This window comes from Cuculus canorus, chromosome 5 (assembly GCF_017976375.1).
Source record: "Cuculus canorus isolate bCucCan1 chromosome 5, bCucCan1.pri, whole genome shotgun sequence".
Lineage (NCBI taxonomy): Eukaryota > Metazoa > Chordata > Aves > Cuculiformes > Cuculidae > Cuculus > Cuculus canorus.
The window spans coordinates 955087-1238308 of record NC_071405.1 but is presented as its reverse complement, the minus strand read 5'-3'; the positions used below and the strand labels follow the sequence as shown (position 1 = coordinate 1238308).

At 50.2% G+C, this 283222-nt stretch overlaps 7 protein-coding genes, 2 long non-coding RNA genes and 1 other non-coding gene across 16 annotated transcripts; 5 read left to right on the top strand and 5 right to left on the bottom strand.

Moving 5' to 3' along the window:
- Positions 1-73141: 73141 nt before the first annotated feature.
- Positions 73142-82304, bottom strand: LOC128852293 (uncharacterized). Its single transcript, XR_008450036.1, has 3 exons — positions 82142-82304; positions 76762-76905; positions 73142-73345 (listed from the first exon to the last, which is right to left on the bottom strand). It is a non-coding gene; the product is annotated as an uncharacterized LOC128852293 (long non-coding RNA).
- A 14214-nt stretch (positions 82305-96518) lies between these two features.
- On the top strand, positions 96519-111344 carry MIS18BP1 (MIS18 binding protein 1). 2 transcript variants are annotated; one of them, XM_054069127.1, is made up of 16 exons: positions 96521-97449; positions 98491-98616; positions 99666-100165; positions 100935-101011; positions 102358-102488; positions 103615-103705; positions 104046-104194; positions 105345-105511; positions 105722-105827; positions 105988-106849; positions 107717-107886; positions 108768-108910; positions 109608-109756; positions 110441-110525; positions 111050-111107; positions 111205-111344. In XM_054069127.1, the coding sequence occupies exons 1-16, from the start codon at positions 97119-97121 to the stop codon at positions 111300-111302; spliced, it is 3243 nt and encodes a 1080-aa protein (XP_053925102.1). In that variant the 5' UTR covers positions 96521-97118; the 3' UTR covers positions 111303-111344. The 2 variants fall into 2 exon arrangements, with proteins under 2 accessions (XP_053925103.1, XP_053925102.1); XM_054069128.1 differs by lacking the exons at positions 110441-110525; positions 111050-111107; positions 111205-111344 and having other exon boundaries at positions 96519-97449; positions 109571-109708.
- A 386-nt stretch (positions 111345-111730) lies between these two features.
- On the bottom strand, positions 111731-180282 carry FANCM (FA complementation group M). Its single transcript, XM_054069126.1, has 24 exons — positions 179816-180282; positions 178367-178539; positions 177127-177204; positions 175752-175910; positions 152659-152790; positions 151208-151340; positions 149798-149926; positions 149072-149173; positions 144423-144607; positions 143087-143293; positions 139523-139757; positions 133659-133816; positions 132797-132955; positions 121492-123472; positions 120069-120148; positions 119901-119969; positions 119232-119357; positions 117897-118053; positions 116675-116781; positions 115449-116012; positions 114190-114559; positions 112874-113165; positions 112370-112549; positions 111731-111869 (listed from the first exon to the last, which is right to left on the bottom strand). The coding sequence occupies exons 1-23, from the start codon at positions 180177-180179 to the stop codon at positions 112423-112425; spliced, it is 6087 nt and encodes a 2028-aa protein (XP_053925101.1). The 5' UTR covers positions 180180-180282; the 3' UTR covers positions 111731-111869; positions 112370-112422.
- LOC104059604 (heme-binding protein 2) lies at positions 159846-172945 on the top strand. Its single transcript, XM_054069129.1, has 5 exons — positions 159846-160097; positions 165906-165997; positions 167265-167406; positions 168684-168867; positions 169304-172945. The coding sequence occupies exons 1-5, from the start codon at positions 159866-159868 to the stop codon at positions 169473-169475; spliced, it is 822 nt and encodes a 273-aa protein (XP_053925104.1). The 5' UTR covers positions 159846-159865; the 3' UTR covers positions 169476-172945.
- Positions 180283-180813: 531 nt separating the features above from the next.
- FKBP3 (FKBP prolyl isomerase 3) lies at positions 180814-187520 on the top strand. Of its 2 annotated transcripts, XM_054068193.1 has the most exons (7): positions 180814-180941; positions 182756-182857; positions 183007-183114; positions 183578-183713; positions 184903-184970; positions 186562-186659; positions 187288-187520. In XM_054068193.1, exons 1-7 carry the CDS (start codon positions 180828-180830, stop codon positions 187340-187342), a joined length of 681 nt encoding a protein of 226 aa, XP_053924168.1. In that variant the 5' UTR covers positions 180814-180827; the 3' UTR covers positions 187343-187520. The 2 variants fall into 2 exon arrangements, with proteins under 2 accessions (XP_053924168.1, XP_053924169.1); XM_054068194.1 differs by lacking the exons at positions 186562-186659; positions 187288-187520 and adding an exon at positions 185075-186537.
- Positions 187521-187950: 430 nt separating this feature from the next.
- On the bottom strand, positions 187951-201264 carry PRPF39 (pre-mRNA processing factor 39). Of its 4 annotated transcripts, none has more exons than XM_054068187.1 (14): positions 201184-201264; positions 198880-199243; positions 198510-198635; positions 197751-197869; positions 196554-196721; positions 195613-195778; positions 194847-194954; positions 192763-192927; positions 192320-192446; positions 191958-192226; positions 191190-191374; positions 189918-189992; positions 189282-189402; positions 187951-188748 (listed from the first exon to the last, which is right to left on the bottom strand). In XM_054068187.1, the coding sequence occupies exons 2-14, from the start codon at positions 199207-199209 to the stop codon at positions 188698-188700; spliced, it is 2010 nt and encodes a 669-aa protein (XP_053924162.1). In that variant the 5' UTR covers positions 199210-199243; positions 201184-201264; the 3' UTR covers positions 187951-188697. The 4 variants fall into 4 exon arrangements, with proteins under 4 accessions (XP_053924162.1, XP_053924164.1, XP_053924163.1 ...); XM_054068189.1 differs by lacking the exon at positions 201184-201264 and adding an exon at positions 197997-198159 and having other exon boundaries at positions 198264-198635; positions 198880-198902; XM_054068188.1 differs by lacking the exon at positions 201184-201264 and having other exon boundaries at positions 197997-198635; positions 198880-198902.
- LOC128852441 (small nucleolar RNA SNORD127) lies at positions 191806-191892 on the bottom strand. Its single transcript, XR_008450282.1, has one exon. It is a non-coding gene; the product is annotated as a small nucleolar RNA SNORD127 (small nucleolar RNA).
- Positions 201265-201639: 375 nt separating the features above from the next.
- On the bottom strand, positions 201640-234260 carry TOGARAM1 (TOG array regulator of axonemal microtubules 1). Its single transcript, XM_054068186.1, has 21 exons — positions 232992-234260; positions 226722-226878; positions 225227-225361; positions 222940-223236; positions 222450-222715; positions 220299-220531; positions 217723-217823; positions 215685-215843; positions 214493-214662; positions 214175-214343; positions 213720-213854; positions 212843-212996; positions 212155-212260; positions 211534-211769; positions 207918-208076; positions 207004-207130; positions 206576-206694; positions 205587-205776; positions 204420-204639; positions 203657-203743; positions 201640-202340 (listed from the first exon to the last, which is right to left on the bottom strand). The coding sequence occupies exons 1-21, from the start codon at positions 234243-234245 to the stop codon at positions 202087-202089; spliced, it is 4728 nt and encodes a 1575-aa protein (XP_053924161.1). The 5' UTR covers positions 234246-234260; the 3' UTR covers positions 201640-202086.
- On the top strand, positions 205723-207977 carry LOC128852314 (uncharacterized). The gene is made up of 3 exons (XR_008450063.1): positions 205723-205801; positions 206026-206099; positions 207844-207977. It is a non-coding gene; the product is annotated as an uncharacterized LOC128852314 (long non-coding RNA).
- Positions 234261-234978: 718 nt separating the features above from the next.
- Positions 234979-248310, top strand: KLHL28 (kelch like family member 28). 2 transcript variants are annotated; one of them, XM_054068192.1, is made up of 5 exons: positions 234979-235114; positions 237649-238547; positions 239868-240311; positions 242957-243165; positions 243746-248310. In XM_054068192.1, exons 2-5 carry the CDS (start codon positions 237649-237651, stop codon positions 243907-243909), a joined length of 1716 nt encoding a protein of 571 aa, XP_053924167.1. In that variant the 5' UTR covers positions 234979-235114; the 3' UTR covers positions 243910-248310. The 2 variants fall into 2 exon arrangements, with proteins under 2 accessions (XP_053924167.1, XP_053924166.1); XM_054068191.1 differs by having other exon boundaries at positions 235038-235250.
- The last annotated feature ends 34912 nt before the right edge of the window (positions 248311-283222 follow it).

The window sequence follows — 283222 nt, the reverse complement described above, 5'->3', positions numbered from 1 at the left end:
TTGGAGAAAGCTGCACTCAGAATTTCCAACAAGAAACCACCTAGTAAATAGATGAGGTCCATCTTTTTGCTCCTACGGCTACAGAAGATGCTGATGGTCATTAGAATTTCTTTCAAACCAAGTGCTGTGATGCAGTTGCATTTCGACTCAAGCAAAAGCATCCACATGACCACAAACAAATTTCTGGGTGGCATCCATGCAAAAGAAGGAGCTCAGATAAGGAAGAATCAATGGCACTTTGAAGGTGTTAGAATGAAGTATTGATGTTCTAAGTCTACATTAACTGTAACGGTAAAACTATAAATCACGGGCAGGCTTAATAAAAAGGATCCTGTCTTGTGACTGCTCAGAAGGGCTCTTTGATTGATTTGTAGCATCAGTCAGGTAATTCCGAGATCAATAGGACACAAAATCCACCTATTTGCTTGTTAGTAGCAGGAGTAGATTTTCCAACACAGACAGATTCGCTGCAGAGCAAAGGAAAGGACTCTCACCCTGAGCTCTGCTCTCATGAGACCCCTACCTGGAGCCCAGCTCTGGAATCTCCAACATAAGGAGGTGGAACTGTTGAAACAGGTCCAGAGGACCTGGAGTACCTCTGATGTGAGGACAGCCTGGAGAAGAGAAGGCTCCATGGAGACCTTAGAGCAGCTTCCAGGACTGAAAGGGGCTCCGGGAAAGCTGGGGAGGGGCTTTTCCCAAGGGCAAGGGGTGACAGGATGAGGGAAAAAGGCTTTAAATTGGATGGGAGAGGATTTAGATGAGATCTCAGGAAGAAATTCTTCACTCTGAGGGTGGGGAGGCCCTGGCCCAGGGTGCCCAGAGCAGTGGGGGCTGCCCCATCCCTGGAGGGGTTCCAGGCCAGGTTGGATGGGGCTTGGAGCCCCTGATCCAGTGGGAGGTGTCCCTGCCCATGGCAGGGGTGGGACTGGATGGGCTTGGAGATCCCTTCTAACCCAACTCATTCCATGTGTCTATGATATCGATATCACCAGACTATGACTGAGATCAGAAAAGTGCCTATAGCCCAACTGGGAAGCACAGAGGATTCATTCTGAAAACGAAGAGGGATTTATGTTGCAAGAGACCAGCGGGTTTGGTGTCTCATAGACAATTCCACGCGCTGCTGAGCTGAGCCGCTCCTAGTGACACCATCCACTGCTGCTCCTCTGAAAGGGGATGAAAATGAACCATCTCCGAGCTACAACAAGTTCTTCACCACCCAAACACTGGTGGCATTCTCTTCTAAGTGCCATGTACACAAACCCCTCTTGCCCTCATTTTTGCCAGATTTATGCAGCCCATCTGCTCTGCTAAACTGTTTCTAGCTTTTAAAGCCAGAGTGATTGCTTCTTTTCTTCCATGTGTTTTATGCATATTTATGGTAATCTCACTCTTCCTAGCCAAATATCTCATTTTCTGCGGAACCAATCATTACTAATTGGAAAAACCAAAACTACACAAAGTGGCCAGAGGACCTGCAATGGTCAGAACATCTCTCCCTTCAAGCAAGCTGCCACGCATACACCAAAGAACAACTGAAAACCCTTGGCATTTGACGATCTGATGTCTCTTATGTGGAGGTAGAACCATGTGTGAGCAGATTTGGTGAAGGATTCATCTCAAGTGTTCAGCATAGCCTCATTACTCTCATTCCCAATGCAAGAGAAAAGAACTGGAGAAGCTGGAAAGAGCATGGCAGCAGAATGTGCTGCAAGTGTGACATGGTAGTGCCTCCAGGGGACACGTGGATTGAAAAAAGGTATTGCCTGTATGTGCATTAACCTAATGCACACCTAGGAATCACTGAGGAAGGAGGGAAGTTCCTTCACACTGGAGCATCAGCCTTCCCAGAATCCTATTTCCAGTGATGATATTCTGATTTCGGGTAGTTGGTACGACCTGCTCCTCAGCAGCAGCTTTTAAAAAGCCACTGAGAAGAAACTGCTTTTGTTTCCTCTCAGCAACACAAGGCTCCCACTGGAAGGAGTGGAATTGAAATCAGTGACATTTCAGTTTATGGAAAGTCTGATGGGATTACAGCACATAATTCAAACCATTGTTTGATAATCATTATCTGTGAACTGAGAGGACACAGGAGAAAATCATAAATTATGACCCAGGGGCAGCGATCAAAGAAGCCAAGATGAGACCGGGGCCAGGAGAAACCGGCTATATTGCCACGTAATAACACAAGATTTGGGGTCAGCTTTCATAATAATAAATGATAGAATTATTTGGGTGGAAAAGAACTTTGAGATCGAGTCCAACCATCCCTGCCCACTACCAAACCAGATCCCTGAGCAAAGTGCATCATCTGCCCATCCTTCAAACCCCTCCAGTGATGGGGACCCCACGCCCTCCCTGGGCAGCCTCTGCCAGGGCCTGAGAGCCCTTGCAGTGAAGACATTTTTCCTGATGTCCAATCTGAACCTGCCCTGGTGCAACTTGAGGCCATTCCGTCTCATCCCACTGCCTGTTCCTTGGGAGAAGAGCCCAGCACCCACCTGACCACAGCCTCCTTTCCAGGAGCTGCAGAGAGAGATGAGGTCTCACCTCAGCCTCCTCTTCTCCAGACAAAACACCCTCAGGTCCCTCAGCCACTCCCAGAATCCCTGTTCTCCAGCCCCTTCCCCAGCTCTGTTCCCTTCTCTGGACACACTCCAGCCCCTCAACATGCTTCTTGGAGTGAGGGGCCCAAACTGAACCCAGGATTCAAGGTGGGGCCTCACCAAATGCAGTCCAGGGGCACAGTCCCTTTGCTGCTCCTGCTGGCCACGCTGCTTCTGATCCAGGCCAAGATGCCATTGGCCTTCTTGGCCTCCTGAGCCACTGCTGCCTCATGTTGAGCTGCTGCCAACCAACACCCGCAGGTCATTCTCTGCCAGGCAGCTTTCCAGCTGCTCTTCCCTGACTTTAGAAAACATCTCTCTTTTTCTCCGTATCCAAGTTCTTTCTACTCTGCCACACCAAGCTCTGCTAAATCTGTGAGAAAGCCAAGGAGAGCATTTGGAGAGAGTTGAGAAATCCATTAACCATATCCAGAGCTGACTGACATTTCCAACCACACAAGTATTTCAGCAAATATCAATCCACAACATGGGGGATTCCACTGCGGCACCACGGCAATAAGGAGAGGCACTTTGTGTCAGATTCTCATCCCCAAAGAAGGTAATGTTTATTAAGCACTCAGAAAATAAATTCCTAGAAGTTTCCCAGTAATTCGAAGTTTCAATAATTGCCTCCCATCGGCTCCGTTCCTCAGCCATCAACAGCGAGACAAGAACCGCCTCGGGGCAGAGGCTGCTCACAGGCTGATCCGATCTGACTAAACATGGAGCTGCCTGAGCTGTCCAGAGGAGGCCACGGAGATGATGCGAGGGCTGGAGCACCTCCTGTATGAAGACGAGCTGAGAGAGTTGGGGATGTTCAGCCTGGAGAAGAGAAGGCTGCGGGGAGACCTTAGAGCAGCTTCCAGTACTGAAAGGGGCTCCTGGAAAGCTGGGGAGGGGCTCTGGATCAGAAAGGGCAGAAACGGGACAAGAAGGAACGGTTTTCAGCTGAAAGAGGGGAGACTGAGATGAGATCTTGGGGAGAAATGTTTTGCTGTGAGGATGGGGAGGCCCTGGCCCAGGGTGCCCAGAGCAGTGGTGGCTGCCCCATCCCTGGAGGGGTTCCAGGCCAGGTTGGATGGGGCTTGGAGCCCCTGATCCAGTGGGAGGTGTCCCTGCCCATGGCAGGGGTGGGAATGGATGGGCTTTGAGGTCCCTTCTAAACCAAACCCTGTTATTGATTCATTCAATCTCTAACACCTGGAGACAGAACTGGATGGACTTAGGGTCCCTTCCAGCCCAAACCATCCTGTGATTCCATGAACTAATCCAACCCCTCGTGGAGGATACACAGCAGGAAAGGGCAACTGAACCCTAGGCTTTTCCAGAGACAAGAAGCGCCTGTGTTTTCTGACTGGGGCAAACTCTGCTGCATTAAAGCAGCGACTACTGCAAACCACGTCCACGTTTCCGAGGAGCACCGGGCTGCTGCCCAGCCTGTCCCTGTCCTGCCGCAAGACAGCCTTTTACCTCAGCTCTCCTCCGGTTCCTGACAGACACCGTCATCCTGGGCAGCCCAGCCCATCTCTCTGCCACGTGCATTCTGAAAAGCACTGGCAATCATGTATTATAATAATAATAATCCAATAAAAAGGATTATAAACCATTTCATAATCCATGTGTTAAAGTGCCCGTGGCTGTTTGCACAGCAGCTCCCGCAGGCGTGCGCCCCTTGATGAGCACGGCGAGCAAGTCTGAAATCTCTGACTACAGAAAAATGATCGAGAGGTGCTTGAACACTGTTTGTCAAAAGTGCTACAGGAGACACTTTACAGTAAGGACAACGAACAGATGAAAACTTGTTGTGGTTTGAGCTAAAGCAGAATCAGTTTCTCACTTCAGCTCAGTTTCATCTGAGTAACTTCATTTTCTGGAAGCCAACCATGTGTTTCAGCCACGGTTCCTCTCTAGCAGTGACCACAAGGGCACAGCGATGTAGAAAGGTCACTGCCCACACTTAGTCCTACAGAAACCAAGGCCACCTGGGAGCTGGTGGAGCTGTGAGGGAAAGGGGAAGAAAAGGTGGCACCTGGAAGGAGGGGTGGACAGGAGAGGTGACTCCAAACTGACAACAGAGGATTCCATCCAGTAGACATCATACTTGGGATAAAACAAGAGATTACAGAGGTCTCACCCTCTTCTATGATGGCTGATGCAACCTGGGCAACTTGTTCCAGTGCCTCGCCAACCTCATATTGAGGAAATTCCTCCTTATGTCCAGTCTACGTCTGCCCCTCTCCAGTTTATACCCATTGCTCCCCATCCCATCACTCCAAGCCTTTGTAACCAGTCCCTCTCCAGCTTTCTTGTAGTCCCTTCCAGTACTTGAAGGTCACTATAAGGTGCCTCAGACCCTTCTCTTCTCCAGGCTGAAGAAGTTCAACTCTCTCAGCCTGTCCTCCTATGGAAGGTGCTCCAGCCCTCCGATCATCCTTGTGGCCTCCTCTGGACCTGTTCAACAATCCTCACGTTGAGGATTCCAGAATTGGACACAATACTGCAGATAGGGTCTCAACAAGAGAAGAATAGAGGGTCAGAATCCCCTCCCTCCCTGCTGGCCACGCTGCTCTGGATGCAGCCCAGGACACAGTTGGCTGCATGTTGCCAGCTCATGTCGAGCTTCTCAGGGAATGTGTTCCTAGATTTTAAACATTACAGCCCAAACAGAAAGATCTCTGGAAAGCACTGCCCGGTGCACAAGTCACACCGAGAGTGACTCACGGCTGTCACTTCATTAAGACGCTCTCCTGGGCTGTCCCAGGGATTTAGTTGTCCAACCCTGTCACAGAGATAGGAAGAGAAGCATTGCAGTTTTTCCTGCTTGAGCTGCTAACGAGCACCAGGCTTGCGACACGAGGGCACCAGTGGCCACTGCAACACTACGACAGGCTTTCAGCCTAGGAAAATGGGAAATAATCAGAGCAGGAACAAAGAACACAGATGTTTTAGACGTTTGAAATGGCGCAGCACTAAGCAGGAAGAATCCCTCAGCCAGCGAGGTCAGCGTGGGTCCCTTCAAGCCACACATGGAGTTACTTCTCGTCTCCCACAGCTGAAAATTTTAAGGCAAATTGGTAGGGAATTAGAGGTCTTCTGGTTTAAGTGACAAGATGTAAACAAAGACAACCACACATAAGGAAGATTCTTGACAGTGAGGGTGGTGAAACACCAGCCCGAGTTTCCCAGGAGGGAGTGGCTGCCCCATCCCTGGAAACATTCAAGGTCAGGTCAGATGGAGCTCTGCGCAACCCGATCAAGTTGGAGATGTCCCTTACAGGGCAGTTTGACCAGATGACATGTAAAGGTCCCTTCCGACCCCCTGGTGTCACAATAAACACCATCAAAAATGAGAAACCAGGGCCTCTTGGGGCCTCCTGAGAGCACTGCACAGCTCTACTCCAGGTGGCAGGTGGGACTTCACACTGATCGTGCCCAAGACTGTTAGCAGATGTCTGGTAAATTAATCAATGCTTGTGCTTCTCCTGGACATCTGTCTATAATAAATGTAGATATCAGGTTGACAGAGTCCAACAACGCCTTTAAACAAAGCACCTGGAATTCACAGAGCATGGAAGATGTCGTGGATGTTTGAGAAATGAACATGGACAGACACTGCTAACAAGTGAATTTTTAAGCCCCTGTTAGGGCTTACAAAGTGCTGATGACAGAATCCTAGAGCGGTTTGGGTTGGAAGGAACCACGAAGGTCACTCAGTCCAACCCCTTCCAGTGAAGGGGGACATCTTCAACCAAGTCAGGTTTCTCAGAGGCCCATCCAACCTGACCTTGAATGTTTCCACAGAAGTGGAAGATGTCCACCTCCCTGGACAACCTGTGAAAGGGTTTGGGACAGCACACAGTTTGGGTTGGGCTTGTCCACCTTGTCAGGCCTGGAGTAGCTGAAGATCCTCTGCTCCCACCAGCCTAGGCATTTGGAGGCAGTTCACCTGTCCCTAAATTCCACACAGTCTGGAGAAGGGGCACTCGGCTGTGTGCATTGTGTGAGCTGGGATCAAACTGTTGGGTTATCACACGCCAAAGCACAACTATCCCCTCTGGCCCCCCCACCCAGGACACTTGGAGACAACACTGCTCTACACATCTGCAGAATATGAAGTCTTCTTCACACTTGAGCTCCAAAAATCAATACATTTGCAGTTGCCACCTGATGTCTATCACACTTGACTAGAAAACACTTAATTAGTTTCTTTTATAAGTACACAGGTCATTTAGGTAATTAAACCCAATTCTCCCTCATCAAAGAGCACTGTACCATTAAGTCCTATTTACAAGCTCATAGTGTTTCATCCTCTTATCACAGAGCCATGGAATGGTTTGGGTTGGAAGGGACCTCAAAGCCCATCCAGTTCCACCCCCTGCCATGGGCAGGGACACCTCCCACTGGATCAGGGGCTCCAAGCCCCATCCAACCTGGCCTGGAACCCCTCCAGGGATGGGGCAGCCCCCACTGCTCTGGGCAACCTGGGCCAGGGCCTCCCCACCCTCAGCGTGAGCAATTTCTTCCTAATGTCTCATCTAAATCTTCCCCCTTCCAATTTAAAGCCATTCCCCTGGTCCTATCACCCCATCCCCTTGCAAGAAGTCCCTCCCAAGCTTTCTTGTAGGGTCCCTTTTATTTAAGTACAAGACAGAGATGTAAGACTTTTTGAGGTCCAAAACACACCCCAAATCTTCATGATGTCCAAGTACTCCCCACATCATCAGGAAGGACATCACAAAGATCATAGACTATTGTACAACCCAGCACAGGTGGTGCCACCAGAGGACACACCTACACAGTGCAACCCCGCCATGAGCGGAGGCGCCTCAGCCCATTCCAAGGGACTCCACAACATGATCAGGACAACCCAATCCAAGGGCACAAGCCACGTGCCAGCAGCACGGCCTTTCCACGCCTGCAAGCAGACGATCAAAGAAAAGCAGAGATGGGCCACCCCAGAGGAGCACCGGAGCTGAGCTCCCTGTCCCTGCCTCAGCCCCTGCTGCCAGAAACACCTTAAACCATGCACAGCGAGGAGGTTCGTGGCCCAGAAAGTAAATGGAAACAGAACTTTACCTTATCAGCACTTCACATTTTAAGGCCGTTTCATGGATTTTTAGCTTTGACTCCCGATTTTTTTAAATGCTTGGAGCCGGCTGTACTGTAGCCATGGAGGAATCAATAACAAAAGCGCACAGCTCCTTCAAGTGCTTTTAAGCATCAATAGATGCTTCCTCTACCCTGTAATTTATCCCAACTAACAGGTGGGGCTTTGGTAATGACACATTTGCTCAGTGCAGTGGTAAGGCAGCCGCTTCCCCAGCTCCGGTCCCTCCTCCACTGTGAGGGAACCAGGCAGCAACCAAGAGCTTACAACCAGCCAACTCTGTCCTTCGAGCCACTCCAGCATCACACCAAACGCCCAACAAGATCAACTGCTGGGACAGGGATGTTCTGGAATTCCAAGTAGTTTTATGAGGATTCTCCCTTTAACAAAACACACTTTATGCCCCAATTTGCTGCAAACAGCTCAGCAAGTTAAGAAAGATGTAATTAGCATTTAGAGTCACACAACTGTATCCAGGATGAAATTACAGTTCATCGTTCTTCACGCCTCTCACAGGAGGGATTTAATCCCTTCCACAATGGGGAACGTTAACCCGCACCAACAAGCGTCACACCAAAGCAGGAGCTCGAGTTTGAGAGAGAAGAGCCAGGCAGGGGCACTGCTTCCAAGCATCACTCAAACTGGCTTTAAATTGGAGGGGGAAAGATTTATACTGGACATGAAGGAGAAGTTCTTCACGCTGAGGGTGGGGAGGCCCTGGCCCAGGGTGCCCAGAGCAGTGGGGGCTGCCCCATCCCTGGAGGGGTTCCAGGCCAGGTTGGATGGGTTTGGAGCCCCTGATCCAGTGGGAGGTGTCCCTGCCCATGGTAGGGGGTGGGACTGGATGGGCTTTGAGGTCCCTTCCAACCCAAACCATTCCACAATTCTATGAAGTGTCAGCAGCAGAAATGGACTTAGGAAAGTGGAGATACTCATTCCCACAGGCACTTCGCTGGGGATGTTACTGGAGACCAAGGCTTGGTACCTCCAACCCAAGAACCCGCCTTTTCCCACAGCTACCCTAAGTCCTCTCCACGGCCTGCTCATAACCTCCAGACCCCACCAGTCACCTTTGAAAGCAAACAAACCAATATTTTGATTTTGAGATGCAAATCTGGGCTGTTCCAGACCCAGCTTACTGCCACTCTGCCATGGGCAGGGACACCTCCCACTGGATCAGGGGCTCCAAGCCCCTTCCAACCTGGCCTGGAACCCCTCCAGGGATGGGGCAGCCACCACTGCTCTGGGAAACCTGGGCCAGGGCCTCCCCACCCTCACATTGATGCCAAAATCCATGTAGTTCCTATCACCCACTACCCAGGGCTGGCAGGAGGAGGGATGGAGAGGCAAAGCCCTGCATCAGGGTCAGAGCCACCCCAGGTCGAGGGCCAGAAGCTGTGAGTGCAGCCTGGGCTCCATCCTCTGCTGCAAGGAGACCTGCCGGGCAAAGCCCTGCTGTTCAATGCCCGCTTCCAGTTTCCTCCTCACAACAAGAGCCATTTGCCAACCCTTTCCCCCATTTTCTCGCCAGCACCAGCCCTGCAGTCACACAAGGCAAATACTCTGCTTCTCATAACTTTTAAACCCACAATTTTCAAGACTTCCATAATTGCCAAAATATCATTTTAAGCCAAGAGCTTGAGAACAGTGAAGACTAGAAAGTCACAGAGCCACCATCCAGCCCAGAGAAGGCTCATGGCTCTTCAGTCTCCTCCTGGCTTTAACAGGAGCTGAATTCCACCTTCAGTTCCAGGCGAACTTCCAGGCCAGGGCACAGACCCCCGAGGTGCAGAAGGTCCTTGGTGGGGGAGGTTCTTATCTGTGCACAGCGAGGTGACTGTGCCATCTGCTGCAGCTGCTCTGGTACTTCAGTGCGTGACACCAGCCCATCCTGCCACGCAGAACACTTTAATCAGCTCTGCTCCCCAGATAAATTATTTAGTCCATGCCACGCTGGATATTAATGTATGCAGAGGAGGTTACTTTAGCCAAGAAGAACATTATTACAAAGAAGAACCTATCAAGCATGGAGTTGATCGGAATATTTATTTCTCTTTCACTTACAGCTTTCTTCTATTATAAACTTCATTAGCATTACGTTTGCCATTTTGTGCTGCTTCTTCCTGCACTGGTTTATGGCTCCTCATTTAAATCCTCCTCTCTCAACAGAATCAGAGAATCATTTGACTGGAAAAGACCTCCAAGACCATCAAGCCCAACTGTCCATGTCCACTGCTAAACCACATCCCTGAGTACCTCATCTGCCTTCTAAACCCCTTTAGAGATGAGGACTCCACCACCACCCTGGGCAGCCTCTGCCAGGGCCTGAGAACCCTTGCAGTGAAGGAATCTTTCTCGACATCCAATCCCAACCTGACCTGATGCAACTTGAGGCTATTTCCTCTCATCCTCTCACCTGAGAGCAGAGCCCAGCACCCACCTCACCCCCTACCTCCTTTCCAGGAGCTGCAGAGAGCTATGAGGTCTCCCCTCAGCCTTCTCTTCTCCAGGTTAATCAGCCTCAGGTCCCTCAGCTGCTCCCAGAACCCTTGTTCTCCAGCCCCTTCCCCAGCTCCATTCCCTTTTCCAGATGCGCTCCAGCCCCTCAAAGCCCTTCTTGGACTGAGGGACCCAGAACTGAACCCAGGATTTGAGGTGTGGCCACACTATCACTGAGCCCAGGGGCACAACCCCTTCCCCGCTGGCTCTACTCGTTCTGGTCTCGCCCCCATCTCCCTCGCAGGCGACACCAGTGCAAGCACAGCAGTTGCTTTTCAAAGCTGTGCTGAGGGCCACGGGGCTCAGCTCGAAACTCCAGCAGCAAACCAGCCTTCAAACCAAACCACAGAGGTGTGGGGTTGGATTCATCTGCGCTGAGGGTTATTTTAATGATGCAGAAACAAACTAAATATATTTTTAATTTCATATTTTAATTTGTCAAGAGTATCTCCATGGCTTTTAAATGAGATTTAAAGTGCATTTTATTCCGCCAGGAATAAATCCAGTCACTGGCTCCAATTGCATTAGTGGCTCCAGCGCCTAATTAGCAACGGGTTTGGAGGCTGCAATTCGGGACATTCTGGGCCACATCTCATTAACCCAGCTTTAAGTGACTTTCTCTACAATTTATACATAGCAGGGGGATTGGGGAACAAGACGCGTGCTGCAGATCTTCAGCGGGTTTCTAACTGGACAGTGGTGCAGGGAGCCCAGGTAAGAGCTGGACCCACAGAAGAGCCGAGCTGGGAGCAACGAGGCTCCGTGCGTTGCCCTGTGCTGGGATGAGGCGTGGAGCAGAGCCCCCGTGGCTCCAGCCCCTGGACATCCCAAACCCTCCGCACGAGACCGGGAAGGGACAGCAAATTTGTTATGGTACCACCACTCATGTTATGATTCATTACAATTCCACTGCTCCACAGCCCAGGGTGGCTCAGGAGAGAGATCCAGGCATGGACAGCATGAATGGCGAGAGGCACCCAACATCCCCTGGCTAGGGAGAACCTGGCAAGGTCAGTGCTCTGCAGCCAAGGAAGAGAGCAAGAGAACGTCTACAAAAACACAACGAGATAACAAATGCCTCCAAATCCCAATCCAGCCAAGACCGGCCCTGCTTCCCGCAGTCTGGAGAGGGATCTCTCTAGGGACCTCCAACTCTCCACATTGCTCCACCAAGCAACATCCACGGCATGAGCAGCACAGCTGACCACACGGGTGGTGTCACAGGCAAGATGGGCTGGTGGGGGGGGTCACAGCTGCCAAGGGCAGCACACCCCCGCCCCGTCCCAGCAGGGGCAACGACAACCAAGCAACAAGCAGTGCTCTGCACTCCCCAGGTGGTCAGTTCAGAACAGCCACCACATTTCACAGAATGCCAGGTTGGAAAGTGCCTCAAGGATCAATCTTTCGTAGGTGATCCACAGTTTAAATGAGATGGCCCAGCACCCTGACAAGCTGTAGAGGAATCCACCACTGCTCCAGGGAGATTATTCCCCTCTATTCCATCCACATGAGACCCCACCTAGAGCCTCGTGCCCAGTTCTGGAATCCTCAACATAAGGAGATGGAACCTTCAGCACAGGTCCAGAGACAGCCATGGAGATGAACTGAGGGCTGGAGCACCTCCCATAAGAGGACAGGCTGAGAGAGTTGGGGTTGTTCAGCCTGGAGAAGGCTGTGGGAGACCTTAGAGCAGATTCCAGTGCTGAAAGGGGCTCCAGGAAAGCTGGGGAGGGGCTCTGGATCAGGGAGGGCAAGGAAAGTATGAGGGGAATGGTTTTTAATTGAAAGGGGGGGTTTTAATTGAAATTAATTTTAATTGAAATGTCTGATTTAGATCAGACATTAAGAATAAATTCTTCGCTCTGAGGGTGGGGGCTGCCCCATCTCTGGAGGGGTTCCAGGCCAGGTTGGATGGGGCTTGGAGCCCCTGATCCCCCTATGGCAGGGGATGGGACTGGATGGGTTTGAGGTCCCTTCCAACCCAAACCATTCTACGATTCTTAGAGCTACTCATTTTTCCATTTACATTTTTTCCCTTAATACTACAAGGATTTGCAAAACAAAGTTCATTCAAAGTTTTTACTCTCCTCATTACCAAGTACCTTTTATTGGTTTTATGGCCAGGACTGCGCTGGCTTCGGCTCCTATTTCATCACAAAGCTTTTTACAAGATCTCAGGAGCACCCTTGGTTTTCATTTTCTCCTTCATTAATAGATATATAATCACCGCATGGTAGAGTTCCAAACTCTTTGGGTTTTATAAGCCTATATTAAAAAAGAAACTGTGGGACTTCGGCAAAGCACGTCCAGCCCAGTATCTCCTGATGGATGGGGGAACTTGGCAAGAAAAGGATAAAACCTTCATGTCATGCGGTCCCTTATCTTCTCCTGTATATCAGATCGAACATCTGAGCTCAAAATTGCACCCAACTCTAAAAGCTTTTTCCCTGTGTTATTTTGTGGGGTGAAGATGTCAAGTTCAGCACAGAAGGAGCTGCACCCTAGCGCTTATGTCAGGTCAGAGAAATGCAATTGTGACAATCTCAAGTATTTTAGTACATTTGGGTACAATATCATTGGAAACATACATTTATAGTTCATATCCTACCCTTGGGCTGCAGTCAAAGCTGCGAGATCAGCAGGGAGGGAGGAATTCTGCCCCTCTGCTCGGCTCTGGTGAGACCCCACCTGGAGTCCTGCGTCCAGTTCCGCACAGGAAAGACAAGCAGCTGTTGGAACGAGTCCAGAGGAGGCCATGGAGATGATGCAGAGGCTGGAGCACCTCCCATATGAGGACAGACAGCATTGGGGTTGTTCAGCCTGGAGAAAAGAAGGCTGCAGGGAGACCTTAGAGCAGCTTCCAGTGCTGCTGAAAGGGGCTCCAGGAGAGCTGGGGAGGGGCTCTGGATCAGGGATTACAGGGACAGTATGAGGGGAGTGGTATTGAGCTGAAAGAGGGGAGATTGAGATGAGATCTTCCAGAAGAATGTTTTGCTGTGAGGGTGGGGAGGTCCTGGCCCAGGGTGCCCAGAGCAGTGGGGGCTGCCCCATCCCTGGAGGGGTTCCAGGCCAGGTTGGATGGGGCTTGGAGCCCCTGATCCAGTGGGAGGTGTCCCTGACCATGGCAGGGCGTGGGACTGGATGGGTTTGGGGTCCCTCCCAACCCAAACCATTCCATGATTCTATCAAGAACAGCAGAAAGCTGAGGTGGAACACACGCATATCCCAGACAGCAAATTACTACTTCTGTGTGAAGACATGAAACTGGGTGGTAGGGGGACACAACATGCTACAAAAATGCCTTAAAACAACCACATACCACTTCATAAGAAGGAAGTTTTCAGGTCAAACCAAGTCCCACGAATGCAGGAGAAGCGTGATTGTGATTTGAAGGAACAGACCAGCAAACTCAGGGAGAAACACGCTGAAACTTTAAAGGATGTTCCAGTACCCAGAGTATTCAAACAAACTCAAGCTTGTGAACACACTTGAATTGCAGATAAGGAGGTTAAAAAAAAATGCACACAGATCTTACATCCTACCTCATCCAGGGAGAGGCGAGAACTCCATTTTCAGGAGCATCCATAACCTCTAACTTATTTTTAAGGTCTGGATGTGTCTTTCAGAAGCTTGAGAAAAAACTAGAGTGATCGTAACAAAAAACCCCCAAAGTCAGTTCTCAAACCCACTGCAACATTTCCCTCCATTTCCTGCATTTTTAGTGGCTTAGTTTTCACCAGACATTGAAATCGGCTCAAAGAGTTGGTCCCCTTGCAGGCACCAACCTTTGATTCGCTGCCAGCCCAAACATAGGACATTTCTCATTCACATGCTGGGATTCAGGATTCACAGCCCTGGGAGGGGCAGGAGGAGCTGAACCTCCTCTCCTTGCTATCATCCTCCAGGAGCTCCAATGCTATTCCTCGCTCTTCACAGCCACCTGCACAGCCACACAAACACCGACCTCGGCTGAGCTCCAGCTCCCTGCTAAGGAAATTAATTTACTGTAGTTTATCTTCTGCACTTATGCAGCACACGCTCTGCAAGATAAACACCATTAATGTTGCTGTTTCATCTCATTCCAACCTTCTAACCCAATTCCCAGCCTTTCCTCTGAAGGCCTCTGTCACCTGTGACATCCAGCGTCAATAATGCTTTCTCAAGAGACCTTCCTCCCAAGAGCTGCAAAGTTCTTGCTCATTTCTAGTGTCTCCTTTTCCCTTCTGCAGAAAGCAAACCACACTCAAGGTTCCTTTACTCCTATTTTCCCTGCCACTGTGTCCGAGCAGCGATTCCCAGCACGCAGAGCCTGCACATTCCCTGGTAGAAGCTCAGCCTGCACAACAGAGATGTTGTCTTTGTTCAAATCATGGAGTGGTTTGGGTTGGAAGAGACCTCCAAGCCCATCCAGTCCCATCCCCTGCCATGGGCAGGGACACCTCCCACTGGATCAGGGGCTCCATCCAACCTGGTCTGGAACCCCTCCAGGGATGGGGCAGTCACCACTGCTCTGGGCACCCTGGGCCAGGGCCTCCCCACCCTCAGCAGGAAGAACCATTCCCTCTTTCTGTGATTAACTCCAAGTGCTCTTTCACGTAGAGATAAATTTGAAGATAAAGGAGAATAAAGCTTGGATTTTAAAAGGTCAGGCCTGGAGAGGTTGTTGACAGGCACCGCAGCCTCGCGCTCAGCCAGGCTGGGCAAGGGCTAACCCACCACTTTCTGAAGTAGTTGAATAAAGTTCAGTGCCTTTCCTAAAGAGCAAGAGGAGGCAGGAGTTTGCTGAAGCCTCCTGCTCTTTATACTTTATTATTGACTTCCTGACATGAAATGGAAGGTTCTTAGCTACTGTCAATACAGATTTTCTTGCATTCAACGCTCCTCTGCCTTTTTTATTTCACCAAATCACAGTTAAGTCTTATTTTCTCCTCAAATTCCCCAAAACACCTCCCAGTAGAACCACAGAATGACCCGAGCTGAAAGGGATCTACAAGGACTATCGAGTCCAACTACTGCCCCCACACAGGACACCCCAACATTCACACCGTGAAAGAGGAAAGGAGGGGAACAGCCAGAGAAGCTGCTTCTGATACTCACTAAAATAACAGGAGATAAATTTAAGTATCAAAGTCCAATGAGAGAGGAACCAATAACTTGGAGCTGTGTGTGTTTACAGACCCTCAGGCACACAAGCACACCAGGGACACCAGAGCCGGTTTCCAAAGCAGGTTATGGATTTCAGCAGGAATGATAGCTGTGCAAGCCAAGCCCTTGCCAGCGTGGCTGTCCTGCAAGAGCAGCCAACGCCACCGGAGCAAAGGTGTCAACACATCAACTTCACAGTAAAACAGGTGAGGGAAGCAAGAAACAGAAGAGTGCAGAGGAGATGGTATTGGTTTGGCACCAGCTTGGGGCAGGCACGTCCCACCTTGGGGATAACACTGGAATAAGGAGGAATTTCTTCACAGTGAGAGCAGGCAGGCCCTGGCCCAGGGTGCCCAGAGCAGTGGTGGCTGCCCCATCCCTGGAGGGGTTCCAGGCCAGGTTGGATGGGGCTTGGAGCCCCTGATCCAGTGAGAGGTGTCCCTGCCCATGGCAGGGGTGGAACTGGATGGGCTTTGAGGTCCCTTCCAACCCAAACCATTCCAGGATTCTGTAACTTACCAAACAGCTCTTCGAAATTCCTGAGACACAAGAGTGAGAAGTCAACAAAACAGTTGAGATTCCAATGAAAACTGGAAAGAGCAACAAGATCCCCAGCTCTTCGGAGTACGCAAGCAGCAGCCATCCACCCACAGGGCTGGAGGCATCTGCTCCGACCAACAGGATTGTCATTATAGTGGAAATACAATCATATGATCATTTAGATTGGAAAAGGCCTTGAAGATTGAGTTCAACCATGCAATTATTAAAGCACCAGTTCTCAGAACACAGACCAAGTCTGTAGAACTCGCACACTGATAATGTTTTTCCTTGTCATTAATTAATATCAGATTAAATTCCTTAATATTACAGTATTGTTAACATATTATAGAAGCTATAATTTTGTAGGCTCCTTCCCATCAGGCAGGGATGCAATTATCCCTTATCTATCACCACAGCCAAACCCAGTAAGTACAATTACAGAAGTTTATGCTCATTCAAGTGTGAAAAACAGTAATAAAATTAATATTGTATTTATCCTCTTCCTTTCAGTGGTTATTAAAATGCACCAGTGATTTCCTGACTATTGCCTTTCGTGGCAGCTTCTGGCTGGAATTAATTCTGACTTAGGTTTCCTGCTTGTTTACAAAGTTTTTCATGTTCCCCAGAATCAGGCTTGGAGCCACAAGCACGTGCTTTCTCTTCTCGTTGGTAAGAAATCACGGAATGGTTTGGGTTGGAAGGGCCCTCAAAGCCCACCCAGTCCCACCCCTGCCATGGGCAGGAACACCTTCCACTGGATCAGGGGCTCCAAGCCCCATCCAACCTGGCCTGGAACCCCTCCAGGGATGGGGCAGCCCCCACTGCTCTGGGCAACAGAGCAGTTCCTTCCCAATATCTCAACTCAATCTCCCCTCTTTCAGCTCAAAATCTTTCCTCTCGTCCTGTCCCTGCCCTCCCTGATCCAGAGCCCCTCCCCAGCTTTCTTGGAGCCCCTTTCAGTCCTGAAAGCTGCCCTAAAGGTCTCCCTGGAGCCTTCTTTTTTTCTCCAGGCTGAAGAACCCCAACCCTCTCAGCCTGTCCTCATAGCAGAGGTTCTCCAGCCTTTGGATCATCTCTGTGCCCTCCTCTGGACCCACTCTAACAGATCTGTGTCCTTCTTGTCCTGAGGACTCCAGAACAGAACAAAAATCACCCTGCATCACTTGCTCATGAGTTGTTTGCTGCTGAAGAAGGTGGGAAAAGCTATCATTTCCCTTCAGTTGTAGCTTATGCTCATCCTATCCTCAAATGAACAGTTTTGACTGTCTTATATCAGCAACACAATCAACAACAGCTTCCCCATCCCTTGCTGTAGATCCTTGCTCTTTAGACCTCTCAAACCCTTCTCATGGCTTTGATCAGGCTGAACATTTTTATCAGGTCTTTCCTCTCCACAGCTTGGGGCACCCTTGTCAAGAGCCCACAGAAGCACCCACCCGCTCCTCTCCAGAGCGCCGGATAAGGGACTCCTTGGCCACCCAAAACTATGGGATCCATACCTAGTGGAGAACCCCAAAGAGAAGCATCCTGCCGGAGCAAAAACACAAGCAGCACTGGAGGAGAGCATTTGCTGCCCCAGGTCCTCTGCCACCTAATCTATTTCAGTCACATAAGTGCCAACAAGTACTCCAAGCAAGACATTTCTTCACTAAAATGCCTCTAAATGAATCTCATTTATACGCTTCAGTTTAGTACTGGGAAGCAGCAGAAGGCATGTTCTCAGAGGAACATTTGGAAGTTGATAATGCACCTTCATGAAGTTTAAGTGCCGCCTACTTAGTCAAGGATTAAACAAATGCATCCATTTTGTCACTGTTTACAAAACATCAGCTCCAGGAGAACAGTATTGCTCAAGCTGTCAGGTTTGACTGAGATAAAGAAAAGCAAAAGGGAACAACAAGGAAGCAAAGTCCTCACTGTAATTCCCTCTTCTCTCCTCTGGATTCCCAACACAAGAGAAAGAGAAGAAAAACCACTTTATTACACAGACAGTGACACTGCTGAGTTCACTTACGCTGTTAGAGATACCTGACCACCTTCAACCGTCACACACAGAACGGCTTGGCTGGAAAAGACCTCTGAGATCACCAAGTCCACCTGTCCCTGTCCACTGGCCCAGGGTGCCCAGAGCAGTGGTGGCTGCCCCATCCCTGGAGGGGTTCCAGGCCAGGTTGGATGGGGCTTGGAGCCCCTGATCCAGTGGGAGGTGTCCCTGCCCATGGCACAGATGGGACTGGATGGGCTTTGGGGTCCCTTCCAACCCAAACTATTCTATGAAACCAGGTGATCTTTGCAAAGCAAAGCAAGCTTTGAGGACATCAACTGGGTGCCAGTGCACTGCTGAAGAGGGGTAAATGTCTGAAGTATTCCTTCTCTTCCCCTAAGTGACAGGACAAGAGGAAATGGCCTCAAGCTGTACAAGGGCAGGTTCAAGTTGGACATCAGAGAAAATGTCTTTGTTGAAAGTGCTCTCAGTCCTGGCAGAGGCTGCCCAGGGAGGGGGTGGAGTCCCCATCCCTGGAGGGGTTTAGAAGGCAGAGGAGGTGCTCAGGGATCTGGTTCAGCAGTGGACAGGTATTGTGGGACTTGATGACCTCAAAGGTGTTTTGCAACCATGTGATTCCATGACTCCTTGCTTTTCTAGCCCAGACAAAAGCCCAACACACCCCCTTACAGCACAGTGCTGAGTCGAGCGCTCCCGAACGGAAGCCTTGCAGCCATACTCACATTTACCCAGAAAATTGGTATAAGCAAAACACCAAGACTGCCCAAAGTGACAAGGCTCCGATTTGAAACGCTGAGGTGCCATCCACCAGCCATTTCCATTACAGTCCTTGTGACAATAAACCAACCTCTTAATTTATTTCTCCCCCCATCCATTTTCCTCCCACTTCCCAAGGATACACTTCTGTCAGGATGCGACATCTTCCACAATGAACATGATAAAGAGATTTCCCTTTTCTTTATTCTTGCTTGAAAACCTCATTCCTGTTCCATTATTGTTGCTATTCTTTTTTTGGTTAAATTCACAAGAAAAGCATTTCCCATAAGGGAAGTCGACATCACTAACAGGTCTCGCTTTGAAGGAAGTTTTTATGGCCAGCAAACAGGAGAAAAAAAGTAGTGATAGAGGAGTGATTGATGCACTTTCTTAATTAAATCAGCTGTTGTCAGAGCTCTGGAAGGAAACACCCCAATGGTAACACATACATGCAAAGAGCAGTCGAGGCAGCAGCCACAGCACAGGCTCTGAGGGGAGCGATTCCTCCCCAGGAACTGGAGTGGGACAGGCAGGTACAGGATCCAGGACCTTCGCTGGGGTGGAGTGCCCATTTCCATGCTCAAACAGGCAGGAGGTGTTGCCTGAGGGCCCAAGAAGAAGCATCAACCTATGGGTGGGCAGGACAACCAGTCTGGGATGGCAATCTGAAACAGGATGGGTTCATGAAGTCTTCTTCCCCCTCCGTTTTTTTTGCCTCCAATTACACTCTCCTGAAGACCATTGTGAAGTCCTATCAGCAGAAAAGCCTGTAGTGGTAACGATGGCTTCTACTGGTCCTTCTTTAATCAAAGATTTGGGTTGGAAGGCACCCTCAGCATGAAGAATTCCTTCCTAATGTCTAATCTAAATCCTTCCCCCTTCCAATTTAAAGCCATGCCCCCTCATCCTGTCACTCCAGGCCCTCAGAAGAAGCCTCCCCCCACCTTTCCTGGAGCCCCTTTCGGTACTGGAAGCCGCTCCAAGGTCTCTCTGCAGCCTCTTCTTCTCCAGGCTGAAGAACCCCAACTCTTCCAGCCTCGGATCATCTCTGTGGCCTCCCCTGGACCCATTCCAACAGTTCCAAGATACCATACGAAGGTACCACAGAGGCAGCCCCTCCAGTCTCAGCTCCATCCCTACACTCCTGTGAAAACATCTAAAGAAACCAACAAAAAAAACCCATCCATTGAGCTTTATGCTGATGTGCAAGTTCCTTCAGAAACGTGGAGAAGAGACAACCAGGCTCTCCAAGAACACACATTATGCTTCTCAATATTTACTTTCGCTCCACTGTCCCTCAAAGGCCAACAATTCCTCTCCCTTTATAACCGACTGCTAAACCTGCCACGGGCTGTTTTATTAATCCTGTCTGGTTTGCAGTAAGCACTGTGGTCTCCACAAGGGGAGACTAAAGCGATCGTAACCAATAAAGCTGAAGCACCTCTGGTAAACATCGCTTTTAAAGAAATCATTTACAAGCTCAACACTACCCAGCGATGCCTTAAATAAAACAAAGCACTTCCTTGCATGGAACAGGCTTGAAGGGTAGAAAAATCAGGAAACAGGTGAGGCCTCCTAAGTGCAAAGCAAGACTTCTCCTTGATCACAACGCGGCTTCGTCAGATCCTGACCCCTGCCCAGCACGGCCCTGCCGAGGGGGGGTTGGCCGGTACCAACCCAGCAGAGGCATCGAGAGCACCACCAGCAGCTCCATCCCACCACCAGCAGCTCCATCCCACCACCAGCAGCTCCATCCCACCACCAGCAGCTCCATCCCACCACCAGCAGCTCCATCCCACCACCAGCAGCTCCATCCCACCACCAGCAGCTCCATCCCACCACCAGCAGCTCCATCCCACCACCAGCAGCTCCATCCCACCACCAGCAGCTCCATCCCACCACCAGCAGCTCCATCCCACCACCAGCAGCTCCATCCCACCACCAGCAGCTCCATCCCACCACCAGCAGCTCCATCCCACCACCAGCAGCTCCATCCCACCACCAGCAGCTCCATCCCACCACCAGCAGCTCCATCCCACCACCAGCAGCTCCATCCCACCACCAGCAGCTCCATCCCACCACCAGCAGCTCCATCCCACCACCAGCACGGCCCCGGCTTGAGGCTCAGCCAACATCAGGAGCTAAAACTGAGCAGTTGGGCTCCCAAATCCCTTTTCTTCCACACCCCCAGGGAAAGGGAAATGAGAAGAAAAACACTAAAAATACAGCTTTAATGAAATAACAGTAGTGAAAATGACTGGGCAGTAATAAAATCTACACAACTATGAGATCACAGCCCCATCCCTGCAGAGCAGACATGAGGGGAAGGGTCCAAGGCTGGGAGGAGCTGGGCTCAGGAATGCCCAGACCTGCAAACAGAGACAAGGTCCTCACTGGAAATCAGCCTTCAGAGAAAGGGAAACCCTTTTGATCACTCATTTTATCCCAAGTGTGAGGTCTACGGGATGGAATCCTCTGTGAGTCAGTGTGGGGTGACCTCTCCTGCCTGCATCTCCCTCCAAGCACCACCCTTTTTGCCCGACGCCCTTACAGCTCCACCAGCTCGAGGGTGGCCTTGGTTCCTGCAGGACAAAGCAGAAGCAACAGCCTTTCTGCATCCCTGTGTGGTCACTGCTGGAAACAAACCCCATCCAAAACACACAGTTGGCTTCCAGAAAATGAAGTCCATAGAATCACTAGGATGGAAAAGACCTCTTAGAGTCCAAAGTTACTCAGACAAGCGCAAGCTGAAATTAGAAATGGCTCCTACTTTAACTCCAACCACAGCAATTCCTCAGCAGCATCACTGCAGAGGTCCAGCTCCGAGGCCCGGTGGGTCCCTGGGCTGCAGAGGCTGTGCCAGTCAGGAAGCACTCCTTCCTCCAGCTGCACTAAGCCCTGCACTGCTCAAGGGTGGAGACACCAACATGCAAGAGGAGCACATTGAAAATATAGAACCAATTTAATGATTTGGGGAGATACATATTGTTTTCTTGGGTTCTGCCCCAAAGCTACCAAGGAAACTCAATTTCAAGAGTTTCCAAGAGCAGGACAGCTGTTGCCTCTCTTGTTCCACTCATAGCCTCAGGAATATTATCAGCCTTCAACTACACTGTTTGCACACCCGCAATGTGAACACAGCGGTTCCAATTCTGCAGCTCTGCCGTCCTCGTGCTGATGTTGTGTCACAAGATGCCCCCAGAGAACCTCTGCAATTAGGGCTCAAACATTCCTAACGCGCTTTTTTCTTCTGAAGTTCTCAAAGTTCCATGAGGCTTTAACAGCAGCTGAATTTCTGCTCAAACGCTGCTATTTCCTGCCAAAAAGGCTTTTTGTGCTGCCATAGTTGTGTTTTTTGCTTAAATAATTCTTCACTCTAGCCTTTAAACTTACCCAAACCTTGGAGACGATGTGGTCTCTTCATTTTTGTAGTCCTTAGAGAGTTTGTTCTCATCTTTGAGATTCATGAAACGTTTATTTTAGCACTGCTAGATAAGCAATTAATTCCCCAATTAATATAAATATTTTATATGCAACTGGGTTCTTATTTGAATAAGCAATTATGCTAAGGTGCTTTGATTCCAAATTAATGGAAAAAACATCCTGGCATAGGGAAATTATTCCAGAAGTTTGTTCATATATAAGCTATCTGCACTTGTAGAAGAGGAACGCAGTCGCATTACAGAATTAGAGAGCGTAATTAGAGTGTTTGAAGAAATCTCTGCATCGGTTCTCAATGGAGGCGGCTCCCCCTCCCCTTGAAGGCTTTGGGAAATGTCCACCTTAATGAGATCAGGGAAACATTTGGCTTGGAAGGGACCTCAAAGCCCATCCAGTTCCAAACCCCTGCCACACGCAGGGACACCTCCCACTGGATCCCTGAGCACCTTATCTACTCATCTTCTAAGCCCCTCCAGGGATGGGGACTCCTCCACTGCCCTGGGTGGCCTCTGCCAATGCCCAAGAACCCTTTTGGTGAAGAAGTCCTCGCTGATGTCCCCAAGTCCCCCGAGCAGCACAGAAGAACCAAGGGGGGAAAAAAAAAAATCTGTGCTTTTGTGTGTTAAAGAAGAGTAAAATTCTGAAACCATAGAAGCAGAATTTACAGCATGCTGAAAAAACACAGTCCAGTGTAGCTCGTTTAAGGCGCTTTTGGTGTTCAGCACAAACCATTCTGGAAAGGGCCCCAGGGAGGCATCACCAGCCTGGCAGCCGAGCTCCCCCCGGCAGAGCTGGGCACTAGCACCGAGCCAGCTGCCCGGGCTCCTGCCGAGCTCTAGGGACAGGCGAGGGGGCAGGGAACGGATATGTTTGATTTTCTTCCTCTGCCGCGCTGGCACCACATGGATGGCTGCTGAGGACCCAGCCTGGAGGTCACCAGGTGAGCGCTACCTCTTCCCTGGCAGCTCTTGGGGGGAACGGGGTCAGCTCAGAGCAATACCCCATCCCAAGGAAACAGGGGCCAAGAACATGGCCATGACCAAAGGGGCCAGCAGAGAGACAGGTGGGGCTGCTCTGCAGAAGGGCTGGTGAGCCCCACCCTGGTGGTGATGAGCCCCACACAGCCCAGCTGGGTCCAGGCACAAACCAGCTGAGCTCTTGGGCTTCCACCACCCACCACAATGACTGCAAGGCCACCAAGAACCAGGCTTCTTGACAGCAAAAGCAGGGTTTTACTTAGGAGTTCCCAGCTTCTTTGGTTACAGAAGTCTGCTGTAACCAAAGTTTTCTTTGGTTACTGGTGGCACCACAAAGTGGGGGTCTGTGGATCTGCTAGAGCAAATGGCTCTTCAAGGGGAAAGCAAACAACTACCTCCTCCATTTGAGACAAAACACACCTCACCTGCTGCAACAGCACACACAGTAAAAACAAAACTCTTAGATTTACAAGTGCCAAAATCACTATTTCATAGAATGACAGCATGGAGGTCCCTTCCAACCCAACCCAAGCCCATCCAGTCCCACCCCTGCCATGGGCAGGGACACCTCCCACTGGATCAGGGGCTCCAAGCCCCATCCAACCTGGCCTGGAACCCCTCCAGGGATGGGGCAGCCCCCACTACTCTGGGCACCCTGGGTCAGGGCATCCCCCCACTCCCCGTGAGCAGCATTCTGCTCCAGCTCAAGCACCCAAGCAGCCGGCCAGCCCTCTGCCCGCCCCGCAGCCCAGCAAAGGGCAAACCCCATGTCTGCCAACTCCAGCCCATAACCACAGCAAAAGGACACTGTCTTCAAAACACTCCACGTTTGTAATAGCCCAACATCATTTGATCTGACACTAAAACCATCACAGCACAGCAGGAAGGAGCCCATCCAGGGCAACTCAACCTCCCATCACCCAACCCCGCCGGTCCCTCTCCCCCAGCGCAGAAACACACGAGGGAAGCTGGAACAGCAGAGAAAAAGCAGCAGAAACCTCAAGCACAACAACAAAACTGCACAAAGGACAGCACTTACCGAGTCCAAGCGGGAAAAACTCCAGGACAGGGCTGTCCTCAGCACAACCACTGCTCTCATTTTCCTGCTTTCCTCCATGTCACAACTCCACCACAGCCCCACCCCTGGTTTTATGGTTTCCTTGATGGAAACTGGAAACACCTGGTTCAGAGTCAAGCCAAGCTTGGATGCAATCATGGGCCGCTGCTCCACACCTTGATGGTGCTGAGCAGCCTCACCTGAGCACCCCTGGGCACTGCTGGGTTCCCAGGGCCCATCCTGCTGGGCACTGCAGGGTACTCAGCACCCTCCGGGCACTCGGGACTAACAGGACACATCCAGCACGTGCAGTTTGCTGCTAGATAGCTCCAAAGACTGGTTAAAACGAAGAAATTCTTCACGCTGAGGGTGGGGAGGCCCTGGCCCAGGGTGCCCAGAGCAGTGGTGGCTGCCCTATCCCTGGAGGGGTTCCAGGCCAGGTTGGATGGGGCTTGGAGCCCCTGATCCAGTGGGAGGTGTCCCTGCCCATGGCAGGGGGTGGGACTGGATGGGCTTTGAGGTCCCTTCCAACCCAACCCATTCCATGACCCCGGTGATGGCAGGGCTCCGTGCAGCCCAGCTTCTCATATGGACAAACACATTTGGCTTTTCCTTTTCCCTCCTCAGGGCCAGAACGGGTTCCACTGTACAACGCTCTTCCCGGCATCCCCCGGTGCTCACTTTGGGCTGTTATCAAAACTTTTTAATCACAGTTTATGTGCGGAAACCCTGCCAAAATGTAAATGAGTCAGTGCCGCAGCACAGAGTCACAAAGGCAGTTCCTATAGAGGATGATTAGCTAATTGCAGTTAATTGCTTCGAAAACATAACCAGACCAAACAAAGTATCATAAAGAAGTTCTTTTTTGTCCCTTCGCGTCTAACAGGGTAACAAGGACTCAACTATTTTCCTACAACTGATTCTTTGTTTGCTTACAGTCTGATACCTGCTGATGATGCTTTGCTTTCAAGTGATAAATTATCTTAATTAACTTTAATTGTTTGCAGACAATTTTATGCAAATTGAGACATTTAAGGAAGAGAAGCAGAGATGTGGCTGGTTTGGGAGGTGGCTGAGAAGTGAAGCCAGTAGGACTCCTATTCTTAAAAATAAGCATATTTACCCCAGAGTGGGATGCTGCAGAGAGGTGGGACGGAAACCGCATACCTGTTTGTGACAGTGACAGCAAACAGAATCACAGATGATGTTCTCAGCCTTTCCCTGTGGAGATCTGTGGCTTCTCACCACCAGAGTCTTAGTCCAGCCCCTCCTGACAGCCTGGAAGCACGACGAGTGTGGGTTCTCCTCTCACTGCAGCTTCTCTGGCTCTGCACCATCATCCTTGGAAGAGGTGAAAATCACTGAATCATAGAATGGTTTGGGTCGGAAGGAACCTCCAAGCCCATCCAGTCCCACCCCTGCCACGGGCAGGGACATCTCCTACTGGATCAGGGGCTCCAAGCCCCATCCAACCTGGCCTGGAACCCCTCCAGGGATGGGGCAGCCCCCACTGCTCTGGGCACCCTGGGCCAGGGCCTCCCCACCCTCACAGCAAAAATTTCTTCCTAAATTCTCATCTCAACCACCCCTCTTGCAGCTTATAGACCATGCCCCTCGTCCTATCCCTGCGCTCCCTGATCAAGAGCCACTCCTTTAAGGCCCCTTCCAACCCAAACCATTCTATGATTCTGACAGCTGCATCCCACCACCAGAATCCGGGTGGAGAGCTCTAACCCTTGCACGCCGCTAACGCCACCCACCCTGCTCTGCGCCAGGCGGGCTGTCCTGCTCCAGCACTGTTGTCACCGCCACTACAGTAATTGCTGCAGGAATGATGGGGTTTGGGGTTTTGATAATTTCTCCAAAACAGGAAGATTTCGGGCTGCAGAGCTGCACGTTCAGGCTGTCTGCTTTCTTCTGAGCACAAAGTAATGATATTTGCACAATAATCACAGAAGGTGTTTGAGGCCAGCCTGGATGGGGCTTGGAGCAACTGGATCCAGTGGGAGGTGTCCCTGTTCTTGGCAGCGGGTGGGACTGGATGGGCTTGGAGGTCTCTTCCGACCCAAACCATTCCATGATTCTACGAAATTCCAATTTGTGAGGGGCTTTTGTGAACAATGAAAAAACCTTTAGACTGCAAACAGGTAAAAGCATTTTTTCACTCTTCCTTCCATTATTCCATCTTCCTGGCTCACCCGCCTTTCCCAGTTAAGGGCAGTTTAACGCAGGTTTCTAACACACCTTCGCTTCAGCTCTTTGCTCTGGGCTGTGGTTTCCCACCCAGCTGTTTCAAACGGTACCTGTGAATCACGCCCCCCATCTCCTTCCCCCACTACTCCCATTTCATTTAAGAGCAGAGAACGCGAAAGCTTCAGACTTGACTTTTAAAGGCACCTGCAGTTCAGTCTCTCGAGAGACACCGTTGCGTTGTTTACTTTTAAACTGGGGTCACCACCTTCTCTGCTGTTGTTTCAAGGCTGACAGTGATTTAAACTCAGTGTATTTTTACAACCTGCACCTAATCCAGGGTATAAATCATTCTGAAGGACATTTCTTTCTGCCTGACACCTCGCGGGGAGATGCTATTAGAGCTGTGCTCTCCACGAGGTGCAATGCAAAAATGCGTCGCTGATGACTTCAACACTCATTACATTTTCATTAGCGACAGAGAGAGGCAGTGGCTTGGAGCAACGCCAGCCGCTTCAGCTCAGGAAATGAGAACTGCTTTCCCCTCGGTTCGGAGCATGGCACTGGCTTTTCTTTGTTAACGAAAGGACATTTGCATTTGAGCCGCACCCCATTGCTTTTATAGAGCCTCACTGGACACACATGGAGGGAACGCAGAGGTGTCGCTCTGTAGTGTCTTCAAGGGCTCTTCCCACCCAAACCGTTCCATGACCCTATGATATTCCATGGCACGGCGGCTGGAACTGGATGGGCTCTAAGGTTCCTTCCCACCCAAACCAGTCTGTGATTCTGTGGTTTTATAACCAGTAAGGCCATGGCAGACTGGAAAGCGAGTCACCACCATCGCACATTGGGTAGGAATTCAACTTGGCTGATGATTTTGTTATCACCTTATATTTCTCAGTGGAGCTTTGCTGTGCAACCATTCTCCAGTGAATAATAATAATAATAACAATAATAATAGCCTTAAAGAAAGCAAAATCCAATAACCTCATTTAATTAGCAGGCTGCTGTCGAATTTGCTGGACGTACTGCAGCCCTCACCCTGCAGACCATCACACAGAGGACGAGTCCTACTGTGATACCCAGCAGGTACCTCTTGACATGCTTCAATCAACAAAATTAATGCCAGTGGAACCATTTCTTGTATTATTTTTATAGCACAAAGCCAGAATTCCTTGTACAAATCTCATTAATAACCACTTTGAAACTCTAATCTGCAAAGCCCATTAAATCCAGAAAGATGTATTTAAGGCAAGACCTAAAACTATTTGAACTTTGCAGGGTGTGAGAGGCCACTATAACTGCACGGCAACCAGAGCATTTCTAATCCAGCCCCGATGAGAGAAGAGAGAGCAAAAAGGACACACTTAAAAAGAGAAGGGAAATCAACAGCAGAGAGGGAGAGAGCTTGGCGGTCCCAAGAGGGCCATGTTGCAGAAGGATGGGGGTTCATCACAGAACCATGGAACTACGGAATGGTTTGGGTTGGAAGGGATCTCAAAGCCCACCCAGTTCCACCCCCTGCAATGGGCAGGGACACTTCCCACTGGATCAGGGGCTCCAACCCCATCCAACCTGGCCTGGAACCCCTCCAGGGATGGGGCAGGTTCACGATTTCAAACATAGATATACTTGGTTCACGATTTCAAACATGGATGTATTTCCAATTCCCCAAACAAGAAGAAGCCTCTTGAGGCCTACTGAACAACGGCTCGATGTGCTCCACGCAGCATCCAGTGCAAACAGTGCAGAACAGAAGAGAAAAACGGCCAAAGGAGATGAGAACGTCTCCATGTGTGACTGCCCCTGCATTGCTGCACCCAAACTGCCACTGAGGTAAATACTCAGGCTTAGAGGAGATGTTGATCTGCTAACGTTCTGCATGGGGCTTTAAGCAACCTGATTCAGTGGGAGGCGTCACTGCCCGTGGCAGGAGATGGAATTGGATGGGCTTTGAAGGTGTCCTTCCAACCCAAACCATTCCATCATTCCATGATTCTAACAGACTGACGCCATAAATAACTACCCCAAGATGTGACTCAGGGTGGGTTTTAGCAGGTATTTCCACTCCCCACAGCAGCTCTGGAGTGCAGGTCACCATGGAAGACACGGAGTATTTACTAATGAAACCCCATCCATTCAAGTCAAAGCAAAGATCCAAATGGCTGGGAGAAATTCGTCATGATGAGGGTGGGGAGGCCCTGGCCCAGGTTGCCCAGAGCACTGGTGGCTGCCCCATCCCTGGAGGGGTTCACGTTGGATGAGGCTTGGAGCAACCTGATCCAGTGGGAGATGTCCCTGCCCGTGGCAGGAGATGGAATTGGATGGGCTTTGAAGGTGTCCTTCCAACCCAAACCATTCCATGATTCTATGATTTTATGATGTATTATTTGTTTCTCATTTTTCTTTACACCCGCTCCACTGAGGCTGTAACAGGTGCACAGAGTCCAGCCGAGATGGAGAGCACCAGATGGCATTAATTTATTGCAAAACTGTTTTCTTTCTCTAGAAAGACTTTGTTGCTGTTCCATACAACTTCAGCAGAGTTCACTTCATTAAATCAGCTCCGTGTACTGAAATCTGTTCTCTGGACACAACAACCGACTACAAGGAACTCTTAGATTCAAAGACACTGTTTTATTGAGGGGCTGTGTCAGCAATCCTGGATGGCTTTAGGAAGGACTACGGTTGCTGCCAATCTGTCTCAGCGTCTACAGAAAACTTATTTTCCTTGGCAGGGGGGAGCTTCTCCATCACCGAAAGGCGTGTATTTCTCAACTGCCTCTTCATCAAATCCTAGAAATAGTTTGGGTTGGAAGGACCTCCAAGCCCATCCAGTTCCACCCCCTGCCAAGGCCCAGGGTGCCCAGAGCAGTGGGGGCTTCCCCACCCCTGGAGGGGTTCCAGGCCAGGTTGGATGGGGCTTGGAGCCCCTGATCCAGTGGGAGGTGTCCCTGCCCATGGGAACTGGATGGGCTTTGAGGTCCCTTCCAACCCACTCTGTGATTCAATGACTCATTTCTAAATAGACCTTTAAAATGTGGAGTAATTTGCTCTCCAGCAACGCCCCACCTGTACATTCGGTCCAGAAGAGAACCCCAGTGCAGCTGGAGAGCGCAGCGCTGCCGTCAGCCCAAAGCAATTATCGGCTGCCTGAAATAGAAGCCAGAAAGGAGATACCAGAAACTCTGAACTGAATCCTACCAGATCCAAATTACTGCGAACGCTTTGAAGCCAAGTGGCTGATTCCCTCGGGCTCGTCGCAGTCTCCCCCCCTTCCTCATTTGTTGGCAAAATATTGCAAACTTGACAAGCACCGCAAGGCAAAAGTCAAACGTTTGTACCATGTGATTTCTGTTAAGGTATTAAATTTGCAAGACAACAGCCTTTCCCATAACCTTAGAGATTAAAAAGATGGTGAATGCTTTCCTATAATTGGTCCTATTCCTATTTGCACTGCATTTATGAATAATATTAATTCACACTCAATTGAAGCCATATGGTGGAAAGAAAATGTAACAGTTACACAAAGAAAATCGGCTGTTGGTGTGTTCTGCACGTCTGGGAAGATTTCTGGTTAGGTTTCAAGTTTTAAACGTCTTTTTAGGTTTAAATACAAGCCAATGGAAGTTCTTTTAAGATAGAAAACCGATCTTTGTATTCCTGATCCAGTGGGAGGTGTCCCTGCCCGTGGCAGGGGGTGGAACTGGATGGGCTTTAAGTTCCCTCCCAACCCAAACCATTCTACGATCGTATGACCTCTCAGCAAAGATCCTTCAAAGAAAGACAACACGTGAACAAAGTCCTGAGCGTACTGAACATCCATGGTCTGGCTGAGCATGATTGGGCAGTGGCCAATGCCAACTTGGCCTGTATGAGATACAGCATGGCCAGCATGAGCAGGGCAGCGATTGTGACCCTGGACTCAGCACTGGTGAGGCCGCAACCTCGAATCCTGCGTTCAGTTTTGGCTCCTCACTCCAAGAAGGACATTGAGGGGCTGGGGAGCGTCCAGAGAAGGGAACAGAGCTGGGGAAGGGGCTGGAGAAAGAGGGTTATGAGAGGCGGCTGAGGGACCTGGGGGTGCTTAGTCTGGAGAAAACGAGGCTGAGACCTCATCACTGTCTCCAACAGCCTGAAAGGAGGTTGTGGTGAGGTGGGTCTCTTCTCCCAAGAGACAGCATTAGGATGAGAGGAAATGACCTCAAGCTGTGCCAGTGCAGGTTCAGATTGGACATCAGGAAAGATTTCTTCACAGAGAGGATTCTCAGGCCCTGGCAGAGGGTGCTCGGGGAGGTGGTTGAGTCCCCATCCCTGGCGGGGTTTGAAAGCCGGGCAGATGAGCTGCTCAGGATCTGGTTTAGTAGTGGACAGGGATGGTTGGACTCAATGATCTCAAAGGTCTTTTCCAGCCAAGCGATTCTGTGACTCAGTCTATGATTCTATGGTTTCTCCTTGACTAACTCTGTACCAAGGCGTCCCTGCAGGTGTTATACGTGTTCATACGTATCTCCTTGGTGTCTGTCCGGTGGAGTTATTGTCCTTTTGCAGCAAAAGCACAACAGTCCACATAAACTATGTGTCCAACTGTATGGTTGGACTTGATAATCTTAGAAATCTTTCCAACCTTAACAATTCTATGATTCTATGAAAACTGCAGCAGAAGATCACCTACCGTGGGGGAACCAGTGCTCATCAGGCAGTTAAATCTCCCATTAAATGCTGAGGAATCTTACACACAAAGTTGAACTGTATTCTGTTAAAATCCTCAAGAGAAGACTCACCCCATCAGCCCAGATGAACATCAGCAGGAATCTTAGCTGGGCTTCTTTGCTTCCTCTATCCACTTATGGGACATTCTGTAGAATTATTTGGTTGGAAAACACCTTTGAGATCATCGAGTCCAAACGTACCTGTCCACTACTAAACCAGATCACTAAGTACTTCATCCACCTGGCTTTTAAACCCCCCCAAGAATGGTGGCTCGACCACCTGGGCAGCCTCTGCCAGGGCCTGAGAACCCTTGCAGTGAAGAACTTTTTCCTGATGCCCAATCTGAACTTGCTGTGGTGCAACTTGACGCCATTCCCTCCTGCTCTTGTCATCCCTGGCGTAACACGAATTGTACTCTAAAGAGCATTTTGGAAAACAGACTCAACCACGTTCAGAGAACTCAATTCTCTTTGTGTTCCTTTAAGTTGAATTAAATGAGACTGATGTGCTTCAGAAGTTCTGGAGCAGTACAATTAATGCCATTACAACTCAGCAGTTTGCAATATTGACTTAGTGATGGAAATGGAATTGGCTTTCTCAGGACTGATGGGAACTCCCGCATTCCTAATGGGAGACACTTCACAGAGACATATGCTTTGTTGAGGCTCTTTCTCATCTGTAACTACAGGAAGGTATTTAATCCCTGGGTGAGACGCAGTTTTCTCCATAGTGCAGCTGGGTTTCATCTGCCCGGCTTTTAAGCCCCTCTGGGGATGGGGACTCCACCCCCTCCCTGGGCAGCCTCTCCCAGGGCTTGAGAATCCTTTCCGTGAAGAAATTTTTCCTGATGTCCAATCTGAACCTGACCTGATGCAACTTGAGGCCATTTCTTCTTGTCCCATCGCCTGTCACTGCGAAGAAGAGCCCAACACCCACCTCACCACAACCTCCTTTTCAGGGGCCGCAGAGACTGATGAGGTCTCCCCTCAGCCTCTTTTTCTCCAGGCTAAACAGCTCCATGTCCCTCAGCCACCTCTCATACACTTGTTCTCCAGCCCCTTCCCCAGCCCCGTTCCCTTCTCCAGACCCCTCAAGGTCCTTCTAAGAGTGAGGGGCCCAGAACTGAACCCAGGATTTGAGGTGTGGTCTCACCAGTGCCGAGTGCAGGGGGAGAACCCCCTCCCGGCTCCTGCTGGCCACACTCTATCTCACAAAGGCCAGGATACTGTTGGCTTTCTTGGCCACCTGAGCACATTGGGATGTCACGTCATTAGGACTGAGAATATGACAGGCAGGAATGAGGCTTTGAGGCTAAAGGAGGAGAATTCTGTTGCTCAGCATACACTGTGCATTAAAATTTTAGCAGCCGCCATCTCATCACTGTCTACAAACTGCCTGAAAGGAGGTTGGAGAGACGTGGGTGCTGGGCTCTTCTTCCAGCTGATGCCACACCTCACAACTTGAGATGAGAGCTTTAGATACCGAGGCTTTCCAATCAATTTTATATCTCAACAGGCTTTATCAAGTATTCAGCTGAAAACCACACGTTGAGAAAATATGATGTGGTTGGACTCAATGATCTCAAAGGTCTTTCCCAAGCACACCACTCTGACTCTATGCCAAAGGACCGTAACTGTACCTAGCTCAAGCACGTGATCCCACACCGCCAGCTTGAAACAGTATCAATTGCTCCATTTTTTTGCTGAGCAAAGCACATAAAGCTGCACCACGGTAAGTCAGATGATTCAAATTAGATGTTAAACAATACTATTCTCTGATACAGCAGAAGGTCCTGGAGTGTTAAACCAGGATGGTGAACCTTCCAGTACCTGAAAGGGCTACAAGAAAGCTGGGGAGGGACTTTTTACAAGGCATGGAGTGAACAGGACAAGGAGGAATGGCTTTAAATAGGGAAGGGGGAAGATTTAGATTGGACATTAGAAGGAAATTTTTCACGCTGAGGGTGGGGAGGCCCTGGCCCAGGTTGCCCAGAGCAGTGGGGGCTGCCCCATCCCTGGGGGGGTTCCAGGCCAGGTTGGATGGGGCTTGGAGCCCCTGATCCAGTGGGAGGTGTCCCTGCCCATGGCAGGGGGTGGGACTAGGTGGGCTTGGAAGTCCCTTCCAATCCAAAAACTTTCCATGATTCTGTGATTTAAAGCTCTGATACCAACAGCGTAAATAATATTCATTAATAAGGAAAATGAATGATTTGCCAGTGCTGATGGGATTTCAATGAATTTTAAGTTTTCTCATCTCTGACACTCTTGGGGTTGTTTGCCCCGTTCATTTAAGCATCACCTATTTAAAGTTTGCTGTTCCCGTTACTTGAGGAACTGCTGCCCCTGATCTTCCCATAAATATGGCTGTATGGGAATGACAGCCCCCTCAGCTGGGGGAAAACCTTCCCCGGCTCAGCATTGGACCTCTAAAACAAACCAGAGGATGTTGCTGAGGGGCACAGAGTTACAGGACAAGGGGGGAGTGGCTTTAAATGGGAAGGGGCAAGATTTGGATCAGACATAAGGAAAGAAATTCTTTAACGCTGAGGGTGGGGAGGCCCTGGCCCAGGGTGCCCAGAGCAGTGGGGGCTGCCCCATCCCTGGAGGGGTTTCCAGGGCCAGGTTGGATGGGGCTTGGAGCCCCTGATCCAGTGGGAGGTGTCCCTGCCCATGGCAGGGGGTGGGACTGGATGAGTTTGAGGTCCTTTCCAACCCAAACCATTCCACGATTCTATGAAATCAGATTTCAGCTCCTGTGGATGCTAGGATGAAGCCTTCGCTGTGCGCTGGTTCTCCTCCCTCTCCAGGTGTCATTTCTTTCTTCTGCTCCCCAGTGACCGCTACACCCTGCCTGGGCATAAATATTTTAACCTGAAAGTCATTTTTATTGCTGCTCTGCATCACATTGTCAAGTGTCTGAACAACAGGGAGACCGAGGGAAGCAATTTCAACATCGGGGGAATCTCTGTGCACTGGAATTCTGAAGGGTTCACCTGCAGCTCTGTCGGAGCAGGGTTAGCGGCTGCAGCAGCACTGAGTTCGGCAGCAGAGCGTTCCCTAATTAACAGCAGAGTCGTTGCATCCCTCGCTGCTAGGCACAACCCCTCTGACCTCCGCTGGGCTTGCAGCAAAGCCAGGAGAACCCAGGCTCTCAGAAAAACCGCAACAATTTTACAGGTGTGGGACGGGAAGTATAAGGGAAAAACTGAGCCACAACCTATCACTGAGGTGTTTGGGGTGAAGTTAAGGTGTTTGGGGTGAAGTTCCAGCTGCCGTGGCCAGTCGTGCCTTCATTATGCAGCACCACCTCCCTTCACACGGCAAGGAACGCACGCGCGCCCTGATAAAGGAGCGGAGCTTTATCTCTAAATGCAGACAACACAAAGCACCCTGATAAGAGTAAAGAATTTGCTTACCTCTAATGGATTTCAGCTACTGGAGAGAGAAATAAATGTCCTGTCAGACTTAAAAATATATATATATCCGCATTATCTACGGTATTAATCTAAGGAAGCAAAACTTGTCTAATAAGAAGCTCTACCATTCATTTAAACTTCACAACACGCCCAATGACAAACGGGTTCCTGCATATTCACACACCGGGAACCACCTTATTTTGAAGTATTATTTGTGGACATTTGTTATCTCTTTGGATTAAAACAAAACTACAGCCTTACACCGTTCCCTACTGTAAATATAGTCACAGGGTCAAAACCACAAAGTTGGAAGACTTTATGAAGTGTTAACCTTGGTGAAGCAGACAAGGGGACACCTCTGCAAGCGAGATGATCACTTCTTATCTGAGACCTTGGTTCAAAAAGCACCTTTAAAGATAAAACTTTGCCAATTATCTGAGAGTTACCTGCAGAGAGACCTGGAAGTTGCTAATGTGCTGCCTGGAGTCCTATCAGAATACATAACGCGAAAACCTTTCATCTCCGAGATTCCCACACGAAACTCAGGAAAGGACCAGCTGCATTGATCATAGAACCATAGAATGGTTTGGGTTGGAAGGGACCTCGAAGCGCATCCAGTTCCACCCCCTGCCATGGGAAGAGACACCTCCCACTGGATCCAGTTGCTCCAAGCCCCATCCAACCTGGCCTGGAACCCCTCCAGGGATGGGGCAGCCACCACTGCTCTGGGCAACCTGGGCCAGGGCCTCCCCACCCTCACAGCAGAATATTTCTTCCTAAGATCTCAATTCAATCTCCCCTCTTTCAGCTGAAAACCATTCCCCCTCGTCCCTGTCCCTGCTCTTCGTGATCCAGAGCCCCTCCCCAGCTTTCCTGGAGCCCCTTTCAGTACTGGAAGCTGCTCTAAGATCTCCCCGCAGCCTTCTCTTCTCCAGGCTGAACAACACCAACTCTCTCAGCCCATCCTCAGAGCAGAGGTCCTCCAGCCCTCGGATCATCTCCGTGGCCTCCTCTGGACCTGTTCCAACAGTTCCATCTCCTTCCTGTGCTGCGGATTCCAGAACTGGACACAGGACTCCAGGTGGGGTCTCAGGAGCGCGGAGCAGAGGGGCAGAATCCCCTCCCTCTCTTGCCCTGCCGTTCCCACAGCTTTGGATGCAGCCCAGGACGCGGTTGGTTTCTGGGCTGTGAGCACATGTTGCTGGCTCATATCCAGCTTCTCATCAGCACCCCACGTCCCTCTCCTCTCATCCTGTACCGAAACCGTGGATTGCACTGACGCAGGCGTAAGACCTGGCACTTGGCCTCATTGAACCTGCTGAGGTTCATACAGGCCCTCTTCTCCAGGTTGTCCAGGTCCCTCTGGATGCCATCCTGTCTTTCTGGTGTGACAACCGCAGAAGCAGGTGTCCACTGTGCTGGCTTGTGTTTTCATCCTTCCCAGATTTTCTCATTCGGATAACGTTTATATTTCACACAGTTTGGTTTTTTGGGAAAGTCGGACACACCCCTGCCCTGAGCGGCTGTGACGGAACCAACACGGGACAGTATTTTAACAGAGAACAACGCAGATGTGCCAGTGTCTGGTCCTGCAGGCACTGGGTCAGGGAGTGACAGACGGGTGAAACAAATGATGAACAAATGATGGCAATGGCTCTGTAGGACATGGTGCCTGGCCACCTCCTGACGCTGTGCTCCTCCCTGTCCCCTCGCCGCAGGCTCTGAGACAGCGCAGACCCCTCTGGTTCACAGAGTCAGGTACCGATGAGCTGCCCTGTGTGGTGCTAATTGTCCTTTCGGTGGCTGCTGATATAAAGAGTGAGTTTTCCCTGTGTATGCCTCCAGATGGGCAACACTTCTGAGCTCTTTCCTCTCCAGCCACTGCTTTTCACCACAGGCCTATGGACTTTGTGCTGTTGATCCTCCCGGTGCCCCTCTGTGCTTTGTTGGATTGTGTCAAAAGCCGGGGGCCGACAGACGGCAGCAGGCAGGCTACATCACCCCGACAGCCTCATCCCATCAAAAAGTCTACAAAGAGGAGCAGAACATGCCCAGCAGGAGAAGAAACCCACTGGGAGAGCGCTGGGACAGTCCCTTCCAACCCACACCATCCCATGATTTTATATTGATCACATCTCATCCCTTTGGGTCGAGGATTTGTCAGACTGCGAAATCACAATTTGTGTGAATTTTAAGCATGCTTTAAACAAGAAAATCTGTGGAGGAGGAAGAGCCAAGCCAGCACAGTGGACATCCAGCTCCTGGCCGTGGGTCTCCGGTGGGCGCGGACTCGGGAAGCATGTGTGCATCTGCTTCATCTTTCTTTCAGAGTCTTTTCGAGGGACGTGACATTTCAGAGCTGCCGCCCCTCCCCACGACACTGCTCAATGGCAACTGTCACATAAAAGGATCCTGCTTAAAATTCAGGTTTCGTAATTGAGGAAACCTCAGGGTGCCGCTAAGATTTAACTTCGGGAACACCTCAATGTCAGCCCATCAAACTGTTTACAACAAAACCAGCCACCTCAAATGGCAAATGAATTGTCTTATCTCCTCTGTCAGGGGCTTGTTGCGTATAATTTAACACGACAAAGCACAGCACCGGACTCAGAGAATAATAAAACCAGATGGAGCGCTCTCTCATTTACGTGACCTTTTGGTTCCTTGACTTGGATCAGGCGGTAAATCAGCTGCGCTAAGCAAGGAGTCCTCCCCGCACACCTGCATGCTCGCCCAGCCACACGCAACCCTTCCTGCCAGGCTGTTTGGTTTAATGGTATCGCTCTGACATCAGGCAGATGGGACTCGATGCTGACGGCGCGACATCAACTCTGCTAATGGAACCTCAAAGGCAACCTTCAACAACAAACAGCAACCTTGAATGTCAAGCTGACAAATAAAAACTTGGCTCTAGCTGGCAGGATTGCAAAGGAAGCCTTGGAAACACGAGCAGGGGGATCTTGGGGGCCAGTCCCTTCCTCTTCGACTGAAGTTCCTGTTGGCAAAGCAGTTGATGTGGGGAAGGAATGAGTGCCACAGACATGGTGGCGTGGATGCGAAAGTGATAATCAGCATTATAGAGTGGAGGGGTTCCAGGCCAGGTTGGATGAAGCTTGGAGCCCCTGATCCAGTGGGAGGTGTTCACTGTTCATTGTTCACTCATGAGGTTCAACCAGGCCAACTGCAAGGTCTCACACGTGGGTCAGGACAATCTGGGGTTTCAGTACAGGGTGGGGGAAAATGTGATTGAGAGCTGCCCTGAGGAGCAGGGGCTGGGGTGCTGGGGGAGAAGCTCAACATGAGCCGGCAACGTGCCCTCACAGCCCAGAAACCAACCGTGCCCTGGGCTGCATCCAAAGCAGCGTGGCCAGCAGGGAAGGAGGGGATTCTGCCCCTCTGCTCAGCTCTCGTGAGACCCCACCTGGAGTCCTGTGTCCAGTTCTGGAATCCCCAACGTAAGAAGGAGATGGAACTGTTAGAATGGGTCCAGAGGAGGCCACGAAGATAATCCAAGAGCTGGAGCACCTCTGCTCTGAGGACAGGCTGAGAGAGTTGGAGGCGTTCAGCCTGGAGAAGAGAAGGCTGCGGGGAGACCTTAGAGGAGCTTCCAGTGCTGAAAGGGACTCCAGGAGAGCTGAAGAGGGGCTTTTTCCAAGGGCCTGGAGTGACAGGATGAGGGAGAATGGCTTTAAATTGGAAGGGGAAATATTTTAACGATACACTCTAAAATTAAATTCTCCACAATGAGAGTGAGGAGGCCCTGGCCCAGGTTGCCCAGAGCAGTGGGGGCTGCCCCATCCCTGGAGGGGTTCCAGGCCAGGTTGGATGGGGCTCGGAGCCCCTGATCCAGTGGGAGGTGTCCCTGCCCATGGCAGGGGGTGAGACTGGGTAGGCTTGGAGGTCCCTTCCAATCCAAACCCTTCCATGACTCTGTGATTCAGAGCTCTGATACCAACAGCGTAAACAATATTCATTAATAAGAAAACGAATGATTTGCCAGTGCTGATGGGATTGCAATGAATTTTAAGTTTTCAAACCAGTACCGCTGGGTCTGCAAGAACGACACCGCCTAATCAATTTGCCTTAATACCAGGTTTCCATTTATGTGGTTTCTGCTCACAGAACGAACCCCGAGCATTTATTGGCCCAGCCCTTTAGTTCCATCGCTTTTCACAAAGTTGCGAACAGGAACCAAAAGCCAACTCTGTACGGGGGAAAGCTGCTGTGAGCTTGAACAGTCATTCGGTGAGGCTGGAGGCGGCCAGGGAATCAGGACCTGCTCCGTACAATCTCAGGAGGGCTTGGACACCTTAACTTTTAGGTTCCCTTGAAATACGATCCACACTGAGTGAGGGGCTGCTTGAGGGGCTGCTGCTGGGAACAGGGGTGACTCGCCAACAGCAACACACGAGGAAACCTTCCAGGCTGGAGGGTGCTGCCTGTGCCCCAAATACTCTGCGTGGTGACAAGAAAAAAAGCACTTCTCGCTCAAGCAAAGATAATTCTTCGACAGCCAAGAAGAAATGGGACGACCGCCTGCTGCTTGCATTTGCATCCTATCTGCACGCGGTGGGGAGCAGCGAACGCATTGTTCACACACTTCGAGACAAGAAGCATCTACAGAGCTAACGAGGTCAAAACCATCCCTGCCTTGACTTCGCTGACTGCAGGAGGATCTCACTGAGACTGGGTTTGACCCATTCCTGCCTTGATATTTCCAAGCCCCTCATTTCTTCTTTTCCTGAGCTCTGTTCTAGGTGGAAGCCAAAACCTGCAGCTGTGTTTGGACTTCCCTGCACTCTGCTGAAATCATGAACACAAGCAACTGAGGAAAATCTCTCCTTTTCTAGAGCTACTCTTGCACTTTTCCTCACATTGAGCTGACTCCCCGTCCTGGATACATCCAAGGACAAGTTGGATGGGGCCTGGAGCCCCTGATCCAGTGGGAGGTGCCCCTGCCCATGGCAGGGGGTGGAACTGGATGGGCTCGGGGGTCCCTTCTGACCCAGACCACTCTCTGATTCTATAAAAGCAACAGAAAACGTAGCATGAAGCCTCAGCTTCTCTCACGCCAGACTCGTCCTGACAGGCTGTTGGAAGTGCTTTGTACTTGTAATTTAATATTAAAATCAATTTAGAAACTCTTCATTCCTTAATTAAGGCCAAACACATGTGCGAAACTATCTGACAGATTTTTCAATAATTTAGCTAGAGTGGAAAGCTGGAAAGCATTGGAAGGTAGTTAAAGCCCAGCGTGACAAGCAGCGAATGTGAATTGAAACGGCGGATGTTTTTCCTCTGTGTCCAACAAGTGTAACTGCGTAAAGATTAGGGAACAGACACGCAGAGCGGGTGATGGGAAGCAGGAACAAAGATGGGAGGATGGCATGCTCCATCTGATGGCTTGCTGGATCCAAGAGGGTTCCTCAGTGCCACCCTCCATCCTCTCCTCACCTGTCCTCTAAGTTCAGAATAGCAACAGAGCTGGTGAAGGGGGTGGAGAACAAGTGTTATGAGAGAGGCTGTATGAATGCCAGCTGAACGTGAGCCACCTGTGGCCCAGGAGGCCAAGAAGGCCAGTGGCATGTTGACCTGGATCAGAAACAGCGCAGGCAGCAGAGGCAGGGAAGGGATTGTGCCCCTGCACTCAGAGAACTCAGACACTCAGAGAAGGATGTCTGATGATAGAAGGCAGGGGAGGTTTGGGACACAGATGAACGGTGCCCATTTCACACCATCCACAGACCCCAGCCAAGACCAGCAAATCACAGAACCATGGAACGGTTTGGGTTGGAAGGGACCTCCAAGCCCACCCACTCCCACTCCCTGCCATGGTCAGGGACACCTCCCACTGGATCAGGGGCTCCAAGCCCCATCCAACCTGGCCTGGAACCCCTCCAGGGATGGGGCAGCCACCACTGCTCTGGGCACCCTGGGCCAGGGCCTCCCCACCCTCACCGCAAAACATTTCTCCCTAAGATCTCATCTCAATCTCCCCTCTTTCAGCTGAAAACCGTTCCTTCTTGCCCTGTCCCTGCACTCCCTGATCCAGAGCCCCTCCCCAGCTTTCCTGGAGCCCCTTTCAGCACTGGAAGCTGCTCTAAGGTCTCCCCAGAGCCTTCTCTTCTCCAGGCTAAACAACCCCAACTCTCTCAGCCTGTCCTCAGAGCAGAGGTGCTCCAGCCCTCAGATCATCTCCATGGCCTCCTCTGGACCTGTTGCAACAGTTTCCTCTCCTTCCTAAGCTGAAGATTCCAGAACTGGACACAGTAGTCCAGGTGGGGTCTCACCAGAGCGGAGCAGAGGGGCAGAATCCCCTCCCTCCCTGCTGGTCCCTCTGCTTTCGGTGCAGCTCAGGACACAGTTGGTTTCTGGGCTGTGGGCACACATTCCCTTGTCCTCATGTCAAGCGTCTCACCCCCCAGCACCCCAAGTCCTTCTCCTCAGGGCTGCTCTCAGTCACATCATCCTCCACCCTGGTATTGAAACCCTGGATTGCCCCAACCCAGGCGCAGGACCTTGCACTGGGCCTGGTTGAACCTCATTCCCCTGCCTTTTGTCTTGTGAAACACTGAATTAAAGAAATCTCATTAGTGTCATTAACAAACTGAACAACCTCACCATTATAAAAGACGATGTTAATTATTCCTTGGTTTCAGCTTGCCTAGCACCAGCCTTCTCATGAAAACGACAAACAAAGAGGTAATGAAATCAGAGCGCACATCGCAATACGCCACCACCCTCCCCACCCGGACCCATAGGCCTCTTTTATCTCATTCCTCCTGAGCAGGAGATGCGCACGTTAATGGCTTTGTGGATCAATTTATGAAGAATAATAGACTGCTTAACTGCAACTGCACAGTTAAAATGTAAGCTTTGAATCCTCACAATGATTCCACTGGAGGAGGAGAGAAAATTAAAGGTTCATTATTAGGGAGAAAATGATCATTAGACAAACAGTTCACGTGGTTATTGATGGTCCCGTGATTGATAAATAGGCTCTTCAAGTGAGCCCGGAGGAGGCTGGCACCAAGGCAAGCACGGTTACAGGGAACCCACTGGCAGAGATCAATAATATCCAAACTGGCTGAGCATTTCCTTGTCATCAATCACTTCCCCATTGGAAAACGCCGGGTTTCTCCATGTAAATGCCATTTCAGTAAGGCAAACATCAATTCTACATGCTTGGTGTTCCCTAAAGCCTGACAGAAACTCCACACACGGCCGGCAGTGTCTGTAGATCTCTCTGCACACACACGGTGTCAGTTGGGTTTTCACAGCCACAGATAATTAAAAAAATGACATTTTCAGGGCTTCCCCCGTCCATAGCGAAGCACCTTGAAATCCAAAGCACTGCTTTCCACTGAGAGCCAGCAGAGCCACCACAAACCAGGCAGGTTTGCTTCATCTTGAGCCTCTCACTACATTTCGGCCCCTCACTCCAAGAAGGACACTGAGGGGCTGGAGCGAGTCTAGAGAAGGGAATAGAGCTGGGGAAGGGGCTGGAGAACAAGGGTTGAGAGGTCGCTGAGGGACCTGGGGCTGTTTAGCCTGGAGAAGAGAAGGCTGAGGGGAGACCTCATCACTGTCTTTGATTTCCCAGCAAACCAAACCAGACCTTTGCTCTCCAGCCCCTTCCCCAGCTCTGTTCCCTTCTCTGGATGTGCTCCAGCTCTTCAAAGTCCTTCTTGGAGTGAGGGGCCCAAAACTGAAAGCAGGATTCGAGGAGTGGCTTCACCAGTGCCAAGTCCAGGAACACAATTCCTGCCCTGCTCCTGCTGGCCACACTGTGACACTGGCCAAGACACCGTTGGCCTTCTTGGCCATCTGGGCCACTGGTGGCTCATGTTCAGCCACTGTCACCTGACATCCCCCAGGTCCTTCTCTGCCAGGCAGCTTTCCAGCTGCTCTTCCCCAAGCCTGGAACTGCAGGATCTGGCACTTGGCCTTGTTGAACCTCATCCTGCTGGTCACAGCCAACAGATTCAGCCTGTCCAGGTCCCTCTGCAGACCCTCCCTACTCTCAAGCAGACCGACACTTCCTCCCAGCTTCGTGTCATCTGCAGTCTTGCTAAGAGCGCACTCGATCCCCTCACGCAGGTCATGGATAAAGATACTGAACAGGACTGGTCCCAGCACTGAGTCCTGGGAACACTATTTGTGACCAGCCACCAACTGGAACTGAACTCCACACCTCCAACTCTTCGGGCCTGGCCACCCAGGCAGTGTCTTACCCAGGGGAGGGTCAACATTTAACTCCATTCTATTAAAATGATGAACTATTCAGGCAGATGGCAATGTTTGTGACAGCGAGCAACGTGGTGTGCGCACTGCGAGCAATGGGCCCGGCCAGGCACGATCGAACCCCATTGCTCTGCAGCTCAAACACAAAACAAAGGCGATTTATTGAATGTTTTCTAAATTCACTGGTGCACCAAACACTCCACACCTCTTTAGCTTTCTACAAAGGTTGCATTTCACAATAGGATGGTAAATTTTATTATAATGCTAGAGAAGTGTAAATCTGCAAGAAGACATCACGGTTCAGCCCCGGCAGCTAAAAGCGAGCAGCTGGGCTCTCAATGCCCTTCCCCTCCCCAAGGGAAAGGGGAAGGAGAGAAGACTTGAGGGTTGGAAACTAGAACTGCAACTTTAATAACAGTAATAAATAAAATAATAATAAAATATATATAAATATCAGATCTGCTGTCACACGTGTTAATGCAAAACAAGAAAATAAGATTTCCCAAATTTTACCATTGTTTTCATAGACTCACAGAATCCTGGAATGGTTTGGGTTGGAAGGGACCTCAAAGCCCATCCAGTCTCACCCCCTGCCATGGGCAGGGACACCTCCCACTGGATCAGGGGCTCCAAGCCCCATCCAACCTGGCCTGGAACCCCTCCAGGGATGGGGCAGCCTCCACTGCTCTGGGCACCCTGGGCCAGGGCCTCCCCACTCCTAACATGAAGAACTGAAAGATGTGCTGCGACTGTGCCGAGTGGCCTTTGGAGAACCACAATAACACCAATAAATTAAAGCTTATAAGGTGTGAAAACTGTCACCATGCAGACAGTGGCGAAGGATGAAGACAAGTTATTCCTGTCATTGTGGATTTCCACACATGGCCACACCGAGCTGTGCGGAGAGAGCAAAACAGAAACTAAATTGAATTAAAACATTAAAATGTGCACTCACAGCACAGGAATCCAATCATGTCCTGAGCTGCACCCAAAGCTGTGGGACCAGCAGGGAAGGATTCTGCTCCCCTGCTCCACCCTGGTGAGACCCCACCTGGAGCTGTGTGTCCAGTTCTGGAATCCCCAACAGAAGAAGGAGATGGAACTGTTGGAACGTGTCCAGAGGCAGCCAGAGAGATTATCCGAGGGCTGGAGCACCTCTGCTATGAGGACAGGGTGAGAGAGTTGGGGTTGCTCAGCCTGGGAAAGAGAAGGCTCCCGGCAGATTGATATCCAACGGGCTTTTGATCAGTTAGATTAATTTCCTCGTTCAAGTCTAAGCAGAACACATGGAGATCAATTTGTTACAGCATTTTTTGTTAGTCAAAGAGTCTTAAACATTGATGAAAAGAAGACTTTGAGGCCATTTCTTACTGAGAGCTTTTGTCATCTCTGAACTCCTACTGAACTTCCAGGTCCTCTTTGAAGAAGCAAAGTGTTTTAAAAGTTTCCTAAGGTGGCACAAAACTTCCAGTTTCATACATTTACACTAAAACTTATTTTTCTGCTGAACCCATGTGGAGATCTAAAACCACAGAGCAACAACTCTGCCTATTAAAGCCCCTGTCCTTTGTCGGATATTTCACTTGCATTAAGTAGGAAACTGGGCGGCCCCATTGTCGAGAAGATAAATGTGTTCTCACCAGAAAACCTTGGCAGATTTTAATAGTGGATTCCACCTCATGGTTGCTTGTTTCTTTCTGGATACACCGTAGTAGTATCTGCTTTGAAGTTCTTTATCCTTCCTTCTCTAAGAAGCAATTTCTTGTTCTTTCTTGCGCTGGAAGGAGCCTTTCGGTAGAGAGGGTAGAAAGCACAAAGAATAAAAGTGTCCAGCCTTGCAGAACTGGGAGCAGCTGCCAAATTGAAACACCTGCTTCTTCAGAAGAACCGAAACCGTGTTACAGCCTTTCATCTCTCCCCAGAATGGGAAAGCGTTGTGAAACATGACATCGTGGTTTGCATTCAGGCTCTCTGGGCACAACCCTGGGGACAACCGAGTACTGTTGATGCAAAGAATCAGCAGCTGCCAACACCACGTGTATCGCTGCTGAGGAGACGTGTGAGCAGAGGCAGGAAAGTAAAGCATGGAATCATGGAATGGTTTAAGTTGAAAGGGACCTCAAGCCCATCCAGTTCCTCCCCCTGCCATGGGCAGGGACACCTCCCACTGGATCAGGGGCTCCAAGTCCCATCCAACCTGGCCTGGAACCCCTCCAGGAATGGGGCATCTCCACTGCTCTGGGCACCCTGGGCCAGGGCCTCCCCACCCTCATAGCAAAACACTTCTCCCTAAGATCTCATCTCAATCTCCCGTCTTTCAGCTGAAAACTGTTCTCCCTCATCCTGTCCCTGCCTTCCATGATCCAGAGCCCCTCCCCAGCTTTCCTGGAGCCCCTTTCAGTACTGGAAGCTGTTCTAAGGTCTCCCCAGAGCCTTCTGTTCTCCAGGCTGAATAATCCAAACTCTCTCAGCCTGTCCTCACAGCAGAGGTGCTTCAGGCCTCGGATCATCTCCATGGCCTCCTCTGCACTCACTCAAACAGATCCGTGCCCCTCCTGTGGTGACCAGACCCACCTCTACCCAAAAGGGAAATCTGAGAAATCCTCATTTTCTACAGTACAAATACATTTCCACAAAAGCCACTGCGCTACTTGAGGCCACTCATTATTTTGGGTAAAGCACAGCCTTTTCTGGTCTGGGACAGGAAGGACGACAGCACGACCTAAACAGGATTCTGGAAGATTCGTTCTCACACTGACTTTCCAGTTGGCCCAGTGCTGCTCCCCTGTGGATGCTGGGTCTGCATCCAGCAGCGCCCTTGGCTGCGGCACCGAACGGCTTTTAGCATCCCAGCATCCCAAACCCTACGGGGAGAGGGAACAGGCAGCAGGGCGGGAGAACAGCTGTCCCGGCATCAGCCACTTGAGCAAGTATTAAGAGAACATAACTTTTTTTCCCATAAAATATTCAGGGTGGAACATACATATTTATTACTCCTAATCAAACAGAATGAGAAAGTTGTTCTTGCTTGAGCTTTTGGAAAGCAAAATGAGTCTGGGCTGACAACTGCTCCCTGCTTTCTTCGCACAAAGGAAATAAGTTTGGGAAAGGATAAAGGTTCCACAGGACAGAGTTTGGGAACCACTGTGAGCCACGGGCTCAGTACGACAGCAGGAAATGAAGTCAGCAGATCCATAGAACCACAGAGTCACGGAATGGTTTGGGTTGGAAGGGACCTCAAAGGAACACCCCTGCCTGATCAGAACAAACACATTGGCTCCCACCCGATGGCCTTCTTGTTGCACTGCGGACCCATGAGCCACACGCTCACATCCAGGCCTGACCGCGGTGGTGGGTTTGTTTCTCTGATCCAGAGGCCAACAAGGACACTCTCAGGGAGAAAATGAAAAGCAAGATTTATTCCGGCTCCGGCAAACATAAATGGACCGAAACAGTGGGGGCACAGCCGGGACATAGGGCGCAACTTCCCAAAGTGACAGAAACAAACTGCAGCCTTATCCATCACCATACGATCCCCGATCACCACTCACATAGAATCACAAAATCACCAGGTTGGAAAGGACCCACTGGATCATCGAGTTCAACCATTCCTAACACTCCCTAAACCATGTCCCTAAACATTTCATCCACCCTTTCCTTAAACACCTCCAGGGAAGGCGACTCGACCCCCTCCCTGGGCAGCTGTTCCAGTGCCCGATGGCTCTTTCTGTGAAGAATTTTTTCCTGATATCCAACCTGAACCTCCCCTGGCGGAGCTTCAGGCCATTCCCTCTTGTCCTGTCCCCTGTCCCTTGGGAGCAGAGCCCAGCTCCCTCCTCTCCACAACCTCCTTTCAGGCAGTTGTAGAGAGCAATAAGGTCTTCCCTCAGCCTCCTCTTCTCCAGGCTAAACAACCCCAGCTCTCTCAGCCGCTCCTCGTCAGACGTTCTCCAGCCCCTCACCAGCTTTGTTGCTCTTCTCTGGACACGCTCCAGAGCCTCAACATCCTTCTTGTGGTGAGGGGTCCAGAACTGAACACAGTATTCGAGGTGCGGTCTCACCAGTGCCGAGTACAGAGGGAGAATCACCTCCCTGTTCCTGCTGGTGACCCTCTGATTCGATCCGACACACACATCGTTGAAAGAAGAAATCATCTGTTAAAAGTTATGTTTGAAGTAATTAAAATGTAGAATTCTGACACAGAGGTTTTTTCGGCGGGGCGGTGACTGTGTCTGGTTGACGCCACATAACGAGGATTGGTACAGCGGTCACGGGAAGGACCACCGTCTGGGGCAGATAAGGCCCGGAGGTGGCCGAGGGTCCCTACGAGCAGGGAGGGAACGGGAGACGTTCAACACGAGGAAGATGCGCCGTCTTCATCCCCAAAGACCCCATCGACCATTACCAGGAGGAAAGGCGCAAGCGCTCAGAGGGGCAGACCCGTGATAAGGAGCTCCGGGAATTAATCCTACTCACCCCACCCGCCTCTGGGGAAAGCCATGACCGCGTGTGTCCCCCAGTGCACAGCCCAGCGGCACCGGCACAGGCCGGGAAGGATCCCCGCACCGCCGCGATCCCGCACCCACCTCTGCGCTGGGCGTCCCCGCGGGTCACCGTGCGGGAGCGGGAGGGAGACAGGGAGAGGGGCAGCAGAGGCACCGCCACCCCGACGGCCGCGGCGGCTCTCGGCAACACGCGGCGTCGCGGCAGCGGCTCTTCCCGCCGCGCGGGCGGAGCGACGGCCGAGAGAGCGCGACAGCGCCCCCGCGGGGCTCGGCGGGGCTTTCTGGAAGGCACGTCCGAGCCCCGCCGGTGCCACGGGCCCGCCGCGAGTCTGTCGGGAGGGTCCGCCCCGTGCACACCCCCCCGGCACTGCCCCCCCAGTACTGCCCCCCCCCGGCACTGCTCCCCCCGGTACGGCCCCCCCCCCCCCCGGCACTGCACTCCCCCCGGCACTGCCCAGCCCCGGCACTGCCCCCTCCCCCCGGTAGTGCCCCCCCCCCCGGGCACTGCTCCCCCCGGCACTGCTCCACCCCCGGCACTGCCCCCCCCGACACTGTTTCCCCCCGGCACTGCTCCCCCGCCAGCACTGCCCCCCCCGGTACTGCCCCCCCCGGCACTGCCCCCCTCCGGCACTGCCCGCCCCGGGCCGGGCAGGCACTGTCCGTCAGGAAACTGTTGTGGCTGCTGCGGGTCCAGGAGAGAGAAGCATAGAATCATGGAATGGTTTCAGTTGGAAGGAACCTCCAAGCCCATCCAGTGCCACCCCTGCCATGGGCAGGGACCCCTCCCACTGGATCAGGGGCTCCAAGGCCCATCCAACCTGGCCTGGAACCCCTCCAGGGATGGGGCAGCCACCACTGCTCTGGGCACCCTGGGCCAGGGCCTCCCCAACTGAACAGCAAAACAGTTCTTCCTAATTTCTAAACTAAATCTTCCCCCTTCCAATTTAAAGCCATTCCCCTCATCCCGTCCCTCCAGACCTTTGGAAAAAGCCCCTCCCCAGCTTTCCTGGAGCCCCTTTCAGCACTGGAAGCTGCTCTAAGGTCTCCCCGCAGCATTCTCTTCTCCAGGCTGAACAACCCCAACTCTCTCAGCCTGTCCTCACAGCAGAGGTTCTCCAGCCCTCGGATCATCTCCATGGCCTCCTCTGGACCCGTTCCAACAGCTCCATCTCCGTCTTTCATTGGGGATTCCAGAACTGGACACAGCACTCCAAGTTAATGATACTAACAGTCACCCTTAGCTTTCAGAGTCACTCAAAGGGCTTCTACTGAAATTGTTTGATCTTTTTGTTCACTTTCCAGCAGCACTTTGGAGCCTCTGTAATGCCTGAGAAGCCTCATGTCCTGAATAAAGAAGGAATCACAGGACTAATATCACTATTTATTCCTTTTTTGCTACTCAGTCAAACTGAAATCACACACAGAGATCTCCAGGCTGATATGAGGCACATAACACCCATATTTAGTATTATGATTGGTCGCAGAAGAAAGCTAATCGTGAGCTTGTCTGTATGAGGTGCCGAGGAACTGACAAAGCCTTTCAGAAATAAAGCTGAAATATATTGAAATCTGTTTTTTGAATGAAGTTTGTGTCAAGGTGAGACAGCGCTCCCCTCGGCATTATAAACAGGGCTTTGATGAAACTTTCATAAATGGTTTAATTTTTCTCTTTTATCTTCCCCCCCCGACTCCTCTCTCCAGCCTACCTGTCTGCAGAGCAGCATCCCCGGAGGAACAGATGGTTCAGGAGGTGCGGGATCCTCCTGAAGATTGCAGACTAAGGCTTGTTGGAGGAGACAGAGTTCGGATATGGGGATCAACTATGACCAGAGAGACAACCAGCCTCAGCCCTGGCACCTGCACACTGCCAGGGACAAAAAGAAGTGCAGATACAAACAGCGTCTGTATTTGGACAGAAATGTCTTGAGGTATGGATAGGACGAGGGGGAATGGCTTTAAATTAGAAGGAGGAAGATTTAGATGAGACATTAGGCAGAAATTCTTCACACTGAGGGTGGGGAGGCCCTGGCCCAGGGTGCCCAGAGCAGTGGGGGCTGCCCCATCCCTGGAGGGGTTCCAGGCCAGGTTGGATGGGGCTGGGAGCCCCTGATCCAGTGGGAGGTGTCCCTGCCCGTGGCAGGAGGTGAGACTGGCTGAGCTTGGAGGTCCCTTCCAACCCAAACCATTCCAAGATTCCATGATTCTCTCTCCCTGTAGCCTGCAGCAGCCACACCAGTTCTGTGATGGACAAGGCTCTTAGGTGGGAGCTGATATGTTTGTTCATATGAAACATATCATATATCATATGTTTGTTCATATGAAACATATCATATATCATATGATATGTTTGACTCTATGAAACCCCACCCCAAGGCCTGGCTCTGCTGGAATCTTTCCTCACTGAATTCCTGGTCGACACCTATCATCGTGGATGAACAAGGCTGCGGTGCAAGCGTGGCTTGGTCACCCACAGCCTGCACAGAATGACTCCTCTGTTATTCATTCGCTCTCTCAATAAATAATGCACTCCTGGTCTTCTCTGTATTTTTTTAATTTGGATATGAAAAGCTTAAAAATGAAGAAGTTTCACACACAAACCTGAGCGGACACTGAATCTTCTCTGCGAGGCTGTGTAGAGGTTTCACACCTCCAGGCTCTGGTGCATAATTACCATCTCCTGGTCCCACCATGGCTTTCTCTTAGAGAAGGTCTGGACAGTATCAGAAAACACCTTCCCTAATTTTAGCATGCAAAATTCTAATTACAGCATGAATTTTTTATTTCCTAATTCTTTACCATTTTTATTCACCCTCTGGGTACCAAAATATAATTAATTCCGCTTTACTTTCTCTAATAGACCGATGTCTATTATCATATATATTAAATTTTCACTTCTGTAACTTTTTTATTGCTTCCCACACCGACAACGTTCACTTCATTACAAACACGTAATCCCTGCACTGTGATCAAGACGTAATTGCTCATTTTTGGATTATAATAGCCTGCATGTTCTTATTTTATCAGCAAAGCCCCTGTTCTGCTTGTACAACTGAGAGAGACCTCCTGAAGTCCAGATGGAGACCGGCGACAGGTGGTGTCCCTCAGGGGTCACTGTTGGGGCCGGTGTTGTTTAACATCTTTATCGCAGATGTGGACATTGAGATCCAGGGCACTTCAGCAAGTTTGCAGATGACACCAAGCTGAGTGGTGCGGCTGTCACACCAGAAGGATGGGATGTCATCCAGAGGGACCTGGACAAACTGCGAGGCTGTGAGAACCTCAGGAGGTTCAACAAGGCCCAGGGAAGGTCCTGCACCTGCGTCAGGGCAAACTCAAGCACAAACACAGGCTGAGCAGAGAATGGATGGAGAGCAGCCCTGAGGAGCACTTGGTGTGCTGGGGGAGGAGAAGCTCATCAGGAACCGGCAAAGTCCACTCACAGCACAAAAACCACCCGTGTCCTGGGCTGCATCCAAAGCAGCATGGCCAGCAGGGAGGGAGGGGATTCTGCCCCTCTGCTCCGCTTTCCTGACAGCCCGCCTGGAGTCCCGTGTCCAGTTCTGGAGTCTCCAACATAAGAAGGAGATGGAACTGTTGGAACAGGTCCAATGGAGACTACAGAGATGATCTGAGGGCTGGAGCAATTCCGCTATGAGGACAGGCTGAAAGAGTTGAGGTTGTTCACCCTGGAGGAGAGAAGGTTGCTCGGAGAACTTGGAGCAGCTTCCAGTGCTGAAAGGAGCTCCAGGAATGCTGGGGAGGGGCTCTGGATCAGGGAGTGCAGAGACAGGACAAGGGGTAATGGTTTAAAGCTGAAAGAGAGGAGATGAAGATCTCAGGAATAAATGTTTTGCTGTTCAGGTGGGGAGGCCCTGGCCCAGGGTGCCCAGAGCAGTGGTGGCTGCCCCATCCCTGGAGGGGTTCCAGGCCAGGTTGGATGGGGCTTGGAGCCCCTGATCCAGTGGGAGGTGTCCCTGCCCATGGCAGGGGGTGGCACTGGATGGACTTGAGGTCCCTTCCAACCCTAACCGTTCCATGATTCTGTGATGATCCTGTGCCATCAAAGGCGGCAGAAGACGTGGTTATCCCACAGCAAGGGGAGCACCATCATGATTCTATGACAGTCTGACGTGCTCTGTGTTCATCCAGATAGGAGAGCTTCGCACAGCGCTGAGCCAATGACACGCAGTGGCAGATCCAGGCTACAAAAGGCACGTGAGGAACAGGACCCAAGCCAGCATCAACCCTGTAGCACAAACCACACTTGGAACCCCAGGAGATGACAGTGTTTTACTTAACCTCAGCAATCTCAGCTGTGCTCCTAACAGGCACAGATAAACACGAGCTCCTGTCAGAGCAGCATCGATAGTTTGTTCAGCTGTTTGCATAGGAAATCCCTAAAACAACAGTCAATTGCACAAATCCACAGGCAGCGAACCAGGCTGCGGCATGGAAAAGAGGAAAAGGGTTTTGGACGCAAACCTAGGACATGGGTCCTCTCAGGGTGCAAGAGCTTCTCTGCTCCACTGGGTTCCATCTGGCACTGCCTTTGAAACCAGTACTGCGGGTCTGCTCGCATTTCAAATGGCAATTCAAGGGACAAGATATCAAAACAAGGAGACTGAAAATGCAGATCTCCTGCTACTAACGGGCAACTCTGCTGAACTGCTCTCCAGCGAGACCCAGCCCCACATCCTGGCACTGCCAGGAGTGCCATATCCCACCTCTGTTAGAATAGGAAGGACAGAGAACAGAGCATCTGAATGACTAAAAATGGAACTAAGGATCAAGGGCCAGCAGGGCAAGGGAAGGGATTCTGCCCCTCTGCTCCGCTCTCGTGAGACTCCACCTGGAGTCTTGTGTCCAGCTCTGGAATCCCTAACATAAGAAGGAGACGGAACTGTTGGAATGGGTCCAGAGGAGGCCATGGAGATGATCCGAGGGCTGGAGCACCTCTGGTGTGAGAACAGGCTGAGAGGGTTGGGGTTGTTCAGCCTGGAGAAGAGAAGGCTGCGGGGAGACCTTAGAGCAGCTTCCAGTGCTGAAAGGGGCTCTGGGAAAGCTGAGGAAGAGTGATAGGATGAGGTGGAATGGCTTTAAATTGGAAGGGGAAGATTTAGATGAGACATTAGGAGGAAATTCTCCACACTGAGGGCGGGGAGGCCCTGGCCCAGGGTGCCCAGAGCAGTGGGGGCTGCCCCATCCCTGGAGGTGTTCAAGGCCAGGTTGGATGGGGCTTGGAGCCCCTGATCCAGTGGGAGGTATCCCTGCCCGTGGCAGGGGGTGGGACTGGATGGGCTTTGAGGTCCCTTCCAACCCAAATCATTCTACGGTTCTATGAACCAGCCGTGACCTGTGCCATGCTGCCTGGGCACCTCTCCTTTGCTCTGTGTGGAATGAGGTTTTGGAGTCGAGCTGCTCCTCACTATGAATCTCAAGTGTAAACTGAATTTTGCCTGTAAGCCGGGTTGCTCAGCCCTGGAGCAAGAAGAACACGTTCCCAATCCACATCACTTGCCACGCCAGGCCCTTTAATGAATGCAGGAGGCCACAAAAAGGAACGTTTAGGTGAGGGAGAGCATCATGCCGGTCACCCGACTGTCACCCCTCCCGCGTCTGTGGGGATCAGGGGGCTGGGGGACAGGGACGTTACACCAGCGCGGCACCACTTCACAGCCTTACTCTGCACAGACTTGGGTGGCTGCTTTGTTTGGAGTTCTCAGGAAATGGGGGTCGGAAACATTTCCCTGCCGTTGCCGGCTGGAAGATTGATGGGTGTCACTATGGCCAGCAGAGGAGTGCGCTCCAAATAACAATGTGAAGTCAGGCGGCTCTGGCTGCGAGCGGTGTCTGTGCTGCTTCAGCGGCTGAAATACTGAAGGCTAACATGGAGATTTCACATCCAAAGTGCTGCTGGGCCCGGCAGCATGGGGTAGAGGCTGGAGATATTTACTGTGCAAAAGCCAACTTCATGGCACCTGCTGCAGCAACCAGAGTCACCGAGATGTTTGTGCCACCGGAGCCTCCTACATCACCCACAATGAACACCCCTGCCTGATCAGAACAAACATATCAGCTCCCACCTAAGAGCCTTGTCCATCACGGAACTGGTGTGGCTGCTGCAGGCTACAGGGAGAGAGAATCATGGAATCATGGAATGGTTTGGGTTGGAAGGGACCTCCAAGCTCAGCCTGTCTCACCTCCTGCCACGGGCAGGGACACCTCCCACTGGATCAGGGGCTCCAAGCCCCATCCAACCTGGCCTGGAACCCCTCCAGGGATGGGGCAGCCACCACTGCTCTGGGCACCCTGGGCCAGGGCCTCCCCACCCTCAGCGTGAAGAATTTTTCCTAATGTCTCATCTAAATCTTCCTCCTTCTAATTTAAAGCCATTCCCCCTCGTCCTATCCATACCTCAAGACATTTCTGTCCAAATGAAGACGCTGTTTGTATCTGCGCTTCTTTTTGTCCCTGGCAGTGTGCAGGTGCCAGGGCTGAGGCTGGTTGTCTCTCTGGTCATAGCTGATCCCCATACCCAAACTCTGTCTCCTCCAACAAGCCTTAGTCTGCAGTCTTCAGGAGGATCCCGCACCTCCTGACATCTGTTCCTCCGGGGATGCTGCTCTGCAGACAGATAGGCTGGAGAGAGGAGTCGGGGGCGGGGTGGAGGGAAGATAACGTTTCTTCCTAAGGTCTCATCTCCATCTCCCATCTTTCAGCTGAAAACTGTTCCCCCTCCTCCTATCCCTGCCCTCTCTGATCAAGAACCCCTCCCCAGCTTTCCTGGAGCCACTTTCAGTTCTGGAAACTGCTCTAAGGTCTCCCCAGAGCCGCCCTCTCTCCAGGCTGAACAACCCCAACTGTCTGAAGTCTGCCTTTCATTGAATTTTATCCAGCTATAACTCCTTTCACTGCTCCAACGGCTGCTTCTCCACTAAATCTCCTCTCCCTCTGTGGGCTCTGGACTTCGTCCAGTTACTTTTTGGCCAGTTTTAGTGTTATTTTCACTAACAAGCTTTGTGCTGAACGCCCGGGATGTTTGTGGGTCGGCTCGCAGCCTCCCCAGGGCTCCCCAGCATCCCCACCGCTGGGACCTCAAGGGCTTCTTCTGGCACATCATGCAGGAGGTCACAGCATGAAGAGGTGACCAAGGATTTCTGATTGATCATTTTGCCTAGCAAGGCTAATTAAAAGCTACGTGACATTTCTGTAATTAACTGCTTACTATTCTGAATACAATCTGGGGATTAAACGGTCCCGTTATGTTAGATCAATGTTTCATCCCTGAGCTTCAGCAGCGCTGTGTGGGTTCATGCATCCAACAGTCACGTGGAGAGGAAAACTAGAGAGCAAGGTGAACTTCTGGGCAATTCCTCCAGGTCTGTTTTTCATCTCCTGTGCTAACTTAGGTGATTTTCTGTGGGCACTGTGGTTTTAGAAAGCCTTGTGGTGGCAGCAGCACCCACAGCTGAATTCACAGTGCCTTGCTGGTGAGCTCTGCTGAAGAGTGTCCGCACGGGCAGAGCTGCTCCTCTCGGCGTTTCTGTGTACCCACTCATCTTACCCTCAACTGGATCGCTCTTACAGCTTTCTGAGGAAACTTACTGCTGTTTTATGGGTTAAAAAACCTCATTGCCCACCACAACCTGCTTCATGGCAAGGACTTGACACGCGCACAGCCCCTCAAGGCTTTTCTTGTACCGAGGGGCCCAAAACTGAACCCAGGACTCGAGGTGCAGCCTCACCAGCTCTGAGTACAAGGGCACAATCACCTCCCTGGAGAGAAGGATGCTGTGGGGACCGTGTCAAATGCTTTACACAAGTCCACAAATTCTTCTATGTCCTGTATAAGCAGCCTCAAATCTGACCAATTTGTGGCAAACCCAGTGTATTTAATTGGTTAATTAAAAAGGCAAGCGTTTCACACTGCATGGCAGGACGTTGGCTGCAAGAAATAGGATGCTGAGCTCAAGGAATTAATGGGATTGGGGGGAGCAATCCATAACACCTGACTGACAGAGCAAGGCCCACCTTATTTATCACCAGAACCTCTGCCGCGGTGGAGGCCAGCACACTGATGCAGAGCTTCATTAAAAAGTAGTGTCAGTGCTCTGTTATCTAAATTACACTAAGATCCAGGCTTAATTGCATTGGATTAGCCTAAACAGGAGCCCCCTCTCAGAAAATAATGAGCTTCATACCTGACACCGGAAAAGACGGGGATGGATTCAAGAGTGCTCTGACTCTTAATCAGGCAATTATATTTTCTTCTTACTCCTGAGTTAATTAAAGAAGAAAATAGCTACGGCATTAGGACAGTTTTACAAGTAAAACAGATTCATGACCGTCTGTAAAAGGCAGAACGATCCATACAAATGGGAGATGTCCAGAGATGTCCAGTCTCCAGCCAATTCCTCCTCCCAAAGTGGTGAAAAGGAGGCTCCTGTCAGCAGCGCTGTCCAGGTACGGCCATCTGGGACTCACCCCATCCCTCAGTAGGACCCTACCAGGGAAGTCTGGCAACATTAGAGGGTTTTGTATTCCTTATCTTCCTTATCTTTGTATTCCTGACCCAGTGGGAGGTGTCCCTGCCCATAGCGGGGGGTGGAACTGGGTGGGCTTTGAGGTCCCTTCCACCCAACCCATTCCATGATCCTATGAAACCAGTAACACGCACTGAGCCATCTGACAGCCACACAGCGCTGGTCTGGTCCCTTACCAAGTCATCTCCTCATGTCCCCCTGAGGCCGGACTCGCCGGTAGAACAGCCCCCCACCCATTCAATGGTTAATTTGGGGATTCAGAGAATAAGCCTGGATGAATAAACCCAAGCGACCTGCAGAGAGCAGGACTGCAAGGGAAGGCAGGGGAGACTCCGCTGCAGCGCAGTGGAAGCCACCTTTGCCAGGGGGCTCCAGCGTCACTGATCCACTGGGAGGTGTCCCTGCCCATGGCAGGGGGTGGGACTGGATGGACTTTGAGGTCCATTCCAACCCAAACCATCCTGTGAGTCTATGAGCTCAAAATAAGAACAAGCCAAGCATGAGCCATCCTGTCAGGAGCATCCCAGAAAGAAGCACTGGCTCTGTCATCTGAATGCTTCATAGCATTCGTTTTCCCAAAATACAATTTTCCAACACCCTCTAAAGGAAGACACCCTGTCAAATTGCTGCTTGGGCATCAAATCAACAGCTGTACCACCTCCAGGCTCCATCATACTCACTCACATTTTGAGGTGCCGCACACCCCGTGGTGGCCACGCACACCTCAGGAGCTGTAGTTCCCGGCAAGGCACACCACAGGCCACTGCCCGGCTTGTGGCCTCGCTGCTCCGAGCCCGACAGCCATTTCAGCAGCCCTTCGCACTGCCGCCACACCGACCTTTGCAGCTGCTGGCATTTGGGGAGTTTGTGGAGCAGCGAGCTCCAGTAAACCTTGTCAGAGTTAAAGTAAACGCATACATGCTGATTAACATCTTCCCTCAAACGACGGCTGGCTGGCTACAGCGTCACTACGGAGACACCATTGGTCGTCGCTGTCTGCCATGCAAAGCTGGTAGGTGAGTGATGCACCAGGAGAAGCAGAGCGAGATGGGTTGCACCATCAGTTGGGCTTGATGATCTCAAAGGTCTTTTCCAGCCTAGTGATTGTATGATTCTGTGATCTCCTGACATCCTGGGGAGGGCTTGCCCAGTCAGCCTGGAGGTCCCACGGCCAGAACAAGAAAATCCGTGTATCCTACACTCATGAAATCCAATCCTCTGTGCCACGGGAGACTCCTGGTCTCCGTATTGGTACGCCAGCAACTTGGGGAAGCCCTTATCTGTGCATGCTAAAGGACAAACCTCTGCAGAAAGGTTCACCAAGGCACCACGGTTTGTTACAGACCCTTTACCAATCCACCCAAGAGCTCTGAGGAGTTTCAGTGCTCCCATTATTATGCTGCTGCTGACTTCCCTCATTGTGCTTTCAGGTCAGGCAGTGAGAGACAGTCTATCAAAACCAAGTGTAATTAGTGATCCATGAAGTGCTTGCAGGTCACAAACCTGCCACGGCCCTGACCTCCCCTTCTCCCACCAGGGCTGATTTCAGATGCAGCCCAACAGATTGTCCTGTGCCAAGGAGGGTCCTTCTGACCCCATCCTCCCACAGAGCTCCCCGACAGCTCTCAGTGTTGCCTCAACACCAGCACCCAAACACGCCCGCGTTCGGGGATTTGCCATGATATACATCTTTCCACTGCAAACCTAAGAGATACCAAGCAAAGAAAGGAACATCCCTGTGCCTGCACAGGCTGAGGAGAGCCAGGACAGAGCCGATGCTGCAACAGGGCAGCCCAGAATGGTCCATTCTCCACCCAAGGGCAATGCACTTACACTGAACGCACTGAGGGCTGACACTGGAGGGCTCATGGCTCCCTCAAAGAATTGCTTGGTTGGAAAAGACATTTGAGATCATCAAGTCCAACCATCCCTGTCCACTGCTAAACCAGATCCCTGAGCACCTTATCCACTCATCTTTTAAACCCCTCCAGGGATGGGGACTCCACCCCATCCCTGGGCAGCCTCTGCCAGTGCCCAAGAACCATTTCCTTGAAGAAATATTTCCTGATGTCCAATCTGAACCTGCCCTGGTGCAACTTGTGGCCATTTCCTTTCGTCTTATCACCTGTCACTTGGGAGAAGAGACAAACACCCACCTCACCACAACCTCCTTTCAGGCAGTTGAAGACAGTGATGAGGTCTCCTCTCAGCCTCTCATAAGGCTTGTGCTCCAACCCCTTCCTCTGGGAGCAGAAGGGCTTCTCCTGGCCAAACCAAGAAGGCTGGTGACCATATCTTCCTACCCAGAGGCAGAGAAGCAAGCATTGAACCACAGAGCTCACGGCCACGGCTCAGCAGATTATGCTGTTGTTCTGTGTGCCTCTAAAGAGAAAGATTTGTTGCCAGCCTCTTTCTAGACTTTAATCTGTTCCCTCCACTTCCTGTGGCAGACCAGAAACCAATTAATGCCCAACAAAGTGGTGAAAGTTATCTTGAGTTTTGCTTTGATGCCAAACCACTGAATCCGAAGCCTAAAGCTACATGGCTCCAGCTCCGTCGCCTCAGAAGGACAGGATGGAAGGGAATTATTAATTCCACCTCCCATTGTTTCCAGCACTTCAGGAGGTTTTTCCCAGCAAGCGAGCACTGGCTTTTGAATCTGCTTCCAAAAAGTCTTCAGCTGTCAAATTCCTCAGAAAGATGCGTTAAGAAGAAAAACTTCCCAGGAAAGCAAGTGGAACCTTTTGTGCGAAGAGACAGAATGTATTTACTTTCCAATCATAGAAACGAAAACCAGAGACAAAGCCACCAGGGTCAGAATAAAGCCAGTGTTCCTCCTTTGAAGAGAGCAGCGCTTCCTCTTTGATGTCTCTAACGATGTCGAGGTAGTAAGGCAGGCGTCCTTCCAGGCAATTCCTTGCAGTGAATGCTTTACATCTGCCACTGTGATCGCAGGAAGAAGCAACAACCAATCACTGGGATGTACGGCAGTTTTAAGAGCAAAATGACAAATCCACTTCTATCATGTTAAATCACATCACCCATCAGCAAAGAGTACTACTGTGTCCAGTTCTGAACCTCAGCAGAAGAAGGAGATGGAACTGTTGGAACATGTCCAGAGGAGACCACGGAGATGATCCGAGGGCTGGAGCAGCTCTGCTATGAGGACAGGCTGAGAGAGTTGGGGGTGTTCAGCCTGGAGAAGAGAAGGCTGCAGGGAGACCTTAGAGCAGCTTCCAGTGCTGAAAGAGACTCCAAGAAAGCTGGGGAGGGACTTCTTCCAAGGGCCTGGAGTGACAGGATGAGGGGAATGGCTTTAAATGGGAAAGGGGAGGATTTAGATTAGAGGTTAGGAAGAAAGTTTTCACGCTGAGGGTGAGGAGGCCCTGGCCCAGGTTGCCCAGAGCAGTGGTGGCTGCCCCATCCCTGGAGGGGTTCCAGGCCACGTTGGACGGGGCTTGGAGCCCCTGATCCAGTGGGAGGTGTCCCTGCCCGTGGCACGGGGTGGATGGACTTTGACGTCCCTTCCAACCTAAACCATTCCATGATTCTATGGTTCTAACAGTAAAGCTGTTTATGTAGGAACTCAAAGGAAAATCAGAGAGAGGCATTTTCACCACAAGAGGACATGGATTTCCCCAGTGGAGATGATTTCCCTTCCTTTAAAGTATTTCCCACCGGCAGAACAATCCATGGGCACCCCCCTGCTCTTCACTTCATCAGCTCTGTGAACCTTGTGCTCAGACACATCTACCAGCCTGTGAGGGTCGAAGCTCTTAGCCACAAGCTCAGGGTGAGGAGATCAGCATTACCACAATGCTTGCAGCGCTGTTTGAAACACGGGACCTCCAGAAATCCCTGCCCAAGGCCATAAACCCCCCACAATCCCACTTTCGGCTGACCACGATTTCCTCAATTCCACACCCTACCCCGCAAGGAGCCAGTTTTAGAAAGCCACCTGCATCGAGCCTGTCCCTTGCCAGGTGAGAAAGATAGCCAGAGAAGTCATATCCTGGGTGATTCTCCTTCCTAGTGGGGTGAGGGCAGTGGATCTGAAGTTCCTGCATCTGGTTTCATGGAAGAGCAAGTCAAGTCCCAGAGCTGCAAGTCAAGTCCCAGTGCTACAAGTCAGCCTCAAACTGCAGGTCAGCTGCTCCAGTCAGCTCTTGTTTGTGGAAAAATTGGCTCCGAGCAATTTGCAGCACTCAAGAAACAAGTCCTAAAGCAATGAGGAGCACTAGGTTCATCTCACCCCTTTCCTCCTCCAGCCTGTTTGTGATTTTATTACGCTGAGAGTATTGTCATTTTTCCTTATTTGCTCAGAACTGGAGCAACGGGGTCCCTCATCCATCACGGAGCTTCCTGAGCGGTAAAGACTTACAGTGAGCAGCAACCGAGCCACCAAGCAGCCTTTTCCACAGGGCAGGAAACAGCAGAACTCACACCCAGCGCTGCAGCCTTCCCAGCACAGGGCAGCGAGAAGAGCATCCTCTCCTCCACTCGGCCACAGCCCCTTTCCACGCTCCCCACGCCCCAAACCCAAAGTCCATTACTTATTTATGAGGCATTTGAAGCCCCACACAAGAAAGGCAAGAAAACAAAGCCCAGACTCATGGAGACAGCTCTGCCCAGTGACTTCCAGCCTGAGCACCCAGCTCCAGAGCTCAGGTTTTGGCCTCCAGTGAGCATTTGCAGATCACTACTTAAGGAAGGGATTTCACGAGCGTTTCTACACCTATCAGAAGTGTGAAGCGGATGCTGTTGGTGGAACAAACTGAGCCCACGACAGCAGAATTTGCTGCCTGCACAAATCAAGCACAGCCAAAAATAACACGAAGAAATCAACATAACCGAGACACTGCAGCACAGGAGGGGAGGAGGGAAGAGAACTAGATTCAAAATGAGCTTCTTTTGCAGTACAGAAAACCAAGTAATAAAATGAACTGCAAGACAAATTGGTTGTGAAGAGAGACATTTCACTGTGTCATCTCGGTTATGTACATGAACCTTCTGGCTGTGCTTGGGTTTGAAATTGTGTGAACATCATGACCCTCGCTGCAAGAGTGGCCGTGACACCAGAGTGCGCGAAGCACAGGCTGTTGCTTGTTTTAATTCCTCGGCATCGCCAGTCCGGGCGAGCAAATGCTTTTTTGGTGGTGGTCTCAAACGACTTGAGACTGTGAGGTGACAGGGCCTGAGCAACAGGTGACCATGGAGGATCCATATCGCTTTGCTGCGGGCACCGTTAGCACAACCGGCACCTATGTTGCTGTGAGCAGGAGAATCATGCTGTGCTGGTTTCGTAATGCACAGAGCATGAGAAAATGCATCAGAGTTGCACCCTCAGTAGAACGGGGCTGTACCACCTTAACTGTAGCCTCTTCAGTACCCACAGGAGGTGAGAAGGAATGTCTCAGAGATAAGCAAGAGTCCCTGAGCTCATGGACAACATGTGGTCACCGTTCTGATTGATCATCAACACCCCAGCTGACCAACCAGCAGAACATGGACCAGGTGAAAGGAGAGGAGACGTGTGGGAACACTGCACCTCGACAGCTCTCTATTTCAGAGACAAGAGATATCCAGCAGCAGTCATGGCTGCCCCGTCCCTGGAGGGGTTCAGGCCAGGTTGGATGGGGCTTGGAGCCCCTGATCCAGTGGGAGGTGTCCCTGCCCATGGCAGGGGGTGGGACTGGATGGGCTTGGAGGTCCCTTCCAACCCAAACCAATCCATGATTCCTCAAGCGATTGTACAGGAGGCAGGGGCTACATCAAGATTTCCTCCCAGGCTCCTACAGCTCTTTCCCTCCCCAGGGTCCAAAAAGCCTCGGTTGGGCAAGGAGCACATTTGGCTCCTGGGCTGCCTCCGGGTGGAACACCCAGTTTCACTGGCCTCACACACACAGCAGAGCCTGGCTCTTCCGATGCACCCAAACACAAACACCGATTCCTGTGGCAGAAACAACCAACGTGCGAGAAATCTATTCCTCTTAGATTTAGAGATCATCTTATTTTGCATAGCTACAAAGGCCAAGCCAAATCACGGAGGCGTCCAAACTAGGCTGTTTCTCAGAGTGGTCTCCCATTAAACTAAGAAAATAAAAATTGAGGGCCAAGAAGCCTTCTTGGCCAACTGCATGGTAATCCTTGTCTTCACTCTTAAAAGAAAACCGTAGTTGCAGGTAGCAGGGAATACCTGTGTCTAACTCCAAGGCCACAACCTCCCCTGTTCACACCACAGACAAGTCCCAACATCCCCCACGTTTCACAGCCTAATGCCGGTTCAGAGCAGTTTTATTTTTCTCTGTTAAAACAAACAAATGAAAAAATCCAACCACAAAAATCACTGCATCCCGTAGTCTGCACGTTTACTCATTAAAACAACGCCTGGCGTCACAGTATTCACTGCACTCACCAGCATCGATAAAAAGTGAGACAATACTCTCCATGAGAAAAAGAATGAGATAATAATTATGACTGTCTCCTAAATTAGCTGAATTATTAATGTTTTCATTACGTCTGGGAGAGTAATAACAGAAACTTTAGTGAAGATCCATTATCTCCCAAAACCGCAGGATGAGAGCAGGCAGGAAGCTTTCTTGATGCTTTTCTTAAAGAAGAACCTATGCAGGCTCAGCACAGCAGACCCTCCCCTTGGTCAATGAGGCTGGTTGTCCTGTGGCTGTAGCCAAACAGAAGGCAGGAGCAGTACCTGGAGCAGCGCTGCTGGAAGCCACGGACGGAATTCTGCTTCCCAAGAGCCCCCCAGAGCTCTGGGATTTCTGTACCCAGACACAGCCTTAGTTCATGGTAGCCCCATACACCTCACACTTGGGACAAATTGAGAGATCACAAGGGTCTCGCCCTCTTCTGCGACAGGTGACATCCAGTGAGGATCTCATCTGCCTGGTTGCTCCTGATCCCAGATCCATGCATTCCTGAATGCAGTCCCTGAGCTGAGCACCCTCCCAGCCTTGGACCCCTTGCCTTGTACCTGCGTCTGTGGGGACACACAGTCATCAGGGATGGGGGCACAATCTTATATATTTTGTATGTATTTTATTATTGTCTAATTATTTGTATCATTATTATTATTTCCCTAAAGCTGTAGTTTTTGTTTCCAACCCGCAAGTCTTTTCCTCTCATTTCAGTTTCCCTGGGGCTGGAGGGAGAAGGGAATTGGGAGCTTGGTTTTAGCCACAGAAACTGGATGGGCTGGGGCTAAACCATGGCTGATGCTGAACATACATTAAAGACAACAGCCTTTGTTTTGTCAGAAGATTTCAAATGGCACATATGTCAAATGCAAAGACTGGCAGGGAGCAGTAGGATTAACTGGTTGCTCTTCTCGACCCGCCAAAACCGACCCACCATCTCCTTGCTTGATCCTCTCCTCCCACTCCTGCAAGGCTCAGCGCCACGAGAGAGAAGGCAGGATTGTGTTGTGGGGACTCTGAATGAGACCCAGTGCCGGAGGCAGGGCACACGGAGGACGGCTGACCTTGCAGCACCTCCAGGATGCCTCCCAGGGTCGCAGTGAGTGCCTGCTGCTCACAGCCTCCATCGCGGTGAGGCGTGCTGGTCTTGGGGCACGAAGCTGGCACTTCCAATGCTACCACGTGAAAAGCTGGCAAACGCACAAAAATCCCAGAGCTCCGTTGCATGCGTAAGTGATGTCAACATGTACTATAAGGAGGAACTCAGGCAGCCTGCAATGTTTAATTTATTAACCTGGTTTCCACCAGGAACAGCTATGAAACCAATCATGCTTTCATTCAGTCGTGTGGTTCCTATCAGCCCACCAACATGTAGCACAGAATTCCAGGTAGGGTGAAAAGGTGACACTAATTGCTTGGCAGCAGGACTTCGCAAGCTCTCCTGCGGCGCAGCCGTCCCGCACAGCCCGGATGGGGCTGTTCCCAGCCAGCGACCCAGAGAAATCCACCTCTGTCAAACACCCACTGCTCAGGGCTGGAGGAACACTGCACGGGTGCAGCGTGAGGGGTTTCCACCAGCTGCCGTGAGGAAAAGCAGGTAGGAAGCCTTCTCTCAGAATCACAGAGTGACCTAAGCTGGAAGGGACCCACAGGCACCATTGAGTCCAACCCCTGTCCCTGCATGGGATACCCCCAGCGCTCAACCAGTGAAGCTGAGGGCCAAACGCTGCTGGAATATCGCCAGGCTGTGGCTGCTTCCCTGGCAGCTGAACCAGCGCTCCAACACCCTCTGGGGGAAGAACCCTCTTGTATCATCCAATCTAACCTTCCACTGGCACATCTTCCTGCCCTCCCCTCAGGTTCAGAAAGGAGCTCAGCATCTGCTCCTCCTCCTCCCCATGTCAGGAAACGATAAACCATGATGAGGTCCTCCCCTCAGTCTCCTCGAGGCTGAACAGACCCAGTGACTTCAGCCGCTCCTCACACGGCTTCCCCTCTAAACCCTTCACCAACTTTGTGGACCCCCCAGGTGCAGGATCCAGGGGAGTCTCTGTTTAGGCAGGTGGCAGGAGTAGCAATAGCTAAGTTGACAAGAGCTTGGCACAGCTTCCAGTGCTGACAGGAGCTCCAGGAAAGCCAGCGAGGAGCACTGGATCAGGGAGGGCCGGGACAGGACGAGGGGGAATGGTTTGAAGCTGCAAGAGGGGAGATTGAGATGAGATCTTAGGGAGAAATGATTTGCTGTGAGGGTAGGGAGACCCTGGCCCAGGTTGCCCAGAGCAGTGGGGGCTGCCCCATCCCTGGAGGGGTTCCAGGCCAGGTTGGATGGGGCTTGGAGCCCCTGATCCAGTGGGAGGTGTCCCTGCCCATGGCAGGGGGTGGAACTGGATGGGTTTGAGGTCCCTTCCAACCCAAACCACTCCATGATTCTATGATATTGGCCAAAACCAAGTAACCAAGCAAGTTGCTCACTCCTCTCTCGTAATCCAGGACACCCCTGTACAGATCAGGTGGAGGAGTTTCAAACTCTTAGGCCTGGATTTGTGGAAGCTTAAGGAAAGATCTTTGGAGTTTTCTCTCATCCAGATGTAATTATAACTGGAATTTTAACTCATACCATTGCAACATACAAGCAGGAATTATGAAACCTGGGTTCTCCCATTTCTCTTTCCAACTCTCATTAACGCACGGATATTCAGAAGTTTAGGCTATCACAGGAAGGCGTTTGGCATGGATTTCTTTCAAGCGTGGAATCAAAACACAAAAAAACCTCCTCAGGTTACAAAAACGCTGCGCAAGATGCACAGAGTGTGTGGTGAGAAAGCCCACCATCTCCTCCCCACCAAATATAAGAAGCAGTAAGTGATTGACAGCAAAGTACAGTCAACAGAGAAGAAAACCTTCATACATTATGATTCAGGTTTCCCTTTGTTGACTACACTTTGCTGCCAATCATTTACTGCTTCTCTTTACACAAGGTAGGGAAAAAGGTTGCTGTTTCCTCCTTCCCAAGCGCGCTGTGTACCTTCTACCCAAGGTATTTAAATGTTCTCATCTTGTACTGAGCAGAAATAGATAATAAACCTCCCAATTACCTTCTGCCCTTTTAAATGTCAAACCAATCAAAAGGCTGAAAGGGGAAAAGTAAAGCCTATTTTCAGAAGAGCATGACTGACCTTCAGGAGAAGAGCAAGATAACGTAGCGCTTTCAACACCTATCCTGGCTTCCAGCCTACAGGATCATAGAACTCTGGAATGGTTCGGGTTGGAAGGCACCTCAAAGCCCATCCAGTTCCAGTCCCCGCCATGGGCAGGGACAACCCCCACTGGATCAGGAGGCTCCAAGCCCAGTACTGGGGCAAATCTCATGTAGAGATGAAGTAGTCATGAATCCATTTACACTGGAAATTACAAGAAAGCCCCTAGGCCAAGTGGGAGGGAGCTCTACGTTTCCAAACGCATTGCGGGCCCTGGGCATCAAATTGCTGGGAGACGGAATTCGGCAAGCTCCATCCAGAGCTCTGCCATGGGCCAGCCGAGACACTGGAGCAAGAAGGGAAAGAGTACATCAGGCCTTGGGGTTTGCAAAACACTGAGGAGCCTGCAGGCAGATGCAAAAGGCTCAGCACCAACGGATGGCGTGGTTACTGTTGGGGACAGCAGGAGGGAAGGGTGGCCCAGCATCACCCCAACACCTCGCTGAGGCAACACACACAACACGAATGCTGATTAAAGAGTTAATCCCACTCGCAGCACATGCAGTGTGAAGCTGGGACTGTGAGGAAAGGGTCTCAGCTCTCTGGGCTGCGGGCAAAAGGGGTCGGTGCTCACGCAGTCGTGCTGCTGCTGCGGCCCTGAGAGCAGTTTCTATGGCAATGCCTCAACTCTCCAGGCCGCTCCTCACTCGCCAAGCCCTGCTCTCCCACACCCCCTGCTCAGGAATGCTTCGCATTAATTCAAAAGGCATGCTTTTTTTATATATATATATATACAACAATGCTCTCAGTGCTGGAAAAAAAATCAAAAAGAGGAAAAATACAAAGAAACGCCTTCCAAGCAGAGGCGGTGGTGGCCAGCGGAGCATCCCATCGCCATGGGCACAGGTTGGCTGTGCCGAGCGGCCACACGCACACCCCTGGAAGGGGCTCCGCGCTGCTGCAGCCCCAGCACCCACACACCCGCACCAGGGTCGCTGGGTGCAAAGCACCTTCACAGCGCTGGGGCCAGCGCTGGAGCACGGCTGCTGTGGAGGACCACGAGTGCCATCTGCAGCACAGCCCTCGGCCACACGCCGCTGCGCAGCATCCTCTGCCTGTCCAGAAACTGAACCCAACAGATCCGCTCCTCTCTGGGCACGGCCATTCAACCCCACAGCGAGGGCTCAGGGCTTGCCGAGAGTCCAACTCAACCTCCCTAAGAGAGAATGGCAGAACAGGGAGTCCAGATCGCATCGCCTTCCTCCACTTTGTTTCAGCAAAGACACACTTTCACATCAGGAAAGCAGAGAGGGCAGACTGCCAAAAGCTGCCCTGCTCTTTTCTGCCCACCTGCATGATGGATGTGCGTCTATCTCTTCATAAATAAGGATATAACATGGCTGGGAAACTCCAGCATCTCTGCATCACAGAGGTCACCCAGACAAGGGGAAGTAGAAGGAGCCAGTTTTGGAGGCATGAAGATATTTAATGAATGAATAAACAAACAAAACCAACTGCACTGGACTGGCTCCTCGTGCCACCGTCTCTGCAGGGAGTCCACAACACTGCGCCGGAGTGGAGAGGTGCAAATCATCCAGCATTAATCATGGAGTAGTTTGGGTTGTTAGGGACCTCAAATCCCATCCAGTTCCACACCCTGCCATGGGCAGGGACACCTCCCACTGGATCAGGGGCTCCAAGCCCCATCCAACCTGGCCTGGAACCCCTCCAGGGATGGGGCAGCCCCCACTGCTCTGGGCACCCTGGGCCAGGGCCTCCCCACCCTCAGTGTGGAGAATTTCTTCCTGAAGTCTCATCTCAATCCTCCCTCTTCCCATTTAAAGCCATTCCCCTCATCCCACCACTCCAAGCCCTCATAAGAAGTGCCTCCCCAGCTTTTCCAGAGCTCCTTTCAGCCCTGGAAGCTGCTCTGAGGTCTCCCCACAGCCTTCTTTCCTCCAGGATAAACAACCCCAACTCTCTCAGCCTGTCCTCACAGCAGAGGTGCTCCAGCCCTCAGATCATCTCCATGGCCTCTTCTGGACCCGTTCCAACAGTTCCATCTCCTTCTTATGTCAGGGATTCCAGAACTGGACACAGGACACCAGGTGGGGTCTCACGAGCACAGAGCAGAGGGACAGAACCCCCTCCCTCGTACCACAACACACCTGCAAGCACCAGGCAGGGGCAGAGCAACAGAGGGCAGAGCAAGGAGCTGGTAGCAGATTCCAATGGGAAGGGGTGAAAACTCCATTTAGCAGCTCAAGCAAAGAGACACACATGAGCAGCCAGGACACAAGGTGACAGCTGTATGTACCATACACACACACACGAGCCGTCTCTGAACCAGCCACGCTGTGCTGAGAGATATGTTTAAGGAATACAGACACCCTACTGCTCCCCGAAATACATGAAATCATGACTACAGCAGTGGGGTTCCCTTCCACACGCATTTCAAAGCCCCAGGTGCTCATTTCAGCACACAAATACACGCAGCTCTGCTTTGAGATGCAGTTGCTGTGCTTCCAGAGCAGCCTCATGCAGTACAGTGCAGGCGTCCAGTCAGAGATAGGGCAGCCATCATTTCTTCGGGCAGCCTGGGCCAGGGCCTCCCCACCCTCAGTGTGAAAAATTTCCTCCTAATATCTAATCTAAATCCTCCCCCTTGCAATTTAATCCGTTCCCCCCTTGTCCTGTCACTCCAGGCCTTTGTAAAAAGCCCCTCCCCAGCTTTCCTGGAGCCCCTTCAGGTACTCAAAGCTGCTCTAAGGCCCCCCCACAGCCTTCTCTTCTCCAGGCTGAACGACTCCAACTCTCTCAGTCTGTAAAGTGGTCCTTCTGCATGGTGACAAACTGTTTCTTGCCCTCTCTCCAGCCAACGTCACCTGCGTGTCCCCTCCATGCAGCCCCAGGGTGAGCAGTGCTACGCAGCCCATGGATGCCAGTGAGATGCAAGCTGGACCCGCACCGCACGTGGCTGTCCTTGTCACACGCCCAGCAACCGCTGCAGTATCTCCCACTCCGTACTCCTCCCTGCCTGCAGCAAGGACAGGAATAACTTTGAAATAACATTCTCCAAAAACAAAAAAAAATAGTACCGCTTTGATGAACCGACATCTGCCAGCAAATAAAGCAGTTTGTGAAATGGTTTCCGACCAGTTTGATTTAAACACACCGTAACTGGGGCTCCCAGAGGGAAGCCTGGGAGGTGCCTTGGGAAGAAGGCATAACTGATTGGAAATATCAGGTAATTAAACACTCTTCTGCCTAACGAAGAAAAGGACGTGAAGCACCACCTGCATGAAGATAAAGCCAGAAATGTTCAAATGATCTATTTTTAACAAACAGGGTGACTGGAATAAACTCTGAAAGGAAAGGTCATTTCTCTCTTAGTTTCTCCAGGCCACATTTGGGTGTTCTGCAAAGGCAGGAGTGTCCAGGATCGATATAGAGTAAAATTCAACTGCGGGGCTGGCAGGGAAGTCATGCTGCATAACCTCATTCTCCCACAACTCCATAGAATCATTTGGTTGGAAATGTCCTTTGAGATCATCAAGTCCAACCGTCCCTGTCTGCTACTAAACCAGATCCCCGAGTACCTCATCTGCCCGGCTTTCAAACCCCTCCAGGGATGGGGACTCTATGACCTCCCCGGGCAGCCTCTGCCAGGGCCTGAGAACCCTTTCTGTGAAGAAACCTTTCCTCATGTCCAATCTGAACCTCCCTGGTGCAATTTGAGGCCATTTCTTCTCATCCTATCACCCGTCACTTGGGCAAAGAAACCAGCACCCACCTCACCACAATCTCCTTTCAGGCAGCTGTAGACAGTGATGAGGTCTCCCCTCAGCCTCCTTTTCTCCAGGCTAAACAGCCCCAGGTCCCTCAGCTGCCCCTCATAACCCCTGTTCTCCAGCCCCTTCCCCAACTCCGTTCCCATCTCTGGACACACTCCAGCTGCTCAGCGTCCTTGTAGTGGAGGGCCCAAAACTGTAGCCAGTATTCAAGGTCCAACTCTACCAGACTGAAAAGTGTATTTGTTATCTCCAAGTACTTCTAGGTATCAGAAAAAGAGGGGGAAAAGCCAACCCCAAACACTGTTCATAGACTGGAGCTCACACCATCAGCACCCGCAGCTGTAGGTTGTGTTGTGAAGCGCTCAGATAATTTTATAGCATCATCACACACATTCTCCTGCAGGATCAAACGAGCTCTCAAACAGCAGAATCTTGGGATGTGAAGTCTCCTCAGCATCGTGTTTCCACCCTCTGCACCCAAGCCTGAGGAGAGGGAGCAATCCCAGCCTAAAAGGTGTAATATCTCCAAGCCAAGCACATCCATGGGCACCCTGCAGAGGTGCAGGTCTCCTGGCGTGCAGCTACACAGACCCACAGCACCTCCTCATGGGGATGCCAATTTCAAACAAAGGATTTTGGCTTTATTACTGCTGCCTTTTGGCTGTGTTTTAATGATCCATTTATCCAGAAGGAGAATAGTACAGAAGTGTTTACTGAAGAGTTTGTGATCTTCAGTTTGTCTGTAGATTATTCCTCTCTGAGGCTTCATCCAATTTTGGGTCAACACAGTAACTGTCCTGTGTTAGCACAGACTGATTTGGCCACCACTTCTCGGGGCAACCTGGGCCAGGGCCTCCCCACACTCACAGGGAAACATTTCTACCTAACATCTCATCTGTCTTCCCTCTTGCAGATTCAAACTGTTCCCCTCATCCTATCCCGTCACCCCCTGATCCAGAGCCCCTCCCCAGCTTTCCTGGAGCCCTTTTCAGCACTGGAAGCTGCTCTAAGGTCTCCTTGGAGCCTTCTCTCCTCCAGGCAGGACAACCCCAACTCTCTCAGCCTGTCCTCACAGCAGAGGGGCTCCAGCCCTCGCATTATCTCTGTGGTCTCCTCTGGACTCACTCCTACAGCTCCATGTCCTTCCTGTGCTGATGATTCCAGAACTGGACACAGAGCTCCAGGTGGGGTATTATCAGAGCAGAGCAGAGCAGAGGAGCAGAATCCCCTCCCTCGCCCTGCTGCTCACACTGCTTTGGATACAGCCCAGGACACGGGTGGCTTTCTGGGCAGCAAGCGCACATAGTCAGCTCACATTGAGTTTCTCACCCACCTCCACCCCAAGTCCTTCTCTGGGCTGCTCCAAGTGAGATCTGATGCACTCCTTATGCATCATGTTTATGCTTCAGTGAAGTTGTCCACGTTCTCTCAATAAACTACTTCATCACTCTTTGCCACTGGAACCCCAATCAGTTCTATCTGCCAAGGGTTTCATGCTGTCTGTCTGCCAGGGCCTGAGCCGGGTGCATTCCAAGAAGCATCCTTGTCTGACAGAGAGCCCAGCAAAGCTCCGTTAGTGCATCCGTCACGCTTATCCCCCCTGTCCAGACTAAGCTGCTGGCCTGAATACAATCTATGCAAGAAGTTTTGCAGAAGTGGCAGAGGTTTTTAATCCCCATTGATCTGTTGTGACTCAGGAAGCATCAGAATAGCTTCCGTGGAGAAGGGGATTATTTCCCAAGCTTTGCCTGCCCTTCAGTTAAATCTTTTCCTGAAGAAAAATAATAATAATAATAATACTTCAGCCTTTTTTTTCTTAAAGAAGGAGAGATTTCAATCCATGCAGCTTTGAAACAGTTTGTCTCGGATCCTTTTCTAACCTGAAACTGTTGACTCAACACCTGCTGTTTGGGCAGGCAAGAGGATCACAGAATTATAGAATCATAAAACAGTTTGGGTTGGAAGCGACCTTAAAGATCATCCAGATCCTGCCCTGCGATGGGTAGGGACATCGCACTAGATCAGGCCACCCAAGGCCCCATCAACTAGATCTGCTGAACTACAGGGCTGGTGAAAAAGGAACTTTTTTCCAAGGGCCTGGAGTGATAGGATGAGGGAGAATGGCTTTAAATTGGAAGGGGGAAGATTGAGATGAGACATTAGGAAGAAATTCTTCACGCTGAGGGCGATGAGGCCCTGGCCCAGGCTGCTCAGAGCAGTGGGGGCTGCCCCATCCCTGGAGGGGTTCCAGGCCAGGTTGGATGGGGCTTGGAGCCCCTGATCCAGTGGGAGGTGTCCCTGCTCATGGCAGGGGGTGGAACTGGATGGGCTTTGAGGTCCCTCCCAACCCAACCCATTCCATAATCCTACTTCTAAGGAACGCAGACCCCTCCTGCTCAGGCTGCCCTAGCGCCAGCAGCAAAGAAAGCTGTCTCTCTGTTCCTCAGAGCTCTTAGCCTCAGAGCCGCAGCGCTCTGAGGACCCAGCTTCTGCAATTAGACCATAATTTCCACTTGGATAATTATGCTTATTATAGAAATCCAGGGAGTAAAGCAAGGAAACCCAGCCAGCCAGAGAGGCAACCGAAGAGCAGCACAGTCTGGAGAAAGAAGGGACAGAAAGGAGGTGAAAGCCTCCACCCTTAAGGCTTCTTGGTCCTCCATGCCGACTGTCCCCAGCCGCTTTGGGAGCCCAGACACCTTCAGATCCGCCAGTCCTGTCTCATCTCAAGCATTTTAGGATGGGCACTCCTGCCACCCCTCAAGCACATCCCCAGGAGCCGCTCTGCAGGAAAAGCCATTTGGGCAATGACCAGACCAAAGATCTTGCATGCCGGCAGTTGCACCCCATGCTAGAGTCACATGAATTCTTTAGCAGGAGTAACACGTTATTTCCAGTGGATGGAAGTCTTCTCCCAGGCCTGGGTAACCCCAGGACAGATGGTGCCTCTCACATCAAGACAGCAGCTTCCTATGACTCGTGCCATTGCACACACAAAGCCTTCTTCCCCATCACTGCATCCGGCAGAGCCAACACTCCCAGGAGAGCAGATCCTAAGTGAGATTTAACCCAGGCCTCGAGGTGTCAATTCCTGACAAACCACCCGAGCTGAAAATAGATTATTTTTTATTGTTCTTCGCAAGAATTCAAAACTGACATTAGAGCACAGCCAAAGAAAGTGCCAGTTCTTCCCCGATAACAACCAGGTTTTCCAAGCAGAGGTGCTCTTACCAGGCTTCCTTAAACAAGCCCAACTCTGCATCCATTTCTGCCCTTCATGAGGTTCAAGAGAATTGATAACTCAGTGCAAGGAGGGGAAGATCCATGTACACAGCCGGTTTGCTGCTTAAATAAAAGGTCAGAGTCACAACTTACGCTTCTTATCAATAAAAACCCTCATAGAATTGTTTGGTTGGAAATGTCCTTTGAGATCATCGAGTCCAACAGTCCCTGTCCACTACTGAACCAGATCCCTGAGCACCTCATCTGCCCGGCTTCTAAACCGCCCCCCAGGGATGGGGACTCCACCCCCTCCCTGGGCAGCCTCTGCCAGGGCCTGAGAACCCTTTCCATGAAGAAATCTTTCCTGATGTCCAATCTGAACCTCTCTGGTGCAACTTGAGGCCATTCCCTCCCATCCTGCCACCTGTCACTTCGGAGAAGCAGCAGCACAGACTACACAAGCACTCATTTTTGGGTTCTGCCATTTTACTTTCTCCCCAGTATATTTTTCTTGAGCTTCTGGACTCCTCAGAGCCCTGGTGGCTGTGGGCCAGGCACCAGAGCACAGCAACATCCAGCAGCTTGGTACAGGCAGAGAGTTTATCAGTGATCACAGCCCAGCAGAAACTCAGCAGGTGATGCTGAAGAGGAAAGCGGCAGACCAGCAAACAGAGCTCCTCACCAGTCTAACCAGAAACTTCCTCAGCCCTTGTCAAAGTTTCATGCAAACAAGCCCCACCAACCCAACACTGATAAAGTTGGCATTACCTCAGGGCCATGATCCATGCTCTCCTCTCAGCTGGCCATGGCTGCTGCACAGGAAAGTTGGGAAGAAATTAAGATGTGGAACAGAAAGAAGGAGCGTACGGTGGGGAGGCAGCACCTCCTGCCTCTGGAAAGGGCTCAGCTGTTGCCATGGAGGCTGGGGTTGCCGTTGCTGTCTCTGTGGAGAAAGAAGGCAACCCTCTGTAAGATCACTGCAAGGTCCCCAGTGTCCCACAGGCCACCTCCTCTCCATTCTTCATCCTAACAACACCTCACATTCCACAGCTCGGGTGCAGCATATTTAGCAGAACTCAGCACTTCTTCTCAGCACCCTCCACATCAAAGTCCAGCCTTGCATACCTGCCCAAACCCCACACCAGGTGCGCTCCACAGCACCGCATGCTCCTTTTCACCCAGCAGCTTCCCCAGGATCCAGTCTAACAAAACCAGCATTCAGCCTTTGCCAACATCTCCCACCCCATGTGACACCAAAGCCCTTTCTGAAGTGCTTTCCAAGGCTCCCAGTGACTCCAGAGTCAGTAGAAGGCACCACCTCCTTTCCCACAGGCTTGGGAGAACCCCCTCAGGCTTGCTCAGCCCAACCACCTCAGAGCTCTCCAGAAAAGCTTCCTCTCCCAGGTGGAGGGAGCAGGCAGCAACTAACAGCGAGATGAGGACTGCCCAATTAACAGCGAGGTGAGGACTCTCCCAATTAACAGCAAGGTGAGGACTGCCCTGAGCCCCACCTGTGGCCACACAGAGACAGAAGCACAGGAACTTGGGATCATCTGAGGCTTCTCTTTGCTAACCTCTTTCTCAACTGTTTCTCATTATTTCTACCAGGTTTGTCATTAATTACCACTCCATCTCTTTCATTTTGGACATTCACACACAGGGTAACCGGCGTGGCAGCCTCAAAGCTATCATCCCTAGAGGGAGACCGTTATAAATCCATCCCGCCATAACACCTTACAGACACTGCTCACACGAGGTATGAACATTTTATGGTACACCCTAAAATCAGTGCACACAGCAACAGTTTTTCAAACATAAACATCTCGGACACTTTAAAGAGAATTTGTTCTCCACACAGAGCAGCATTGGGTCACACTGAGATCTGCACACCAAGAAAAATACACGTTTTAATCAAGTCTAGCACAGCTTTAAAATAGTTTTTGAGAACAGATGTATATCGATTTTTTTAGCCCATACAAACATTCACTGTGCAAGCAATGTGCGTATGGTGTAATTAATATTGTGTCTTGCAAGGAGCATAGAACCACAGAATGGTATAGGTTGGAAGGGACCTCAAAGCCTATCCAGGAAAGGGAGTTGTGGTGAGGTGGGTGCAGGGCTCTTCTCCCAGATAACATGTGTAGGACGAGAGGAAGTGGCCTCAAGTTGTGCCAGGGGAGTTTCAGATTGGATATTAGGAAACATTTCTTTCCTGACAGAGTGGTGAAGCCCTGGCAGCTGCTGCCCAGGGCAGGGGTGGGTCCCCATCCCTGGAGGGGTTCAAAGAACGTGCAGACGTGGCACTTGGAGACAGGGTTTAGCAGGAACAGTGGGGTTGGGCTGGTGGCTGGACTGGATGAGCTTGGAGGTCTTTTTCAACCTTAATGATTCTGTGATTTGACAATTCTATGAATGCACAATTGTAACAGCAAATAACCCTGGGGACAGACAGCAAGAGGCCACCTCATCCATCCTCCGGCTCAGGCAGCAGCAGCCAGATGTGGAGCTCTCCTAGCATAGCTCTTTCGCTCTTTCTCAACAGCTTTCAGCAGTCTGTAACAGGCTGACATGCTGCCCACATGTCCGCTCTGTGGCTCGGTGTTCTTTCTGCTTCTGTACTTTGAGCCCTAACTACAGCAGAGTAGCCCCGGGAATGACATTTTAAAATGGCTTCCAAAAACATAACACAAAAGGGGCAATAAATCACACCAGCAGCTCTTTAACTGTCTGATTTACTCCTCAGCATACTAGGTTGGTTATTTTTTCAGAAAAGCCTCCAACAGTCAAGACCTGCAACCACTTAAAACTTTTTATTGACCAAACCAATCAACCTGCCAGCATTAAGCACAAGGTATTTAACAGCATTAACTCCCCCATTATCCATTTCCTCACTTATCATGTTCGCTCGTATATAGAGTTTTATTGTGCTTTTCCTTCCAGCTCCATTAAATGCTGGTGAAATCACTGTCTTTGAGAAGATGAAAAATACCAGGCTGCTAAGGACAGAGGCAAAAGGCACCCAGATTATATTTAACTCGCTTACAAAATTGTCATTTAAGCTGATAAAGGCCATTAACTTGAAGTCATGATATGCCCATCATTTTAATTTTGTGTTCATTTAAGTTACACGTACATAAAAGAAGTAACTCCTGGGCTTTCCATCCTGTTATCACACAAATGTATTGCAGAGCCACTGCTGCAACAATATCATAGAATCCTGGAATGGTTTGGGTTGGAAGGGACCTCAAAGCCCATCCAGTCCCATCCCATGCCATGGGCAGGGACACCTCCCACTGGATCAGGGGCTCCAAGCCCCATCCAACCTGGCCTGGAACCCCTCCAGGGATGGGGCAACCACTGCTCTGGGCACCCTGGGTCAGTGCTGTCATACCATCATTGATAAAGAATATACAAAAAAGAAGTATTAAGACTGCCAAGAGTGAGAGTGATTCCTTAAAAATCAGCAGCATATACAGTTTCTCATGGCTCCAGTGTGTATCTTTCTGTCTTATTAATATTACCATGACACTAACGGAGGAATGATGGGGTAAAACAGTCCTGGATACAGGACTTTCAGTGGCAAAAACCAAAATACTTTTGCTGTGTTTCCAAACACATAACATTTATGGACAGAGCATTTCAAAATGGCATGAAATACAGGGGCTGACTTCACATCACTGTGTACAGCGCCTGCTGTGCACCGCTGTCACCCCATTAACACTGGGAGAGGATACTGGGGTGATCTTGGCACGGATCACACAGGGATAATGCATACATTCAGCACAGCCAATTTGGGTTGATATTCATAGGAACTTCATCCAGTATTAACCTCTTTTATGGTGAAGGGCTTCCCACCAGACTGCTGAGGCACACTCATACTCCTACACAGTCCAACATAGAATAGAATCACAGAATCATTAAGGTTGAAAAAGACCCCTAAGCTCATCCAGTCCAGCCATCAGCCCATCCCCACTGTGCCAACTGAACCATGTCTCTGAGGGCCACGGCCACAGGTTCTTTGAACACCTCCAGGGATGAGGCCTCTATCACTGCCCTGGGCAGCCTCTGCCAGGGCTCCACCACTCTGTCAGCAAAGAAGTTTTCCCTAATATCCAACCAAAAACTCCCTGGTGCAATTTGAGGCCATTTCTTCTCATCCTGTGGCTGTCACTTGGGAGAAGAACCCAGCACCCACCTCCTGAAAATCTCTTTTCTGGGAGCTGCAGGGACCGATGAGGTCTCCCCTCAGGCTCCTTTTCTCCAGGCTAAACAGCCCCAGGTCCCTCAGCTACTTCTCATAACCCCTGTTCTCCAGCCCCTTCCCCAGCTCCATTCCCTTCTCCAGACGTGCTCCAGCACCTGAAGGTCTTTCTTGGAGTGAGGGGCCCAAAACTGAACCCAGGATTCGAGGTACAGCTTCACCAGTGCTGAGTGCAGGGAAAAATGCCCACTCCTTCTTGGTTTCTACAAGTGCAAAACCACCACTCAGATGCAGAAGAGTATCTGGAAAACAAAATGGGAGAGGTCATTTGGGTCTCTGACACCTGCTCTCCTCCCCCTGTTAAAGCAGTGAGGTTTCCATCTCTAATAGAGAGGTCTATGCAGATAGCATCAAGCTGTAAGCAAAGAACCTCTCAGATATTTAGGGAAGCAATTCTTCCTGCTCCTAATCCTGCCAACACCAATTTCAGATAAAACCCATAAAACCCAGCAGTTTATGTTGGAATGGATTTAGTTTCTATGCTACCGTGTAGGGGAAAATAAACCCCAAACGCAGAGCGGTCTGCTAGCAGCGATGCCTGCGTTGGTTGTGACTCATAGGGTTTTTAGGGAAATAAAGGGAATTACCCCTCCGAATGCCTTCAGTGGTGCTTTACATTACAGTGCCAGCTATGAACCAGGCACAGAGCAGAAACGAGCTGTGCCTGTTCCAGGGAACAATTAAACAGGGGGGGTCATCACCCTGATTTAGAGCAATGCAGGCAATAAAAATCAGAATGGCAGCAGGTCGGAATTTCTTCTGGCAAATAAAGGTGGGGAAGGAGAAGGAGAATATTCCTCAAACCTCTAAAACCCTGCAGACCAGGAGAGGATGTAATGGGATGACACCTAAACGTGCTGGTAGGTGAGAATAAAGAAGCCCAAACAGCAGTGTGTGAGGAGAGCACCAGAAACAAAGGGATTTTACAAGCACTTAATCTGCTGCGTTTTGTTTGTGTCATAAGAAATTCAACAACTTTGTTGTTGTTTCTTTTAAGTTTTCAGTTGTCTAGTTTTCTTTTTCTATTGCCTCTGTTTCAAACATAACTCAAATGCAGTTCTGTCTGGCACTCACTTGAGAAGCTGCAGAGGCCAAAATCGGGAACCATAACCTCACTGCACACCTTCCCTCTCCTCCAGTAAAGCTGCAAAGTAAACCTCAGCAAGTATCTTCTGTGCACTGATTTAAAAGCATAGCAAAAGCAATCAGTCTCTGAGTCTGCTGGCAATTCCCAAAGACCAGCTGGTTTCATCCCAGTGAAGCTGGAGGGGGCTTCTCCACCAGGGTTTGGGACAATTTAGTGTCTTCCACGTTATTTATCCTGAGAACCAGAGCACCGATACCGACTTGTAGAACCAGGGAATGGGTTGGGCTGGAAGGGACCTCAAAGCCCAGCCAGTCCCACCCCCTCCATGGGCAGGGACAATTCCCACTGGATCAGGGGCTCCAAACCCACTCAACCTGGCCTGGAACCCCTCCAGGGATGGGGCAGCCCCCACTGCTCTGGGCAACCTGGGCCAGGGCCTCCCCACCCTCACAGCAAGTCACTTCTTACTAAGATCTCATCTCAATCTCCCCTCTTTCAGCTCAAAACCGTTCCCCTCATCCTGTCCCTGCACTCCCTGATCAAAAGCTCCTCCCCAGCTCTCCTGGAGCCCCTTTCAGTGCTGGAAGCTGCTCTGAGGTCTCTCTGGAGCCTTCTCCAGGCTGACCAGCCCCAGCTCTCTCAGCCTGTCCTCACAGCAGAGGTGCTCCAGCATCTGGGGATGCATTCGTGGATATGTGACTGCTGTCATCTATGGATTAGGGGAGAATCACACTGCGCAGACAGCGAGAGCAGCTCCTCGCATAACCTGCAGCAGAGCGAATTGCTCCATAAAGAGGTCTTTCCTTCTACAAACACGCACGTGTTTAACCACAGTCCCACTGAAATCAATGGCACTTCTTGCGGAAATAAACTTCCATATTTGTGTTTTGTGCCTGTGGAGCCCAAGCACACAAACATTTTATGGCATCTGAAATTTGTATTAATACCGAGATGGCTGTAGGAGCACTGAGGGATTTTGTGCTTTTATTATATTGAGCATATGGAAAACATTTCATTATACGAGACACAACATAATCATTATAATGGAAAGCTATCAAACGAAAACTCCTATACGCATCTGAAAACCCTGCCCCACTGTAATTACAAACGGAAACTAAGAACATTAAGAATAAAAGGCTGGCAAAAATTATTGGTTTGCTCCATTTTGTTAGCTTTGCAATCCGGGCAATGTTCCCTCAGCAAGACAAGTTCTTCCTGCAAAAGCAGTGAAGTGCACCAGCAAGGGAGCTGAAAATGGTTATGTAAGGAGGAATTCTATTCTTTCAGCTCCACATACGCAAGATAACAATCAGCCCAACCTGGGCTGCATCCACAGCAGCATGGCCAGCAGGGTGAGGGAGAAGATTCGGCCCCTCTGCTCCACTCTGAGACTCCACCTGGAGCCCTGTGTCCAGCTCTGGAACCCCAAACATAAGGATACAGAACTGTCAGAATGGGTCCAGAGGAGGCCATGGAGATGATCTGAGGGCTGGAGCCCCTCTGCTATGAGGACAGGCTGAGAGAGTTGGGGTTGTTCAGCCTGGAGAAGAGAAGGCTGCAGGGAGACCTTAGAGCAGCTTCCAGTGCTGAAAAGGGCTCCAGGAAAGCTGGGGAGGGGCTCTTGATCAGGGAGTACTGGCACGAGAGAAGGCAATGGAGCTGATGCTCCTGGCGCTGGCTCTGTGGCTGCTCCCCAGTGTTAGTGCTCAGAGAGACACAGCCCAGGGCTGGCAGGATCCCTGTGCTCGCAAACAGGGTCTTGTTCAAAAATCAATTGAGGTATAATTTCACTCCATTTCTGATAGTCCCGCTTGCAGAAACATATCAATAACTAATTGCATTAGCGAGCTGTCACTCAGCCTCAGCTTTGCTCTACCGGAAGCCAAAATATGACTGTTTTAAAGACAAATACTGGCAGGCACTTAATCTTTATTCTGCGCTGTTGTCTCTTCCCCTGCTTTAAAAAAAACTGCTTCTGCTTCTGCATGGAAGCAAGTAATTATGTCTGAGGAGGATTAGCCATCCTAGCACCCGCTGATGGGACATTTTCCCAGTTTGACCCGCCAAGAGGAGGAGGTTGGGACCCAGTCCCTAGGAAACGAAGAGCAGTGATGTCAGATCTTAGAAGGCCTGCAGAATTTTGGCAATGCTGACACACTTCCAGAACACTCCAAGACCAGTTTCAAAGGAAATGTGAAAGCTTTTTTTGTTAACTCACAGCTAAAGCATCAAGACATGGAGGGGACACAGAAGGTTTGTTTGAGGAAAGGAAGATCTGATCCCATCTCCGCTGGTTCTTCAGGAACATTCATAATGCAGCATTGATGGGATCAAGCAGAGCTTCTTCCAACCCTTCTCAGCAGCAAAGGTCAGTTCATTAACTGCGCAGCAAAGAAGAAAGCTTTCCTGCTGCCTGTGAGCATGCGTATCCACGTTTACTTCCGGTGTGTGCAACAGGACATTGACATTAACAAAGTTCTACCAGAGACCTTGTTGGGATGACACTGCATGTGAGCTCTGACCTAGCAGCAATAAATCCATCTCAGAACTCTGAAAGTATTGTAGGACATAATTTTCCATGAAGGTAGATGCCAACAGTATCCTGGGCTGCATCAAAAGAAGTGTGGCCAGCAGGGCAAGGGAGGGCGTTCTGCCCCTCTACTCCCCTCTCCTGAGACCCCACCTGGAGTCTTGTGTCCTGTTCTGGAACCCCCAACATAGGAAGGAGATGGAACTGTTAAGAATGGGTCCAGAGGAGGCCACGGAGATGATATGAGGGCTGGAGCACCTCCCGTACAAGGACAGGCTGAGAGAGTTGGTGTTGTTCAGCCTGGAGAAGAGAAGGCTCTGGGGAGACCTTAGAGCAGCTTCCAGTGCTGGAAGGGGCTCCAGGAAAGCTGGGGGGGGGCTCTGGATCAGGGAGTGCAGGGACAGGATGAGGGGAACGGTTTTGAGCTGAAAGAGGGGAGATTGAGATGAGATCTTAGGGAGAAATGTTTTCCTGCGAGGGTGGGGAGGCCCTGGCCCAGGGTGCCCAGAGCAGTGGGGGCTGCCCCATCCCTGGAGGGGTTCCAGACCAGGTTGGATGGGGCTTGGAGCCCCTGATCCAGTGGGAGGTGTCCCTGCCCGTGGCAGGGGGTGGGACGGGATGGGCTGTGAGATCCCCTCCAACCCAAACCATTCTTAGATTCTGTGTAATTATTAATGAACAATAAGAATGAAAACATATATTAAACAGCAGAAAAAGGTTTATTGCCCTCACAGCTGGAAATCCAGTGCTCTTTAGAAAGGCACCTTTAACTTCAGACAATTTCAAATTGGAATCTTTGTCTGACCATTTTGCAGAGTAACTTCACTCCGTGGAAGACCATTCAATTCCAAATGCTTTAGGACAACCTGGCCAAGCCTGTTAGCTCTGCTCCCTCCTTGTCGCATGCGGCAGTGCTCAAAAGCCTGGCTGGGGGCACCCCGTGGTCTTCTTCCCTCCCTGCAGTGAGCAGATAAACCGATCCACATTGGAATTAATGTCCATTTTATGAAGAGGGACTGTTTTTAGGATAACATCTACAGATAGAGGCTCTTGAAGGATACTGTGCTCATTCAGACAGGAATTCTGAGTTAAAGGATAATGAATTCTTTGTCTGGAAGAAAGTGAAGTGGTGCCTCCATCTAGAGAGCAAACAGCGTGCCTTAAACCAGTGTCACTTTAGGATGATGCACCAAAGGTATTTAACCCAGTACAGCATCACTTTTCCTGTCTGACCTGATAAATGAGTCCTCTCCTTCTGATCTGCACAAGAATTGAAGTCTCCAGCCTATCTGCACGACCACAAATAAATTACATGTTCACTTTAATGACTGTGAAATTTCCCTCTGACAAATCCTAAGGGTATAAATAATCTTGGGAGCCTCACAGGAAGATAAACAGCCATGTTTTAATAATTATTATTCACAAAGCAAACAATGCTTGGGTTTAAATTGAAACGCAGCATCGTTCTGCCAAAAAAAGAGGGAAAGACGGAGTGTGAAAAGCATGGAGTTGATCATCTCCCAAGCAAGTCAGGCTCAGATGGGTGTCGGGGTGTACAGCACGTACCCCGAGATCACAGAATCACGGAATGGATTGGGTTGGAAGGGACCTGAAACACTGCCATCTCCACCACTAAACCATGTCCCTAAGCGCCACATTCACACAGTTTTTAAATCCCTTCCAGGGATGGGGACTCCACCACTGCCCTGAGCAGCCTCTGCCAAGGCTTGACAGCCCTTTCAGGGAAGGAATATTTCCTGATATCCCATCTAAACCTCCCCTGGTGCAACTTGAGGCTATTTCCTCTCGTCCCATCCCTTGTTACTTGGGAGAAACCAGCAGCCACGTCACCACAACCTACCTTCCATGAGCTGCAGAGAGCGATGAGGTCTCTTCTCATTGCTTTCATTTCTAGCAGAAACCAGCAGTTTTCAGCAACAGTTTTCCCTGTCCTTGACCTCACACCAGCCCTTTCTCTCTCTTCCATCTCTGAACATCTTCTGAAGAGCCAAACTCAGCCTTTGGTTTCAGTGAGGAAGAAGCCCAGTGAGCGCTAAAAAAACGAAGACTCACTGACAAGACCAAATAAATGCATTCATCTCCCACTGGCAATGAAGTCAATTTACCTGAAGGACTGATTTTACTGAGTTATTAAATCTGAGACTCGGGGTATTAGATAAGTCCATTGCTTTCTATTCCTGGTTTTGAACCATCAAGTGGCAGAAGGGGAAATGAAAACAGTGGAAAAGAAAAACTCTTCTGAGGACATAATGGTCCATTAAGCAAAATCTCAAACCAACTTGTCTGTGGCTCTCAGATGCAGTTCTGTTCCTTCCCTTCAGGTTGTTATTAACACTTCTATAATGAGTAACTAAAATAAAACTCAAGTGAATAAATACGCTCAAGGCGTTTTGTTATTTCTGCAATTAGAGACAAACTGTCACAGCGGAGCGAAAAGCACTGGGGAAATGATATTCAAGGAAACACTTACCATAACTACAGCAATCCTTGGGCTGCTCCTAGCGACTGCGGGGAACGCGGCGATGAGGCTGGGTCTGTCATTAGCCACCGATAAAGGACAATTTGTCATCTGCTGCGGCACTGTGCGGCACGGCACAATTAAACAGTGACGAGACTCAAAGTTCTGCAAAATCCTGTCTTGGCAGCAAGGCTCACTAATTGCTGTAGAGTTAAAAACAGATCCCAAACCTATTTGCTCCTGGAATACAAGCACAACAACCTGAAAGGAGGTAGTAGTGAGGTGGGTGCTGGGCTCTTCTCACAAGTAACAAGTGAGAGGACAAGAGGAAATGGCCTTAAGTTCCACCAGGGCAGGTTTAGATTGGATATCAGGAAACATCTCTTTACCAGAAGAGTGGTGAAGCTCTGGCAGAGGCTGCCCAGGGAGGTGGTGGAGTCTCCATCCCTGGAAGGGTTCAAAACACATCACTGTGGCATTTTGAGGACATGGTTCATTCAGCACGGTGGGGTTGGGCTGACGGTTGGACTGGATGAGCTGAGAGTTCTCTTCCAACCTTAATGATCCTATGATTCTATAACAAGCAAGCAAGAAGACAGCCTGAAAGTCTGATGACACGATACTGGTCCTGAGGGTGACCTTTGCACGCTGAGTAAATTGACCTCTGGGCTCGGGGAGCTCTGAGGGGACCCCCAGGCACAGAGGCAGGGTGGGAGGCTCCCAGTTCTCAGCAGCCTACACATGGCCTGTTGCTGTCACCCCTCAGTAACAAGGTTTTATCTCAGACATCGGAACTCACTCCTGTGAATCCCGTACCACAGGCCCACAGGGCACCATGCCCAGCACTGCAAGTAAACGTTGCATTAACTTAGTAATTATTTATTTGAGGAAAACTCAAAGGCAATTTTTTCTGGAAGAAAGAATGTTAAAAATTTGTGAAGTAAGAGGTAGCCAGCTTTACAAAAACATGATTCTCTTCTGTGACCGACTAACAGGCTTTTGGAAAACCTTTCAGAGCATGTTAGGGGGACACAGTCTGGATGAAGCAGAGGGAGGAAGCCAAAACATCATTCAGAGAGCGCAGTCTATAGAATCGTGGAATGGTTTGGGTTAGAAGGGACCTCAAAGCTCACCCAGTTCCACCCCTGTCATGAGCTGGGACAACTCCCACTGGATCCAGTTGCTCCAAGCCCCATCCAACCTGGCCTTGAACCCCTTCAGGAATGGGGCAGCCACCACTGCTCTGGGCAACCTGGGTCAGGGCCTCCCCACCCTCACTGTGGAGAATTTCTTCCTTATTTCTGATCTAAATTCTCTCACTTCCAATTTAAAGCCATTCCCCTCATCCTGTCACTCCAGGCCTTTGGAAAAAGACCCTCCCCAGCTTTCCTGGAGTCCCTTTCAGCACTGGAAGCTGCTCTAAGGTCTCTCTGCACCCTTCTCTTCTCCAGGCTGAACACCCCCAACTCTCTCAGCCTGTCCTCATAGCAGAGCTGCTCCAGCCCTCATGTCATCTCTGTGGTCTCCTCTGGACATGTTCCAACAGTTCCATCTCCTTCTGTTGCTGAGGTCCAGAACTGGACACAGTAGTACTCTTTGCTGATGGGTGATGTGATTTAACACTATAGCAGTGGATTTGTCGTTTTGCTCTTAAAACTGCCGTACATCCCAGTGATTGGTTATTGCTTCTGCCTGCGATCACGGTGACGGATGTAAAACAGTCATTGCAAGGAATTGCCTGGAAGGACGCCTGCCTTACTACCTCGACATCGATAGAGACATCAAAGAGGAAGCACTGCTCTCTTCAAAGGAACATTGGCTTTATTCTGACCCTGGTGGCTGTGTCTCTGGTCTCACAGCAAAATATTTCTTCCTAAGATCTTATCTCAATCTCCTCTCCTTCAGACTTCATTCCCTCATCCTGTCCCTGCACTCTCAGATCAAGAGCCCCTCTCCAGGTTTCCTGGAGCCCCTCCCAGTACTGGAAGCTGCTCTATGTTCTCCCACCAGAAAGTTTGGTCAACTTCTCCAAAAGGTTTCCATCCAGCTCCTTATGATCCAGTTACCATAACTGCCACAGGGGGGTAACATCTGCCCTCGTTTCTGGTTTCAGGAAGAACAGACACTTGGGAGCACAGCACCTTGGTGTCTCTACGCGTCTCACCCATGTTGATGACAGACTCTGATGGCCCCTATAGGAATCTGAGTTGTTCTTGGATTTTGTGGTCTTTGCATAAGTTTTCTTACAGAAAAACACTGGGAAATTAAAGGACTGCTCCTTTCCTCTTTCAGATTCAGATCTTGAGTTCTTAGGTTTCATTTTCTCCCTTGCCCCTAGCAAATCAAACACATTTTCAACTTTGACAGTAATTTCTCTTCAAAGAAGAAAATAATTGATCGGGAAGCCATTTGCAAGTGTGTCTCCAAGAGAGAGTAATCCAAATGGGAACATCTAACTGCAGGGAAGGAGGACAGCAAAGGTTAACTGATAATGAAGTCTGTTTCCCAGGGTCAGCGAGAATGAAGCTTCGTAGTGAGCCAGCCCCATGCTGAGTGCCTACAGGCAGCGTTCCACAAGAGCTGGGAACTAAACCTGGTACCCCTAAGCCACTTGCTAATTCCTTCGCAACCTCTATCTCCCAGTGAGTGCAGTTTCTGGCAGGATCCACACAATACACGCTTAATAAAACGCAAAAACAACTCAACTTCAAAACCAAAGATGATCTGAGGACTGGAGCACCTCTGCTATGAGGACAGGCTGAGAGAGTTGGGGTTGTTCAACCTGGAGAAGAGAAGGCTCTGAGGAGACCTCAGAGCAGCTTCCTATGCTGGAAGGCACTCGGGGCAACGTGATCCAGTGGGAGGTGTCCCTGCCCATGGCAGGGGTGAGCTGGATAGGCTTTGAGGTCCCTCCCAACCCAAACTCTTCTGCGATTCCATGAAACCACAGAAGAAAAACCCAGCACAAATTGTTGACGCACAGATAGCACAGCTGATTCAGGACGTCCTGGAGCCACAACCTATGGACAGCTAATGGAATCTACTGGGAAATCACCATTATTGGCACAGACCCCAGTTGTTCCACTCTTCCCCGAGCACCCCTTGCTGTTATCCTCTGCCAGAGGTAGGACACCGGGGCTGCCCGGACCTTCAGTCTGCCTCAGGGCAGCTGTTCCTGAGCTCTTTGGAGGTTAAAGCAAACACGGTGCTGCTCAGGCTGACAGCAGCGCTGACATCCTGCCGATACGGACCCAGGGAATGGGAATGTCACGCTGTCTCTCCCGCACGCCTGCCAGCAAGGATGCAGAGACGGAACAGTAATTGCTGTGCATTGCCAGAAGATTAATAACCACCTCTAACATCTAATGGCTCTGCATTTCATGCCACGGTCTGATGGACATAACCTGCCCGTGATCCACACAAAAGCTGTTTGATAGATCAGTTACGGTCATCAAAATCAGCATTGATAATAAATGCATTATTTTTTAGCATTAATGTAATACAGCTCTTTAATCCAAAGAATTTTGGTTTTGTCACTTAGAAATGAAATCCTTATCTCACCTTGCAGTGGTAAAACAACATTTTACTGTGATATACATGAAATACTCTCTGGATTTTTCTACTTCCAGTGGTTTTATTGTCAGAGAGACTATGTATAACACCGTTCCTCCAGACAGGACTCAAAAGCAGGCAGAAAATACCTGGATTCATACTCAATAGCTCAAAATGTTCATTCCATATAAAAAGGCCGTTTCACTTTAGGCTTTAAACCTGCATATATATTACCAGACCATTTCCATGATTCCTGACATGATCAGGTTGTAGATAATACACACAGAGACCACATTCACTGAATGCCAACGGCTAAAACAAACTTCTTCAGCACCAAACTTCCCTCCCCTTCCAGCCGCAGCTCTGGGCCAAACAATGGCACTGCCTCTCACCTCTGGGTTTGACCTTGCAATAGCCCGAGGCAAAACCTGATATGAATAGGTCTAAAAGCATCCCACCAGACCATCAAGAAAAGGCACAGGAGGAAGAACTAAGTCTCTTAGAATCACAGAATCCTAGAATGGTTTGGGTTGGAAGGGACCTCAAAGCCCATCCAGTCCCACCCCTCTGCCATGGGCAGGGACACCTCCTGCTGGACCAGGTTGCTCAGAGTCTCATCCGACCTGGCTTCAACACCTCCAGGGATGGGGACTCAACCACCTCCCTGAGCAGCCTCTTCCAATGCTTGACAACCCTTTCAGTAAAGAAATTCCTCCTAATTTCCAACCTAAATCTCCTCTGGTGCATCTTGAGGCCATTTCCCCTTGTCCTGTCACTGGCGACCAGAGAGACGAGACCAACCCCCACCTTGCTACAGTCTCCTTTCAGGCAGTTGTAGAGAGCAAGAAGATCTCTGCAACCGTGGGTAACTTGTCCCCATCCTTCACTGCAACGAAGACTGGCTTGGTGCCTGTTCCAGACTGTCTTCCCTGAACAGCGATGCACGAGGCATGAAAAAGCGCTCCTCTCAGTGACTCAAAGTGCCGCTCTGCTGACCCTGAGGCGTCAGAGGGCAATGGCCTGGCAGGGGCACGGAGCACCCACTGCTGTTTGTGCATTCAGAGACCAAAGGGACAACTGGGTGTACTAGGCAAACCTGCATCTGTGCCTCGGAGGATCTGCATCAGCCAATGTGCACAGGACTCCAGATGTTGCCTTACGGCTGCTGGTGTGATGCAGGGGACTCCAGATGTTGTCTTACAGCTGCTGGTTTGCAAGGCAGTCGGTGAAAGGCATCTCTGGCTGCGGCAGACACACTATTACAGTCTTATGTGATGTGACATATTAGCTGACACATTTTATTCGGTATGTCATCCCCTCCGTCGCGGAGGCTAACGAATGAAATCACAGCTGCCAGCCACCCAAATTAAAAACAAATCACTTCACTGACCCTCGAGCCCGAGCTGACAAGCCATTCCCCCACCCGACGTCATCGCATTCACTCTGTTTCCAATCCTCTGCTGTCATCCATGCCTTAATTTCTCTCATAGTCCTGGCCTGGCAAAACCAGCTCTGCCCAGCCCTGGCAGCCCAGGAGCAGCTCCGTGCAGCGTCACGCTGGTGGGTTGGATGGTCCCACGTGCTCAGGGAAGATGGGACTGAGGGGATGTGTCGGTTCTTGGCTGGGGGAGCTTTGCCCCGAGAGGCTGGGTCTGGGCACAGCTCCTGCTCACTGTGGAGGTGCTGTTAAGGCTGTTTGGGAGGATGGACAAGGGGACTCATCAGAGCCAGCTGAGCCCCAGCCTAGCACCCATCTGCCCTGAGGATCAATCCCTGCCTGTGTGCCCTCTTTAGGCAGCTGGAGAACATTCTACGGACAGGCCCTGGTACTCATCAATGACTTTAAACAGCTCAGTATCTGCAAGGTGGGCACCACTGGGTGCAAGCAACTGTGGAAGTATGTGTGTTTTGATGTCCCTTCCAACACAAACCATCCCATGATTCTATAATTAAGTACTGAACAGGCTGGTCAGGAAGGTTGTTGAGTCTCTCAACTTGGAAGTGTCCAAGACCCACCTGGAGATAGCCCTGTGTAGTCTGATGCAATTAGAAACACTTTGAGTGAGGGCCGGATCAGATGACTTCTGGAGGCCCCTTCCAACCTAAAGGGTTATTCTGACCCTGAAAGTCTCCAGGCTCTGCTTCTTAGAATCATGGAATAGTTTGGGTTGGAAGGGACCTCAAAGCCCGTCCAGATCCAACCTTCTGCCACGGGCAGGGACACCTCCCACTGGATCAGGCTTCTCCAACCTCCATCCAACCTGGCCTTGAACACCTCCAGGGAGGGGGCAATCCACCTTGGAAAGACTGCAAGAACCGGTACTAACTGAGGAGAGTAGGGGACTGTTAATTTTGTGGGACTCTTAGTGAATGAACTGAGTGCAGAGAGCACAGAGCGCAGCCTGACAACACCCACACTGTGTTTATTCCTAGTTATCTCACCTTTGTGTCTACCTTTCTGTCCTGTAGCCTGGCACTATGAACCCACCTGTGGAACAGTCAGATCTCTATAAAATGAAGGCAATTGTGGAGAATCGATGTGTTTAATAAACCATTCCAGGCTGTACCCACAGAAGATGATACCACGGTTACAGATGAAGCCCCTGAACTCTGTTTTCTATTTCAGACACACGTTCTGACTAAGAAAAGAAACTCCTGTATATATTAATAGCGGAACTCATCAAGAACTCATGTTTCCGAGCAAACTGCTGTTAGGATGTTCGGCAGCATCAAGAAGACCTTCAAACAGACCATTTTGCAAACAGCCTTGCCGATGGGAGCAGAAAGATTGGGCAACACGGAGTAATTTATGTCCTGCGTTTCACAGGGCAGGTAATAAATCACAGAAGGTATTTTACCTGAAGATACAGAGAGAGAAGGTGCTCTCTGCTCTGCACCTTCATTATTTGTCTTTACCTTCAAAGCACAGAGCCTGTTGAAAGCTCCAGAAGGGACAGATAATGACGCCCCATAATCAGCAGAGTAATCATGAGATGGCTGCGTTACTGGACTCTCTCCCGAATACTAATGGAGTGGGGGCATTGCAGTCTGATGTGCAAGGAGGGTTTAAAAATCTTTCAAATGGTTTTCTAGTCCATTATTCCTCATGCCGTGCCACTCTGTTATCAGGGCTGAGAACAGTAGGAAGAAGGCAGTCGCGTAATTCGCGCAGTCTGCATCCCCTCCCTGCAGCATCTCCTTTCTGCAGAGCCACACAAGCAGAATTCAAACACCCTGTGTTAAAAAGCGATGTGGGTTTGATCTCCAGCAGTAATCCTGGCCTCAGGCTTCAGGCTGCCCCAAGAGGTGCCAAGTAGCCAGAGAAGTAACCCTGGGCCACAAGGAGTCAGGATGGATGCGCTCCCACCATCGCTGCTGGCTGTGAGAATGTGCTCAACCTTTCACAGGACTAACACTGTAGAGTTTCTTCCTTGGCTGGAAAAGGGTGGCAGTCCATTCTGCAGGACAACCCCATGGCATACCCTGCCCGGGAAAAGGATCAGGATCCACTCGAGGAGATCACATCTTGTTCTGCCTGCCTTGGGATGCTAATGCAAGAGGAAGAAAGAACTCTTTTCTGTGCTCTCTAAGGCTGTCTCTGCGTTATTCCTGCCAGCAGGGCCTGGCACCAAGCAGGACACGAACTGCAGACTCTTCTCGCCACCTGGTGCTGCTGCTGACAATTACAGGAGAGCAGTTCTGGGATGTCCTGGTCCTGCGCTTCACCTGCCCTCCCAGGAGAGCTGCACATGCGACTGGACTGTTCTAATTACTGTCAGTAGAACCAGATGGAGAAGACAGTCTCAGAGCCCTGTCAGTGCCACACAGGAACAGTGTTGACAGCAATAGTGCAGCCTTTCCAGAGGACAGCAAACAGTTGGTGTTTCTTCCATCAGCATTGCAAAGTGGATGCCCTGGGCTGTGGCTCGGTGCACACACATTCCTCGGGCTGCGGATCTGATTTGTTGTCCTAGAAAATCTGCTCATGTGATGACAGCTTTGCATCTTGTAGATTCAGGTATGCAAAATACCTTCCTGCTGTTAAAGCACTTTGCTGGCACCTTGCGTGTGTCTGTGTGCCCACCCTGCACTACTTCAGCCAGCTCCTCAAGATTAAACAGCTCCAAAGCCCCTTGAAGCTGGCAGAAAACCTCCCACCAGTATGGACTGGCTCTGAATCAAGGCTCATATACTTTGATTCTGAATCGTTCTGAGACCATAGGCCAACCCACATCCGTAACTCCTGTCTCCTTGCTCCACAGAAACCCAAGGTTCCAGTGTTCCAGCATGGTACAAGCTCAGTGCAGGACAGCACACAGCACTTTGCTAAACCCTGGGCTGTGCGCCAATTTACCACCAAAGCAAGAGAAACTTCAGCACACAGAGACACCATTACTTGCATTTAAGTACCCGCTCTCCTCCTGTCTGGGCACAGGACAAAGGAGCGAAGTGCTGCTGCCTCAGGGCAAAGAACCCCACCATTCTAACAGCCCTTCCACCCAGCGTCCTCATGTCCTCGGGGCAGGGCAGGGATGGGATGAGAGGAACGGTTCTCAGCTGAAAGAGGGGAGATTGAGATGAGATTTTAGGAAGAAATGTTCTCCCGTGAGGGTGGGGAGTCCCTGGCCCAGGGTGCCCAGAGCAGTGGGGGCTGCCCCATCCCTGGAGGGGTTCCAGGCCAGGTTGATGGGGCTTGGAGCCCCTGATCCAGTGGGAGGTGTCCCTGCCCGTGGAACTGACTGGGCTTTGAGGTTCCTTCCAACCTGAACCATTCTGTCATTGTATCATACCTCTCCACCATGCCATATTTGTGCATCCACCCTGACTACAGAGCTGGGAAATGACCCCGGGTCCCGTCACACCCAGGTCAGAGTACTCGCAGGAGTCCTGAGAGGTGGGAACGCTGAAGACAAGCGTGGCCTCAAGGCTGCACCATATCTCCCCTCTCTCCTTCCAGCTGGGTCCTCTGCAGATGAAGCGTTCCCCACCAGGCAGCCCGGCCCAAATTGAGCACAGGCAGCAGTCCTGAGAGGGGACTCTGCCCCCCTGCTATGAACACCACTGGGCTTGAAGGGGAAGAAAGTGGCAGGCAACCAAGAGGGCAGAAGCAGCATCTGGAGCAATTAAATTGGAAATTAATTACCTAAATTATATAATGAGAAAAGATTAGCTACATTAGTGTTTCTGCATGAGCTCGGAACACAGACGGCATGACCACAGCCTGCGCCTCGAGTGCACTCCTGCACCACGTTAGCACTCCCCGTCACTGCACACAGCGTCTCCTCCAGTGCATTTGGCAACTGAAACATTCCAAGTTTCAGACAACGATAAATCAAGGTCTGCAGCATTTGCTCTTTCCCTCTAGCAAAGCTCCTGCTCAAGTACCCGGAGGCATCTCCACGACACCAAGATCGCCTGCCCCACTCACAGCGGAGCTCTAAGCCCAGCGCGAGGGGAGTGCCGTCTCGCGCTGACACAGCCGCATTAGAGCTGACCTTGGGCTGCTGCTGCAGAAAATGAATTGGCTCACAGAGGCAGTCGAGTGGAAAGCTGAAACTATCATTTTCCAAAGATACTCAAGGTAAAGAGCCTCGGGGACAATCTTGTGCCAGTGTCTGAGACTTGATTAACTGCCTTAATTCCACATGATTAATGGCTTTCAAACCTCAGGAGACCCAGGTCTCTGTACACATTGTATGACTGGAGTGTCTTCAAAAACACCTTTCTCCAAAGACGCCTAAGAGCTGCTCAAGAGCCACAGCCACCGGTGCCACCAACAGATCGTACAGCCCTGCACCTTCCCCCGGTGGGACCTTGTTCTTCTTCCAGGTAACAAGTGACAGGACGAGAGGAAATGGCCTCAAGTTGTGCCAGGGGAGGCTCAGATTGGATATCAGGAAACGTTCTTTGGAATGTTTGCTTGGAGCAACCTGATCCAGTGGGAGGTGGAGCAACCTGATCCATGGCAGGGGGTGGGACCAATGGGCTTTAAAGTCCCTTCCAACCCAAACCATTCTGTGATTCGAAGGCCAAACTAATACATTGAATGATTACAAAATGGTTGAGTGTACAAGCAAACACAGGACTCGCACGAGACATCAGTAAAACCCTGGTAGCTACATCATTAATCACTCGCCAAAGGTTAAAACGGTAGCACCTCCAGTAAAAATGCTCAGTATTTTATGCAGCACAAGGTCTGTAATGGATAAAAAATTCATTCCGCTTCTGTCCTCGTTAATAGAACGCGAGAACTGTGCATCTCCAGGCTCTATAAATAAACTGCCAGGGCTGCCTCGCTCCTACTGTACTTAATGGCAGGAGATCACATCAAAGAGCTGCTCGGGCAGGCAGTGACCTTGAGAAGCTGACGCGAAGAGAATACAGACGCGTGGATTGTGCTCTCCTGCGGTGGGCTTGGGAGCGAGGTTATCGTGGCAAATACACAGCAGAGCTACAATTGTCTGCTTTGTGTTATGGAAAGTCAGAATGGAGATGAACTGAATTACACACAGATGGGATCATTACTGTTATTTATTTACATTTATACAGGAAATGAAAGTGCTGCGTGGATCGACGGGGTTTGTATTTGCAGAGAGAAACAAAACATGGCTCTGTGGAAACAACTGTTGGAAGTTCATCGGGCACCCACTCGTACACTTACAAATTTGTACTGTTTTCCACTAAATGCCTCCCAGCTTTTTCCATTAAATGAATCCCTGTTGACTACAGCGAGGGTAGAGAGTTTTGGTTAAAATACAGCCAACGACTCCTCTCTGTAGCACTTCACCGGTGTGGGCACTTGCCGGGCTTCCCTCCTTTGTCCGGATGCTCGGTGAGAGGCAGAAATCACAGAAATATGGAATGATTTGGGTTGGAAGGGACCTTGAAGCCCATCCAGTCCCACCCCCTGCCATGGGCAGGGACATCTCCCACTGGATCAGGGGCTCCAAGCCCCATCCAACCTGGCCTGGAACTCTCCAGGGATGGGGCAGCCCCTGATCCAGGCAACCTGGGCCAGGGCCTCCCCACCCTCACAGCAAAACATTTCTCCCTAAGATCTCATCTCTTTTTTCCCCTCTTTCAACTTAAAATCGTTCTCCTCATCCTATCCCTGCCCTGCCTGATCAAGAGCCTCCCCCCAGCTTTCCTGGAGCCCCTTTCAGTACTGGAATGCTGCTCACAGACTCGGGAAAAGACTGCCCACCATGGGATCTCACTCACTAGTTTCCTAAATAAATAAAATCTGCTGTCCTGAAGTCTAGGCTCTCTATTCTGACACTTTTTCATCACTTCATTATCTTGAGTAATTCCTGGTCGGTTCAGACAGGGTCACCATTGATTACCACGTCCCCATTGATAAATATATCCATGTAGGACTTAGATATTATTGATAGTTGATTGTGATAAATAGAGTACTATATTAAGAATATAATAAGAACAGTGTTATTATAATTAATAAGGTGTTGAAAATTAATATTTATGACAACTAAATACTGTTTATGTTTACATAAATATTTATGACAACAGAATACTGTTCCATTGTCCCGTGTACAGCCCCAGTCCCGCTGAAGCAACAGATTGTGTAAGAAATGTCACTTAGAACCTAGGCATCAGAGTTTTATGACCGGAGGAGGAACATGACCTGTTGAAGCATCATTTCTGAGGGAGAACGGAACAAGACAGTAGAGATGAATTATCAAGGTGGACTTTCGAGTTAATGAACAATAAAGAACTAGTAGCACATGGAAAAACACAAAGAACTTTTCAAAGAAAATACCTATAGCATAATGCTATATAAATATCTGATGATTTTGTGGGGGCCTTTGCCACCCACCGAGGTGATGGGACCAACTCTGAGTTGTAAATAAAGCAAGCCTAGAGTAACCCACTATCTGGTGAAAATCTTTTAACACCCGTTATGTGTAAGCAAGCACTCTTAAGACCCTGTTCATATTCCATAAGGCCAAGCAGACTGTGACTGCACGTGTCACTGGCTATAATGTGCATAAATAGTCTTTAATGACTTGCTCACATCTTTTTGCATGGGGTTGAGACCCTGCAGTGATGAAGCATCTAGGAAAAAACACTATTACTTTGTGTCCCTCTCAACATCTACTAGGGATTTGGGTTTTTCTATAATCAGGAAGAAATGTTTTCCTGTGAGGGTGGGGAGGCAACGGCACAGTTTGAACAAGGGTAAATGGTTTTAAATTGGAAGGAGGATGATTTACATGGAACATTAGGAAGAAATTCTTCACAATGAGGGTGGGGAGGCCATTCACCATTCTGTGATTCTAAGATAATGTAAACCAGAAGCAGCACAGGAACACAAAACAGAGTTGAGAGTGTGGACTCCATAAAAGAGATTAAGTTCAACAGTGCTTCCTCTCTGCCACCTCCCCAAACTTCACCTGGGCTTTCCAAGTTGGGCTCCTGTTAATTCACGTGTCTGGAGGGAACCATAACTGCAAGTCAGATTCTGCTCCATTTCCTAAGCTGATTCTCAGCAGCCTTTGGAGACACCAGAGGAAGCTGACACAATGCCTATTCTCCATTCTTTGTTCCAGAACTGTTACTTCCATCTGTCTTCTGCCCAACTGTGTCTTAGAAAACAGTGATTGTGCACTCTTTTAACTTTCCCTCCGATGGGAACATTACACAAGAGCAGAGAAACAGCACTCTGTGGACACACAGAAGGATGAAGCTGCTTTCCCCTTGAAGCCTTCTGCTGACTGCAGCACCACACACAGGCTCTCTGAATTCACAGAGCAACAATTCTTGCTCCTTCAAGGAGACCTGGTCATTTCCTGCTCTCTCAAGGCACTGTCTAATTTTGGGATACCAGCTTCTGTCCAACAGCTGCCTCTTAAAGCCGGACAGACAAATGTTAACCCTTGGCTAACAAACATCAACCCTTTGTTATAGAAACATTAGCCCTCTACTGAGTCTCCTCTCCAGCTTCTACTCCACTCTCCAGACACACCTACCTCTGATTCCTAACACTGACAGCTCTGCACCTGGATTTTCCTCCTCCGCCTAGGAATTCTTAGAAGTTTTGGGTAGCAGCAAGCACAGGATCTTTCTCCGCTAGATAATCTGGGCCACTAATTAGCACATGCACTGCCTGTAAGAAGCCCAGAGACTCTGATTAGCAAAAAGAATTAATTGGCAAAAAATCAAATAGGACCACAAAACAACCAGAATAACTTTTTATTGTTTTAAATGTAGCTGTTCTTTGTCAGCAGGCAGTTGGTCCATTATAGTGAACACTGAGGTTATTTCTCACCCCAAACTGAGTTTCTAACCCTACCAGCCTGGGAGTTGGACACAGTAGGATCTAGGGGCTGCTCCCTCTCCCCCTCACTCATGGTGGAGAGCCAGGCTGCTGCATGAGGCTGATGATCCTTTCCCAGTTTAAAAAATAAGTTCCACAGCTAATCACAGAACGGTTTGGGCTGGAAGGGACCTCAAAGCCCATCCAGTCCCAGTCCCACTCCGTGCCATGGGCAGGGACACCTCCCACTGGATCAGGGGCTCCAAGCCCCATCCAACCTGGCCTGGAACCCCTCCAGGGATGGGGCAGCCCCCACTGCTCTGGGCACCCTGGGCCAGGGCCTCCCCACCCTCAGCGTGAATAAGTTCCTCCTTATATCCAGTCTAAACCCGCCCCTCTCCAGGTCATGCCCGTTGCCCCTCGTCCTATCGCTGCAAGCCTCTGTATCACCACACGAACACTTGGGTTAAGGCACAAAGCTGTTTCTAACCAGACGGGCTTTAGCTTAACCCAACCTCGACCCGCTTTTTTCTAACAGCAACCGCTTTTATCACCTGCGGGCAGGAACGAAGGCACCGGCCCCGCTCCTTCCCGCTCTCCCGCAGCGGTGCCAGCCTCTCTCCGCCCGACTCCCGGGGTCCCCAGCCCCTGAGGCCCGGGGAGAGCCGCTCGGGGCCCAGACAGGCACCTGCCGCCTCAGGCACCTGCCGCCTCCGCGGCCATCACAGCGACCACTTCCGCTTCCTTTTCCCGCGCGCCGCGGCGCCGAGGTCCCGCTGCGGGGCGAACCATCCGCTGTCGGGGCGAGGGGAGGTGGGGTGGGCTGTTGGTAGCTTCCGTCCGCCTTGCTGAGGGCCACCGGGCAGCTGCCGGACGGGACCATTCGTGGCTCCCCCCGCGCGCGTGCCTCCGCCCGCCAATCGCGGCGGCGCCTGAGCTTGGTGGCGGTGATGGCGGGCGGGGGCTGAGAGGAGCGGGATAGGACGGGGGGTGCGAGCCCCGACAGCGTCTGAGGGCAGCGGGGCGGGACCCCCGGCTCCGGAGGGGGACCTCAGCGGGAGGGGAGCGAGCGAGGACGGAGGGGGAGCAGGGCCGAGGCTCTGCATGAGGGGAGCGAGGGTCCGGCCCAGGCCTCGGACTCAGGGGAGCTGTGAGGAGGGAGCAGCCACTTCCTGAGGGGGGAGCGACTGACACTGCCTGAAGGGAGTAGCCCTGGGCTCGGGGGAACTGTGAGGGAGCAGCCCCTGCCTCAAGGGAGCAGCTGCTGCTTGAGGGGGGAGCAGCCCCAGGCTCAAGGGGGCTGTGAGAGAGCAGCTCCAGGCTCAAAGGTGCAGCCCTGGACTCAAGGAAGCTGTGAGAGAGCAGCCCAAGACTCAGGAGAACAGGCCCGGACTCGGGGAAGCTGTGAAAGAGCATACCCGGGCTCAGGGGAATAGCCCCAGACTCAAGGGAGCCGTGAGGGAGCAGCTCCTGGCTCAGCGGAGCTGTGAGGGAGCAGCCACCTGCATCAGCGACCCCAGCTTAGCTGCCACGATGTCATTGCCATTCCGTTCAGTGCCGCTGAACAGCCTCTCCACGGGCACACTGACCCCCATGAAGGAGCTGCTGAAGGGCCATTGCCCCCTTGAAGCTACCACAGGGGTGGAGGTGAGGCCAAGCCGGGGGGCGAAACGTCGGGCGTGCGCACCACTCACCACAGAGAGCCCGGCCAAGGTGTTCCAGCGCATGAAGGCACAGCGTCAGGGCAGGCTGCCAGCCCCGAAAGGCCCCGACAGCATTCTCACACCCCAAGCACAGCGCAGCAGGAAGGCGGCACTGGGAAGGCAGGAACAACCCACAGCAGCAGGCAAGCCACCTGTCAGAGGTGAGTTTGGGATTTGGGGGACACCAACTTGTGACCCTAAGTGTGATGTGACTGCCGCTGCATGTCCCATGAGACTCTCCCAGTGCCCAGAGTGCATGTTTGTGGGGCACAAACATCTGCACAGGCTGGATGTTAATCTGAGCAGAAGTGTTGCTCTGCTTGAGGGTAGGGAGCCTACAGAGAGTTGTCAACGGGCTGGCTCCACGGGCTGGAGAGGAGGGAGGCTCTGCAGAGGGGCCTGGCCAGGCTGGATCCATGGGCTGGAGGGCAGGAAGGCTCTGCAGAGGGATCTGGCCAGGCTGGATCCATGGGCTGGAGGGCAGGAAGGCTCTGCAGAGGGATCTGGCCAGGCTGGATCCATGGGCTGGAGGGCAGGGAGGCTCTGCAGAGGGATCTGGCCAGGCTGGATCCATGGGCCAAGGCCAACAGGATGGGGTGCAACAAGGCTGAGAGCCAGGTCCTGCGCTTGGGTCACAACCCTGTGCAGCTCCAGGCTTGTAAAGAGCGGCTGGAAATCTGCCCAGTGGAAAAGGCCCTGGGAGCGCTGGGCGACAGTGGCTGAACATGAGCCGGCAATGGCCCGGGTAGCCAAGAAGCCACCAGCATCCTGGCTTGGATCAGCTGTGGTGTGGCCAGCAGAAGCAAGGAAGGATCAGCCCCTGGGCTCAGCGCTGGTGAAGCTGCACCTCGAATCCTGGGCTCAGTTTTGGGCCCTACAGTACAAGAAAGGCCTTGAGGGGGCTGATGTGCATCCGGAGAATGGGATTCTGTTTCTGACCAGTTGATGGAATGTGACTTCTTAGGCGCAGTGCCGCTCCTGTGGCCAAAGTGGGTGGGTGGGAGCGCCTGCCTTTTGGATCGTGTTTAGCTGTAAAGGTAGCTGAGATGTTTTGGAGAAGAAGGTGTTCTGCAGCGGTGCCGTTATCTTCCTGCTTTGATCACCTGTAATGGGGAACACACTGAGATATCTACTTCTTCACTGCAAGCCACATAAAAACGTTTTTCTTTCCCCAATTCAAAGATGTTTTTTGTGTTTTCCAGAATCACTTTGCACTCTGTTTCCTGAGAACCGGACCACGAAAGCACTAGCCATAGACCCTCTCATCTTGGAATCCCCTCAGAAGTTCTTCCTGCGTGTAAAGCAGAAACTGCAGCAGCAGCGAAAAGGTGATTGGTAGCACTTTCAAAACACGTGAAAAGCTTCCTTGGCTTCAGGGTTTCTGCCTTTGCTTAGAACCTCTCTTACGCTTCAGCAGAGCATCGTTCTGCCGTTTTTGTAGTCTGAGCACAGTGGAAAGTGGAGGAGGAAGCCTGCAAATCTGCCTTTTCGAACCTGCAGGTGGCGTTAGACCTAGTTTAACTCTGGTTTAAGGCTGTAGGCTGCTGACATTGAAGCCTGCCGTTGCTGGACTGTTTGAGAGCACTCCCTGCCCTGACTTAGAGAGCCGTTTGCCTCCAGGCTCCTGATGTAGCTGGGAACATCTTATGATACCAGGGTAACGCTTGGCCGTCTGAATGTGACATTTGGGAAAATCTTAAACCTCTTATTTGCTAGCTTGCTCTTTTTTTTTTTTTATTTTTTCCTTAGCTTTTGATACATAAATAGATAAGGTTTGGTTCCCTGATAAATTCTCCTGTATCTTTTCCCACATTCTTACTCGGTGGCACCCCTGTCCATGCTCCTGTCTTATAATTCAGTTGTGAAAATACAGATGGAGAAAATGGTGCATGCTAAAGTCATAGTGGTGTTCAGCTTAAAAACTGAGCTTAATTTATCTGGAAGCGCAAACCCCAGTGCTTGTAGCAGCAGCACAGCCAGAAGTCCAAATCCTTAAATCTGGAAAGCTGGAAATATTTGAGATGGTGGGATTTGTGAAAACAGGGTGGGTTTGGTTCCGAAAGGAGGATTTGTTAAAGAAAAGATAGGAGAATGGTAAAGATATACTTTTAATAGATAAGGCATGCATTGGCGTGGTTTGGGGGGAAGTGGGGTGTCAGTAAGTCTCGTAACAGCAGAGATGTTGGTTGGATGGCGAGAAAAAGCTGGTCCAAACATACTCAGAGCAAGGCTTGCTGTTAGCAGTTGAACCTGGCAGTGCTTTCACAACTGCTAATCAATACAACCTCCTCCTATTAACAATGAAGCTTGCTTTAGGTATGCATTTTTACTAGTTCTCAACTAGCATCAATTTTTTGTTGTTCCTTCGGTTTTTAAGGGGCAGACCCAGCACCTTCAGACCCAGTCAGTCAGAACATTCCTTCTTCCAAACCTACCGAAAATCCATTGATCAGATCCACTGTTGCTGAGCCACTCAGGAATGAACCCACAGAGCGCGTGGCCACTGCTGAGGCTGATGAGGATAATTTCCTTGTGGAATCAATGGATGCCGATGATGAAATGTCTCAAAATAGTTACGTGAATTTGGGCCCAACCCCTTTTAAAGAGGGGGATCGGTTAGAAAAAAGGCAGGAAAACGAAGAAACAAAACGTGCTGAACTTCATCAAGACAGAAGAGAGTTGAAGCCAAGGAAAAAGCCTCCTGGACTAGAAAAGAAATCGGAGACAAATTCTCAAAAGCCCTCACAGTGCTTGTGCAGCATTGTGGTCTCTTCTCCCAGAGTCCACGTTCCAAGGAAGCCAAAGCTGAAAGGAGGCTGTAAAGTCCCTTCAGAAAAACCTCATACAGATCAAGATGCTGGCAAAGCAGACAAAGAGGTGGGAGAACTTAATACTTCAGGGAAGCTCATGTGTTCCTGTGCACTGCCTGGAGCTTCTGGCTGAACTTCATTTATTTTTTCTCGTCAAATGTAATGAACACTTGGTAGAGAATAAACTTATGTTGCTAGATTGACTGGGAAAGGTTTTTCCTTCAATGGGATTTCTTTTTTCCTTGTTTCCAGCATGGCTTTAAGTGTCTACAGGAAAGCTAGGGAGGGCTCATTATCAGGGAGGGCAGGGACAGGACAAGGGGGAATTGTTTGAAGCTGAAAGAAGGGAGATTGAGATGAGATTTTTAGGAAGAAATATTTTCCTGTGAGGGTGGGGAAGCCCTGGCCCAGGGTGCCCAGAGCAGTGGTGGCTGTCCCATCCCTGGAGGGGTTCCAGGCCAGGATGGGGCTCGGAGTAACCTGATCCAGTGGGAGGTATCCCTGCCCATGGCAGGGGTGGGACTGGATGGAATGGGCTTCAAGGTCCCTTCCCACCCAACCCATTCCATGATTCTATGACAGTGTTAAGGGGGTAGTGTGTGTCAAACAAAGCCTTTTGTTTTGGTATTCAAAAGTCACAGTATGGTCTGAAAGGCTGAGAGAGTTTTCTGCCTGAAGGAGCCTCTCATGTCATCTCTTTAAGGCTGTTGTCAGTTTTTCTGGTCTGGAGGATGGGCCTATCTATCTTCCTAACTTACACAGGAGTTAATTTCTGTTCTGCTCGCTCACAGCTGCACAGCTCAGTCTAATTTAAAAATGACTTTTTATCTTAACAGAAAGCGATCTGCCTAACCAGCTGGAGAATTAAAGTGATGGATGGTAACACTGCAATATTTGTTGAAGGGAAAAGGAGGTAAGGGAAAGTTTTCTGATTGAAATGCAATCTAAAACGTGTTGATGATCTTTCAGTGGCTGCTCTAGAAAGGCTCTGCCATCTTTGCCTGGCTGAATTGCTGTAGCTGTGGGACTTGTGTTTTCGGAGTATCTTGGTAGCTGTTGGAAGCACTTCATACACTCCTGCTGCTTTCCTCCTCAGCCCCAGGGAACATGGCCCTTTGCCTGCACCCTGGCCCTTGCGACAGCACTCATGGCTCTTAGCCTTGGGTTATGAACAGATTTCTGTGTCTCCTGACTAAGCACGCTGAGCGTGTTCAGCTTCAGGGCCTGCAGACGCTTGGCAAACGATGGCAGTGGCTGGTCTGCCTGCAAACCAGCCGTGATTGCTTTGGGTCTGGTTTTGGGCAGGTTGTATTCCAATAGCTACGAGATCAGGAAAACAAGTGTCAGAACAAGGAGAGATTTAGCTTGCAGTGAACTTTGAAGACACGGTGAAAGTACTTCTCTATTGGAGAAGTCTTCTCCTCTGCCATAGTGACTGCCTAACACAGTTACTTTTCTGCTGAGCACTCGGCCTCTTGCGGCACTGTTTGGAAAGGCAGCGATTCAGTGTGCTTGGTGAGTGCTTGTGCTGCAGTAGGAGCTGACATCTGTTTCATGGCTGTATGGAAACAGCCAATCCTCTTGGCTTGTCCCCCTCACCGCTAGCAAGGTGTTCCCTTCTTTGTGCTGGATGTCTGATCCACGATTTTAACACATGACAGTTTTTAATTGCTCTTCAGGCATGGAGTTGGCTTCTGTTAAGTGACACAGTGGAATGTTTTTCCTATCATCTTGGGTTTCAGTCCTCATTATTGTTCTGTAGTTTGTTGGTTACTGCTATAAAAGGTCACAAATAAATGAAATGACCCTGGGACAATCTCTATTTGCCCTGTATAAATGAAATGACCCTGGGATGATCTCCATTTGCCCTGTATAATTGAAATGACCCTGGGATGATCTCTATTTGCCCTGTATAACGGCAGTTCTGTAACTGGCATAACAGTGTCACTGCAGCAATGAGCGGGATGGAGCCCTTCAGCCCATTTGGCTCCTGCAGCCTCACATCATGCTCGTGTTCCGTGTCCAGCATTCGCAGTAGCTGATGTGCTTGTTCCATCTCCTGTCTGAGTGTCAGACATGTACAGAACTGTTTCTGTCCCAGGCAGAGAACAGAAAACACATCCTCACAGTGCCTTTTTCACTCATAAAATGTGTGATGCCATCAGTCTCATATGGAATACCAGTATTCTGGGTTTAAATTCCTCCTTTTATGAAAACGATGGTTTACTTCTGCCCTTCATGTTGTCTGTCTTGTCTTAGAGATATGAAAGATACGTGCTGGCAGAGTAATGCTGTTGTGGAGCGGATAGCGCGCAACCGAGTAAGAACAGTGTCTGGCAGCATCTACTGGCTGCAGGGAAACATGGACTCTGCTACCATGAGGAGAGAAGGTGAGAAGGTGTTCCTTAATGTAGCGTTAACCAGAGAGGCCTTTAGATCTATGACTGAGCATACCGCTGGAGCAAGCTGTTTGTCTTGCTCTGCTGAGTGGGCTGGGCGGCTGTTCAGCATGGCCTGAGAGACAGTTTCCAGCAGCATGTTTCTGACTGTTGTCTAGTGGTGATTGTAGCTGGTGTTTTCAGCATGCTGCAGTTTCAGAGAGGGCTTTCAGAGCATTGAGCTGGCTAATGCTACGTTCTCTTAAAGAAACTGGGCTTTGGTAAGATAGTCTTCATGTAATTTTGGTCAATGTTTTTGCATTTAAATAGTGCTAAGACACTCAAATAGAGATAGTGTACACCCTACTGAGTTACTCTGGTGTTTGCATTCTGGTTTTGACATTATTCAGTGATGAACCATTAGCTCTGCAGCACTACATGGGATTTCTCTTCGGAGACAGACCTTTACAATTCACTGAACTGAACCTTCTGTAAGGTCTGAGCAGTGTGTTCTACCAAATCCAGCAAAGCTTCTGATTTGTGTAGGTTTGAAGCTTGTGGAATTTTAAAGCAAATGTAACGTACACACAAAGTTAGTTAGGCAAGGCCTTATTCTGTTCTTCTTGCTTCACGTGCATCCTCTGTCATGTTCACCAGTAAATGAGCTGCCACATTAGTGCTTACGGGCAACTCTGGGAACATAAAGATCTTGTGTAGCACAGATGAAATAAATGCTTGCCATAATACAGGCAAGTGCCCATATGTGTGATCACACTCTTCCTAACAAAGCTTATGTGCCTTTTGCACTCAAGCTCAACACAAGGCATCCAAAGCTGCGTCTGTGGCTGTAATTTTTCCTTCTCATTAGTTGTGCCAGTATGCGTTCTGATAAATACCTGGTGAGGCTGCTCTCTGACTTGAATTTATTTTTTAGTTCCTCTGCTAAATTTGTCTCCAGATCCTGCCAGCCGTAATTAATGACCCCTTGGCTGACTTTTCTGGGAAGGATACTGTTCCCTTAAACTGGGGAAACTGGTCTGTAGTGATTAAAAAAGCAGTGAGCTTCTGAGGCACCTGCAGACTCCAGTTGTAGTGGATATTGTGTCTGCCCTGGTAATGCTACATCTGTTTGAAACAGGGTTTCCCCACCGTTTCATCAAGAGATTTCTATACGGATTTTCCAAAATGTGGAAGCAATACGTAGACGAGCTTCTTGAAGAAAGAAGGAGGTAAGATTCACTTTCAGTGTAATCTTTTAAGTGCGTGTTGTGATTCTGTTTTTTGTGAAAGCCTTTCATTGTGTGCCTGAAGATTGAGTTCCAGACAAGTACTGGTCTCCTGTACTGGTCACCTGCACCTGTACTGGTCACCTGTACTGGTCTGGGTTGGTTCCACTCCTGTAGGCAGCCGTAGTGACCACAGCAGAGGCTCTGCTGACTGAGCAGCTCGCACAGCCCGAGTACGGCTTTTGCTGAGGGGAGCAGACTTCAAGGCTTCGAGTTAAGGTGCTGGCAAAGGACAGCTTGTACAGATGTTTATCATTTGTTTTCTTAAACTCCAAATTGTTAGGAAAGAACAAAATCACAGTAGTGGTGAAGACAAAACCAAGGAGAATGACTCAGTGGCGGGCCCAGATGTGTTGGAAAACGCAGAGGATTCAGTGAGAGATGTAAGGAATGACACTTATGATGTATTGCCAGAGAGCAATGAAAACATCTGTGAGTATTTAATAATTATTTTATTTGGGGAAAAAATGGGGGGAGGGGTTGAGAGCTGTTTTCCCCAGCGAAAGATGTCTCCTATGGTTTGTGCCTTGTCAGTTAGGCTGTAGGGGAGAGGTAACCAGCTAGCTGGGTGCAGTTCTGCTTTGTGTTCACTTGGACTGCAGTGACCGCAGGCATCGAGTTGTTCTCTGTTTCTGGTTTGCTGATGTACAGGGGGTGCTGGAGGCCATCCTGGGGCTGACCCTGGCAGAGGAGTCTGGTTTGGTCTGTAGGAGCTGGAAGCCCTGGCTCCAAAGCTTTTTATCCCCTCAGCAAACCTGGCTGCATGTTTTCCAGTTGTTGTTTTGCCTAACGTACTCTCTTTTCGATCCTCCTGGGACACTGCTGGGATTCAATACTCCTGTTGGGGCTCCATCCCTAGGATCCTTCCCCTGCAGTACCTACTCCTTTTGATAGTGGGTTGGTTTTAGCTCAGGTCAAGGACCGGAGCAGGTTTGGTTTATGGCGTCTTAATGGTTTTGCTGTAGGTGAGGCACAGAGAGTGGTAGCAATTGGGGATGGATGAAATGGACTGTGGAGAAAATTGTTACATTGGCTTTGTTTCCAAAGGAAATGGTTGTAAAGCCATAACCTAGTGACCACCTGGTTTTACTTTGCCTTGCAAGGCAGTCCTGGGCTTGTTAGGGACACTGATAGCTTTTGGGTTTAGCTCTGACTTCTGCTTAGTACCTTGTCATAGGCTCCAGCCAGCCCTCACCAAGCTGTCAGCAGATTCTTTGCTAACGCTATAAAAGCTGGTGTATTTTCTTCTCTCATTACAGTTAGGATCTGTTCAGTGTGACAACTTCTCTGCATCATTTCATCTCCCTGTATGACCTTTACAGCATTTATAATCTAACCAAAATTAAACTAAAAAGTCCACAGCAGTAAATTTTATCCTGTGTGAAGATTGTTACTTCACTTACCTTAAGGCAAGCTTGTTTCTAACCTGAATGTCTAAAAGAACAGCACAAGGCTGTAGGGATTTAGTCTTTTCCCTGTAGTTGGTGCCAATGAGCTAGTTTAAACACAGGAGTGCTCCTCTGCAAAGCTGAACTGTCAGTACAATATCTGGGACAGAACCGGTACTTCTTTTTTCTTGTAGATACAACACCAAAGCTCAGATCCACATCGAATGATCCCAGCAGGACTTACACTCGTAGTGGCCGACTTGTTAAACCACCGTTAAATTTCTGGTGTGGGCAGCGTGAGTTTGTGGATCAGAACCTGAACGTCACTATCCAAGAAGGGGGAGTGGATTATCTGAGCATGGTAAGGCTCTTGCACACGTTGTCACTTCAAGGCGCTCAGCTGCTATGGTTGCGTGCGGTTGTGTGAACACCAAATTGTGTGATTGATCCTGGATGCTACAGGCGACTCCGACCCACCTGTCCTCTGAATACTCGGTGTTGTCCCAGCCGGCAGCCGCAGGCTTGGTGTGTTAGATTAACTAAGGTTTCATTAATTTGTTTTGTTTTGAAGATGCTCAGTAGTGAAAAAGCCCAAAGACTGACCAATTCCATCTCTAAGAATAAAGGAAAGGAAGCAATGGGAACAACAGAAGAAACACCGAAAAACCCAAGTAAAGGTAAAAAAAATTGAGGTTTTGGTTTGTTTTAAGTTAGTGACTGGAATCAATGGGCTCAAGTTGGGTGCCGCAGCAGGGTGGGGGTGTCCTGTTAACGCAAAGGAAGGGGTGTGACTGATTTTCATGATGTGTGATGCTGTGCTGACATGCTGTCTTCCAGAGAAAAGCAGTGAAAAGGGAGCAAATTCCAAGAGAGACAGCAAGCCCGCTGGAAGCAAGGAGGCCAGGCACTTAGTTTCAGATGATGATGGAAGCAATAGCACAAATGTTAAAAACCAGCTTTCTGCTAGGCTGGCTCCCTTAAATACTGAATCAGCAAACAAGCACAGGTATAATAGCAGAATCCCAGGAACGGCGAAGAAAAAGAGAGGGTCAGAACGCAGAGAACTGACTGTGTATCAACAGGCTTACAAGTACTCTTTAAGGTCAGCCAAACGGCGTCCGCAAAAGAAGCTTTTACCGGAAGCACTGCCAAGCAGGGATGAGGAGGAGGGATCCAGTGAGGATGTCCCGCTGTCCATCAAAAGGAAAACTAAACCTTTGCTTAAAAGAGAGACGCAGAGCTCTCAATCCTCCTCTAACTGCAAAAGCTCACAGAACAACACAAACAGAGTGGCACGCAACCAAAGGGCAGCAGACCTCTCTCCTGCCTCCTGCAATGTCCCGTGGAGGGAAAGCATGCCCACATCTCTCAGTGGTTCCGATTTGCTTGAAGGAAGAACCCCTCCCAGTGAGTCCAGTGCTGCTCATTTGCCCAGCAGGGAAATGAGGACAAGCAGCAGAATCAACCCTCCGAGGTATTTTGTGGAGTCTGACTCAGAGAGCAGTGAGGAGGAGTTTCAAGTAAGAGAGAAGAATTCAAAAGTACCTGATAAAAAGAGAAATGGTAAAGTTTATACCACTGCCAAGTCTTCAGCAGCAAAACTGAGAGAGCCTGAGAAGGAGAAGGTGCGGAAATCCCTAGAACTCTTCCCACGGGCAGCAGATGGTTGGTCTGAGAGGGAATTACAGAAGCTCCACAGGCAAGTGGCTCCCCTGCCTGCCCAGGTTCCCCTGGAACATCGGGAGGCATAATGTGTGTGGTCTGAACTGGGATTTTCCACACTTGGTCTCTTTCACGTCATTTTAAGGTTTTCTGTTATGGTTAAATTTCCTCTTACAAAATTAATTTTGTTAACATGTTAAAAAGTAGTGAAAGAAAGGAGAGGGCTGAGTGTTTCTAGAGCAGCCCTTGGGGTGAGCTGAGAGCAGCCCTCCCCCTGGCAGCAGCGTCAGGCGAGGGGGCAAAGCACTGTGGGTCTGCTCCCCACCTGTTTATCACAGGTACCTGATCCCTGAACTGGGATGACCCTTCCTGTGGGTACAACTGACAGATCTCAGTACGTCAGTGAGCCAGTAATGGATTTTGTGTTTCTGATGTGATCAGAATGATGTGATTCTGATGAAATCAGAGGCAGCGTATTGCCTCCCCTCCTGAAATAACTGCTAAATGTGACATGCTCATGAGTTTATGTTGTAAACAGGAGATGAACTGCACAAATGTTTCATTAATGCATTGTCTGATTGCCCAAACAAGCTGCTGGGCAGTGTTTAATACATATGTTGAGTAACAAAACGACTGTGTTTGGTTTTGTTTCTTTGAATTACAAACCCAAAAAGGCTGTGAGCTGATGTCATGGGGCGGGAGGGCAGCTGCAAACAAGGAAGGTGTTTATCCTGTAGCCGAGCTGTCAGCTGAACCTGTTTAAACATGGTTTTGCACAGTTTAAGGCATCTGGACAAGACAGGAGACACGATTCCCTGCGTCCAGCGTGCGGGAAGGGCAGTTCGTCTCGGGGTATCTGAGTGGGCAGTGTGGTGCGGAGGCTGAGGCTTTGTTCTCTTGGCAGGGCCGTGGCTTCGTTCCCGAAGCACAAGAACGGCTTCTGGGTGGAGGTGGCCATGGCGGTGGGGTCCCGCTCTGCAGAGGAGTGCCGTCAGAAGTACGTGGAAGAACAACAGGGAAGAGGGTCCAGAACGCACACCAAGACCACTGCTTCAGGAAAGCCAAGACAGGAAGGTACCAGCACCTTGCTTCTGGCTATTCTGTTGTCTTTCAGTACTCCGAAATCCCATTTTTATTGGGTAATGCGAACTACAGACACAAACCCGGGTCAGGGAACGAGACTGAAGGTGGTTGTCTGCTGTAGTGTGGGGGTTTGTGGCTGAACTTGCAGGATGTCAAAAGCTTTTGCTTTGAGGAATGCACTTCTTGGGGGCTTTTAGGCTCAGCTGGGCCTGTGAGTGGGAGATGGCTGTAGTGAAGCAAAGGACAAATGCGGTCCTGGAAAACACTAAGCCAGGGTCTTCCTTGTTCTCAAAGTCTGTGAATTGTGGATTGATTTTCTTTGCTCGGCTGCCTGCATCCACAGCTGGTTCAGTTTCTGTCTGAAGGTGAGGACGCTGGGAAGATGTTCTTCTCAATGTGCCCAGAGGTCACTTGCAAGGGAAAGCAGAGTGGGTGCAGTGACTGGATTACAGTTTGTGAAGGATACAGCTGTTTGTGCTAATGGCTCCGATAAGTGTTCCATAAACCTCATGTTAAGGACCCTAAACTGGTCTGTGTGCGGCAGAGCCTTTGAGCCCTTGTGCCTGTGGACAGGGACGAGAAATCCTAGTGTCTCTTGTCCCTGGCGTGCAGTCAGGTGGATGATTCTGTTAAAACAGAAATGCAACAGCTGATATGTGACACCTGCAGCAGCCATGTAAGGCCACAGGGTAAGCTTGGAGCAAGATGTGGTAGAGAAACTCTTTGTGAAAGCACAAATAAGAACTCAAAGGATCACAGATTTCCCCGACAGAGGGACTGACCTGTATCGCCAGCACTGATCGAGTTTGCGGATTATAAAACCATGCTGCACAGCTGATGTCTCAGAACAATTCTTATTTTGATTCCTGCAGAAAAGAAAGAGCCGGTTCCCATAACTGCCAGAGTGGGAACCTTCAAAAGGAAGCAGCAGATGAGAGATTTCCTGGACCATCTACCTAAGGACAACCATGATGATATTTTCACTGCGACACCCTTTCAGAACAGAAGAGTCAAGGTAAATGTGGGAAAATGGTGTCTGTATCCATTTGCTTTTCAGGTCAGTATTTTGAGGGTATTTTATTTCCACCAATAGAACCTTGTGGATTTGGGGGAAGAGCCCAATTTCCTTGATTTGCTATCACAATGCCTGATTGCTGGCAGCACGAATGTGTGGAACGTGGCTTTGCAGCCAGGCAACACCACTGGCCAGGCGTGCAAACCAGTTCTTATGTCTCAAAGAAGGGAAATGAGGGGGTTGTAACCCCAGTCTGTGGTGGAAGCGTCCTTCCTGCCTCCGTGGGAGAACTGAGGCTGAGAGTAGTGATGCTGCTGCCTGGGGCTGAGCGTCAGGTCCTTGTGCTGGGGAACCAGCTGCTTTCTGAAGTCATGCTGATGTGCAGCAGGATCCTGTTCTTTGTCTCCTCTCGGCCCCTCGCCATTCACCCCCAACATCCTGCGGTGCTGCTGTGGGGCTCTGTTCCCTCTTGCTGGGTTCTGGCCTGTTGTTCGCTCTCCCTCTCCTGTTTCTTGCCTGTTTGGCTGGGGAGCTGCCCTCTTTCCCTGTCTGTGTTGGGCCCCCAAGGTGTCAGTTGAGCCCCAGTTTCAGGTTTAAAGAGAAAAAGCCACTCGCGTATCAAGAGAACAAGTATCAAGAGAGGTTTTCCCTCTTTGTTAGAGGGCAGCTCCCTGATTGCTGTGATGTGGCTTTGTAGCTACCAATGTTCCAGGGAAGCCACGATGACGACGATGACGACTTTGCACTTATGGACAACCCAATCACCCCCTCGTCGGCCGTCTTCCCACCCGTGAAGACCCCTCAGTGTGGCCACATCAGCCCTGGCATGCTGGCGCCCATCAACAGGTAGGAGCTCATGCTGCTCTCCTGCCCCTTTCCCTTTCTCATTCCCCCAAGGCTGCTCTGTGTCTGCTGAGAACGATCGATCCTGGAACGGGAATGCCTGGTTGCTCCCAGGCCTGGAGCACGCGCAGGAGTCCTGCTGTTCTTGTGGGATTTGTGTGGAGCGAGCTCTTTCCTTGGCAGTGGGCACCCTTAGAGCTGCTCAGCTCAGCATGGGCGAGGACAGCGCTGCCCATCGCATGTCCTTTCACTCGGAGCCCAGGTTGCTCCCATCTCCAGCCTCAGCAGAGGTTTGGCTGCCTGGTTTGAGTCCATTAACCCAATGGCTTCCAGCTTTACCGTACCAACTGGGATCAGCTGGAAATCTGCAGAGGAGGTGGGATTTTACCTCATGGACAGGACATGTAAAGGACAGTTATGGTTGGGCTTGATCTTAAAGTCTTTTCCCACCAAGCGGTTCTATGATCCATCAGGAAGATGGAGCAGGTTTGTCCGATGCTCTCAGTAAGGGTTCTAGCCCTGAGGTAACAAGCACTGCTGGGAGGTTGCAGGCCAACGGTTGCTGGCCAACAACTGGGCTTTAACAGCCGTGTTCGTTTTCCTTCTGTCCATATGGTGCGGTGAGCTGCGTCCAGCGGGTTCCATCAGGGCCTGCTGCCAATGCCAACATCTCAATTCTGTCTGCAGGAATGACTGTGACCGGCACGTGTTCCGGATGCAGAAGAATACACGGGGCAGCAGGCGCACCTGGGACAAAGTCAAGAAGAAGTCGGTAATGCTGCTTTCCTTGGACACTGTGTGGTTCCATCTTACCCACACAGAAGAATCCCAGGATCTCAGACTAGTGTGTAGATCCCAGACAGAACCCCCCGCCCCTCCCGGGCTCCTGGGCTCTCTGTACCCACTTACTCTTAGCGAGAAGTTCTTGTTAGGAACGAGCCATTTATGGTCAGGATTGGATGCAGTGCATTCCCTGGCCGAGGGGGAAATTAAGCTCCTGTGTTCATCTGCACTGTGTGAAACAGTAATTCTCACCTTGTACCCGATAGCCTCTGAATTTATTGCCCTGTATTTCCCTCCATGTCCCAGATTTGTAACTCTGGCTTTTCCATGCAGAGCCAACATGCCAGGGCAGAGGAATGGCTCCTGCCCTGGTTTACTGGGAGCATTTGTTGTGGCCGGACAGTTTGAAGTTCTAATGACCATGCAGTGTCTGAGGGGGCACCCAAATCCCGGTGTCCTGTGTCCATGCCAGCTCCCGCAGCCCTGCTAACAGCCTTCTCTGCTTCCCGGCAGGCCGGAGGGGCGCTCGCTACGCCGGCGTCCAGCAGAACCGCGTTCCGCTTTGAGAACAGTAAGTGCCCGTCCTTCCTCCTTCACTTGCTGCGCCGGTGCCACGGGGAGTCCAGCGTTCGGGCGCACCCGCTCACCCCGCTTCTCTCTCATTGCAGGGGCGAAGCAGAGCTCTGTGGTGGAGCAGCTCTTTGCAGCCAAGGCGGCCGACTCATCGGACGAAGAGCAGGACGATTCCTATTTCTCCACTTCATGAACTTTGAGGATTTCATGAGCTCAGCGCTCTGTGCCGCCCTCTGGCATGGTGGACAAACAGGGGTTTGTGCAGTTTGGAATTCCCGCCCCACAGTGGTTTTATCTGTTTTAACCCTGCTCTCCACCTGCTGCCTGCCCAGCAGCGCTTGCCGTGTGTAGGGAGCAGCGCTCCCTTGCTCAGGTGCCTCCTGGGAGAGGGAGATGTGCTTGGATCCCCGATACCGGCAAGCTTGGGAGCTCATTTTAAGAGAAGGTATCTTTGCAATCTGGCCATACAATAAACCTGTAATGGTGCGGTTGAAGTAATCCAATTGCTTTTAATTTCCCCTGCTGAGAGCTTGAGCTTTTATATTTCCCTGATGCAATAAAATAGGACGAGCTGGTTTCACTCCTGCAGGAATCGAACTCTTTCGGGGGGAGAGGCGGGATTCACAGGCTCCTCTGTCTCCTTTCTGTTCTCATTCTCTAGTTTTCAGATCGATGGGAAGGGCGGACGCAGCCGGTGCTGCTCCGAGACAGCCCCACAGCTCTTGTGGCGGCAGCGTGGCCGAGCCCTGTTGGTTTCCATCTGGAACAAGGGAGAGGAAGGGATACAGAGAAGAGGCGCTGCTGGCAGGTAGCCGCGGGGCGGCAGCCACAGGCCCCGCAGCAGCACGGACTGGCAGGATGGGCACAGGCTGGGCAGGAGCGGGTGACCAGAGAGCAGCTGGGGCTGCACGGGGAGAAGGGACCCGGCCGCCCCGGCCCACTGCTCCACACCAAACCAGATCAACCCGGCCGTGTCTGGGAAGCACAAGGAACGGTTGGCAATGTGCTTTCTTTCCAGGGAGCGAGGACCAGCCCTGCGGGAGATGGCGAGGAGCCACAGGGAGCGCCCTCCCCTCTGCCAGGAGGCTCTGCTTTGCCAAGTGCTCCACCAATTCCTCTCGCTGTTCAAGCTGCTTTGGGCTGACTGTGCCCGGCAATTGGAACTCAGCGCCCCACGCCGCAGCCGCCTGGGTGCCCACAGGAATGGCACAGCAGGCCAGGAGCCCGGTGTTTCCGCAAGGATTTATTTACATATCTTACAGTGCATCGCGACTCGGTAAAGTGCAGGTGCAGCAGAGTCCAGCTCTGCTCCCTCAGCTCCTGGCGGCGCAGGGGCTCTCGGGCAGCATCCGCGCCTCGAAGCCGTAGTGGAGGTAGTGGTGGATCTCAGCCGCTGTCTGCAGGCTCACCTGGGCGCCCGCCGCAAGGTCCTGCACGGAGCTGCAAGGGACACGGGAACGGCTGTTGGGTGAGGAAACGGGAAGGCCGGGAGCTGCCGGCGGCCACCTCTGAGGCCCGTGAGCACACCAGGCTAAGAAAGCAGGGAAAGCAGTGATGGGGGAAGGGAAGGAAAAGCAGCAGGAGGGAGGGAGAAGCAGATCCCCTGCCATCACCCTGGTCTGCTCGGCTTGAGGAGACTGAGAAGCACAAAGAGCAGGACTCCCGTCTGGGAGCTCTGGCAGTAACAGGCACGGAAAGGCTCTCCCTGAGCACCCCCAGCAGCAGCAAAAGGAAAGTGGGGCTCCAAAGAGTCTCTGCTGTTACCTGTTTGCCATCGCCCTGATGGAGCTGAAGGAATGGCACAGATTGAGCGCAGCCAGGTAGCTGAGGTTGGGAATGGTCAAGTAGAAGCTGAGCATCTCCCGTTTGTGCCCCTCCACCTCCGTTGGGACGCGAATAGCAGCGTTCTTCCTGTGCTCCAGCAGAGCCAGGTCTTTGAGCAGGACGGCAGTTTCCTCTTGGCAGGAGCTGAAGAGAATCCGGACCCCGGCCCGCACCAAGGCTGAGAGCACGGCATCGTAGTTCTGTGTCCTCTGGAGAAATCGAGATGTTTCTCCTGCAGGGAAAATACAAGGAACCTGGTGAGATCTGCTCTCCCTGCTGAATTACCATGAGAAGCCCCCTCCGAATCGCTTGTGAAGCAAACCAGCTCAAAGATGCCTGGCCAAAGCCTACGAACAAAGTAGAGATGAGCAAAAGCATCTCAGGAAAGGCAGCAGGAAGGGTCATGGGAGCAGGAGTTACTCGGCTCCTGGAGAGATAGAGTTTAGGAATCGCAAATTAAATGTCATTAAGAGAGAAGGATGGGAGGAGCACGTGGTCAGGGATGAACAGACCACAGCAAGGAGGCTCTTGGACTCTGCGTCAGACAGGAACCATGCAGCATTCCAGGACCAGCATAAGGAGAAACCCTTGACAGAAGCGATGGGAATGCCTGATCCATCCCAGGGCATAAGAGCAGCTCTAATCCACAGCCCCTCGGAGAAGCTGCATCTCCAGCGGCCAGTTCCACCTCAACTACCACTACATCAGATCCATCACAAAGCCAACGCTGCATCCACAGCTCAATTCCAATGGTGGAGTTCGACATTTCAGAACACGAACTTTAGCAGGGGCTGTGAACTGTAGCTCCAGTGGCAGTAGGCAGGGGCAAGGACCTCGCAGCTGGCACTGAGAATGGACAGCCTGAGGGAAATCATCTGAGTGCACGACGTGGAGCTGAGGGTTCAAACAAAGGGCTTGTCTAAACCATGGGAGTTAGAAATAGTCTGGAATTTGAGTTAACTTGCTTTTCTGTGTCAGCATTGAGTGAGCAGCGTTTCCGGCTGGAGCTGGGTGCAGAGTTCTGCTTGTATGAAGTGCCCTCAAAACCAAAATTGATCTTAATGCCCAGCTGGTGACCTCGTTAATGCAATAAATGCTCCTCCAGGGCCTGAGACACAGGTCCTTGATCCCCTTTCAGTCCCGAGTTCTACATCATAGACTCACAGACTTATTTGGTTGGAAAAGACCTTTGAGACTGAGTCCAACTGTGCCTTCCCAGTGCTAGAGCAGTTCCCTGCACCCCCCCGGACACCAACCTGGTTTGGTCCTGTCCTTTTCCACGATCACACAGATCCTCTCAAACATGCTCCGCAGGCGCTGGATCCGCTGGCTCAGTTTATTCCTGTTGGCAGAGGTCAGTAATTCCGACAGGAATCTCCTCTCCACGGCCAGGCGGTTGCTGACAATGTAATCGCTGCTGCTCAGGGAGCAGACCTGCACCTGTACCCCGTGAGCGGCCTTCAGGGCAGAAATCACCTCGGCTCCAGAGGAGATCTCGCGGCTGTCCACCAGGACACGGAGCGGAGACTCGTGTGGGAACAGAGCTGGGGCTGAGGAGGAGTTCGTGTGAGCAGAACGAGGCAGGACTGCTGTGCTCTTACAGGAGCTGCTCAGAGAACCTTCCACCTGCAAATGTTGAAGATCACAGTGTTTGTACCAGAGCTTGAAGCAAAGGGTCAAAGAGCAGCATTCCAGTAACACCATATAGGTTTCAGATACTGATTCACTTTGTTCCACTTCTTTAAAAAGAACAGATTCACTTTGTTCCATTTCTTTAAAAATCTAATTAATATCATCTTAAAAAGAAAAAATATGTTTTGATATTTCCCTTCCTGGAGGGGTTCCAGGCCAGGTTGGATGGGGCTCGGAGCTCCTGATCCAGTGGGAGGTGTCCCTGCCCATGGCAGGGGTGGCACTGGATGGGCTTTGAGGTCCCTTCCAACCCAAACCATTCTGTGATTCTGTGATATTGCAAAACACAAACACTTGCACATTAACACTTTCATCCCCTATAAGCAATCTCTGCAGTTATTTGCGCTAATTATTTAGCAGCTGGAATGACAAAAGTGTGTGGCCATCACTGATTAGTTCAGTGCAGGCTGAGCAGCGTGGGAGGGCAGGAATCCACCCCCGGGCTGCGAGGGGTTGTGAGTTGGGCAGCAAACAAGTATTGGACACCTACAAACCCAAAGTGTTAGTGGACACACTGCTATTCAAAGTGGATCCTTGCTCCTCCGTGATTGTCTGATTTGAGAGAGTATCTTGTCACCAAGTTTATTTGGTGACTGCTCTCCCAGTGACCCCCAGTGCAAACGCCTCCTCTTCCAGAGCAGAGGGAGGTGAAGGGAAGCTGAGCAGGCCGTCCTGCTCCTGGGTCACCAGCAGTAAACTCGCTCACTCTCACTGCGGTGCTGCCAACGGCCCCGTGAGTGCCACGCGACAGGACAGGCTCCAGCGGGGGATACGGAGCACAGGGGGAGGGAAAGGAAGGCCCTCGCATCACATTAACACTGACCTCAGCGGGAGCCGGGAGATCGCCCTTCCCTGCATGGGAACCAGACCCCGGCCGTGGGCAGCGGGTGCTCCTGACGTGACGGTCTGGGGGAAGATCCCGTGTTTCACCTACAGAGGCTGCTGGGCCGAGAGGGATCGCACTACTTCCCGCAGGCCGGTGTGCACCAATCTCCCCGGCAGCCGCTCTGCACCGCCCAGGAGGGACTGACAGCAGTGACTCGGGTATCCCGTCACCTTCTCGTGCTGACCAGAGACTGCCTGGTTCCAGGGGCTTCTCCGTGCTGACGCTGGTTTCTTCCCCACTGGAATCACTGAGAACAATGATCCGTGAGGGTTTCTTCTTCTGCGCTGGGACAGAGGGGTTCTCTTCCATCCCGGCCTGGCGCAGCTTTTTCCTGCGGCGAGTGAGGTATTGCTTTCTGCCCTCAGTGAAACTCTCGTTATTTAGGAGATCAAAATTAACGCACGGCTCCTCCTCACTGGAGTCACTGTTCTTGCAGGTCTCCTCTTCCTCTTCTCCCACACAGAAGCTGTCCTCCACGTAAGCTGGGTCTTGCTCAGGGATCTGGGGGAAAAAGGAAACCCTGTAAGATCGGAAACACCGCAATGACTTTGTTCCTCTCCATAAATGTGCTTTGCTGATCCAGATCATCCTACACACAAGCGCTGCAGGACCCGGGGCCTCCAGCACCTCCCCTGCTGGATTTGCTCCGCAGACCTCACACTGCTTCCCTGGGGCACCTTTGCAGCTGTGTCGGGAACGTGCGCACCCACAGATTTGGGTCAGGCCTGGGATTTGCCACGAGAGTTTTTACTCATAGAATCACAGAACGGTTTGGGTTGGAAGGGATCTCCAAGCCCATCCAGTCCCACCCCTGTCATAGGCAGGGACACCTCCCACTGGATCAGGGGCTCCAAGCCCCATCCAACCTGGCCTGGAACCCCTCCAGGGATGGGGCAGCCCCTACTGCTCTGGGCAACCTGGGCCAGGGCCTCCCCACCCTCACAGAAAGAGGTGATCTAAGATCACCCAAGATCTCATCTCAATCTCCCCTCTTTTAGCTGAAAACCACTTAACTTAAACACCCAAATGGAGTCAAAGCCTTTTGCTAGAACTTATATTTATCAGCAACAGGCTGCAAACCGCACCTCAGAGGAGGATGAGAACCTAAACACAGTCACATGCGAACAGAATTTCACACGGAAATCAGTCGTTATGCCTCGTACCTGAGAGAAGATCGCCATGCTGTTAAATCCACGATGGACCATTTTGTAGCTGTTGCCAAGAGCCGGACTGCGCACGGATTTCAGGTAAATGCCTCTCATTTCAGAGTCTGAATTAACACGAGAAGATAAGAGAGAATGCAGGAATGTTAAGGACGTATTTTTTAATAATTATTGTTGCACCTTGTTACCCATATTATGAAATTCCTTTATGGACTCCCAAACCTTGTATTTCACAAAACAAAAATGGGCAGTTCTCCAGACATGTCTGAAAACCCCCAAAATAAGGATGGGCTCTGCCCTGTTTGCCCTCATGAAACTGCTGTGTGGAAGGTTCCTCTGCAGTCAGTGCTCTGATGCCCGCAGCAAGGACAGAGGCAATTATCAGCCACAGGAAACCCAAACCACACAGTGTTGGAAGCCTCTCCCAGAACAGACACAACTCATTGCAGAGACTGCATGGAAAGGGGTGGAATTACTGACCCCACCCAGGGTCCTGCAGGAACAGCTCATGATCTCAGTGGAGGAGAAAAATCCTCACTGGCCCAGGGTGCCCAGAGCAGTGGTGGCTGCCCCATCCCTGGAGGGGTTCCAGGCCAAGTTGGATGGGGCTTGGAGCCCCTGATCCAGAGGGAGGTGTCCCTGCCCGTGGCACAGGTGGGACTGGATGGGCTTGGTCCCTTCCAATCTAAACCATTCCATGACTCTACAAGATGATTCCATGACACAAATATCCCAGGAAAGCCAAGGTTCATAAGCACAGGGGTAAATAAACCATCTCAGCCAAAGCCCAGCATTGCCGTCAGGGGCAGTGTTGTAATTTTAACATCTATGTTGTTATTTCCTGTCATGTTTTTGGTCTCTGTAACAGAAGACTGAAAGGGTCAGAAATCTCCACACCAAGTGGAAACGGTGTTCCTGTCTGGTCACAGTGGTGTGAGAGGGGTGGTTCCCCTAGCAAGAGGTGATCTCCTGCCCCTGCCACCCCCAAAGCACAGCTGCGGCACAGCAGGGGTCCCCGGGAAGATGCACTGCACGAGAAACTCAGACGGGTAAAACCCAACAGCAGCAGCGCAACCAGGTAGTGGAGAGCACCTGAGTCACCCCAGCTGGGGAGGTCACGGCTTAGCAGGTGACACGTGCTGATGTAGCTGACCAAACGACCGTGCCTATCACACACCGTCTGTCCCTTATCTTAAACCCCTCACCAACTCTCCCCATTCACCTTTTAGTGCTTGTGTGACCTCTGCATCATCGTTCAGGAACTGAGCCAGTGAAGAGTTCAGCTCGCCCTCTTCGTCCTCGCTCTCATCAGATGAAACACCATCCGCACCTTCCTCGGACAGCTCGGCTTCTTCATCCAAAAACTGTCTCGCTGCATTCTAAGAGAGAAAAACCAAACAAGGTTCTGGTTAGAACTGGGATCCTAATGTTACCCACGAGACCCCTGGTTAGAGCTGGTCACAGTTTCAGAACATCCGCCGCATGGATGGTCACAGGTACCGGTTTTCTGGCTCTGGAAAGGGAATCCTTCACAGGGAAGAGAAGGTAGACAACACCAAGTTCAGTGAACATACACCCACCCAGCTGTCTGTCCCGCCAGCGCCAACAGGTGAAGCTGGTGTGCATTGCAAAGCACAGGCCTCAGCATCAGGCGATGGACACGAGGGTTAAGATTGCTACCCAGTGCTTCAAGATTTCATAGAATCATAGAATGGTTAGAGTTGGAAGGGACCTTGAAGATCTTCTAATTCAAACCCCCTCCCATGGGCAGGGACACCTCCCACTGGATCAGGGGCTCCAAGCCCCATCCAACCTGGCCTGGAACCCCTCCAGGGATGGGGCAGCCCCCACTGCTCTGGGCACCCTGGGCCAGCGTCTCCCCACCCTCAGCGTGAAGAATTTCTTCCTAATGTCTAATCTAAATCTTCCCCCTTCCAATTTAAAGCTGTTCCCCCTCATCCCAGCACCCCATACCTTTGTAAAGAGTCCCTCCCCAGCTTTCCTGGAGACCCTTTCAGTACTGGACATTTCATCTCAAATGTTTTCAACAAATGTGTGTGGAACACCTCTGAGCCTCAGGTCCAATAAATAGTGCCTTAAAAGCAAACACCTTCCCAGCACAGGCCTGCCACAGCACGGCTGCATCGGGAGATCCTACAAAGGGCCACAGAACAGACAGAGGCTCCGTTTCTTAGGCCATAAAATCCAGGCGAGCTCCAGAGTGAGCAGCTCAATGACTCAGTGAAGTTTCCTCTTCGGTGTGTGAAGCCAGTGCTCAACATTGCTGGCTTCTCATGGTTTAGTAAATTTAAATATGGACAAATTAGAAAAAATCTTCAGTTAATTCTTGCAGTTTGAAAGCAGGATCTCCCTAAGCCTCCTCCTCTCTGTTTTGGTCTCGCTTGGTAACATGTGCTGCCCGTGTTCAAGGATGCCTCTTCCGAACTGGATTCTGCCCCACGTGGCAAAGCAGAGCCGTTACCCACACTGCGCTCCAGTGCCAACTGCTCCAAACATGACCTCCTGCGTACAGAGGGAGCCCCGTGATGCCACCCACCTTGTATGTGCAACGGCGCGTGACCTTCTGCCGCTCCGTCCTCCGTGGCCGCTTCCTGCTCCTGCCAGCTGGGGCCCCAACAAGGCCCTCGTGGAAATCCTCGCTGCCGTCACTGGACGCGTCTGACTGGAGGGACATTTCACACGCACTCCGATGAACAGGACTAACGAAGCAATACTTCAGTTGCACAGCCACCCTTCGACAGCTGGGGCTTTAAAGCAACACCTAACACCTTTTTTATGAAAACCTAATTTTTGTGACTGATTCACTATGTCAAAACAATGCAATAATGCCAATCACCTCATTAAATACAAAAGGAACAGAAAAATATCTTATTTAAAAGAAAACTCAGGTCAAATATGACCTGAACTTTTCTCATTCCAGGCTTTGTGGGAGAAGGTTTATTTTGACGCCCTTCACCAAGGGAGAGGCTCTGCTTTCCTGCCTGTAACGATTCATGGCCAGACAACAACCAGTGTCTGCTTCAGGGGCTTCGGTGGGGAAATGAAGGAAGGAAAGCAGTTACACCCTGATTCGCTGTGGGTAGATGGCACGCAGTGGTTTTAATATGAACACTTGCCCACTGACAGCAGAAAAGAAACGCTTCATTATCTAATTCACAAAGGAGGGTGCGTTCCTATCCACTGCCCTCCGGAAGCTCATACTAACCACGGTGAGTGGGCGTCGGCGTTTCCTGAAGGCCCGGATCGGAGACTCCACATCACTGTCATTCATCACCTGGGTAATCAGAAATAATTGCAAAGAGGAGTTTGGGTCCAGTGCTTGATTTCCTGCTCACTTTGCTTCACTCTTTTTTCCCCTTTTTCCAGGACTCACCTCAGGAGACTTCAAAACATTGTTTATTCTCCTATTTTTCCTCTGGAAAACGATCTCTTCTTCACTCTCGCTGCTGGTTCCTACAGCAAAAACAGTAAACAGCATTCAGAGGACAATGCATTGTCCACATACAGCACTGCTATAACCGAGCAATCACACTCTGTCTCTCTCAAAACAGTCCCTCCAAAGGAGATTACTTATTGATCTACGTGGCAAACATTGTTCCCTTTCGTTAATCAAAATCAATCATCTCCAGCTGAGAGGTACAATAACTCCTGCTTCCCTGGAGCGTCTCTGCCTGGAAGCGATTGCCCCAGGCAGCACAGATACAGAAAAAGGGAGGTGAAAGATGAAAAAAAGAGAAGCAGGCTTTCAAACCTGAGCAAGAGTCACAGTTCTGGAGGCCTTTTTGTAACACATATCTTTGAAAGAAACCCAGAACTCACTCACAAGTCCTCCTCCCAAACAACTGCAGCGCTGTGTGCTTTTTGCAGGCTCCTCTATGCGATACAAGACACTCCTTCATGTTCTGCACAACAACGCTGCGGCTCTGACAGAGCCCCTGGGCTTGGTGCAAACACTGGGCTGGATGGGGCTTGGAGCCCCTTCATCCAGCGGCAGGCATCCAATGGGCTTTGGGGTCCCTTCCAACTCAAACCATCCTATGATTCTAGGAACCTGAAGTGCCCTGTGAGTCAGACTAAGTTCTATTATTTGGAAAGTAATCCAAGGTTCTTCAGAGATAAATATGGTGAAGGGTGTGAATGTGACCTGTAGGTGACGGGTGAGTGAGGAATGACGGTCATTTATATGTTGGCAATATCAAATAGGAAATAGTTTTTGTGGTATATTGCTCCTAAGCCAGCAGAGGAGAGAGAATGGAGGAAGCAAAAACAGAACAAAGCCGACAGTCAATGTTTTTCAAACAATCCAGGTTCGTGCTGAAATTATGGTCAGAAAATTTGAAAAGTCAGTCAGTTGTCAAGCCACTAAACTGGAAGAAATCCACCAGGAGAGCTTCTGTTCCTTGGGAACAATGAGAGGAAAAGAATGGATTTGGGGACTGAAATGCAACAGATGCAGACGATTACAAATTGGACAGAGAGAGGAGGAAGAAAGGGCTTTAAAGTCAGCTGTAGCTCACGCAATCCTGTCCCTCATGGTTGCACTGCTAGCACTTGTGAAGGGATAGGAGAGGTTTAATTCTGCGTCCTTTCTCCAATATCCAATATAAGCTCCTACGCAGGGCTAAAACTCTGGGAAGCCATCGTGCCAGCTTCTAGTGTTACAGTCATTATTCCATTCTCCTTTCATCCTTCCCACTTAAGTCATAAAACCCAGCTGAGGATCCAAAAGATCCTGGATCCTACACTATTGATGTAAACATGACAGCGTTAACTCACCATTCTGCTGAAATCCCTACCTTCAGCTGGAGGCACACGTGAACTGGGAAGACGAGGGTCTGCCAGGCTTTCAGTTCCTCTTAAAGGGGAATCCAGTGCATCAATGGCTGAACTCCCACAGTTCTGCCTATGTGGGCTTCTGTTTTTAGGTACTGTATCTGAATGAGACACTTCTGGAATTTCCTCCCTGGCACTAGGGAAAACACTCATAGGAATTCTTTTGGTAGCTTCAAAATTCAGAACCTTTCTGCTTGCTGGGGTAGGACGTGCAGAAGCCGAAGCTTCAGGTGCTCCACCTCCCGTTCTTCTGTCTCCTGACTTCAAGCACGGCACTGCAGTGGAAGCATCCTTGCTCCCTTCTGGATCATTCCTGCTCCTGCTCTGGAATGGCAATGGTGTGGAAATGTCTTTTCTCTCAAGACTTCTGTGATCCCATTTTGGCAACATTTCAGGCCTGGAACTATCATTCAGTGATTTGGTTTTATCTTTAGTGGATTTAATGTCTATAGAATTCCCCAAGGCACCACCTAATTTCTTGGTATTATCAGTATTTATTTCTTTTTCAAAGATTTCATCCTCACACTCTTCAATGGAGAATCCCAAATCAAAGGTAACAGAAAACAGTTCCTGAGAGCAGTCGTAGAGGTCATCATCATTATCCAGAACCTGCGTGGTCGCACCGAGATCCCCCATGGCTGTGGGTTTACGGCTTGCTGGCAGCTCCTCGCAGGTTTGGGCTGTGTCCACACTGCGCTCGTCTGAAGGAAACCACGTTGGGCCTCGCTCCGCAACCAGCCTAGCATCCCCCTCGCCTGAATCTGCACTGACCAAACGTGCCTCGTTCACTGAAAAACTGCCTTCCTTTGCATCGCTGTCAGCAGACACCTGCGCAGTCTTCTCCTCCTCCTCAATAATCACGTTCTTCTTGTCCATCTCAAGATCTCCTTTCTCTTCTTGTACACAAAACGTATGTGAAGGGTTAGTTGTCACAGTGTGATTCACTGCTGGAGTTTCACTCTGAATTTCAGTGAACTCCTCGTTGTCAAACAGACTGTCAAAGCTGTCGTCCCAGGGAAGCTCCTCTCTGGCTTTAACGGCAGCATTCTCAGAGGATGCCAGAGGTTTTGACAAACAGGCACTTACAGAAGCACACGGTTCCCTGGTGGCTTCCCATTCTGGATTTTCAAAGGGCAGCAGAGAACACTGAGCTTCTGAGGATGCAGAGAAGACTTCGTCCTGCGGTCTCACTGAATAACCATCAGGAATGACTTTTTGAAAAGGACTTACTGGTTCTTCATCTCTTATTGTGTTTTCGCAGTCATAAAGTTTACTCAAAGAGGGAGGAGACTGTGCTAAAAGCCTTTTCACATGGGAAACTGCTCCTGTTAACCACACAGGCTCCTCAGAAGGCCCCACAAGGGCAAATGAATCCATGTGTGGTTCAGGAAGATAAAACAAGTCAGAGGACACAGGCGATTTCTCAGCTGAGAGGCTGCTGTAACCCGAGTCTGTGTGGTCTGTCCGCAGTGCCGGACAAGCCTTATCTCCAGTACTGTGCTCCTTCACTGCGGCACTGCCAGGAATCACAGCACTTTCACCGTTGTCACACACGTCAATACATGCATTTAAGTCAAACGTCACCTCTAGCTCTTCGTACTTTTGACTGCCCTGGTCAGCATTTTCAGCCAGAGAGAGCCTTCCCGCTGAGCAAGAACCTGTAGCATTTGTATCCATAGGCAACACAGGCCCTTCCGAATTTAAGTCAGAACTTCCTTTGGGAGTCTTTAGTATTTTAAATGTGGAAAATAATTTGCTCCCGTTATCATTTGTATCAGGTACAAATGGTTTTACTTTTGATCTGTGCACCGGGTCTTTTCTAGATGAGTGTGCTTTCTGCTCAAACGTGGAGCTGGTTGTGTAAAGATGACTTTTATCCCTTCGAACATGAACATCTTCCATACGTAAGTGAGGCCGGATCTCCCGTTCATAGCTGCAGTCTCCCTGGTGACAAACACAGGGCAATATTTACTATAAATACAGGCACACAAGGACCTGTCCTAAGGATGTTTAAAACAAAGGGCAAAGGTTTTCTTACTCCAAAAGGGTACAAAAGGAAAAATCCCCAAAGGAAAGTGCTTTGTGTTTGAGGTTGGAGCTTTCAAACAAAAACTTTGCTGACAGTGTAACTGCAAACCCATGCTTGGGAGGTCAAACCTGGATGGTTTAGAAAGACCAAGAGATGCCGTGCACAAGGACAGCATTTAACAGAGCACCCACACGAAGTATCCTGCGCTGAGCATCGCTGTCCTGCGGTTAAGATGCAGCTCACAGAACATTGACAGCAACCTCACCTTGCCAATAAAGAAGGCAATGGTTATGTCCTCGGGTGAGCTGACACCACGGGCTGTGGTTCTGGGAGGAGCAGCGAACTGAGAGGGGCTGTGAGCAGAAGGAGCCCTTATTGAGCACAAGCGAGCAGAAAGGTCTCTTCTCTTTAAGCTGTCATTGGTAATTTGGCTATTGCCATTGATGGCACATTGAGAACTTCTCACTTATGTACTCTCAACTATTTGTTCTCCGTGAATGCTCATTCACCTTCTGTTCAAAAAGGCCCTGACCCAGGCAACCACCTCTTCTAAAAACACCCTTGAGAAAAGCACAATGGGCTTTGACATCACTCCCGGTCAGGTATCCACACAAGGACTGCCTGGGCTGAAAAGCTGTTTATTGTCTTTCTCACTCTCTCTTTTAAAGAAAGATTTCAAAATTAAAGCATGCAGTCTCCTAAAGGAACAATCAGGATCAAATGAGTCTCTAAAGCCATGGTTTGAAGCACTCCTCCAATGTTCTGACCTGTTTCACTGATGAAAAATAAAATGAGGCAGCAAGATCTAAAGAAAAGGGACCATTGTTTTTTGTCAGTTCACTCAGATGAATCCCTAGACTCATTAATCTCTGCCATTAAACAAAGGACCCTTATAGAATAATGGGTGATAAAATTATTTTTACAGTAAGGTTACCTGTTTCCTATACAAGTAACAAGTGACAGAACGAGAGGAAATGGCCTTAAGTTGCCCCAGGGAAGGTCAGGTTGGAGATTAGGGAAAATGTCTTTCCTGACAGAGTGGTGAAGCCCTGGCAGAGGCTGCCCAGGGCAGGGGTGGAGTCTCCGTCCCTATCCCTATCAAAGGTACCCAAGCAGTGTGCAGGCTCTTCTCCACGGGCACAACCCCTGCTCTTCACTCACAGAGAACAGGACTTCTCGTTTCCTCAGCGCTTGGGCTCTGTGTAATTGGGTTGCTAAGCGAGTTCCAGAGCTGTTCTAACCAGTGACACTGTGACACCAACATCTTGATAAAAATGGAACCCCTGGGGCATCTCTGCAAAAGAGACCGTGAGGAAATTTGGTGTTTCCACGGGGGGTTCACCTGGGACTGCTGTTAAAGGAGCTTTCACTGCCAGCCTCCCTACGGGAGCTAGAGGAGCCAACCACAGAAAAAGGTTTGACTCGGGAGAGTTAGTCTACCCCTTCACACAAGGCAGAAATAACCACACCTAACATTACTGCTGCCTGGCTTGTCTAAATGTATTCCAGAGGACAGGATGTCCTCTGTCTCCTCTCTCCTGTGCATCTGAGGACTGATCACAGGCTAACACAGGTTTGGATCCTCCCTGGCTGTAGCTGACAAAACGTAGTAGCCAGTACTAAAGGCGCTTTTTCACTCAATAGTAACAACAGTAACGATGAAATCACTATTCAGATGTTACCACAAAATTCATACGTATGCTACAGGAAGGATGACATGCAGAATGAACAAGGAGGAACCTGTTTTGGGGTTCCTGTTTTGTGGGACACAGCTGGGGGCAGATCCTGCTGGTAGCAATGACACCCACGTCTCAGCGACAACGTACACGGTTCCTGTCAGGACAAGGCAGAGCAGGGGAGGAATGGCAGCATCACAGAATGGTTTGGGTCGGAAGGGACCTCAAAGCCCATCCAGTCCCACCCCCTGCCACAGGCAGGGACATCTCCCACTGGACCAGGGGCTCCAAGCCCCATCCAACCTGGCCTGGAACCCCTCCAGGGATGGGGCAGCCCCCACTGCTCTGGGCACCCTGGGCCAGGGCCTCCCCACCCTCAGCGTGAAGAATTTCTTCCTAATGTCTAATCTAAATCTTCCACCTTCCAATTTAAAGCCACCACTCTCATCCTATCACTCCAGGCCCTTGGAAAAAGTCCCTCCCCAGCTCTCCTGGAGCCCCTTTCAGCACTGGAAGCCGCTCTAAGGTCTCCCCAGAGCCTTCTCTTCTCCAGGCTGAACAACCACAACTCTCTCAGCCTGTCCTCATACGGGAGGTGCTCCAGCCCTCAGATCATCTCTGTGGCCTCCTCTGGACACATAAGAAGTTCATCTGCTAGAGATTCATCTCCAAAGGGCCGTGGAAGGCCTACTCCATGGGTCATGACAGGTGTTCCTCAGGTGCTGCACACTCACTGCTAGCCTTAGGCTCCCCATGTACAGACACTGCCAAAGGAACTAAAAGTTAGAACTGTTTAGAGTGAGACCTCCAAGGAGATCCCCACACTATACAGGCTGACTTATAACAAGTCTTAATACCAAATCAGTGCAGAAAGCAATGACTATGAAAGGGTTAAAGGACTATTTTGATATGTGTAGGTTCTAAATAATTAGTTTCCCCCAAGCTTAGTCAAGAGGAATAACAACCAACCACCAGCACAGCCTGGTCCAATTAACTTCACAAATGTCATCTCAGGAGATGACACGTTTGGTTTACAAGATAACGGTCCTGATAACGGTATGTTTAGGTTTATATAAGTAACGACTCCCCGTTGTGTAACACTTCAATTCAAGTATCCAGGTGCTGTAAGATAGCAGCGTATATCAAATGGATTAAAGCCCCATCAGCACTCAAACCACTAAACCTCACCGAAACAGAAGCAGGGGACGCTCTTGCCCACCCAAGACATTTCTAAGAGGCACCACTCCCTCTCGGCCCTACATTGTTCTGATTTAAGTAATCCAAGCGAAGCGTTCCCAAACCAATCAAACCTGCAGGTAGACAGATAGAAGGAGAATTCCAAGACCAGCGGAGCAGAGGGGAGCAGATGGGAGCAAAGCATTTCTGTTTGCACGTGGCCAAACACAAAGCTGTGTGTTCAGGATGGTGAGAGGTGACAGAACCATATCACGTCCGCCAGGGATCTAGAGAACCTCCAGCACAGAGTTCCTAAACTGGGGATGGCAGTGTGTAATCTCCTGTGAGGTACCTCGGGAATCAGGAGGTGGCAAATGTGATGCCACTTGTTAATGGTCAGGGAGGAAGCTAATAGGTCGCTAACCTCAACTCCACACGGAATCAGTCAGAAAGTATAACAGATGACTAACGATGGGATGCATCTTCTTCAGAAGTGACAATATTGCTTTTGAAAACAAAAATATCAGACCTTGCAAACCCCTTGGGTTTCTTTGAGGAGACCAGCAAGCAAAAACATTGAGATGCCCTCATGCACAGCATCTTCCCAGCTTTCTGAAAGGCTTCTGAAACCCCCCTGCCAGAATCTTTAAAGACACTTAAACAGGGAGAGCAAACCAGGGACATTTCTTGTGTGGAAAAGCAACTGGATACAATTCAGAAAATGGGAGTGAGGTGCTGTTCACTGAAGAGCTTTGTCAGGCCACTGCGTACACCCATGGTTATGTCCTAACATGGGGAATAAAAAGGAAGCGGTCCAGCAGAACCGCTGTGTGCCAGGACCACAGCCCAGCCCGGCAGACAAAATTACCATCTAGGACAACCCAGAGTGACCCAGTTGCAGGCTTACAGGGGTTACACAACTGTTCTGGTTCAACTTTGTCACTCAGAACACTTTCTGCCAAAGAAAAACCTCTCTCCTGGTGAGTCCAGCTAATATTGATGGAGAGAAACAGAGAGAACTGTAATTATCACAGTTCAGCCTGAATGTGCACAACCTGTAGACTCTTAAATGACCAGTTCAGCCCCTCCACAACCTCGTAAGCTCCAGCTACAGCAGCTGCTCAGTAAATAGGTCACAGGGGAGCAGAGAGCAGGCAACTCTCTTATCTCAGTGTGCTACATCAACTACCTTGCTTAGAATTGCTGGTTCAGTTAACACCGCAAAAGGGCTTTAGTATAGAAAATAAAAAGGAAAAAGTAAACTGAAGATGTTAACATTTTCATCTCATACATAAATACACATATAAATCCACACACACTGTTTCATAGGACTTAAATTTAAAGGCAACTACGATGAAAATTAAAATGCACCTCTCTCTCCTCCTAAGCCGCTTTGGATGCTCATTTCCTAACAAGACTCAGACGTCTGCCAGACCCTGGTGACTGTGCTATTCCAAAGTGAACAGGTAAGCCTGCAAACACATACGATACAGATTTTAATGACTATTTGTTCTTTAGTCAAAAGCTGGATTGAAATAAAGGGAAAAGCACCACGGACAACTGTCATTGAAGTATTTTCTGACACAAACCAGAGCCTATTTTCAGAACAAGTTTTGGTAAGATCTAGGGGAGAAAGGCTTTCAGATTTCCAGCTTTGTGCCGAGTGTTAAATCCCAAGGAACCCACGCTGCCCATGCTGATAGCCACCTGGGTACATCATCCAGTGAACTTCTGCATCAGCATGGACACCAGCGGTGGTTTTCATCCAGTTCTGGAAGTGTTCAAGGCCAGGCTGGAGGGGGCTTGGAGCACCCTGACCCAGTGGGAGGTATCCCTGCCCATGGCAGGGGGCAGAACTGGACGGGCTTTTAGGTCCCTTCCAACCCAAATCATTCCAGGATTCTATAATAATCTTTCCAATGTGAGTCTCCATGGCTTCCTTTGCCCTCCCAGGGCGAATAATTGCTCTGGCTGTAACTTCACACCACCAGCTTCCAAGTGGGAAATCGAAGCTCCCATGCTGGACCACATCACGACTTGTAAAAGTCATTAAGAACCTCCTGCCTCGCAGAAAAAACACACTTGCACTTTGATAGTTCCTGCACTGATCCTCCAGAACCCGCACCAAACTCATTGCCATACAAACTACTGCTTTGCCCTGACCTTGTTCCCAAGGAGCAGAGCTCGATTTTCCAAAATGCTTACAAGCTGTTGAGTTATTTTGCATCAGGACAACTTGATTTGTTCCCATGTTACACAAAAAATCCCTGCTTGTAGCTGGGAGCAAATCCCGTCCCATCTGCCCAGCTCTCGTTGCTGTAGGAATAAAGCCCCGCGGCATTAAAGGCTTTGCTGCCGCAGAGGTACCTGCTGCAGGGTTCGTATTCAGGATTGCTTTTACTTTGTTATTCTTTTGATTGTGCCAAACTCCTCTCTAAGTTTTTAAGAGCATATAGATACAGTACGAAGTTTTTTCTCCAAACATTTTCATTTCACCTCTTTAAAATTATCCAAACCTTTTGACTGACCCTTGAAAATCTACTACGCAAAACACAACTGCATGGAGGTTTCTTGGAATAACTGACTGAGCACAGAGAAAGGAAAAGTTCCCAACCATGAATTCCTGAGTTTGCTTCTGGACTAGAAAAGAAAACACCCAGAAAGAATACACAAATACCTCTCAAGCCAGATTCTGTTCAGTTATTGCTGATCTCTGTTTGAGATTCTTCCCAGGAAATAATTAGCAGAATCGGAAACTTCCAGATCACTTGGTTATTCACAGTAAAATAATGATTTGCTTGGGTTTCTATTTTACCCCTCAGCAAGAAAATAATCAATAGAGCTGGGGTGTGAAGTATAATCTCTCAGTTGTTTAAAGAAACAGCTCTGACTCCTGTTTGTCTGACCCCTCTCTGCCATCAAGAACCACAAGTTAACGTCAGACGCATCCGCAGTGCTGTGTTGGACTGTGGAACATTGACAGCGGGGACCTGGGACACAAACGCAAAACCTCTGAGTCCCTGCTAAAACAAATCCTTTCCAGCCACACATTTTCATTTCAGACCAATAGCTGAGGTAGATTTTTACAGGCTTCATTTCTGCCAAAAAGAAATTTCGCAGAGGCTGGAGAAAAAGCCCTTCCTCCTATCCCACTGTTCCATAATAGCGCTGCCTGCAATTTCAAAACACACCTAAACACTGCTGGAAAGCGAAGGTGCTCAGAGTCCAACCCCTGTAGAAACAATCCTCACCAGCAGTGCCTGGGCCAAAACAATCTGCAGAGCAGGAACATGGAATTCAGACCATCCTGGTTCTCTCAGTCAGCACAGCCACTCATGCCCGTGCAGCAGCAGGGCTGCACCACAGCCAAGGCACCCCAACACAAACCTGCCTTCATGAGCACGCAGATCTTCAAGATGTTGCCTACAAATCTCTACCGTCCTTTCGTTTTGCTCTACATTTGCCGGTTTTAATTAGAATTTTCTTCCAAAGTAAATGTTCTACACAAGGGAAAACTATCAGTGCAGCAGTGACTGCTAAAGCAAAGCACCTGCACCTCCCTGAAGTCTGGGCTACGGCAGAGTGGCACACCAGCTCCTGGCAGAGCATTCTGACTCCTCTGTGGACCCCAACATGGACAATTCTACAGGCAGCAGTGTTGGGAATGTTGGGTGATAAGGAAAATCTCACTGTGTGACACTAGAATACTACAGGAATGCTTCATTCGTTCCAATTGTAAGTTTAAAGTACAAACTTCAAAGCCAGCTGTAAGAAGAGTCAAGCTTACATGCGAGCACCTCAAGAAGCACATGGAACGCCTGCAGATGGAGGGTTTGAGTGGCTTTTATGAAGGTGAAACTCAAGAGGAGTGTGATGGGTGCTGTTCAACTTGGCTTTAGCAAGGTGTCTGGCAGCTCCTGAGATACAGTTTGAACAAATGGACGACAAGGGTGGGCACAAAGCTGGTGGCACCACCATGAATAAAGGGCTTTGAGGAGTGGTTTGAAGCCCTGCCAGCAGCCACCTGCTAGGAGAGCTTCCTAGAGGTCTTCACCCTTACTGCTGGCCTTGACTCTAGCACTGAGAGCACGGTCAGGAGGGCTGCAGGTGACACCAGCTAAGGCGAGGCAGGTGACACACCTGAGGGCAGGGCTGCTGCCCAGAGGGTCCTCCAAGGATGGCAGAAATGTCAAGACAGAAAAATGGGACACCTGTGTGCCCTGGTGGCAACAAAGACGATCGCACCCAGGCTCCATCAGCAGGACAGTTGCCAGCAGGGCCACGGAAGTGATTCTTGTCTGTTCACCACCTGTGAGACTGGTTGTGGGCCCCCAGTGCAAGAGGCAGCTCTGACTGGATTGCGTCCAGCAGTGGCTGAGGCTGTCACAGGGCTGGAGCACAAGGATGTACCAAGGAAGATAAGGGAACTCTGCTCAGTCAGGGAGTGCAGTGACAGGATGAAGGGTAATGGTTTTGAGATAAAAGAGAAGAATATAGTGCTACATCCACTGTGCTGTGCTGTGCTGATGCTCACCGTCAGAGCCAGGCAAAATGCTGAGCGATGGCGATGATGTATGTCAAAGCCATGGTTTGGGCCCTGCCTGCTGATGAGGCATCCCCTTGGAGCAGAGATAGGTGAGCTGGGCTGTCTCATTCCCATGAGGGACGGCAAGCAGACCACTCTCTGTAAAACGTTCTCCAAAAGCTTGCCTTGCTCATCATTTTTGGCACTTAATTCAGCAGAGTTTGGGGGCAAAGACCGAAGACTCCCATGGTGACAACCAAATCCGCTCAGTAAGTCGTTTTTAGCGTGCCAGAGCTTGGATCAGCATCCACACCTTTGGAGGCACTGGGGAACCTGAACAGGGCACTTTCACTAAAGGAACTGCAGGCACAAATGCCTCACCTGCCCAGCCTGATGGGGAAGTCCCTGCTAGAAGGGCAACTCCAAGTTCTTTCACCATTTCTTTGTCACTTGCCTTCCTTCAGCTGCCTCCCCTGAAGTCTCCCCAGAGCCTTCTCCCTGGGCAGTACTTCCTGACCCTGCCTTGGGAACAGAGGCTCTCAAAGAAGTCAAGAAAGTCATTGTTCTGTGATGAAGTGGAGAAGCTTATCTTAGCTCCAAAGGCTTATTGACAGCTTCCCATTAATGCCCTTCCCCAGCAAGGGGCAGGACTACAATGTCTCCATTCTCTCCCTTGATTAGCCTGGTTATTCAGGAAACTCCAGCAGCTTAGCAACAGCTTCTGATGACCTAAAAAACACGCTGAGCAGCAATAGGTGTGGGACACAGAAGAGGTGAACTGGAGGAACAAAAGCATAATGAACAACTGTAGCCTTCAGGTACTACCAAGAGGTCCACCTCTCTACACACTTCCTTGCATGTGCCTTCTGTTAGAAAGGCATAACTGCTGTCTGGAACCAGGAGCAAACAGAATCCTCACCTCCCAAATGCCTTCCATCCATGTTTGTCTGCCCTCCTCTTATCCTTTAATTCTTAGGAGCAATTAGGTTGTTAATTAAAGCCTTCACAGAAAAGAAAGCCTCAACACCTTAAAACACACAATACATTCCTATATTGTTTTTATGGGATGCATTTAACGTACAATTTCACGTACACACATCATACACAATTATTTCCAATTGCTTTTGCACTCTGGAATAGTTCTAACATCATTCATGGTAGCTTTGCTCCTTAGAATCATAGAATCATTTGTTTGGAAGAGACTTTTGAGATCATAAGAGTCCAACTGTCCCTGTCCACTACTAAATCACATCCCTGAGCACCTCTTCTGCCTGTCTTTTAAACCCCTCCAGGGATGGGGACTCCACCCCCTCCCTGGGCAGCCTCTACCAGGGCCTGAGAACCCTTTTGGGGAAGAAATTTTTCCTGACATCTAATCTAACCCCGCCCTGGTGCAGCCTGAGGCCATTTCCTCCCATCCTATTGCCTGTCTCCTGGGAGAAGAGCCCAGCACCCACCTCACTACAACCTCTTTCAGACAGTTGTAGACAGTGATGAGTTCTCTTCACAGCCTCCTCTTCTCCACACTAAACAGCCCCAGTTCTTGCATTTCATGTCTTTTTGTATAAAATTGAGACTCGGATCCATTAAAAAAAAGAACAATTTATGGGCAGGAGTTTTTCTGTTTAGGGAAACACTTTCTTAAGCAACTCCTGTAGAAAAGATTAGGAATTACAGCCCATGGGAGACACTTTGAATCAAAATTAAATACCCATTGTCCATGTCACAGCGCCTGACTTTGCCCCACGGAAACACCTCTCAGCTTTTGGTTTCAGCTGACCAGACAGAATGAGAGCTCGGATTGTTTTTGAAAACCCCGACCGTGCATGAAGCGCCCAGCAAGGCACACGCTGACACCTCACCTGCTCGTGCCTCATCCGCTCTATCATTTCCATAACGCTGATGAAATGGTAGCAACGATCCGAGTGGTCAACCATGTACGTAGGAAAGGGACGATTCTGCCAAAGCCTCCATTCGGAAAAGGAAAGCTCATAAGTTGCCTCCTCCTTGGGCTTCTGTGCCTTGAAATGAAGATCAGCAAAGAGACTGTAGTCAGGAAGTTGTCCAGCAGCACTAACACCTCCTGCTCTGTTGGGGACACTAAGGATTCCGAACATATACGAGTATCTGGAAAAGGTTTAGGTCTGGTTTAAATAAAAAAACCAAAAACCATGCTTTGTGTTGCCAGGGCTTTTCATGGAAAACAGGTGGTTTTCAGTGATGAAGTAGCACAAAAGCTCCGCATTTTTTCTCTCAATCAGAAAAGAGCTGGTAAAAACGGAAGTTTTCTTTGCAGCTGCCCCATCCCCGGAGGGGTTCAAGGCCGGGATGGATGGAGCTTTGAGCATGAGGTGTCCCTGCCCATAGCAGGGGTTGGAACTGGGTGGGCTTTGAGGTCCCTTCCAACCCAAACCATTCCATTACTCTGTGATTCTATGATAAACAAGGGAATGAAACAGCAGAGATACAACACTGTCACGGACACAGCATGGAACGCTTAGGAACAGGGACAGAATTTAATGGATATTGAAAGACTTTTCAATGCATTTTTAATTTCCAGAGCTACTCTCCAAGGCCCATTCCAAACACCTAATTGCTACAGTCTTAACCTCAACACCCAATACATCACTTTCTAAACTGCTTTTTTAATACAGCGCTCCTTCACTTTGTTCCTTAAGGAATCCTTCAGGCCTTACATCAAAGGAAACATTATGTTCGACTCACTGATATTTCTTCCAGGTTTTCTAAGGTTTCAAACTGAACTGGGGGCAATGTTGGTTGCTGTATTCCATCGCTTTCCTTGATCCTGTAAAGTTGGTCCCATGTTTCAAATTCCTCAGGTGACAGAAACCAATACTCACGACAGTGTGTTTGCTTTTGGCCTACAGAAGGAAAAACAGGAACAGAAAAAGGTTATCTGTTTAAGGAAGAGGACACATGGAATAAAAAGACCTTTGTACGGTTCCAGTGAGAAGGAAAAATGGCTTCTCGCTGCCACAAGTAAAACCAGAGAGAATCTGATGGCAGGAACAAGTATCAAACCAGGGTTCATATGTCATGATTCTAGATAAATCTATCTATTAAACCATTGTTTGGGGGAAAGCGTCCTATAAACAAAGAGACAGACAGACAGAGATAGAGGGATATACGTACATCCAATACCTACAGGCCCTGGAGACAGGCGCAAATGAGGCACGTGTGTGGCTCAAAAGGCTGAACTTGCAACCAGAGACCACATTTGCAGTTTGAGGAGCAAAGAAGTCAAAGTGTGCAAAGCCACGATTCAGAGATTACTGAAACCCACCCACAACAACCCTATGCAGTGCTACAGACTAGGGAAGAGTGGCTGGAAAGCTGCATGGAGGAGAAGGACCTGGGGGTGTTGGTTGACAGCCGACTGAACATGAGCCAGCACTTCTCACCAAAAGAAGGATGCTGAGGCTCCAGAGCGTGTCCGGAGAAGAGCAACGAAGCTGGTGAGGGGGCTGGGGAACAAGTCTTACGAGGAGCGGCTAAGAGAGCTGGGGTTGTTTAGCCTGGAGAAGAGGGGGCTGAGGGGAGACTGTAGGGAGACCTTATTGCTCTCTACAACTACCTGGAAGGAGGTTGTAGACAGGTGGGTTCTGGTCTCTTCTCCCCAGTGACAGGGGACAGGACAAGGAGGAATGGCCTCAAGCTCCGCCAGGGGAGGGTCAGGCTGGACATCAGGAAAAAATTCACGGGAAGGGTCATTGGGCACTGGCAGAGGCTGCCCAGGGAGGGGGGGAGTCACCTTCCCTGGAGGGGTTTAAAAGACAAGTAGATGAGATACTCAGGGGCATGGTCTAGTGTCTGATAGGAATGGTTGGACTCGATGATCCAGTGGGTCCTTTCTAACCTGGTGATTCTGTGAAACTGCGCAGGTGGAGAAGAGCTCTCAAATCTAAAAGCAAACTTCAGAAAAAGATAATTTCTAAAATACACTGCCTACATTAACAGAAATGGAGAATGAACAATGAACAGGAAGCCACGAAGATGATCTGAGGACTGGAGCATCTTGCACAAAAGGACAGGCTGAGAGAGTTGGGGTTGTTCAGCCTGGAGAACAGGAGGATCCAAGGAGACCTTAGAGCAGCTTCCAGTACTGAAAGGGGCTCCAGAAAAGCTGGGGAGGGGCTCTGGATCAGGGAGGGCAGGGAGAGGACGAGGGAAGGGTTTTCAGCTGAGAGGGGAGAGTGAGATGAGATCTTAGGGAGAAACGTTTTGCTGTGAGGGTGGGGAGGCCCTGGCCCAGGGTGCCCAGAGCAGTGGAGATGCCCCATCCCTGGAGGGGTTCAAGGCCAGGTTGGATGAGGCTTGCAGCAACCTGATCCAGTGGGAGGTGTCCCTATCCTTGGCAAGGGACATGGATGGGCTGGGCTTTGAGGTCCCTTCCCTTCCAACCCACCCGGTGATTCTATCATTACCGTGTCCTGTTGAATTTTGTACTTGCAACAGCGTCTCCCCTTCACGTGACAAGGCACGTGCTCATTTATGAGTAATTACCTTTAAGAACAGTCTGTGAGTAACAAATGCAGCTTACGCCCAAAGACAGACATGTCACTAAAATCATTAGTGTTATTTTCCATATTTTTCTCCAGAACCAAAATATTTTCCTTTCCCTTGAACTGGGAAGAGAATAAGAAACAGCCTGAAGGGAGAGAAGAAGGTGGATTTAGCCTGTAGCTAGTGGGGATTTGTTGGTTCTTGGAGGAACGTCCTCTGTTTAAGGGTAAGAAGGAAGGAACCAGAAGAACCACAGTGACCAGGGCAGTCCAGCCAGCTGTGAGACCTCAAATCCACCTCCATCACCTGTCCCTGCGCTCACTGCCAACAAAGCTACTGGCACAAAAGAAACTTCTAAGTGCCCAAGGGTTCTGCTGGTTTATATAAGAAATGATGGATCACGGGTGCAGAACAACGCCTGCTTTACTGGAAGTGTGGGAGAGGGAAGTGGGCAGGGAAGGACGAGACCCTGCATTGGGAAGGTTTGTGTAGTGATCATCCTGAAACCAATGAGCAATACAACCACTGGAGAGGGCACTGTGCATTATTATGCAGGTTGAATTCAAACAGGAGATGAACTCGGAATTTATCAGGCATCCAAGGCCTCACCACGCAACTGTGAAGGCATCCAAAAGCCCCAGAAGTCTAAAAAGGAATTGGTATATTTTAGAAAAAGGCAGTAAAAGAGGATTGCAGGGCTGGACAGAACAGCCGCTGAAGAAATACTGAGTAATTGTAAAATTCACAGCTCTAGACAACTCAAAATTAACCCAATCTGAAAAGGAAGGAGCAGAGGAATCATGAAGAACCCGGAGGAGAAGAATTCCCAAATTGACATTTCGTCAAGAAAAAATGGAACAAAAAAACATAAAGCAAAATTAATTATCAATAGCTCAGAATGACCCCCAGCTACCAGAAAACAGGTCCTGGGACGGGCACATTTTGGTGCACGATAGCTGTTTCTGCCACACCTGCTGTGGTTTCAGACCTCTCAGAGCAGAGAGGTGGGCACAGAACTTGTACAGATAGCGGTGCTACAGATGATTACTCGGCTCACTCAGCAATTCCAGCTTGTCAGTCGCCTGGTGGGACAGCTGTCCTCAACTTATAAAATGAGAATAAAGATGAGCATAGAACCATGAGCTGTGGCCAGAGATTTCTGCTCTGTTTCCCTCCAATGAATCCAAGCCATTTTATGCACAGAACTATTTGTTCTTCAGTGCTTTCTGATTTTACTGCACTTACTGATACGATACCCAACTCTAGCAAACTCCTTCAAAAAATAATAATAAAAAAATCAAACAAAAAACAAAACTGAGAAGGACAAAAGAATCTCACATGAGAGGAAACAGCAGAAGAGGACTGCCAAGCCACGGGACTTTCGCTCTCATCACTGTACTTCTCAAAGAGAAGCTCACGCAGCTGAAGAACACGCTTGGGTAGTGATGGGGCAAGACAAGAATCATGTGTCCTTCAGCTACTGCAAACAGATAAAACTTATGACAGAGGCTTTGAAGTAGAAGGATTGCACAAAATTAATAGCAACTGAATCAAATTAAGAACAGGAGTTGTTTAATTTTGGCCAGAAAAGGTGGAGAGTGCATCTAATTACAATGATACATCTGCCTACACTACTCCAGTCTCCGTGCACACCTATTCCTCCATGGACAAACCTGGCGATCAACTGAACCTCAGGAACAAAAGCAAAGCAAAGGAGCACAAACAAGAACACAGTTTATTCATTACTGCCAGCTTTATCAATTCTCTAATGGGGAAGGGGGCACTAAAATAGGGAGGAGAAAATGCTGAAAATAAAGACCTTCCTTTCTCTGATTTTTAAGGTTTATCTTGAGTACCAATATCATAAACAGCCACTTCATTCACACAGTAACAAAGCTGGTGCTCAGTTGCAGAGTCAAAGAATTGCTTGGTTGGAAAAGGCCTTTGAGATCATAGAGTCCAACCGTCCCTGTCCACTGCTAAACCAGAACCCTGGGCACCTCATCTGCCCGGCTTTTAAACCCCTCCACGGATGAGGACTCCACCCCCTCCCTGGGCAGCCTCTGCCAGGGCCTGAGAACTCTTTCCACGATGAAATTTTTCCTGATGTCCAATCTGAACCTGCCCTGGAGCAACTTGAGGCCATTTCCTCTTGTCCTATCGCCTGTCACTTGGGAGAAGAGCCCAGCACCCACCTCGCCACAACCTCCTTCCGGGTAGTTGCAGACAGTGATGAGGTCTCCCCTCAGCCTCCTTTTCTCCAGGCTAAACGGCCCCAGGTCCCTCAGCCGCTCCTCATAACCCCTGTTCTCCAGCCCCTTCCCCAGCTCTGTTCTCTTCTCTGGATGCACTCCAGCCCCTCAGTGTCCTTCTTGGAGTGACTCATTTGCACACATGTAACACTTGTTAGGAAGAAGGATGGCCACTCCTGTCCCCTTTGCCCCCCCCCCCCCGGCCTCGCTGCACACTGTACGCCCGCCCGCAGTGGCAGCCGCCAGCCCAACTCACACAAAAGGAACCTGATAATTGCATCCTTTGAAGTGCTGTTCCCTCAGCAGGGAACATGGTCAGTGTATTATCTTCTTTACGCCCTTACTGCTGCTCATTCCTGTTTTCTGTGACAGACACACACACATTCTGAAATGGCTATTTTAATGCCATGGTCAGCTCTGTTTGTTTACATGCTCTGCCTGTTTGCTCCACGCTTACTTTTCCTCCCTGGCTGCCATCCCAGCAGTGCACAGCACCCAGACAGAAGGCTCCAGAATGGAAAACTTGAGGATCAGGAGCAGCACCGCAGCTGTGCTGCAGCATGTACATGCTTACACAGAGTCTGGGCTGAGGTTGGCACCTACAGATTGACCTATCGCTCCTAATTCTTCCACGCTGCACAGTGGGAGATGGCATGAACTGCTTCGGAGGCCAAAGGGGAAGCAGATTTTTTCCTGCACGGTTTTGTAGCTTGTTTCCCCTTCCTAAGTTCAGCCTCTTGTTGGCCCTGGATGGTGTTTGGGAAGAGATCAGCTGTAGGGTTTGGTAATAGAATCATAGGATCATGGAATGGTTTGCATTGGAACGGACCTTAAAGATCATCCAGTTCCAACCCCTCTGCCATGGGCAGTGACAATAAGAACCTTTGTGACCAGAAGCATTGAAAATCATCTAAGTCTGAAGTCTGACTCCTCAGATACTGAACTGTGGAGCTTCCCAAGTACTATCTGGGGCAGATTTAAATGAGATCTTAGGAAGAAATGTTTCCCTGTGATGGTGGGAGGTCCTGGCCCAGGTTGCCCAGAGCAGTGGGGGCTGCCCCATCCCTGGAGGGGTTCAAGGTCAGGCTGGATGGGGCTTGGAGCCCCTGATCCAGTGGGAGGTGTCCCTGCCCATGGCAGGGGGTGGAACTGGATGGGCTTGGAGGTCCCTTCCAAGTCAAACCATTCTGTGATTCTACGATTCAATGATTCTTTCAGGAGTTTCTTTGTGCAAGGAACTGCCACTGGTCCGTACAGAAATGACTTAACCAAAGAGATTGAGTATGACAACTTCTGAGTGATAAGGTGGGTAAATAAGATAATAAATTAAAAAACTAACTCTTTCTCCCTATCTAATAACTTTGCTGAGTCTACTGAGCGTTTCAATGCCAGCTAACAGAATCAGCTCAAGAGCTGCTACCCTTTTAAGAGTCTCCATCCCTGGAGGGGGTCAAAAACCATGCAGTAATGGCACCTCAGGACATGGTTCATTCGGCATGGTGGGGTTGGGCTGACTGAGCTGACAGGGCATTTCCAACCTCAATGATTCTGTGATTGTATGAAAGAAGTGTCTGACTTAAGTACGGACATTTACTAACAGAATTGTGATTGGAGGATGTTAAAGGCAAAGGATGAGGAACCAGAGCAGTCACCAGCACAGTAGCACAGCCAAAAAGCTACAGCTGACAAGTTACACTGCTGCGAGGCCCAACACAAGGTTTGATTTGTGAGCACACAGGTTTGATTGCTGCAACAAAACAACCCGAGATAGCAGCTTACGCAGTGCTTAGAAAAACACCATAATCCTCTTACCGGTGACAGAGGCAAAGAGAGCAGATTTGTGCTGGAGGGAGCCAGATCTTCTCTCTTTGGAATGTGCTCTTGAACTGCTTGGTTCGTATTTTTCAGCAGTAATAAACATTTTGTGCAACTTTGGATTGATGTTTTCCGGAATCATGCGTGGGCTGTGCTGGTAGAAATGAAGCATTTTGTTTCCTGAAATAGCTTTGTGGATGCTCCTCTTGTTCGACTGGCTTTGGTTGTAGGTCTGTAAGAGAGAGATAATCACATGGTATAGGACTGCTCTTTCACATGATTTGATCAAAAGCAAATAACTAATTTCTCATTGTCTTCTGCTCCCTCAACATGATGCTTTTTGGTTTTCTTCTTTATTTCCTACTCCAAACAAAACTAAACCCAAATATGATGCAAGGCCTCGAGAGTTGGCTGCACTCCCTCCTCTGCGAACATCTTCAGGTAAGTCAACGTAACTGCCTGTGCAAGCTCAAGGCTTGTCATGTGTCCCGCATGACGGAACCAAAGCTGACAGCAAAGAAACAGCTGGACAGAGATGAAGAAACACACAGCAACGAGGTTGTATTGAAAATATGATATTGAATACATTAAAACACAGCTCAGGTGGCATCTACAGCCGGGAGACCGAGATGACATCTTAGGAGGAAATGCTTTCCTGTGAGGGTGGGGAGGCCCTGGCCCAGGTTGCCCAGGTTGCCACCAGAGCAGTGGTGGCTGCCCCATCCCTGGAGGGGTTCAAGGCCAGGTTGGATGGAGCTTGGAGCCCCTGATCCAGTGGGAGGTGTCCCTGCCCATGGCAGGGGGTGGGACTGGATGGGCTTGGAGGTCCCTTCCAACCCAAACCATTTTGTGATTCTGTAATACTACTGAGATCATGGGTTTTTTTGCTTTCTAAGGGCTCTCATACTACAATAGCTCAGTCAAATAAAAAGCTGAATTATCAGCACATTGTGCCTCGATAAAACATTCAAAGCCAATGCAAGGAAAAGGGATTCTACAATTCTGTGAGAAGCACAGCAGTACCAAGGAGCAGTGACTGTTCTGCAAGTTGTGAACAATACAATATAAACCAATGCATGGCTTTTTGCGCTCTGTAGATAGCTCAGAAGTAGCACTTGAGAAACAAAGAAGCTCAGCTCTTGCCCAGGAGAGTTTACAATCTGCAAGAGATACAGAGATGATGTAAATGAGATTGCATCAGAGACAAGGAAAGGAGGTCAAGCAAAAAAAAAGCCTAAGATTATTTGTTAATGTCATATGTGCTCCAAGTCCCTGTTAATCACACGCCACATTGACTATAGAGCAGAGAAAGATGGAGAAATCAAGGAAAGAAACTGGTGCCTCTCTGAAACTGCCCTCTTGCCCTCTGTATTTTGTGTCCTAACACTCTTCCCAGAGGCCCTATGCCAGGTCCCCGACAGAGACAGCGTGCCAGGCAGGCAGCCAGACTGCTCCAAGGACGTGCCTTTGAGAGAGGTGGCATCTCTGGAAGCCAAGATTAGAGGGGATGGACACATAAAGACGCTCTCTGGGTAAAGCTGGAGTAGGCTAACAGTGAGCTCCAACTAACTGTGCCTCAGGCACTCCAACAAATACCTTTTTACTCCTGCATCGGTCAAAAAGTCTTTTTATGCATAAAACGTTGTATTACCAAATCCATTGCCTAACAGAACGTTTACTTGGCCGTTACTGAGCCAGCATGTTTGCTTCCTTTGTGTCGAGATGCCAGCTTGGCCTGCCCGGAGCAGGGAGGCTGCAAGCTCCCCTGTCCCTGAACTGCCTCCGCATCCTGGTTAAACGTGCAGCTCACGGCTCCCTTCCACGCCGGCACCCGGGAGCAGAGCTGTCACAGGATGTTAAAGAGCGCAAATCAGAGCTGGCACAGCTCGGAATACAGCTGAGCTAGAGAGGCAGAAGATCCATAAGCCAAATGCCCAAGAAGCCAAGGCATTAGCCGCGTGACGCAGTGCTGGGACGCAGGGCACTTCCACGTGGGACAGCTGAGCTGGGGCGGGGAACGCGTGGGGAGAGGAGGGCTGGGACGGAGCAACGAACACCTCTGGAACAGAAGCCCTGCCAAATGGCAAACCGCCAGCCCTGCACACACCAGCTTTACCCAATGAAATCTCTTCAAAGGCTTTATAATCGACAAAAAAAGCCCAAAATGAATTCCCACGAATTAACATGAGACCATTAATTACGGAGCTGCACATTATGTGACGGGAAGAATCTCTCCATTAACAGATCTGGAAGGAGATTCAAAAGGCAAATCCAACCAACCAAACATATTGTTCAGCAACTTATGTCATGATCCCAAAGCAAAAAGCTGGTATAAAATCACTGCCCCACTTGGGGGAAGGCTCTGCTTTAGGATTTCTGATAAAACCTGAAGAACCCAGTAATCCAAGTGTTTAAGTGAAACTCCAAAGAGTTTAAGGGATCCCAGAGCAGAGCTTTCAGCAGCAACCCCTCTCCATAAGCAGCATGAGAAATATCTATTTACAAACACCAGTCATGTGTATCATTTTTAGCTCTCGTCCCTCAAAGCAGCTTTTCTCCCTGAGGCAGGATTCCCTGGTCCGTCATTCAGAGTTAAACCCCTGCTACCTACAACTGTAAACCAGCAGCACAACATTGACTGGAATAAAGGAAATAAAAGCAAGACTCTGAAACCTGGGATTTAAAATGCGCTCTCAGACCTCTTTGTCATGGAACCTGACCCAGCTCAGAACCAGCCTCCCAAGAAAACCAAACCAGAGAATAACAAAATCCCTTTTCAGCTGGAACGATGGGGTGGACCCTGGTGTCCCAGCAGGGGCTGCACAGTGACTGTAAAGGTGCAGGTTCACACTACTCTGCCCCCACGCTCACCAGTGAGTGATGCCAGCAGGGACCATCTCACCTCCTCCCACCTAAACCTGCCCTGCCCGCTTCCCAGGATCAGGAATTGTTGTGGGATGCAGCTGGGCTGGGTGCCAGTGCAGCTGAAGAGTGGTTCTCCCAGCTCAAAGCTCACATTTCCACCTGTACATTATTCTCCCAAGGGGCAGCCTGCGCTCAGAGATGATTAATTACGCTCCAAGTTGAGTGCTGAGGTCCCGGAATTTAGCAAAAGCAGATTTCCACTTAAGCCGATCTCTTGCAGCCTTGCACGCAAGCCTGCTAGCGCTAAATACTCATCTGAAAGCGCAGTGTCGTCAGCAGTTCTGAGCGAGACACTTCCAGCCCTCCCGCTCTCCCAGCTCCAGCCCCGTCCCTTCCACACAGTGTGCTGTACCCCTGGCAAAAATGTATTTTCTGAGTTTCAGTTTACCTTTCACAAAATGTTGTTAAGAATGAGGCTCAAAGCCCTTCACACCAAGAAAGTGCGCACAGCTCTAAGACGCTGTGGGCTATGGTAACAGTACTTTCCTGCAGGGACGGTTCACCTGTGATCCAGAGCTCCAGATCCACAGGAACACATCCAGATACACTGTGATTTTTGACCCACAGAATACGGTTTCTCAGAACAGACTAAACGAGTGTCTTTGTTTCCCAGTGAGAAGGCAGCTGAGCACTCACCCGTTCCTCCCGCCCTTCGGCGAGGATGACCACGATCCTGCCTTGCCGCTTGCGCCCCGTCCGGCCCATCCTCTGCACGAGGCGGATTGGACTTTTCTGAGCGTCAAAGCAGATGATGAGATCCACTTCACCGATGTCCAGGCCTTCTTCACCAACACAGGTGGAGACCAGGGTGTTATAACCACCCTCACGGAAGCGTTTCACCACCTGAATAAACGATTAAAGTTAGATTTAACAGGTCAGTCAGAAAGCCCCTTGGACACACTTGGCAGTTTTTCCAGGTTCAGATAAGCTGAAAAAAGTAATTTCTATTCCAAAACAACAAAAGTTAGTCTTTCTGAATTCATCAACTCCTGCCTTGTGATCAAACACCACACCCCAGTGTTCCCAGCATCAACACATAACCCTCTGATTCTAAAATAAAGGGGAAAAAGCGCACATTATTCTAACTCCAACCATGGCATTCCTCTCAAATTCACCAGTTAAATATTTTTTTGGGGTTGGGTTTTTTTTTAACTTTGGTAGATAAGAATATAAGGATATCTTTTATTTTTTCTGTCTACAAGAAATAAGATTCGGCCCTAAGCAAGTACTTGAATATTACTCCAGATTTTCAAAGTTAGCAGTTGTGAATACAACATATATCTATAAAATGCTCGTACTTGTACCCTCTGTTCAGTGAATGCAATCCTGGATACCCTGAGAGCAACTGAACCGCACAGGAATTTACTGATGCCATTCATAGAATCACTTGGTTGGAAAAGACCTCTGAGACTGTTGAGTCCAACCATCCCTGTTCACTACTAAACCAGATCCCTGAGCACCTCATCTGCCCAGCATTCAAACCCCTCCAGGGATGGGGACTCCACCCTCTCCCTGGGCAGCCTCTGCCAGGGCCTGAGAACCCTTTCAGTAAAGAAGTATTTACTACTATCCAATCTGAACCTGCCCTGGTGCAACTTGAGGCCATTTCCTCTCATCCTGTCGGCTGGCATTTGGGAGAAGAACCCAGCACCCACTGTGCTACAACCTCCTTTCCAGGAGCTGCAGAGAGCAATGAGGTGTCCCCTCAGAATCCTTTTCTCCAGGCTAAACAGCCCCAGGTCCCCCAGCTGCTCCCACAGCCCGTGTTCTCCAGCCCCTTCCGCACATCCATTCCCTCCCCTGGACACGCTCCAACTCCTCAATGTCCTTCTTGTGGTGAGGAGCAAAGAACTGAACTCAGGATTCAAAGTGCACTCACTGCCATGCAGTCCATATCAATACCCCTGCAGTTATCCACACAATTAACACTCTTCATCATCATTTCTTCATACGAGTCTTAGCTTTGGTTTACCTCAAGCTGTTCCTTTTGCGTGAAGCCTTTCGTGCTTCTTCCTGTGGAGTGGCCAACAAACATCATGACCCGAACGACTGGGCTGAGCCGGGAGAGCATGTCAGCGATCTCTTGCACGCTGTCTCGGAACGACGAGAAGATCATCACTCTGGTATCCACAGATGTGTCTGCAGTCGTGACTCGAACTGTTCATTTTAACAAGCCAGAAAAGCATTTTGATGCAGGATTTTAACATAAGGACCAATACACAGACACGGGCAAGTCACCCACAAGCTGCACATTCACAGCTCTCATCTCGCTCAATGGGAAGATTTTGTCCCACAATCCTGCATTTTGAGTTCTTCAAAGAAAATTTCTTTAAAAGCCATTTCATTTAACAAAATAATCTAAGCAAATAAATATAGAGACAAACAGTAGAGAAAATGGACAGCGAGGAGCCTTTCAGCCTATTTAGATCAGCCTCCCAGAACATGCTCTGATCTACACCTCCTCAAACAATTCCTCTCGGAATAAGCAGCATTGTAATCTGGGAGAACTTGCACCAAATGTAGTGAGAATGTCTGGTATCTGTGGTACCACTGTCACTTAGGAAAGCCTGGGTTTGATTGCCAGTGTCTTGAAATTAAATTTAAGGTGCCTTCTTTCAGAGAGCCTATCTACAGTGTGACCTTTCAATCTGCTGCTTAACCACTCAGAGCAAGACGTGGTTAGCAACACACAATAGTAAAGCCACTGTTCCCATCAGTCCAGGACCTAGCATGGTGTAATAAGAGATGGGTATCAGCTTCCCATGATGTCCTACAGCAAGCTGGCTCTGGTTCTACAATTCAGTGTCCTCACGACAGCAAACCCTGCCCTTCATGCCACAATCCACTGCTTTTGAATGATTTGCCATCACAGCTGGTTCTACCTCTCATCTCAACAGCAAAGATGACTTTCCAAAGAAAAGGGAACACTAACCACATCGATACAGGGTTCCTCAGCAAGGAGCTTGCGACTAAACCCATGTTTCTTATGTTGTGCCCTCACAGATTTTGCCTTTTGGGTATTCAGCTTCTTTTTTTACACATATAGGAGTATCTGCCCTGCTGAGCACCAGCAGAAGCTCTCTAAGCACCATGCGAGTCTTGAACAGCCAGCGTCTGTCTGTCCTATTCAAACAGTAACTGACATTCCCACTGCTGCAGGCTACCAAGTCAAAACCTCATGTGTTAAACAAGAGGCTTTCTGAAAGGATCGAATGAACAACTGACACCAGCACAGCTTCCACGCATGCCCCAGCCAGAGCCCCCAGATGAAATCAGAGAGATTTCCACACATAAGGATCTCCTCTGTGTCCTCTACAAAAACTTCAATCACGTTAAAAGAAAGGTTGGACAAGGAATGAAAACTCTCAGGACTGTGTGTGTAAAACGATGTTTCGCTGAATGGACAAAGAACAATCCTGTGGTCTCATGCTGTGTCTGCAATCCCAGGATCACGCTGCTTCTTGACGTCAAAGCACTAAGCGTAACAGATCTGTTCGTCTATCTCTCTGGCCGGTTATCAGACATTCCGGTTCAGTTCTCGGTTTATCGACATGCGGAAACGCTGTCAGCAGCTGAAGTCAGAAAGGGGAAGCTGAAACAAACCATCTCGCCCCTCTCTTTTTAAGAGCAGTCCTGAAATCACAGGTAGAAGATGAAGACGACTGCCTCTGGTCAACCCAAATATCACCCTGAGGCCGAAAGCTGAGGAGGCTGGACCAGAGGATGTCCAGGTCCCTTACGACTGGTTTGAGCTGTTCTCTGATATCTTATTGCACCACCTCAGTAACTCACAGGTGACAAGGGAGAGCATCTGCCAAGTACAGCCCCCAGTGCAGGGCTAGAAATGGGATGGGGAATATGATTCAATATTTTCAACTAGAATCCAGACAACTGCAACATCATTATGAAGTGCTCTGCATAATTCCTCATCCTCAGCAGACTGACAAGCTACGTATTCCCAAATAAGTAGAAGTATCTTACATGAGTTTGTATTATTCTCCTCCACTGACTTTGTTCTGAACAACTTTGTATCTATTTAGCATGTTCTCATGACCTTAATGGCAAAGATGCTCAGCAGCATCTGTCCCTGTACTGTACAAAGCGTGAACACTGCTGCCATCGCCTCCCCGGCCTTGTCCAAAACCAGAGAGAGAACATTCAAAACCTCAGCAGCCCATAATCAATCTGACAAGTAATCCAGGTAGGGGAGATTAGCTGGGAGAAGCTCCTTACGAGCCAACGTTTCTCGAGGGCTGGCCAGAGCGCTGCCGCACTGCGTACCTGAGCTGCTGGGGAGGGCATCGAGCAGAGCAGGGGCGAGCGTTGGGGGGTCGGGAAGCGCAAACTGAACGGGGCTGACCACTGCTCAGAAATGGTTTAGAGTTTGCCCAGGCAGCCTGGCACTACTGCCACCAGCTCTCGAGGAGAGGTTTCATCTCAAATGACGGACCCAGAGCTATGGTTCTACCTGACACAACTTAACGCTCTCCTTTTAACTCCTAAATGACTTAACACTCTCCTTTTCTGTCCCAAACATAGGGCTTTGCAAGGCAAACGCTTTGCAGAAGCAGTGATTTGTTTTAAACACCACACCAACATGAATGTGGAAACCTATGATCCAGAGTACCTGGAACAAAGCAAAGTCAAGCCCAGGGGGTTTGTTTGCTCCTGTTTTTTTCCTTAGCCTTACCACACACTTGCGTGAGTTCCTGACACAAAGACAGGGTTTGTTTTCCACCGCTCACAGAATGATTTAGGCTTTTATTGCTGAGCCTTTTGACAGAGCAAAGATACATGCGATTTATGTTTGGAATCTTAATGAGTACTCAAGCTTTTATTGACAGCCTTGTGACAAAGCCTGTCTGGAGGAGGGAGAAATCAGGACATGGGTGTGTGCTCTGTGCAAGGTCCCAGTCCAGAATTTAGGGTGTAGCTACTTGTGTGCGTGTGAATTTAGCTTACTTGTGAGAAATGGGGAGTAAGGGTAGAAATACAGGTTTGGGGTTATTGTGCAAACGGTATCATCAGAAACACTGTGACACGGGAAATAATGAGGCAAATAGAAAAATTCACAGTGCCTCGCTATTTCTGTCAGCTGCCCAAGGTGGTGGGGTTGGAGAACCATAATCTTACGAGACACGGCTGGAGCTTCCTACATTCCCCAAGCTACTGAAATGCCTGCGACTCTGCAAGCAGACCATGAATGGTGAAGTACTTTCTGGCCTTGCTTTACACACACAGATGTCAGGGACAGTTCTTTGTACTTGCTTTAAATTTAAGTGCGCGCATGTAGAGAGCTGCGCTCAGGACACATGGTCTCACCTTGCGTGCTAGTTTAGGAGGATAAAAGAGGTTACAGGGATGAGGAGCAAGGAAGGGCAGTAGGAACACCTAACATACCTCGCTCAGTTGTGCTACTGGAGCTTGACACTTACGCTGCACAAGATCATGCATTTCTTCCTGCACAGATACGGCCTTTCTGCATTCTTAACAGTTAACACTGCCTACTTGATTCTGCAGATTGTGCACACAGACACAAAACACAGATTCCAAACATTTGTACACTGATTATCTGTCAGTAATATTAAGAGACATGTCAGACCAACGCTGCAAGAGAAAACAGATCTGGCAGGATTCACAGAATCACAGAATGGTTTGGGTTGGAAGAGACCTTAAACCCATCCAGTCCCACACACCTGGCCCTGGCCCAGGGTGCCCAGAGCAGTGGGGGCTGCCCCATCCCTGGAGGGGTTCCAGGCCAGGTTGGATGGGGCTTGGAGCCCCTGATCCAGTGGGAGGTGTCCCTGCCCGTGGCAGGGGAGTTGGAATTAGATGATCTTTAAGGTCTCTTCCAAATCAAGCCATTCTATAATTCCATGATTCTATGAAGACAGAAAAAAACCCAAGCCTCAAAATTAAAGGCAGGAGCAGGTCGGAAACTATGAGAGCTTCACAGAGAGCACAAACATCCAAACAGACAAGGGAAAAGGTAAAGAAGTCACACAAAGCATTATTGTTCCTGAGTTCAGCCTTCCAAAAGAACAGCTGGATAAGGAAGCTGAAGCTGCCTAAAACCAGAGACATTTGAATGGCTCGGAATACTTGGCTTCATCATCCCATGCTACTGCTTGGCGTGCACAGGTTCTCCTTTCAGTTGAGATGGAAAGAATGAGAGACACAGGAATGTATCCAAAGGTTTTAAACTTCAGATCGATGTCTTGGAGTCTGTCGTTCCTAGCAACAGCCTGGATGACAGAACTCACCCTTAAGCTCTATACACACATGGCATCCAACTTTGCGGGAGGCAGAGGCAGCACTGCATGAGAGACGGTTTGCAGAGCAAGTTCTGCGGCTGTGAACATCACCAGACACAGCAGCACACTCACTCCTGTGCTGAAGCTGTGTACTGAGCTGCTAGAGCAGTTTCTATCAAATTGCTAATGGTAACAATAAGAAATGTTACGGTATACTTCTTTTGAAGAGGACTTTTCCACACAGGAGTTACACAAACAAACCAATGAAGAAGCACTGGAACAAATGAAGAAATAAATCCATAGGATATTGCTTGTATCCACAGGTTCAGCTGCCCAGATAAATTTTCTTTGGGTGGTTAGTGCTTACCAGAACATTCAGTTTTCCAGGATTTGAAGTGTTCTATGACAATTTCCTCCAACTTCCTTAATTTCGGATGGCCATAGATAAATTCTCCTTTATTTTCTAACACTGAAAAGGAAATAAAGCAATGAAACACATAATTAAACCTGCAACATGTACAAATGGTTAATGAACTCCATGTCCACCCATTCTATTCTCTGAGTCAGAGACACAAACTCCTGGCACCGGTTCTAATTGCTTTCATCTAAACAAATTAGTAAACTCCATACAGAAGCACATTTGTTAAACCCAGGTTTTGAGAAAGTGGCATTTTGAGAAAGTGTAAAACAAAAATACTTTAATCTTTTATTTTAAATCAAATTAAAACCTTCAGACACAGAAAACCTGTTTGAAGGTAGCTAAAAGCTCTGAGAGAAGAGACAGAGAGAGAGAGAAAGAGAAAGAGTGAAAGGCAGAGAGATAAATAGAGAGACAGAGAGATAGAGAGATCGAGAGATATAGAGAGATCAAGAGATACAGGGAGATAACAAGAGAGACTGAGAGAGACACAGATAGAAACAGAGAGATAGAGAGACAGAGAGAGATAGTTAAGCGTCTGGGGAAAACAATCTGGAATAAAGGAGAGCAGCCAAGTGCATCACAAGAACAGCTTCCTGCACCAACTATGCAGAGGTATTGACTGTTTCATTTAAAAAGCAAGTAAATATCTGTCCCTGAAAGGGAAATACTGACCTGTTTCACTCTTGTAACCATTTCCACTCGCTGAAGACAGAGATGTGCCTGAAAATTTGTCTCTAAGCTGCTGATAGAGCTTCATGAAGTCCTCATTACGGCCAAGTTCGTTTTTCGTACGGGTTAACCCTTTGTAAAAAGTTGAAATAGTTTAGTATTTAGCCTCTGGAGCAAATAGAATTTTCACTACCCAAAAGAGAAGCGTCTCAGAAGTACCAAGCTCCTTTCAGGAGCTAAAACATACCCGTTGGCTTTAGAAAACATAATAAACATAGTTCGGCATCAATTTTTTTCAGGGAAGATGCCGTTATAGAATAAGAACAGGAAAATGTGAATTCAAACATGAAAAACATTTGCACAGACAGAAGCCTGGTTCTGCGGGTAAACTAACAAGTTGTACATCAACCATTTAGCACTAACAAAGCCATCGATCCAGAAATTATGAGCATGGTGGGACACTGGCCCAGGCTGCCCAGGGAAGTTGTGGCTGTCTCATCCCTGGAGGTGTTCGGGCCAGGTCGCATGGGCCTTGAGCAACCTGATCCAGTCTGCCACAGGTGTGAACAATATTCTGTAGATGTGCTATAACATTAAGTGAGCACTGTGTGCTTTTGGTTCAGACCTGGGATGAAGCAGTGTCATTTTAATTAAGCAGTGCTGTAGGCGAAGCAGCTTTTGGAAGCTACCACACAGTTACACAGCTAAGCGCCAGCCAAAATGGAGCAAGAAATCCACAAGATACACCATGGGGAAATCTGAGCAGCTGGAACCTTTCCCTCCCACACCCAGTGCTTAAAAGAACCCTGAAGCTGGATTGACAATGCCATGTTGAAATCTGTCCCCTCACAAAATGTATCAGTACCAAAACCAGGTGTTCCAGACTGTGTTGACACCCAGCAGGGATAAAAGTACCTGGAGAGTTGCCAAAGTCTCACAACACCAGTGACAGAATTGGGAAATAAACTGGAGCCAGAGGAGAAAACAACTTTCTATCCTGTCAGTGAGGTTGGGAGACGGTGTACAGTGAAATTCTCCTCTGACGTGTCGGAATCTGTCATCTTCCAGCAAGGACACCTGGAATTCACGCACACCTGAGTTTGGCTGTGGGGGAGGAATTGCTCTACAAGACCAAACAACGTCTCAGTTGGAGTTGCCTCGTGGTTATTCTGTCTCTTCATAGGTATTACTACCATGAACTCCAAGTACTGTTTGTCCTTCAGTTTAATACAATTGCTTTCCAAAATTCACTCCACCTTTGTGCAAATAGGGATGAAGGGTAACAAAATTCCACCTACATTTGCAACCTATCCATTCTATAAGCTGTTTTGTGCAAAACTAACCACACAGATGAGGTGAATTAAATCAGGAGGAGTGGAGATGAAAGGAAGGATGTCTTGGAAGACATTTCACCTTTAGATCCATCCATGATTCCGCAAAGGTAGATAAATAACGACCGCGCTCCCATTTGCAGCAGCAGCTCATAACCATGATATAAGCTGATGCACAGCGCAAAGTCTCCTTCAACAATGCCTTGATGGATTCCCTGGGAAAACAAAATGGACTTAGCATTAAATCAGGGAGTTGACAACCAGCAGGAACCACACTGCAGTTCTGGTGACAAAAATAAGACAGACAGCTGGGAAACGGAGCAAAAGATCAAATAAAATCCATGCACAGCGAGCAGTCTGCCTGCCAAAACCATCAGAAATGAGGTTCCACAGCTTAAAGATGAAGGCAGCCTTTGTCCACCCTCAAAACAATCTCAAACCTCCTGTACCACCTTCCAAAACGAACTCGTTACTGTCTGATGCAGCGATACTCCAAATCTGACAGTGGAACATCTGCCAGTATTTGGCACATCCAGAGATTTCCTGTACTTCTACCCAGGCTACAAAATCCAAGTCTGGAAAGCTGTGAGTGCATTTCCCAATGCTCTTTAAGGTATACAGACCTCTGTTTTTGGTAATGTTCTTGTTTAAGCTTGCAAAATTTGAATGCTCCCTGATAATACACAGGAAAATAAGGGCAGCAATGCAGTCTTGAGGGGAAAGCGTAACCTTAGCCATCAGAAATTACAGGTTAAGCTCTCAAAACAGTTTCAGATTGGAAATAGAGTCCTTCTTTTCCTCCACTTTCCTATATTTGCATCAAAAAATGTGTAACCAGTAGGCATATTTTATTCCAGAGTGTTACCAAGGAAATCTAACTTAAAAGGTATCAGGAAGGATTCAGCAGGAGCGGGGAGGAGACCTTGGCCCTGGTGAGGCCACACCTCAAATCCTGGGTTCAGTTTTGGGATCCTCACTTCAAGAAGGACTTTGAAGGGCTGGAGAGTGTCTGGAGAAGGGAACGGAGCTGGGGAAAGGGCTGAGAACAAGGGTTATGGGAGCGGCTGAGGGACCTGGGGCTGTTTAGCCTGGAGAAGAGGAGGCTGAGGGGAGACCTCATCGCTCCCTATGACTACCTGAAAGGAGGCTGTAGCGAGCTGAGGGGTGATCTCCCTGTTAGCCAATGACAGGACAAGGGGAAATGGCCCCAAGATGCACCAGGAGATATTTAGGCTGGATATTAGGGATTTCATTACTAAAAGGGTTGTCAAGCATGGCAGAGGCTGCCCAGGAAGGTGGCTGAGTCCCCATCCCTGGAGGTGTTTAAAAGACAAGTAGATGTCATGCTTGGGGACATGATCTAGTGGTGGACTTAGTAGGGCAGGATCGATGGCTGGACTCAATGATCTTAAAGCTCTTTTCCAACTGAAACCATTCTATGTATGATCCTACGATTCTAGGAAATTCTGTACCCTATGGAGCGTTGCTATTTATGGACTATTTTAATAACATGAAATAAATAAATGCATTTACCACGTTCCGTGAAGAAGGGTTCTTCCTGTACTGATCTCTTGCCAGAATTATCTGGTACTTTGTCAGGCTGGGGATGTCTCGCCTTGCTAAAACCCCTATCTTAATCAGGCGTCCCGCAAACGTCTCCAGTACCTGCAAACAAAACACAGAAGCAAAGAGATGAAGTAAAGGGATGTGTATTCAGCCCTTTGTTGCAGTTTCATTTTTACAGATCTTATCCAGCAGAGCACAAGCGGCTCATTCATTTTGTTCAAAACTCAGAGTTTTTCAAAACAAACTGATTTGTTACCAGACCGAAGGCAGCCGTGCTCTGCCTCACCGTGAGGGGCTCTGTTGTCAGGGTGTTTCTAAGCCAATTCACCGCACTCTTTTTAAGACCAGTAGAACTATTAAAACTCAGTTCCCTACGGGTTTGTGCCCTCCACTCTATAGACAAACACTCTCCTGCACTCAGATAACCCTATAATCATCAAATCACTGAGCAGGGGAAACACACTCCGAGCTTTTGTAGTGGCCCAAGAACTGATCGAGCAGAAAGGAATCAAAGCAGGACGGGCAGCTGGCTGCTGAGCTCACGCTGCAGCTCGCTCTCTTACCAGCACCCCTTGCTCCAAAGGTGTTTCAGTCCCAGGGAACTTGTATTCACTTGTGAAGAAGCCTGAATGATGCTATGTGTGGAAAGGATGGGAGTGAGGAGAGGCAAGCAGAGAGGACCGAGCACTCAGCCCTGCAGCATGCCCAACTCCCTCCCAGAGCCATGCCAGAGGACAACTTGTTTTTACACATCACATGCACCTGCTTTCTGCCTCGGCAAAACAAGGGAACTGACCTGCACTAATTCAGCTTAATCCTGTTTTTCCTCTTTTTCCTCAGCCTTAGGTGGCCAGGATTTCTTTCCCAGACTTAGTTTCGCATGAGCGCTAACTCTGCAATAATTGGAGTAATCAGATTTGTTCTCCAAAACCACCACACAATCTGGTGGCCCACTTGGCCAGTGGCACCGAGAACACCTTGGTGCACAGCAGCTCTGAAGGCCATCCTGACTTCATCTGACAGAAGATCATTCCCAGCAGCTGCACCTCCCAAGCTTCCCAGGTGTTTCAACGCCTGTTTGGCTGCACAGCGCTGCAAAGGCTGTAGTGCAGTGAACACCTGATCCCTTTGTCACTCTTCTTTTAGACCACTGAAAAGCAAGTCCAATAGAACCAATAAAACAAACTTTCAGGCCTCAAGCACCACCAATCTAAGTATGACAAAGACAAAATGCCCCAATGGGAAAAGAAATCCACCCGTAGCAGTGCCAGGCATGTTTGTTTACACACGCAGTAACAACTTTCCATTTGTTCTCCTCACGCATTCAGTGCATGAGGGGTTTCAGAGCCTTAGGATGCACAGGCTCTTTAGCTACCACCTGCGATGCGGAGGAAGCTCAGTTTAACCCTTCGCCCTGCTGGCTTTGGTCACGTCCACAGTCTGGTTTTCGTTCAGTTCCTTACTCCACATACAGAGCCGATGTGGCATTGTGTGGCAAATCCTGAGAACAGGGGCGGGAATAACTGCCATGGTCACCTACGGCAGCACTAATCCCTGGAGAATCCAAAATGCAGAGGGAAGGATAAAAAGAAACTTGCGAGACCACCACCCCAAGTGGTGGAAGGAATGTGCTGGGGCATCTCCACAGCACCTCTCTGTGCCAGCAGGCCTCTAGAAACAGCTACAGCTGGAGTGGGCAGGCTGAGCAGCTTATAACAGACAGATGCTGCTGAGAAGTAACAGAAATGACGCCCACATTCCGAATGCTCTGTGCACCTTAGCTCACTCCTCTTCCCTGCCCTGGGCCTTCACACCAGCACATAACACCTCAGGCAGCTTGGGCTCAGAGGAACTCCGCTCAGCAAAGGACAGGCAGGGGACTCCATCCCGAAGCACACCTCCTAATTAAGACTAATGGATTTGTTAGACCAAACAAACGCCAACTGGAAAACACAATATTGCAAGGAATTGCAGAAGGAAAGGCAGAAAAACAATAGGAAATCTAACAATGTTTTCTTAAAACACAGCCAAAACCATTTACTACCCGCTTGGAATTAAGAATGCACAAGAAATTAATTTCTCATCTTTGGTTTAGTTTTAAGAGTTTAAAATGCACAGCTTTGTTTTTTCCTGAACAGTTTATTATTGCTGCAATGGTTTTAAATCCTGCCTGTATCCGACAAGCCACTTCCAAAGGGACGAGACACAAATGTCTGTCCCAGCTTATAAAAAAGGGTATTTTTTAAAATAAATATGGATCAGGTCCAGCAGTGGACAGGGACAGTTGGACTCAACAATCTCAGAGGTCTTTTCCAACCAAACAAGTCTATGATTCTATGCCATGTGGACTGTGCAAGGCATAACTCAGTGCTTTATACTTTACTGGAATACCAGTGAAATTAGAGGTTATGTCTCAGGAAGAAATGTTTTGCTGTGAGGGTGGGGAGGCCCTGTCCCAGGTTGCCCAGAGCAGTGGTGGCTGCCCCATCCCTGGAGGGGTTCCAGGCCAGGTTGGATGGGGCTTGGAGCCCCTGATCCAGTGGGAGGTGTCCCTGCCCATGGCAGGGGTGGGACTGTATGGGCTTTAACGTTTCTTTCAACCCAAACCATTCCATGATTCTGTGATTCTAGGAAACAGCCCTTTCCTCTCCCATCCAACTGAACTAGCCGGACGTGAGGACACCTGAAACACTGAAGATCAAGCTCAACCTGTGTTTCTAGCAGTGCCATTGCAGTCAAGTCTCTGAACACAGATGTGTTTCTCTATAACAGAAGTCAGTATTCCCATCATAAACCAGTGCCCCCATGAGTGCGATTGTCAGTGCTGGTTTGTTATACTGGTTGCACACCTTTTTAAACAAACGTTTCCATCCCCTGTACTTCTGTGTTCCATCCCCTGACCTAGTTTATAACACGAAGAAAATTATATTGCCCTGCTTGCTCGATGGGCACCCCTGTCCAATTTAATCACCTTCCGCTAATCAAACCGCAGCAGGCTGTTATGAAAGGCAGCGGGATCCAGGCACCTGGAGCTTCAGAGCGAGTGAGGAACAGTAAACATAACCTACTTAGAGAGATACAGAAACAAGCGCTGCTTGGTGTGATTGCCGTTATCTTGCCCCATACCTTTATTTTTAATTAAAAAGATAATTACTTCTAGAAGGTCTCTTCGATCTTTCCAAAACATTGAAGTGTTACCTTACCCCTTTAAAAACAGAACGGTAGAGTTAATTTAGATTAATTGCTTACTAGGACTCATGGCTTTCTCTAGCTCAATAAATCGAGTTAAGAAGCTGGCAGATGTCCTAACAAGCGGTGAGGTTATCCCACACTGCACTAAACTTGCTCTGAACACACAGGTCATTGCTGAACGAGGCACCTGCTGCAGGAAACCAGGTTGGTTTTTGAGGCATGTAGCCAAGGTCAGCTTAGGACCCGCTGTTTGGAGCTTGAGCTAAGTGCCATGGGCATCACAAGTAGAACCGGCAAGGCAAAACCTGTCACTGTTTCAGCTAAACCTCAGTAAAACAGCTATTAATCTGCCCTCTCTTGGCACAACAAAAACCAAAGGCTTTAACAAATGACCTGGACTCATTACTTCATTGTAGATTTGCAAGTGCTCTTCACCAAAGGAAACCACAAAACCTCCCAGGCACAAGTGACTGTGTGTGTTGCAGTTTTTCTAGAGCAGGGACGGAGGGGGCTGAGAAGAACCAGTCCCCAAGACCACCGCATCTCCACAGATCAATGACCCCGCAGTGCCAGGATGCTCTCTGCAAACTCCTGACCTCTCCTGATGGACCAGACCAGATACACGCAGTCACACTGCTCTGCAACCCCAGTCAGGAGTGGAGACGCAATGCAAGCAGCTCCAGAACACAGACCCACATCTTTGCAGTGGCCGTGCACCAAAGCAACATCATGCTGCTCCCACTGTCTGCTCCAGATTTTCCAGTTTGCAAGAGAGAGAGAGAGGGAAGACAAGAAAGGCAAAGAGGAGACTTCTTGCAGGCTGCAGTCCTGCCACCCCTTTGTCCTAAAAGCAAACAGATTTTGCAAGAAGGCATGAAAGCAACCAAGTCCTTTCACAGGTCCAGAGAGAAGCAGCCCTGGTGAAGGGCAGGCGAGGGTCTAGGGCACTCGCTGCTTTGTTTTAGGACTGAAACTAGAAAGGTTGGGTTTCACAAAGTGCTTCTTCAGAAGCAAGAGTGCAACAACCCCATGTTCCTGAAAGCGTCTCTGAGGATGAAGTTCTGGGGACAAACCATGTTTCATCTCCACCAGCCGTAACTCCAGATTAAGTGAGAGTCTTGGGAGTCCATCAAAGAAGCAAGTGGCTGGGGTGGCAAAGCAAAGTGGCCACCAGACAACCAGCCAGCCCCAAAGCCAGAGGAGCAGGTCTGATGGACCGCAGCTTACAGGTAACCTTCATTCAACTGCACAGAAACCTCTTAGGCATGTGGGAGTACATAAAGTCTAGGTACAGAGCCACAACAGCTACTGTGACACTGGATGAAGCTCCCTGAGTCACAGTCTATGCAGCAAAGAAGGGAAGGAGAACAACTATGAACAGACAAAAATGGGGGTTAAGACAAAGCAGGCAACTGAAAGGCACTGGGAGCTGTGAGTTGTGTCCCCATTCAGCTGTTCTCCCTGTGAAACCGCGGGGTCATGACAAAAACAAACTGTGAACATGAGGGAGAAAAGCGCTGCTTTGTGTAAGCTTGCTGCTGACATTTTCTTACCTTTCCAACACTGAAAATAAAGCTCCAGGGACACAGCGGGGCACAGCGGGTTTAAGCTGCTCTTATAATCCTCCAAAGCCAGCACTGATCAGCCCAGGAACGACCTCAGCGCTCTGAAAGTTGTGTTGTCAGGTTTGTATTAACTCACCCCAACACTTCACAGCCTTTCCACTCCCCAGGACCTGTTATGCATTGGCCAGGGACTGTCCTCCCCTGGCACTGGTGTTCACCAAGACATGGCAGTTTGTTCTGTTCTAACACCCTGGGTTTCTCTTGTCACAGCGGTTTTCACTTCTTAGCAGTCACAAAAGAAGGCAGCCCACAGTTTATACTTTTCAGCTAATTTCACCAAGATTATTTCCACTCCTTTACTTGAGAAGTTATAAGAAAGAGGTGGCTTTCCTAGATCAGGCTGCCACTCAGTAAACGTCACTCCTCTGCCAGGGGACAGAGAGCAGCTCCTGCCCAGGATGATTCACAGCCTCTGTCAGCAAGGCTGGATGTTTTTCTTCTCTATTCAGAGGCACAGCCCACCAGGAAAGCACAGAGAGCACGACACTACCAAACCCGTATTATCTCAAGCGTGACCCTCCGCTAGCCAGCAGTCACACATAGAATTAACAAGTTGGGGGAAAAAAACCAAATGCAACTGAAATCAGTTTTGTTCAGCTCCAGTAACAACTGGCAACCACACCAGTCGAAGCTGACAGCAGCCTCTGGACACAGCCCACCAAACACCTTTGCTCCTCTGCCAAACGGACTGTCGTCACAATCAAAGCAAATAAACCGGACACGCAGCACTCCGTGCAGGTGGGTCTTTAACAGAACCACGAACCCCTTCCGCACAGGCAGCAGGCGATACCCTGGCACTGCTCACACACACTCTCAGCTGTCATTTCAGACAGTTTCTCTGGTAGCTGTTTCTTCATTTTCTTCTTTTCCCCACCTCCAACAAAACTCTCAACAGAGACAATTTAATTTAAACAACTCTTCATTCTCATAATTAGTGCTTGAGTAAAAAAAACGGGACTGTTTGCTATGAGAAAGTGTCAGAATTAATCCTGTGGGACAGGCAGCGGAAGAGCCTCTCCCTGGTGCTTCAGAAAGTCAGCTCTGCTAAGGAATAACAGTTTCCTGGAGGAAATCTCCAAGAGCCAGGGTGCCTTCACTTGGCAGGAATAATCCAGCTTCCAAAACAATGTGGGAAATCCCTTACCCACAGAGCTGGAGTCAGGGTTTGCACTGTACGGAGGTGTGATTAGACACTGCCTGTGACGGGGACAGATTCACATCGTGCCTTACTGCAAGGCACCGACCCAGAGCAATGCAGCTCCCCATGAAGCCCAACAGTGTCTTTGGGAGGAAAACCTGGTAACTGCTAGAAAATGCAGTTATCAATGTTCACGGTGTTATCAATGGATTTTGTGATTCTGAATGCTAGGTAGCTGACCACGAAACCAAATCACCAGACAACCAGTCATGGTGTAACCCAGCCAGCCACTAAGCCCCACACAGCCACTCGCTCCCTCCCTCCATCCCCATGAGGTGGGGAAGAATGGGAAAAAGTAAAATTCACGGGTTGGGATAAAGACATTGAACAGGACAGCAAAAGGGAGAGAGAATACTAACAATAATAGAACGTTCAAAGGAAGTGACACACAAAGCAATTGCCCAGCATCCACCGACCAATGCCCAGTGTGCCCCTGAGTAGTGACTGCAGCCCCAGCAAATCCCCCAGTTTGTATACTGAGCATGGAACGTCCCTTGGGCCAGCTGGGGTCAGCTGTCCCAGCGCTGTCCCCTCCCAGCTTCCTGCGCCCCCACTTTCTCTCTGCCAGGCCAGCAGGAGAAGCTGAAAAGTCCTCGACTACTCAGCAACAGCTAAACCCATCAGTGTGTTATCATCCCAAATCCACAATACAGCACGCACCAGCTACCAGCAAGAAAACTAACTCTATCCCTCCCTCCATCTCTCCTCCCTCTCTCAATCCCTCCTGCATCCCTTAATCCCTTCTCCCTCCCTCCCTTCTTCCTCCCTCAATTGTCCTCCCTCCTTCCATCCCTCTTCCCTCCCTCCTCCATTCTTGCATCCCTCCCTCCCTCCTTGCATACCTCCTCTGCCCTCAATCCCTCCTCATCGCTCCTCCAGCCCTTCTCCCTCCTTTCCTCCTCTCTCCCTCCATCCCTCTTCCATTCTTCCTGCACCCCTCCATCCCTCTTCCCTCCCTCCATCCTTCCTGCATCCCTCCGTCCCTCTTCCCTCCATCCCTCCTCCCTCAGTTTCTCCCACATCCTTCCATCCCTCTCTCCTCCCTCCCTCCCCATCCCTCCCGCATCGCTGCCTCCTCCCCCTTCCCTCCCTCCGCCCTCTCCGGTCCCTCCCCCGGTCCCGATAAAGCCGGCCGGTGGCGGCGGCAGGGCGGGCGGCGATGGAGGCGATGGAGGCGGGCGGGTGCCGTATGGGCGGCGCGGGGCCGGCCGCCGGGGCCATCACCCTGGAGGACCTGGCGGGGCTGGCGGAGGAGAGCCCGGACTCCGCGTACCACAGCAACGGCAGCAGCCTGGAGGAGGACGCCGAGCGCATGGAGGACGAGGAGCAGGAGCGGCTGCTCACCTACTGGCAGAGCGTGGGACGGGGGCACCAGGTGGACGTGCCCCGCGGTAAGCGCCGCGCTCGGCCGGGGAACGGGGACACGGCACCGGCCCGGGGCTGGCGCCCAGGAACGCCGGGAGCAGGGGGTCCCGTTACGCCGCCTCGGGAGACCGCGAGCGGGGGATCCGTCCCACCACCCTGGAGCTGGCACCCAGGGAGATCGGGAGCAGGAGATCCGTCCCACTGTCCCGGGGCTGGCACCCAGGGAGATCGGGAGCAGGGGATCCGTCCCACTGCCCCGGGGCTGGCACCCAGCTATCCCCAGGGAGATCGGGAGCAGGGGATCCGTCCCACCGCCCTGGAGCTGGCACCCAGCTATCCCCAGGGAGATCGGGAGCAGGGGGTCCGTCTCACCACCCCAGGGAGACCGGGAGCACGGGATCCATCCCACCACCCTGGAGCTGGCACGCAGCTGTCCCCAGGGAGATGGGGAGCAGGGGATCCATCCCACCAACCTGGGGCTGGCACCCAGCACCACCCCAGGGAGCCAGGGATCCATCCCACCACCTCTGGAGAAGGGCCAGGGCTGGCCTCAGTGGCCACTGGAGATGAGCATCCCAGCAGGCACCCATCGCCCACCCCTGCACCCCTGAAACAGTAAAGGTGCACCCAGGGCAACTCAACAGGTTGCTCCAGCACAGCCACCCATCAGCTCTCCCTGCACCCCTGAGACAGCAGTTTCACAGCTGTCCATTGTCTTTCCCTGTGCCCCTGAGACAGCAAAGCTTCATCCAGTGTAAGGCAACAGGTTGCTGTAACAGCCACCAATCATCCTTCCCTGCTGAGACACTACAAAGCTTCACAGCCACCCATCGCCCTTCCCTGCACCCCGGAGACGCCAAAGCTGCTCTCAGGGCAACTCAACAGGTTGCTCTAAGACAGCCACCCATCATCTCCCTGTACCTCTGAGACACAGCAAAGCTTCACAGCCACCCAACATCCTTCCCTGCATCCCTGAGACAGCAAAGCTGTGCCCAGGGCCAGGCAACAGGTTGCTCTCACTTAGCAAGCAGTTTAATTTACACTGAAACGGACCAACATAAGTTCTCAGTCTTAATTAAAACTAAATTTTGCTACCTGCAAATGCATCTTTTCTCTCCTCACTGTCACTCTCCAAGGGGCTAGCTCTTTAAAGAAAGCTGGTTGAACTGAAAGAGCACAAAGCAAACAAGTAACAGGATTGACTTTGCTTTCTGGCACTAAGCTCCGGGGCTCATCTCCTTGAGAAGCTGTTTATTTTTGCTTTTAACAAAGACTGAGGACTGAGAATGAGTGTAACAGGTCAGGTAACTCATAATGAGTGTCTGAGAGTAACTGCAGCCTTGGCTTGCTCAGAAACGTTGACTCATTCACGCTGCCCTGCACAGAGCTGCAGAGATCTTCAGCATTTCTGTGTCCAGATAAGCCACCCTCTGAGGGTGGGAAACAGCAAACCCATGGTACAACAGACTGTAAGAATACTTATGTAAAAGTATATTCTATATTCCAGCACAGCACAGAGGGTATGACCTCCTTTCCAAGTCAGCCTAGAAGTCCCCTCTTACTCCTCTAATGATTTAACAATGAAAATGAGTACCCTGCCAGGTGCTAAAACAACAGCAGGGGCAGTCTGGACAGAGTTCAGGGCTTGCCTTGTTGCTGCCTCCTTAGAGGGGTCTGGGGATGCCCTGCACCAGCAGTGCCATCCCATAGTTTCCATGCGTGCTCCAGTTTGCATGTCTATCAAACCTGACAGGTTCTGGTTCCATAGGGGCACAGAAGGGAGGAGAGAGGAGAGGCACGGTGCTCCCTGCTTAAGGCATGCACGAGCGAGGTAGAACACACAGATGCTAAGGTGCTCACTGAACACAGCAAGATTCCTTTCCTCCACACTACCCGATATTCCGACACATAGGAATTCCTGTGCCCTGTCTGACTAACACTTATCAGGCAGGATATCAAGCCTAGAAACTACCTCAAGAGTAGCATTTCACCCTGATTCAGCTTCTGTGTTGTAAAAAGCTTGCTTTACGGCAAAAAGCGAGCATTACCAAAGCCTCACGCGGGGATTCCTCCCCAGCTAGTGCCCAGGGCTGTGTCTCAACCACAACAGCCCGAGAGAGGTGCCAGATTCGATTCTGTGGTCCAGTCAAATATTGAGCTCACTGCTTGTATCCGAGTGTCCAGTCAGCTCCAGCCACTTGAGCCTCAGGGAGCAGAGAGGGAACAGCTGACTTTGGAGAGCTCCTCCCTGTCCACAGGGAGTGGATGCCTCTCGGGACTGCTATGCCCATCCAAACAGCTGGTGCCACTGGGCGTGCTGTCCAACAGACCTTTCCTGGGCTGACTGCTGATGGCCAGCAGGGATGCTGGGCAGACAGGGCACTCGAGGCCGTAGCAACAGGACACGTGTCCTGCAGTCTAGGGGCCAGGTCTGCAGCAAAGTGACTGTTCCATCCCTCTCATCGGTGGGTCCACAGTGCCATAAGCTTGGGCACCCATTCTCTTCTGTGGTGACAGCACACCTTCTAAAATGACTCGCTGTGTAGCTTTTTTTGTCAACTCTTAAGAGCAGCAGAAATGCTCTATGTCTTCTAGAAAGCTAAGGTTTTGCGAGATGAAAACAACGGAGATGTATGTGACTGGCATCTCAGTTTATCACTGCTAATAAGATCCTAATCCTACAGATTGCCTATGCCAAACCTTGCACGAGAAAGGTAAAAGAAATTAAAGGTGCAGGAAGGTAGAATCTAACTTTCTCTGCTTGAAAACTCCATCTTATCTCCTCCTAGAAGGAGCAGAAAACATGCTACAGCAGTTACTTTTACATTCTAATTTCAAACTAAGAAACCTCATTGACAAGGAGGCTCAGGGAACCTGCTGCCCACAAACCCATTCACTTGCTAAAGGATGAAGGTGTCAAAAGATACTCTGTGTACAATGCAGTGTGCTCTGGGGTCAAACACCCAGGCTCCAGATCAAAGATCTGGGACTGCAGGTGGATTTCCATCAGCTCCCTGCTGAGGTCACCTCACGCGCCTGTTTCCGGGCTGCTGGACTACAGAGCCTGCGTCACTGGGGAAGCCCAGCACAGCGCCTGCTGCCAAGAGGTGTGCAAACACCTCCCAGAGCTGGGTTCCAGTTCCTCTCCAAGGCATGCCACCAGTGGCTCGGTTCCACGCACGGGGCTGTCTTCTCTGCTCTGCAACAGCACAGGTTTGAATGCGGGCGTGTTACTCAGGGTGCAGGTGCCAAGTACACCCTGTCGCAGTGACACTCCCAGCAGGTCCCATCACACACAAATTCAGACACACGGTCTTTTAAATACTGTTCAATCTCGTGGCTGTGCACAAGTCTTGTGAAAAGGGCCTCATCTACAGAAACCCCTTTGCAGAGATCTGCCTCTTGCACAACGCCTGCCTATAGAAGGAGCTGCAGCCACAACTTTGCCATTTAATCAAACGGAGCCTTTTCCCAGCTACGCTGCTGCCACTCGACTTGCCTCGCTTTCTCACACTTGCATTTGTGTTTGCAGGCTTGGACTGAGAGATGGGCAACTCACTTGGGTTTGGGCAGTATCATCTAAGTCTTGTCCAGACTAAAGTGTTTATAATCCAAATATTATACCATCATGCCTGACAGGCGTGGATTCATGAACCAGAGAATAAAACTCCTGACAGGACTTCAATGAGTTGCAATCCCTACCCTTTGAATTAATATAGAAGGAAAAAAAAACCCAACCTAGTTATCAACAGATGAATTGAAGAATAGTTAACATTTCTAGAGTCCTAAAACACTTCCTAATTCCCAAGTATTCTGTGGAAAATTCAGTGCTGAAGTCTAATCTATTTTTATTTTTCTCTCAGCCTCCAAAGAGATCAATTTTACTTGGCAATTATATCTTACTTTTTAAATGTTTTCCAATGATATTTAAGGAACAAGTTTAAAATTAACCGAACTGTAGCATTCTACCCTCTGTTGAAAGGCTTTTTACTATTCCAAACAGACTTAAACCTAAAGCCCCTGCACTGGAAGCCAGGAGATGTAGGTTTGATGACCTCAGCCGCAGATTTACCGTGACCTAGGCCAAATTAATTCTCCTCTGAAACCCAGATAATACTCACTTCCCCCGCTGTCCTGCCCGTCCAACCTGATACTGAGGGCCCTGAAACACCCAAGAGAAGGGCTTTTATTCCAGATGAAACTTCCATCCTTTTCCTGCGCGTCTGATGTATGCAGTGAGGCAGCATGACAAAGGCAAACCCAGGCTTCCAAACACGTACATAAACATTCAGCTTCAAGTCCTCTACCAGAGTCCACAATGCCTGTATCTCTTCAGCTTTCATAGAACAGAATCATAGAATCGCTTGGTTTAAAAAGACCATTGAGATCAAGTCCAATCATCCCCATCCACTACTAAACCAGATCCTGAGCACCTCATCTGTCTTCTAAACCCCTGCAGGGATGGGGACTCCACTACCTCCCTGGGCAGCCTCTACCAGTGCTCGAGAGCCCTTTTGGGGAAGAAATGTATGGATAAAACTGCCGTGCAATGAAAAGAGATTGTGTTAACGCAAATCTATGTTCTAGTTTCTTTGTTAAACAATCTAGTGTATTCTTAAGAGACAGCTCTTCAGGGAAGTATACACTCAGGAATTTTAAGTTTCCCCAACTTATGTTTCTCTAATATAACAGGACAGTTTTCTCTCCCTCATCTATAGTTTCTGCACTTCAATGATTTCAATGACCATCACACCCCACCTCTCTTTCCTCCCCTCCAGCCTGAGCTCATCGGGTTCTCCCAGCCCTTTCTGTGCTCTATCCCGTCCTTAAACCAGCCAAAGCATCCTAAGTGCATCAGTGCCATCCATAGTTTCTGCATTTCAATGATTTCAATGACCATCACACCCCACCTCTCCTTCCTTCCCTCCAGCCTGAGCCAACTGGGTTCTCCCAGCCCGTTCTGTGCTCCACCGTGGAGCCCCAGGCCAGGCACAGCACAGGAAATGCAGCTTTGTGTACACCAAACGCAGCAGCCTTCTCCCTTGCCCACACAGCCCAGCACATGTTCGGTTCTGTGAGGTGTCCTGAAGTTGCAAGCAAAAGTTCATGTTCTCCTCTATGTCTTAATGAAAATATTTGTTTGCCTTCTATTTTGAAACCTCCTTCCTGTGAGGCCTCACGAGAAGGACTCGCATTAAAGTAAATAAATGTTCTGCGATTCCCCGAAGACCCAGAACTCCACTCTACAGAAGCCGGACCAGCACAGCATCACTGCAGGCCATGCTCTCCATCAGATTTGGCTCTCACACCCCCAAGACCACATGTCACAGCAAGCCAGAGAGAAGCAGGGTGGTAAGGGGGTAGCAGCACCCTCAGAGCCAGTGGGACATGCAGCTAATATCGCAGCCTGCCCCTGCTGGTCGCGCTCCATGGCTCTGAGCCACTGCACAGGCCTTGTGCCCAGCAACTCGGCTGACTAGTGAGGGAGGAGCACCCAGATGGGCACGGCCGCAAACACTGAAGTAGAATACTAGACACAAACCAGCTTGTGGAAATGGCAAGGTTCCCACAACCATACTCCCTTGAGCCTGTGAACAAGAGATGCCAACTCAATCTGCTCCTTCTCACGGATACACACGGATCCAACAGCGAAAGGGTTGCCAGGACTGACAACACCATCTGCAGGGAGGCAGAGTTCCTTTCCTTTTCCTACTGATATTAGAGAGCAACACAAAGTCCCCAGAAGTTCAACGAAGCGAAAGCAGTACACAGCACACGTTGCACTTCCCCTCCTGCCACAGGACTGAACCTGGCGGTGTGTTCTTCTGTTGCAGACATGGCCGAGCCGATCCAGCAGCTGACGAGGAACAACAGCCCCCAGGAGCGCCAGACCATCCCGTTTACGCTCATCCAGCGCAAGGAAAAGGTACTGCTCCCTCCCCAGCTCAAGTTTTAACCGTGCCCTCAGTATCCACACCTTGCTCCCTAAAATAAGTTTCTTTATAGAATTATTCTAACCATTTGGGGTTTATAACAACACAGGCACTAGAACTGGATGGATGCATTTCACCCTTAACATCACATCATCATCACAGGTGTGAATTACCTTACAGTTTTTTAAGTTAGAAGCTCTCAAGGAAGGCAGAAGATGGCCAGGGATCAGTCTTAGTGATATTTTATAATCGATTTAACAAAATCCCTCATATTTTGACATTTGAAAGAAAATGCCTATTTTCTTCATTTAAATCCATGCATTTGAAATCATGTTAATAAAACCTTAGCAAAGAACACTTGAAAGAATGTCTGAATTTAAATCCAAACATGTATGTTTGTATCAGGCTTCATTATTAAACAAAGCAACAGTTTGCAAACCCATCTTATCAAAACCATCTTATCCTCTACAGCAAAACTGAAACTGATGTCCACTGGCTTTGCTACAGCTCAAGAAACGTGCAGACAAGGGCCTCCACTTAAATATATGGCAAATCAAGAAAATCTTTACTAACCACGTAGGAAGAATTCCCATCACATTTCTTTTAAATCTATATAATCCAAAGCTATAAATATCCCCATTCAGTTTGTATTTCATCTGAACAGTCTGGGATTCCTGACTGTTCTTATTGTAATTAAATGCTTGAAATCCATTTCTCAGCACTGCTCTAATAACTGCAGATAAAATGAGGTTATTCAGTGTTAATTGTAGTGAAATATTTGATACTCCAAGTCCAAAAGATGGCAGTCCCTTACAGTAAAGGAGACCTACCTACAACTCTGCTGGAACAAATTTTGCTCCAAAATCAGCAGCACATCCCTTCTTGATTTAAAGGATTAAAATTCACAGGTTCCCTTCAAGATTATTTCACTGACAGCAGAAAACAGACACAGTTATTCTTGCACTCATGTAAGATGCACACACTGTGTTGTTTTTTAATATCTACTTATTCCATGCCAGCTCAGCCTCTGAATTTGAGCACGTGGGAACTAGGTATGAAACAGAATGTGCTTTCCTATAGCTGAAATGGAGACATAAACCCTTTCCTCATGCTTGCCATTTTCCTGGTCGTACACCTGGAGAAGGTGATTTCTTTATGCTACCAGTAAAACACTGAAACATTGTTTGACTTTTATTTGTTTGCTTGGTTTTTTAGGCGATTGATTTAAAATACTAATTTATTATCTAACCTCATTTGCAGCTTGGAGACCTGCTTTATGAAAAACGTCAGTACGGGAAAGCCAAATGGGCGTGCATAAAAATGAAAGAGAAGCAGTACGAGCAGAGCATATGCCTTGGGTTCATGAAGCTCATGAGGTACATTTGTGAGCAGAATTCCTCAGGTAAGTGGTGCCACAACACTACATTGAAATCGAAACATTGTATTTATGCACTAACTCCTCCTAGCCTACTGTTAGGAGCTTTTCCCACGTACTCCACCCTGTGGACTCTGCGGGGACATCTCCTGTAATGCAGCCTTTCCAGCACGGCCTAAACAAACACACGGCTCCCTCCGCACACGTGCGAGAGGAGAGCCTTGGTGGGAAGCAATCACTCTTGCCAAAGGCCACTAAAGCTGCCCAGGCACTGGCACTGGCAGCTGCGAAATGGGCTTCAGCGCCAGAGCTTCAGTGGTTTTGTTTCCACAGCAGTGCAGAAATTCTAAGAGCCAATTCCAAGTGTAATGCCAAGACCACAATGTTTCGCCTCCTGCATTTGAGTTCGCAATACTCGACTTATGCATGTCTGAATGGACACCATATACTTGTGTGGTTGAAGCTTTTTCCAGAAAGATAATCCAGTTTTAGTTCACATACATTAAAACCCACTACCTCCTTGACAGTTTGTGCCTGCACAAAACGCACACCTCGTTTCCAATCCCATTCAATTTGGTTTCTGCTTCCAGCCATCCACTCCCATTTGCTCACTCTCCAGCTGATGAAGAGGTTTTGCAGTGCCCGGTGATGTGCTCTGTAATGCATGTGTTGTAAAGTCAGCCCTTCATTTTCTTTCCATTCAACTAAAACCACTGATCATGAAAGCTTTTCCTTAACCAGGCATTTTCCTTGCTCTCCCCATTATTAAACACAGTTTACATGTAATCCTGGCTCCATAGCAGTGCAGTTGTATTCTCACACTGTACAGAAGCAAAGTTCCGTTCCGGTCCGCACTGCTACCTGCACGGTCAACATCCCCACCTCTCCCAGAGCCCTGTAAGAACACAGCAGCACGTTCCAGAACAGCCAAGCCGACAGGAATTCACAACACAGCCCCCTTGTCCGGCCGAGGTTCCTTGCTCCCAGATGTTTAAAACCCGGTACAAAGGCAGCTGACAAGATAACGCAACCTTCTTCAGAGAGGGGAAGCGGTTCCAACTCCTTGCCATACGTGAAGGCAGGAGAGCTCACCAAATACTCGGTTTTAGACACACAGATTTGCACGTGTGACTTTTAGAGATGTGAACACACTACACAGCCCCATTTTCTAAAGCATCCTCACTGCCTATAGCAACGAAACTGCTCTGTGGTGCTCATTCTCTGTTACTTGGGATGAGTTCAGCAGGCAAGCACAGTGTGCAGACCTTCTCTCGTAGTCTCTAAAGTCATATCTGTCTCCTAAGGCCTGTATTTGGGGATAACAATTCCCATTGTGACCATCGTCCACACCAATGAATCTCAGTCAGAGATGACCCAGTCGGTGACGGTAGCGTACTATCTGCCCGAAGTGCTGCAGGACGAGCCACCTCACCCTTTCGACTCCGACATAATCATTGAAGAATGGCCCTCTACTATTGTTTATAGCAGGTAAGAGACATCTTCATTTTGTTCTGGGGAAAAGGGTAAAAGGATGCAGTTTTCAATGCATGTTATGTCTTTTTAACCAAGTTCTAAAAGCTAATGGAGAGTAAAACTTGGTTTTAGTAATTGCTTAATTAATAGCTACTTGCTTTATCAGAATGGGATATCAGGAAATAATCATTACCAGCTTACTTGGGAAAATAGTGCCTCTGTAAACATGAAACAGAACAGCAGCTCAAAACACAGATGAAGCCATGCAGCTGGGTCTGAGATATCCCTGAAAATGCTGAGTTGGGAAACAACTGCTACCTGTTTGAGATCAGTCACAGTCAGGTAGAACCATTTGTGAAACATGAGTAAATAATTTCAAAGGGGGCATTTTCTAGGCTTTGCAAAAAACACGGGGTTTAAAAAGAACCTGATATAAAGCTGGTTGTTGCAGGAGCTTCAGAGGAATCACCAATGAAGACTCCATAATGCGAGAAATAAACCTGCTGGCGGAAATTCTGGAGAGTCCTGAGCTGTGTTTGCAGGACACATTCATCATTGCGGGATACACAAACCCAGCTGCTGCCAACCGACACAATGAGATATGGTTCCTGCAGCGGCCGTAGCCTCCCCGGCTGTCAGCTAAAGATCCAGTGCTGACCGACTGGCAGGCTCCCACAGGTGACTCGCGCCAGACTAGCTGTCAGACCCTCAACCATGGCTTTGAGCCTGCTTAGCCAGGCAACCGCTCCGACCCAACGCTCACACAGAGGTAACGCCTGAAACACCGTCCCCTATGTCAGCTTTCGCAGCTTGTACACAACTTGTATGGAGATTTTTAGCACTTTAAAAGTTAGTTTACCTTATCTGTTTTGTACACTAAAAGGGAGATCAAGACCTCTCTCCTTGTCCATCTATCAGTGTCTCCAGGCTGCCTGTGGCCTGGGATGGCCCGAGAGGAGCCCCTGTGCCCCTGCCAACTCTGGACACTGAGAGCTGCGCACCCAAAGCCCTGCTGGAGTTTGCAGCGGGACACACATTCAAACCACCTCACACGTGCAGGCTGGGCTGCAGAAAAATAATCTTCAGGTTTTAATTCCTAAGAGAACCACCAGATTTAGACCACTGGGGTTAAACCAAGGAGTAAGAGTAGGCTAACACTGACTGCTTTAAATGTCATCTGTGCAGCATAGATCTTTAATGCTTACCTCAAAAAGCACCCAACCAAAGTACTTCTAACCTTGAGAAGAGACCAAGGGGGCAGAGCAGCCCTAAGGCTCATTAGAATTTCGATAGCGGGAGTTACGGGTTTCCCCCATCCCACAGTCAGAGCAGTCTCAGTACTATTTCAGGCATTCCTCAACAGAAAGCAGTTATCCCTAACTCTTCAGCTTTCTGAATACTTTCTTCTTACAATACTGCTGAATGCTCAAACACTGCAGCTGAAGTCAGTCACGCCTTCAGTAATTTTTACACTCTCCTGGCAGTACCACACGATTGATGTTACCAATAGTGCAAACATTTCACTGACTGACAGAAAAACTGCCTGTTAGAAGTGACTGTGCAGCCAGCTGGACCAGCCCTCTGCCGAAAGCTCTCATTGCTGGCACAGCAGGCTGCTTGAGGCCTCCCACAGCTGGGTGTTGAGCACCTCCAGGGTTGAGGAACCCGTAACCCCTCAGGGCCCTGCTCCAGTATTCGACCACCCTCACTGTGAGAATCTTCCTTCCCAATATCTAATTTTCCCTGCTGCACTTTATTTCTTTCACCCCTCATCTATACAATAATTCCCAAGCCAACAATGCTAGTCCAGCTCGCTGGGACCAAAAGAGCAGCTCAGAGTTCTGCATGCAGCAGGAGGTCTGAAAGCAGCACCCATGCTTTGCTGTTCACTACAGTTAAAGAGCACCGACTGCACTTTAGAATCAGGGCAGCAAACAGGTTTGCTCTCAAAAAATCCCTTCTTAATGTCTCCCCTGACAGATATGATGGTAGAGTTTAATCTTAATACTTAAGTAAATGTCTTTTTATATAAAATGTCGTGAAGTACATCACCAGCGTTATTTATTGATGGTATGGTTTAGTGTCTGCTAGTTTACAGTAGCGTTAGGGGCAAACAAAATGGATTTGTGTAGCACTTCCTAGTGAACATACAGGTCTAAGAACGTTAACCCTCCCGGTTCCACAGGGCTCTCAGCTGCACAGAACTGGCTTCCTGCTCAACCTGAAACCTCTGGGTGAGCAGCAGAAGCACAGAGCACCAGCTGGCCCTAGCTGGCCACGCTTAAGCAGGACTGAGGTGCTCTCTGGTGGCTGCTGCCCACGGGGATTCCTTGGGGAGGCAGCAAGAAGAAAGGAAAAAACAGAGAGAGAGAAAAGCTTGAGTTTTAAGGCAAACAAAATGATAGTCTTTGTGGGGAGGAATACAAAACAACAAAAAAAGCAATCCTCACTTTCTTCTGCATGTCCGATATCCCTAGCCGTTCAGATATCACGCACTGGTCCAACACTGGTCCACACAGCCATTCCCATTGCCATGAATTAATGGGATGTTAAACTGTGTGGGAATCTCAGAAAAGCCTAGAGGTTTGGGATCTTTGTTACTCCAGCCAGAAAGCTCTCAGGTCTGGTGGTGCCAGGTGACAGCACAAACACTTTGCCCGCTGGACAGCCAGGAACCACTTTGCCTGATGCACCCTTTAACTGCACATCAAATTGTTTCTTACTTAACAGAGTGAGACAGTGAAGGTACCTGTCACATCTTGTATTCCTCTCAGTTTTTTTAAGACACAGGACCACAGCCAGGGGAAAAAAATAAAAATCAGACTTCCTTTTCGACGTGTTGAATCGTTTCCTGTTTGATTTGTATTTATATTGCTTGTTATTTATGTTTAATGTTTCCTCAGAGTGTCAGAAAGGCCAGTCAGCATTATACTGAGAGCTAACAGATTAATGGCAAACAATAAAAGATTTTTAAACCTGAGCTGAGCAGATGGCCTAGGTGTTAAAGAACAGGTTTTGGCTTGCCCTCACCACCATCCCAAGATTTCTATAAGAGCAAACAGAAACTATTTACACCTTTGACATGGTTATATGGCAAATTAAAGAAGTTTCTGCAATTTGATTGCTTTTGCAAGTTACAGAAGCTACTGTAATGCTTTGGCACAACAACCGTCAAGTAGCTGTTGGAAGCAGTTATATCTTCTCCCCAGAAAGCAGCAGGCTGTACATACTCCACCTTACAAGCATCTGCTGCAGAAAGTGTTTGCTCTATCCGATGTCTCTTCCTGTAGGCAAACATCACCCAAATATCTCTGTGACCCAGCTACTCGTGGGTGTGTTATAGAAACCATAAACCTGAGGCGTTATCTGAATGTGCCGATATCCCAGATGCAGCAAAGCCTTACGTGTTGTTCTGTGTACTATTCCAAGATAGTACTTACTGACTCACACTAGATGGTTTCTGCTGCTGAGAAAGAACTAGTTATCTCATGTTTGAAGATACCCTTTAAGGCTATGGAATGCTGCACCCCATCCTATTAAGTGGCCCTCCCAGGCACAGCGTGAGGAATTGCAGGTTTCCCTGACCCACAGCAACGTTTGCTCCCTAGTTACCCCAAGGAGCACCAAAGAAATGTTACTATTGCTGAAATCCACTGCGTGAGAGGGTTTGAACGCATTCTCCTAAGCTTCATTCCCCAACCCCTGTGACCAGAACAGGCATTTCATTATCCAACTGTGGCTCCATTTTGTAAGCCGTTAATTAATGGATTTTTTATTTGAAGTTATTTGATTTCCACTATCCAAAGGAGACAATAAAACAGAACCCACTCATATTTTTGGAAGATTAAATGCTGTAGCCTTAACAGATCAATGTTGCCCTGCAGACTGTGTATTTTTTGAGCAAGCTTTAGTGCCTAAGAAGTTTATTCTGGCTATTGTGATACTCAGGGCCTTGCTATTGTGTGTGTAAAAATATAAACATTGTTATTCCGGCATTGCTGCATTGCGCTGTTTTACATTGCCCTTCCTTTTCACTGAAATGTCATCTCATTTACTGTTACTGTTTGTCAAAATTAAAGATAATGAGCAGAGCACACCTGGCTTTTGTTTCTGTAACAGACACAACTCCTTTTGCTGTCTTCCCTCCGAGCGGGAAAAGCAGAACTCACAAGTTGCAATTCTGACAAAAGCTGGTTTAGCCCCAAAATGGAAATGATTGCTCGAAGAGGCAGAAAACTTAAAGAACATTCAGAAACCATACATTCTTTGCGATAAACTTGCATGCTTGGAGCTATGCATCCACACAATGCAGCCAGCAGGTCTGCTGGCAAACTTACCCTCCTCACTGCAGAATCACCTGCAACCCCGTTCCTGACAAGCACCCGGCACAGTCTCCCACAGTTCCCACTGCAGCGCGGGCTGGGCGAGGACTGGGTTCAGAACCAAACCGCACAGAAGTGGTACCTAAAGAGCAATGTCTGCACTGGAGTTTTCTCCTAAAGCCCGATGCTATTCAGAACACACCTCATGACTGATTCTTTCAGCAGGGGACAAGGTTAACACAACACCGACGTGTTGCTGCTGTGGCAGTACTCAAATATAGTGATCTGAAACCGCTCAGGAGCCAACACACAGGAGTAGGGTAAATGGTGTGATTTGAGCTCAGGGCATGGCTGGGGTCCATCACTGTGTCACAGGACACTGCATGGCTACAGAAACACATCTGCACAAACTTAGGTGGAGGACCATCTCCGAAAGCACTCAGCTCTCTAAGGTTAAGTCTAAGGCCTGCCCACCAATGCTCAAAAAGGCTGGGACTTCATCCTTTATAGAATCACAGGGTGGTTTGGGCTGGAAGGGACCTAAAAGCCCATCCAGTTCAACCTCCCTGCAGTGAGCAGTGAAACCTCCCACTGGATGAGGGGCTCCAAGCCCCATCCAACCTGGCCTGGAACCCCTCCAGGGATGGGGCAGCCACCACTGCTCTGGGCAGCCTGGGCCAGGGCCTCACCATCCTCAGTTTGAAGACTTTCTTCCTTATACCCAGTCTGAATCTTCCCACTTGTCCTTTAAAACCGTTACCTCTTGTCCTATCGCTACACGACCTGCTAAAAAGTCTGTCCCCCATGTTCTTATAAACCCCTTTCAGCACTAGAAGCTGCTCTGAGGTCTCCCTGGAGCCTCCTCTCCTCCACAGTGAATAACCCCAACTCTCTTAGCCTGTCCTCAGAGCAGAGGTGCTCTAGCCCTCAGATCATCTCCATGGCCTCCTTTGGACTCGATCCCATGTCCTTCCTGTGCTGAGGATTCCAGAACTGGACACAGGTCTCCAGGTGGGGTCTCACCAGAGCAGAGCAGAGGGGCAGAATCCCATCCCTCCCCGTGCTGGTCCCACTGCTTTGGATGCAGCCCAGGATATGGCTGCCCTTCTGGGCTGCGAGCACACATTGCGGTCTCATGTCCAGCTTTTCATCCACCAGTACCCCAAATCCCTTTCTGCAGGGCTGCTCTCCATTCCCTCCATCCCCAGCATACCAGAGTCTGCGCCAACCCAGGGGCAGGACCTTGTGCTTGGCCTTCCACGCCCACTGTGTTGTTACAAGTTGTATTTTCTAATTACAGAAGTAGCAATACAAATGCAAATGCCAGATCAAAGAAAGGAAATAGAAACCACTGAAGCCACAGCGACAAATTTAAGCAAGCTTTGTCTGTACTCCTTGATTACACCAGATCAACGAAACCCGCATGCTTATTGCGGCTTACATACCAAGTGAGACACTTTGGACTAAATCCCTGCACTCAATCCCTGCACTCAGAGGCATGAAACTACCTGCCAGGTTCTTGCTTCCTCATTTAAATACATGCTCAGATCACTGGTTTGAAAACAGCTGATCTAATTCAACCTAGAAAATGGACACACAAGTTTGCCTTCCCATGATCTTCACATACACTACACCAAAATCGTTAAAACTTAAACCACAAACATACTCTAAAGCCAAAAGCCTGATATTATTTCTAATTTCTTTTTTTAATGTCTCTTATCAAAAAAAGAACATATATTTTGAACTTTTGGGTGAAAAACAACACAAAACAGCTTTCGAGAAAAAAAATAAAAATAAAGGAGACAAACTCCTACAACAAACAAATGAAGGTAAACTTTGAGCTATTAAATAACATTCTTAATCAGAGAAAATGTTTCGGTCAATACATTGGGTTCCTAAGGCTGACGTGAACTCAGACAACAAAAGCCTGGCAAATCTCAACACCTTAACAGTGCCAGATTCAGCCAAATCAGGGAGCCCTCGGTCTGGGTCTCACATCAACTGTGCAAGGACTCCTGAAAGAGGAGGAGAAAACTAATCCATCCATAAGTATTCCACCAGAGCTTTTCTTCAAGTCATTGCAAGGTAACCAGTATTATTGGTGTGAAGAAAACAGCAGCCGCTGTAGCTAAAACCACAGAATCATAGAATCGCTTGGTTGAAAAAGACCTTTGAGACCACGGATTCAAACCATACTAAACCAGATCCCTGGGCACCTTGCCTGCGTGCCTCTTAAACCCCTCCAGGGATGGGGACTCCACCCCCTCCCTGGGCAGCCTCTGCCAGGGCCTGAGAACCCTTTCAAAGAAGATTTTCCTAATGTCCAATCTGAACCTGCCCTGACACAACTTAAGGCCATTTCCTCTCATCCTGTTGCCTATCACTTGGGAGAAGAGACCAGGATCGACCTCACTACAACGTTTTCCCTCTGCCCTGTACTCTAAGGCACAGTTAACTGTGAAAAAACGGTTACAAACTTTAGGAACAATTGGTAGCCCGGACAGACGTGTTAAAAGAGGAAGGGTGATTCTATATTTAGTGACACACATTTCAGAACAGACAAATGCAACAACTCACCCGGATGTATGCATTCTGAATTTCTACCAATTCTTCACCAAGCGGAACAACGATTTTTTCCACTTGTCGCTCGTGAGAATAGGGCTGGATTTCCGGAGAGTCCTCAGAACACTGCTCTATCTGAGCAATGAGCAGGTTGGAAATCACTTGCTGCACAGACTGTTTAAGAAATCACAGAAAGGATCATATGTGCTTATGAACACTCCAACCACATAAGTCAATAGAATAGAATCATAGAATGGTTTGGGTTGGAAGGACCTCCAAGCCCATCCAGTTCCACCTCTTGCCATGGGCAGGGACACCTCCCACTGGATCAGGGGCTCCAAGCCCCGTCCAACCTGGCCTTGAACCCCTCCAGGGATGGGGCAGCCCCCACTGCTCTGGGCAGCCTGGGCCAGGGCCTCCCCACCCTCAGAGTGAAGAATTTCTTCCTAATGTCTCATGTAAATCTTCCCCCTTACTATTTAAAGCCATTCTCCCTCATCCTATCACTCCATGTCCTTGCAAAAATCTCCTCCTCCTGGAGCCCCTTTCAGTAGCAGAAGCTTCTCTAAGGTCTCTTCTCCTCACCAACCTCAACTCTCCCAGCCTGGCCTCATAGCAGAGCTGCTTCAGCCCTCAGATCATCTTTGTAGCCTCCTCCAAACCCATTCCAACAGTTCCACCTCCTTCCTGTGCTGAGGACTACTGAACTGAACGCAGGGTGAGGTCTCACCAGAGTGGAGTAGAGGGAGAATCCTCTCCCTCACCCTGCTGGCCATGCTTCTTCTTCGGATGCAGCCCAGGACACAGTTGGCCTTCTGGGCTATGAGCATACAGTGTTGGCTCAACATCCCACAAAAGTACCTGCTTCATGTTTTACCAGGCCTTAAATATAACTGTAAGGGAAAGGCACCCATAGATCAAAAACAAAAGGCTGTCCACTTAACGTCTCAGAAAGCACAAAAGAATCAATGTGTTACATTCAGGAATGCTAAAAGCATGGAATTTCAGGGAGGCTGGAGTGACTGAACTTTTCCTTTGGCTTTGGTGTGTCATGAAATTAGAACTACTGAGAAGTGACCTGGAGCTAGGAGCTGAAACTGGATGCAGATGTCCACTCACCACGGCCTATAATCCTAAGCCTTACCAACATTTACCCACGTTGGTTCAAGTGGGTTTGTATTCTCCAAACTCAAAAGGGATTACCTCCTTTTAGAAAGGAAAAGAAATAAATAACACAAAGTCTAGAGCAAGGAAAAGACAAACCCTCACTAATTAATGGAGTGTGAAGAAATTCTGGTAGACTTCAGTATCCTGAAACTGTATCAAACAGCACTAGACACAGCCTCCACCAAAACCTCGTTACCCGGCCATGCAAGCAGACTCAACTCACCTTGGTGTCACTGCCTGGGGTGGCGCTGAGGGCCAGGATCCGGAACTGATTTGTGTATTTGCTCAGTTCCCGCACAACCTAGGAACAGGAAAGGTCCCGTTAACAGCCGCAAAGGAGATTAGCCGCTGATACAGACTATATTGACGGAAATATCTGCTCAGCAGAAAGAGCTGCTTTCAAAGGCAGAGCTACACTAGAGCACAGTGCCAGCCAGTTTCACAGCCACCGGGCCTGATGAGGGCTGAAGGAACAGAGTTTTCACAGAACCACAGAATCAGGAATGGTTTGGGATGGAAGGGACGTTAAAGCCCTCCCAGTTCCAACTTCCAGGAGGCAGCAACACCTCCCACTAGAGGTAGCTAAAAGGACCCAAAAGCCAACAAACCCAAATCTTGGCTCTGCACTACCAAGCCAGTTAAAGAATTTTTAGACAGCGTTTTGGAAGAAAATCATAACTTATAAGCTTAAGTTCTTTGCTAAGAAAGTTGCTATAGTTGTACAAAGTGACAGAAAACCAAACCTGCTACACTGGCAAACCAACTGGTGCTGTTTTACCCCAGCAAGCCACGTTCTCTTTTCCAGCACATCGCGTCGAACAAGCACTGAACCACACCTGTGTTCCTCCACAGAGACCCAGGAACCAACTGGCCCCAGCTCCCTGCACACTCGCTCAATTTCACCTGTGTATAAAACTCTAACTCTCTTTTACATCACACATAGCTATGAGATTAAGCCAAAACAACACCACAAACTCTTTGCTAACCAAGACAAAACCCAATCTTAAAAGAAATCCTGAACTCATTTTACTAAGATAAAGAACTTTACCGAAAAAGCCCACAATTTTGCTGCAAACAGTACCTCCCCCCACATAAGGGCTACCCCAACACAGCACAAGCACTTGAGCACATCGGCAAATGCAAACATATCTGAAAGGAACAGCATTGTGACTGTTGTTAAAAATGTCTACGGTCAAAAAAATATTTTTTAGACAAAAACTAAACTTTTAATCAGTTGTTCATAAAATTCCTACACACTTTTCCAAGTTTAAGTACAGGTTTCACCTCAAAACAAGGCTTTGAGGACACAGAAGACTGCTTGATCACTTTCAAACAGCACTAAGGCCGTAAAGGACAATCTCCCTGTGGCAATGAGAACAGAGACACTGTATGGAGACACTGTAAGTGATTTTGGGGAGGTTTTTTATAATTGTGGGACAAGTGTGGAGCAAGTCCAGCATTACCTGGCAGTAGGCATGATTTCCAAGGGCTTTGTGGGCTTCATCAATCACCAAACATTTAATCTCGACAGCAGGGCATGTCCCACGAGAAAGATCATTCACCATTATTTGAGGGGTAAGGAAAAAGACTCTCTTGGTATTCCACAGTTCCCTCCGATTCAGGGCCTGGGTTCCCCCTGGAAATAAAGAAAACAATGTTAGCAAAGTTCTGCTGAGGACAAGCCAGGATCCAGGACCTGAGAGCGACAGCGTGGCTGGCAGACACACGTCGGCTTTGGGAAGCGAGTGCCTTGCAAACCAGCACGCACACTGATGCTTGCAGGAAAGACAGGTGAACGCAATGGCTAGGAAGGGGGTTTGCATTAAACCAGTAAACCCAAAACTACAGAGAACAAGGTGAGAAACGTCAAGATGCTGTCTGGCCTCCAGCAGCCCTATCCCTGACCCACAGCACCGCTGAAAGAGGTCTGCACTCCAAACTAGGCTACAAATTCAGTCATTACAACTGTTACTGTAGCGAGCAATGAACTGAGGTTCACAGGGATTGTAAAAACCTTAAAAGAGAAAAGGAAAAAAGCCATTATTCTTTGTTTTTTTCTCTGTGTAGATCTCCATGTGGAAACCTCGAGGTTCTGTGAACAACAGGGCTATACCCCAGCACTCCAGAAAATACATTCTAGTGCTAAATTACCCTTACACTGAAGACCTGGGCTTCTAAGTACTGCAAAACCTAAAGCTAATCCTTAAAAATCTTCTTGTCCTAAAGAAAGCAGACTATTTTGGTTTATTCGTTTATTCTCCCCTTCTATTCTGCTCTGGTGAAACCCCATCTGGAGTCCTGTGTCCAGTCCTGGAGTCCTCAGCAACGGAAGAACATGGACCTATTGAAGCAAGCCCGGAGGAGATCATGGAGGTGACCTTACTGAGGGCTGGAGCACCCTTCCTCTGAGGACAGACTGAGACAGTTGGGGTTGCTCAAACTGGAGAAAAGAAGGCTCTAAAGAGACCTCAGAGCAGCCTTTCAGGACTTAAAGGAGGCTGATGAGAAAGCTGGGGAGGGGCTCTTGATCAGGGAGGGCAGGGACAGGATAAGAAGGGATGGTTTTCAGCTGAAACAGGGGAGCTTGAGATGAGATCTTAGGGAGAAATGTTTTGCTGTGAGGGTGGGGAGGCCCTGGCCCAGGGTGCCCAGAGCAGTGGTGGCTGCCCCATCCCTGGAGGGGTTCCAGGCCAGGTTGGATGGGGCTTGGAGCCCCTGATCCAGTGGGAGGTGTCCCTGCCCTTGGCAGGGGTGGGACTGGATGCACTTTGAGGCCCCTTCCAACCCAAACCATTCTACGGTTCCTCTGATTTGGCTCTTCCCATCGCTTGCGTGGCCTTTAAGCCAAGCAAGTTTCGCTGTTTGCGTTTGAGGTGAGCCCCGAGCAGGAGGTGCCCATTCCCACTCCCTACCTGTCATCTCGGCCATGTGCCGCGCCGGGATGCCCATGACACGGGCGCACGCCTCCATCTGCTGTGCCACCAGCGGCTTGGTCGGGGCGAGGAACAGCACCTTGCCGGAGGGGAACCAGCGGTAGAAGTTGTACATCACCACGGCAGCCACGAAGGTTTTCCCCAGCCCGGTGGGGAGGCAGACCAGCGTGTTGCCCAGCAGCGCGGCGTGGGCCATGCGCAGCTGGTACCCGCGCACTGGGTAGTTAGTGGGATAGATCCAAATGGATCCTGCTGCCTCACAGAACCCCAACACAGGGCTGGGGTCCGCTGCTGCCGCGGCCGCCAGCAGCAAGTCATCGTCTTCCTCCTCCTCCTTCTCCATCTCCTCCCTCTCCCTCTTCCTTCTCACTCTTCTCCTCTTTCTCTCTTTCTCCTTCTGCCTCTTTCTCCCTCTTCTTGTCCTCCTTTCTCTCTCTCCTCCTTCTCCCTTTCTCCTTCCTCCTCTCCCTTCTCTTTCCTCCTCCTCCCTCTCTCTTTTCTTCTCCCTCTCTTTCCCCTTCCTCTCCCCGTTCTCCCTCTCCCTTTCTCCTGTGCTCCCCTTCCTTCTCCCTCTCTTCCTCCTTCCCTCTCCCTTTCTCCTTCTCCTCCTCCTTCCCTTCTCCCTTTCTTCCCTCTCCTGCTCCTACACCTTCTCCCTCTTTCCCATCCTCCTCTCCTTTTCTCTCTACTACCCCTTCTCCCTCCTTTCCCTCTCCTTCCCTTCCCCCTTCTCCTTCACCTCCCTCTTCCTCCTCCTCCTCTTCCTCCCTCTCCTTCTTCCCTTTCCCCCTCTCCTCCTGCTCCTACCCCTTCTCCCCGCGTTCTCTCTCCTCTCCCCTCTCCTCGCTCTCCTCCTCGCCCTCACCCCATCCACGCGCCCCCCCGCCATGTTGCCGCGCACAGGCACCGCCCCGGGGGCGGGGTGGGGTGGGGGGGAGGGCCGTGAGGGCCCCGGGGACTCCCCGCCCCGCCCCCCCCCCCCCGGTGCAAGATGGCGGCGGTGCCCGCGGTGCCCGCGCAGCCCTGGAGCGCGGAGGAGCTGCGGAGCGAGGCGCTGCCCAAGAAGGACATCATCCGCTTCCTGCAGCAGCACGCCGCCCAGCCCGTGAGGGGGACGGGGGAACGGGGGGGAGAGGGGCGGGATGGGGGCGTGGGATGGGGTGAGGGGTATAGCATGGCTGTGGGGTGGGGGGGTGTGAAGGGAGAGGGGCGGGATGGGGGGATGGGGTGAGGGGTATAGCATGGCTGCAGGGTTGGGGGGTGTGAGGGGAGAGGGGCGGGATGGAGGGGATGGGGTGAGGGGTATAGCATGGCTGCGGGGTGGGGGGGGTGTGAGGGAGAGGGGCGGGATGGGGGGGATGGGGTGAGGGGTATAGCATGGCTGCGGGGTGGAGGGTGTGAGGGGAGAGGGGCGGGATGGGGGGGATGGGGTGAGGGGTATAGCATGGCTGCGGGGTGGGGGGGGTGTGAGGGGAGAGGGGCGGGATGGGGGGGATGGGGTGAGGGGTATAGCATGGCTGCAGGGTGGAGGGTGTGAGGGGAGAGGGGCGGGATGAGTGGGATGGGGTGAGGGGTATAGCATGGCTGCGGGGTGGGGGGTGTGTGAGGGGAGAGGGGCGGGATGGGGGGGATGGGGTGAGGGGTATAGCATGGCTGCGGGATGGGGGTGGGGGTGAGGGGAAAGGGGCGGGATGGGGGGATGGGGTGAGGGGTATAGCATGGCTGCGGGATGGGAGGGGTGTGGGGTGCAGGATGGAGGAGATGAGGGGGGTGGGAGGGGGTTGGGGTGAGGGAGGGAAGACATGTGGGAAGGATGGATGGATGGATGGATGGATGGATGGATGGGATGCGGGATGGGTGTGGGACGTGGGATGAATGGGGTGGGTGTGGGATGAGTGCGGCGTCTGGGATGGATGGGGTGATGGGTGTGGGATGTGGGGGATGTGAGAAGGACGTGGGATGGGTGATGGGTGCGGGATGCAGGGTGGATTGGATGCAGGATGGGTTATAGAATCAGAATAGTTTGGGTTGGAAGGGACCTCCAAGCCCATCTAGTCCCACCCCCTGCCATGGGCAGGGACACCTCCCACTGGATCACGGGCTCCAAGCCCCATCCAACCTGGCCTGGAACCCCTCTAGGGATGGGGCAGCCCCCACTGCTCTGGGCACCCTGGGCCAGGGCCTCCCCACCCTCAGCGTGAAGAATTTCTTGCTAATGTCTAGTCTAGGTTCAGGATACGGAATGTGGGATGGGTGCAGGATGGAGGATGGATGGACGGGATGTGGAATGGGTGCAGGATGGATGGGATGAAGGGTGTGGGATGCAGGGTGCAAGATGGACGGGTGGGGTGTGGGATGGGTCTGGGATGTGGCATGCGGGATGGTTGTGGGGTGCAGGGTGTGGGATGGATGGGATGAGGGATGTGGAATGGGTGCGGGATGCAGGATGGATGTGGGATGGGTGCAGGGTGCAGGATGGATGGATGGGATGTGGGATGGGTGGATGAGGGCAGAATGTGGAATGGGTGAGATGCGGAGGTGCGTGTGTGGTGTAGGATGGATGGATGGGATGCAGGATGGGTGTGGGATGCAGGATGGGTGGGATGTGGGGTGTGGGAAGTGGGATGGATGGGATGCGGGCTGGGTGTGGGGTGCAGGGTGGATGGATGGATGGGATGCGTGATGGGTGCTGGATGCAGGATGGATGGGGAAGTGGGATGGGTGCAGGGGTGCAGGATGGATGGGAAGTGAGGTGAATGGGATGGGTGTTGGGTACAGGATATGGAAGAGGTGCAGAATGAGTGCGAAACATGGGTTGGGTGCAGGATGTGGGATGTGAGGTGTGGGATGGGTGCAGGGTGCAGGACAGATGGGTAGGTGCAGGGTGAGGGGTTCATTTGGTTTGTGTCCCTCCCGCAGTTCCTGGCTGAGCACCGGCTGCTGGGGCAGGTGAAGAATGTGGCCAAGACAGCGAGCAAGGAGCAGCTGATCGCAGCCTACGGGCAGCTCTTCCACACACAGGTTCGGGGATGGGAATGGGAGTGGGAATGAGGCGAGGAGCGGGAATGGGAGTGGGAGTGGGAACAGGACTGAGAGCGGGAGTGAGAAAGGGTCCAGGGCTGGGAACAGGCATGGGGGGCTGAGAGCTTTCTCCTCCTTCCACCCCTCAGCAGTTTAAGGGCACGGACAGTGTGGAGAAAGCAGCAGAGAAGGTGAAACCTGCGAAGGTGGAAGAGGCAAAGGGAAAAGCAGCGAAGCCTGAGGAGGCCGTGGAGGAGGTGGGTGCGGAGCCCCCGCCTTGCGTTCTTTGGGTGATGGAGTGGGGCAGCCGGGTTAACCAGGTCTGCACACACCAGGGGTCTGGACCTGCTCGAGATCAGAGATACACAGAATCACAGAATGGTTTGGGTTGGAAGAGACCTCAAAGCCCATCCAGTTCCACCCCCTGCCGTGGGCAGGGACACCTCTCACTGGATCAGGGGACTCAGAGTCTCTGTAGCTTCAGTTGTTGAGGGGCCCTGTGCGTCGCTCCCAAAGCTCGGCTTTGCTGAAAGCTGCGCCTGTGCATCTCTGTGTCCCCGAGATATTCCAGCATTGCAATAACGTGTGAACACTTTCACCCACACCATTCACTGACGCTGCCTGTGTTCGTGTGATGCCTTGGACTGAACGGGTACTCACCCTTGAATGTCTTTGGTTTGAGAGCAGTTAATGCTCATAATTCTGTTTTTGTCAACTTAGGGGCCACCAAAGTACACAAAATCAATTCTAAAGAAGGGCGATAAAACCAACTTTCCAAAGAAAGGAGACACTGTTCACTGCTGGTACACAGGAAAACTCCAGGACGGAACGGTCTTCGATACCAATGTTCAGACAAGTAAGGTCACGGGGAGACCGTTCGGCTTTTGTTGCAATTGCATTATAGGAAATGGGCTGGAATCGTTAACAGCCTTGGGCAAGCGTTTGCTTCTGGAAGGTGTGAATGGCAAGACTCTGGACAAACGGAGTCTGCCATCGTGTTGCTGAGCTGAGTGGGGTGGTCCCAGCCTGCTCCTGGAGCCTCATTTTTCCATGAGGGAATGCAGGGTGCTATTTTAGGAGTGGCTGCTGTAACATTACACTGCTGCCTCTTGCCAGCCCTTACATTTGGCATTCCCCAGGCCACAGATAATGTGACATGGGGGGATTTGTCAGTACTGAAACTCCTTGGGAGGAAAGACAGTTCCTGCCGGGAGAGCTTCCATTGCCTGTAGAACTGGAGTGGAGTTGGCTTCTTTAGAAACGTCTCCTTGTGCTTCTGTAGCAAACCCTTAAATGAGGAGGCACAGAACAGGAGCCATTTGCAGTGGTCAGGTGTGCTGGATCCACCGCGGAGCAGCGTGCTGGGATTTTTGGGACAGCTTCTCCAGCAGGGCGTTTGGTATAAGGCATTATAGAATCACAGAATGGTTTGGGTTGGAAGGACCTCAAAGCCCATCCAGTCCCACCCCCTGCCATGGGCAGGAACACCTCCCACTGGATCAGGGGCTCCAAGCCCCATCCAACCTGGCCTGGAACCCCTCCAGGGATGGGGCAGCCACCACTGCTCTGGGCACCCTGGGCCAGGGCCTCCCCACCCTCGGCGTGAAGAAATTCACTCATATAGTGAAGAAATTCTGAGATGGGCATCATTGGTGGAAAAGCTTTCTTACCAATGCTGAGAGGAACAGTGGGGCTGTCACTGGAATTCTGTCTGATTCATCGTACTTGTTGAATGTTCTGTGTTCTCTGTTTTCTTTTTTGTTTCACCAATGTGTTTGTGACTTGGAGCAATTCAGAAATGAGTCCTATGGGTTTGCTGGATCTGAAGGATGCTCACCGACTTCAGCTCTTGGTGAAACTTGAGCCTTTAATAATGGTTTTAGCACACCACACTAAATTTTCCCCAAAAAGGCTGACAGTAGGCTAAAAATAACACTATGAGAGCAGATATTTATATAAAGCATGAGCGTAGTAGTAATTTTAGCTAGAATTATGGTATGTGCTGGTGTGATGTTAAAGCAAATGAACCTAAAACTGTCTTCTAGGTTCAAAGAAGAAAAAAGCAGCCAAACCTTTAAGTTTCAAAGTTGGCGTAGGAAAAGTAATCAGAGGCGTAAGTAAACCGTTAACAACTCCCTCAGAATCCAAAACCTTCCCATTGTGCAGGGCTTACGACTGGGGTGCAAATTTTGAGCTGCTGTTCTTGTTTCTTGTGAGGGAGAAGAGGCAGGCTGGGGGTGTTCACACCAGCAAGACATAGTATTTGTTCTTTACGGATGCGTTTATTCGGCCGCATTCCTGTCATGGAGTTGTGTGTGGAACACAGTGTAACAACAGTCTGTTCCTCAGGGCAAGTACAGCCTTTTCATAGAATCATAGCATGGTTTGGGTTGGAAGGGACCCCAAAGCCCACCCAGTGCCACCCCCTGCCATGGGCAGGGACACCTCCCACTGGATCAGGGGCTCCAAGCCCCATCCAACCTGGCCTGGAACCCCTCCAGGGATGGGGCAGCCCCCACTGCTCTGGGCAGCCGGTCCGAGCACCATGCTGCTGCGTCCTTCTGCCTAGTGCCGTGTGCAGGAGTTCCAGGTTCCCCAGGCCCCGTCTCTCGCTGCACACATTTGGTGTGCTTTGGTTGGTCTGAAGGCTGTTTTTTCTCGGCATCTTTTGGTGTCTGCCTCGGTGCCACCTCACTTGTAGCTCCATAGCTCGCTCCATCCATTAACAGCTGCTGGAGTACAAATTGTTTGCTGCGGTGCCCCGGGGTGAGCTGCAGTTTGGTGCTGTAACTCCTCTGCCCTGCCCCGCGTCGAGGGCTGCGGTAGCGTGGGCAGAAGCTGTACGAGGGGAATATCCCGGTGGAAAAAGCACTTGGTGGGAGAATGGAGCGTGCTGCTGGCTCACGCCTGAGGTGGTGGCAGCGGGTAAGCTGGAAGCGTCCGGGAGAGCCCGGCTCCCAGACCTGCAGACGAGGGCTCAGCAATGTCTCACTGCTGCTGGGCCGATGCAAGAAGGATCTTACACTTACCTGACTTCAAAGACCAAACGAGACCCACCCAGCTGCTGCTGCTGCTGCTGCTGCTCAGGGAAAGGTTCTTTGGGGGTGACTGGGTTGGAACCGAGAAGGGGAAACCGTCCCTGGACTTGTGGCCGGTACTGCAGAAGCAGCAGCCACCTGGGTTTCTGCTCTGGTTTTCCATTCCATGAGCCGGTGGCTCCGAACTGTTGAGAGCCAACTCTGGGCAGTGCCTCTGAGACCAGAGGGCCGAGCGCTGCGGGGAATTAGTCTCTCGGCATCGGCCTTGAATGAACACCGATCCATTGATAGTGGGGATGGCAGGGAATGGCGAGGCTGAGGGATAAACCTCTTGGAAACATGATCTGAAATGTTGGATCCCTGCACTGAAACAAGCACGTGGCATCATGGGTTCCCTAATGTCCTTGCAGCGCAGGAGCACAACTGAACTGTGGGGCGCGGGGCAGGCTGCTGGGGAGCGGGAAACGTAGGCCACGGGGAGGCACCCACAGATAAAGGGGTGTGAAAGCACCGCAGGCTGGGGAGGTGATGGGCCAAGCACGGGTTTTTGCAGGGGCTGACAGGAAAAGCACTTTCTGTTAAACCCCAGGAGCCTGCCGTGTTCTTTCTGTGTTTGTTTGGGGTTTTATTTTTGATTTGGGTTTTTGAATGTGTTTATTTTCCCAGTGGGATGAAGCTCTCCTGACGATGAGCAAAGGAGAGAAGGCTCAGCTGGAAATTGAACCTGAGTGGGCGTACGGCAAGAAAGGGCAGCCCGATGCCAAGTATCCTTTCCCAGTCAGTCACTCACTAAGGAACTGGGAAGCACTGGAATGAAGTGCGTTATGGAGAGGGCTGTCGTGGGGGAGGAGTCACATGTTCACACTGCAGGACAAAAATGATGGGGGTGAACACATTCCCTGCACTTTGAGGGTGGCCACAGTCGCCCATTTGTTTGCACAGACTGCAGAAGGGATCAAGCCGGGGATCCTACATAGTCCTGATCCCTTTTCACCAGCGCTTCTAGAGGAAGAGAAGCGATTGTTCCCTCTCACTCAAATCCAGTCTCATAATTGTACAGGACTGTCTCGCAGTTCCTCCCTCTGCAGCAGAGAAGACGGGGCAGTGCCCGTGCCCCAACGCAGACAGTGTTTAGGTGGCTCCGGTGAGCCTGGGCTGCTGCTCTTCAGAGGAACGGGAACACATCCTCACAACAGTGCGAGTGTGGAACGAGCACCGCGTGTCTCGTAACCACTCAGGGACAGCAGCTGCAGCCTCGCACGAAATCCGAGGCTTTAGAACAGTGAAACCTGCGCTGCCACTCACAGAGCAGGAGAGCAGAGAGGTGGTGAATCGCTCCACATTCCCGTGGGAGCTCGGGGCTGGTTTAACTTCCTTAACGAGCGCAAACAGGATTCCACCAAACGCAAAGCTCTTCTTCGAGGTGGAGCTGGTGGATATTGAATGAAGTGTGTCTTTCACTGCTGGGATCCGCGTGGGATGGAGAACCCCTCCGCCAGCTGCGGTTTCGCTGTGTGACTGCAGGTGTAGTTACAGCTGTGGCCTTGTACCAAAAGCGACACGATTTCCCCACCCCGCTGCTGTACAGTTACTACCACTAAAGAACAACTAGTTTATACACGCAAGCGCCTCCCCTGGTTTGTGTGTTTGGTCACCTCAAAGCCTCTTTCTCTTGTGGGAGGGGAATACGCGTCCCTCCCAGCAAACTGAAGGAGCAGCAGACCTGTGGGAATGAATTGCCCCAGCCTGTTTGTTATCCCCCCTCCTACCCAGTGACCTTGTGCTCAAGAAACATTTACTTCAAATCCGCAGCAACGTGCTGCCCTTTCCGCTTCATCCCTGTGCAACGCGGGTAGTTAACCTCGTGTCCCAGGAGAGGGGCGGAGGACACAACTTGCACCAGCGCTGCTAACGCTCTTATACCGGTGCTTTATAGCAGCCGGGGATGGTGCCCGTCCTCCTGGCGAGGAGCTGGGCTGTGCGCATGCGTTGCTGAGTCCTCCTATAGTCTGAACACAGAGGGGTTGGACTGAGGGAACCCAAGAGAGCTCAGAGTGCTGAATTCCTTGCTTTTATTACAAAACTGAGAATGATCACTTTGATCAAAATGAAAAAAAGTTTGCTCACAATGTGTACATGAAAAACTCTAAATACAAAATTCATCTCAAACACAGTTTGTGCTCTTTAAAAAAGAATGCAACATCGCTTTGCACCGCATTTGAATTTTTTTGAGCCCCACGTAGGATAGAAAAGACAGAGCGGCTGCCGGCATCGTCCGCAGAGCTTCAATGGTAACAACACAGACAAAGCCAGCTGGGATTTGCTCCCTAGGGCATGGAAAGAGCTCATGGTCAAAGCAGGTTTCAGTTGGAGAGCGGAGCGGGAGGGCACAGCCTTGCTCCAGCGCTGGCGGCCGTCCCGACCGGCTCGGGTCCCGCAGCAGCCGTGGTGGCCAGAGCCGGGCAGAACGGCTTTGAGGGTAAAAGCCAAACACCCCCAAACCTAGAGCTTAACTGATTTACCTATGGAATCATTGTGAGACTGAAAGGAATTCCATAAATTAGTGCAGGGAATTAAAACCAATGGCATTTACGGTAACCTAGGATTGCAGAGATACCCAGGATCGGGTACCGGCACACGCGTCTCGCTTCACACCCCTGTGAACATCAGCTCGTTCCACATGCAGAAGAGCAAAGAGCAGGTTTACAACAGTTCCTTCACATCCCTAACTTAGAAAAATAGAATCTTTTTATTCCATCTCTGTTGAAACTGCAGCACGGCGAACTCCACACGCTCACTGGATCAAGTGGGATGGTAATACTGTCCGTAATTCCAGGCGTTCTGGTAATTGTACTGGGAAAAAACCACAAGGGGATAACCTGAGTCAGGCGCAGCGGAGCATCCCTGGTGACATCATTGGAGGCCGCTCACCCGTCTGTAACCGCAGCGTCTCGGGGCAGAGGCCGGCGCGGCTGCACCCGTCTCACACCGTACCGGACAGGCTGTGGCCCTGGGAGGCCCCGCACCCAGCAGGGAGCTCTGCGCGGCACAAAGCCTGGCGCAGTGGGGTGTTCGCAGTGCCAGGCCAGGAACAGCCCCTGGCAGCCGGCCTGGTTCCGGCCTGGTTCCAGGGCTGAACTGGAACAGGGTGGGATTTGCAACAGGGGTGGCAGGGCTGGTACTGGTGCCCACCGTGGTTTCAGTCCCTTAAAGAAGGTGCACGTGCTGAGCCTTCCAATATGGGGCAGGGACAGGCTGGGGCTTCACTCTTGTGCTCAGACCCCGCCTTGTTGCCTGCGCTGTGGCTCCTCGTCCCTTCCCTTTCAGAATCCATGCGGGAGGAGAGAGGGAGGGAGCAGAAGGCAACAACGGAAGCGCACACCCACCTGGTACCAGGCGTTGTAGTTGTATGCTGCCTGGTTGACCTGCATGTCTCCATCCATCATCTGTGCTGACACCATGGTCGGGTCATCCGTCAGCATCTTCTTCTCATCCGGCTCCTCCAATCTGCAGGGTTAACACATGCTGGTAAACGGTATCTCAGGTTGAATTCTGAGCACGTCCTCCCATGAGGAATATTGTATCCGGTAAGGGGAGGGAATGTTTTCAGGCTTGGGGCCCTGTCCACACAGGGGAACCAAACTAGACTGAGAGACAAAGAGGGCTGCAGAACAGCAGCCCGGGCTTCAAACTGCTGTGGTGCTCCCACTGAGAGAGCAAAAACAGCCTCTCTGCTCAGACAACAAGTTACTAAGTTACTTTTACCAGTGCTGTTCAGCTCCTCTGTGAAAGGGAACCAAAAATGTTATTTTCTACTAATTCTGTTTCCAATTGTTGTAGCCAACAGGGCAGCCCTGCTCAGTACAGGCTTCAAGGTATTAAAGCTGAACAAGATATTTTTATGTATTCATAGACTAAATACAGCCCCAGATGGTTCTCTGAGCGGCTGTCAAAGTGTCTGTGATGGCTCTGCCACGCCGTGCGTGCTCCAGCCACCCCGCAGCCCGTGAGCAGCCTCCTACCCGTTCTCCGCTCTCCTCTTCAGCGACTCCTGCTCCTTCAGAAGCGCTTCGTGTTCGTCGTAGGCATCCAACAGCCTGAGGGTCACAAAAGTAACACAGCTTTCCTCACCGCTTTCATGTAAATGTTTTAAAGACACAAGCAACGGTCATAAAGTCCCAACTTCAAACCGTAACAACACAAACCCACTCTAAATCAAACTCAATCAGAAACAGCTGGTAATGACTGATCAACCATGGAGATGGGAAAGCCAAAAACTTAATTGTAAGGCGGATTCCACAGCGCACAGCGAGAGGCTTTCTGTTATCTCAGAAATTCCCAGCTTCCTCAACCTCTCCCACACTTTGTGCTGTCCATTTGTACGGTTCCTATGCAAAGATGTGTTCTAATACTTGTTGGTGATGCAGCTGCTGCATTCCCACAGCTGATGCCATCGCATCCCTGGTATTTGGGGACCGATGGTTCTCTAAATACGGGAAGCAAGTATTATACTTTGGAACTGTAATACTTACGTATTACTGCTGCTCTGTCAGTATTACTGTCAGTGAAAGAATTCCCTATTCCCTATCGTGTTCTGTGCTCCAGTATTATTTGGGAACCAGAAACTTCATTTTCTTTGGTCTGTGGTCCCAAACTCGTAATGTACAGCAGCCCTGCAAGTTAACAGGGCCACAGGCAGCAGAAAGGGAGGCCGCTCAGTGTTCAAAACAGGCAGAAACACCTCCTGGCTACTCCTTCCAAGCTGCAAACCGCAAATAAAAACAGGTGCTTGGATCACAGCAGAGAACTAAGAGGAAAAACATCTATCTGGTATTTAATTAAGAAGCTGCACTCCTGGTATCTGCTCCTCCCATGCAAGCACAGCGCTGGGAATGCTTCTGACAGAGAAGAAGCAGATCAGCGCAGCTCTGGGGCCTCAGGCAGCAGCTCCCGGAGCACCAAGTATCTGCTTACCCCTCTGTCCCAAGGCACTTTGCCTTCTCTCAGAGGAGCATCCTCCTCTCCAAACTCGACAGGAGAAAACCACAGGATGAAAGAAGTTACAGGCGGCACAATCTTCCTCTGAGGTGTTAAGTACTTCAGAAATAAAGGGGATATATCTTTTGGAAAGGTATTCTTGTTTAAAAACAGGGATTTGGTTTAGAAAAATAGCAAGCCCTCAACAGAGAGCTGACGGCACAGGAACCAGTTTGGCGGATGCCACTGACCCTTCCCTGCCACCTCTAGCACTCTTTTGGGACCCTAGTTTGCCCACTGTGCAGTTTACATCTTACTTGTTCACATCAGAACCAAAATCTTCAAGAAATTCCACTTTTCGCTGAGAAAACGTAATCCTCATTTTCATAGACAACGCGCCATTGACGGCTTTATCAAAACAGCTCAAGATGTTCTCTTCGTTCTGCTTGAGATCCCCGCTGTACTCCATTTCCAGCAAGTTGAGGTACAGCTTTGTGTTTTCCTGTGCAAAAGATACGTTAGAAGCTGTACACCTCTCATGGCAGGCATTTAACGACTGTGCATCTACCAGAACGCTTATGTCATAAATATACACTACAATACTCAATAAAACATCGTCTGCGCGTATGGGTCATCTTTGACCCGGTCTGTTTCACAGATGAGAAGGATCTAGCACTCCAAGAACAGATGCAAAACCCCTGCTAACAGCAAGCTCGGAGTATTTGAAGTGCCCAGGGTTTCTGTGGTTACACAGCACGACCCGCGGGTACTGCCTACAGTGAACCGGGTTTGTTCACCCCGAGATGCGGACATGCCTATTTAGGATGTGAACAATCCTATTTCGGATTCTAAAAAGGAAAAACAAAGGCATGAAGCACACTGTGCTGCTCCTGAAAAACGTTTGCACGCTTCCAGACCGGCAAGCTGCAAATACGGCAACGTCAGTTTAGAGGGACTGGTGTCTCCAGGCGGTAATGGAACATTACCTACAGCTACTGTTTTCTGTCATCATTGTCGCCGCGTTTAAAAGCAACGGTTCAGAAAAGCACCGGGATCGTTTTGAATACAGCAAAGAGAACACATACTTTGTCGATCTCTATGGCTTCTGACAGCACTTTTCTTGCCTTTGGCAGGTTTTTCTGTACTTTGAAGAGGTGCCGAGCTAACTTGATGGCGTAGAATGATGCTTCGCTAATAGATTTGGCGTTCCTAACAGCATCTTCGAGCAAGTGCTCGGCTTCTTCCATGTTGCCATGTCTGCGCTCTAAGCTCACTCTCCGCAAGCGAATCATCGCTAGCCCTAGAATACACTCTTCAAATGTTTTCAAGATTCTTCTTGCTTCATCGATGTTGCCTAAAACACCGGTGAAGATGCTTTAAAACATGAGCCATCCGACAGTCTCCTCACACCAGCACCCCTCCCAGGAAAAAGGCAGGCGGCTCTTACCCTGCTGCTCCTCAAAGGCAGCCCACAGCATGTGAACCATTGGTTTCTTAGGGAGGTGTATTGTGCAAGCCCTGCTGTAGACGTGCCTCACGCCTTCAATACTATGATTCTCCATGTATTTGGCATACTATAGTTGAAAACAGAGCAGAGGTGGGAGAGTTTAAAGCTTGTATTTGCCTTTAAAAACATGACAGAACGATAAAATTCTTTTGTTTAAACCCATTCAGCACCTTTATGGAACCACTAGACTAGTTTCTGTAAGGAAGGACGTAGAGAGGCAACGAGGGTGGCATATGCAGCAGTCAAATCTGGTTGCAAGCAGACCATCTCCTAATGCAACAGATATAGTCATACATGAACAACGTTCCACAAGGTACAAAAGGTTAGTCACGAGGTCAAGGTGTGCGGTCTGCAGGAGGTGGGTGCCGAGCCCCGTCCCTTACCTTGATCCAGAAGTCCTCATAGAGGGCACAGGAAATAACACATCTTTCAAAGAGGACCACAACACGCTCGTGAGTGCCATTTTCTATCTCAAAATCTAAGTACTCTTTCCAGTTTTTCAGCTGAATTTTCTCCAGGGGTTTTACGTGGAAGTACGGCCTCTTTATCTGCAAGAACACACCATCAAGTCGCTTAACAGCCCCAAACACCAGAGAGGACTCCAGAAATGCCAGTTAATTCACCCAGAATGGTACCTCACTATCTGTCCAAATACGCCTGCCGGGTTCGCCGAGTACTGGTCAGACGCTCTAAGGTCAGTAACAGTGTTTATGGAAGCCGAGACACAGCTCAGTGCACTTACTGCCTCGCACACCTACAGTCACCACAGAACAGTGACACCAAGAACAACAGCGGGTGCTGCCCACCTGCACACACGTCCCTGTGGCACCGACTGCTGGGCCAGCGTCTGACCTATGAGTTATGCTACCAAAGGAAAGCAGAGCACCGACTGGAACTTCACGTTGAACATTCACATTGAGCCCATTATCCCCCACGCAGGTGAGACCCCACATTTATGAACGGTTACAAGAGGAGGCTCAGCACAGAATGTAAACATCACTTTGAACCAACCACAGTGAAGCATCTTTGGCTTTTTCGCTCTCTTATCTTTAACTGTACCTGATCATTTCTCTCCTGAACTGCAGTTCCATCTCAGACACAAACAGATACAAATGGATAAAGAACACACAATAATTCAGCAGCAACACTCAATCCTTCAAGGCCACCTGCAACGTAAAGCCAACGACTCCCTTCGTGCTCCTCGCTGAGCTCTGCTGTGGAGCCCAGCGCTCTCAAACACACGAGTGCACAGTTCCTGCTAAACACAGTAACACAGGCCTGCGCAGTCTCCTTCCCTCTGGTGGCACCTGCTGCCCACCCACCTGATTTCTGTCCCTTACAAAGAAACGTTGAATTTCCTCTTTCAGACTCCTCAGAGAGCCAACATATCAACAGAGCAGGAATATTCCTGGTAGAAGTAGTATTGATTCTGCCCAGCGCAGGAGCAGACACCCCATCTCTCACCCCGTCCCCAGCTGCAGTGTTCCCAAGTTTCCATAACCCAGAGTGTAAGGTTTCCCAAGCCAAGACCACCGGCACTCCCAGAGCCGTTCTGCAGAGCCGTCAGTGTGTCTCAGCCTCCCCAGCTCCAGGGACGGCTTTGAGTACTCCCCTCCCTGTGGTGGCACCGGCAACCAGTGCCCGTGACTGGTGGGGTTGGCGGCAGCACGGCAGGCTGCCGGGACGCAGGGGAACCTGCGGCAGCACCGCAGGCTGTGCCCGCACCCAGAGCTGAGCTCCTTTGCCTTATCCAGCCGACCCTCACCACGTGCGGTAAGCATCCTGACAGTTCTAACACCACAGAATGCACTACGGAGCCTCTGCACTAAACAGCCAGGACAGGCTTTCAATGTACTTTTTAAAAAGAAAGTTCATATGAAACAAGAACCGTGCCAGGCAATATAGTATTTGTTTTTTCAAAAGTAACCAAACTTCATTCTACAAAGAAAAAGCTCTGTACTTGCAGCAATCAAGTATCAGTTTGATCGATTACTTTTGATGCATCTTACACAGGAGCTGGCTGTTGGGGTGGCTGCTTGGGGAAAACAGGAATTCATCTCAGGTGTAGGAGTGTAAGGTAAAATACAAAGCCACACAAATGCCACTCTCCTTCTGGGACAGCTTACCCCGTTCAACAGGAATTACCTTCGTCCCCTTGGTGTTTTGCAGCACCCCAGACGCACGAGGCGCCACGAACGTACCTAGCATTTCACGCAGGTATATTTAAAGACAGCTTAGTAAACAACACTCCATCCCACCTCTCCCAAGAAAGAGTTTTAAATGACCAGATGATGGAGCTGACCGCACAAGTTGCCTTGTCACAAGAAAAAAAGCAGAGGACTGAAACTTCATCTTTGTTCAAAGCCCACGACAGTTTTAACGGAAGCAAAAACTGTTCCTCAAAATTCCCAGCTACCAGTCTTAACACTCCTGCACGTGCTGCCTTATGTAGCAAAGCCAAACTTACCGCTTCTTCAAACGTCCACCTCTTACTGACTTCGTGCTCATTGTGGTTAAAGATTTCTTGATGAATCTCAATGATTCTGTGCCTCATGTTCTCTATCTCGGTGACGAGCTAAAACATAATGTTTAGAAATGTAAGACAGGCAGACACCGCAGCACCTCGTGAATGCCCTATGCGATGGCAGCGACACCCACACCTCACATGCATCACAGATGCATTAAAGGTTATCCTCAGCAGCCAGGGAAGGGAGAGGATGCTGCCCACACGACGCCTTGGCCCTCTGCACAACCCCACTGAGCTGGTTTGCTCTCTGCAGGTTTGCCCTTAAGTTAAAGATGTTCGAGATCCCAGGTGTATCCGGATCCCAGTCAAACCTGGCTTCAGTACGCGCCCGCTTTCACAGGGAGCAGCTCCTTTGGAGGCCTCCAGGTCTGCACAGAGCTCTGGACGCTACAAGCCTGCGCAGGGCGCTGCTGGTAGAGAGCCTGCTTAGACCACAGCTCCTCACCTAACTAGAAGAATGAATATTCACTCCTAACGTTCAACCTAATTCACTCTTAAAGCTTCTTTAATGCTTTAACCCCTCTAGCACCCGGAAAGGCACACCCTGTAGAGATAAGCAGTTACCACAGGAGCCAAAGAGCAACGATACACAAGAGAACTATGGGAAGAGCTCAGCTACAGGTGTATGGAATGGTCTGCCAATAAACTCGCCTTTCTACCCCAGAGCACAGCAAGAAACGTCAACGAGCATCCTTTGCCTACACACCTTGGCAGGGTCAGTTATATCTTCGGTGCCGGAGGGCAGGTCGTCTCCCGGCTGCATGTCCTCCCCGCTATGGCCGTTCACGGACGCCAGCTCTCTGCGCAGCTGAACGAACTGCTCGGTAGTCAGGAAGTCGCGAGGCAAGTTGTTCTGTATGTGTTCTTTAAACCTAACAACACGCAGCAACAAGGCAACACGAACTCCATGGATGTCATTGCAATACTCCTCACGACAATAAACTCTAGAGGGCTCCGCATTACTTTATTGATCAAGAGCGACAGTGGGACCGCGGCTTCTGCCCACACACGGACAAAACACCACTGTGCTGCCTGTGGGACCATGACAGCTTCACGTTCCAAAGGGAAACGCAAGGGTGATGAACTGCAGTGGCAAAGGCAGATCGCTTGCCGTGCAAAACTGATGGCAAAGGGCAGGATTACTTTTAGAGGAAGATATTTTATTTCTAAAGCTAGAAGACCAGTAGGAATTACGGGGAATGCTGGTGGATGACTTAACTAAGGTTCCTCCTTCCCTCTCCATTATAATGCACAATTCTATTAACTAAAGCTTAACTGAAGGCTTCTCTTTAACCAATTCGATCAGCATCTCACTACACGTGAGTATCACTAGAGGAATTAAAGCTCAGAACTGCTCGTTCCGATTTCTCAAAGACATCGTCTCTTCTCCCTCGCAACTCCAAGGCTCTCCTCTATTCCACAAAATCTGAAATTCTATTCCACAGAATCTGTGAATCTAAACTCAAACCCCTGAATCGTGCATCCATACCTTGAAACAATCCAACCATACGAGTACATAAATAAGTATGTATATAACACTCAAGAAACATTTCAAGCTCTTGTTCCAGAGTTTTCGCCCTTACAGAAGCAGGTGAGCGCATACTTAAGAAATCCACAGCATTAACCACATCACTGTTGTCTCGTTACCTCTGGAAGTGATGACTGTAGAGTTGTGTTGGAATTCCGAGGATGCGGTCATAGATGGATGTAACTTCCCTCAGGTTGCCCTGTTCATTTTCCCAGTTTATATACATTTCCCACAGCCTGTCAGAACGGAAATCCGTCCCAGCAGCCAAGACTGCATGCTCATAGGCTCTGAAAAATGAAATGACGCTAAGGTTGTTTCTGGACACAGTGACAGAACGGGGAAGAACAGTTCTGGCTGTTCATTAAAGATGGTAAGCATCATCATTTACTTGCAGCCACACATCACTTAAATTCTTCAAAGTATGTCCTAGGTACCCATAGCAAGATCTCTAGGAATTCAAGAGGTTCGTGCTTACTTTTTTCCACTCCAGCACTACCCCAACAGAATAAAGGCAGGAGAAAAAGCCTCTTGCAGGAATGAAAGATATGAGAAAAATACTGGAGCCGAGGGGTTCTGGGAGCGGCTGAGGAACCTGGGGCGGTTTAGCCTGGAGAAGAGGAGGCTGAGGGGAGACCTCACTGCTGTCTGCAGCTCTTGGAAACGAGGTTGTGGGTGCTGGGCTCTTCCCAAGTAACAAGATGGAGTTCCTGTCCCTGGAGGGATTTAAAAGCCACATGGATGTGGTGCTAAGGGACATGGTTAGTGGTGAACCTGGCAGTGTTGGGTTCATGGTTGGACTCGATGACCTTAAAAGTCTTTTCCAACCTAAATGATTTGGTATTTCTACCACTTCTTTCTTGTAAGGATCCTGACCCCACTGCTCTGGCAGTGTAACACAGAAGCTGTACATCCACCGTGCTGGTAGGAGCTGCTGCAGTTAAGTGAGATTAAGGTTTGAGGTCAAACTCTGCCCAACCTCCCATTCTAACCAGGACACTGCCAGCACAGAGGAGGACAGACACATTTCAGCCACACCTCCAAGGAGCTGAAGTCCCAAAAATTCCATGGGGAAACTGTTCCGGTGCTATATTATGTATTTCCTAATGTCCTGTCGGAAGCTCTCAAGCCTCCACCTTTGACCCTTGTACCACACGGTACTGTCTGCCCCTACTTATGGAATCTGGCTCCAAGAAGTTCTTGGAGTAACTGTGAGCTGCTGTTATCTCATCCCTCAGCTTAAACACATTGAGCTGCTCATGCTGCTACGTGAGTGCACGTAGGGGCTGCCTCCGTCACTCTGTCCGCTGCCCACTTACCCGCGGATGGTACTGTTGGTTTCGGGATCAGCAGGGTCCAGTGTCTCCTTTAGGAAGTTTATATAATGTATCCAAAGATCAACACTAAGAGGAATTGCCTGAAGCCCTCTGCGATAAACCTAAGAAGAGAACATGGACTGTACTTCACATACTTAACGGCGTCCTAATAGAGAGGCAACACTGTGTTGTCCGGTGAACCTTAGAAATACTAATTACTGGAATTTTGTTTAAATAATCTACCATTACCATTTGGGTGGAGGTTGGATAGAACATGGCAATGTTCTGATCTCCACGTGCAGAGTCTTGATCTTCAAAGCGCAGCGGTCCCTGCATTCTGACCAGGTTGTGTGGGCAGGCTTTGGGGTACAGACCATAGGGCACAGACCCATTAGAGCATCATTGACAGCGTCTGACCAAAAATGCAATAAGATGGAGCAATTGTGACCAGCAAACCAACTATATTGTTTTGAAAACGAGTAATAAACGTAAGCGACAGAAAAGCCCTGCCCCTACTTGTTAAGCTGCAGTGTAATACAGAGGCTTGCACTGCAAAGCTTGACAAACTGTAGAGGTTTAACGCACCTGCCAACAAAGAGAAAAAACATTAGCTACAAATGCCACAGCGGTGACAAGTGCAAACAAAACCCCTACAAACCTGGCTGCGGAGGGCAGGCACTGGCAGCCAAGCGACTGGCGGCAGGTTAGTCATTACGTGGCCAACACGGCCAACGGCAACTGCTGCGCCAGCTACCTACATACCTCGTCCGACTGCTTAACGTTGTCGTGTCGCTTTTCGAGGTCGGCGTACTTTTTCCAGTACCCGTAGCAATATGGATAATGCGTGAAAAACCTGTCAAATGCTTTCCTGGCAGCTGGTAAGTGGTTCTGCAAGAAACACACAACAGAAGCCATGAATCCTTTGCTTAAGTACCTTCCCGTTACTTCAGAAACAACTACTGTCTAAACATTGTCTTCAAAATGACTGTTTTTATTTTGTGATGACACTGGCAAGGGCAACTGTCTCAGAACAGCGTCCACGAAGCCTGATTTGTCATCAAGTAACCGCGACTTGGTTTGGTGCTCCCTGTTTATTTTCGGGAAGGCTAAGGAAGGAGAGGGCGGCACTAACCTCCTGCTCCACGTACTGCAGCAGGTACACCCATCCTGTGAAATCCTGGGGGTTGTCCTCCACTACCTTCCAGAACTTGTCAAAATCCGGAGGGAAGCCAGCCTCAACATCCGATGTCTGCAAACTTTCAATATTTGGAATTTCACTCTCCTGCGTGTTGTCTTCATTCAGGTCAGGGGAACTATCAGGTGATTGTTCCATCTCGGTTACACTCATGATCTCCGTACTGAAGTCCATCTGCTGTTCCTCCGTTGTCATTTCAGCGACATTGTCTGCGCTGTCGTTGCTCACAGTTGGCTTCTCCTCCTCCGTGTTATCTGTGTTCTCCATGGCTGAGGTCCCCGCTGGTTTGTGGTACGCGACCCTGCAGAAATAAAAAGATTCAGTATTCACACAGGGAAGGCTCAAGCAGAACCTGGGTGTGAATTGTCAGCTAAGAGTCTCCCAAGTGCTTCAGGCATCATACATTTCACCACAAATGCTCAGCAACTGGACCAGCTTCACACACAAGCCTCATTCACAATTGAAAGAATGTTAATAGCACTCATACATTTCAACATCTGCACATATAAATCACTGGTTACTCTAAAAAAACAATCACAATTTGAGATTGAGGTGAACCACAACAGTTTTCCTGTCTGAGTCTGGTAGAAGTGAATTCCAAATAAAGAATTATGTCCAAACATATTGAGATCTCCTCTGCAGCACAAATCATCAGCTGCTTTGCACAATAATCTACGTTAAACATACCCTCCACGCCTTGCTGGGCTGGCTCAGGCAATGACTGTGCAGAGAGCCACCACATTAATGATGCCCACACAAAGGAATCAGCACCACGGGGCCACCACAATCCTTCAAGGCCAGCCCTGTCCACGTGGGCCCTCGCTCTCACACACAAGGTGCCAGGGGTTCCTCCTGCCCCTCAGGACAGACTCCAGCTGCCTCCCACTCTTCATTTGATCTCCCTGCCAGCCCAGCCCAGCCTGGCTGCGTCCTGTCCAACCCTCCCAGCCCACGCTGGGCTCCCATCTTGGCCAGCACCACCTGCAGCCGGGCCCAGGGTGCCCAGCGGAGCCCTCGCCGCTCAGCCAGGTCCCAGTGACTAACGGAGCCCAGGCAGTGCTGCACCTGCACAGAACACAGCAGCTCCTCACTCCGCGGCTATTACAGATGAAAAACAGTGAGACCACCAGCCCCACAGACCCCACAGGAGCTGCCACTCCCATTCCCCTTCAGTTCTCCTCAAGTATGTTTTGCTTTTAAAAAAGTCCACACCCCACTTCCTATCTCCGGAATTCTTTCCAGCTGAAAGCTCGCAAAGAGAACAAACAGACTGTTTGCTTTCGCTTCAACACACACATCGATAAGCCAGTAGCTGGGAAAGGTTCCAAATGGAAAGGAGAAATACCCACACCTCATCTTCTGCATGTCCAACGCACCAGGCACCAGCTCGGGTCCTCCCAGAGCTCACCAAGCCAAGGCACCGTGCCAGTGCTAAAAGTTCCACAGTGACTGCTCTACAAGCTCTCCAATTACTGCTTTTTAAGAGTAATTATTCCTGTTCTCCATTGTACACATCACCTGGCACCCACATAAATACAATCGCTTTTCTTTCAGGCTCACAATCTTCTCACTCTATGGGGTAACTGCTCAGGAAAACAAGTAGCTTGTCCTGCTTGCGAGTCACAGGAACACGACACGACTGCACAGAGCACGACAACGCTTCTGTTCCACAGGACACGAGGATGCGTGAACCACACATGCAGTTTGTTTCACCAACAACTAGAGACAGGAGGATTCCATCGCTCCAGTCCTCTCTCCTGAGATGCCCCTGGAGCCCTGTGTCCAGTTCTGGAGTCCCCACCATAAGGAAATGGAATTGTGGAACGTGTCCAGAGGAGGCCACAGAGACAATGCGAGGGCTGGAGCCCCTCTGCTGTCAGGCCAGAGTGAGAGTTGGGGTCGTTCGCCCTGGAGAAGAGAAGGCTTTAAGGAGCCCTTAGAGCAGCCTCCAGTGCTGAAAGGAGCTGCAGGAAAGCTGGGGAGGGGCTCTGGATCAAGGAGGGCAGAGACAGGATGAGGGGAACGGTTTCCAGCCGAAAGAGGGGAGCTTGAGATAAGATCTAGAAATGTTTTACTGTGAGGGTGGGAAGGCCCTGGCCCAGGGTGTCCAGAGCAGTGGTGCTGCCGCATCCCTGGAGGGGTTCCAGGCCAGGTTGGATGGGGCTGGAGCCGCTGATCCAGCGGGGGGTGTCCCTGCCCGTGGCAGGAGTGGCTCCGGATGGGTTCAATCCCCCCCCGTACCTGCAGCCCGCGCCGCGCTCACTCCCCGCTCCGCGCCCGACGCGGCCTCCGGAAGCGCGCGCTGCACATGCGCAGAGTGCGGCCCCGCCCCGCGCATGCGCAGAGAGACGCGCGTCTCCCCAGCCAGCGCATGCGCAGAAAGCGCAGCCCGCGCTCGCAGCGCCCCCGCACCGGGGAGGCGGTGCTGGGGCAGAGCCGGGGGGGGCGAGGGGCGGTGTCCTGCCACCCTCCCCTGTCCCTTTCCCTCCCACTATTCCCCCTTCCCTTCTGCCTTCCCCCCTTCCCTCTCCTCTCCCTTCCTTACCCTCTCTCTTCTCCCCTTCACTCTCCATTCCCCCTTCCCTTCTGCCTTCCCCCCTTTTCCCCATTCTCTTCCCTCTTCCCTTCCCCACACCCTGTTCCTCCCCTCTCCCTCCCCGGCACGCTGTGGCAGCCGTGCATTCCCTCAGCCCTCACACAACACCGCACAGCCGTGTGGGCTACAAAAATACATATATTTCACCTCCAGGGGTTTCCTCCTCTTATCAAACACAAAGCTTAGTGTTAAACCGCAACCGAGCGCAACCGTGCGACAGTCGTGTTTATTTGTTCGCAGGTGGACGCCACTGCTCCCAACAGGCTGCTGGGCTGGAAGAAATGGGCTGGAGAGCCGGAGCGCCTTCCCCTCTGTGGCACTGGGAGGGAGCAGCCGCAGGGCACTCCAGGCTCTCCCACAGCCGCTCTTCCACACAGGATACACAGCCGCTGTAAGCCAGCAACGCGGCCATGGTCCCAGGTGAACAGCTGTCAGTTTGTCCCAGGCAGCCAACGCTCTCTGTGTGCCTCCACATAAGCAGCCGTCTGTCTGTCCGTCCGAGGCAGCCGGCTGACCGAGTGTCCCGCCCACAGGCAGGGACAGTTATTTTAGGCCGCCAACTCCAGAAACTCTTCCAAACTCTTCTTGATGTGCGGTGGCTGAGCAGCCGCATGCGTTAACAGACTTTGACCCATCTGTGCAAAAAGAGCTTTGGACAACTTGGTGGTGGCCGCCCGGATGTTCCCTCCGGCACCAGGTAAGGAGCCGCTGTTAGTCATGTTTCCCAGGAGGTGCCAAAGGACAGTGAGAACTTTCTGCTCCACAGCAGTAGGCTTCCGTGGGTACAGCTCCGTAACGAGATCTGCCAGAGAGACAACAGCTCATCAAGCAGTTTTGAAATTACAATTCAGAGCGATCACCTGATTCGAGAGCTGTTTGAGAGCACCTGGGATTCCAGAATCCCATCCAGTACCCCCCTGCCATGGGCAGGGACACCTCCCACTGGATCAGGGGCTCCAAGCCCCATCCAACCTGGCCTGGAACCCATCCAGGGATGGGGCAGCCCCCACTGCTCTGGGCACCCTGGGCCAGGGCCTCCCCACCCTCAGCGTGAAGAACTGCTTCCTAATTTCTAATATAGATCTTCTCCCTTCCAATTTAAAGCCATTCCCCCTTGTCCTATCACTCCATGCCCTGGGAAAAAGCCCCTCCCCAGCTTTCCTGGAGCCCCTTTCAGCACTGGAAGCTGCGCTAAGGTCTCCCCAGAGCCTTCTCTTTTCCAGGATGAAAAACCCCAACTCTCTCAGCCTGTGCTCACAGCAGAGGTGCTCCAGCACTTGGATCATCTCCATGGCCTCCTCTGGACCCATTCCAACAGCTCCATCTCCTTCTTATGTTGGGGATTCCAGAGCTGGACACAGGACTCTAGGTGGGATCTCTCATGAGACCCCAGACTAGAAGAAAAGACTCGCTTTTCTGGCTCCTCGATATTAAAACACGTATGTAAATTTCAATTAAAATCTGTCCCAAATTTTTTAACCAACTTTTCCTCTCAGTTTCTGACATCAGTTTTAGAAGAAGACAACGATGAACTCTGCCATCTTTGTGGTGAGTGCAGCTCAGCTCTTGGTAACAGCTCCTGGTGTTGAGTGGTACGGGAGATGAGCTGGCGAGCTGAGCTGCAGCACTCACAGTCCTTCCTGGCAAGAGTATGAGGGAGCGAGTACTGGGAAAGGGAATGATTTAAAGCAAGGAAGCAGGGAAGCCCACGCCCCTCAGCCAGCCCAACGCCTCTGGCCCAGCACAGCAGTGGACACTGGTGATGGGCAGAGGGCGGCACACGTCCCAGTACAGCACCTCCCGCTCTGTCATCGACGGAATGGAACTCACTACAAAGCAAAGCTCATGCTCTCTGGTTCCATATTAACAATATTACAAGCTCAAGGTATTTATACATCATCTTCCATTGACTATACATCTGACTATATAATGATAACATCCTGTTTTGTCAGCAAGAGCTGCCATTTTTGTTAGAAGGAGGTGAAATCTGACAACTGCTGCCTTGTTAATGCCCCCAGGCAGCTGAGACAGAAGGGGAGTTGCCCAACCACCACCATCCTTTGCCTCGTTAGGACAGTGCACACACAAACCCACAGGAGAAGTAAAACATCACGTTACCAGCAAGCTTTTCTGTCATGTCTTGTTTTGCTTTTCCGTTCAGAAACAGGGCTTTTGTGCAAAACGGCTGGAGAAGCAAATAGTTGTCTAGATTCAAAGAACAAAACACATTAAAATCTGTAAACAGAAAATTAAACGCAATACAGAAAAATGTAAATAAGAACCTTATATCAACCTCAACAACCCAAGGAGCTCTACTTAATGACACTAAAGCATTAAAAGATACTCTCAGCAAGCTCTAAATCCTTCTAGAATCCAATAGAAGATTGCATTTCCATTACTGAAAATACCAACATTCTGCTCCAAAGCCAAAGTGGTTGAGGAAGGGAAATTGTTGTGGCTTATGCAAATCAGGAAGAGACCAGTTCCTGGACCTGTTTAAGAGACCGAGCAGCAATCTGACAAGCTGCTGGGTAACGAAGCACAGACTCAAGGAGAAAGGAAGTTCAGGAAGATGAGCATCCCCAAGAATGGAGAGTCCCCAGGCTCCCTGGGCAACCTGTGCCAGTGCTGGCACCCTGACAGCAAAATACACCCACTCTGGACACATTCCAGATGCACCTTCTGGCTGCTCACCAGTCTAGCAGCTGCATTTCTGTCCTGGCAAATGTTGAAATGACTTATACGCTTTAAAAGTGTGTGAATGAAACCAATGATTCATTATACAATGTAATGATCGGATGAAAACTATTGGAAACGGTAACTCTTTAAATTTAAAATCTAACTAATACAATTAAAACTCTTTAAAAAGAGAGTAAATTACCTAAATGTTGACATAGAGCCTGAATAACATTTGTGGCAGCTGCATAAATCCCTGGGTTTTTGGAGTTCAGGTTGTTGTCTACTATGGCAGGAATTAGCATGTTGATCACAGGCGATAAATTGTCTTTCAGCAAGGGAATCATCTTGTGCATCGTCTCCAGAGCAACCTGATTGACTTTACTGTTCGAGTCATGTAAGCGAGGCTTGAAAGCATCAAAGATCTGAAAAAGTATCCAAAGGGCATTCATCGGCGTTAACAATTCATGTCTGAGGTGGGTATTGTGTTTCCTGCTTTATTGTTACACTTTAATTGTCCGTCTTGGTGAAAGACAGCTCTGCCATGCAAATACCCGAGATCTATTTTTGGTGTGTAAAGCACCACCTGATATTTCCATCCTGCGTGTTGTCCAATGGCCCCTCGCCCCCTCTGAGCTGGAGTCGCTCCCACACAAGGCCATGGAGGCAAACGAGCCAGCTGCTACTCTCAGTCTGACTCACATGCCAGCAAGTGTTTTTAGCAAGACCCAGCTCTGTTTAGCAAAAAGGATGTGTTAAAGATTTCAGAAACATCACAGATAAGACACTGCCAAGTTTCCCAGAGTGTTCACAGCCCCACAGCAAACACGCAGTGCTGTCAGAAGACAGGCTTGGGTTTCCTTCCACTGTCTCCACCCTTCGTTTACAACTGCTGGACCTTATCAGTGTTCCTCTCCTACAGAACCTCCTTTCCTATAAGAAAGCACACGGACCTTACATTTATCACCCTAACAGCCTCTCCTCACCCTCTACTGGACAGACAAAGCAGCGGAACTTGCAGCTGCATTTCAGAAGTGTTTTTTCACACCTTGGTTAATCCTGGCTGCTCTTTCTGTTCTCTGTTCCAATAATGTCATATTTTCTCAGCAGTGACATGAAAAACTGCATGCAGGATCCCAGAAATAGCTCAAACCCCACTGCCTCTGGGTGAAAACTTCCAGCTGCTTCCCCTTATTTACTCCCTCCCAGCGTCTGCAGCTTAGGCCTCTCCCTCTTGAGCACACCTGACTTCTTCTTCAACATTCCCTCTTAATCAGATGTTCTTATTGAAAGAGGGAGCCAAGAACTTTATCAGCAAACTTTGTGACACAACTTCAGAGACCTTTGAAACCAAATGTTGTCACATGGTTACCTTCACAAGGTTTGCAACCACAATGCCCTGATTGTTCTCAGTGTCTGATAGCAGCTGCTTAATGCCGGCTATTCGATCACGGAAGTCTTTCGCGTTCAGTAAACCTATCATGTCTTTGACGTATTCTTCACTCTCCAGGGGATTGCGAGGAGCTGTTCTTTTCGTGACTTCACGGCCTTCTGTGGTCTCTCTGTTGGAATGGAAAGAGTTATTTGGTGAGTTATTCAGTGAGCGCATAAGCAAGATGAAACAGGAGTCTTTAATTTCAGCTGTTCTCCTTCTATGTAAATGCAAATATCGGGAGTAAACAGGAAATCTTCTGGTGAAAGTTTCACGTGAAACACAGTGATTTAAACAAAACAATCACTTTAAAAGCAATAGTTGTTCCTGCAGTCTCAGCATCTATTCTTCTCTAAATGCACATATCTCTCTCACACAGCAGGGAGCCCTCAGCTGGGCAGGAGCTGGTGGTTTTTCCGGGGTCTGCGGAAGCACAGCTGGGCTCGTGCCCGGGTAGGTCAGACTGGTTTGGGTTGGAAGGGATCTCAAAGCCCATCCAGTTCCTCCCCTGCCATGGGCAGGGACACCTCCCACTGGATCAGGGGCTCCAAGCCCCATCCAACCTGGCCTGAAACCCCTCCAGGGATGGGGCAGCCACCACTGCTCTGGGCAACCTCGGCCAGGGCCTCCCCACCCTCACAGCAAAATATTTTTTGCCGAAGATCTCATCTCAGTCTCCCCTCTTTCAGCTTCAAACTGTTCCCCCTTGTCCTGTCCCTGCCCTTCCCTGATCCAGAGCCCCTCCCCAGCTTTCCTGGAGCCCCTTTCAGTACTGGAAGCTGCTTTAACGTCTCCCCGGAGACCTTACTCCTTCAGGTACGTTTAATCTTCACAACCCTTCTGTGAACGTCTCCGTAATCTCTCCATGTGGTGAGGCTGTTATCCACGAGGTCAAGTTCCTAACATAGCAAAACACTGAAGATCATTACCTGTCAGTGATATTGAGGGGATCTCTGGAAGTAGATGAAGACCTTGAATGTCCAACGCTACCGGTGTGGGAACGCCTTCCTTTTGCAGAGGGTGTATCCAACAGCATCTCTCCCAGACCCTGCACAAGGGGAAAACCAGGAATTATCAGCGCTGGCACAGCTCTGCACTGCTGCAGACCCTATCAAAGCAACTCTGACAGCCACACAAAGCCTAGCGGGGCAGCACATTGGATCCAGCGCATCTGCAAGGAGCAAAGGCACCTGCAGGGTGGCTCACGTGCGGTACTTTGCCATGCTGTAGTCATTTGATTTACTCATCTCCCTCGGAATGCATGCATCCTACTCACTGTAGGGTCACTCTCCGCACCTCCCTGCCACCAGTGCAATTTCACATTTCTCAGCTGTTAAACAAGAGCTATTCCACCTACCTTTTCGCGCAGATTGCTAACGCATTCCTTCATGTAAGGCAAATCCCTGGTCGGCATGTACTTCTCAAGCGTTTTATCAAAATCCGGGTGAGCCATCAGACTGAAGAGCATCTTTCGACCGTAATACCTGCAGGGCGACAGACCGTGACGCATGCATCACATTTGCTTTGTACTTTGATAATTACAGGTGTGTAACTCCAAAATACAACCGTGCAGGAAGACTGCTGTCTATTTGAGTAACCAGATACCCCTTCCATCCTCCCACAAAGAAACTATGCTCAAAAATTACTATTTAATCAAGAACTAAGGAAATTAACAACAACAGTCTAACATTTCAGCAGTCTTTAAAGAGGATGGTCCAGTCTCTACAGCCAGACACAGTGTGTATCCCCCTCTCCATGGCCTATATCTCAGGCACGTCCAGCATGAGCACATCCTTTGAGCCTCTCTCCTCCAGCCAGCCGGCACGGGCACTGCTGCAGCAGGCATTCAGGTCACTCCCCTCACATGTGCTGCCTTAACAGGTTTGGCAGCGCTAGGGTAGTGGTTGGATTGATCTGAAGGGTCTTTTCCAACATAAAAGTGTCCGCAATTCTACCAACCAAGATTCTACAACCAAGTCCACCATTGACAGGACAAGGAGGAATGATTTTAAACTAAGGGAGAGTAGATTTAGACTGGATATAAGGAAGGAATTTTTTATAATGAGGGTGGTGAGGCCCTGACCCAGGGTGCCCAGGGAAGTAGTGGCAGCTCCATCCTTGGAAACACTCAAGGCCAGGTTGGATGGGGCTCTGAGCAACCTGATTGATTCTCTGATTCCGTTCTCCTCTGTTGCAGAGGAGCACACGCTGAGCTACACAGAGGTTTCAGCCACCCGGAGTGCGCTCACCTGAACTATCAGCCTCACTAACCTCGTTTGCTGTGAGCTGTCCTGGGCAAACCTGGCTATCGCAGGGAAAATCCGATCAGCGACAGCTTTGGGTCCAGACAGAATCCGCTCCGGTCCCATACGTTCAACAATGTCTGAGAGGTGCTGGGCCGTGCACCTCCTCACCGCCGAGTGCAGGTGGCTGAAGAAAACACAGCAGCTTAGTCAAAACGCATCGCAGGAGCTCCACAGCAGCATTTGTGTGCATGACCAAGTACAGCGCACACAGTTTCTGTGTTCATCTTTAGCATGATCTACGAGAACACTGCTGATACGGGGACAGTTATTCTGGCTGTACAGAACAGACATTGTGGAGCAAAGGCCAATCGCTTCATTTAAAAGAATAATGCATTGCATTTCATTTCATTAACGTGAAATCCCAAACTACAAGTACATAGATTGAAAAATTATATCCTTTTCATTTAAGGTCAGTTCCAGCTTCCAACTGCAGCTTTTGGCTTGACAAATCCGGACATTGTCTTCCTTTTAGAATTTAATTTCTAGCTTTCCTTAAAAAAATGCAAAATATTTTGGAAAGCAAACCGTTATGTGTTCTTTCCATCAGCTTTATGAAAGCCCCTATGCTCAGAAACACACCTGGGGGATTTTAGATCGAGTTAAAATTAAAGAAAGCCGTATTCTATGGACTTGTCCAAATCTTGTGAAGTCTATGTTCTACAAAGCAAGCACCGCTGAACACCTGTGCTGGTGGAAATGCAGGAAAGCTGGGATCAGTTTTCAAACTCGTGCAGCAATCTGACCTCCTGCATCAGTTCCGCTGTACCTGCTGACCCCACGTGGGTTCAGAGGACACAGTTCTGCAAATTCAGATTTCCCAATTTATTATTATTGTCTTTGGATTAAAATCCCTGTTTTGAGGACAGTTTCACTGCACGCTAAATGAGGCATCTGGGAAAAACAAGTTTAAAGGAGAGAGCTAAGGAAAAGAACTAACTTGGAGAACCACAGCAGTGCCTGCCCAGCTTTGCAGCTCAACACGAACTCCCAGCGTTCCTCCTGAACGACCGGGTTTCCACCCCATCAAGATTTTCCTTTTCTTTGGCGCCGCAGATTGCCACGGCCTCACTGGAAGCGAAGCCACCAGAGATAGTACTGCACAAAGCAGCTCCTGTTTGCACAAAGACAACTAACTGAGCTCCTCACACTGCTGGGAACACGGCCCCGGCTGCAGGATCTGTGCAGTAGCACGGCAGCTCCCACACTAACCTCCCTGCTCAGGCAGCGTTCTCTCGGCGGCAACAAAGCTGTCCAGTTTAAGACTGGCTTTGGCTCCTGTCGTTTGACCGGACGCTACGGCTGCGTAGCAGCCACGTGGCTTGGAGCCTGGGAGGAGGAACAGTAACTCCCGCTGTGTGTGCCGGTTGGAGAACAGGAACTGGGAGGCCTGAAGTACCCCCTCCATGGAAGCAGGTAAGCCCCCACTCCCTGAAAACGCCTGCTGACGATGCAAAATAGTTGGGATTTTTTTCCTATATGCATGTAAGGCCTTAGAACGAAACACAATCATACAGGTAAGAAACATGATTTTAGAATTTCTGATGTACGGTCACTTTCAGTTTAAGTCATAGACTCGCAGAATGGTTTGGGTTGGACAAGACCTTTAAAGCCCATCCAGTTCCAATCCCCCTGCCATGGGCAGTCCCTGTCCCACCTTCCCATCCCTAATCCTGGAATCATATTCTTGGATCAAGTGTCTGTTCACAGAGGTGAGTTTACACAACAGCCCAGTATCCTTAGAGCAGCGTTTCACAAAAGCAAACAAAAATGGGTTTAATTCTCCCTGCTGGTAAAGTCAAAACCAGCTTTGCAGCTGATGGAAAATCGAGATATATGTACCTACTCAGGGCTGCAAGCGTTAATACTTGTGATCACAGTAAGCTTGAATTGTGTTGACCAGAAAACAGGTGAATTTTAGAAGGTCTTGGGAATTGAAGGCAAAACGAAAACTGTTTACTTGGATACAGAAGCTCTGGTGAACACAAGCAACCCCATGTACAAGAGATCCTGCATGTAGTTACACAGTTGTGTCAAAGAGAACCTCTCCACTTTGTCCTGAAGATATACGATGCTTTTCTCCCAGATTTCCCTTTTGGAAGATAGCTTGGTTCCTGTCTTCCCAGCCTCCCGCCGTGCCACGGGGGCCTTGCTGCTAACATGGCCAAGGGTGCCCGTAGCCAATACTAGAAAAGCTGCAACTCCCAGTGCTACAAGGAGCCACACATCAAAACCACATTTTACTCCATGACACACCAGTCTGACTAACGCTTTCCAAGCACTGAAGAAAATAAGCCCTGCCTCAAATGCTGTGCCTGGGCTCACAGCTCGGATAACTGCGATGCCTTTGAACTGTATCCATGCTCACAAATCAGGGGGGTCAATCTCACAGCCCCAGGAAATTCACTGGGAGAGGTCTTTGTGTTTGGATCTGCGCTGCAAACAGGGAGATTGGGCTTAACCAGCTATGAGCATGAGTACTGCTGGGCCAAGAGTCTCGGAGAGAGGAGGGGAGGGCTACACAGCCCTCTCCACGCGGCCTTGGAACTAAAGCGAGGAGCAGTGACTGACTGCTGCCCTGAAAGTCACCAGAACAGCTACGTGCAGGCACGGTTCATAAAGAATCGAAATCCCAAGGCTCAGAGCTGCCTTTCAGCTTCAAGTTCAGGTAATCGCAGTGTGGTTCTCAGTGGCTTTCAGCAGACAGAACTGATACATGCTACAACAAGCAGCTTCCCAGGAAACAAAATAGGGAACAAACCATTCTGAATCACAACTAACTCTTGTGATTTTGATTCGTAGCAGAAAGTCTAAAGACTGACTCACAATGCAGCATCTGAAATATTTAACAGAAGGGAGAGCCTACGCGAGCAGCAGCCTGGTAACTGCTATCGGAGCGATGACAGAGAGAGAGGATCAAGTACAAGCAGGTTGGTATTAACGTGCTGGGATGGTGGGATTGCTCTTACAGGGAACGAGGATGGAAAAGAGAAAGAGCAAATGAATGCGATTTGTGCTACAGCCTGGGGTGAACTTTGGAAGCATGCAGCCAGCAGGGGAGGCCGGTCGTGTCTGAGGCACTCGGGAACATAGAGGCAGGGAATGAAACACTGTCAACCAGCTAAGCCTAAAGCATAGCACGAAATCAATCAGCACGGTTGCAGCTAGGGAATTGCAAGCTGTAGGTCATCTTTAAAACTACCAAGGAGTGCATAAAGCTGAAAAGACAGGCGTTGGATCGCAGAGCCAGTGCAAAGCGAGAACACTGTGTAAGCTTTTGCAGGTGAGGCAAAGCAGCAGCTCCCTAAGGATACTGTGCTGACAGCGAACACATTACTGACGTATGGCAAAATGACCAGAAAACAGACCGAGCTCCAAAACCAACAGCCAGCTTTTTCCATAAGGGACAGAATATGGGGGTACATTTTCCTTTTATGCCAAGAAACATCACTCCAGACAGAAGCTGTACAGAGCCGATTTACTGTATTGTCAAATTCCTGCCTATTGTACTTTGATTGAAGAGTATATTTGATAATTTAAACTATTCACAAGTTATTGCTTTATGAAGTCTTTATAGGAATTACCTTTGCCCTCCATTTATAAGAGAACAAAGTGCACGTGCTGGAGTCACATTATTAACCATAGCCTTCAGTGCTTTGTCTACCTCTTCCCTTATAAAAGTGTTGGATTCACCAGCTTTGTGCAAAAGGACTTTCACTGCATTATCTAGTTCTTGATCCATACTCTTTTTCAGGTGCGTGAACAAATCCCCTAAACAGACCACAGCAGCTCGAGAAACACCTGAGCGTAAATTCTTGACCTGCACACAGGAAAAACCCAAACAAAGAATAAACAATGTTTATAAAATATACTTTAAAATCAACAAAGGTTAATGTTTTCCTTTGTAATCTTTAAGTAACAATAAAAGCGATTGAGAAGTACATTTCTAACTTGATACACAATGTGTAAGAATTGATAACATTTTTCATGTATTTTAAGTTACAACCTAAATTTTTTCAGTCTTAGCAAATCAGACCAAGGGTCAGTAACTGAAGTGTGAGCTGCTTTGCTGAGTGCCAAACTCATCCTTTTCGTGAGGTAAATTACCCCGAGGTGAGTGCAGCATTGCACTTCAGTGTGCCTACAGCTAAAAAACACATCTACACATGGATAGGCAGCAAAATGTTCCCATAGCACAATTTAACCTCTTGAGCCACAGCCAGACTGGTTTCGTGCAGCTTGCCCGTCAGAACAGTGGCGTGGTAGGCAGACAAACATCTGACAAAGTTCAGGCCTTCAATTTTCTTCTCCCTATGTTGAGAAAATATTTAAATTCAAAACGTTTGCAAGTTTTCATAAAAATATTGAAGCAGATCGTTCTGAGAAACCAAAGAGCGAAGAAATCGGATTGTAAAACAGAACATGCAATGCAGGAAATTCTTTAAAAGCGAGTCTTTCTTTTAATGTGGTAGCAGGACTATTTTAGCATAGAGGTCTCTCAGTTCTCTCCCGCCGTTCTGTCCCAGCTCAAACCTGATCAAAGGGTTCCTTTCCTTCCCCAAGCTGAAACGGCAGCAGCACTGTAACCCTCTAGCAAAGCCTCATATCCCACAGACAAGAGGGAAGGATTGTTAGGGCCCTCTCCAGAGCAGTGCTTAAACGTCAGCATCCCTGCAAGGTTCTGGGAGCTGAGCTGGGAAGCCTCAGCTCACCACAGTGACAGTTCAATCCAGCTTCAGATTGAAAATGTTTCCCTCTCCCGCCCCTTCAACCCCTCTCACTGGGTTTGATGTTACAGCCATTCTGCTGTTTTTTATAAAGCACGTTATCAAAATTATCAAAGTTATCATCTTCTACGTGATGTCGCAGTTGCAGACGGATGTTTACACTTACCAGTCATCATCAGCTAGAAAGGCCAAGGCCTCTGCCAGCACCACCTCTGGCTTTGAAAAGGGCTGCAGCTCTGACGGGTCCAAGATTTCGGGGCTGTGTGACACCAAGGGGGTCCGCTCCTTATAGTGTCCTCGTGCCCCAAGAGAAATGCCATCTGCACAGTTAGGAAGCAAAACAAATAATCAGCATCATCTCAAGAAACTAACTCACTCAAAGGAAGGAAATATAAAGTCTGAGGCACAGACTGCTGCCACTGGGGGACCAGGTTTGCAAACCGGCAGCTCTCCCAGCGTCAGCCTCCAGCATTCAGCATTACATTCACATGGATGAGGGGTTTTGCAACAATCACCACTTTAGAAGGCTACAAACACAAACATAGTGGGGTTTTTAGCATAAAAACGGCTGCACAACGTGCTAAACCACAGTGAGGTAAGACACAGTATAGTAAGCATGAAAGGAACACTTCATAGATCCGGAAGACTTTGACCCTGGAAGTGTGAGCCATTCTGAAACAATTTCTACTGCAGATTTTCAGGGCATCTCAGTGACAAAATGTACACAGAAGTGTTGTTTGTAGTGAGAGAGAAGGGGTTGAAGAGTCAATTTGCCACTAATACATGACATTATTTAAGTTGCTGAGCAAATAAAAACCCCTCTCACGCTTTAAACGGCTTCCTAGCACACTGCAGATGAAAAACATTTCAAGAGAGTGATGACAGACCCCGATCCCCTTCACCACCCGCCCCCAGAACTGATCTTCTGGAGTCCCTCAGCACTACAAATAGATCACACTAAACCAAAGGGTTCTAAACCATTTTGGAACTGTCCTGCTCCCCAAATCCGTTTTAGCAGTCTTTGCTTTACTAGAACAGCTCACCACAATCCAGCAGGACTGAACATTTTGTCTTCTTCCAACTGGACGTTCTTCTCAATGCAGGGTTCAAGGCCATGTTTTCCAATGACAGAGACACATTTCTGGATGACATTAATACATCCCCACAGAAATCTAACTCTAAAAAATAGAAATAAATATCCAAACTATATCAACAAATAATCAGAGAAAAGGAAAACCCACCATTACCCTTTGCGGCTTTGAAATTTTTCTCATCTACATCCTTTCAACTATTTCCCACAGCGTTTGACTCCCCTCATTTTCATTCCAAGACTGACAACAAATAACTGAAGAGTGAACTGCAGTGTAGAATTAAGTCCAGCAATGCCTCATGTCACACTGAACACTCACAATTCGGAGTAATTAGCACAGGAATTTAATTCCCATGTCAGTAACAGCTAACAGTATGCTATTCACTCATGACAAACACTCATCCTCACTTTCTGTTGCCGTTTTCTCTGGCTCATTCAGCTGAAGTCTTTCCCAAGGGTTTTCTTCCTTTTCTTTATGCTCTTTAACTTCTGGATTATCATTATGATTGGGTTCTTTTTCCTCTCCTCTCTTCCGCCTCACCTTCTCCAGGGCAGATTTTGACATGGCAACCTTTATCTGCAGAAGAATCACACACCATAATGGAACTCAAGGAACAAGATTAAAGGATGTGTGAAGTGCCACAAGTCACCTGAGCTATCAATTAATGTGTTCTAATCAAACTCTCATTTACCACAGAGACCATAAAATGGCTCTGAACTTCTTACCTCTCTTTCACTTTCAGCATGGAGATGAGAAGTGCTGTTCTGCTGGATGCTTCTCCCACAGATGCCTGGTGACAGCTCAGTCTCCTCTTTGAATGCTTGGACATCTCCATTCGCTACACAAGTATCAGACTGGTGGCACGCTCGTACAGAGGGGGCACTTCCAAAAACACCTGAAAGGCATATCATGTTGTGCCCAGACCAAAACAGCCTTTCTATTCAGTAGAACTTAGCAGAAACTAAAGAACCACCAAATCGCAGAATGGTTTAATGTTGGAAGGGACCTCAAAACCCATCCAGTTCCACCTCCTGCCACAGGCAGGGACAACTTCCACTGGATGAGGTTGCTCAAAGCCCCATCCAACCTGGCCTTGAACACCTCAGCTGTCCCTGATCTGATTTTCCCCGTGATAGACAGGTTTGCCCAGGACCACTCAAAAAAACAAGGTTAGCAAGGCTGACAGATAAGATAAGCGCATTTGGCGTGGCTGAAACCTCTGTGTAGCTCAGCGTGCGTTCCTCTGCAGCGAGAGAAGATAGAATCAGAGAATGATTTGGGTTGGATGGGACCTTTAAAGCCCATCCAGCTCCACCCCCTGCCATGGGCAGGGACACCTCCCACTGGATCAGGGGCTCCAAGTCCCATCCAACCTGGCCTGGAACCCCTCCAGGGATGGGGCAGCCACCACTGCTCTGGGCACCCTGGGCCAGGGCCTCCCCACCCTTACAGCAAAACATTTCTCCCTAAGATCTCATCTCAATCTGCCCACTTTCACCTCAAAACCGTTCCCCCTTGTCCCATCCCTGCACTCCCTGATCCAGAGCCCCTCCCCAGCTTTCCTGGAGCCCCCTTCAGCACTGGAAGCTGCTCTAAGGTCACCCTGGAGCCTTCTCTTCTCCAGACTTAACAACCCAAACTCTCTCAGCCTGTCCTCGTACAGGAGGTGCTCCATGATCAGCTACAGGAGATATTTTGGGGTCTGTAATATCTTTACCAACAACCACAACTGTATCTTCAGACAGGACACTTGGAGAAATGAAAATCAGATTGTTGATCTGTGAAAAAACAGATGTCGACTCTCCACAACCCTAAAGACAATGAAAATCACCCAACGTATATCATGGATTTTACACAGCCTCAGTTCTTGCCCTAAATGAGAGCTCAGCTGAACAGCAATGTAGCAAACTCACAAACCTTTTGAATGATTAAAACTTCTTTCATGTTCCATGTTTTGACTTTTTAAAACAGTAGGTGACACTTCTTGCTTCTCGTTCTCATCATCTCCACACCTGTTGCCACAGTTCAGGCGCTGGCCAATTACGCTAATGTCAGAAGTTCCCTCATCATCAAACGCTGGCCAGGGAAGAGAAAGAAAATCACATATTAAACGTTAGATTTATCTTCTCCTGTATACAACAGGATTCTCAAACAGGTACATTTTCAGAGCTCCTCAGCCTGTTTCAGGTAAACAGTATGATCATTCTTACCTACCGAAATTTGAGCATTTCAACAAAGATACTCTGCTCACTTTTCACCTACAGATGAGCCCAGGCTGAAAAATCTAACTCAAAGCTCAACAAATTAGTTTTTGAAGTCTTTCAAATATGAGCAACTGAATGCTGAGTAATTCAGTGCGAAAAGTCATATTAAGTCATAAGTCAGCTAGGAGAAAATAGTGAAATACTAGTCAAAACACAAGAAATCTTTCTGTCTATGTACCCTACAAGCCATAAAACACATTTTTATGTTACAATTACAGACAACTGAAACCGAGCTTTTTAACGCCTGCAAAGCATTCTCAATACATTTGAGTTTGGGTTACGAAAACCAAACCAAACATCATTATTTATTTCAGGAACTCTTGCAAAGATCACTTCTGGTTTTTCAAATACCCCTTTAAAGTAAAAATACCTAATAAGACAGACGTATTTCCACTTGAGCTCTCACTACTCATTCCACGGAAATATGTGTTTAATGGAAGGGACAGGCAGGCACAAACACAGCGACAGGCTGAGACAAGTCTGGTGATCTCAGCGCCCAGCGCAACCCTGGCCACAGGAGGCACCCAGCAGCGGTCCTGCTCCTGCTGCCACAGCCCTGACAGCACCGGCATCTCCTCCCACCTGCCCTTGCCCAGAACTCTTGAGGTCCTGCACTGGTGGCCATCACCATGAACCCAACCCATGCGAGACCAAGAACTGTACCAATCTCCTGAAAAAGGTTCCTTGGGTTCTCCTCTGTAGCTGAAAAACTGTATCAGAGCAGGCTGTGTTTTCCTGCCGGGGATGGAGACCAAAGGCAATGTTTTCCTGTGGGGTTCTTGAGATGCGGAGGCTCTTCCAGAAAGGAGGACTATGGACTGTGCCTTAAGATCTCGGCTGGTGTAAACTGCTCTAGAAAAATCACTACAGAGCCAGAGGCCCTTATGTCCCAGAACTCCTTAAGCATTAATTTCCGCACTGTCCCTGTGAAGACTATTTCTTATGGTGTTTCTTACATCAGCACAGAGACTTCACAGGTCAGGACTGACCCATTAACCACTGGGGTTGGTACCACAGCACCCTCTGCGATCTGACACAGCCCAGGCCCCAGGGAAAGAGGAGCTGCCGGCCTGCCAGCGGGCACCAGCCTTTGAGGGTGTCATCCACTACAACCTGCACAAACCAACATGTTACAAAAAGAATTTGGGAACTAAAAAATGTCCGAGAGCTGAGTTCTACTGTAACAAAGCTAAGAGAAGCGGATAAAATCCGTCTAGAAAAAAAAGCTGAAGCAATCTTAGCTCAATTAGCAAGTTAACAACAGGGAAGGGAGGGAGAAATTTCTGGAAAGAAAAGAGCAAAAGTGTTAAATCCTTTAAAAAAAAAAAAAGCAAGCTGAAGGAGGAACCAGAGAACAGAAATGAACTACTTGCAAAATTTTGAGCCCTCCTACTCCGACCTGTCTGGAGTCAATAAATCTTCACCCCATGCTGCACTGAGTTTTGAAGCACACACACTGACAGGTGGCATGCGCATGAACTCATTTTGTCCTGGCACAGAACAGCAGAAACCCTCGAGTCCCTTCTCAGCCATCGCACCACAGGATAACCTTGATTTTACCAAAGCACCTAGAAATCGCCTTCCTTCAATGCTGATGGGACATGAGTTCGTTGAACAAGAACAGACACATCCTGTGACAGTTTGGTTACTTCAGTAAAGCAAGGGAAATACTGACAAGCACCACAAAATACCTGCGTTGGCACTGTCTTCTGCCACTGTGGGGTCTCTGCTTTTCCCTGACGATACTCCTGCAGGCTGCAGTTTGCTGCCAAGTAGTGGAAAGGTATCTGGCCTGTAAAGCATAAAACACATGTTCATAGGTACAATTCCATACGCTTGTCAGAACCCAGCTAAGCAACACTGCTCAGCAAAGACATCAACAGATTCAGTTACCCCTCCCCACAGCGTGTGGTGGACAGATGCTTCCATCAGACTTCTGCAATTGTCCACACTGAGTAGGAAAAGGATAGGAATGCAGTAGAAATGATTTGATGAGCCAGTCCCTTAGGAAGAAGAACGTATAGAGGGTAAACTTCACAGTGGGACCAAATCTAGTGCACATTCACAAAGCTAAGAACTCGTTTGGCCAGGGGACTGATGCCAACAGGTCTCATCTGGCAAATAATGTCAAACACAGTGACAGAATCTGCCAACTTTCTGCCTCCAGAGATAAGCTGAGCCCAGCTGGGTGGCCAGAACACACACCCTCACTGGACAGCCTCAGTACTTATTTCTTAAATGGTGCTCTGGGATATTAGAGATGACGGCACAGAGCCCTGCACTGTTAAACACCTCCTAATATCCAATCTAAACCTACCCTGGCACACTTCCTCTTGTCCTGTCACTGGCTGTCAGGGAAAACAGAACAACTCCCCACCTCGCTACAACCCTTTTTCAGGCAGTTCTAGAGAGCAATGACATCCTTCCTCAGCTCCTTTTCTCTAGGATAAGCAGCCCCAGGTTCCTCAGCTACCTCTCATAAGACTCGTGCTCTAAACCTTTTTCCAGCTCCGCTCCCTTCTCTGAATGTTCTCCAACCCCTTAAAGTCCTTTTTGTAGTGAGGGGCCCAAAACTGAACCCAGGATGCGAGATGCGGCCTGACCACTGCTGAGCACAGGAGAAGGATCACTTCCCTGCTCCTGCTGGCCACAACACTCCTGATGCAGGCCAGGATGCTGTTGGCCTTCTTGTGTCAAACCTTCAGCCCTCATAAAGGGAATAGAGCTCATTCCCAATTGACTGGTCCTTGGAATAACTAACTCCACAGTGCCAGTTTCATCCTCACTGCCCCCAGGTAGAATCGCCCCCACTTGCTCTGTGGTGATGTACTGGCGGTCCTCTCCAGCACACCATCTCTCAGTCACTGGAGTCCCACTTCCAGGCTCACTCCCGACTAGCCTGGTCTCGTCACCCTCCCCCTTCACATCTAGTTTAAAGCTCTATTTAAGAGCCTCATTAGATTTTTAGTAAGGACTTTAGTCCCTCTTGGAGACAAGCGTGTCCCATGCCTAGTAAGAAAGCCTGGGGGTGCGTGGGTCACCCCATGATCAAAGAACCCAAAGCCTCTCTCCTCACACCAGGCTCGGAGCCAGGCATTAATCAACTGTTTCTCTTTGACCTCCTGCTCCTCATTCCTTAGCACTGGAATGGATCTAAACACGACTTGTGCCCCAGAGCCCTCCATCGTTCTCCCCAGAGCCCTGAAGTCTCTCTTGATAGCTTTCAGCTTTCTGTGCTCTAAGTCATCACTGCCTATTTGAAATACTACTAGAGGTTAGTAATCTGTCTCTTTGACCACGGAAGGAAGTTTTCTAGTGACATCCTTCACTGATGCCCCCGGTAAGCAGCAGACCTCCCTGTGGAGCGGGTCTGGTCTGCAGATGGGTCCCTCTGTTCCTTTTAGAAGGGAATCCCCTAAGACAATCACTTTTCTCTTCTTATTTACTGAGGATGTTTTTATGATCATCTGAGGATGGCGCAGCCTAGGGAATGTTTCTAGGCTATGGGAGCCATCTTCTTCATCCTTAGGGATGGGTTCCACCTGCAGCGCTTCATATTTGTTCCTCAGGGGGCTCTGGGGGCTTGTTGTCTGGGTGGGGGGAGCAGGTTTCCTGTGCCGGGCAAGAACTTGCTGCCATTCCCCATCTTGTGTTCCCCCAACCTTGCAGTTTGCAGGTGGGAGTTGCTCAGCCACACTAACTCCAGCAGCCTGCTGAGTTTGTGAGAGGGCGCTGCTCCAGTGATCCATCTCCCTCTCACATTCCCCGATGGTCCTTAGTCTGTTCACCTCCTCCCTCAGCTCTGCCACCATGCAAAGAAGTTCCCCTACGCAAGCACAGTTTCCACGAGCGGAGCAGTGCCAGAGGCGTGAGCTGGTGTGGGAGAGGGCACTGCCTACAGCCCAGGCTCTGGCTGGGTGGTAACATCTATCCTACTCATTGCAGCACCCAGAGCAGTTTTAATCTCTGCCGGGTTGCCACCATGGCCCACGGTCCTTTATGGCCGGGCTCCAGCCCCTCTCTGCGACCCTCCTGCTCGAACTGCCGCTCAAACTGCCCCGTTACACTAAGGTGACCGGCACCTCTTTACTACGCTCCTCTTTGTTGTGCTCCCAAGGTACGATACACACGTAAACCCCTAGCTATAAAGCAAAACAATTTTGCATAAAAAATACATTATAAGTATCGCTCTCCTTAATACTGAACCAACGGCAGCAGAGACCGTGTGAGGATCTCAAAGCAGAATCACCAGACGAGCTCCACTCACGTTATCCTCCTCCGCTGGGGCACTGTGGACTCGGGGGAAGTCAGCGATTCCTGGCTGTACACACCACTTTCGCTGCAGGAGCCCACGCTCGGGGAGGAAGCGTGTGAGGGGGACTCCACTGACAGATCAAGTTTGAGAGCTGAATCGGGACTTTCAAGATCCAAGATGACGCTGCTTAGCTTCGCCCTCTTCTTGGCTGCACTGCTTCGGAGAGATCTCAGCGAGTTCTGCATCTGAACAGGACAGAAAACAAAAGTAAAAGGCTTATTAACTTGCTGAAAAAGGCTTTCTTAGGCAAAAGGAAGTATGTTTCTCTGGGTTCAGTGCATGGGAGCTCAACTCATGGCACTGCTGGGCACCGTGACTGAGCATTTGCATAAGTTATGCATGACAATCCCTTTTACGCTGTTAAATGTAAATTCCACCGACACCAGATCCCAGCTTCATCCTGCAAACCACAGGCACAGATTCCTGCAGAAGCACGTCCGCTGCTCTTATCTGCTTTAACAGAGTAAGGGAAGTGTGCGTGGCTCCTAACAGACACAGCTGGGAGCCCAGGCTTTTTGCAACAGGCAGCAGTGTGAAAATGTGTGCCTGAAATCTGTGCCCAGTGAGCAGAGCTCCCATGCAAGCAAGCAGAGAAACCAGGAAGGACAGAACTCTGCTGCATGTTTGCATGCATTTGATGGAAAAAAAGCCTTCCCCTATCAGCTCAGCACCAAAACTGCTTTCAGAAACACCCAGAGGGTAGAAGGTGAAGACAGTACGGCAAAGCCATGGCATCCTGCTGCAACTGCTCTCAGACCCATAGGGATCAAAGACAGGATTTGTGATTCAAACCATTTCCGTGGGACATAAACAAAGCCACACTGCAGGAGATCACACAGGGCGGATCACACCAAATCCAGTCACATGTGACACCCACTCCTCTCACATAACCAACACTGCAGTGGTTTCCATTTTGCAGCAAGGAGGGCAGCGAGGACCAGCTCCAGCTCCCCACCACCGCCGCAACACCCCAGCTCGCCTCTGCAGTGCTGCTCTGCGTCCTGCTCTGGAGCAGCTACTTGCTGTTTCTCAACCATCAGACTGGAGCAGCAGCAGGGCCCTGCAGCGTATTCTGGGCACAGGGTGGGCACACACAGAAGCTCCAAACACAGCGGGAATGCCTGGACAACCCATGCGAGACAGGAACAGCCATGTGGGATACACACACCAGCTGCCACATGCTTCATGGAACAGGGAAGGAAGATGCAAGAATAAGGCTGTTCAACACGTGGGGTGTATTTTTAAACATATTAAATACTTCCAGTATTCTCCGAGTCACAGGTTGAGTGGCACACTCAAACACCAGCCACTGAACACACATAACTGGCCCAGATTATCACCCGTGAATTTCCTAACACAGGAGGGACACTTAACAGCCAGGCCTCATGCCTGTGTCACATCAAGCAGATGCAGGTGACACCACAGTCACCCAGCTTCATATCGGTTCTTCTCACTTTACTCCACAAAAGATGACTGAACTCTGAGAGCAGGGATGCGCTGTGAGGGTACAGTGACAGCCTGCCTCAGCAAACCCACGAGCCCCAGGAAACTCCAGGGCTGAGTCAAACGAGCCATTAACCAAAAAGTGATTCGTGATTTCGGGCCCTTTGCTATAACAAACAAGAGCACTGGATGGGGCTTTGAGCCTCCTGATCCAGTGGGAAGTGTCCCTGCCCATGGCAGGGGGTGGAACTGGATGGGCTTTAAGGTCCCTTCTAATCCAAACCATTCTGTCGCTCCATGATCATTACTTAAATCTGGAACAAAATTTAAAACGAAGTCAAGCTAGTGAGACCAGATGCTGTACAAGGCCTGCACTTCTGCCTCAGTACTAGGAAAACTGAAAGCATTATGGCTTTGGCTCTGAGAAACAAGGAATATTCAGATGTCTGGAACAAACATGAGAAGTGGGCTTCAACATTCGTATTTATTGCTTTACTGAGCTTCCATCGTACACCTAACAGCATCTCACCGACACCTGCTGCACTGATGGCAGCGTCACAAAAGATAAGTCAGAAACGTTATTTTCAGGCTCTTATTTAGGGAAAAAAAGCTTACAATAAAACAACCATTAAAAGCACCTTTTGTCGTATCAAAACCAACCTCTTCTTGGTCCACTTCCTCGTCATCCACCTTTAGCTCCGAGAAATCAGCTGCAAGCTTCCTCCCCGCTTCCCACAGCCAGTTCTCCTCGCACTCCTCACTCCTCCCCTTGGTCAGGTTTAACTCGATCCTGTCGGGCAGCGGGCTGGCCAGGCGGGGAATGGGAGGGACTGGTCTGGTCCCATTCAGGCCACGGCGCGAGGATGGGCGTCTCACCACAGTGGGCTTCAGCTGCAGCGGGAAGCATTTGTCCTGCAGAACAGCCCCTGAAGAACACACAAGCAGATGTCAGTGCTTGGGAGGGAGCGCAGGATCACAGCGCTCACCAGGATAATCCTCAGGTCCTGTTTCCGTGTCACACCAGAAAGCTCCTTGTACAATGAGCACATACTGCTATGAAGACATTTCAAGGACATTTTCCGACTACAGCTTGAAGTTCTTCAGAAGGCAAACCCCAAATTTATGTTCATTACACGGAGAGCTTCCCTACCTGCATTGTCTCCCAGCTGCGGGCTGAGCAGCTGTGGCTGGGAGCTGGCCTTGGGCAGCCCTCCGAAGCTCTTCAGAGGCCAGGAGCTCGAGAAGCTCGGGGCGTCCTCTTGTGCCTTCCTTGGGGAGTCTGCTGGTGAGGAGCCGTGCTTTGGGCTGTTCCTGGGGGAGGACAGGGGGTACGACGGCAGGATGAAGGCGCCCTGGCTTGGGTTAGAACCTTGGAAGGACATTGGATGCTCTGCCTGATTGAAAAAACCCCTCTGGATCTTGCTGGGAAAGTTTAGGCTGGCACAAACTGAGCAAAGAGAGAGAGAACAGCATTTGTGAGGATGAGCCCGTCTGACAGCTCTTAACGTGAGCAGCAAAATTTCTTACAGTGAAACAACACACCCTCTAGACAGCCAAAACTGATAGTCAGTGTTTTACCCAAGCAGAGACAAATCAGCTGCCTTCATCTTGAACTGCATTGTCCCTCATAACATCAGTTTCCTTTTTCTGCATTTGGTCAAATAAGTTTAAGCCTAAATTGCTTCACAGCCATGTTCTGAAGAGCTATATTCCAGAAATTGAAGAGCACACGCAGATTGAACACGGTTCCGTTGCTTGCTGCCACATATCCCAAGCCTTCACAGCATAAGATTTGCAAACCTCACTCTCAAAACTCAGGGATATGAGTACAAATAAAGCACAAGTGTTATAAAGTCTACTTCCTTTAAAAAAATATAAAAATAAAACCAAATCCACACATTATTTCTTCCCAGAAACCCGGAGGTCAGAAATGGAGAGGTGAGGGCAGGATTGGAATGAAAAGCAGCTGCACATTCCCTGTGTGCATTCAAGCTTTCCACCACGTGAGTGAAGAGGAAGACAAATTTGATCAGAGTTCCTGGCAGTGCCTGGAAGGATCACTGCACATCAGGCCACCTCACCGAGAGAGCAGCCCCAATGAATTCCACTGGCACAACTGGGAGAGTAGGAAAGCACAGCCCAGGAGCAAGAGTGCTCAAGTGACAACACGAGTCAGGCTCAGAGAACTAACTGCTCATCTGTGACACTCCAAAGAAATTTTTCAATTGTATCTTTATTTATAGTCTAAAAAGTCCCTTCACAAATCAGATCACTCCAAGAGCTCCATCTTCTGCTCCTGCTGCTTCCCAAGGCTGCCAGCATCCCAGCGCTCCCCGGTTATCCCGGGGCAGCAAAACTGAGACAACCAAGTCAGGTGTGGGTTGTACTGCGAAGAAAGGCTCAGCTAACAACAGTACCTGACACAGAAACTGTTTGCAGATAAACAAATCAGCAAGCATGGGCAAAGCACCCGACGGCCTTCCAAAGGCTGAAGCGAAGAGATCGCTGACTGTGGAGTTAGGAGGCAAAAACCAAAGAGGAAACATCTCCTTTCTTCCCACAGCCACAAGAAAAACCCTTTATCTAGAGACCAACAGCAGCTAGAAGTCCACAAAGCTCCCATGCATCTTCCAAGGTGGCTGCCAGCTTTCTCTCACACACCTGGACCTCTCGACGCAGCACTGCCCACAGACAGGGTATCGCTGCCATCTGCTCCTCCAGACAGTGGGTTTATTCCTTTGCTAAGTGTTCATCTGGCATTTTTGTTACCGTTACTGCTGATGAACAGACAAGTTTCTATGCGTTACAGGTCATGACTTATCTCGGCTCGGGGGTTAAGGTGGACTCAATCCAAGCCCTGGCCTCATTTTTGAAGCCAGCAGTAAAAGCTGCCTGACATGGCATGGCCCTGGGTCTGTATGGAGACCACCACAAATTAAAGCAAGGATCTGAGAATTAAAAGCTTTCCACGCCCCCACGCAGTGTCCCTGCAGCCCACCTGGCCACGTGCCCAGCAGGAAGGAGCCCCTGTCTCCTCCCAGGACACCTCCCTGCCCTCCACACCTCAGAGGGACCCAAAGCAGGATGGGTCACTGCTCAGGGAAGGGAAAAGCTCCGGGCTGGCCTGTGCTCCTGAGCAGGCCGGACCCATCCACCCCACACCCTGAACAGACCTCTCAAAGTCCATTTTTCCAAGAGTCCAGACTGTTCCAGCACCACTTTTCATACAGCGTCCTGGTGCACCCAGAATCCAAAGGCGTGGGCTACAAACCAATAACGGCAGATGAAAGCCTTGCACAGGCGGAGGCACAAATGCCCCTGAACAGGAACTGAACAATGGCTTAATAACAGTTTTTATTTCTTAAGGCAGGACCAAAGCAGAGACCCACTTCCAATGTAACGTGCACTCACTCACAGTACAGTTTGAATCCACGTACCTTTGTACTGCTGAGAGCTATTTAATCCCAACAATTGTAAATCGGAACCCACGCTGCCGCTCTTCCCGCGGGTCTGTGCATATCCAAGCATTCCACATTTCCCTGAAATCTGGGGCTGATGAGAGCCCATAGCACCTTCCAAAAGAAAAACACAAATAACCAGATAAATCCTTAACAGGAATGGCACTCAGTGAAAAATATACAATAGTATTTTGTGGTGAACTGAGTCTCTGTCTCACTTTCAGCATAAAACATAACTACTTTGAAAGTATTTGATTCACGAGTTCCTAAGCAACATCTTAACACAGTTCACAGGCACAAAGTGGAAAACCGTCTGGCTGCTCTTCCAGGGTGCTTTTCCAACTGAGAATTGTAGGGGGGCAAAAGAAAAACCCAGAACAATCCCCTCTCTGAATATATGGCAATAATGGGGAGCCAACACCTTAAAATCCTCAAAAGCAGCGAGTTTCTTTAGTGCTGTCTCTCCCAGCGGAGCAGTGTGGCAGCTTTGCATGCCACACACGTTGGTGCTCCTCGGACAAAGCCGAGAACATCGCCTACTGCCAAGAGGAGAGCACAGCGCAGGTCTGGTCTTGCCCGCTCTTTGATATGCCTTTTGGCTATTAAAACACAAATACTCTACATTCTAGCGTAAATTAAGCGTGGCGCTGTACCTACAATCCTCCACACACCTGGTTTGTAATCCCACGCTGGTTTCCAATTTTAAAACTCTTTAAAGCTCTCTCGTTAGACAGCTTTGTACCCCGGCTGGTGACACACAATACAGTAGAAAGAGAAACGGGCAGAGCGAGAACAGACTGGCCCTGCTCTGCTCTCCTGAACAGCCCATCACACACAAACACTGCCTTCCCAGAACGCATTCACAACAGCATTTCATTCACTATTGCTAACCCTTGGCAGCACACCCATTATGGTGGCAACCACTATTTCAGCCAATACCGTACACCTGCTCAAAACTCAGCAAAATTCCATGTCTCCTCCTGAACTACTGCTTTATCTGTAATTTATTTTGTATTTCAGAGTGAAAGAACGTTGGCTGAATTTCCCTGCTGCTGCCCTTCATGGGATTTCTTGCTAATCCTACACGGGCACCAGGAAGCTCTGTATTTCAGGGGTATCCCGAGCCCACATCTGTTCACATAAACCACACCATTTCCTTTTGGTCTTGCTGTCTGACCTAGAAACACTTCTTGATCTGCCTAAAACTGTGCCAGCAGGACTGGCGAATGGTGGCCTACGATCTGTGGTGGGATACACTCCTTCAGGAGCTGGGATGGAACCGCTGCCACTCCCTCCAGCTGGAGGCATAGCCCTGTGCCCAGCGCTCAATTATTTGTGGTAAACGAAAACAAATAACAAAACAAATAATCAAGAAATGATAAACCATGCTCATGAAGCTACAAATCTACGCTCAGGCTCTTGTAAATCAGTTTTGCACACAGCAGGTCAGACACCTTTCTCTGACCATACTCACCAACACAAACTGAAGAACACTCAGAGTTAAAATCTACGCTATTCTGAAATAGATTCCTTGAAGCTCTTTTTTGACCAAAAAATAACTCATCGCTGGCTGGTACTCCTTGGGATGGCCTTAACTTTGGAGAATGGAAAAAATCGTTGGATGTGGAAAGCTGTAGGGAAAAAGCAAGTAAAGAGAAATTCATGAGTTTGAAATGAAAGCATAAACCTTTCTGTACTAATAGAACTACTTGCGTGAAAGAATCATGGAATCACAGAAACATTTAGTTTGGAAAAGACTTTTAAGATCATTGAGTCCAAGTGTAACGTTGCCCTCCAGATCCTACCACAGCCCTGATGTGTCTGTCTGGGGTCTGTAGAGACTTGTCTGTCTCTACAGTAAAGCCACTCAAACCACTGTTGATATGTTTAGGAAGACAGCGTTGACATTAAATAAAGGTTTGCAACAGAATCGTAGAATCACAGAATGGTTTGGGTTGGAAAGGATCCTTAAGCCCAACCAGCCCAACCCCCTGCAGCGACCAGGGACATCTCCCAGACGGTCAAGTTGCTCAGAGTCCAATCCAACCTTCTTCCCTATCACTTAAGACAACAAAAAGTAAGAGAGTGCATACACGGTCCCTGCCTTGCACCCACAGAAACAAACACATTCATCACGTGTACATCCACAAAGAAAGCTCAACAAAGGAAGAGAGCAGGAAGCAGAGAAGGTTTTAACACCAACAAGGAGAAGCAGAGGCCAAAGCCGTGGTGCAGGCTCTGCCCAACCCAGGTACCCTGAGTGATGCCAGCTTTACTTCACAAATCAGAGAAAACAGTGGCCCAATGGGGAAGTGGTTTGTTCCAGGTCATTGCATGTCAGGATAAAAAGAGACGAGAACTCGGCATTCCTGTTTCTGTGATCTGCCAGCTAGAAAACATTGTTTTCAATCTTTCAGTCCATAAATAAATGTGTTACTTGTCCTACATCTTATTTTTCCACACCAACAAAACCATATGTGCAGAAGAAGCAAATTGCACAACGCTGATGAGACTGTACAGCTTTGCTCAGGTGCTCCAAACCCAGCGACAGGATAAAACCTGCCTGCTTTCTGGTATGCAAATTATAATCACGGCAATTATAAAGTTGCTAAGCATAGGCAAACCTCAAGCTGCCTGATTTTCATTGAGGCAGATGACAAATCCTGGCCCAGGGATTTCTAAAAGGTTTCAGGTTCATTTAAATTCCCAATTAGATGTTGAGAAATGTATGAATCCACCTACCATAAGAAATGTTGACCTGGTTATGGAAGCACAGCCGCAGTGAGTGACCCATCCTTGACAAACACATCCAAGCCACAGCACTGGGCAAGACCAAAGGTCCTCTTCACCAAATGCCCAGCAGCTGTTAACCACACACTTGCATGGGAGAGATCAGCAATAGCCCAAGTGCATCATGCTGTCTCCCCAAAGCAGCCTCCCAGCTTCTACAAAACCCACAGCTCACACCCCAGGGACCAACACCTCAACAGGCAATGAAAGCACAGTTCTATCGCACAGACAGGTCAGCCTGTGTCACTTCAACCCTGGCTATCGCTGTGAGAAACAGTACCTGTTTCATACAGCTCATTTCAGAGATCATTTGAGCACTCACTCAGGTCTTCACAAAGCCCAGTGATTCAGTTCTCTGGTTATCAGGAGAGTTTGTAAAGGGAGCAGCTACAGAAATTGCCTGTAGTTCATGTAACATGGCTTAAAACGTCAGTGAAATGCCCAGATGCTCCCGCTCCCCCCTGCCAAAGGGTGCTGCTTCCAGCAGGAACAGCCATCCACGCTGCGCGCGCTCCGCAGGAGAGAAACCCGAGCTCCCTCCACAATAATCAGAGGCATGGGATGTTTTACAGACAGCATGCTCCATCTTCCAGGGAAACACGGGATAGTTTATCTACCAAAAGATTAGTGAGGACCTCCCAAGCACACCAGTAGTTGGTCTGGTGGCAACCAGCACTCTCCTTGTGCTCTCAGCAGGTCAGAGGAGCCAGCAAGGACTGCAGGAGACATTTAGAAAGCGATTTTGTACCCCAAACGCAGAGAACCGTTTTGTTTTGACATTTGTTCAAACAGAAGCTACAGATGATTAGAATTACAAAGGGAACACGAGATTGCTACTGCCATATTCTTAAACTCATTCGTGTGACCTCTCAAGCACAGCAGAACCTGGGAAACCACTGGAAACACCACAGGTTTGGGCACAGCGGGCCAAGTTCATAGACTCATAGAACAGTTTGTGTTGGAAGGGACCTTAAAGATCATCCAGTTCCAACCCCCTGCCATGGGCAGGGACATCCCACTAACTCAGGCTGCCCGAGGCCCATCCAACCTGGCCCTGAACACCTCTGCTACTTAACATCAGCACCCAAACAGCAGGCAGTAGCTCATGCCAATTCCTAAAGAAAACAACATAAACATGTATTTCAGAATAGGATCTGCTTTGGTTCACACTGGAATGGTTTACATGTTCTGAGGCTAAGTCCAAGGAGTGGGAGCAGACAGCGTGTCCAGAAAGAGAACACTCCTTTCAGCAACTTCGGGCAACTTTATCCAACGGATCAACAGGCAGCAAAGTGAACACAGGGAGCCTGGCTCTGCCAGCGCAGGATGAGAAGTGAGGGGGATCTCTCTGAAGGAGAATGGGAAATATTCACAGGCTATTCACTTCATTACCACCTTGTGCTGCCAATATTTCCCATCTCCAGCAAACAGAGCATTTCTCAGATGCCATTATGAGGCTCCTGTAAGGATGTGCTTCCAAATGGAAAACTGGTCAGTGTAAAAGCCTGGTACAAACATTTTATTTCATGGCTTCTCTAAGGTGAGTGTGTGTGCCCCAGGAGCTCCCCACTCTAAGCACACCCTACGGCAAAACGCTGCCGAGCTGTGTCACTGTGCCAGCTCCCTTCCAGCAAAACTCCGTGTCTGCCTGAGTTATCCCAAGCCAGCCGCATCATCGGGGCAGGGTGACTCCACAGGTGACAAAGGACTCCCGCTGCACTCAACACTTCTGGGCTGTTGACGGCCCTCTCTGGTTCCAAGAGCCAGCTGGAGGCCCCAGCTTCCCAAGAATAGCCCCGCAGCTGTCCACTGCAGCTACCTCTGTCATCACTACTGGGAGAACATTCTTATGCTCTGGAAGTCAAGGTGGCGGCAGTTCCAGTATCGCCAACTCCAAAGCTCCTCACAAAGGGTTTGTAAGGCTGAAGATAACCACAGTCCCAGACAAACCCAACAAGAACCCAGTTTACCGACAGCCGCTGCTGTTACACAAACTCCCGAGGGCAGTGTGTTTTATCTACGCTACATTTTTAGTACACATTAACTTACACAGGTTTCACTTTGCATCTTATCTGATAGGAAAGTCTAGACGCGGCCTTGGACAGCACTGTGTAACATGACCTCAAAATACCAGCAGAAGCACCACTTTAAACATTAAGCCAATGTCATGCATCCTTTCAGCCACAGAAGTTAATTTTTAAGCAAATCCCCATTCAAAGGAATGTCTGAATTACTAATTAATTCCTTACATTCCTATGAACAAGTCCACTGCCCCAATTTGACGTCTGATACCTCACTGAGAACACCCAGGAAGGGACACAGCGTGAACTTTCCTTCTCCCCCTCACGCTGATTGCTAAGTGCCCCAGGGAAAAGAGCTTTATCTCATGGCCATCCCCTTCAGTCAAGCAGGGATGTCTTCAGGCACAGGAACACTGTCCAAGTTTATACATCCCAGCATCCTTAACTGAAAACGCCGTTCACCCACTGGTACTGAAGGTACTAACCTGCCGTGGGGTAGCAGCACCTTCAGGGCATGGAGGTAACAGAACAAGCACCAAAAGAAGCCAGCAAATACCACACCAGAAATCACAAAGGCAGAGAAGACGTCCCCTGCCCCAGAGAGTTGACGGTTCACTCAGACAGACACGACAGCAGGACCAGACTATGACCAGGATGTCAAACTACCATTACAGGAAACGTGGCTGTAGCCATCAAGACTCAATAAAGCCTTGAAAAGCACTAATCTCACGCTGAGTTGGGTCCCTGATCATACACACAGCTCTTTCCACTCCACTTACTGCCCAGACTCCTCCTCCACTGGCAATGGGGCTGCTTCAGCAATCACCAACACCATAATTCAATTGCTTTGTCTCCAGGATTGAACACTTTGGGCACTTCTCCCAATTTATTAAACACAACCACACGTACAACAGGTTAGAAACCATCCCAAGACCCATCTCCACAGCTCCTAACCCTGACGCTGCCCCGGCGGAGGCCCTTCCACCCTCCCAGGCAGCAGCCAGGCGCTGGGGCGTGTGCTGGCTTGCTGCTTGTTCGCAGCCTCCAGAAAAACACCGACACAGCCAGCAGAGCAGAACTCAGCCCGACTCGCCTAGGGAATACTGGCAATTAACTGTTATTTCCACCAGCTGCATGAGTTAATACCAAAAAGCTTATTCAAACAGGAAAAACCTCCGTGTTCTAGAGGCATTTCCTACCTACCTTGTTGCCCAGGCCCTGTTTGCTTTGTAGGCAGCCCAAGGGAACTTGGCTGCCTGATTCAACAGCTCAAGGTAACACAGATCTGTCTTGGAGTCTGAAGAACAGCAATACCAACACCGACGAAGGACACGGTTCGCGTGCACACACGGTCATACAGGACTGCATGGCTTTTACACCATAAGAGTGTTAAATCAGGTTGATTTTAAGTCAGAGTCTTCACGCAGAGCCAGCCCTCACAAAGTAGCACTGCTGACGGCCTCATCCAACACAGGAACAAGTTACTAAGCAACCAAGAACTAAATTCCGACTACGCAAACGTGGTAGCGAGGCGGTCTGTTCCATACAGCTTGCCATTTTCTAAAGGGATCTGCTCGCTTCAACTCGCTCACTGGAGACCGAGTTATGATAAATAACAGTTAACAGCCAACAAACAGAACCCCACAACAGAAATATCACAGTGCACAGATACACATCTGGGTCCTGACCACACAGATGGTAAAGAATCATCAAATCACTTGGTTGGAAAACACCTTTGAGACTGAGTCCAACCATATGCCCAGCTTTTAAACCCCTCCAGGGATGGGGACTCCATCACCTCCCTGGGAGGCCTCTGCCAGGGCCTGAGAACCCTTTCCATGAAGAAATCTTTCCTGATATCCAGTCTGAACCTTCCTAGTGCAATTTGAGGCCATTTTCTCTCATCCCACCACCTGTCACTTTGGAGAAGAGATCAACACCCACCTCACTACAACCTCCTTTCAGGCAGTTGTAGACAGTGATGAAGTCTCCCCTCAGCCTCCTTTTCTCCAGGCTAAACAGCCCCAGGTCCCTCAGCTGCCTCTCATAACCCTTGTTCTCCAGCCCCTTCCCCAGCTCCGTTCCCCTTCTCTTCAGGCACTCCAGTGCTTCAATGTCTTTCTTGTAGTGAGAAGCTCAGAGACATTGCAGAGCAAAGCCACCACCAAAGCCAAAGGGACCCAAATAATGTTTCCAAGGTCCCTTCCCTCTGCAGTGCAGACCAATCCTTGGGTCCATCAGCTCCACTGTCTCAGCCTGACCCACCTGTTTCCCAGCTTGATCAGACCAAGGAACCAGAGCTCTGTGGACACAGGAGAACCCTCGGGATTCATGGCAGGGAAGTGCACTGTAAAAAGCTCAGCCACGCTCCGGAGCTCTGCCTTCACCCACTGATGACCAGGTGACCTGCAGCCCTCCCAACAGCGCCTGCATTTAGGAAACTGCAACCAGCCAGACACTCTCAAATGCAAACAAGCTTGGAAGCTGCTTCCCTGTGCCAGTACTCATTCCCTAGGCTCCAAACAGCCATTGGCAGTGACCAGTCCCTGGGGCTGGATGCAAGAAAAGACTAACCGACTCTAAAACCCAAAGTCTTTTTATGTGACACCTTCTCTAGTTCCTCACCAGCATCAAACCTAACAAGGAGTTCTCGGCTTTGCCTTCCCAGATCCACATCTCCATAGAGATCCTTGCACAGAAAACACAAGTAGTATCAACCACACCTCGGGAACACCTGATGTTTAATAAGCCTCAGACAACCTGCAAATCCAGCTTTGGGGCACGAAACCTTGGAATTGTTTGGGTAGGACCTTTAAAGCCCACCCAGCGCGACTCCCCAGCAGAAGCGGGGATGTTTTCAACTCAATCAGATTGCTCAGAGCCTCATCTCATGTATCGGAATAAACGAACCCAAGTACAGTAAAAGCACATACCTGCTCCATAGCCTTTGGGAAAGGCATCTGGACTCCCACACCGCCTTCCCTGTCTCCGGCACGCTCGCTCTCCCAAGGCAGTTTGTTTTTCCCTTTATACGCGCTCAGGACTCTTCTGGGACTCACTCCCCGGTCGGCACAGGCGCTTTGCAGAGCACCGTCCCTCGCGTGACAGCCGCAGGAGCCGTGCGCGCTGCGAGTCCTGCTGCCCATCCACAGCCAGTCGGTGTCGGCTCCCGGCGGCACACAGGCGGTCCTGCCAGGACCACAGGCCAGGGGCACGGCGTACTCCACCAGCCCTCCCTCTGCCAGCTTCGGCAAGCTGTTCCTGGCCAGCCTGGCCTGCACGGCCTGCAGGACGCCCTGCAGGACGCCCCGCCCGTCCTCCTCCCGCTCCACGGCAGCCACGGCCTCGAGGAGCGGGCCGGTGTCGCCCATGGAAGCGCCCAGCACGGCGAAGGCTTCCATAGCAGCGTGCCGGACGCGGCGTTTGCCGTCCGCCAGCGCGGGCGCCAGCGCGAAGGCCAGCTCGGGCAGGTCGAGCTCCTGGCCGGGGTAGGTGAGCAGCGCGGCAGTGCAGAGGTTGACCGCCTCCTCGCGGAGCCGGGAGCCGCCGCGCCGCAGGAGCTCGGGCTGCAGCAGCAGCTGCAGCACCTGCCGCGGCCCCGCCGCCTCCATCACCCGCAGCAGCAGCCGGCCGCCCTCCCGCCGCACGGCCGCCTTCCCGTCAGCCAGGGCCGGGACGGCGGTGGCCACCAGCGGCCCCAGCACGGCGTGGGCGCGGGGCCCGAGGTACAGCGCGAGCAGCTGCGCGGCCTCCAACGCCCCCAGCACCACCGCGAAGTTGCGGTCGCGCAGGAGCCCTCGCAGCAGGCCCAGCAGCCCCCGCAGGCTCGGCGCGGGCAGCGAGCGCACGGCGGCGGGGCTGGCGGCTCCAACCGCCCGTTTCAGCTCCTGCACGGCCGCCGCGCGGCCCCTGTAGTCGCGGTCCCGCAGGCGGGCGAGCAGCCCGGCTGGCAGCAGCCCGAACCGCGCCGCGGAGGACACGGCCTCCTCCTCCTCCGCCTCACCCGCCTCCTCTTCATCCTCCTGCCAGGCCAGGCCACCGCGCCACCCCCAGGGCAGCGCCGCCGCCCGCCCGCGGCTCGAGGACGGCTGCATAGCCTGGGCGGGCGGCGGCACCGCTAGAGCCGCGGCCATGAGCGGCTCCGCGAGCGGATCGCCCGCCGCCGGCCGCCAGCGCCAGCTGCGCATGCGCGGGGAGGGGCGGGGCACGGCGTGAGGGCGCAGCGGCCAATCGGAGTGGAGGGTGGGAGCGCGAGCGCTCTGTGCGCTTGCGCCAGACGGGGCGGGGGCGCGAGCGAGCAGTGTGCCTCAGCCGGTCAGGAATGGGGGGTGCGAGAGCGCCCTGCGCATGCGCGAATCTGGCTGGGCGGGGTCAAGTGCAAGAGCGCTCTGCGCCTGAACCAATCGGAGGGGAGAAGGTGTGAGCCCGGCGCGCGCATGCGCCAAGCGGGAAGCTGGGGAAGTGGGAGCGCACTGTGCACGTGCGCGAAATGGGGTGCGGAGGGGGGCGAGCGCGCGCGGTGCACGAGCCGCTTAGGGAGGAGGGTGCGAGAGCAAGAGAGAGAATCTGGCGGGGAGGGGCCGGGCGCAGGAGCCTTTGAGCCCGCCCTGCGCATGTGCCGATCAGAGAGGGCGAGAGGGCGCGCACGCACAACGCGACCCCTCTGCAAGCGAGCTGTACGCATGCGCACAGGGACGACCCACAAGCATGGTGTGCGCATGCGTCAAGCAGGGAACGCGGAGGCGTTCGGCCGCTCTGCGCATGCGTAGTTCAGAGGGCTGGGTCGAGGGGAAGGCGCGAGCCGACTTAACGCACGCGGCCTGCGAGCTGGTGGTCTCTGGCTGCAGCCCGGGGGCGAGGGTAGCGAGAGGCGTGAGCTCGCGGCGCGCATGCGCAGTGCCGAGGGGCGGGGCTCACGGCGATCCGCGGGCGCCGATTGGGCGCGGGCCGGAAGTGGTGCGCGGCGGTTCCGGCGGAGCGGAGCGAGCGGAGGCTGCGAGGCGGCGTTGAGGGCGGGCAGGGTCTCGCCGCGCGTCGTCGCGCCTCCCGCCCGCAGGTGAGCGCTGAGGGCCCGCTGCCGCCCTGCTCGGCGCGAGGAGCGGCTTCGGGCCCAGCGGGGGCGGCCGCTGCTCCAAGGGAACGGGAAAGGTGGAGGGGCGGCTGCGGCCCGGCGGCACCGGCAGGGCCTTCTGGTAAGCGGGACCTGCTGGCAGTGCCCGGTGCCCCTGCGCGGGCGCGGTGAGCGGCTCTGGGCGCCCCTGCCCGGTGCCTGAGTACAGGGTCCAGGCGCCGTGTCGGGGAGAGCCCCTGTCCTCAGGCCACGCCGTTTGCATTGTTAGAACTTCTGTTATCTGGCTCCCGGTGCGGCGGAGGCAGGTTCGGCTTTTGTCGTGAGGTAGGGTTAGCTCAGTACCGAGGGCAGGCGCTGTGAGGCAAGCGAGGGTGGGGAGACCCTGGCCCAGGGTGCCCAGAGCAGTAGGGGCTGCCCCATCCTTGGAGGGGTTCCAGGCCAGGTTGGATGGGGCTTGGAGCCCCTGATCCAGTGGGAGTTGTTCCTGCCCATGGCAGGGGGTGGGACTGGGTGGGCTTTGAGGTCCCTTCCAACCCAAACCCTTCTGTGAAGTTCTTCGCTAGCCTTGGTTGTCTGGCAGCCTCAGTGAGGAACCACCAAGCCGTGAGATGGAAAAGAACTTGGAGCGGTTCCTGTGGATCTCCTGTAAAGAAGGGCCTGTGTCCTTGGCTGGGCTTTGGTGCAAGCTGCCCTTGTCAGTAGAGCAGTTACGCAGTGAGCAAGCTGAGATATTCACAGTCTCACTCAACTTTTCTGTTTCCCCTGGCTCCTTCCCTGCTCTCTAGGATAAGTTTTACCCATAGGCTGTGGAAGGGTCTGAACGCTCAGGGCCTTTGATCTTCTGTGAGCGCAGTGAATAAAGAAATGCAGTGCTGAGAGGTTGGCAAGCAGCGTGATGCAGAGGTGTGTGAGGTGCAACAGCAGGCACCTCTGCTGAGCTGGTGTAAAAAGGTTTCTTTCTACAGAACAACCCAAATGCAGTTATTTATCAGTCTTACAGGTTTTGTGTCCCCAGCTGCAACCATTCCTTTTCCATTCCATGGGTTCTTACCATGTGGTTTATGATTTCTGCGTAAATGTACATTCACGTTATGAACTCAGCACAAACTCAGAAGGTAGAAAAAGTGTTTTAGCTGTCAAACAGCTCTTTTTCTTTTCCTTTCCCTTTATAATTTGTGCTGCAAAAATAAAATCATAGGATCATTAAGGTAGGAAAAGACCTCTCAGCTCATCCAGTCCAACCAGCAGGCCATCCCCACCATGCCTGCTAAACCCTGTCCTTGAGTGCCACATCCATGCTGGTTTTGAATCCCTCCAGGGATGGAGACTCCACCCCTGCCCTGGGCAGCCTCTGCCAGGGCTTCACCACTCTGTCAGGAAAGAAACTTTTCCTAATACCCAGTCTAAGCCTCCCCTGACACAACCTGAGGCCATTTCCTCTCATCCTATCCCTTGTTACTTGGGAGTAATAATCTTGTTATATGGAACCTTGCTTTCAGCACGTATGCCTAAAATGCTTACTTTTAGGTATCTTTTTTCCCAGTATAGAGTTGTAGTGGGAGAGGTATGAGCGTACTTATCTTTTAATTAGTAAGAGATATTCTCTCTTTGGCTGTAAGCCGTCACTTCTCTGTCAGTGCTATTATCTTCTGCATTTAATTGTTGGCAACTAATTTTATTCTTCCAGATTAAGCCCTTTGTAAGTGGGCTCACTGCAAATTGGATGTCAGTTAAGGAGCTGTAAAAGTGATTAACTTCTTAATAACAAGATAAAAAGAAGTGAGATCTTGAAGTCTCCGTAGTCATTTAGCAAATCAAAACGAAACCACCTTTTCACTTCAGAAACGGGGTGGCTGCCGTGTTCTCTGCAGAACAATAGCTGCTTTTTCTTGTGGTCGGGATCCTGACATGTTCGTACCCTCCGCCCTCTCACGGGATAATAACTCTGAATAAAGACCTGCAGAGCTGCTGCTCTGGCAGGCAAGGGTGGGCAGCACCATTTGGATTGTACCGATGCTGGAATTGGAGCGGGTATCCCAGTGCCTGGTGCCAGAGGATATGGCTCTGTGTCCGCCTGGGACCTGCTGTCTTGCTCACCCTGGGAAGCCCCACACCAGTTCCCACCTTCTGCCTCTTGTTAGTGGAGGCAGGCCCAGCTCCCAGTGTTCCCCAGGTCTAATGATTCTGTGATTGTGTGTTTGATGCTTTGATAATACGTGTCTTTCTCCAGAACAAAAAAAAAACAAAAAGAAAAGAGGTGGCAGTTCGTTGTTCTTTTAAGTCAGAGATGAATATAGCACATGCTATTAATAAATGTTTGGTTGTCCTGGGTTTAACTTGCGTGAAAAAAACGAGTATCTAAGGAGAGAAAAAATAAATTGGAAAGTAATAAACTCTAATTAAGATAAAAGCAAAAATGGGAAAATGTGTTTTAAATGTTGTGTGGCATGTCTAACATGAGTAATGGAGCTGTCGAGATGCAGCCCTGAGTAACGCATTGCAAATGCTGTTTGTCACAGATGGACCAGTCGTCTCCAGCCTACATGCTCGCCAACCTAACCCACTTGCATTCCGAGCAGCTCCTCCAAGGCCTGAACCTCCTGCGCCAGCATCACGAGCTCTGCGACATCATCCTTCGAGTCGGCGATGTCAAGATCCACGCCCACAAAGTGGTGCTTGCCAGCATCAGTCCGTACTTCCAAGCCATGTTCACTGGGAACCTTTCAGAGAAGGAGAACTCGGAGGTGGAGTTCCAGTGCATCGCGGAGGCGGCCCTGCAGGCCATCGTGGAGTACGCCTACACAGGAACAGTGCTCATCTCGCAAGACACTGTTGAGTCGCTGCTCCCGGCCGCCAATCTCCTTCAGATCAAGCTGGTGGTGAAGGAATGTTGTGCGTTTCTGGAAAGCCAGCTCGACCCTGGCAATTGCATTGGGATCTCTCGTTTTGCGGAGACCTATGGCTGCCATGACCTCTACTTGGCTGCCAACAAATACATCTGCCAGAACTTTGAGGACGTTTGTCAGACGGAGGAGTTCTTTGAGCTGACACACTCTGAATTGGATGAAATAATTTCTAATGACTGCTTGAACGTTGTGACAGAGGAAACAGTGTTCTACGCCCTGGAGTCCTGGATCAAGTATGATGTGCAGGAGCGGCAGAAGTACCTGGCCCAGCTGCTGCACTGTGTTCGGCTGCCGCTGTTGAGCGTGAAGTTTCTGACAAGGCTGTATGAAGCAAACCACCTCATTCGTGATGACCACACATGTAAACACCTGCTGAATGAAGCCCTGAAGTACCACTTCATGCCTGAGCACAGACTGTCCCACCAGACCATGTTGATGACACGGCCTCGCTGTGCTCCCAAAGTTCTCTGTGCTGTGGGTGGAAAAGCTGGACTGTTTGCATGTTTGGAAAGGTAAGCGATGGTAGCAACGATCGCGGTGCTTGAGGGATGTTCTGCTTGTGTGTGTTTGCTGTCGCCCTGGGTCAGGATGAGGGCAGTCACTGCACAGTGGGTTTGGCGTGGCAGTAGTTGCTGTGTCCCTTCAGAAGAGCTCGTATGCAGAATTTTTCCAGCAAGGATGAGCACTGCTTTTTTGATTCCATCCCAGCAGCCCCTGGGCTCTATGGCAGTGGCCATTGGCTCTGCAGTGGCTTCGTTTTCTTGTCTGGTTTTTGAGCAGATCACATTACCTGTGCAATAGATATTCTTTTAAATCATTTAAGTGATTTATTAACTAAACTCTTTAGTTTTATACACAAGCGGCTAAACCCACTGTGTTTTAAAGCTGAGTATAGTTGAAAGAAATACAAATAAGCGGTATTTTGAAAACATGTTGTTCAAAGTAGTTTGTTCTACTTTGGCATTTTGTTTGAATCACACAGTGCTTGTAAAATGTGTGATTTTATTTGTGGGGGGAGCTCATCACTGTCTGCAACTGTCTGAAAGGGATTGTAGCAAGATAGGTGCTGATCTCATCTGCCAGGCGACAGGATGAGAGGAAATGGCCTCACGTTGCACCAGGGCAGGTTCAGATTGGACATCAGGAAAGATTTCTTCATGGAAAGGGTTCTCAGGCCGTGTCAGAGGCTGCCCAGGGAGGGGGTGGAGTCCCCATCCCTGGAGGGGTTTAAAAGGATGAGGTGCTGGAGGGATCTGGTTTAGTAGTGGACAGGTATAGTTGAACTTAATGATCTCAAAGATCTTTTCCAATCAAGCGATTCCGTGATTCTCTAAAACTGTGAATGGTACTTTCTGAATGTATGTTTGTATATGTGTGTGTATGGACATGGGCTTTCCCCTCTCTCATTCTTTTCTTTCTCTCCCATGTCTGTGGCTCTTCTGATGTTTCTTTCCAGTTTACCCTTCCTATCCCTCTGGTTTGTGTGTTTAGCCTGCCCCGCTTGCAGCCTGCCTCTGACAGCTGCTGTGGCATCACCACTGCATCGTCTGCTTTCACGTTACCCACCGTGCTCTCCTGCTTCCCCACAGTCTGCCTGGTTTGTACTTCCCAAATCCATCATCCCAGGGTTCCTTGCTTGGTTGCTGCCTTGTTGAAGCCCTGGGGTGTAACTCTTCGGCATAGTCAACAGCGTTGGATTTCAGCTTGCGTTTGGGCAAACATTGGATGGGACCTATGAAATAACCTTAAGGCCGTGTTCCTCGATGTTGGTTTGTGTTTCACAGCTTCAGAAAGTTAGGCTTGCTCACATGATCTTTGTTTTTCTCTTCCAGTGTTGAAATGTATTTTCCGCAGAATGACTCCTGGATAGGCCTGGCACCTCTTAGCATTCCTCGCTACGAGTTTGGCATATGTGTCCTGGACCAGAAGATCTATGTGGTAGGTGGCATCGCCACCCATGTGTGTCAAGGTATCAGTTACCGCAAGCACGAGAATTCGGTGGAGTGCTGGGACCCCGACACAAACACATGGACGTCTCTGGAAAGGATGTTTAAAAGCCGGAGCACGCTGGGAGTGGTTGTGCTGGCAGGAGAGCTCTATGCCCTGGGAGGCTATGACGGGCAGTCTTATTTGCGGACTGTGGAGAAATACATCCCTAAAGTGAAGGAGTGGCAGCCTGTGGCCCCGATGAACAAAACCAGAAGCTGTTTTGCTGCAGCCGTCTTGGACGGGATGATATATGCTATCGGAGGATACGGTCCTGCCCACATGAACAGGTACATGATTCCGGGATGCGTAGTGCGGTGTCAGAAGCTGTAAACCAGCAAAACTCACTGTTGGGCTTGTGTTCAGCAGGCAATTAAAAATGATTCTAACGTAGATTAGCAATCCGCGGTGGGGCTCGTTAATCCTTGTTCTGCCGTATTGGTCTGATCATTCATCTGGGAGATCTTTATCTTAGCTCACCTTTGTGTGTTCCAGCTTAGAGCTGGCTTGTTTGTATGGTTCTCAGATCCTTAAGAAGGGAAAATGGCACGGGCAGAGACATGGGTGGGTGTCCCTGAGCAAGGTGGCGTGGGACAGCTGGCCTCACAGCCACCCAAGCTGGTTAACTTGTGGGCGCTGCTGTGCTCAGGCCCTGAGGCTGCCTGTTCAAGTCAGGGTGCTGCACCTCCAGTGCTGAGCCCTCGGGAGAGGCTGCTTAGTGCTGTGGCGGTGCTTTGGGAACCCTGGGACCTCCAGCCTGCAGAACATTCAGATGCATCGTTAACTTTAACATTGACAACACAGATTTGAAATAAATGGGACTTCTCGTGTGCTTAACGTACACAAAATATATCTGTACCTCCCAGGGAATCTTAAAGCAGCCTCAGTGATGATGATGGAGTCCAGGTTGCTGGTTACTGGTCTGGCTCCAGGGTGAAAGCGAGCTTGCTTCAGAGCTGACATTCTCAAGGAGACTTCCCAGTACCAGCATGCTCTTCAGTTGTTCCGTTCCACATCGTGCTGTATGGATTTTGTTATGCAAAGAAATAATTTGTAATCCTTTTTCACAAGAATAGGGACAAATCTGCCATATGTCCTTCCAGGAAGCAAATTAAAAAACTACAAGCCTATATAGCAGAATAACGAATGAAAATTAATTATAGGAAGGGGTGCATTGATTAACATGAAGTAGAGCAACATTGTGTTTGTCATTAATTGTCCTTACTTCTATATAAAATGGTTTGTGAAGCGGAGGATCATTTTCAAATAGGAAAGTGAAGTATTTTCCCATTTGGAAAATGCAATCCATTTTTAAGTTAGTGGAACACAAAGCAGCGATAGTGAACTGTTGGGTAGGATGGTGACAGGGTTCTGTAAAACCTCATGCGACTTTATTCTAATTTCTTCTATTTTAAATTCTGGCTGTACTAGCAGTTGAAATACTGAACATTGATGACAAACCATCTCTGAAAGTTTTCTGTTGACTCCAGGATTTCTTCACATGGGAATCTGAGCTGGAATAACTCAGCTGCACTGTTGTCCCTCATGGTCACTCTTGCTTCTGCACCATCTTTGTCCCATACAGAACCATCGGCTTTCCTGGTAAATGTGGCAACGCAGAGGTGGTAGCGGAGTAGAGCAGGAGATATGATGAGACCTCTGGGCTGCTCGTGTCACTGTAGCCTAGTTGCACGAACTGTAAAACTCAGAAGATAATCCAGCCCTTGCTCTCCAAAAGCGGAATGCTGGGTGTGCAGGCAGGCCTTTGCCAGGCAAACCTGGTAACCTTCTTCCAGTGAATGTCAGCCTTATCCCTGGAGTCACAGGAAGTGGCTTTATCGAGCTGATATCTCTAAAGGGGAAGCTCTTAACAGCATTAACATTCTGCAGTAGCCATGCTCTGTGTGCCACATCTTTTCTTGTCCTCCATCAGGAAGCAATTGCTGGCAGCGCCTGTGCAGTTATTGGGATCTGATATTTCATTATTTCCCTTTTTAAATGTAATTTACTTTTTATTGAATAATTTTGCATTTATTAATTACTCCAGGGGGTGTGTAATGTGCCCCACTGTACAGTCAGTGGTTTGATAGGAGCTCCAGCAGTAGGAGAAAGCTGACGGCTGTGAGACTCAGCACCTCCAACTCTGTGGTGTTTGTGAGTCTTGCCCTCTTTTCTGCTCCTCATGCTGGTGAAGCTGCATTTGAGACAGGGAATGGCCACGAGCGTGTCAGTGGCTCCAACCATCTGTAGCATCCCAGGGTTTAAATAAAACCAATAAAACCAAACCAAGTACCAATGCCGATAATTCATTTCCATTTCATCCTCAAGGCCTTTTTATCCTCAGTGTTTTGATCAGCAGCCTCTTTGGTGCTGTTCCAAGCAACACACTTTCCATGTTTTTTCCTCTCTCCCTGTTATTTTCAGGCAAGCCTCCAGGGCGTTTTGGTTTTTTTTTTGCTGTGTTACCCTTCAGATCTGTGTTGTGCTTAGCTTTTCATGAGTTGTTTTATTTATAAATAGGTTCAGTCATCCTTGACCTTCCAGCCCTGAAACCAGCTTTGAACAATCTTGCTTTGTTTCTATGCAACACCTGAAGGTCCGAGGTAGCGGCCAAACATCGGAGAGGTGGCTGCGTTGCAGTGTCAGGATGGGATATGGGAAAAGTGCCTTTTGGCAGCACTCTGAGAACTCTGGCTGCGTGAGCTTTGTTGTTTAAGGACATGGAAATGTGATGGATGCTTCGAAGGTGACAACACTGGCTTAAGTGTCCTGCATGCTGTTGTTGGGTAGCACAAAACAGCCATGCCACAGGGTTTCTAGCAGCGTTATAAAACCGGTTGGTAGAACCACCTGAACCTGTGACAAACGTCTTGCGGAGTGAAATTCACCTGTCACTACACTCCCAGCCTCATGAGTTCTTTGTTTGTATTTGCAGCGTGGAACGTTATGATCCAAGTAAGAACTCGTGGGAGACGGTAGCTTCCATGGCTGATAAACGAATCAACTTTGGCATCGGGGTGATGCTGGGATTCATTTTCGTGGTAGGGGGACACAATGGTGTCTCTCACCTGTCGAGCATCGAGAGGTACGACCCGCATCAAAACCAGTGGACGGTGTGTCGGCCCATGAAGGAACCCAGAACAGGTAGGGGCATGGAAAACTCAGACATCCTTTAGAAATGGGTTGCTGTTTGGCCCGAGAGCTGCAGTAAAATAGCAGTGACTTGTCTACAGAATCGTTGAATGAAGATTACTTGAGCTCTGTGAAAGAAGGAATATTTATTTCTCTATTTTTTAATAACAGTCTGGCTTATTAATACTGAGCTGTGACAAAAATAATATGCGGTAGTATTTTTACTCTACCTTCTCTTTTGTCATTGATTTTGAGTGAGTTTCAGCCATTCTGTGATTGCTGTTCTATTGTATTTCATTTTACATTGAGGTTCAGTCATGCATCCTCTCTTCCGTCTCCCTGACAAGGTGTACTAAGACAGAAGAGTATTGATGTGTCGTAGGAAAGGGTGGGTACGGGGAAGCAGGAGTGTGAGACCTGAGCAGAGGGGGACTCTTCACTGAAACACGCTTGCTTTAGAACCCAGAGAAGAAGAGACTGGAAGAATTTGTCCATTCAGCCTTCAGAAGAGGGGATGTGGTTCCGATTAGGAACAAAAATAATGCCATGTCCACGCTTGCTGATCAGGCAGTTTCTTTTGTCTTTCTGACAGGTGTTGGAGCAGCTGTAATTGATAATTACCTTTACGTTGTCGGAGGTCATTCGGGGTCATCCTATCTGAACACTGTCCAGAAATACGATCCCATCTCAGACTCCTGGCTGGACTCTGCTGGGATGATGTACTGCCGGTGCAATTTTGGTTTGACTGCACTTTGATGAACAGCAGGACTTCACGGACCTGATGCAAAGATGGAGCTTCATCTGCTTGCAAGTAAAGCCTGCTGGTGGAGACCGTAAGCTGCGTTTCTTGAAGTTGGAAAGCTAGGGGAATGCAGTGAAGTTGAGATTGAAAGGAGGAAGTCTTTGTGTTCTTCCAGTAATCGACCTTTATTACTTCAGCGACGTGGGTAGCAGGAGTGAAAAGCTGCTTCCCAGCTGGTTTTAGATAGCATCCTGTGAAGGGCCGCGGATTTGAGAGAGTGCCGTACGCGCCTGGGATATGGTTAGCAAACACTGTCTGCCCAACCCCAACACTCCAGAGCGTTTCACTCCCCCCCCCCCCGCCTACTATGGACATGAAGTTTACTGTGCTTGGGCGAGAGCTGTGCGAATGTGTTGTGTGACTGGAGAGTTCACTGGTAGCTGTCTGGTTGTGTCTTCACGTTAAGAGAATGCCAGTGCTTCATGATATTTTTTACGAACAGTAACTAAAGGGCTGCCTTGTTCCTGTATCTCAAGGTCTGTAAATAATAAACGCCATAGTCTGTTGCCTGTACGCTCTCCTTGTTACCCGCTTGCTGGTAGGAGGGCTGGGATGGCGAGTAGCTAACTGCTGAAAGAAACTCACAAGGCAAATTTGTTGCCTCTCAATGAAGTTTTTGGATCTGATGAAGTGAAATCACCTTTATAATTTTCCCTTATGTTTTCTTTTTTGTGGATAAATGAGTGCTAAGTTAAATGACTTAATCTCTGCTGTGTGTATTCGGCTGTAACACAAGGGAAAATTACAGCAGCCGTGTGTCGGAAGGTGCCACAGCAGCATTTGTAGCATGATAGAAAATAACTACTCAAACACAAATCCGTCCCGTCCTCCTCCCGAACACACTTGTGTCCAGATTCTGTATGACTCCCTTTTCTTAAACGAATGTATGATTACTTTCTCAGAGTGTTCTGACATAAAACCGGTGCTAAATGTAGGACTCAACAATAAGGCTGTTACTGACTTTAGTGCGATATGCGTACAGCATGGTTGTTTTGATTGTTGTCGTGGGTTTGTTTATCTGCTTGATACATCCGTGCCTCTGGAGACTGTCAGGAATAACCCCATGTACTGAATGAGCTCTGTGTGTTACCTTATTTCTTTTCCAGAAGATCTCCGTTCGTTGTTCCTGTTCTCACAAATAGATAGGGAGCAAGTAGCGAGTCTTGGGTTCTTCTTGCCTTTAACAGGAGTCACAGTGATGAGAAGCAGGGGGCGTCACTGCTCACCCCAACGCACGTCCTGTATGATGGAGGCATGATGGTGGGTTCCTGTGATTAACCAGAGAGACAACTTCCGATAGCCCTAGACACAGTGAAAACTGGGGCGGAGAACCCACAGCATCGCTTTCTATTTATAACTATTATTTAAAATAGATGGCTGAATAAATCTGAATTATAGCTAATTTAGAAAAATTTCATTTGTCTTCTGATTTTAGCTAGGAATCGCAGTTCTCTTTTGTTTCTGTTTCGATGTCTGTACCTGCATTGCCAGGCCTATTACGGAAGAGCTTTTCTGCCTCTGGAGGTCCTTTTTCTTGTTTTAACATGTTAATTAATGTTAGTTTCCCCTTGTTTTTCAAGCCCGTGTAGTATTATTTTTGAAGGTGCAATAATATTTGAAATAGTTGCTTTAAAAGCCATTTCTTTTTAGGTCTGTGAAGCGGAGGGGTGTGAGTGTGCTCGATTTGTTCTGTGCTCCTGCGAAGCCGACCAGTGCCGGGCAGCCAGCGGTATTCTTTGTTCTTCCATACGCTAGCAGGCAGGGTTCAAACAGGCAAGGAGCCGAGCGTGTCTTTGCCGTAAATCGTTATTCTTAGATAAATGAGTGTTTGCACAAGATGGTAAAATCCTGCACGTGTTCTTCAGCTTTGGTAGAACTAAATAGGACTTAAAAAGCATATAAAGTTAACAATTTCAGCATTGTCAGTGCGGGTTTTGACCCAGATATACAGCAATAATGGCCTGATGTAATGCCTCGGGTGACTCTGGGTAGGGCATGTGCAGCGACCTGGCTGTGCTGTGTGTGGGCAGGAGAAGGAGGGAGCAGCTTTGGGGAGGAGAGGCGATGGTCTGGCCTTGTGCCCAGGCTGTGCCCCATCATTGTGTTTGGGTGAGCGCTCGTGCTGGAGGTTCCCATGTGCTGGTTCGCTTTCCAGTCTGTCTTGTGGAGGTGCCGTCGATTATTGTATTTCCTATGTGCACCAGAGAGACAGCTGCTTAGCAAACAGATATTAAAGTAAGGAAAATTCCTTCCCTAAAGGAAAAGCTTATGCCTTTTATTTATTAGAGGCTTTCCCTGCGGTTTGGTACATGCAGTAGGATTACCTGAGTGGAGATCACAGAATCACAGAATGACCCGAGTCAGAAGGGACCCACAAGGATCATTGAGTCCAACCCCTGTCCCTGCACAGGACACCCCCAACATTCACACCACAGGGTGAGGGTGTTGTCCAAACGTTTCTGGAATACCGTCAGGCTCGGCAACATGGTTGCTTCCCTGGGGAGCTGTTCCAATGCTCCACGACCCTCTAGGGGAAGAACCTTCCCCTAAAATCCAACCTAATTTCCTATGGCACATCTTCCTGCCATTCCCTCAAGTCCCATCATTGGGCACCAGACAGAAGAGCTCAGCGCCTGCTCCTTCCCTTGTGAAGAAGCTGTAAACTGTGATGATGTGCCCTCTCAGCCTCTTCCAGGCTGAACAGACCAAGTGGCTTCAGCCTGTCCTCATACGGTTTCCCCTCCAGACCCTTCACCAAGTCCGTGCCCTCTTCTGGACGCTCTCCAGTACCTTTAGATCCTTTTTCCCCTGTGGTGCCCAGAACTGCACCCGAGACTTGAGATGGGGCAGCCTCAGTGTGGAGCTGAGCGGGACAGTCCCTTCCCTGGCCTGGCTGGTGATGCTATGCTGGATGCACCCCAGGACACGATTGCCCCTCTCGGCTGCCAGGGGACCGCTGGCTCATGTTCAGCTTGCTCGTATGGATGTTCTGACCAGAAGTGTCGTTGAGCGCTGATTTCAGTCAGTGAAGGGTATAGAAATCTGAAGAAATCTGTGGAATTCTGAAGTGGAACATAGCAGCACAAAGTTTTTTGTATGCAGGCTTGGTATGAAGAGTGGGAATAACACCTGCTGAAATACCGTGCTGCTGTTAGATGATCTGTTCAGGTCGGAGCGGATCCAACAGCAACTCCAGTGAGGGATCTGTCCCTTCAAATCAGTTGCCCAGGGAATTTGTGGCTGCCCCATCCCTGGAGGTGTTCAAGGCCAGGTTGGATGGGACTTGGAGCTCCTGATCCAGTGGGAGGTGTCCCTGCCCATGGCAGGGGGTGGCACTGGATGGGCTTTGAGGTCCCTTCTAACCCGTTCTGTGATTCTATGATCTCCATTTGCTGTTAGGCTGCCTGTCCTGTTCCCTGAAGTGCTTGGTTGTAGGAAAATCAGACTCGACAGTCTGTTTAAACCTGCGTTTAAACAACACCACTCTCATTGTGACATCCGTCTTGCCGTTTAACAATTAAGGACCTTCAAACAAGATGTCATACAACCACAAATTATCATCCAGTTCTATTTTTTAATCACTCAAAATGGTCTATAAAGCACTTTAAATGGGTGTGAGTGTACGTACAGTTCCTGAGTTTCTCCTTCTTTTTAAGATACCCATCTGTGAGATTCTCAACAGCCTCTCCTCCCAGGAATGCTTTTCTTCCAGAAAGCCTTGTTGGAATTACTTGAGGGGTGAATGTGTCCAGCATGCGTTCCAAGCGATTCACCGTGTCTTGGCGAACGCGTCACTCCTGTCAATCTGCCATCTGTAAGTCCCCATCCACTGTGTGAAACAATGCAAAATGTCCAAGCTTGCCTTAAATCCTTGATATTTATCTGAAAAGCAAAGAACTGGATGATAATTCCTATTTTTTTTGCCTTATGCGCTGTGCTGTATTTTAAACCCAAGGATAATGATAACTTTTAGCAGGATTTAATAACTGTACATAGAATAGCAAGCTGCACCCGGACTTGGCTGGGGGCGGGAGTACAGAGTGATCTGTGTAGTTTTGTGTGCGTAGGTTGTTTTTATGTGCACATCTTTTTTTAGCAGCAGCGTTCTGGTTTTGTTATTGTTTACAAAGCGGCGTTTGAGTTCGACAGCACAATAGCTGCACCCTGCATCCTCGGTCTGTGCCCCGTGTGTTTGCTCCGTGGTGATGCTCTGTAAGTGCTATTGTAGCCGTTCCACTGAATGTGAAACAGTTCAGTAAATAAACCTGGGGAAAAGCTTGGTTTTACCCTGTTCATTGGGGGGTGAATGTAAATATGCTCTCGCTGTTGTCTTCTTTCCCACGGCAGTGCCTCAGCCCTGCCGGGTAATGGCTGGAGTGGGAGGATGGTTGCTCTTCCCGTGAGGGCTGAGCTGCCAGAGAGACCCCGACCTCGGTAACCACATTATTGAGCGGTTACCCTATCAGCAACAGAAGCTCCTCTGGAAGAGGATTTTAGCACCTGGTTTGCTGCTTCCTATCTATCTCTGTAGCCATAACCATCATCTCCGTGAGCAATTGGTGACAATCAAAGGGACATACGTACCCGCTCAATCCTGCTCTCCTTGGCAGAAGAGCCATGCTCCAGGAAGCTCCTGAACAAACCAGTCTTTCCTGGGGAAGACCAGGTTGACAGCTCCTCACCCCATGTTTGAAGTTGATGTCTTTGCTTCAGGTGATGGCTTACATGAACTAAGAACGGGCACCTCTCTCTGACAGCGAAATGGAAAGCTAAGGTTTGGCAACTATGCAGTGAGATGATTTTTTTACTGGTTTCATATAAATACAGGCAGAAATAATTAACTTCTACCATAGTTGAGAGCTGGGATTACCGTGTTGAACTCACTTTCTTGATGAAGGCCTGAATTCAGCTCCTGGTCATTGCAGTGGGGGATGCCGCTCACCGCTGCTACAATGCTGTCCATAAAACATGCGTATGCACATCACGTGTGGCCTCCAGCTGGAAACCCTAAGGAAGCATCTCCTTTGCTCAAGGACTCCCACAAATACCTGTTCCTTTAGTAGTGCCCTCGGGAAGGGTAGCAGCCGAGCAGGAGCTGGAGCAGGAGCTGGGTGCAGTCCCTGTTCGCGGGCGTGGGACACCGCATCCCTGTCCTTCACCCAGGCTGTGCCAGCACCTGGGCCATGCTCTGAGATGCCATTACTGTTCACATAGATGAGAGGTTCTCACATCATAGCGCTCCTCTATTTGCTATTTTAATGTAAATTGCCATGTCAGCTAACCCGAGCTGTAATGCCCTGGCTGGTGCCGACCCTTCGTGGGGCTGTGTGAGCGGAGGGTGAAGCCCTGTGGTTCGGCTCCCCGGACAGGCACATCGTGACCCTGACGGTTACTGGGATGGCTGTGTGGAGTGGACAGGCGATCCCACTGCCTCCCCTCCGGAGCTGCCACATGTGCAGTGAGGGTGCGTTAGAGCCGGTGATGAAGGGGTAGCAGGGACTGGGCACAGTGGAGGGAAAAGGGAACCACTTCATTTTCAAACTGTTTTTTCAGATGGATTGAACAGCGTTTAACCAGAAGGAAAGCAGCCAATGCCCTTTGACTCTCTGAGGGAGAGAAAAAAACCTCTTTTTCTTTTCCCCTCTCAGGGGTGCACAGCAGTTTGGGTTCTTAAGTGACACTCTTAGAAATTCAAGTCCTGTGCATTTTGAAGTAGAAAAATGATATTGCTCTCGGTGATGTTACTTGAGAGTTGGAGCTGAGTGCACGCTTGAGTGCTTCACTTAATTGGAGACGAAATTCAAATACCAATAGCTATGAGCTGCACATTTGGGTACATGTTTTAGCCCTAACATCTCCAGACTGTGGAGCAGTTGTCTGGCCCGTTATAAATGTTAGAATGCAGCAGGTATTTCATTCTGATGCAGACCCGGATTTGCCTTGCAGAATCCCTCCATACGATGCAGAGCAAAGAGATCGCATTCTGCATTATTAATAGGCAGGTTTTAAAGTTCCTATGTAAGCCAGAATGAAGGCTGCAGCCTGTATCCGCCAACTGCACCACTACTGGCAGCAGCAAGGGAACCACAGAGACAATCAGAAGCCCGTTAAGGACAAAGGGCTGCTCCACACTCTTCTTGCCATCAGCAGAAGCTTGCCGAGGAACACAACAACAATGGGAAAAAGCTGCCCTCAAGCAGGTAGCCCAGTGGGACTGCGTGGAACGGATTGATTCCCAGGACTATTGAGGTGTGAGCAGAGTAAGGACTAGTAAAACCTTCTCATCTAAGGCTGGAAGAGCTGGGGTTGTTCAGCCTGGAGAAGAGAAGGCTCTGGGGAGACCTTAGAGCAGCTTCCAGTGCTGAAAGGGGCTCCAGGAGAGCTGGGGAGGGGCTGTGGATCAGGGAAGGCAGGGACAGGATGAGGGAGAAAGGTTTTCAGCTGAAAGAGGGGAGATTGAGATGAGATCTTAGGGAAAAATGTTTTGCTGTGAAGGTGGGGAGGCCCTGGCCCAGGGTGCCCAGAGCAGTGGGGGCTGCCCCATCCCTGGAGGGGTTCCAGGCCAGGTTGGATGAGGCTCGGAGCCCCTGATCCAGTGGGAGGTGTCCCTGCCCATGGCAGGGGTGGGACTGCCCTTGTGCTCTGGGGTCATCTCTTCAGCACAGAGGTTACGGAACACATAAACTCCCCCAGAGCCCTCACCTGAACAGCATTTTAAAGCAAGGAAGCTGTGAATGGCACAGTCTCTCTGCACACCCACGCTGCCAGAACCCTTTTACATCAATTTGTGATGAGGCGGCTCTCCAAGCACTGTTTGAAACAAAGCGTGCCGCTGTCTCTTCTCGCTTGCAGGCACCAGGCCTGAGCCAAAGCAGGGAATTGCTCCGCTAATGCACAAATCAAGCGGGCAAAGACCGTGGGAAAGCCAGCGCTGGGAGGAGCAGGGTGGAGAAAACCCAGTCAGGCAGGAGCCGTCCTGTGAGCACAAGATGCTGCTGCAGCTCTGCTGGAGATACCCAGCCTTCTGCTGAGTGGGGGCGGACGCAGCCCCTGTGCACAAGTGGGGATCCACTACCTATTTCACAGCCCCAGCAACGAGCCAGGGCCACAGGAGAGATTTGGAGGTGAGAGCCAGGTTGTGGGTGGAAGCGAAGACTCGGAGCAGGTAAAAATTGCCTGCAACCACAGTTCTGCCCACAAAACAGATGCTGCCTGTTGAAGGAAGGGTAATCCATAGAGGATGCTGTGAAGGATTCTGCTTTGCTTCATGGAGGATGCTGTGCTGCGGCTGCATTAGAGGCACTGCGAAAGGGAACAGCCCAAGTGATGCTGGGTTTGGGATGATGACAGCCTGGCAGGCTCAGGGCTGTGTTTTTTGGGGCAAGAAGGGGTGTTCAGCTCCTCTGTCCCCAGAGAAGGAAACTAAGCAGAGGCTCATGCTACCTCCTGCCTCAAAAAGCAGTCTGTGCTGCTAGAGGGCTCCTGGGGACAGGAGGGCTCCCTTGCCCCTGGGCCAGGCTGGCACCGGGGGAACACCTGAACACCTGAAAAGGCGTATCATGTTGTGCCCTAACCAAAACAGCCATTGTGTTCAGCAGAACATAGAAGAAACTAAAGAACCACTGAATCACAAAATGGTTTGGGTTAGAAGGAACCTCAAAGCCACCCATTTCCACCCCCTGCCATGGGCAGGGACACCTCCCACTGGATCAGGGGCTCCGAGCCCCATCCAACCTGGCCTGGGACCCCTCCAGGGATGGGGCAGCCCCCACTGCTCTGGGCAACCTGGGCCAGGGCCTCCCCACCCTCAGCGTAAAGATTTCCTCCTTATGTTTAGTCTAAATCCTCCCCTCTCCGGTTTATAGCCACGGGTGATGCTTTGCCGGGGGGGATTTACGAGGAGCCAAGGGCACTGAGGTGGGGTGTCAGGGCTGCTCGCGGCACGGCTCGTTGGAGCTCTTCCAATGAGCCACGTCTTGTTCTTGCCCGCTGTAATTCATTGTGTTCCTAAAGGCTGGTGAGAAGGAGAGCGTTTCCCCGAGGAACTGGCTTTCAAAGGCTCTTTCAGGAAAATGAAAAGCCTCTTTTTTCCCTTTCTTTAAATTGTGAGCTCTGGCGCTGAGGGATGGCGTGATGAGGAGCCTGCAGTGGGGCTGGGTGAGCACTGGATGTCGGTGTTGGTTCATGCAGGGACAGGCACGGGTGGGGAATCCAGCTCCGCAGGCAACCATGAAACCCCCTGCACCCAACTGAGCACCCCCGGCCCAGGAGCGCCTTCTGGAGAGTTCCATAAAGCCAAACTATCCAGCTGTGTGTCCATCGAGCTCCGCAGCGAGCATCTCCGCCTCGGCAGAGCTTCTGCCTCTTCTGTACAATCCTTTTTCTCCCCCAGGATCCCGCAGCAGGACCCTCCTCCCTCTGTGGAGACCCCAGACCCGCTCTGGACCCACTGATACACCGTATAGGATGAAGCTACAGTGTCTGTCATTGAATCATAGAATGGTTTGGATTGGAAGAGACCTTCAAGCCCATCCAGTCCCACCCCCTGCCATGGGCAGGGACACCTCCCACTGGATCAGGGGCTCCAAGCCCCATCCAACCTGGCCTGGAACCCCTCCAGGGATGGGGCAGCCACAACCTCCCCTGGAAACCTGCTCCAGTGCCTCAGCACTCCCATGGTGAGGGTGTCGGTCGCAGATGCTGCCCTCCCGGCCAAAGCTGCTGTTCGACTCCAGCTGTCCGTGTCAACAGCAAAGCACCTGGCCTCCTACACTAGAATCATAGATTCGTTTAGTTGGAAAAGACCTTTGAAATCATCGAGTCCAACCGTCCCTGTCCACTACTAAACCAGATCCCTGAGCACCTCATCCACCCGTCTTTCAAACCCCTCCAAGGATGGGGACTCCCCCCCCTCCCTGGGCAGCCTCTGCCAGGGCCTGAGAACCCTTTCAGTGAAGAAATCTTTCCTGATGTCCAATCTAACTCTGTCCTGGTGCAACGTGAGGCTGTTTCCTCTTGTCTTATCCCCTGTCACTTGGGAGCAGAGCCCAGCACCCACCTCACCACAACCTCCTTTCAGGCAGTTGTAGACAGTGATGAGGTCTCCCCTCAGCCTCCTCTTCTCCAGGTCAAACAGCCACAACTCGTAAGGAGCTGGAGCTCCCCGGCCATGGCAGCAGAGGGGTGGGAGGGGAGACAAGCACAGGGCAGGGGTTATTCCCACTGCAGCTGCTGCCATTGGAAACAAGGTATTTTTCCAAGCAGCGTTGAACTGAAGGACTCACCACCACTCACCACCATTTGTGGGCATGGCTGGAGCTCCGCGTGCCACCCGATGTCAGTGAGAAGGCTTCACTGGGAGTGGTCTATGCTACCAGGAGTGTTCACAATCTTATTTCTCTAAGTTAAAATAAACAGAGATTTTGGGTGAGGACTTGGCTGTCCCCAGGCCCTGACCTTCTGGGGTGCAGCCCACCTCCAGGCACCGCCAACACTGCAGAGCTGGGCCAGCCAGTCCCCAGGGTGCGTTAGAATCATAGAATCACCAGGTTGGAAAAGACCTCTTGAATCATCAAGTCCAACCATTCCCATCTGCCACTAAACCATGGCCCTGAGCACCTCATCTGCCCATCTTTTAAGCCCCTCCAGGGAATGTGACTCCCCCCCTCCCAGGGCCCCATGACCCTTTCTGTGTAATTTTTTTTCCTGATGTCCAGCCTGACCCTCTCCTGGCGCAGCTTGAGGCCATTCCGCCTTGTCCTGTCCCCCGTCACTTGGGAGCAGAGCCCAGCTCCCTCCTCTCTGCAGGGTCCCAGAGGACGGTCAGGGTGAAGATGCATGTCCCACCCTGCGGTGCTTCCAGTGCCTCCTGGGGGTTCTCCCTGCTGCTCCTGGGGATGATTCTGAGACGCTGGGTAAACTCAGAGGCCCTCAAGCAGTGTGGGGAATGCAAAGGAGGGGAGACGGCGCTGGGAATTGCCTCATTCCCAGCCTCTCCAGCTGCCACCGCTAATCTCTGCCGCGCTTTCTGTCCGCACACAGTGTCTGCAGCGGCGTTCCAGCTGCTCCGGCCCACTACCCGGCTCGAATGCTAATATCGTATTATTCATCCTATCAAAGGCAGGACAAGCGCTTTAAGTGCTGCACTGATTCACAGCCATAAAAAAAAAACCTTGCAAGTATTCATTTTCCTTTCTTTTTTCTCCATGCTCCCCTCGCTGATGTGGAAATACAGAGCATTCATTGAGTCATAGCATGGTTTGGGTTGGAAGGGACCTCAAAGTCCACCCAGAGCAAGGCTGGCTGGGTGGTGGGCTGGACCCACAGCCTCCCTGGAGCTCGATCCCCAAATGTCCCCTTGTGAGGTGCCTTCAGCCCCTCCTGTCCCTGCTGTGTTTGCCTTTTCCTGCAGCCTCGGGCACAGGGACGGCTGGGGGAAGGTTTTGGGGACCAAAGAATGTTTCATGCGCTCTGCCCAGCAGCTGAAATGAGGCACTGCAGGGACTGAGCCATCACAGGGACTGAGGCATCACAGGGGACCAGGGCCACCACAGGACCAGCCTGCTCTCCTGCCGCCCCTCCTCTCCTTCCCTTTCTCACCCTGCCAATGAAGAGGACCCAAATCCTCTCCCATGGACCAAGGGGCACTCAGTCTGCAGAGCCTTCCCTCTCTCAGGATTTCACCACCCTTTCATTTAGTTTCCTGTTTTCACGGTTTTCTCACTGAGCATGGTGAGGGGTTCCAGGCCAGGTTGGATGGGGCTTGGAGCCCCTGTGATCCAGTGGGAGGTGTCCCTGCCCATGGCAGGGGATGGGACTGGATGGGCTTTGAGCTCCGTTCCCACCCAAACCACCCCGTGATTCTGTGACTTTGATGACTAAAAAGCCAAGACTGTGGTTGTTCCCTGTTGGGTACCAGCCTGAACTGAATCAGTTTGATCGGGACAACTGCAAACCCTGTGGGAAATTCATGCTACATTTATAAAATATTATCATCTCCAGCTCTCCAAAGTAATCTGCACAAGTAAGCAAAGCACATTTTCACGCAGGAGAATTCAGGATTTAAAAAAACAGTAAGGCAACGGAAATTCAACACATGCTGCGTGCACACGCCGGTGTACCTCCAAATATTAACTTTGATATCCATTGCCACAGGGGATGAAGCAGAAGCCAGAATGATGTATTTAGGAGATTTACTTGTAGCTTTGGTTTTTGGCCAAGAAGGCCACCAGCATCCTGGCTGGATCCATGAGGCGTCCAGCAGGAGCAGAGAAGGATCAGCCCCTGGACTTGGCACTGATGGGGCCGCACCTAGAATCCTGGGTTCAGTTTCAGACCCCTTGGTATAAGAAGGTCATTGAGGAGCTGGAGCGTGTCCAGAGAAGGGAACGGGGCTGGGGAAGGGGCTGGAGAACAGGGCTGGCTCGGTGCTGGCCCTAGGACAACTCTCTGTGGCCAAAACTCCGTGGTCATCCCTTGGTGGGACAGCTCTCCACAGAGACAACTCTACATGGAGACATGTCTATGCAGGGACAACTCTAACCCTAAGCCTGACCCTCAGCCTGACTGTAACCATAATGGGTCCCCAGGGAGAGTTTTCTCTGTGGCGAGTTGTCCCACAGACAGTTGTCCCTTCCTGTCAATGCCCCCAGCCTTGCCACTCCTGTCCCTGCTGGCATCTCTTCTGCACGGGGAGCCCCAGACACTGACCCTGTGCTGTAAATATTTGAAGACATGAAGTCTGATTTCTGTTAATATAAAGCTGTTTGGATGCTACAGACTCAAGAAGCCCATGGTGAACCCCAGGAGGTATCTGTGTGCTGGGTTGTTGGTCCCTTTCTTCCTTCCGATGGCTTCTCTTCTCCCAGGGATATCCCATTTTATCTGCATTAGGATTAGTGCAGGATAACCCCCCTCAAGCTGGTTTAATTTGAAGTGACAGCCCTTATCACACGGTGTCACCCTATATTTCCAAGAGGGAAAAGAGAAACAGAGTGAGAAAACGGGGAAAAAAATCATGCTAATAATCCCTGGAGATGTTGTAAGATGAGCTGTGGCGGGGGGTGAGGGGTGATCTGGGAGACACGGAGGCAGCACCAGGCTCTGCTTGGTGTCAGCAGACCTCTGAGCAGCCCATTTCGGGGCTGGGGTGGTACTGCTTGGTAGGAAGCCAAGCTGGGGAAGTCCAGGAGGGTTCTGGTAGGGCTGGGGTCGGGGGAGTGAGACTTCCCAAGGCTGGACAGGTGGCTGTGCCAGGAGTTATGGGGTGTACTGGGAAAAAGCAGCATTGGGAGTGGCTGGGGGAGTGAGGCTGGGGTCCCCGTGCTGCAGGGAGAAAGTAGCCGGGGGCCTGGAGCACCTTTGGCATGGGGCACTGCCCAGGGGCATGGATGTGTTGGTGGATGCAATGGGTTTAAATTGGAGAGGGGCAGATTTAGACTACACATGAAGGGGAAATTCTTCACGCTGAGGGTGGGGAGGCCCTGGCTCAGGGTGCCCAGAGCAGTGGTGGCTGCCCCATCCCTGGAGGGGTTCAAGGCCGGGTTGGATGGGGCTTGGAGCCCCTGATCCAGTGTTTTATTCTCCAGAAAGAAAAGAGAAAATCTCTCTTATTTTAAATATCTCTTATTTATGGGCAATATCCATTTCTAAATAATTAAAAAGAAAGAGCCTCACTCACCAGAGAACTTGATTAAAAGTGAGTATGTTTGAGAGGGAAGAAGATTGTGCTGAGATAACAGGAGCTTTTTTCCTCTTCCTATGAAAGCATAAATGCTCAAAAGGAAACTATCACATGGGCAAACTTCTCCATCCCTGGAAGGAAAGGAAGCCAAACACTGCTTGCTCCTGTGTTCCCCTGCGTTTGCCTGCATATTCCTGCATTCTTCTGCCTGCTCCTGTGTCCTCCCGCCTGCTTGCTCTCTGCCTCCCATCCCTGCCTCTCCAGAGTCCCCGCAGAAGCTCGCTGCCCATTGGAGGGGCAGGTGGGGAATCCAGAGGGTGCAGAGGGCTGGGAGCTGGGGCTGCTGTGGAATCACTGAAGGTGCCTCCTCACCCGCAGCGGTGTTTGCTTCGCAGGTGCTGGGCATGGTGTGGGTGCAAACCCCTGCGGCAGGGTTTCAGAGGTGCCCGAGCTGTGCGAGGGGCAACAGCAGAGACCTGAAGGGCTTTGGGGTGGTTTCTAACAACCCCCGGGAGAACACGCAGCATTAAACTCAAAAAATGTCTTGTGCTGGGATCAAACAGGGATTTTCCTCACAGGTAAGGAGGGCTTAGCAGACCATGTGTTCATGTGAGAGAAAGATAAAATAAATCCCTTGATATCTTCTGGCATTATTGTTCCGCTGTTTTTTAAACGATGCATCAGTGTTGAAGTGGAAGAGATCAGGGGTGGCACCAACTCATCCTGCAGCAGCGGGGCTGGGATTGGGATTCGGGGGATGAGAGGAGGGGGTGATGGTGGTGCTGGGGTTGGGATGATGGGGTGAGAGGAGGGGGTGATGTTGGGGCTGGATAATGGGATGAGAGGAGGGGTTAACTCTGGGGCAGGGGTTGGGATGATGGGATGAGTGGAGGGGGTGATGGTGGTGTTGGGTTGAGATGGTGGGACAAGATGAGGGAGTGATGTTGGGGTTGGGGTGCTGGGAGGGGAGGAGGGGGTGAGGGTGACAAACCCTGACCTCAGCGATGGCAGCAGCGTTGCAGAGGGCTGTCCCATGACTCGGCTGAGCTCAGCAGCTCTCTGGCACGGACTGTGTTGCGTGGATGAGGCAGAAAGTTGGTTTTGGCATCACCAAGCAGAGCTGGTGATGGATGTGGCTGGCTGGAAGCCATCCAGGAGCATCCATGGAGAACCCCCGCCCCTTGCTGGCTGTTTGCTTGCTGATGAGACTGTCACAGCTTTAAAGCCATTCGGACAAAAGGATTTTAAGCTTCGCAAGGATCTTACATGTATCCCTGTGACATTTGACATGCTAATCTTATGGAAATAGATTAATTACAAATGCTGTTTCTGTAGGCTTAACTTACTATCATAAGGTCATTGCTAAAGGATAAAAGCTGGGGACATGGTGTTGAATAATAATGCAAGGCACAGGGTTCCTCGGAACAGCAAACGCTGAATTAAGTTTCACCAGAGGAGGACAGGGCAGGAATCAGTGAGGATTGGCAGCTCCTCCAGTCTCCGATGCTTCAGATGTTCTGGAGCAGCTCTGGGAAGCTGCAGGATGAGCATGGGGGGATCAGGCTCCGGAGGGGCACCAGCCAGCCCAGGAAGGGACCGCAAGGGTGGCTGAGTCAGGGTGGTGGCCCAAGGAGCACCCGGCACGGGGCAGGGATGCTGAGGGCAGGGTGGTGGCCCAAGAAGCACCTGGCATGGGGCAGGGATGCTGAGGGCAGGGTGGTGGCCCAAGTAGCACCCGGCACGGGGCAGGGATGCTGAGGGCAGGGTGGTGGCCCAAGTAGCACCCGGCACGGGGCAGGGATGCTGAGGGCAGGGTGGTGGCCCAAGTAGCACCCGGCACGGGGCAGGGATGCTGAGGGCAGGGTGGTGGCCCAAGTAGCACCCGGCACAGGGCAGGGATGCCGAGGGCAGGCTGAGCCCCGCTGCCCAGTGCTGGGGTCCAGCTCTCCTCCAGCGCTCCGGCCTTGGCAGGGCCCCGGTGGGTGGGAGGTGGCAGATGGAGGAGAGATGCTCAGTTGAAGCCCAGGATAGTCACATTTAGAAGTGCAAACTCCCTCTGCCGCTTTCCCTCTCCCTCTCTGTTCTTAATTCCAGAGGGATAATGCTGGCAGATGAGCGCTAATATTGGTTCTGTCACCGGAGCAGCTGATGGAATTTGCTTTTAGGCATTTTCATTTTAGTTTATCTGGCTCAGCGGCTGCGTGTTGCCATGGGAATCGCCATGTGCCAGCAGGCGAGGGGCTCTGCTCAGCCCCCGCTGTGCTGGGGACCACAGGGACCTCGGCCAGCCTGGAACCCAGAGCCTTTTCCTGTTCTCCAGCTTCGGGAAAACTCCCTCTTGCAAAGAGTGTCCCGGGGTGTTTGTCATCCACCCTTGACATCACCCCATTGATCTGGAGATGGATGGAGCTGGAGGGGCTACCAGCCTGGCACCACCTCACTGCCCGCTCCCGAGCAGCTCTGGTGTGGGGCTGTGAACAGAAGGAGGAAATCTGTCCCATGTCACAGAGGAGCAGCAACGGGAAGCAGGGATCAGCCTTTGGAAGGGAAGGTTCTTGTAAAGGCTGCCTGTGGCTCCTGGAAACCTCCTGACCAGGGGATGGATCTGCAGGCTCTGCCTCTGCCCTGCGAGGCATCGGTCACTCAGAGAGGTGAAGCAAAATGCAGGTGTCCAGGACAGTGTCTCATAGAGGGGTGTTGGTGGAACCGTGACAATGACATCCTGGCCGAGAAACGCTGATGCTCTTACAGGAAACCGTGTTATGTAGGTATCACAGAATCACAGAATCACAAGGTTGGAAAGGACCCACTGGATCATTGAGTCCAACCATTCCTAACACTCCCTAAACCATGTCCCTCAGCACTTCATCCACCCGTTCCTTAAACCCCTCCAGGGAAGGTGACTCGACCCCCTCCCTGGGCAGCTGTTCCAGTGCCCGATGACTCTTACTGTGAAGAATTTTTTCCTGATATCCAACCTGACCCTCCCCTGGTGGAGCTTGAGGCCATTCCCCCTTGTCCTGTCCCCTGTCACTTGGGAGCAGAGCCCAGCTCCCTCCTCTCCACAACCTCCTTTCAGGCAGTTGTAGAGAGTAATAAGGTCTCTCCTCAGCCTCCTCTTCTCCATGTATCAACATGACATGACGTTATGTAGGTATCAACATGACATGACGTGCTCCAGGAGCAGGAAAACAGGGCAGGGCAGGGGGGATGCATTGTCACGCTGCTGCCACAAACCCCGTGTGGGTCTTTACAGAGGCAGGAGCGACGTGCCTGGTTCTGCTGAGGAATCACAGAATCACCAGGTTGGAAAGGACCCACTGGATCATCGAGTCCAACCATTCCTAACACTCCCTAAACCATGTCCCTCAGCACTTCATCCACCCGTTCCTTAAACCCCTCCAGGGAAGGCGACTCGACCCCCTCCCTGGGCAGCTGTTCCAGTGCCCGATGACTCTTTCTGTGAAGAATTTTTTCCTGATATCCAACCTGACCCTCCCCTGGCGGAGCTTCAGGCCACCTGAGGAGAGACGGAGCTGCCGTGATGGGCACTCCGGGACCCCCGGCTTCACCTGAGCGTCATTTCACAGACTGCATAGAATCACTGAAGGGACCCCAAAGCCCATCCAGTTCCACCCCTGGCACGGGCAGGGACACCCCCCACTGGATCGGGGGCAGCGCCTCACGCCAGCCCCGCAGCCCGCGGCACCCCCCATCGCCGCTGACGCTCCTAAATGGAACATGGGAATGCAGCAGCACATCCCTCCTCTCCTCGGGGAGGGCCCCCGCGCTCTGCCAGGGGCTCCGTGCCGGCACAGGGCCGCGGGGGCCTCTGCGGGGATCAGGGCCGGGGCAGCCGCCGGGCCGGCAGGTGGCGGCAGAGCTCCACCTCCCACAGCGGCGCTGTGCACATGGCTGCGGGGAGCGAGGAGCTGCCTTGCCTGGCGCTGCCCCAGCGGGGCGCGGGGACCCCCGGGCAGGGCCGGGGCTGGCGCTGGGCTCCCCCCGAGGGGCCCCCGGGGGCTCTGGTGGTACCTCCTGGTCTCCCCCCATCAGCCAAAGCAGAGGCACAATGCAAACAGGGGCCGAGGGTGTTCTCCCCGGGAAGCGGCGCTGTGGGTGAAAAGGTGTTCTCAGCCTCAAGTGCCTCTCCTTGTTTTCTGCAGATAGCGTTAGTGAGAGGGTATTCGTGATGGGGTGTCGGGGGGTGGCGGAGAGCGACCCACAACAGCGCTAACTGCAGCGGGAGAGAAGCACAGAATCATGGAGTGGTTTGGGTTGGAGGGGACCTCCAAGCCCATCCAGTGCCACCCCTGCCATGGGCAGGGACACCTCCCACTGGATCAGGGGCTCCAAGCCCCATCCAACCTGGCCTGGAACCCCTCCAGGGATGGGGCAGCCACCACTGCTCTGGGACACCTGGGCCAGGGCCTCCCCACCAGAACAGCAAAACATTTCTCCCTAAGATCTCATCTCAATCTCACCTCTTTCAGCTGAAAACTCTTCTCCCTTGTCCTCTCCCTGCCCTCCCTGATCCACAGCCCCTCCCCAGCTTTCCTGGAGCCCCTTTCAGCACTGGAAGCTGCTCTGAGGTCTCCCCACAGCCTTCTTTTCTCCAGGCTGAACAACCCCAACTCTCCCAGCCTGTCCTCAGAGCAGAGGTGCTCCAGCACTTGGATCATCTCCATGGCCTCCTCTGGACTTGCTCCAACAGCTCTGTCTCCTCCCTGTGCTGAGGACTTCAGAACTGGATGCACTGCAGGATGGGGCAGCCCCCACTGCTCTGGGCACCCTGGGCCAGGGCCTCCCCACCCTCACAGCAAAACAGTTCTCCCTCAGATCTCATCTCAATCTCCTCTCTTGCAGCTTAAGATTTGCAACAGGACTTAAGACAACAATCACCGGCAAACCCAGCTGGTCATGGTTTTATCAGTAGAGCTCCCCTGTGGAGCATTGATCCCGGCTCAGGCTCATGCAGGAACCTGCTGCCCTGGGAGAATCCAAGAGCCAAGCTGGGAGCTCGTGCAGGTCGTTGAAGCCTCCCTGAAAGAGAGCCGTGAAGCTGGTGAAGGGTCTGGAGAACAAGTCATGGGAACAGCTGAGGGCCCTGGGGTGGTTTAGCCTGGAGAAGAGGAGGCTGAGGGGAGACCTCACTGCTCTCTGCAGCTCCTGGAAAGGAGGTTGTGGTGAGGTGGGTGCTGGGCTCTCCTCCCAAGTAACAAGGGATGGGATGAGAGGAAATGGCCTCGAGTTGTGCCAGGGAGCTTTAGATTGGATATGAAGAAATATTTCTTTCCTGACAGAGTGGTGAAGCCCTGGCAGAGGCTGCGCAGGGCAGGGGTGGAGTCCTCCTCCCCATAGTGGTTCAAAAAGCAGGTGCCCATGGCACTTGGGAACATGATTTAGTCGGCACGGTTGGGTTGGGCTGATGGTTGGACTGGATGAGCTGAGAGGGCTTTTCCAACCTTAATGATTCCATGATTCTGTCCTTCCGGGGCAGAGCTGGGATTTGGAGTAGGGCATCCCAGTGGCTGTGCTCCTCCTTCGTCCTTGCTGGGACACCCATGGGAGCAGGGCTGCACCCAGAGCCGGGGCTCGGCGCTGCCAGGGCTGTGTGGGTCAGGAGTGAGGACGTTGGGTTCCATTTGAATTGCAAGGATGTGATTTTCCTCATAGCAAAAAAAGTAATGTAATGGCCAAGGATATCCCTCGGCAGGAGGGATGTACTAACAAGAGTAGGAAAATTAACTGCATTCAGTGGTAGGAATTACAGACACTTGTTTTTTCTTCGTTGGAACATGTTAATGACTTTTAAAGCAGAATCAGTTCCGTTTGGTGTTTTGTTTCTTATTTTTTTCCCTGTCCATTCTTTAGTTTTCCTAGAAAGAAAACCTGGAAAACACAAACTGAAAAGTAGAAATAACATTTCCAGAAACACGCTAGTGAGAAGCTGGAATGGACTCACAAGGATCATCGAGTCCAACCCCTGTCCCTGCAGAGGACGCCCCAACATTCACACCACGGAACTGAGGGCATTGGCCAAACACTGCTGGAATATTGTCAGGCTGTGACTGCTTCCCTGGGCAGCTGATCCAGAGCTCCACCACCATCTAGGGGAAGAACCTTCTCCTAATGTTCAACCTAACCCTCCCCTGGTATCTTCCTGCCACTCCCTTAGGTCCAGTCATTGGTCACCAGGGAGAAGAGCTCAGCACCTGCTCCTCCTCGCCTTGGGAGGAAGCAGTGAACTGGGTGCATGGCAGCAGGACAGACCACGACTCTGCCTGGGGGAGCTGCTGCCGGGTCTCGTCTGGGGGTTGGTGGGGACAGGGGATGGAGTTCCCCACTATGTCTGGACTAGGATGGAGCTGGCCATGGATGCACTGTCCTCTGGTAAGGGAACCGAGATCTAATCCTGCCTCGAGACCACAAGCGGCCTCATGCCATGGGTCTGAAGAGAGATGGGATCTGAAACCCAGTAGATGACCTTCCCTGACCTGCCCTTGGGCACTGCCCAGCCCAAGGGAGGCTCCAGACAACCCCCCCCACCACCCCCCCCATGCCAGGCTGGTCTCCTGCCTCATCCCTGGTGCCTTTTTACCCCTTGGAAACATCAACTTGGATCGTGTTTGGGAATAAGGTGTGGAGTGTGGGAAGAGATAAATATTTCCAATTACCTGTTAATGAGGGGTTGACTGATAGGAGAAAACCACAAGGCACGAAGTCGCTATTAGTGGGACATTTCAGCCCTATTAGTCAGATTAACAGTTAGATGCACAGTACTGATGAACACCTCCGTGTCAGAAACTCGGTACATAAATTTCCCTGGGAGGGTGTTAACAACCTCTCTTGAAGGAAACGTGCAAACAGATGCTGAATGTGAGGACCAGTGAGCAAGGAAAGGGGCACCTTGAGGGTCCCCAGGCCCAGCGCTGGAGATGTGGGGCTTTGTACCACAGAGGGAACAGGAGTCTAAGGTACTCACACATTTCAAGATCTGGCCTTTAAAATGGGAGAAAACCCATATTTTTGGATAAAGCCTCTAAGGCTTGTGTAGCTCTCAGCAGCATCATGACACACACAGAGGTTCGTGGTCCTTATGTCTTCACCATGCCCTGCTTTCAGGTGGATGCTGGAGATGCTTCAGGTGTCTGGATGCATCCTAGGCTGTGACCGAGAGTTGATGGAGCCTCAGAGGTTGCACATCAGCCACCTGCAGACCAGCACTGCAGGGTCCAGCGCCCTAGGGAGTGGCTGAAGGGGGGACGGGACTGTGACCAGGCTGCCTCAGATGTGGATATCTGTATGGCCGATGTGCCCACGGCCAATGTCTTCAAATGATCAGACAGTTCCCACCTCACTTATGCTCTAGATAGACTTAAAACCACAGTTAATGATGATCAGCTATGCAACGTGCTCCAAAAGCAGCTAGCTGGTCCACACAGCCAACAAGCTGGGGTTGTCCTTCTGACATTCAGCATCCTTCCCTGGGAGCATCTTCCCCTGCTGCCCTTCTCTGGGAGCAAGACAGGGCCAAGAGGCCGGCCTGGGTGGGAATCACCCTGCCGTGTGCTCGATGTGAGGTGCCAGGACAGCAAGGAAGATTGACTTGCTCTAGAATTAGGAGTTGATTGCAAACAAATTGCCTCCTTCATTTCTGTTCCGCAGGAGCCAGGTTTACAAGATCATGTATATTAATAAACTCCGATCTCTCGAAAATATGATTACCAAACCCGTGTTTGTGATTCATTTTGTGAAGGATAATTTGACATTCTCTGAACAGAAGCGTCGTTAAGAATTGTTCATCTCAGGGACAAGGACTGAGTGAAAAACTTCCAAAGTTCTCTGGCAGCTGGCTGTGACCTTCGGAGTGGGGAGCACTGCTGTTCCACCAGGCCACAGACGGCGGCCACCGCCAGAATTAGGGTGTTAAAAATAGCCTTTATCTGCCCCAGGAAGGTTCAAGATGGCATTTCTATGTTAATGAACCAGCAGGGCGGCAGCCACCCGCCTGCCTCAGTCAGTTTGCAGATGACACTAAGCTGGGCATGTGCCTTGATCTGCTGGAGGTCAGGAAGGCTCTACAGAGGCATCTGGACAGGCTGGATCGATGGGCTGCAACCAACAGTGTGAGGTTCAACAAGGCTGAGTGTTGGGTTGTGCACTTGGGCCACAACAACCCCAGGCACCTCCAAGCTTGGGAAGAGAGGCTGGAAACCTGCCCAGTGGAAAAGGCCCTGGGGTGTTAGTCAACAGCAGCTGAACAGGAGCCAGCAGTGGCCCGGGTGGCCAGAAGGCCAGTGGCATCTTGTATTGGATCAGCTGTGGTGTGGCCAGGAGGAGAAGGGATGGGATTCTGCCCCTGGACTCAGCACTGGTGGGGCCACACCTCGAATCCTGGGTTCAGTTTTGGCCCCCTCACTCCAAGAAGGATATTGAGAAGATGGAGCACATCCGAAGAAAGGAACGGAGCTGGAGAAGGGGCTGTGGAACAAGCCATGCCAGTGGCTGAAAGATCTGGGGCTGCTTAACCTGGGGAAGAGGAGGCTGAGGGGAGACCTCATCACTGTCTACAACTGCCTGAAAGGAGGTTGTGGTGAGGTGGGTGCTGGGCTCTTCTCCCAAGTGACAGGGGATGGAATGAGAGGGAATAGCCTCAAGTTGTGCCAGGTCAGGTTCAGATTGGACATCAGGAAAGAAATTTCTTCACAGAAAGGGCTCTCAGGCCCTGGCCGAGGCTGCCCAGGGAGGTGGTGGAGTCCCCATCCCTGGAGGGATTTAACAGCCGGGCAGATGAGGTGCTCAGGGATCTGGTTTAGTAGTGGACAGGGATGGTTGGACTTGATCTCAAAGGTCTTTTCCAACCAAACAATTCAATCATTCTATGATTTTATGAATTTACTAGAACTTTCCCCATGGGAGCAACCCAGGAAAAAAAACATGAGAAAGGCAGAAAACAGTCACTTTTGCTGCTGGAGCAATTGGTGGGACGAGAGCTGGAGGTGTCCCTGGAGCCACAGAATGGTGGGCGAGGACATGGGAGCTGACACGATGCTATGTCACATCTTGGCTTACACCTCAGAGGGTGGTGCACGAGAACATGTTCTTGACCCTCCAGCACTGCTCTGCTGCCTCTGCCTCCTCATCCTTGGGTACCGAGACGGGGAACAGCCGTGGGGAGATGCTTTGGTGACTCACTTCATTAGCAGATCACCAACGAAATTTGTTTCCTGAACCAAGATACAAATAAGCTGCCTGGCCACCAAAATGAGCAGAGATAGTTATTTTTTACCTAATTTCCTGCAGATCTTCTACAGAACAGACAGAAGCAGTGACACTGATTGCTCGTTACATCATTAATATTTAACAGCTTGCCATAATAAAATATTTAAACTTAAATATATTGATTTTTAGCACTTTAATACAGTTGCAGCACAAACAGGATTAGCAAGGTCTCATATGCAGTGCTTTAATTAAATCCATAAACCACACTTCTTTAATAAACTTGCACACAAAACTTAATTTTAAATAAATGCTTTAAAATAGGCAGGAGATTTAAATGAACAGGAGGCTGTGCAAGACCTGGGGAACTTGGGTTTGATCTGAGAGTGTCCCAGGCTCGCAGGTGGGGACTATTCATCAAGGAGTGCAGGGGTAAGACCAGGGGGAAGGGTTTTCAGGTGAAAGAGGGGAGATTTGGATTGGATATAAGGGAGAAATGGTTTCCTGTGAGGAGGTCCTGGAACAGGTTGGAACTCTGGGTGGAGGTGGTGGAAGGGAGAGGACATCCTCTGCCCTCCGGGGAGAGGATTGACAGGGAAGAGGAGTCTGAGGCTGTTTTCTCTCCCTATGGTGCATCAGGCTGTGGCTGAGCAGTCATGGCCAGGAGAGCACTTTGGTCTTCAGGGAAGAGTGCTTAAATCGATACGGAGCAGCAGAACATCTCCAGGATATGTGTGCTCTGTAACCAGAGCGTTTTTCTTATTTATACACCTCATACACCAAAGACTCCAGCTTTGTGCTTCCTTCAGTCCTGTTCACTTAAAGCATGGTGATGTAGGGCGCCGTTTCCCTTGTGTCTCGGCTCCCCGCCGAGCGGAGGCTCCCTGCAGGCTGAGAGATGGAACAGTCTGGAGTGGGGTCTCCTGAGCTGCTCCTGTGCAGTGTCATGGCACGGCGTGGGATTTGCCAGATGTGGAGCAGAGGCTGTTTGCAGCTCGCTCTCCCTTTTCCCCTATGGATCTGGCAGGCACAGGATTAAGTGCCCAGTGCTGTCCCACTGGTCCTGCCACCCCAAGGGACACGCACGCATTTCCCTAGAAGTATATGGGATGGAGGTTGGACTGGATGATCATTCCAACCGTAATGATTCTGCAGTTCCATGATTCTATGTCCCAGCTGTCCATGGTGACACACCAGGATCATCACCTGCTCAGCATCCTCCCCAGGAGCACCCAGACAGGAGGCACCAAGACCTCTCCAAAGGACTTGTTTTATGGCCAGACGTGGGTCAGCCCCGAGATGGAGACAGGCAAAGGGCAGTGGGACAGGACAGCGGCTGTGGGTGCCCCCAGGCACGGCTGCTGTTGATGTGTGAGATCTGGTGCTGTGTTGACTCTGGCTGGAAGCTGTGGGGTCAAGACTGCTCAGGATTCCCTCCTCCCTCCCTGCGGACTCAAGCAAACCAAGCTCAGAGCAAATATTTCTTGTTGCTGCATTGTTTTGGGTTTTTTTCCCCCGTGCACTTCAGCAACTTAAAAATGCTGAAACTAATTTAGGCTCCTGCATTAATTTTTACGGATCCTCGGTGCCCAGGCTGCACTGCCAATTACCTTCAGCTCAGGGAGATATTTTCCTCCTTAATTAAAAGAAACAAGAAGAAAGCAGCCTGAGGCACCTGGACTGGAGCAGTGTGAGCAGGATGGGGCAGCCTGAGCTGATCCTCTTTCTTTGCCCGTTCACCTTGGGGCTGCAGGGACTGGACCAGTGGCCACCAGGGCCTGGGGACCCACTTCAGGGCAGGGGCACTGAGGGGGTCCTGCTTGCAGAATGGTCTCCGGAGGGGATGGAGGTTTTGCTTGGCTCCCTGATCAAAGCAGTTTCCCTCCTTGACTTAAGCACTGGCTTGTACCCTTGGTTTAATCTCCCCAAACCCCTCCCGGGTGCAGGGGTTAGATTTTAGCATTTTCTACCCTAACTGTGGGTACTTAGGAGGGCATGACCCTCAGCCCTCGGAATCATAGAATAGTTTGGGGTGGAAGGGACCCCAAAGCCCATCCAGTCCCACCCCCTGCCATGGGCAGGGACACCTCCCACTGGATCAGGGGCTCCAAGCCCCATCCAACCTGGCCTGGAACCCCTCCAGGGATGGGGCAGCCCCCACTGCTCTGGGCACCCTGGGCCAGGGCCTCCCCACCTGAACAGCAAAACAGTTCTCCCTAAGATCTCATCTCAATCTCACCTCTTTCAGCTGAAAACTCCTCTCCCTTGTCCTTCTCCCTGCCCTCCCTGATCCAGAGCCCCTCCCCAGCTTTCCTGGAGCCCCTTTCAGTACTGGAAGCTGCTCTAAGGTCTCCCTGGAGCCTTCTCTTCTCCAGACTGAACAACCCCAACTCTCCCAGCCTGTCCTCACAGCAGAGGTGCTCCAGCACTTGGATCATCTCCATGGCCTCCTGTGGACTTGCTCCAACAGCTCTGTCTCCTCCCTGTGCTGAGGACTCCAGAACTGGATGCACTGCAGGTGGGGTCTCACCAGAATGCTCCATGTACCAACTCACAATCTCTATTTAGACGAATGTGCAAAGGACTTGATTTGGGAATACACAAAGTTGCCTCTTCACAAAGGGAAAAAAAAAAGAACTGTACAAAATGACATTTTTTAGAGTCCTTGTGGCCAAGAGCATCTTCTGGTTTAATGTGATCATTTATAACCAGGAGGCAGAAGTCTCCTGCAATTTGATTTACATGAAACAAGTTAGAAATAAATTTTATGAAGCTGGAGAACTCTGAAATGTCAGACGCAAATGAATTACCTCGAAGGAAAGGTGGTCTGGGACTCACGGCTGGTACCTGTGTGTCCCCGTGGCCGGTCCAGAAGGCTGTTCAGGGCAGAATTAATTAGTGGTGCTGAGCAGTGGAAGAGCACAGATGGTGCTATAGATGGATAATGGTTCCTTTATTATTATCTGCTAAATCCAGGTAAGTGAGGCTGAGATATATGAACCTGGAGGCAGTTTCACATCTGATATAAGTGGAATTAGTTTAATGGTAACTAAGCGCTTCACATGAAGTGCAGTTTTCAAGATTCATTTACCCTTTCCCTACACAACCAGGAAATGCATTTCTGAACATCACGGCAACTTATCTGCCACAAGGAAGCTTTAAATTAAGTGCAGGGAAGAGGTCGGGGCAATCCGTGGTTTCAATACAGGCTGGGGATGTGACTGAGAGCAAACCCACGGAGAAGGGCTTGAGGTGCTGGTGGATAAGAAGCTTGACATGAACTGGTTGGGATTAAATGATCTTTAAGGTCCCTTCCAACCCAAACCATTCTATGGTTCTATGACAATGTGCGCTCACAGCCCAGAAAGCCAACTATGTCCTGGGCTGCATCCAGAGTAACGTGGCCAGCAGGGAGGTAGGGGATTCTGCCCCTCTGCTCCGCTCTCCTGAGACCCCATCTGGAGCGCTGTGTCCAGTTCTGGAATCCCCAACATAAGAAGGAGATGGAACTGTTGGAACGGATCCAGAGGAGGCCACGGAGGTGATCTGAGGGCTGGAGCCCCTCTGCTCTGAGGACAGGCTGAGAGAGTTGGGGTTGTTCAGCCTGGAGAGGAGAAGGCTCCGGGGAGACCTTAGAGCAGCTTCCAGTGCTGAAAGGGGCTCCAGGAAAGCTGGGGAGGGGCTTTTTCCAAAGGCCTGGAGTGATGGGATAAGAGAGAATGACTTTAAATTGGAAGGGCAGATTTAGATGAGGTATTAGGAAGAAATTCTTCCTGTGAGGGTGGGGAGGCCCTGGCCCAGGGTGCCCAGAGCAGTGGTGCTGCCCCATCCCTGGAGGGGTTCCAGGCCAGGTTGGATGAGGCTTGGAGCCCCTGATCCAGTGGGAGGTGTCCCTGCCCATGGCAGGGGTGGGACTGGATGGGCTTTGGGGTCCCTTCCAACCCAAACCATTCCATGCAGTTCTAAGAGCACAAGAAGGGTGCAATGAATGTTTCCCTTCCAATTGTAAGCTTTAGTTTCTACAGGTCTTTTCAGTACCACATTTTGATGAAGTACTGGGCTATCTTTTGTATATGACTGTAGGGAAGTTGTGTTTGCCCCAGTCATGCTCTGTGGAACAAAATAAACGTTATGAAAGCAACATGATTAAATTTTCTGACAGTATTTGCCACGATGTTCAGAAATGCATGAAATGAATGAAAATTGTTCATTGTTTTGTTATCTATGCCAGGTTGCCAGGGAGGAGGGGAAAATAGATTATGTTAGATAAATATCAGTGCTTTTGGAGAGGTGTTTGAGCAGGCACAAGAAATATTTCAATTAAAAAAAAAATGGGAAGTTTAATCCCCTGGGGGTGTGCAGGGGCTGGGTGTTCGCAGGCAGTGGTGGCCGCGGGTCACGTGTGGCTCTCAGAAGCCTCTGCGCAGCGATGCCAGTGGGTTTCCTTAGCTGCGATGATGACCAAGGGTGTCCCACCATGTGGGGAGGGCACCATTCGTCTAGAGACCAAGTCTTACGAGGAGCGGCTGAGGGCCCTGGGGCTGTTTAGCCTGGAGAAAAGGAGGCTGAGGGGAGACCCCATCGCTCTCTGCTGCTCCTGGAAAGGAGGTTGTGGTGAGGTGGGTGCTGGGCTCTTCTCCCCAGTAAGAGGTGATGGGATGAGATGAGATGGCCTCAAGTTACACCAAGGCAGGTTTAGATAGAATATTAGGAACAATTTCTTCACTGAACAAGTGGTGAAGCCCTGGCAGAGGCTGCCCAGGGCAGTGGTGGAGTCTCCACCCCTGGAGGGGTTCAAAACCCATGTGGCCATGGCACTTTGGGGCATGGTTTTGTCAGCATGGTGGGGCTGGGCTGACGGTTGGACTCGGTGATCTGAGAGGTCTTTTGCAATCTTAATGATTCTATGAATCTGTGATTCTCTGGTCTCATTGGTGAAGAATCATGCCACACTTGCCTGGACTCCTGTAACCTGACCATTTGAAACCTAAAAAAACTACTTTTAGCACATCTCCATCAAACGTAGGGGTTCCTACATGGGAAACCCTGGGGGAGCGGGGAAGGCTCCGACCCAAGCTGTTTGCCTTTCAGGCTGCTGTTGGACTTGAAGCCTGTCTTACCATGCCGCTGGCCTGTGTAGCTCCCTTCCCCATGAACAGCCAGCTGAACCTCAAATGCATTAAAACAGAAAGGCAATTTTGAATGCAGCCCGGTATTTCATATGCAGTCCTGAATCGTCTGTAATTTGCTTGGCCTGAGGCAGAGAAATAGCTCGTCGACTGCACTGAAAATAAGCAAAAGATGATGCCAGGATTTTTTCTTTATTCTTGATGAAAACCCATGGCTTAACTGTCCTCGGGAGGCGAGCCAGAGGTCCGAAAAGCCTCGAGCGCTGCCAGCACAGCCTGGGTGTGGGAAGGATGCGGCCCTGCATAGATGGGAATAGCATAAAGTGCCTGGGGCTGGTGGGGCATTACCTGTACCAGCTTTGGGTGGTACTCTAGAGAACCCTGGCCATGACTCATGGGAGGGACACGCTGCAGAAGTCCTAAAATATTGTTTAGTAACGTGGGAGGAGGGAACAACCACCCCGAGGAGAGATTCCTTAAGAGATCCAGCTCTGCCTGCCTTGTAGAGAAGGATCCTGGGGTGCTGGTTGACAGTGGCTGAGCAGTGGCCCAGGGGGCCAAGAAAGCCACCAGCATCCTGGCCTGGATCAGCCGTGGTGTGGTCAGCAGGAGCAGGGAAGGATCAACCCCTGGATTCAGTGCTTGTGAGGCCGCACCTTGAACCCTGTGTTCAATTTTGGACCCTTTGGTAAAGAAGGACATTAAGAGGCTGGAGCACATCCAGAGAAGGGAATGGAGCTGGGGAAGGGGCTGGAGAATAAGGGTTACAAGAGGCTGAGGGCCCTGGGGCTGTTTAGCCTGGAGAAGAGGAGACTGAGCGGAGACCTCATCACTGTCTACAGCTGCCTGAAAGGAGGTTGTGGTGAGGTGGATGTTGGGCTCTGCTCCCAACTGACAGCGATAGGATGAGAGGAAATGGCCTCAAGTTTTGCCAGGACAGGTTCAGATTGGACATCAGGAACAACGTCATCGTGGAGAGGATTCTTGGGCCCTGGCAGAGGCTGCCCAGGGAGGTGGTGGAGTCCCCATCCCTGGAGAGGTTTAGAAGACAGACAGATGAGGCGCCGAGGGATCTGGTTTAGCAGTGGGCAGGGATGGTTGGATTCAATGATCTCAAGGGTCTTTTCCAGCCAAGTGACTCTGTGGTTCTGTATTTTGTGGCTGCCTCATTTTTCTTCATTAAACAGCACCCAGCACTTGATGGCACATGCTTTTTCCGCATGCAGGTTTTAGTACTTAATGAAGACTTGCTTGCCTGGATGTGAATAAATCACAGCAGCACTTCCCCCGACCCTCCTGGGGAGCACACATCAAACCAACACAAGGCACAAAGCCCCCGGTTCACTTCCGCAGGCTTTGCGTGGAGCAAACCTGAGTATATCAACTTGCTATGGCATACAAACCATCCATTAAACTCTTCATAAAGCAATCTCACTCTCCAAGTGCAGCCAGGGGTCTGGAGAGCCCTGTGCAGGAGAAGGCATGGCCAAGGCCCATGCTGCTCCTCGCCACAGCATCAGCAGCAAGCAGGCTTCTCGCAGGAGTGGTCTGCAGGCTTGTGTGATGGCCATGGCGTCAGGAATGACTTCTTGCATTGCCTGCACTCGCCTGTGCTGGGCAGATTGCTCTAATTCACTTTTTAATGCAATAAATGGGGAGTGGAAGAGCTGAGGAGGATGAGACATGGGAGCCAGGGCGGTGAGGTGGTGTGGAACACTTGGTGAATCATGGAATCATGGAATGGTTTGGGTTGGAAGAGACCTCAAAGCCCCTCCAGTTCCACCCCCTGCCATGGGCAGGGACACCTCCCACTGGATCAGGGGCTCCAAGCCCCATCCAACCTGGCCTGGAACCCCTGCAGGGATGGGGCAGCCACCACTGCTCTGGGCAACCTGGGCCAGGGCCTCCCCACCCTCACAGCAAAACATTTCTGCCTCAGATCTGATCTCAATCTCCCCTCTTGCAGCTCAAAACAGTTCCCCTCATCCTGTCCCTGCACTCCCTGATCAAGAGCCCCTCCCCAGCTTTCCTGGAGCCCCTTTCAGCACTGGAAGCTGCTCTAAGGTCTCTCTGCAGCCTTCTCTTCTCCAGAATGAACAACCCCAACTCTCTCAGTCTGTCCTCATAGCAGAGGTTCTCCAGCCCTCGGATCATCTCCATGGCCTCCTCTGGATCTGTTCCAACAGCTCCGTGTCCTTCCTGTGCTGAGGACTCCAGAACTGGACACAGGGCTCCAGATGGGGTCTCACCAGAGCAGAGGGGCAGAATCCCCTCCCTCCCTGCTGGTCTCGTGGCTTTGGATGCAGCCCAGGACACAGTTGGTTTCTGGGCTGTGGGCACACATTGCCGGCTCATGTTGAGCTTCTCACCCACCTGCACCCCCAAGTCCTTCTCCTCGGGTCTGTTCTCAATCTCTTCATCCTCCAGCCTGTGCTTGTTCTTGGGATTGCCCCGAGCCAGGAGCAGGACCTTGCCCTTGGCCTCATAGAACTCCACGAGGTTCCCACAGCCCCAGCTCTCCAGGCTGTCCAGGTTCCTCTGGATGCCATCCCTTCCCTCCAGCGCGTGAACCGTGCCACACAGCTTGGTGTCGTTGCCAAGCTGCTGAAGGTGTTTCTTCTGGAGAGGCAGGGTTGCCCGCCTTGCCTGGATCGGGCTGTGCAGAGCACCCTGCTCTTACTGCAGACAGATCTGTTCCGCAGGGGGACTGATCTATCCGTCTGATTTCCTGCTGTGCTCCAGGCAGCTGGCAATGGGCATAAGTTTATTTTTTATGACCCTGATATGCACAACATTCTTTAATTACCCTTATAAAAGATTTAAGGGGAATGGAGATGAGATAAGGGAAAGCGCATTGGCCTCAGATGCAAATCTCAGGCCCTGCAGATTTCTCATATCGTTTTCCCTTTGGAAGGGAAATGATGATTAAATGTCCTTTGCAGCTTCGAGTGGTGGCAGTTGGTTCAAATCTGCTCCTCTTTTCCATTTCTTCATGTGGAGGTTCACTCCGCAGATGCAGTAGAATATCATTTACCCTTTCCACACCCCTGCCCTCTGCCCTGAAGCGAGAGGGACCGGGGCGGTGCAGGGATGGATCAGGAAATGCCCCGGGTGTTCACTCCTGATATATATCGATATATGTAATACATATCTTATATACATATAGTATATATAAAATATAACTTTCAGTTATACATATAGTATATATAAGATATAACTTTCAGTTATATACGTAAATATCTATAAATAATATAAACCCCTAGTATAAAATATTCATAAATGCAGCCACTAATAACTCAGTGACTGAATTTAATTGCTGCTTCCCCTGACCCAGGGATCTGCTTTTCCCTGCCCTACCTCAGGTGCTCCTCTAGCTATGCCCATGGTAACGAGCTCTTGTTCTCATTTGTAGCTTGCTCACAGCCAGGCAATTCATGTAAATAGGTCAAACGCCACATCCAGATCTGGAAGTCAAGGCCTTTATTCCGTGTTGGGAAGCAAAACCTTCTCGGGTTACACAAATTTCTGCTGATGTCTCACCACATAGTCAGGAGCTTCTCTGTGCTGAGGCTGTTGCTGCAGGGATGCTGCTCTGCTTGGTCGCCCCATGTCGGGGGATGCTCAGTCCCATCCTGTCAGGAGATGCTCAGTCCCCACCCTGTTGGGGGATGCTTGATTCCCTCCACATCGGGGCATGCTTGGCCCACAACCTATTGGGAGATGCTCAGTTCCCTCCTGTCATGGAATTCTCTGCCCCACTCCATCAGGAAATGCTCACCCCCTCCCCATATTGGGGGTTGCTCAGTCCCCATCCCTTTGGGGATGCTTGGTCCTCACTCAGAGGATGCTTGGTCCCCACTCCTTTGGGGGATGCTTGGTCCCCACTCAGAGGATGCTTGGTCCCCACTCCTTTGGGGGATGCTTGGTCCCCACTCAGAGGATGCTTGGTCCCCACTCCTCGGAGGATGCTCGGTCCCCACTCCCTTGGGGGATGCTTGGTCCCCACTCCTCGGAGGATGCTCGGCCCCCACCCTGTCAAGGGATGCTCGGTCCCCCCCATCAGGGGATGTTTCCTTCTCATTTTAAGAGACAAACGGTGTGGTTTTGTTACAGCAATTTTCTTTTTGAAGCAGAGTATCCAGGTAACAGCGGATGAAAACCTCAAGCTACGTTATTCCTTCCAGCGAAAGGCTTGAGCATTTAGGAAAAAAGCTTAAACTTGCAAAGTTACCCTGACATTGTAATTTTTGCATAGCTAATAAACCATGGCCTCTTTAACTGAAAAGTGAGGATTTTCATGGAATGCTACCCTTTTCATTACTGCATACATCTTCAATTTAATTTGGCATGGGACGCATCAACCTTGGCTTTTGGAGACAAGGTTAGAGCCTGCAGAGCATGAAAATGAGTTCTTCTAAACACTTTCTTTTTGGTCCTTTTCTACACTACCGGGTGCAGATTTTGAAAGAACACAGGAACAGGAGTTACATTTTACATGGTTTGGCGTGAAATTATTAAAGGAAATGTAGTTCCTGCCCTCCAATGGAAACATTCTCATTTTTTTCCCCCAAGATGACAGAGCAATTAGAGCCACAGAATAAAACTGTAGATAATAGGCACCTATTTTACTGCATATGTGCTGAAATATTCTCTTGTCCCGGAATGCCCACAAGTGCCTTCTGTTCCTCTTTGGAAAATATAATTTTTTTTCGATATTACCAGATTATTGTTAAAAAAGAGACAATTAAAAAAACAAAAAAGCCAAGGCTTTCAGGTTTATAGCTTTTCAGTCATGTCTGTGATGGGTGTTTTGACACCTTCTCTCCTGGGGGGCGCAGGGAGTGTGAGGTCCTTTGCCAGCCCTCGTGGCCCCACAGTGATGTGGGCAGAGACGGCAAAAAAGAAATAAAGATGAATATGAAACAAAAGGCTTTGGTTTGTGGAAGTAAAATAAAGCGGTGCTGCTGGCGCGCTGGGCTGGAGCTGCAGAGAACCATGAGCTCTCCCCTCAGCCTCCTTTTCTCCAGGCTAAACAGCCCCAGGGCCCTCAGCTGCCCCTCATAACCCCTGTTCTCCAGCCCCTTCCCCAGCTCCGTTCCCATCTCTGGATGCACTCCAGCCGCTCAATGTCCTTCTTGGAGTGAGGGCCCAAAACTGAACCCAGGATTCGAGGTGCAGCTTCACCAGCGCTGAGCCCAGGGGCTGATCCTTCCTTGCTTCTGCTGGCCACACCACAGCTGATCCAAGCCAGGATGCTGGTGGCCTTCTTGGCTACCCGGGCCATTGCCGGCTCATGTTCAGCTGCTGTCGTCCAGCGCTCCCAGGGCCTTTTCCACTGGGCAGATTTCTAGCCGCTCTTTACAAGCCTGGAGCTGCACAGGGTTGTTGTGACCCAAGCGCAGGACCTGGCTCTCAGCCTTGTTGCACCCCATCCTGTTGGCCTTGGCCCATGGATCCAGCCTGGCCAGATCCCTCTGCAGAGCCTCCCTGCCCTCCAGCCCATGGATCCAGCCTGGCCAGATCCCTCTGCAGAGCCTTCCTGCCTCCATCCATGGATCCAGCCTGGCCAGATCCCTCTGCAGAGCCTTCCTGCCCTCCATCCATGGATCCATCCTGGCCAGATCCCTCTGCAGAGCCTTCCTGCCCTCCAGCCCACGGATCCAGCCTGGCCAGGTCCCTCTGCAGAGCCTTCCTGCCCTCAAGCAGAGCAATACTTCCATCCAACTTGGTGGCATCTGCAAACTTGTCGTAGAGGGATATTGGTTTGGTCAGGAAGGACCTTCCTTTCCTAAACCCATGCTGACTGGGTCTGATCCTCTGGTTGCTCTATACCTTTGCTTTGTTTACAAATGAGTTTACAATTAGTTGCCTTCTTGCATGTTGATTTTATTCAATTTGCTTTTAGTGAAGCAAAACCGTTTCATGACTATTTGGTCGATAAGATTGACTTCCCTGAAAGTCTTGGCATCATCTTCTCCCAGAGAGTGACCACACTATGGGTGAAAGCAGGGAAAAAAAGGCCTCTGCTCTGGGAACACGGTGGTGCTGTGCTCCTTTCTGAGCCCTCAGATGGCAATTTGACTCTGCCCTTCCTTAGCTGAAATTCCCTGCAGGGAACCTCAGCAGCTGGAGGTGGGAAGCAAGATGTTGCAGCCGCTGCTGCGCAGTGCTGACGGAGTGGGTTACAGATTGGTTCTCCACCATCCCTCCTCTGCAGCCCTGCCCGGGGTGCTGTGATCCCCTCTCTGCAGCCCTGCCCGGGGGTGCTGGGGGAGAGGAAGGTGCTGCGAGGGCTACTGCCCCAGGTTTGCATCAGCAAAATGACCTGTTTTGCATTGGGCTGTTTTACATTGGGCCACGGTGGAGGAGAAGCCCCACAGCGTGTGTTCGTGTGTCTCCTGCAGATGCTGCAGAGATGCAGATGCCCACAGGGCTCAGCAGCTGCGGGGGCTCTTGGTGGTAGGATTTATACCTGATCCTCCGTTTTTAGAGCCCAGAAACTCAGAACAAAGGAGCTCGCATCCAGTACGAAGCTCTGACCGGGTTGACTTTTTCTGATGATCAGCAGTGCTTGTTGTCCTTCTCCCCAGGTGTTTCAGAGCAGCGGGACCTGCTCCGGTGCCACTGGGAGCTTCATGGATCAGAGTCTGTAAAGAGGGATCATAGTTCAGTTTTCCAAATGGCAGACCCCAAAACAGGGATGTAACTTGGCCTTAGTCAAGAAAAACTACGGAGTGATGTTTTTACAAATAACCCAAGGATGTTTCCTGAATCCCAGGAGGGAATCCCATTCTCTGCTGTGGAACTGGAAGTTCCTGTATTGTGGTCCTCAAGCAAGTCCCAGCCCAGAAACCACATTGCACCAAGGGTCTGAGCTGCCTGGAGCACAGAGGCAGAAGGACTCCCCTCTCCCCTCATCCCCATTCCTGCCCTTTGTCTCCATAAGGCCCCACCGGGGACACCCAGATGCTCCCAGTAGATGCTCCACACAGCATTGTGAAATACAGCCTCTTCCCTCCCAAAAGCCATTTTCTAGGGACACCCGTTGCATTTCCAGGATGAGATCCTGAGCTGCTTCATGGGTCTGGTAATAAAGAGTGCCACCAGGTTAAGCATGGATTACCGGTGATTATGGATAGCAGACTCATGCTCTCCTACTGTATCAGGGCTAATGAACTAAAGGGTTTATTTCATGCTTCATTTCTACAACTAAATGGCTGTAATATATAATGTGATTATGCCAGCCTTTCTTCAGCCGCTCGCTTATGGCCATTAGGAATGTGGAAAGTATCATTAGAGGAGGAAAAATGCTGCACATGTATTTCTGTGAGCTGGTCATTAAGTGTTAAATCAGAACATTTATATGCCATGGAAACAAGTAAACTGAGCAAAATAATATCTAAGGAATTACTAACACCCTGTACTGTCAGTAACACGCAGCAATGTCTTGTTCCTATCATTAACGTATGTTCTGCCCACTCTTGGAAGTCTTCAGATAGCTCTGTGCTGACTTTGCCATGACACGCTCTACAAGCTTTGTTATTTTCCTGTGAGGTTTATGGCCACGTGACTCATGTTGTCAAATCTAAATGTTGATTTTAGATCTGCAAACTCGTCATAGAGGGGTATTGTTTCCACGGCATATAAATGTTCTGATTTAACACCTAATGACCACCTCCTTATGCTGGGGATTCCAGCACTGGACACAGGGCTCCAGGTGGGGTCTCAGGAGAGCGGAGCAGAGGCGCAGAATTCCCTTCCTCGCCCTGCTGGCCATTTTTGACTTAGTATTATAAATGTATGTGTCCAATGACACAGGCATGTGCTTATCCAGCCTACGCAAAGTGGGCTCTGTACAACGTTTACAGTGAGAAATCACATTCAACATCACGCATTTCTATCTAAGGAGCAGTTGTGGGGCTGAGCAGAGCACACTGCCCTCGCCGCCAACTGAATCAGGGGGACGAATGAGACCTTCGCAGTTACCCGAGAGCAAAAGGGTTGGTATTCACTGTGAGTGACTTTGGGAAGCATTCCTATTTTACCTTCCTTCCCCTGGCTTTACCCTTCTGAATCGATCCTCTCTGCAGTTCTGTGTGTAACCACCCAGAAAAGCAACCAGAAAATACTGGTTTTATGCTTTGCTGGTTGCTGCGATCCCTGGCATGCTCTGCTTTCATGGTGAGGAAAGCTCTCAGCTCATTCCTGCACTGGGGCAGAGTAAGACCCTATTGGACAGGGTGGGTGCCGAGCCTCTCCCCTCCGTCAGCTTAAACTCATTCCCCCTCATCCTATTCAGAGTAGGAAATTAAAACACCAATTCTGTTCAGTTTCAATTCAATTTTTCATAGAATCATAGAATCATAGAATGGTTTGGGTTGGAAGAGACCTTAAAGATTATCCAGTCCCACCCCCTGCCATGGGCAGGGACACCTCCCACTGGATCAGGGGCTCCAAGCCCCATCCAACCTGGCCTGGAACCCCTCCAGGGATGGGGCAGCCACAGCTTTCCTGGGCACCCTGGGCCAGGGTCTCACCACTCTCATGGTGAAGAAATTCGTCCTAATGTCCAGTCTAACTCTGCCCCTCTCCAGTTTGTACCCATTCCCCCATGTCCTGTCCCCACAGCCTTTACGAACAGCCCCTCTCCAGCTCTCCTGGAGCCCCTTCAGGTACTGGAATGTCACTATGAGATCTCCTCTGAGCCTTCTCTTCTCCAGGCTGAACAACCCCAACTCTCTCAGCCTGTCCTCGTAGGGAAGGTGCTCCAGACCTCTGATCATCTTTGTAGCCTCCTCTGGACCTGTTCCAACAGCTCCTTCTTACATTGAGGATTTCAGAACTGGACACAGTTTTCCAGATGACGTCTCAATTTTTGTCTCAACATTTCTTGCAGTTATATTTTAATCATTCTTTCCTACCACAACACAATTGGATTTTGCCTAAATCAGGCATGAGATTAAGCTCAAATAAAGCTCAAATGGTTTGACTTGTAAAACACAGGTGGCTCTCATTTCCTCCTAGGGCAGAGAGCTGGCTTTTCCATCACATTGCTGGCCGAGATGGTTTGGGGAGTCTCCGAGTTCCCGGCAGGAGGGGCTTTTCCAGCCTCTGTGGCTTCACACGGGCGTGGTTAGCACTGACGGGTGAGATCAGACCAGGCTAAGGAGCCCCCTTAAAAGGCATCTTGCTTCAGGATTGTGAAGCACAGTACATCCCATGTACCACAATGGCGTTTTTGATGTAAAATCATAGAACTGCTTGGTTGGAAAAAACCTTTGAGATCATTGAGTTCAACTATCCCATTCCACTCCTAAACCAGATCCCTGAATACCTCATCCACCGGCTATTAAACCTCTCCAGAGATGGAGACTCCACCACCTTCCTGGGCAGCCTCTGCCAGTGATACAGTCGAGCCCCTGAGGGTTGTCAGGGTAGGGTGTGAGGAGATGCAATGAACCAGCTGCCACCTCCTAGCTGACTCTCTGCAATATTTTAATACAATAATCTGGAAAAGAAAGTAGATTTATTTTTCAACAGAAATGGTTCAGAATGGGTAAAGCTTTAAACATTTTGGAGCCAAGAGGTTGGCTCGGAGGCTCTGATGTGTCCGCCGGTGGCTGTTCACAAGAGCAGGTTAGAGAACATCTGTTGGGGTGTTGTCTCCTCAGAATGATGGGTCAGACTAAATAACCTCTGGATCCTTTTTTATGATTTATATTTCTGGATTTTACATTGCACAAAACATCTACAAGTGAGCAAAATTTCATAGAAGATGGTTTTCCACTTTCACCCATCACTAATCACTGCACTCAGTGGAATGTGTTGTCAACTAGCAGATGGCATGTTCTCCTAGAAATAACTGATCAACATATGTTTACTTTATACATAAAGACTATGTTAGAAATATTCAGGGATTATTTCATGTACGTATAAAGAAATACTGTTTTCAAAAGCCTCGGCTCCCAGAGGGCACAATTAGTACATTCAAATATATAGGTGCAAATCAAAGTTTTGTGTCTCTACCTGGTTTCCAGTCCCTTGAGGTGTAACTGTCTTGTCAAAGAATTTCCTTTTGCACTGAATAATCATTCTGGGTTAGAAAAATTCCCTACTCTTAATGTTATTTGTCTTCCATCTGCTCCTAAAAAATACAGTGACTGTGCTGGCATAGAGTCATGGGATGGTTTGGATTGGGAAGGACCCCAAAGCCCACCCAGTCCCACCCCCTGCCATGGGCAGGGACACCTCCCACTGGATCAGGGGCTCCAAGCCCCATCCAACCTGGCCTGGAACCCCTCCAGGGATGGGGCAGCCCCCACTGCTCTGGGAACCCTGGGCCAGGGCCTCCCCACCCTCAAAGAAAAACATTTCTGCCTAAGATCTCATCTCAATCTCCCCTCTTGCAGCTAAAAACCATTCCCCCTTGTCCTTCTCCCTGCCCTCCCTGATCCAGAGCCCCTCCCCAGCTTTCCTGGAGCCCCTTTCAGCCCTGGAGTGGTTGGAACAGATCAAGTCTGGGTGCCTGAATCCCATGTGGTAAGAACTTGAAGGGCTAAACTGATGTTTGTCTGTATTCTTATTTTAGTAGAAATATTGTCATCTTCCGTCTCCTCCTGCAGAACATTCCATGGTGGCCTGGCTCTGGTGGCCAGGAGTTGCTCTGGTGTTTCTGCTGAGCCTCAGGCCCTCCTCGTGCATCCTTGCCCTGCAGCATTGTGCCAGGACAACAAAGTTTGTGTCGTCCTGAAGAACGTTTTCTCTGTTGCTTACATACTTGGTACAGCTTCTTGCGAAGGCTTGAGCGATTGCGTCACAATTTTTCTTACAGGCTTTCGCTTTGTTTATTTGAAATTCCAAATAATGATCAAAACTCTGATGCTTCATAATAAATAATGCAGATACTCCATGTGCAAACCTGGCGATTTCAGATGCTTTTATAAATGATGATAGGTAAAAATCCCACATGGAACCAAACCCAACCACCCACAACCCCTCAAAAAGGCGCTGTCTAATCCACGTTGGTGTGCATTTCTCCTCTGCTTCTTGAAGTAAGAACCCAAGTGGCTCCTCCAAATGTTAAATCTGATTTTCTTGGCGTGACTTGAAAGCAGGAAATTATTGTAATTTCGAGAACTTTTACCTTGGAGTTATTTCATAAGTAGAAGAGAAAAATTGATGTTGTTGTTGGCCTACTTTCAAGGAACCAAATGTTACTGTGATTGATAGGTTTTATATATGTGTGTGTGTATATATATATATACACACATATATCTGTATATACACGGAAAGCTAGCTCTAACCTGGAGCAGCCAACAGCAATAACTCAAAGGAGGAGGGTAAGAGAAGAGAAGATGGAAGAATTATCCTGCTTTTATTCTTTTACTACAAGGAGAAAATAAGCTCAAGGCTGTAGTCCCCAGCAAAAGCACTTCTCTGAATTCCCCAGCCGAGGAATGGAGATTTAGTGCTCAACAAATGCAAACTAATTTCCACAAAATGTCAAACAAGGAGATGATCTCTCTCCCCAAAGGACTGCTTGTGCAAGGTAAAACAAGAGACAGGACAAATATATGAGCAGAGAGTGGAGGAAGTACACGGTTCAGCGTGGCAAGCTGTGGCCTGAGAAGAGCCTCACCGTTGTTTTAGCGTCCCCATCTGCATACGGATTCAATCTTTATGTCATCACACAAGCTTTTTGCCTGGCCCTGAGGGTTTCAACACATAACCACTGACCATCCCCTTTCCACCATCATTCCTCACCAGATCTAGCTTATAGAATCACAGAATGATTTGGGTTGGAAGAGACCTCCAAGCCCATCCAATCCCACCCCCTGCCATGGGCAGGGACACCTCCCACTGGATCAGGGGCTCCAAGCCTCATCCAACCTGGCCTGGAACCCCTCCAGGGATGGGGCAGCCCCCACTGCTCTGGGCACCCTGGGCCAGGGGCTCACCACCCTCACAGCAAAACATTTCCTCCTAAGATCTCATCTCAATCTCCCCTCTTTCAGCTCAAAACCATTCCCCTAATCCTATCTCTGCCCTCCCTGACCCAGAGCCTCTCCCCAGCTTTCCTGGAGCCCCTTTCCATACCGGAAGGCTGCTACAGCTTCTCCACTCTCTGCAGTCTCTTCCAAAACAGGAATGTGGGGCTTTGCCTCGGCTGTTGCTGCAGCATCCAAGGGCTGCCCAGGCAGCAGCAGAACCATCTTCAGAGCATATTGCGAGATG

Bases quoted from the DNA above. Each gene is read 5' to 3' on its own strand.
- PRPF39 (XM_054068187.1), bottom strand. From the start codon at position 199,209: ATGGAGAACACAGATAACACGGAGGAGGAGAAGCCAACTGTGAGCAAC. The intron at 198,636-198,879 runs GTTAGTGCCGCC...TGTTTCTTGCAG, and splicing joins TGCAGTACGTGGAGCAGGAG to AACCACTTACCAGCTGCCAG. The intron at 189,993-191,189 runs GTAAGATGTAAA...TGTGACCCTCAG, and splicing joins TTTGGTTCTGATGTGAACAA to GCTGTTGGATGCCTACGACG.
- TOGARAM1 (XM_054068186.1), bottom strand. From the start codon at position 234,245: ATGCGCAGCTGGCGCTGGCGGCCGGCGGCGGGCGATCCGCTCGCGGAG. The intron at 213,855-214,174 runs GTGAGGATGAGT...TCTATTTTTTAG, and splicing joins AGAGAAAACGGCAACAGAAA to AGTTAGATTTCTGTGGGGAT. The intron at 208,077-211,533 runs GTAATTCCTATA...TGTTTTCTTCAG, and splicing joins CTTATAAATGGAGGGCAAAG to CCACCTGCACTCGGCGGTGA.
- LOC104059604 (XM_054069129.1), top strand. From the start codon at position 159,866: ATGGAGGCGATGGAGGCGGGCGGGTGCCGTATGGGCGGCGCGGGGCCG. The intron at 167,407-168,683 runs GTAAGTGGTGCC...CTGTCTCCTAAG, and splicing joins TTGTGAGCAGAATTCCTCAG to GCCTGTATTTGGGGATAACA. The intron at 168,868-169,303 runs GTAAGAGACATC...TGGTTGTTGCAG, and splicing joins TCTACTATTGTTTATAGCAG to GAGCTTCAGAGGAATCACCA.
- FANCM (XM_054069126.1), bottom strand. From the start codon at position 180,179: ATGGAGAAGGAGGAGGAGGAAGACGATGACTTGCTGCTGGCGGCCGCG. The intron at 177,205-178,366 runs GTAATGCTGGAC...TCCTGTTCCTAG, and splicing joins GAAATCATGCCTACTGCCAG to GTTGTGCGGGAACTGAGCAA. The intron at 114,560-115,448 runs GTCAGTGTTAAT...CAACATTTGCAG, and splicing joins ATCTCCCGGCTCCCGCTGAG to GTGGAAGGTTCTCTGAGCAG.
- KLHL28 (XM_054068192.1), top strand. From the start codon at position 237,649: ATGGACCAGTCGTCTCCAGCCTACATGCTCGCCAACCTAACCCACTTG. The intron at 238,548-239,867 runs GTAAGCGATGGT...TTTCTCTTCCAG, and splicing joins CTGTTTGCATGTTTGGAAAG to TGTTGAAATGTATTTTCCGC. The intron at 243,166-243,745 runs GTAGGGGCATGG...TCTTTCTGACAG, and splicing joins CATGAAGGAACCCAGAACAG to GTGTTGGAGCAGCTGTAATT.
- FKBP3 (XM_054068193.1), top strand. From the start codon at position 180,828: ATGGCGGCGGTGCCCGCGGTGCCCGCGCAGCCCTGGAGCGCGGAGGAG. The intron at 183,714-184,902 runs GTAAGGTCACGG...ACTGTCTTCTAG, and splicing joins CGATACCAATGTTCAGACAA to GTTCAAAGAAGAAAAAAGCA. The intron at 186,660-187,287 runs GTATCCTTTCCC...GAGCGCAAACAG, and splicing joins AAAGGGCAGCCCGATGCCAA to GATTCCACCAAACGCAAAGC.
- MIS18BP1 (XM_054069127.1), top strand. From the start codon at position 97,119: ATGTCATTGCCATTCCGTTCAGTGCCGCTGAACAGCCTCTCCACGGGC. The intron at 105,512-105,721 runs GTAAGGCTCTTG...TTTGTTTTGAAG, and splicing joins GAGTGGATTATCTGAGCATG to ATGCTCAGTAGTGAAAAAGC. The intron at 105,828-105,987 runs GTAAAAAAAATT...GCTGTCTTCCAG, and splicing joins ACCGAAAAACCCAAGTAAAG to AGAAAAGCAGTGAAAAGGGA.